This window comes from Bos indicus, chromosome 5 (assembly GCF_029378745.1).
Source record: "Bos indicus isolate NIAB-ARS_2022 breed Sahiwal x Tharparkar chromosome 5, NIAB-ARS_B.indTharparkar_mat_pri_1.0, whole genome shotgun sequence".
NCBI lineage: Eukaryota > Metazoa > Chordata > Mammalia > Artiodactyla > Bovidae > Bos > Bos indicus.
The window spans coordinates 11,953,359-12,241,716 of NC_091764.1; the positions used below are offsets into that span (position 1 = coordinate 11,953,359).

Consider the following 288,358-nt stretch of genomic DNA (forward strand, 5'->3'; position numbering starts at 1 on the left):
TATTAAGAAGAGGTAGCAAGCATGCACAGAAGAACTATACAAAAAAGATTTTCATGACCCAGACAACTATGATGGTGTGATCACTCACCTAGAGCCAGATATCCTGGCATGCAAAGTCAAATGGGCCTTAGGAAGCATCCTAAGGCCCTAAGGAAGCATCCACAAACAAAGCTAGTGGAGGTGATGGAATTCTAGTTGAGCTATTTCAAATCCTAAAGGATGACGCTTTAAAGTGCTGCACTCAGTATGCCAGCAAATTTGGAAAACTCAGCAGTGGCCACAGGACTGGAAAAGGTCAATTTTCATTCCAATCCCAAAGAAAGGCAATGTCAAAGAATGTTCAAACTATCGCACAATTGCACTCATCTTACAGTAAAGCGTCTGTATACAATGCGGGAGACCTGGGTTCGAGCCCTGGGTTGGGAAGATCCCCTGGAGAAGGAAATGGCAATCTACTCCAGTACTATTGCCTGGAAAATCCCATGGACAGAGGTGCCTGGTAGGGCTACAGTCTACGGGGTCGCAAAGAGTTGGACATGACTGACCGACTTCACTTTCACTTTCAGTTCAGTTCAGTCACTCAGTTGTGTCCGATTCTTTGTGACCCCATAAACTGCAGCCTGCCAGGCCTCCCTGTCCATCACCAACTCCCAGAGTTCACTCAAACTCATGTCCATCGAGTCGCTGATGCCATCCAGCTATCGCATCCTCTGTTGTCCCCTTCTCCTGCCCTGAATCCCTCCCAGCATCAGAGTCTTTTTCAGTGATTCAACAATTCGCATGAGGTGGCCAGGTACTGGAGTTTCAGCTTCAGCATCATTCCTTCCAAAGAACACCCAGGACTGATCTCCTTTAGGATGGACTGGTTGGATCTCATTGCAGTCCAAGGGACTCTCAAGAGTCTTCTCCAACACCACAGTTCAAAAGCATCAATTCTTTGGCGCTCAGCTTTCTTCACAGTCCAACTCTCACATCCATACATGACCATTGGAAAAACCATAGCCTTGACTAGATGGACCTTTGTTGGCAAAGTAATGTCTCTGCTTTCAAATATGCTATCTAGGTTAGTCATAACTTTCCTTCCAAGGAGTAAGCATCTTTTAATTTCATGGTTGCAATCACCATCTGCAGTGATTCTGGAGCCCCCCAAAATAAAGTCTGACACTGTTTCCACTGTTTCCCCATCTATTTGCCATGAAGTGATGGGACCGGATGCCATGATCTTAGTTTTCTGAATGTTGAGCTTTAAGCCAAACTTTTTCACTCTCCTCTTTCACTTTCAAGAGGCTTTTTAGTTCCTCTTCACTTTTTGCCATAAGGGTGGTGTCATCTGCATATCTGAGGTTATTGATATTTTTCCCGGCAGTCTTGATTCCAGCTTGTGCTTTCTTCCAGCCCAGTGTTTCTCATAATGTACTCTGCATATAAATTAAATAAGCAGAGTGACAATATACGGCCTTGACGTACTCTGCACACATCTTGCTGCTAAGTTGCTTCAGTCGTGTCCGACTCTGTGCGACCCCAGAGACTGCAGCCCACCAGGCTCCCCCATCCCTGGGATTCTCCAGGCAAGACCACTGGAGTGGGTTGCCATTGCCTTCTCCAATGCATGAAAGTGAAAAGTGAAAGTGAATCGCTCAGTCGTGTCCGACTCCTAGCGACCCCATGAACTGCAGCCCACCAGGCTCCTCCGTCCATGGGATTTTCCAGGCAAGAACACTGGGTGGGGTGCCACTGCCTGCATTAGCAAAGTAATGCTCAGAATTCTCCAAGCCAGGCTTCAACAGGACGTGAACCGTGAACTTCCAGATATTCAAGCTGGATTTAGAAAAGGCAGAGGACCCAGAAATCAAATTGCAAACATTAGTTGGATCATCGAAAAAGCAAGAGTTTCAGAAAAACGTCTATTTCTGCTTTATTGACTATGCCAAAGCCTTTGACTGTGTGGATCACAACAAACTGTGGAAAATTCTGAAAGAGGTGGGAATATCAGACCGCCTGATCTGCCTCTGAGAAATCTGTATGCAGGTCAGGAAGCAACAGTTAGAACTGGGCATAGAACAACAGACTGGCTCCAAATCAGGAAAAGAGTACATCAAGGCTGTAAATTGTCACCCTGTTTATTTAACTTATATACAGAGTACATCATGTGAAATGCCAGGCTGGATGAAGCACCAGCTGGAATCAAGATTGCCAGGAGAAATATCATAACCTCAGATATGCAGATGATACCACCCTTATGGCAGAAAGCAAAGAAGAACTAAAGAGCCTCTTGATTAAAGTGAAAGAAGAGAGTGAAAATTTTGTCTTAAAACTCAACATTCAGAAACTAAGATCATGGCATCCAGTCCATCGCTTCATGGCAAAAAGATGGAGAAACAATGGAAACAGTTGAGAGACTTTATTTTTTAGGCTACAAAATTACTGCAGATGGTGACTGCAACTTTGAAAATAAAAGATGCTTGCTCCTTGGAAAGAAAGTTAAGACAAACCTAGACAGTATATTAAAAAGCAGAGACATTATTTTGCCATCAAAGGTCCATCTAGTCGTAGCTGTGGTTTTTCCAGTAGTGGAGAGTTGGACCATAAAGAAGGCTGAGCACCGAAGAATTGATGCTTTTGAACTGTGGTATTGGAGAAGACTCTTAAGAGTCCCTTGGACTGAAAAGAGCTCCAACCAGTCCATCCTAAAGGAAATCGGTCCTTCATTGGAAGGACGGATGCTTTAGCTGAAACTCCACTACTTTGGCCACCTTATGCAAAGAACTGACTCATTGGAAAAGACCCTGATGCTGGGGAAAATTGAAGGCATGAGGAGAAGGGGACAACAGAGGATGAGATGGCTGGATGGCATCACCAACTCGATGGACATGTGTTTGAGTAAGCTCCAGGAGTTGGCGATTGACAGGGAAGCCTGGAATGCTGCAGTCTGTGTGGTGCAAAGAGACAGACACAACTGAAGGACTGAATGGAACTGAACTGAAACTCTGGTTGGCTAAACTGCACTGCCTTTATCCTTGTCCTTCAGCTAAAGACCACCAGAAACACATCTATAACTGAACAAGTTGGGTTTATGATTCACTGTATTAAAGCGGGAAGCCCCGGGAGAACTGTGGGTCATTTTGGTGAGAAGGTGTTAGAATCCATAAGAGTATTTGGGCTTGTCTGGTTGCTTTTGAAGGGAGTCTAAGAAGGCAGGGCTTCACTTTAGATGCCATCAGAAAGTAGAGACGTTTCTGTGGTTGGGTGTCTCAGTAAAGCTCATCTACATGGACAGCTCACCTAAGTAAAGCTAAAGCTGTGCTTGGTAATGAAAGAGAATGCCTTATGTTAGCCAGGATAAGGGGATAGTTACCATTTTGCAAATAGCACAGTAACCTTGCTTTTGTGTGTGCTTAAAAAGTTATGAAGTAGCCTTGTTTTGTCTCACTTTATTGTGGTCTCAGACTAGCCTTGTCTGACACTGATGTTTGATAAGTTGGTGTTTGATTGTTTCTGTCAATGGGAGAGCCACTAACTGTATGTACCACACCAATACCAAATAACTATGAAGCCTAGAACAGTGTCACATGGTTCCCTAATACCAACAGCTACTTTTTTCTTTCTCAGCTATAATTGCTGTTGGAGTAGTAAATCTCTTACTTACTGTGAAATTAGAATGTACACATGAACAAGGCTTGAGATCTTTGGATACCATGTTGGATTTACTACATGAAGCAAAAGAGTTACCACAACATATTATATGATCTTCTTTCATTCACATTATAGTGGATCTTTTTTCCTCTGGAAATTAGCACAATCCCCTCTGCTCAGTAACTGGGCTGCCCATAAATATAGGTGGCAAGCATACCCCTACTGATTAAATTACTGCAACAGCCATTATTTATGTAATCATTACTTGTAGAATAGCTTTACATCATCTTTTCCATCACTCCTCACAAAAAGAAAACTATAGAAGACATAAGGGGGGCACATGGCTTTCCAAAAGGCACAGTGAGTGGGGCTAAAGCATGACGTCATCTTCTGACCTGAGGATCCATTCTAGTGTGTTCATCCTTACAGCGTGGTGGCTGAGAGAGCAGCTCTGAGATCAGACCACCTCCCTATTCTGCCACTCACTACTTCTGTGGCCTTGATAACGTTGTTTGACCTCTTTGTAACTCAGTTTTCACATGCATGCTGAAAGCTCAGTTGCTTCAGTTGTGTCCAAATTTTTGTGACCCTATGAACTGTAGCCCATGTCTCCTCTGTCCATAGGATTCTCCAGGCAAGAATACTGAAGTGGATTGCCATGCCCTCCTCCAGAGGATCTTCCTGACCCAGGGATTGAAACTATGTCTCTTATGTCTCCTTCATTGGCACGCAGGTTCTTTACCACTAACACCACCTGGCAAGCCCCAGTTTTCACATAATATGAGTTAAATACTAAGAAAATAGAATTCTTCACAGTAGCTCTTAGGTTTGTTTCAAAGATTAAATAAGTCAGTACATGAAGAGCTGAGCATGGTGCAGACACATCATTAGCGTTTATTAAACGTGAGCCTTGGTTCCAGTACCTCAGAATCTGACTGTATTGGATATTTGGCCATTAAAGAGTTAATTAAGTTAAAATGAGGCCTAATCCAATCTTAATGGAGCCCTTATAAGAAGAGGGAATTTAGACACACAGGAAAACACCAGGGCTGTGTGTGCGCAGAGAAAACGCAATGGGAGGACACAGCTAGAGGCAGCCATCTTTAAGGCAAGGAGTAAGGGCTCGGAAGAAACCAAACCTGCTGACACCTCCATCTTGGGCATCCAGCCTCCAGAACTTGAGAAAGTAAATTTCTGTTGCTTAAGCCACCCAGTCTGTGATATTTTTCTATGGTAGGCCTAGCAAACTAATGCAGACACAGTTGTTAATGTTGGCCATTCCAAGTGGTTCAACAATCCTGACAAATTCCATTTCCAGCTCTTAAAACTTGTACTTAAAGATATTGATGAGATCCTGAAAGAGAACACAAAATTATTCTTGACACTTTTTAAGAGTTGATATCTTCTATTTTTTAACTTTTGATTTTTTTCAAGTTTCTCATAAAGATCTCTTTTCCTTCTGTCCTCACAGATTCCACCTTATATATCACTAAATATAAAAGTATACATTTATTGCTTCATGCATTTTAATTAGTATGTGATAAAATCAACATAGCAAAGATATAAGGAGATCAGTTAAAGAGGAATGGTGAGATGATAAAGCCATAAATGTAACTAAGCTATAAATAGGAGCTAGACCATGGGCAGTCACCAGGAAAAGACTCTGTTAGTGATTTCATTTTGGAAATTAACAAGACCCAGAAAAGAGATTCTTATTAGTGTAGAGCAGGACTTCCAACTACCCAAAGCTACATATCTTCCAGCAGTGACCCTTAATGTCTATTCTGGACATAGAAAGTTGGTTCATGCTAATATTGGGAATGATCAACCATTTCTAGTAACAAAAAATGTTCTTCCAGTATTGGCATATCTGAGAACAGTTACTTCCAATGAAGCCTCTCAACCATGCAATCCTAGGTTACCTGAAATAAGGCCAGCTTCTTTACACATCTGCAAACCCCTCTTTATCCCTTACTTTTCTTTACTAATCTTCTGTTCCTTCTATCAAGCTACTGACTACTATTTCCACTATTTCTACTGTACATTCTAGCACCACACTCAATTACTAGTAAGGAAAAAAAAATAAGGTCAGATGAACCAAGTTTGAGATCTGGTGGCTGCATGAAATCACCTAAACTAATTATTCCTTCTATGTCTCAGCATCAGATCAGATCAGTCACTCAGTTGTGTCTGACTCTTTGCGACTCCATGAATCGCAGCACGCCAGGCCCCCCTGTCCATCACCAACTCCTGAAGTTCACTCAGACTCATGTCCATCGAGTCAGTGATGCCATCCAGCCATCTCATCCTCTGTCGTCCCCTTCTCCTCTTGCCCCCAATCCCTCCCAGCATCAGAGTCTTTTCCAATTAGTCAACTCTTCGCATGAGGTGGCCAAAGTACTGGAGTTTCAGCTTTAGCATCAGTCCTTCCAAAGAAATCCCAGGGCTGATCTCCTTTAGAAAGGACTGGTTGGATCTCCTTGGCAGTCCAAGGGACTCTCAAGAGTCCTCTCCAGCACCACAGTTCAAAAGCATCAATTCTTCGGTGCTCAGCCTTCTTGACAGTCCAACTCTCACACCCATACATGACCACAGGAAAAACCATAGCTTTGACTAGACGAACCTTTGTTGGCAAAGTAATGTCTTTGCTTTTGAATATGCTATCTAGGTTGGTCATAACTTTCCTTCCAAGGAGTAAGCGTCTTTTAATTTCGTGGCTGCAGTCACCATCTGCTTATTCCTCTGCAAAATCAGGAAGTGTTGGCCAGAAATTAAATTAAGAATAGAAATATGTTGTATGGAAAAAAAGTAAAATAATACATTTTATAGAAAAAAATGTTAACATAGTGCAAATAAAAATTTAAATACAGTATACCATACAATATATTACATTACTATATAGTACATATAAAATATATATGTCTATATTAACATATAAATATTAATATATTAATATATATTTAAGAAAATATAAATTAGCTGTATTATATTAAAGAGACATCAAGTCATTAATTTCCTGTTTTCATCAGAATCTGTGTAAATCATCAAAGGTAGAAAAAGGAAACAAAGAAAGAAAAAGGGGAGACCGTGGAATACTTCAGATTCTTTTACTTGCAAGAGAAGGGATTGTTGTTGTTCGGTCACTGAGTCATGTCTGACTCTTTGAGACCCCATGGACTGTATCATGCCAGGTTCCTCTGTCCTCCAGTATCTCTTGGAGTTTGCTTATTTCATGTCCATTGAGTGGTGATGCTATCTAACCATCTCATCCTCTGCTGCCCTGTTCTCCTTTTGTATTAAGTCTTTCCCAGCATCAGGGTCATTTCCAATGAGTTGGCTCTTTGCATCAGGTGGCCAAATTATTGGAGCTTCAGCATCAGTCCTTCCAATGAATATTCAAGGTTGATTTCCTCTAAGATTGACTGGTTTGATCTCCTTGCTGTCTAGGGGACTCTCAAGAGTCTTCTCCAGCACTACAATTTGAAAGCACCAATTCTTTGGGGCTTAGCCTTCTCTGTGGTCTAACTCTTATATCAGTACATGACTATTAGAAAAACTATAGCTTTGACTATATGGATATTTGTCAGCAAAGGAATGTTGCTGCTTTTTATTACACTGTCTAAGTTTGTCATAGCTTTCCTTCCAAGAAGCAAGCATATTTTAATTTTATAGCTGCAGTCACTGTCCACAGTGATTTCAGAGCCCAAGAAAATAAAATCTGTCACTGCTTCCACTTTCCCCCCTTCTATTTGCCAGTTATGGCACCGGATGCCATGATATTAGTTTTTTGAATGTTGAGTTTCAAGCCAACTTTTTCACTCACCTCTTTCACCCTCATCAAGAGACTCTTTTGTTCCTCTTCACTTCCTGCCATTCAAGTGATATCATCTACATATCTGAGGTTGCTGATATTTCTTTCAGTAATCTTGATTCCAGCTTCTGATTCATCAGCCTGGCATTTCACATAATGTACTCTCCATATAAGTTAAACAAACAGGGTGACAGTACATAGCCTTGTTGTATTCCTTTCCCAATTTTCAACCAGTCATTGTTCCATGTCGAGTTCTAACTGTTGATTCTTGACTCGAATATAAGTTTGTCTGGTCTGGTATTCCCATCTCTTTAAGAATTTTCCAGTTTCTTGTGATACATACAGTCAAAGGCTTTCATGTTGTCAATGAAGTAGAAATAGATATTTTTCTAGAGCTCCCTTGCTTTCTCCATGATCCAATGAATGTTGGCAAGTTGATCTCTGGTTTCTCTGCCTTTTCAAAATGCAGCCTGTACATCTGTAAGTTCTCAGTTCACATGCTGCTGAAGCCTACCTTGACAAACTTTGCCAGCATTTGAAACGAGTGCAATTGTACGGTTTGAACATTCTTTGGCATTGCCCTTCTTTGAAATTGTAATGAAAACTGATATTTTCCAGTCCTGTGGCCACTGCTGAGTTTTCCAAATTTGCTAACATATTGAATACAGCACTTTAACAGTTTCACATTTTAGGACTTGACATAGTTCGGCTGGAACTCCATCATATTCACTAGCTTTGTTCGAAGTAATGCTTCCTAAGGTCCTCTTGATTTCACATTCCAAGATATTCAGCTCTAGGTGAGTGACCACACCATCATGGTTATTCAGGTCATTAAGTGCTTTCTTCCATGTATTTTTGCCACCTCTTCTTAATCTTTTCTGCTTCAGTTAGGTCTTTACCGTTTCTGTACCTTATTGAGCCCTTGTTGCATGAAATAGTCCTTTGATATCTTGGGGCGGGGGAGGGTTTTTTTTTTTTTTTTTTAAGAGATCTCTAGTCTGCCTCATCCTGTTGTTTTCCTCTATTTCTTTGCATTTTTCATTTAAGAAGGCTTTCTCATCTCTCCTTGGTTTTCTCTGGAACTCTGCATGCAGGTTGATGTATCTTTCCCTTTTGCCCTTGCCTATTGCTTCTCTTCATTCCTCGGCTATTTGTAAAGCCTCCTCAGACAATGACTTTGCTTTCTTGCATTTCCCCTTTCATATTTATCTTACATATTGAGGTGTTCCTATGTTGGGTGCATATATATTTAATAATTGTTATATCTTCTTCTTGGATTGATCCTTTGATCATTATGTAGTGTCCTTCTTTGTCTCTTTTCATAGCCTTTATTTCAAAGTCTATTTTATCTGATATGAATATTGCTACTCCTGCTTTCTTTTGGTCTTCATTAGCATGAAATATCTTTTTCCAGCCCTTCACTTTCAGTCTGTATGTGTCCCTTGGTTTGACGTGGGTCTCTTGTAGACAGCATATATAGGGGTCTTGTTTTTGTACCCATTCAGCCAGTCTTTGTCTTTTGGTTGGGGCATTCAACCCATTTACATTTAAGGTAATTATCAATAAGTATGATCCATTGCCATTTACTTTGTTGTTTTGGGTTCAAGTTTATAAACCTTTTCTGTGTTTCCTGTCTAGAGAAGATCCTTTAGCATTTGTTGAAGAGCTGGTTTGGTGGTGCTGAATTCTCTCAGCTTTGCTTGTCTGAAAAACTTTTGATTTCTCCTTCATATTTGAATGAGATCCTTGCTGGGTATAGTAATCTGGGTTGTAGGTTTTTCTCTTTCATCACTTTAAGTATGTCCTGCCATTCCCCTCTGGCCTGAAGAGTTTCATTGAAAGATCAGCTGTTATCCTTATGGGAATCCCCTTTTGTGTTATTTGTTGTTTTTCCCTCACTGATTTTAATATTTACTCTTTGTGTTGGATCTTTGTTATTTTGATTAATATGTGTCTTGTGGTGTTTTGCCTTGGGTTTATCCTGTTTGGGACTCTCTGGGTTTCTTGGACTTGGGTGGCTATTTCCTTCCCCATTATAAAGCATATTCAAATTCTTTAGAGGAAAATGTGTAATAAAGTGTAAATCATCACCACATGTTGTTTGAGATATTTAATTGAAGCAAATTTTGTAATTATTTTATCTTTTCTAATCACATACAAATGTAATTCAGACTCTGTTTTATGCAATTCCAAACAACTTTAAATCCTTTTCTCATTTTATATATTATAATAGCAGGAATACAAAAGAAAACTTTTCATGTAATAAATGCAGTTCAAGACTATATGTTTTTGTGGTTACCTAGGTAATAGTTGCCATAGTTCTGGAATGCATAATAAGCTTAACATTTTATTCATAATTGATACTACACTATAGCTTCAGATCACTATTTTAAATACAGTCATAATCAAGTGTGTTAATCTTTATATTATCTCTCAGTACCACATATGCCTACTTATTCTATCAGGGTCAATATTTCAAGTGCCAACTTGAAATCTATTCTTCCCTGCCTATTCCCCACAAGATCAGAATTTTATAAAATTTCATAATTGTGCATCTGGATGTGTACTGGTCTTAAAGATGCTAACAGTTATACAACCGAATACGTTTTAAAAAGAAATGCATTTCTATTCTAAGAATATATTGAACATATAGAGCATATAAACCCTCTGAATATTTTTAATATGAAATTCATTTCTACTAATTAGGTCAACTGTCATAATGACTATATATCTAGGAAAACTTTAAAAATTGATCCTAATTTTCATGTATAATTCCTGGATCTTTAACTATTGGATTGTAATTCATTCTGAAGTACTTAAAATTTTTGATTTATATCATACCAGGTATAAGAGACCGTCTATGGAGTCACACAGAGTCGGACACGACTGAAGTGACTTAGCATAGCATAGGTATAAGAGATTACGCCTTTTAAGATGTTTACGCTATGCTATGCTATGCTAAGTCACTTCAGTCGTGTCCGACTCTGTGCGACCCCATAGACGGCAGCCCACCAGGCTCCCCCGTCCCTGGGATTCTCCAGGCAAGAACACTGGAGTGGGTTGTCATTTCCTTCTCCAATGCATGAAAGTGAAAAGTAAAAGTGAAGTCACTCAGTCGTGTCCTACTCTTAGCGACCCCATGGATTGCAGCCTACCAGTCTCCTTCGTCCATGGGATTTTCCAAGCAAGAGTACTGGAGTGGGTGCCATTGCTTTAAGATGTTTGGTAATTTTCAAATCAAGAACTAGTACTGAATACCAGAGTAAGAGCCCAGTATCAGACTTATAATCAAATTCCTTGTCTAAATCTAGTGATGTAATTTTGAGAAAATAACCCAAAATTCAGAGCCTCATTTTTCTCATCCATAAAGGACTTTTGCAGGATCATTTTCAATATTAAATGAGACAATATATGTGGAAACAATCTAATAATAATCACATAGCAATTACTATAGCTACCAATTTATCTTCTACTTGGTTAATTATAGATACAGAAGTGTATATTGGATGTTGTCCCAAGCAAAAATAAATTTATTTAATTTATAATGATATATTTATCTCTTGGCACCTACAGTGGAAACTTTTGCATTAACAAAAATCATCCAACTCTTTTTATGAAACAGTATTTATAAAGAGTTTAGCACTGTATTCTAAAACTGTAACAGTGGAACTTGACTGGCTTTATCAACTCACTCAGCTATTTCAGATATCTCAACTGAAAGAGAAAAAAATCTGTAGTCCAAAAAACACAATGTATTGTGCCTTTTAAAAATTAATCTCTTCTAGGGATAAAATGTAAACACACACACACACACACACACACACACACACACACTTCTTTGCATTATTTCTCTTTTCTCAAGTTCATTTGCTTTTTCTTTTCTTTTCTTTTTTTTAATTGCAAAACATGCCATTTATTCAGTTCAGTTCAGTCGCTCAGTCATGTCTGACTCTTTGTGACCTCATGGACTGTACCTCGCCAGGCCTCCTTGTCCATCACCAATCCCCAGAGTTCACCCTAACTCATGTCCATTGAGTCGGTGATGCCATTCAACCATCTCATCCTCCGTCGTCCCCTTCTCCTCCTGCCTTCAATCTTTCCTAGCATCAGGATCTTTTCAAATGAGTCATTTCTTTGAATTAGGTGGCCAAAGTATTGTAATTTCAGCTTCAACATCAGTCCTTCCAATGAATACCCAAGATTGATCTCCTTTAGGATGGACTGGTTGGATCTCCATGCTGTCAAAGGGACTCTCAAGAGTCTTCTCCAACACCACAGTTCAAAAGCATCAATTTTTCAATGCTCAGCTTTCTTTATAGTCCAACTCTCACATCCATACATACCATTTACTAAACGTTGTGTAATTATGGCCACAATACATCTTAGTGGTCCATCTCTTCTTGTTAGCTTTGGATTCTAATGAATGCTTTCCTCTTTATGCCATGTGAATGAATTTCTTAAATATTCCTAATGTTAGAGTTCTAACCCCTGAGACTGAAAGACTTTCTCAGTCTTTAAAGCAGCTGTTCAGTTGTATAAATGACAACTAGTCTATTTATCTATAAATTATTGATAACTTTCTCACCCATAACGAGGGACTAGTCTGTATATAGATGGGTAACCCAAGTGGGTATAATGAGAACTAATCCTTTGTCTTATTAGCAGGATTTGCCTGGTCTATCTCCCTCCTCATCTCCCTAACTGCCTCAACACATCTCATCTCTGTCACTGATAGTTAAGAAGAGATGATATAAGTCTGGATCTGTTAGTGGCCTGTCTGCATGAGGAGTGGAAAAATATGCCAGAAATCAGAGGAAATATCAGAAGCAATAAGAAAGTAGGCTTATATGAAAATATGAGACTAGATCTTGATAAGTTTATTTGAGCTTGTGAATCCAACAGTGTCTGATGGAGAAAACCTCTAGATTTTTCAGAAGTCTGAGCTAATATTTTATACCTTTTTCAAGATTTACTTTCCAATTGAAATTTTCTTCCTCTGATACCAGAAAAAATAGCACTCATGGAAATGACTCAGCAAAACAAAATGAAAGTGAAAATCACTCAGTCGTGTCTGACTCTTTGCAACCCCATGGACTATACAGTCAATGGAATTCTCCAGGCAAGAATACTGGAGTAGTTAACCATTCCCTTCTCCAGGGGATATTCCCAACTCAGGGATCAAACCCAGGTCTCCTGCACTGCAGGTGATTCTTTACCAGCTGAACCACAAGGGAAGCCCAAGAATACTGGAGTGGGTAGCCTATCACTTCTCCAGTGGATCTTCCCAACCCAGGAACAGAACTGGGGTCTCCAGCATTGCAGGCCAATTCTTGACCAACTGAGCTATCAGGGAAGCCCATAAAACAAAATGACTTATGCTCTATAATGATTCTTCCTCACACACCCATAATATAGACACTTTTAGGAGAAAATCAAAATAGTTTAGTCCACATTCACCTAAATACATTTAAGTTCCGGTCATAGGGATTCTTTTTTTTTTTTTTTTTTTCTTTTACTTTATTTTAAATTTTATTTTATTTTTAAACTTTACAATATTGTATTAGTTTTGCCAAATATCGAAATGAATCCACCATAGGTATACCTGTGTTCCCCATCCTGAACCCTCCTCCCTCCTCCCTCCTCCCTCCCCATACCCTCCCTCTGGGTCGTCCCAGTGCACCAGCCCCAAGCATCCAGTATCGTGCATCGAACCTGGACTGGTGACTCGTTTCATACATGATATTATACATGTTTCAATGCTATTCTCCCAAATCTCTCCACCCTTTCCCTCTCCCACAGAGTCCATAAGACTGATCTATACATCAGTGTCTCTTTTGCTGTCTCATACACAGGGTTATTGTTACCATCTTTCTAAATTCCATATATATGCATTAGTATACTGTATTGGTGTTTTTCTTTCTGGCTTACTTCACTCTGTATAATAGGTTCCAGTTTCATCCATCTCATTAGAACTGATTCAAATGTATTCTTTTTAATGGCTGAGTAATACTCCATTGTGTATATGTAGCACAGCTTTCTTATCCATTCATCTGCTGATGGGCATCTAGGTTGCTTCCATGTCCTGGCTATTATAAACAGTGCTGCGATGAACATTGGGGTACACGTGTCTCTTTCCCTTCTGGTTTCCTCAGTGTGTATGCCCAGCAGTGGGATTGCTGGATCATAAGGCAGTTCTATTTCCAGTTTTTTAAGGAATCTCCACACTGTTCTCCATAGTGGCTGTACTAGTTTGCATTCCCACCAACAGTGTAAGAGAGTTCCCTTTTCTCCACACCCTCTCCAGCATTTATTGCTTGTAGACTTTTGGATCGCAGCCTTTCTGACTGGCGTGAAATGGTATGTCATAGTGGTTTTGATTTGCATTTCTCTGATAATGAGTGATGTTGAGCATCTTTTCATGTGTTTGTTAGCCATCTGTATGTCTTCTTTGGAGAAATGTCTATTTAGTTCTTTGGCCCATTTTTTGATTGGGTCATTTATTTTTCTGGAGTTGAGCTGTAGGAGTTGCTTGTATATTTTTGAGATTAGTTGTTTGTCCATTGCTTCATTTCATTTGCTTTTTCTTAACCATGCTTTCAAAAAGATTTCCTCTCTGCTATGGATGCAGTGAAACTGCTCCTGTCAAGGTAACCATTGATTTTCATTTTACCATTTCCAAAGTCAACTCCCAGTCATTTTACCTGACCTCTCAGCAGTATTTGACACAGTTGATCATCTCTTCCTTAAAAAAAAAAAAAAAAATGTCTTGGCTTTCTAGTACACTTCATGTCCTGGTGGTCTTCCTTAGAGTCTGAATGCTCCTTCTCTGTCTCCTTTGCTACCTTTTCTTCTTTATCTCTACTTTTGAATTGTGGAGTGCCTTGGGATTTAATAAAGGGTATACTTCTCTAATTACATCCATTTCCAAAGGTGATTTTATCCAATCTCATTGCTATAAATTTCATCTATACTCAAATAACTCCTAAATTTAATCTCCACTCTACTTCTCTGAGCTTCATGATAATCTTCTTAAACTGTTTACATGTCACATGTTTTATCATGTTTTGGTAATATGCTGAATAAAGTGTTATTTGGAAATGTATAACCCAACAAGAACTTAGTTCTTGATATAGACAAAAAGAAACTTCTTGACATATGAGGCAATAGAGTAAGATCATTGATGATATGTAAGTATCTGCCATAAATTATAAGATTAGTTGCTGAAATTATTAAATACTATTTCACAAAAACTCTTAAATATTCTCTTGTTCTAGTGCTTAAATTAATTCCTTGACCTACTTGCAACAAAGCTTAACCTGAAGTACAAATGAAATGATTATATTTGATGTAATCCCATTATGAGAGCCATACATGTAATTCATTGTATCAAGTTAGACTAAGCTATGGTAACAAATTTCAAAATTTCAGAGGCTTAACACACCAGAGCTTTTATTGCTCATGTATCTGTGTGGCTGTCCTTCATGCAATCATCCAAGACCAAATTTCTCTCCAACCTAAGGCTTTGTCATTCTCATAAGCCCCTGCAAATAGTCAAAACAAGAGGAAAGAAAGCATGGAAGAGGCCAACCTACTGTTGCAAAAGTCTCAGACAAGAATGATACATATCATTTCAAATATTTATAATTTCATATATTTAGCTACATAAGAACACTTTAGTCACAAGGGAACTAATGCAGTCTAAATGTGTTCATTACTACAGTCTTACTGACATAAAAGGAGAGAATGATTTTGGAACAAAAAATCTCCTACACATTTATACAAAATTAAAACACTATCATATATACTTAAAATTCTCCTTAAGACCACTCCTCAGAGATAACCACTGTAAAGAGTTATTACATATTCCAACTTACTGAATTCATTTGTTTAAATATATTTTAAATCAGTTCATAGTGTGCCTGACACTTTTCAACTTTAGGATAAAATTTAAAATTCTTAATATGGCTCAGTTCAGTTCAGTCGCTCAGTCATGTCTGACTCTTTGCAACCCCATGAACCACAGGATGCCAGGCCTCCCTGTCCATCATCAACTCCCAGAGTCCACCCAAACTCATGTCCATCGAGTCAGTGATGCCATCCAACCATCTCATGCTCTGTTGTCCCCTTCTCCTCTTGCCCTCAATCTTTCCCAGCATCAGGGTCTTTTCAAATGAGTCAGTTCTTCGCATCAGGTGGCCAAAGTATTGGAGTTTCAGCTTCAATATCAGTCTTTCCAATGAACACCCAGGACTGATCTCCTTTAGGATGGACTGGTTGGATCTCCTTGCAGTCCAAGGGACTCTCAAGAGTCCTCTCCAACACCACAGTTCAAAAGCATCAATTCTTTGGCGCTCAGCTTTCTTTATAGTCCAACTCTCACATCAATACATGACCACTGGAAAAACCATAGACTTGACTAGACGGACCTTTGTTGACAAAGTAATGCCTCTGCTTTTGAATATGCTGTCTAGGTTGGTCATAACTTTCCTTCCAAGGAGCAAGCGTCTTTTAATTTCATGGCTGCAATCACCATCTGCAGTGATTTTGAAGCCCAGAAAAATAAAGTCAGCCACTGTTTCCACTGTTTGCCCATCTATTTGCTATGAAATGATGGGACCAGATGCCATGATCTTAGTTTTCTGAATATTGAGCTAGCAAGCTTCTAAACAGACAACTTCTTGGCTTCTTCTTCCCATCCATCTCTGCACACCAGCCACATAATCCTTTCTTCTATTCTTAGAACCTTCCTATTTATATCTGCAGTTTCTCTGTCTGGAACCTTCCAATCTTTTTCAGGACTGGAGTCTTTTCCTTCTTCAGAACTCCACTCTTCTTAGAGAAGACTTCTTTCAGCATTAATCTAGGATAGTATCTTCAATACATATCTAACCCACTGCAGTACTCTTGCCTAGAAAATCCCATGGATGGAGGAGCCTGGTAGGCTACAGTCCATGGGGTCACTAAGAGTCGGGCATGACTGAGCAACTTCACTTTCAATTTTCACTTTCATGCATTGGAGAAGGAAACGGCAACCCACTCCAGTATTCTTGCCTGGAGAATCCCAGGGACAGAGGAGCCTAGTGGGCTGCCGTCTATGGGGCTGCACAGAGTCGGACACGACTGAAGCGACTTAGCAGCAGCAGTAGCAGCATCAAATATATAATTCCTCTTCAGTATTTGTCACAGCTTGAAATTATCTTTATTTCTTCATTATCTGTTATTAGGATTTAAGTTCCAAAAGAAAAGGATGCTTCTGTCTAGTTCTTTTTGTCCCGGGTATAGAATGGTGCCTGGAATACAAAAGGTGCTCAGTAGATGAAGAGTAAATGAATGAATGCACAAATAATGAATAGTGGTTCTATGACTGTGTAACAAATCAGCTGAAATTTTAGTGGTTTAAAATGACAATGATTTGTTATTTCTCATCTCTGTGCATCAGGAACTCAGGAAGTGCTATGTTCAGGGGTTCTTCTGCTCTAGTTGGTATTGACTGGTTCACTCAAATACAGCTGCAGTCAACTGGAAGCTCATATAAGGTGCCTTCTCATCCCTCAGGGTTTCTCTCCATGTGCCACTAATCATTCAGTCATCTATCCTGGACTTCTTTATACCATGTTTGTTGAGATCCAAGAAAGGAATATGGAAGCTGCAGTATCTCTCAAGGATGTGTGAAAATCCCAGCATATCATTCCACTGTAGTCTGTTGGTCTAAGAAAGTCACAGTCCAGCCCCCATTCTAGGAGAGAGAAAATAAATCCCATTTCTTAGAGTCCATGCATATACAATGAAAGGAGAAAGTATTGACAGCTGTATTTGGAAGCCATATACCATTTACTCCAGTATATGGAAATGCTTGCAAAAAAAGCTATAAACATTTTTTAAATCAATGTGGTCAGACTGTCTACAAACAGACTATAAAAATATTGCTTTGGGGTCTTCCATAATTCAGACAGCATCCCTCTCCTGGATGGATCATACACTGAGTCTTATAGATCAATAAAAAGTTCACAGAAAAACCAAGCTAAATCAAATGTCTCCAACCTGTCCTTTAGTCCAAATTAAGCATAATGTACCTATTTGAACATGACCACCATGATTTTGGATTTCTGACTAAAGGTGGCAGTCCACCCCTCTGAAAATTCTTGAGCTCCAAAGATACTAGAAGGTAAATCACAACAACAGTGGAAAATTCTTAAAGAGATGGGACTACCAGACCACCTTACCTGCCTCCTGCAAAACCTATATGCAGGTCAAGAAGCAACAGTTAGAACCAGACATGGAACAACAGACTGGTTCAAAATTGGGAAAAGACTACATCGAGGCTGTATATTGTCACCCTGCTTATTTAACTTCTATGCAGAGTACATCAGGCAAAATGCCAGGCTAGATGAAGCACAAGCTAGAATCAAGATTGCCAGGAGAAATATCAATAACCTCAGATACGCAGATAACACCACCCTTATGGCAGAAAGCAAAGAAGAACTAAAGAGACTCTTGATAAAAGTGAAGGAAGAGAGTGAAAAAGCTGGCTTAAAGCTCAAAATTCAAAAAGCTAAGATCACGGCATACAGTCCCATCACATCATGGCAAATAGATGGGGAAACAATGGAAACAGTGAGAGACTTAATTTTCTTGGGCTCCAAAACTGCTGCAGATGGTGACTTCAGCCATGAAATTAAAACTACGACCAACATAGACAGCATATTAAAAAGCAGAGACATTATTTTGCCAACAAAGGTCTGTCTAGTGAAAGCTATGGCTTTTCCAGTAGTCATGTATGGATGTGAGAATTGGACCACAAAGAAGGCTGAGTGCCTAAGAAATGATGCTTTTGAACTGTGGTGTTGGAGAAGACTCTTCAGCATCCCTTGGACAGCAAGGAGATCCAGCCAGTCCATCCTAAAAGGAATAAGTCCTGAATGTTCATCGGAAGGACTGATGTGAAACTGAAACTCCAATACTTTGGCCACCTGATTCAAAGAGCTAACTTATTAGAAAAGACCCTGATGCTGGGAAACATGGAAGGCAGGAGGAGAAGCAGATGACAGAGGGTGAAATGGCTGGATGGCATCACCAACTCAACAGACGTGAGTTTAAGCAAGCTCCAGGAGATGATGAAAGACAAGGAAGCCTGGCATTCTGCAGTCTATGGGGTTGCAAAGAGTCGGATATGACTGAGCGACTGAACAACAACACAACAAATGAGGAAAAATTTGTTCTGATCCAGTATTATTTTCCCTGAACAGAACTGATGATGCTGGTCAAATCTAGCTACCATTTCTAACCTAATTCCCTTTAGGCTTCTACTCAAGTATATCTTATTAGACAAGCTTAGCTAAGAGATAAATCTTTTTCTCTCCATTAAGTAAGGTAGGTCGGCAGTTTTCCTGAACAACAGACACTCAAGAATGGGATATAGATTTGTTATTCACTCTCCCTATTAGGAAACATGAAGGTATATACTTATAAAAGATATCTCAACCTAGTATATACTAGATTCCACTGGGGAAAAAAATTAATTAACAGTGTCTATGCTCCACTCTCAGAGAGTTTTACTTGATTGGTTGGGGGTATTTTCTTAAAGTTACCCAGGGGGGTTTTATGTGTAGCCTGAGTGAAAACGTCTACCTTAGAAACAGAGTTTGGTAACAATTAGAAAACTTCACATAAACAATTTATGTAATATTGTTTTTTTCTCCAGACTCATTAAAAGAAAAAAATCCACACAACTGACATTAATTAGAGATTCTCCTGAAAATTCCCTATAACAAATGATTGTTACTCCCACCCACAGTCTTTAAAAGTGTCTATTTCCTCACACGCTGCCAACATTAGATATTATTAGCATTTATTATTGCTGCCTTACATTAAACGAAGTAGAGAAAACCACTTAAACATTGTTTCAATCTGCAAAGATGTATAGGAAAATAAATATACACAATAATCATTATGTTCATTTACTTCTTTAGGTTAAGACTAGTGCTACAAATCTTTGCTTGCAGTAAAGCCACATGACCTTAGCAAGTCACTTAAATTCCCTGTCTCAAATTCCTTACCTCTAAAATAATGGTTATAATACAGACTTTAAAGTGTTGTAACAAGCACTCAGTGAAATAATATATGAAAAGTACATAGCAAAATGCCATACATAAAGCCAACACCCATTAAATGATGGGTGTTCTCATTCCATTATTGTTATCTTGTACTCTATATATTATGCATGCATGCATCGTAAATCTCTTCAGACGTGTCCAACTTTTGTGACCCTATGGACTGTAGCCTGCCAGGCTCCTCTGTCCATGAGATTCTCCAGGCAAGAATACTGAAAGTGGGTTGCCATGCCCACCTCCAGGGGATCTTTCTGACCCAGGGTTCAAAACTGCTCCTCTTGCAGCTCCCACATTGCAGGCAGACTCTTTACTGCTGAGCTACTGAAAAAGCCCCACTATGTATATATAATGAGACACATGTTCAATTCAGTTCAGTTCACTCAGTCATGTGACTCTTTGCGACCCCATGGACCGCAGCACGTCAGGCCTCCTAGTCCATCATCAACTCCCAGGGCTCGCCCAAACTCATGTCCATTGAGTCAGTGATGCCATCCAACCATCTCATCATCTGTCATCCCCTTCTCTTCCCACCATCAATCTTTCCCAGCATCAGGGTCTTTTCAAATGAGTCAGTTCTTTGCATCAGGTGACAAAAGTATTGGAGTTTCAGTTTCACATCAGTCCTTCCAATGAATATTCAGGACTGATTTGATCATTCTTTTCATTGTTTTCATAGATAAACTCACACTAGTCGGGCTTTCCATCGATAGTGTTTATGTCAAAATCACTGATGTCTTACAGGAAACTGAATTCTCTCTGCTCTTTTCTGATCTTATCTATGCTGCTGACCTCTTACCACATTACTTTACTCTTCTATCCTCTTACATCTTACTGTATTCTTTCCTCTGACCTCTCACCACGCTTGTGACTCCGTCTCTTTATGACCCTTTCTCCTCAATTGGACCTCTAAGTGTTAGAATGCTTCAAGCCTCTGTTTCAAGTCACCTTCTCATTATGCTCCTGAAGTAATATTTCAAACTCATACAGTTGGTGGCTTTAAATATCAACTAAATACCCATGGCTCCAAAAACTCTGTCTTCTCTCTTGTACCCTAGTCATCAACTCTGTACCTGATAACTCTTCATGTAAATCAAACAAGTATTTCAGACCTAGCCAGGAAAAATCAGAACTCCTGACTAGCTTACTGATTCTACCCCAATCCTGTCTAAATCCTGTCCATTTCATAACCTAGTACTACAACTTTTTAAAGTATGAATCAGATCTTGATTCATCCTTTCATAATATCTTCCATTGGATTCCTCTTGTACTAAAAAAAAAAAAAAAAATTCAAATCTGTTACCCCAGTTTACAAAGGACACAGTGTAGTCTGGCCCTTTTCTCTCTCTTTGAAATTATTTAGTAATCCCCTTCTCTGGTCCTTTATACTTTAGCTACATTGACCTTCTTTGTAACTTCAAATCCAACATATTCTTAAATTTTCTCAGATTGCCACCTGCTCAGAGAGATTGACTCTAAAATAGTTACACAATCTTTGTAGTATGAGCCTCATTTTAGTCATTGGAATTATACATTGTTTTCTTAATTTCTTTTTATTTCCCCCAACTAGTGTAAGCTATATAAAAACAGAGATCTTCTTATCTCTGCTTACATTTAAAAGAGCAGAGGCTGGTATTCAGTAAGAATTTGCTAAATGTGTATGCAAACTTATTACCTCTTTCATGACTGAAAAACTGAAACTTGAAGAGGAGCCAGTGCAAAATATTTCTGGGGGAAAAAAAATAGGTGAGTAATCACTTTCCTTGAAACTTCGCATACATTCTTTAATTGCCTCTAAGTAAATTTGTCAATCAGTTAATGTTTATTCAAAAGCTAATTATGTGTTGTTTGGAAATAACAAAATATTAGGCACGATCCCTAATATCAACACATTTTAAATTTAGATGAGAACAACTGTATACATAAAAAGTTAAATGCTAGGCAGCAAATATTAAGTGCTAAAGAATGACACATCTGAGTTAAATTCACCCATTCCAGTCCATTTTAGTTTGCTGATTCCTAGAATGTATACATTCACTCTTGCCATCTCTTGTTTGACCACTTCCAATTTGCCTTGATTCATGGACCTGACATTCCAGGTTCCTATGCAATATTGCTCTTTACAGCATCGGACCTTGCTTCTATCACCAGTCACATCCACAGCTGGGTATTCTTTTTGCTTTGGCTCCATCCCTTCATTCTTTCTGGAGTTATTTCTCCACTGATCTCCAGTAGCGTATTGGGCACCTACTGACCTGGGGAGTTCCTCTTTCAGTATCCTATCACTTTGCCTTTTCATACCGTTCATGGGGTTCTTAAGGCAAGAATACTGAAATGGTTTGCCATTCCCTTCTCCAGTGGACCATATTCTGTCAGATCTCTCCACCATGACCCCCCTTCCCCATCTTGGGTTGCCCCATGGGTATGGCTTAGTTTCATTGAGTTAGACAAGGCTGTGGTCCTAGTGTGATTAGAATGACTAGTTTTCTGTGAGTATGGTTTCAGTGTGTCTGCCCTCTGATGCTCTCTTGCAACACCTACCGTCTTACTTGGGTTTCTCTTACCTTGGGCTTGGGGTATCTCTTCACGGCTGCTCCAGCAAAGCGCATTCGCTGCTCCTTACCTTGGATGAGGGGTATCTCCTCACCGCTGCCCTTCCTGACTTTCAACGTGGGATAGCTCCTCTAGGCCCTCCTGCGCCCGTGCAGCCACTGCCCCTTGGAGGTGGGGTAGCTCCTCCCGGCCGCCGCCCCTGACCTCAGACTTGGGTAGCTCTTCTCGGCCGTTCCTGCGCTGTCACAGCCTGGCATTCTCGGCGGCTGCCCCTGACCTCAGATGTGGGGTAACTCCTCTTGGCCGCCGCCCTACTACTGCGGGCAGGAATCCTCAAAAGAAATGGAGTAGCCATCATGGTCAACAAAAGAGTCTGAAATGCAGTACTTGGATGCAATCTCAAAAACAACAAAATGATCTCTGTTCTTTTCCAAGGCAAACCATTCAATATCACAGTAATCCAAGTCTATGCCCCAACCAGTAACACTGAAGAAGCTGAAGTTGAATGGTTCTATGAAGACCTACAAGATCTTTAAGAACTAACACCCAAGAAAGATGTCCTTTTCATTATAGGGGACTGGAATGCAAAAGTAGGAAGTCAAGAAACACCTGGAGTAACAGGCAAATTTGACCTTGGAATACGGAATGAAGCAGGGCAAAGACTAATAGAGTTTTGCCAAGAAAATGCACTGGTCATTGCAAACACCCTCTTCCAACAACACAAGAGAAGACTCTACACAGGGACATCACCAGATGGTCAACACCGAAATCAGATTGATTATATTCTTTGCAGCCAAAGATGGAGAAGCTCTATACAGTCAACAAAAACAAGACCAGGAGCTGACTGTGGCTCAGATCATGAACTCCTTATTGGCAAATTCAGACTTAAATTGAAGAAAGTAGGGAAAATCACGAGACCATTAGTTCAGTTCAGTTCAGTTCAGTCGCTCAGTCGTGTCTGACTCTTCGCGACCCCATGAATCACAGCACACCAGGTCTCCCTGTCCATCACCAACTCCTGGAGTCCACCCAGACTCACGTCCATCGAGTCAGTGATGGCATCCAGCCATCTCATCCTCTGTCGTCCCCTTCTCCTCCTGTCGTCCCCATCCCCTCCCAGCATAAGAGTCTTTTCCAGTGAGTCAACTCTTTGCATGAAGTGGCCAAAGTACTGGACTTTCAGCTTTAGCATCATTCTTTCCAAAGAAATCCCAGGGCTGATCTCCTTCAGAATGGACTGGTTGGATCTCCTTGCAGTCCAAGGGACTCTCAAGAGTCTTCTCCAACACCACAGTTCAAAAGCATCAATTCTTCGGTGCTCAGCCTTCTTCACAGTCCAACTCTCACATCCATACATGACCACAGGAAAAACCATAGCCTTGACTAGACGAACCTTTGTTGGCAAAGTAATGTCTCTGCTTTTGAATATGCTATCTAGGTTGGACATAACTTTCCTTCCAAGGAGTAAGTGTCTTTTAATTTCATGGCTGCAATCACCATCTGCAGTGACTTTGGAGCCCAACAAAATAAAGTCTGACACTGTTTCCACTGTTTTCCCATCTATTTCCCATGAAGTGATGGGACCAGATGCCATGATCTTAGTTTTCTGAATGTTGAGCTTTAAGCCAACTTTTTCACTCTCCTCTTTCACTTTCATCAAGAGGCTTTTCAGTTCCTCTTCACTTTCTGCCATAAGGGTGGTGTCATCTGCATATCTGAGGTTATTGATATTTCTCCTGGCAATCTTGATTCCAGCTTTTGCTTCTTCCAGCCCAGCATGCCTCATGATGTACTCTGCATGGAAGTTAAATAAGCAGGGTGACAATATACAGCCTTGACGTACTCCTTTTCCTATTTGGAACCAGACGATTCAGGTATGACCTAAATCAAATCCTTTATGATTATACAGTGGAAGTGAGAAATAGATTTAAGGGCCTAGATCTGATAGATAGAGTGCCTGATGACCTATGGACTGAGGTTCGTGACATTGTACAGGAGACAGGCATCAAGACCATCCCCATGGAAAAGAAATGCAAAGAAGCAAAATGGCTGTCTGGGGAGGCCTTACAAATAGCTGTGAAAAGAAGAGAAGTGAAAAGCAAAGGAGAAAAGGAAAGATATAAACATCTGAATGCAGAGTTCCAAAGAATAGCAAGAAGAGATAAGAAAGACTTCTTCAGCGATTAAAGCAAAGCAATAGAGGAAAACAACAGAATGGGAAAGACTAGAGATCTCTTCAAGAAAATTAGAGATACCAAGGGAATATTTCATGCAAAGATGGGCTCGATAAAGGACAGAAATGGTATGGACCTAACAGAAGCAGAAGATATTAAGAAGAGTTGGCCAGAATACACAGAAGAACTGTACAAAAAAGAACTTCATGACCCAGATAATCACAATGGTGTGATCACTGACCAAGAGCCAGACATCCTGGAATGTGAAGTCAAGTGGGCCTTAGAAAGCATCACTGCAAACAAAGCTAGTGGAGGTGATAGAATTCCAGTGGAGCTATTTCAAATCCTGAAAGAGGATGCTGTGAAAGTGCTGCACTCAATATGCCAGCAAATTTGGAAAACTCAGCCGTGGCCACAGGACTGGGAAAGGTCAGTTTTCATTCCAATCCCAAAGAAAGGCAATGCCAAAGAATGCTCAAACAACTGCACAATTGCACTCGTCTCACACACTAGTAAAGTAATGCTCAAAATTCTCCAAGCCAGGCTTCAGCAATATGTGAACCGTGAACTTCCTAATGTTTAAGCTGGTTTTAGAAAAGGCAAAGGAACCAGAGACCAAATTGCCAACATCTGCTGGATCATGGAAAAAGCAAGACTGTTCCAGAAAAACATCTATTTCTGCTTTATTGACTATGCCAAAGCCTTTGACTATGTGGATCACAATAAACTGTGGGAAATTCTGAAAGAGATGGGAATACCAGACCACCTGACCTACCTCTTTAGAAATCTGTATGCAGGTCAGGAAGCAACTTTAGAACTCGACATGGAAGAACAGACTGGTTCCAAATAGGAAAAGGAGTACGTCAAGGCTGTATATTATCACCCTGCTTATGTAACATATATGCAGCATACATCATGAGAAACGCTGGACTAGAAGAAACACAAGCTGGAATCAAGATTGCCAGGAGAAATATCAATAACCTCAGATATGCAGATGACACAACCCTATGGCATAAAGTGAAGAGGAACTGAAAAGCCTCTTGATGAAAGTGAAAGATAAAAAAAAAAAAAAAAAAAAGAATAAAAAGCAAAAGACACAATGATAAATATCAATGATGAATGGGAAAGAACATTACAAATCATTCACATGAAAATAATAATGTATTATTTTAATTATCATGTTGATGTATGGCAAAACCAATACAATATTGTAAAGTAATTAGCCTCCAATTAAAATAAATAAATTTATATTAAAAAAGATATATACATTAGACATAATGTGTAACAATAATATAGATAATCTTATGCAAGTTAATTTGCAAATTTTGATGAAATTGAACAATTCAAAAACAAAACTAACATTATTGACAAAGTGAAAAATGAAAATATGATGCTTTCATTAAAATAAAAATAATTGTAAACATTAAATTTCACAAAGGAAAAAAAAAAAAAAAAAAAAAAGAAAGTGGACAGTGAAAAAGTTGGCTTAAAGCTCAACATTCAGAAAACGAAGATCATGGCATCCGGTCCCATCACTTCATGGGAAATAGATGGGGAAACAGTGGAAACAGTGTCAGACTTTATTTTTGGGGGGCTCCAAAATCACTGCAGATGGTGACTGCGGCCATGAAATTAAAAGACGCTTACTCCTTGGAAGGAAAGTTATGTCCAACCTAGATAGCATACTCAAAAGCAGAGACATTACTTTGCCAACAAAGGTTCGTCTAGTCAAGGCTATGTATGTATGTGAAAGTTGGACTGTGAAAAAGGCTGAGCGCCAAAGAATTGATGCTTTTGAACTGTGGTGTTGGAGAAGACTCTTGAGAGTCCCTTGGACTGCAAGGAGATCCAACCAGTCCATTCTGAAGGAGATCAGCCCTGGGATTTCTTTGGAAAGAATGATGCTGAAGCTGAAACTCCAGTACTTCGGCCACCTCATGTGAAGAGTTGACTCATTGGAAAAGACTCTGATGCTGGGAGGGATTGAGGGCAGGAGGAGAAGTGGACAACAGAGGATGCGATGGCTGGATGGCATCACTGACTCGATGGACGTGAGTCTGAGTGAACTCCGGGGGTTGGTGATGGACAGGGAGACCTGGCGTGCTGCGATTCATGGTGTCGCAAAGAGTAGGACATGACTGAGCGACTGAACTGAACTGAAAGAATGACACAAATATGAATAAGGAGTATAGTTTAAAGAAACAGTTTAAATCTTAAATAGTTTTAAGGTTCAAGTGCATTTGCTTCACAGGCTAATAATTATTTTTTGTTTTTTTCATTGGTGAAACATAATTGAATTTTTTTTAAAGATGTTGATGTCCAACTGAATATGTAGCCTGGTAACAAAATTTTGTGAAACTCTTAAAAAACTATTTCAGACAATTCGGGAAAAATAAACACAAAAATGTTAATGATGCTCACTAAGAAAAATAGTCATTTTTGGAAGAATTAATTGGGAAAGAGGGAAAAGAAACCTGTGCTGTTTGGGGCATAAATTGACATACTTGTTTGTTCTGCCTCATATATATATTTGAGGAGTTATTTGAAAGATAGCTATGCGTTTCATAGTTGTAATTTTGAAATGGTTAATTGCATGTTTCTAACTGCAGCAATTTATACCAAATATGTTTCCTAAAAAAAAAAAAATTTTCCCTGAAGAGTAGCTGCCTCTAAATTATGACTTTTGAGATTATTCTAAATAATGCAAATCAAAAAAATGATATGATTAAAAAAATCTTAGTGTGGGTAGCTTATCACATTAGCTTGTTATTTGCTAGGAAGGTCTGAGATAACATAAGGTTTTCAAATGCCTAGAGAAAAAGATGGATTCTGTTACTGGGGAAAAGGTCACAGAAAAGGAAAATGTAAAAATAAAGGTTACCTACTTTACACTTTTGATAACAGTCATACACCGATAGCAAATTAAAAAAAAAAAATTATTCTTAGACGAAATGGCAAGGAGAGTTAAGTTTAAGTACAACCTATGAGCGAAAAACAATAGTCCTCAATTCTCCATGAAACAACTCAGCAGAAATGTAGTCTTGAAGTCATCCTGTATGGCCACATCACCATGGTAACCTCCAGCTCAGTCTGGATGATGTCTGCAGAGCATAAGAACATTCCTTTAAAAAGAGAAGAATGCATGTAGGTCACACACACACAAACACAATGTAAGAGAATAAAAGATTCATTTACAGGGAAGTGCAAGCTTCATTTCTTAGGCATGCAATGTTTGGACAATAAAACTTTTATGAATTTTTTTATTATACCAGGCACGGAAAGATTTAACCCAAACTACTGAAGTTGGGAGCACTTCTGATATGGCAAAAAGGAGACACCTATAAAATAAAATGTGAGTAATTGGGAGATATTTTTCCTAGCTACAGAATCCAGAAAATTATTTTCCCCACTGAAAATCAAGGTGAGAGAAATCTCATTTCTACTCTGGAGATACCTTTTTTGGAAGCCATATATCTGTGCTTCCAGGCATTACTGTGTAAGGCATTGTGCATTCAGTCACTAAGTCTTGTCTTACTCTTTGCAGCCCCGTGGACTGCAACATGCCAGGGTTCCCTGTCCTTTACTATCTCCTGGAGTTTGCTCAAATTCATGTCCATCGAGCAAGTGATCCTATCTAATCATCTCTTCTTATGCAGCCCCCTTTAGTGAAATATATTTGCACATAAGGAAAGCTGCACTCCATTCACTGTTAATGATAATACATTTATCTATGTGATAAATAAGCAGACAAAAATAGTTAGAAATAATATCAGATACTTTTAAATTGCTTATTATTTAATAGACACTTTACGTATATTCACTTTCTTAATTCTTGCATCAACCCTGTAGCAAAGGTGCTATTATTTTCCCTCTTTAGAGATGAAGAACTAAAAACACAAAAAAAGTTAAATATTTTCTTAAAGCCACACAGCTAATAAATGACTGATCCAGAACTCACCAGAGTCAGTTTGGCTCCAGGCTCTATATTCTTAATCACTATGATGAGTCTATATTACCACACAGAATTCTTTTTTTTTTTTTTTTCTTTAGGTACAAGTGATAAAATTCCTCAGGTTTGCTCTGCTATTGTCTTAATTACCTATTGTTGCATTAAAAAATAGCTTAAAACAATAAATATTTATTATCTCAAAGCTTCTGTGACAGTAATTTGGGAGTAGTTGGGCTGAATGGTTCTGGCTGAGGTTTCTTATGAGCTCACAATTAAAATTTTTTTTTTAATTGAAGTATAATTGCTTTACAATGTTGTGTTAGTTTCTGCTATACAACAACATGAATCAGATCTATGTGTACATAGATCCTCTCCCTCTTGAGCCTCCCTCTCACTCACCCCGACTCTACCCCTGTAGGTCATCACAGGGCACTGAGGCGAGCCTCTGAGCTGTACAGCACCTTCCACTAGCTGCCTATTTTACAAACGGTGGAGCATATACGTCAATGTTATGCTTTCAATTCATGCCACTTTCGCCTTCCCCCGCTCCATGTTCACAAGTCTATTCTCTATGTTTGAGTTTCTGTTCTTGCCCTGCAAGTAGGTTCATCAGTACCATTTTTCTAAATTCCAACATATACAATATTTGTTTCTCTCTTTATGACTTACTTCACTCTATATGACAGACTCTAGGTTCATCCACATTACTGCAAATGACCCAATTTCATTCTTTTTAATGGCTAAGTAATATCCCATCACCCATGTCTGACTCTTTGTGACTCCATGGACTGTAGCCCACCAGGCTCCTCTGTCCATGGAGATTCTCCAAGGCAAGAATACTAGAGTGGGTTGCTATATCCTCTTCCAGGGGATCTTCCCAACCCAGGGATCCAACCCAGGTGTCCCACATTGCAAGCGGATTCTTTACTGTCTGAGCCAGCAGGGAAGCCCATGAATACTGGAGTGGGTAGCCTATCCCTTTTCCAGGGAGGGTTCTTCCTGACCCCAGAATTGAACCAGAGTCTCATGTGTTGCAGGTGGATTCTTTATCAGCTGAACTACCAAGGAAGCCCTATAGACATACCGCATCTTCATCCATTCATCTGTTGATGAACACCTAGGCTGCTTCCATGCCCTGGCTACTGTAAATAGTGCTGCAATGAACATTCAGGTACTTGTGTGTTTTTGAATTATGGTATTCTCGGGGTAAATGCCCAGTAGTGAAATGCTGGGTCATGTGGTAGTTTTATTCCTAGTTTTTTAAGGAACCTCCATGCTGTTCTGCAAAGTGGTTGTATTAATTTATATTCCCACCAACAATGCAAGAGTTCCCTTTTCTCCATATCCTCTCCAGCATTTACTGTTTGTATATCTTTTGACGATGACCATTCTGACCAGTGTGAGGTGATACCTCATTGTAGTTTTGATTTGTATTTCTCAAATAATGAGTGATGTTGAGCATTGCATATGTTTGTTGACCATCTATATGTCTTCTTTGGGGAAATGTTTGTTTAGATCTTCCACTCATTTTTTTTTTGATTGGTTGTTTGTTGTTTGTTTGTTTGTTTTGATATTGAGTTGCATGAGAAAAAAGAAAGTGAAAGTCATTCAGTCATGTCTGACTCTTTGGGACACTATTGACTGTAGCCCGCCAGGCTCCTCTGTCCATAGAATTCTCCAGCAAGAGTACTGCACAGGGTTTTCATTTCCTTCTCCAGGGGATCTTCCCGACCCAGGGAGTGAACCCGGGGCTCCTGCACTGCAGGCAGACTCTACCATTTGAGCCTCCAGGAAAGCCCTGAGTTTCATGAGCTGCTTGTGTATTTTGGAGATTAATCCTTTATCAGTTGCTTCTTTTGCAAATATTTTCTCCCATTCTGAGAGTTGCATTTTTGTAAAATCTTAATGAGGCTACAGCCACCTGAAGGCTTGGTTGGGACTAAAAAAACCTGCTTCCAAAATGTCTCATTCTCGTGGCTGTTGGTAGAAGGTTTCAGTTCCTTACCACTTGGACTTCTGCATCTGGCAGTTTGGTTAGCCTTACCAAATGGCAGCTGACTTCTCCCAGAGTGAGCTCTTCCCTCAGAAGAGAGAGCAAAGCAGTAGTCAAAAGGACACATACCACCACTTCAAATATATTCCATTGATCACACAGAGTGCCATGTATTTATGAAAGCCATACTCAAAGATATAAGTATCAGGAGCAGGGGATCACAGGAAACTACCTGGGAAACTGCCAATTATAGCTGTAATTTGAATTCCTTTGATTATGTAAAGCAGGGCCGCTACAAAAACAAGGCAAGTGAGGCATCTATGGGGTGCAATTTAAGGATGCACCCTTTTCAGGGACCTGCTCTGCACATTTGTGACCCAGAGAAGGAGTACTTCTGTATGTTTTGCTCCCTGGGCCTCTTGCTTGCTTCACCTTTGTACCAGTTTTCCATATTTTAATTTACTAATACTACTTTGTCAATCACTTATAACTGTTGGTTTGCACCTGCAGGAGTTTCCCAGGTAAAATCCAAAATGGGCCCTCATACAGGGAGGGCATAGAGAGATGCAAGAATGAGACAGTCCCTCCAGATTTGTAGGTGGTGGGTTTAATAAGCTAGGGGACCTGAGGCTTGACTTGGGATCTGCAAAATGAGTAGATCTCTGCTCTGCCTGCCAGAATCTTAAAGTATATACAGAAGTTTTAATGTGGTTCAGTCAGATACAGTAGCTACCTAGTCATGTGGTCTCAAGTACACATTGCTCTCTTAAGGCTGTGTTCTTGAAAAGGGCTCCCATGGTGGGAATGGTGGGCAGGATGTACAGTCCAAGTGAGAGGAGGGTGAGGAGCTTCCGGTTGCCCTTGTTCCACTCACAGGTCATTGTCTCCATGACCTCCTCCAATTATTACAAGATCAGAGTTATCCTTCATTTATCTCTGTGCATGCTCAGTTGCTCAGTCGTGTCAAACTCTTTGTGACCCCATGGACTGTTCTGTCCATGGGATTTCCCAGGCAAGAACACTGGAGTGTGTTCCCATTCCCTTCTCCAGGGGAGTCTTCCTGACTCAGGGATCGAACCTGGTTCTCCCGCATTGGCACGCACATTCTTTACCACTGCCCCACCTAGGAAGTCAAAGTGAAAATGTTAGCTGCTCAGTTGTGCTCGATTCTGTGACCCCACAGACTGTAGCCCTCCAGATTCCTCTGTCCATAGGATTTCCCAGGCAAGGACCATGGAGTGGGTAGCCACTCCCTTCTCCAGGGGATCTTCCTGACCCAAGGGTCAAACCTGGGTCTCCTGCACTTTGTGCAGACTCTACCATCTGAACCACCAGGGATCTGGAGTATTTATCTTAAATTTTGTTTCTCTTTAATTTTTAAAGATATTAAGCCTACCTGCATTCTTGTCATAGATTTCAGTGGTGCATTTTGCCTCTAACATTAGATGCTTCCAATAGTCATAGTTCTGTAACGTGTCTTAGAGGACTAGAATAGAAATGCTTTGTGAAAAGTGGTCTTAACCTGGAGTCCCTTGGGCTTTCTTCATAAACACTCTAATATTGTGATATTTGAGATATATTTATGCCATCTGCGTTACAAATTACAGCATCATTTTTTCAGACTTTGCAGTATTTGCTCTTGTTTGTCCCACAAAACTGTCATCATTTTAAAATGCAAGAATATGACCTTCATGTCTAATTGTAGTTCAGCAATAAGAACGAGAACTAAATTTCATTTTTTGAATGTAATTTTATTTCATTGAACTTTAAGGAAAAGGGATCAACATAAAAAAAATGTATAATGTAAATAATAGTATAAGGTAGCAACAACAACAAAAGCAATATTCTATCCCTACTCTTACATATAAATATCATCTTTTAAATTTTTGTATTGCAAGATATTTCCTTTATGATATTGTGCAGGCTTCTGCCATACATCGACATGAATCAGTCACAGGTAGACTGTGTCCCTTTCTTCCTGTACCCCCCTCCCACATCCCACCCCATCCCACCCCTCTAGGTTGTCACAGAGCAAATCCCCACTGGCTCTCTATTTTACATATGATGATGTATTGTTTCCTTGCCACTTTCTCAATCTGTCCCCCCCTCTCCCTTCCCTACTGTCTCCACAAGTTTGTTCTCTATATCTGCTTCTCCATTGCTGCCCCGCAAATAAGTTCATCACACTATCTTTCTAGACTACACACACACGTGTTACTATGCAATAGTTGTCTTTCTCTTTCTGACTTACTTCACTCTGTGCAATAGGCTCTAGGTTCATCCACCTCATTAGGACTGACTCAAATATATTATTTTTATACAGCTGAGTAACATTCCTTTGTCTATATGCATCACAATTCTGTATCTATTCATCTGCCGCTGGCCATCTAAGCTGCTACCACAGCCTAGCTATTGTAAAAAGTGCTGCAACAAACATGGTGGCACATTTGTCTCTTTTAATTATGGTTTCCTCAGGGTATGTGCCCAGTAGTGGGATTTCTTGGCCATATGGCTGCTCTATTCCTAGTTTTTAAGGAATCTCCGTATTGTCTTCCATACTGGCTGTATCAATTTACATTCCCACCTACAGTGCAAGAGGATTCCCTTTTCTCCACATCCTCTCCAGCATTTATTGTTGGTAGATTTTTTAATCATGGCCATTCTGACTGGTGTGAGGTGATACCTCATTGTAGTTTTGATTTGCATTTCTCTAGTAATGGGATCAGAGAAGGCAATAGCACCCCACTCCAGTACTCTTGCCTGGAAAATCCCATGGATGGAGGAGTCTGGTAGGCTGCAGTCCATGGGGTCGCACAGAGTCGGACACGACTGAAGTGACTTAGCAGCAGCAGCAGTAATGAGATATATTGAGCATCTTTCCATGTGTTTGTTGGCCATCTGTATGTCTCCTTTGGAGAAATGTCCATTTGGTTTTCTGCCCATTTTCTGATTGTGTTGTTTTTCTGGTATTGAGCCACATAAGCTGCTTGTATATTTTGTAGATTAATTTTTTGTCAGTTGATAAATGTCTTCCTCCTACTCATGGTCTAGTTGCACACATTAAATCCCAGTAAAGATTACTTGTTTTGTTTTTCACTTATATCCTAAATATTTATCTACGTATTATTCACTGAACCTCTCTATATGTGCTATTGCTACACAATTCTTGTAGGTATCATTTCTATCTTTTTTTAATTTTATTTTTAAACTTTACAATATTGTATTAGTTTTGCCAAATATCGAAATGAATCCGCCACAAGTATACATGTGTTCCCCATCCTGAACCCTCCTCCCTCCTCCCTCCCCATACCCTCCCTCTGGATCGTCCCAGTGCACCAGCCCCAAGCATCCAGTATCGTGCATCGAACCTGGACTGGCGACTTGTTTCATACATGATATTATACATGTTTCAATGCCATTCTCCCAAATCTCCCCACCCTCTCCCTCTCCCACAGAGTCCATAAGACTGATCTATACATCAGTGTCTCTTTTGCTGTCTCGTACACAGGGTTATTGTTACCATCTTTCTAAATTCCATATATATGCGTTAGTATACTGTATTGGTATTTTTCTTTCTGGCTTACTTCACTCTGTATAATAGGTTCCAGTTTCATCCACCTCATTAGAACTGATTCAAATGTATTCTTTTTAATGGCTGAGTAATACTCCATTGTGTATATGTACCACAGCTTGCTTATCCATTCATCTGCTGATGGGCATCTAGGTTGCTTCCATGTCCTGGCTATTATAAACAGTGCTGCGATGAACATTGGGGTGCACTTGTCTCTTTCCCTTCTGGTTTCCTCAGTGTGTATGCCCAGTAGTGGGATTGCTGGATCATAAGGCAGTTCTATTTCCAGGTTTTAAAGGAATCTCCACACTGTTCTCCATAGTGGCTGTACTAGTTTGCATTCCCACCAACAGTGTAAGAGAGTTCCCTTTTCTCCACACCCTCTCCAGCATTTATTGCTTATAGACTTTTGGATCGCAGCCTTTCTGACTGGCGTGAAATGGTACCTCATAGTGGTTTTGATTTGCATTTCTCTGATAATGAGTGATGTTGAGCATCTTTTCATGTGTTTGTTAGCCATCTGTATGTCTTCTTTGGAGAAATGTCTATTTAGTTCTTTGGCCCATTTTTTGACTGGGTCATTTATTTTTCTGGAGTTGAGCTGTAGGAGTTGCTTGTATATTTTTGAGATTAGTTGTTTGTCAGTTGCTTCATTTGCTATTATTTTCTCCCATTCTGAAGGCTTATTTTTAAAAGCTTTTTATTTCAGAAAATTCAATCATATGCAAATATATAGGTGCTGATAGTTAAACCCTTTGTACTGTAACCCAGCGATGACCATCATCAGTTGCCTAATCAATCTAAATCAGAAACTGTTCAAACCTCACTTGATTAAATTAGATATTTAACCTGAAGCTTAAGTTTTTAAGGCATCTTTCAATGCCATGATAGACTCTCAATATTTTGCTGGTACATATGAAGTAGCCTACATCACCTTGAAAGGATACTTTCCATGAACTGAACTGACAGCAACAGAGACAAAAATGAACCATACTTTGAGTCTTTGAGTTGCCCAAAAGGCTGGACTTAAAAAATTCCAGGCTGTTATATTTATATGTTGATAGATGCAAAATTATAGTAGAAGAAATTGAAAGTCACCTCAAATTGAAAAGTAGCAAAGCCTCAAGAATCATCAGTTAATTGTGACTTGTTCATCTTTTTCAATTGCTCAATCATTGTTTAAAAAAGGTAATTTTTAAAGAAAAAAATTGAGAAATGATAAATCTTGAGAAAAAAAAGAAAACACAAAATATATTTTGTTATCTGAGACCTGAGGAGAGGAGCTATTGACTGCTGAGTTCAATTAAGTTTCAGAGAAGAAAATCAGAATTAGCAAATCCTTAATAAGCCACTCTGGCAGGAAGTTAATTTTTTATTAAATAACATGATTATAGAACGAAGGAGCTTAATTCATAGGGAGATACTGGATGACATCCAAATATATTACTTATTTCTAAGAATTACAGAACAACTTGAAATAACATAAAATGATCTTTTAAACAGCATTAAAGTAACAACTTGAAAACTGATAGCAGCTAGTGACCTCTACTTAATACTTAAATATTAAAGATTAGCATGGATTGGCAATGTAATTCACACTAATATATTATTAAACTTTTGTTTAAAATATGCAAAAAAGTTTCCATTGCTGATTTGAACACACATAAAATAGGTAACAGTGAAGCCCACACTCCAGAGAGTTGATAACAGTTGTAAAAAAAAAAAAAAAAAAAAACTGGACTAGATATCAAAAGACTCAGAATCTGGCTTTAACTCTTTCTTTAAATTATTATATATTTGTACCTCAAAATAGTTTAGATAAAAAGCACTAATCTGGACTAAGGTAAATAGACGATTAACATAAATTAAAAATAAGAAGATTCTCTAACATATGCAGTATAAAAGGATAATAATTAAATGTATTATAAATATTAGTTCTGTTTAAGGTTCTATTTTTAAATCAGAATTTATAGAAAAGCTTCAAATGATCTGTCTGTGCTGAACTTATATTCAGACAGGAGGAAAACAAGTGTAACTTGCTATATGATAATGTTACTATATAATATCACCCAGACAGGCTTTCTTCCAAAGCATAAAAGTATAAATACATACTAAACATAACATAGCCATTCTAGTATATATTACTAATTGTCAGATCTGTATTAACACTGCTTAATATACATTTTGTTATAAATCCAATTAATATTCTCCATTTGGATGCAGCATACACTGAGTCCAATTATTGACCTTTTGAGAAATGCTTATACCTGATCTGGATTATTTGATACACTCAGGGACAAGACCTATTTCATTACAGATTCTGAGTAGGAAACAGAAAAGGCTTTAGATCTCAAATCACAGTCTCTGTTTCAGCAGTTCAGGAATCCTTATACGTTGATATTCTTGGATCCTACTCCCACGCCTAATAAATCAGAAATTCTGGGAGTGCAGTCAGATAATCCATGTTTTAATAAGTCCACCAGGTCATTCTGAGTTACACTAAAGTTTAAGAACCACTGATTAAGGTATTTTATGTGAGAGTAAATGAAATACAGGTTAGATGCTTACAGAATCATTGAGAAGGCTACAAGAGCAAGCTCTGAACAGTGTCTCCAGAAATAAAGAACAAAATAGTACTGACTCATTAGGGAATTATCACCTCTAGGTCTAGTTGTGGAACAACTGATCTCAGGAGCATATACTGTAACTTCAGTGGGTACCAGGATACTGCAAATTCAGAAGCCATTGTTACTACTTCCATCTATACACCTCTCAGTACCAGAAGCTGGAGCATGGAGCCAGAGACACAACAGCAGAACTCCCTCACATCTCCAGGACTGTTGTATCAAGGAGTGACAGTCAAAGGGACAGGAAGATTACCTCTGCTTCCCAAACCCCTTACCAGTGCACACAGAAATATCCCCTGTGCAACCAGAAACATGGTATTTGGGAGTAACTTAGTGCCAGCATTGACATCAGTGGGCAACATAGCTTAATCACTACCTGGATGTGAACTATACTGTTTTGACATATGTAACTAGCATTATCATTTGGTTTCATCACTGTCTTAAAGCATAATTGAAGAGCTACCAAGGAAACAAGGATTTAGAAGCAATTAGATATTTAAAAAGAATCACAACTAATTTGTTACATGTGTAGCTCAATCGGTAAAGAATCTGCCTGCAAGGCAAGAGACCAGGGTTTGATTCCTGGGTCAGGAAGATCCCCTGGAGAAGGAAATGGCAACCCACTCCAGTATTCTTGCCTGGAGAATCCCAATGGACAGGGGGGCCTGGCAGGCTAGAGTCCATGGGGTGGGCCATAAGAGTTGTACACAGCTTAGCAACTAAACCACCATCATTATCATCATTTGTGAGTTTGTACAATTGTGTGTTCATTGGCTAAACTGATGACGTAAAACAATGCCCAGCTTAACCTTGGAAAAACATACCTAAGCAATTTACATAAAGATGACATATAGATTGCTGATTGATAAATAGCAATAACTTACATTTGTATAATATAGTGCCTTACTCTCTATATACTGTAATTGAGTATAATGACACTGCAGAGTATAATATATGTATTTTATACAAAGAAACTGAGTCTCAAAATTATAAATTGCCACATGATCATAGCTGAATAATAGGTAAAAGAATCTATGTCTTCTAACTCCTAGGCCAGTGTTTATTCTTACATACTTTAATGCCCTGTCTCCATGTCCTCTGAGAATCCTTACAACATACAGTATGACAGAAAAAAAAAATGGGTACTGAACCAGGGACAAGAAAGCTGTGAGTGCAGGGCAAACAGAATCAAAGCAGTGGCCTAGGATGGAGTTTTAAATAACAATCAAAGCCAAATGAAACTATTGCAAATCTAATACAACTTTAGGTATATTTGTATGTTAGTCAAGATAGGCCTAGCTATGCTGAGATTGCAAAGAACCTCAACATCTCAATGATTTAAAACTATAAAGGTTTATTTCTTGCTCCACTGAAGGATGCATGGGGAACCCTAATCTGGTGTATCTTCATTCAGGAACTCAATCTAATGAAGTAGCCATTAACTGTGACGCTGCAGATCAGCCAGACAGAGGAAGAAAACACTCTAGAGAGTCTCTTACTGGTATTTAAATGACACATGTCACTAATTCACACCTCATTAACCAGGATACAGCACATGGTCTCACCCAGCTAGCATGGAGCTAGGAAGTGCCATCCTATCACATTCTTGCAAAGTAGAAAAGGAACCATAAATACTTGGGAAATGGCATACAAGTCTACCACAATGTCAAAGGCAGATTTAAAAAGGGAGCTTTTTGTCAAGAACTTGGAACTGAAGGTCAGAGACACCCAATTAAAGTAGATGAAGCAATGTTGATATTAACTTGGTACCTCTAAGCAACCATTTTTTCCATTATGATCATGGAGAGGTAGGAGAAGCTGGTCTATGAATGAAGAAAGTAGGTGAGGCAGATATTAGAGCAAAACAGTGAAAAATAACAAATTATAGATGAGAGACCCGATGGCTTTCTCGATCTTGACTATAGGGAATTGAGAGCCATAGCTGCTCTTGAGTTCCACTGTATCTATCATTAAAGTTCCCGTTTTTCCAAAATTCATGCAAGTTTGTTTCTGTTTGCAATCAATAGATATTAATTAAGACAATAACACTAATTAATTCCATAGTATTGCTCTATCAAGTAAAATGCAATGTAGAGACCAACAGAATATACTAGTTTCTCACATTGGTGGAGCTTACTTTATTTTCCCTGCAGACAACATACTGATACAGAAAATTATTCTGATTTGGAAACTGTATCACAATATTAAAGAATTATAGTGGTATTAAGAAATTTGGATATTTTTCACAAAGTTGAAAAATTGAATCCCATTAATCTTAGTGGACTCCGATGCAAATAAGTTGTAAGTTTATTAAAGATTTTTTGTCAAAACAGAAACAATGATAAAAGATTTTTAAATGACTGATAAAGTACCAAATGATAATCAACTCTCATCTAAAATTTAAAATATTAAAATTCATATAAGCCAGAGAACAAATTATTAGACTGTATAATGATACTCAGAGAAATAGAAGGAAAAGCTTTAAAAACTGTTCAAATCAAGCAAACAAACTGTTTGAATTCAGAATGAAACGTAAATTACTCTTAGCAGAGAAAGTAGAATATAAAAGAGAAAGTTCCTGAAGTTCTTAATATGAGTTTTCCAGGAACATTTCATATCAGCTACACATATTCCTGAGTGCAGTTGTGATTTCCCATATATTCTCAAGTTACTAAGTAACGATTGTGGGACACAACCCTATTTTTGTTAATCTTATAGACGAGAAAATCATTTGATTCATATTGTGAAAAAATTAGACAATTGTGAATAAAGGCTGTCAGATAATCCAAACTGTCAGTTTAGTTTAAACATTTCTGAAAAGATGAAGTAATTTGACCAGAACTGCCAAAAATGTGCCAACTGCTTGAGCACATGCATGAATAAACATGAAACAATATTTGGATATACTGATGAAAGATACGATTGTGTTATATATTTATAAATTTTCATTCAGAAATATTTTCTCTTAGTAGGATAGTCAACAGTTCTTTTAAATATAAAATACTGAAATCTATCTCTTCAAAAAATATATGATAAATAAGAGTATGATATCAATCACACAAAGGTTAAGTCTGATGATCTGAAGTAAAACACATATTGCCTATAATAAGAGTGTGATTTAATCAGTGTCTCTGCATAATCCCCCTAATTTTCAGCAGCAAGTCAAACTTGTCTACAAATAATATTTTACCATGTATTTATTTTCTATTGGCATAGGTTATAATTTTTATATCAATCATATATCCTTTTTATCACTTTTTTCTTTTCATTCATAATCTCTCAAGTAGGTTAAAAAATCCTGACCAGCCATAAACATCAGCAGAGAGAGACCTCATGGTGAGTGGCTCTCTGCAACATGGTGGTATTGGTTTATTTTAAAAATAATTGAGTGTCTGCTCGGTTCCAAATATTGTTTTAAATGCTTTGAATTCAGCTAGGAAGATGACAGTCAAGGCCTCTAGTAAATGTTAACAACTAGTTAGAAAGATATTTTAAAACAAGCGAAAAGCTGTGAATAAAAGTTAAATAGAGTAAAATGACAGCGATCCAGTGTACCGATGTCCCCACTCAGGACTCAATTGGATATTACAATAGCCTCTTTTAACTTCACTTCATAACCTCAACATTACAGTATGTGTTTATCTGTAGCATGTGTACACAGTAATAACTGTTCTTCCATGCAAAACCTTCGCTTAAAAATATATTTATTAACATCAGCTTGGTTTTTCCTCAAAGTGGAGCAACAGCAAGTTTTTAATATACATTGTAAAGTGGAGAAAGTGAGCCTCCGGGACCTTAAATGGCTGGCCCAGATCTCTGTGACACAGCTGGAGCTTGAACTGAAGTGCACTGAAGAAAATTCTTTTGCAGTTCTTTGCTATATCAGGCACATGATGGATATTATAACCACGAATATGACATATCCCTGACTTGATCATTTTATCCAGGATAAGTTTCCCTGTTCTTAATCCCTGGGCAGAAGCAATCATACTCCTTCTAAAATTAACCTTGAAAAAAAGTCTAACTCATGGAAAACACATATGCTCCTCTGAAATAAGCTAGAGGCTTAATGTCAGTTATGCTTCCTTCTGGTAGATGAGTGTCTCACCTCAAAAGCCATCAGAGATTGCATGCAAAACATTCAGGTTTTCTATCTTAACATTTAGCCTTCCCCTTTTAAATTTGTAGATATCACCACAGATAAATGGAAGAACCAGGGAGCAAGCTGGAGAGAGAAATGAGCGAAGACTTCCTTGTTTTCCCAGCCTGTGACTGACATACTTGCACTGCAGGATTGACGTGTGGGTTCCACAGCCCAGTGGTCAGCCACAGAGTTGTACTCAGCATCCTGTGCAGGATAAGGGAAGTGGCTCTTCTTATCACCTTCAGAGTGATTTGATACAAACAACTACTCCGGATCATTGATGTCCTAAGTGACCTTTGGAGAAATGGACTTAGAAAGCTAATTGAGAGCTAATCCAATAGGTTTCCCCAGAGGTACACTAGTAGATTTCCAAAGTGACTAAACAGGTTGCTAAATTCCTGGAGATATCATCTGTTGAATGAGATGGAAGTTTTCATGTTGGTGCTGAAAAGCCTAATATTGGCCAATGTCCACAGGACAAAAAAATTAGCAAACTTTAAAAAAAATGCTTTCATTTGTGCCTTAAATCGTATAGGTGAGGTTTGCAAATCAAGTTTTCCTTGCCTCAATGAATTGACACTATTAATAAACATGAAAGTATCTTTTTAAAGTATATTTGACTTTATTGTACTCTATATCCCAGGGAAATATTTTCCATATATTAATATATCACTTCTCAAAACATTACAAATTACATAAAACAGCATTTAAACATTAGAATTATAATAGTAAAAGGGGAATAATTCACTATTTTTAAATTTAACTCTCTATCTTTATCCTCCTCTTAGAATTACCTAATGGATGTGGTCAATTACCTTGGAGAATATGCTTCTATATAGTTGTTGCTGTTGTTTTTTGCACTAGACCCTGGTTATTGGAGGAGGTCTTTGAGTATGTGATCAGTACTTGACCCCAAGCTGGCCCTAGGCAATCATAATCTCCTCACCCTCTTCTCTGTTGTTAAAATGTATATTCCACACACCATTCCCAGAGTGGGAGCAGTTTTGAAGTGCTGAGAGCAATGTGTTGCTGTGACCATCTCAACCGTGTACCTGACTGAATCTAGGCAAGGCTCCCATAAAACCTTTTAAGAGTCTGGTGTGTGTGGGTGTGGAGATCTACTCATCTTGCAGACACCCAAGACAAGCCTTATGTGTAACTTCCCTTTCTTATTAAAACTGCTGCCTACCAACCTCAGTACTCATCAATGGATGGATGGGTAATGATGTGGTAAATACATACATATACAATGGACTACTACTCAGCCATAAAAAGGTGAAATCTTGCCATTTGCAACAATACGGATGGACTTCAAGGGTACTCTGCTAAGTGAAGTAAGTTAGATGGAGAAAGACAAATACCATATGATTTTACTCACATGTAGAATGTAAAAAAACAATAAAAAAAAATGAATGAACCAAACAAAAACAAACACATAGATACAGAAAACAGAGTAGTGGTTACCAGCGGGGAAGACGGTAGAGGGCAAAAATAGGTGAGGGGTCAACTTTGTGGTGACAGATGGAAACTAAATGCTTGGTGATGAGCATGCAGTGGTGTGTACAGAAGTAGAAATCCAATGTTGTGCACATGGATGATACCTAGCATAATAAACCAGTGTTACCTCAATACAAAAATAGGTTTTTCAACAAAGAAGGGAGGAAAAAAGCTGCCTCTGTGCCCATGTGTAGGGGCAAGGAGCATTCAGATTTCACCTGGGAAGCTTCCGAGTTTACAAAACAACACGTCATTAGGTGTAGTTAAATGAGGACAAGACCCCAGGAATCTCTAAAGCAATTGTCTTTTCAACAATATCCTCCAAGGCTCCCATGCAGTCTTGACACAGACCGGACCCTAGTGTAGAGCCTGTTGTGCTCAGGGGATAGCCGAGTTGCGCTGCGAGGCTGGAACATAGGGACATTGGTTGTGGGGCAGCCCAAAGCCAAGCTCCAGGTGTGAGCACCAGGACCCAGGCAGCACGCATAACCTCCTAACTTCAAACTGATGGCTAACAGAGCTGGGCAGGGCAGGAACACTCAATGAATACCTGTTTAATTAATTAACTAATGATAAAGGAAAGTGGCAGAATAAAAAAGTGTGTGTTAAATTTTAAAAAATAATAGTGTCAAATTTTAAAACAAGCAAAGCAAGAGGAGTCAATCAAAGGTGGTGAGACTTTTATTTAATTACTGTGCCTTTTATTTAATTACTATGAATCATAAAATGTGCAATATGCTAAAACTGACAAAATCATGTCAGTTTAGACTGACTAAAGAAAGAATTCTATGGAACATAAGCCCTACTCCTTTGTTCTCAGAAAGATGAATTTCCCAACTTTCCAACAGAATGACTGTCTCATCTTTTCTAGAAATTTTCTAGAGACAAATGACTCCACATCCTCCTGAGCAGATTGACATAAAAATTTCATGAGAATAAACCTAATGGTGTCAGATATAAAATTGGTGATTAATCACTGTGTCATCTTGAAACTTAATTTTTCTTACTTACCCAGTAAATCCTTTGTAAGGCTGTTTCTATTTAATTTTATTTATTTTTCTGATAACAGAATTATAAATATAAAAATTAGAATTTATTTCTAGAAATTTTGGAAAACTGGAAATTACAATGAGAAAAATGAATCACTTGTATTCCTGTCAGCAAGCATTCCAGCATTCAATTCTCCTTATATTTTTAGTATATTTCCTCCTGGAATTTTAAAATTCACAAATGTGAGAAAAATTAGGATTATTTACTTAGTGTATATTTGTCTATAGCTATATGTCTATACACAAATATGTAATACATATTTAAACAGTGTTGCATCATCATTTTTAATTAACCCTACATCATTTGTATAGCACATAAGATATACTGACAACAAACAGGAAAAAATGTGGAGCAAAAATGAAATGGATATATCAAGCTCAGAGTAATAGAATTACCATAATACAGCATTAAATTTAACACTAAGCTTCCTTGCTTAAAAAATTTTTGATACAACAAAATCAGGTCTGCTTCTGCTATCACATAACAAGTGGCCCACAGGGCTTTTGTAACCTTTGCTTGATTGAATTACTGCTACTGAGAGATTCAGTGAAGCATTTTCTACTTCATAGCAGTCTCCATCATTATGATATTTATAAATATCAAAGAGCAGCAGCCTGCAGACAAAAACTTCCACTGGAATAACATAGCTTTTTCAAAATATCCAGTATAAACAAACCCATTTCTAAGTCCCTACTGGATTCCATCCCTGGGTCGGGAAGACACCTTGGAGAGGGAAATGGCAACCCACTCCAGTATTCTTGCTGGGAAATCCCATGGACAGAAGAGCCTGGCAGGCTACAGTTCATGGGGTTGCAAAAGAGTCAGACATGACTTAGTGACTAAAGAACAAATAGTGAAATCATTAACTCCCTTTTATCTTACATGTTTGTGGTGTTTTCTAATTCCTTATACTTTAAAGAAATAAGCACATCAAAAATATTTAGAAGTGTTATTGATTCAAGACTTACATGTGCTTATATGCACATTTTAGCATGAGAAAAGGTTTTTCAAGTGATAAAAAATAAGTGACAAAATAATAAGTTTATTAACTATTCTACAATCATTGTCTCTGAATTTTTCCTGAGTTTCATTTTCAAGAATGAATTAGTTGGAATTACATTTACTACAGACTCCATACATAACTTCAGTTTTGTGTTATATGCATTGTATGTATAACTTCATGCCAAAAATTATCCTTGTTCAAAAGAAAATTTTGGTTCTTCCCTAAATGATATGACTTATGGAGGACCAACAAATATTTAGGCAAATTTTGATTATCTAGGTGTAAATTTCTAATAATACTGATATTTGATGGAATAAATATTTTGATTTCTCAAATTCATTCCCTAAATCAGTAAAAGAACACATTTAAATGATTTTTAATTCCTCACTAGTAAAACAGTACCTTGTACACCCTCTGCTGGCTTTCAGGAGTAATTTAAACTTTCTTATATGTGTATAGTAATCAAGCATAGACAGAACAGAAACACTTTAAATGTTACATAAAGACTCTAATCATAATAAAAATCCAAGTAAAATAATCACGTTTATGCTCTTTTACACTTAAAAAGGAGGAAGACGGTGGAGTATCTTCTCCTGTAAGAACTCCAAAATTACAACTTGCTGCTGAACAAACGTTGACCGCAGGGTCGGACACGGCTGAGCACTCATGCACGTTTTTTATGTATTCTGGGCATGAGTCCCTACCAGATGTGAGACTTTCTCCCAGTGTGGTGGCTCATGTTTTCATTTTCTTAATGATCTCTTCCAAAAAACAAAATTTTTACTTTAATGAAGTTGAATTTATCAGTGCTTTCTTTTTTGAATCAGGCTTCTGTTATCACACGTTCAAGTAACCTTTGCCTAAGTCAAGGTCACAAAGATTCTCCTGTGTTTTCTTCTAGAAATTTTATAGTTTTAGCTTTTCCCTTTAGACCTATGAGCCATTTAAAGTTTTATATAGGTCAAGGGTCTGTTTTCTCTTTCTCTTTTTTGCATATATGATTATCCTATTGGTCCAGCACCATTTATTGAAGGAATTCCTGCTTCACATAGATATGAAGTCGGGGAAAGAAATACTAGAATTAATAGCCTTTTGGGATTATTAACTTAATTTTTAATGATGATTGTGTTTAGGAACCCATTGACAAAATTCCACATCTACTCATCTTGCAGCCTCCTCAATAAAACATTTCTTAGAGCTTAGTTGAAGGACATATTCCCAACTGTCTCTCGGTGGGGCATGGTAGTAAGGGGCTGAGCAGATTCATTCAGCATTTCTGAGCTTTTGGACTTATTCCTTTAGCTATGCCAGCAACATTCCAACATTTCCACATTGTAAAATATGGATTATTGATGAGTCCAGGCTTCAAAGATCTACCTCACCAGGTTATGTTCACATGCTTAAGTCAATAGATTAACTTTCATATTCTGACAATGCATCCATGATAACAATTCAGCCCAATTATACCTTATACTTTATCCTCCTTGATCTAATCCCTTAAAATTTACCTTGACACACATTCTCTAATTTCTTGCCGGTACCGACTGAGAGGTCCTGAACCCCTTTGGGTGTGTAGGCCATCTCCACATAGAGCAGTCCTCGGACTTTCCATCTCTGCTAGCAGTAATGGATGTGTTGTGAGGGGAATTAGATTGCGAGGCAAGTGCAGTCATCAAAAGGCTTTCATAATGAAGAAGTTTTGTTTGTTTGTTTTTCTATATGTCTTTGAGTGAAAGACCTATAGGTGGGAGTGGGGAGAACCTCAAAGTTCTCAGCTTCATCCTTGCTGCTCAAATGACCCTTTATCCTGGTTTAAAATTCTACCCTTTCTGCCACCAATACTTTTCTATAAGCACAAGAGACCTAGTTGACTTAATAATTTATTTGAATTGTGAAACCCTCAGAATTGGACCCTGGACTTGGTTCTTACCCTCTGGGCATAAGAAATGAGGGACTCTTTCAAGATTTCTTTTAAGCTTACTAAATGTCCATGCCAGATATTTTTGGGTTTTAATCACTCATTTTCCACATATATACACTCTAGAGCTATCAGAAGGAGCCAGGTGACTCCATGAATTTTATAATCACTGTTTTTGCTAAAGCGACTGAGTTTTACATTCACTTGAATTCCCAATGCCATATTCTGTCTATATGCTTCATCACCTTCTAGCATCAGTGATCATTTGAGTAATCGTAATGTCTCTGCACATCATGTATTCTTGCCTGGAAAATTTCATGGATAGAGGAGCCCGGCAGGCTACAGTCCATGAGGTAACAAAGAGTTGGACACGACTGAGCACACACACATACACACACACACACACACACACACAGTGTCTCTGCATGTCATGGATTACCCATGTCCATTTCTCCCCAGCACTCTGCAAGAATGTGAGAAATCCATTCCTAAAATTTGAAGTTCTGCTTCCCAAGGCCACTTTGGGTACTAATTATTGTACCAATCAAGATCCTAACAGGAAACAGATGATATAAACTGGGGAAGAAGTTCATAAGGAAACTATTCACACAGGTATAGGCAAGGTATAGGGAAACACCAGTATATAGAACTATATCACTTCCAAATTCTTACCCCTCCCAACTCCACCCTTAGGACTTCATTTCACTGTCACACAAAATACAGATTTGGAAATCATCCAAGATTGTCCCTTTTCTATTATATACCACTTTCAATGAACTAAATACCAAGTCCTCCTAAATATACAGCTAAAATATCTTCTCTTCCCTACAATTTTGTTCCTACCTAGTGTGGCATCATGGTTCAGTTCTTACTGAATCATGAGAATTTTTGTACAACATAAATTGCATATCCTGGAGCAGCAGGAGAGGATGTTACAGAAATAACAAGGAACTAGGTCCTGGAGAAATCCATTGTCATAATGAGAAGTTCATTTTCTTTAATTCACAGCAAAAGAAACAAAATGGGATATCAGAACCCTTTATACTTTTATATTATTTGTGTTATTGCAGTTGAATACTCAACTTTAGAAAGCCCATTAATACAACATCAGCACAAAAGATGTGAATTTTAATATGTAGCTCATCCAATTACAGCACTATAAAGAGAATGAGGAGAAAAGCAGCTATAAACATCCAACCGCAGATTTTAAGCAGTCTCTTGCTGTGATTTTAGATAATGCAAATTTTATGTTCACGTCTCATCTTCGGAAACAAAATGCATAATATTAAGGGCCAATATACCTGGGAATTATAAACCTTAACACAATTCAGAGAACTTACAGATTTTGTTCTTTATTTTGATCAGTATTGCTGGAGAAGTGTTCAGTTGTGTTATGTGAGATGACGAGAGCCAACATATAGAGGTCTGTTTATTTCAAATATAGTACTATTTATTAATTATAAAGTATCCAGATGAAACATGTCCACAATTCTCCCTACCTATGCTGGTTTGCCTATTTCTTTTATATTAACCACAATGTAACATGTAACTATGTTCACTACAAAATGTGAGGGCAAAGAATAACCATTGGTCATCTACCTGTGTTTTAGCAGATTTGTTAATGTAAAGTGTGGATTGCTACATTACTTGCAGATTAAATGTAAGCTGAATTCATATATTTTACTTAGGCCATAAGGAATTTTTCAGACCAGACAGCCTTTTACAGTCATCTAACTTTGGTTCAAAAAGAACATATCTGTTAGAAAGAAAGAGCAAATGTCATCTGTTCCAAGAAAAGGGCTCATTAAATCTCAAGGTGATAGCTAGGCTTTTCTGTCATTCTAAAATTAATCTTTACATTGTTAATGATTCTTTATATGCACTGGAGGGAAATACATCCGACTTAAGAAATATATAGTTCAGGTTCCCATTCTTCCTAGAACCTCTTGCCATCAAATCCACATTCTTCAGTTCCCTAATTTGGATTTCCAGTCTCTTTTTTTTTTTTTTTTAAGGTTTGAGGCACTTAAAATTCCAGAAGATCATTTTGAGATGTAATGTTAATTGCTTTAAACAAAAAAAAAAAAAAAAAAAAGAAAGCATTTATGGACTATGGAAAGCACATTTCCTTTCTGAAATATCCAGATAAATCTGGAGAACTGAAAGTTTCTAGAAGCATACTACAATATATTAGGATATTATTGAAAAGGAATGTGATGATTGCTTTGCTTCTTTTTTTTTTCACTGAAATATATTTGATTTATAATGGTATATATGTGTGTATATACATATATACACATTATATACATATATACATATGACAGGTGGCACAAAGGTAAAAGACCCACCTGCCAATGCAGGAGACACAGGAGTTGCGGGTTTGATATCCCTGAGTTGGGAAGATGCCCTGGAGTAGGAAATGGCAACCCAGTCCAGTATTCTTGCCTGGACAATTCCATAGACAGATGAGCCTGGTGGTCTATAGTCCATGGGGTCACAAAGAGTCGGACGTGACTGAACGACTGAGCACATGAATATTTGTATATATATATATATATATGTACACTTTTTCAGATTCTTTTCCATTATAGGTTATTATACTGAAGCCAGTTTCCTGTGCTTTACAGTAGGTCCTTTCTGTCTATCTATTTTGTGTATAGTAGTATGTATCTGCTAATCCCAAAGTACTAATTTATCCCTCCCCAACTTTCCCTTTGGAAACTGTAGGTTGTTTTCAATGTCTGTGAGTCTATTTCTGTGTTCTAAATAAATTCATTTATATTATTTTTTAGATGCCACATGTAAGTGATATCATATGTTATTTGTCTTTCTCTGTCTGACTTACTTCACTTAGTATGATAATCTCTAGGTCCATTTGTGTTGCTGCAAATGGTGTTATTTCATTCTTTTTAGGGCTGAGTAATATTCCATTGTGCATATATGCCACCTTTCTGTCTATTCATCTGTTGATGGACAGTTAGGTTGGTATAGTAAATAGTGCTTCTATAAACATTGGGGTGCACATATCTTTTCAAATAGAGTTTTCTTTAGGTATATGCCCTACAGTGGGATTGCTGGATCATATGATAACTCTATTTTTAGTTTTTGAAGGAATATCCATATTATTCTCCATAGTGACTACACCAATTTATATCCTCACCAACAGTGTTGGGGGGTTCCTTTGTTCTCCACATCCTCTCCAGCTTTTATTATTTGTAGACATTTTGATGATGGCCATTCTGACTGGTGTGAAGCAATAGCTCAGGGTAGGTTTGATTTGCATTTCTCTAATAATTAGCTGAAGCTGAAACTCCAATACTTTGGCCACCTCATACGAAGACCTGACTCATGGGAAAAGACCCTGATGCTAGGAGGGATTGGGGGCAGGAGGAGAAGGGGATGACAGAGGATGAGATGGCTGGATGGCATCACCGACTCGATGGACATGAGTTTGGGTAAACTCCAGGAGTTGGTGATGGACAGGGAGGCCTGGCGTGCTGTGATTCATGGAGTCACAAAGAGTTGGACACGACTGAGTGACTGAACTGAGCTGAACTGAACTGAATAATTAGCAATGTTGAGAAATTTTTAATGTGCCTATTGACCATTTATATGTCTTCTTTGGGAAAACGTCTATTTAGTTCTTCTGCCCATTTTTTATTGAGTTGTTTGTTTTCTTGATATTAAGCTGTATGGTCTGTTTGTATTCTCCAGCAAGAATACCAGAGTGGATTGTCATTTCCTTCTTCAGGGTATCTTCCCAACCCAGGGATAGAACCTGGGTCTCCCTCATTGCAGGCAGATTCTTTACTATCTGAGCCTCTAAGGAAACACAGAAATTAATCCCTTGCTGGTTTCATCATTTGCAAATACTTCCCCATTGCACTGGTTGTCTTTTGATTTTGTTTATGGTTTCCTTTGGTCTGTAAAACCTTTTAATTTTAATTAGGTTCCATTTGTTTAATTTTTGCTTTTATTTCCATTATCTGAGATGGATCAAAAAAATGTTGCTATGTCAATATTTATGTCAAAGAATGCTTGTGTTTTCCTTTAGGAATTTTATAGTATCTGGTCTTACATTTAGATCTTTTAATCCATTTCAAATTTGTTTTCATATGTAATGTTAGAGAATCTTCTAATTTCATTCTTTTACCTATAGCTGTCCAGTTTTCCCAGCATCATTTATTGAAGAGACTGTCCTTTTTCCATTGCATATTTTTGCTTCTTTTGTAATTAATTGATCATAAGTGTGTGGATTTATTTCTGGGCTTTGTATCCTGTTCCATTGATCTATATGTCTGTTTTTGTGTCTGTACCATACTATTTTGATTGCCATAGCTTTGTAATATAGTCTGAAGTCAGGGAGTATGATTCTTTCAGCTTCATTCTTCTGTCTCAAGATTGTTTTGGGTATTTAGAGCCTTTTGTGTTTCCATACAAATTTTAAAATTGTTTGTTCTAGTTCTATGAAAAATGCCATTGGTAATCTGATAGGCGTTGTATTGAACCTATAGATTGCCTTAAGTAGTATGCCTATTTTAACAATATTGAGTCTTCCAATTTAAGAATATGGTATATCTCTCCATTTGTTTGATGGTTTTTTGTCTTTAATTTCTTTCATCAGGGTCTTATAATTTTTGGAGTATAGATCTTTTGCCTTATGGGAATAAATTCCTAGGTATTTTATCCTTTTTGATGCAATGGTAAAAGGAATATCCTTATTTTCTCTTTCTGATATTTCACTGTTAATATACAGAAATGCAGCTGATTTTTGTGTGTTTATTTTTTATCCTGCAACTTTACCATATTCATTGATAAGCTCTAATAGTTTTAGGATTTTCTACATATAGTAGTATGTCATCTGAATATAAGTATTGGAGCATCTCTATTTTTTCACGTTCTTTGGAGCCAATTGCAGGAAGCGATTTTTTTTCCTACATGTCATGTGTACAAATTATCATTTCAAATTAATTAAAATAAAGTATTTTTTCTTTTAAAATGGTGGTAATTATTATAGCTTTATGATAATATAACTAGGGGCTTTCATCTTTCAATAAACCTGTGTAAGAAAGGGTTGAGAAAAATAATCATACATTTTTACTCTCTTTCAGACGTGAAAAATATTCAATACTATTTTCTTATACTTTCTTTCCACTAAAATTGGATATTTATGTGGTCCAAAAGAATTTTTTTAGAGCATAAAAAGGGATCTTTTTTGTATTTTGTGTTGAACAGCAGAGATTTTACTGGTCAACTCAGAAGAGTTAGTTGGACTGGACATTAATTTATTTGAATGTGCCTGTGTCATGGTTACCCCAAAGGGGTGTAAAATGCTGTGCCAGCATGTACTCTCCAAAAAAAAAAAAACCAAACTCACCATGGATTACTGTATAGTAATCAGTCTGAAACTGATGAAATACAGAGCAAGCAAAGTTTTCAAAGGGCTTAAATATCTGTCTTGATTGAAATTTCACAGATAGAATTTCTAGAGTTATCTGTACAGCAGTTTGGGGTAGATGTTAGAAAATTGAGTTTCTGTTACTAGCTTAGAAACCAAACTGTTCTATGACCTTGAATAAATAATTAAGCAGTATTTTACTTTATATATTCACACATATAAATTCTAAATTATTTTTGGAATTCTTTTCTATAAAATCTAAATGAAATATACTTGAGTACAGTTAATTGAGCCATTTTTGGTAAGGCCTAAAAGTAGTATTTATTACTCTTTCAATATGTAATCCTGAAGCAGTTTATCCCATTTTCACAGTATTAGCAACCAACTTGAAATTGTCATCTGCAGAATGTCACGAGACTAAGCATTCAAGCTAGTTCTCCAATTCTTTAATAGCTTCTTTTAAAGTGGCAAAACAGAAAAAAAGATTTTGGGGGGAGTGGGCTCACCATGAGTCTTGTGGGATCTTGGTTCCCTGATAGGGATGGAAGCTGTTCCTCACACGGTGGTAGCACAGAGTCCTAATCATTGAACTGCCAGGGAATTCCCAACAATTATAATTTTGTAGTCACAACTATAAACATAGATTTCACCCTTTGTCAAATTATAAATATGCAAGTTGATCATTCAAGTGTATTTGTTCCTATCATACTTTACATAAATTACTACTGTTTCCCAGCTTCAGCCATTATTGGGGCTGTGTGTCAAGTCACTTCAGTCTTGTCCAACTCTGCAGCCGTATGTACTATAGCCTGCCAAACTCCTCTGTCCATCAGAATTCTCCAGGCAAGAATAATGGAGTGAGTTGCCATAGTGCCACCTGGGAAGCACTTTTGGGACAGTAGATTACTGAAAATTCTTAAACTATATCAATCAAGAGCAGGCAACTATTCTCTCCTTTCCACTAGATTAGTGGCTTCTGATTTCAAGAACAATATTCTACCTTGCTAAAGCCTGTGGTGCACAAAGAAGTTGTCAGGACTCCTGCGGATGGCTCACTTATTAGCAAAGAGGAAACTGAAATTGTAGTCGCTCAGTCGTGTCCAACTCTTTGCAACCCCATGGACAGAGGAGCCTGATGGGCTCCTCTGGAAAGTTTTAAGTCGCTCAGTCATGTCCAACTCTTTGCAACCCCTTGGACTGTAGCCCACTAGGCTTCTCCATCCATGGGATTCTCCAGGCAAGAATACTGGAGTGGGTTGCCATTTCCTTCTCCAGGGAAGAATACTGGAGAGGGTTGTCAATTCCATTCTCCAGAGGATCTTCTGAACCCAGGGACTGAAGCTGGATCTCCCGCATTGTAGGCAGGTTCTTTACTATCTGATCCATGAGGGAAGCCCTACTTATAGGCCACTAATGTGAAAACATTCCTATTAAATCTAAGAATGTAGATAAGCCTTTAGAGTTAACAATAGCTGAGCATACACCCTATGAAACAGATAGAAATGTCCAGAAGTATAAATTGTGTTACTCCATGTTGCAGAATACATCTCAAAAAGTAATTTTAAAGAGCTGGGCCTGGATTGCTGTAAATTTTAGGCCTTTCTTCTCTGATTCAAAACTTAGATTTGTTTTTTAAATTAATTTGTTAATAAAGTATATAAAAATAAATTTGCTTGGAAAAGCAATTTGAGGATAAAATGTAATAAGTGAATTTAGCAGTAGTTTATCACTTTTTAATAAAGGAAACAGTTATTGTGAATGTCTACAATTTAAAATAATACATCCAACCTGAAAAGGAGAGAGTAAACTCCTGCTGCTGCTAAGTCGCTTCAGTCGTGTCCGACTCTGTGCAGTCCCAGAGACGGCAGCCCACCAGGCTCCCCTGTCCCTGGGATTCTCCAGGCAAGAACACTGGAGTGGGTTGCCATTTCCTTCTCCAGAGTAAACTCCTAGGCAGGTTGATAAGAAGTACGGGGTCCCTGAGGAGGAGAAAGGAGTCTGGGGCTCTCAAGGAGAAGGAAAGGACAAATTTTTTTTTTTCCTACATTTCTTAGTAAGGATTATATAACAACAATGTATCCTGCTTGAGGACAGTTTCTCCTTTTTGAAAAACCTTTTGACTAATCCTGTTATCTTAAAATGTGTTTTATGGGAGTGGGTCTGGTAAGATCTTTCTATTGTTAATTTTAATCCTGTCATCTTAAAATGTAAATAGTGGGAGAGGGTCTGGTAAGATCTTTACAACCTTGAGACATTCTTTTGATTTATTGTTCACAACCAGTTGAAAAAGTATATAGCTCCCTTGCTAAGACTTGTGGGGGGGGGGGGGTGGGGGGCACTCTCTATCCCCTTTCTGATGTCTATGTCAGAAGCTTTCTCTGTCCCTTTACATATTTTACTAAAACTCTGCTACACAAAAGCTGATCAAGCCTGGTCCCTGGTCCCAAAGCTAAATCTTCTTCTTAGGAGATCAAAAATCTGACATCGTTCACTATTAGCTATCAAAACTTTAAACAACACTGTTAACTGGCTATTTTGCAGTTTTTCAGTCTCTAAGTCATGACCAACTCTTTGTGACCCCATGGGTTGCTGCACACCAGGCTCCCCTGTCCTTTACTGTCTCCAGGAAAGTGCAAGTGAAAGTCACTTGGTCGTGTCCTTCTCTGATTCTTTGCAATCCCATGGATTGTAGCCCACCTGGCTCCTCTGTCCATGGAATTCTCCAGGCAGGAGTACTGGAGTGGGTAGCCATTCTGATCTTCTGGTTTGCTCAAACACATGTCCATTGAGTTGGTGATGTTATCTAACCATCTCATCCTCTGGCACCCCTTTCTCCTTTTGCCTCCAATCTTTCCCAGCACCAGGGTCTTTTCCAATGAGTTGGCTCTTCGCATCAAGTAGGCAAAGTATTGGAGCTTCAGCTTCAGCAGCAGTCCTTCCAATGAATATTCAGGGTTGGTTTTATTAGGTAGGTAGAATAGGGAAAAGGAGTCTAAAATGGCGGTGGCTAAAAGACAAGGAAGGTCAAAGGAAGGTCCGAGGACCAGGGTGAAGACTTTAGGCAGAACAAACAGGACTCCTGGCTAAGCCCAATTTGCATAGGGCAGGCCCAGGTGGAGGGAAAAACATATAAAAGGAGGAGCCAAAGCGCTTTCTCACAGACTCTTTCTCCCGCGTGTGTGCGCTCTTTCTCTCTCTCTCCTGCTATCTTCTAAATAAAATAGAGCTGTAACACGGTTTGTCCAAGATTCAAAAGCTGTGACGCGCTGAGGGCTTTAACATCCGTCGCTCCAATTCTTTGTTGTGACAAGACAAAGAACCGAGGAACATACAGTCGCATGACAGTTTCCTTTAGACTTGACTGGTTTGATCTCCTTGCAGTCCAAAGGACTCTCAAGGATCTTCTTTAGCACCACAATTTAAAAGTATAAATTCTTCAGTTCTCAGCCTTCTTGATGGTCCAACTCTTACATCCATACATAACTACTGGAAACACCATAGCTTTGACTATATGGACATTTGTTGGACATTTGTTTGACTATATGGACAGTAAAGTGATGTCTCTGCTTTTTAATATACTGTCTAGGTTTGTCATAGCTTTCCTTCCAAGGAGCAAGACTCTTTTAATTTCATGGCTGCAGTTGCCATCCTCAGTTATTTTAGAGCCCACTACCAGCTATACTCCAATATAAAATAAAAAGTTAAAATAAGTAAATAAAATGGTACATTAATACCCCATTACCAAATTATACATTGGTTATGAAAACGAAATCCAAACTACTCTTCTCAAAAAGCAAGAATAAAGTGCAGGTCACACAAATATGCTAATGTTTTTTAAACAAATTCAGATTTACTGAGCACACATACACAAATAAAAGCACAAAAAGTCACCTTCGAAACCTACTGCCATAGTAATTAACTTAAGCAGAATTTCTAAAAGACTTTCTCCTAAGCATGGCACAAGAGAGGGGATGGTATTAAAAATCCACTTGATTTTTTTTCCACTTCTGTGAAGAGAACTCCTTCTACTAGTTTCTCTATTTCTCTTGTATTAATATTCAGTTCAGTTCAGTTCAGTCGCTCATTTGTGTCCGACTCTTTGCGACCCCATGAACCACAGCACACCAGGCCTACCTGTCCATCACCGACTCCCAGAGTTTACACAAACTCATGTCCATCGAGTCAGTGATGCCATCCAGCCATCCCATCCTCTGTCGTCCCCTTCTCCTCCTGCCCTCAATCCCTCCCAGCATCAGAGTCTTTTCCAATGAGGCAACTCTTCACATGAGGTGGCCAAAGTATTGGAGTTTCAGCTTCAACATCAATCCTTCCAATGAACACCCAGGACTGATCTCCTTTAGGATGAACTGGTTGAATCTCCTTGCAGTCTAAGGGACTCTCAAGAGTCTTCTCCAACACCACAGTTCAAAAGCATCAATTCTTCGGCTCTCAGCTTTCTTCACAGTCCAACTCTCACATCCATACATGACCACTGGAAAAACCATAGTGACTACATGGACCTTTGTTGGCAAAGTAATGTCTCTGCTTTTCAATATGCTATCTAGGTTGGTCATAACTTTCCTTCCAAGGAGTATGTGTCTTTTAATTTCATGGCTGCAATCACCATCTGCACTGATTTTCAAGGCCAGAAAAATAAAGTCTGACACTGTTTCCACTGTTTCCCCATTTATTTCCCATGAAGTGATGAAACCAGATGCCATGATCTTAGTTTTCTGAATGTTGAGCTTTAAGCCAACGTTTTCACTCTTCTCCTTCACTTTTATCAAGAGGCTTTTTAGTTCCTCTTCACTTTCTGCCATAAGAGTGGTGTCATCTGCATATCTGAGGTTATTGATATTTCTCCCAGCAATCTTGATTCCAGCTTGTGCTTCTTCCAGCCCAGCATTTCTCATGATGTACTCTGCATATAAGTTAAATAAGCAGGGTGACAATATACAGCCTTGACGGACTCCTTTTCCTGTTTGAAACCAGTCTGTTGTTCCATGTCCAGGTCTAACTGTTGCTTCCTGACCTGCATACATATTTCTCAAGAGACAGGTCAGATAGTCTGGTATTCCCATCTCTTTAAGAATTTTCACAGTTTATTGTGATCCACACAGTCAAAGTCTTTGGCATATTACATATACTATAATAATAAAATAGTACATTATAATAAAATTATTTTAGTATGAATATACATAATATAAAAGACCAAATATAGGAGGATCTCATAGTTTGATGGATAAGAAATGGAGTTAGGTCTTCTATAACCATGAGATGGTGAACTATCTCTGTTCTATATTAGGAAACCAAGGTCTCTCAGTGACATCCCAGAGAAGGCAATGGCACCCCACTCCAGTACTCTTGCCTGGAAAATCCCATGGACGGAGGAGCCTGGTAGACTGCAGTCCCTGGGGTCGCTAGAGTCAGACATGACTGAGCGACTTCACTTTCACTTTTCACTTTCATGCATTGGAGAAGGAAATGGCAACCCACTCCAGTGTTCTTGCCTGGAGAATCCCAGGGATGGGGGAGCCTGGTGGGCTGCCGTCTATGGGGTCGCACAGAGTCGGACATGACTGAAGTGACTTAGCAGCAGCAGCAGCACCATGGTGCCCATTTTAGGATTCCACCTTTGAAGCACCTCTGATTTATATCTGATTTCCCTAACTTGGGATTATGGCATTTGGCTGCCTCTGCTTCATATATAGTGCGGGAAAAGGGGTCAAAGTTCATCAGTCCCTTCCTGTGGTTTTGTCTCTATCCCAGAGGAGAGTTCTTGCCTGGAGAATCCCAGGGACGGGGGAGCCTGTTGGGCTACCATCTATGGGGTTGCACAAAGTCGGACACGACTGACGAGACGCAGCAGCAGCAGCAGCAGAGGAGGAAGTTTGGCCATAAGGAATTCAGTTTACTCTAGCATAGAATCATCATTTGAGTGTCACTATACATCAGAGGTTCAACAATAAAACTGGTTCATTAGGATAACAATTCTCTGAAACCTGTACAACTACACTGTATCACCATAGACGTAACTACAAGTAGAAATTTTCCTTGAACTAAGCAACCTTTCTAGCCAGGGATGAACTATTTTTGGTGTGTAAAATAGTGCTTTGCCTTCGCTAATGGATGCTGGACAACCTGTAAGGCTGACAAGAGACAGGATCAATTTCTAAACCTAATCAGTTAACACATAACATTCTATAAGCCCTAATTTCACCAATTCAATATAAGGAATAAAGAATCACTCACAATTAATCCTTAGGAAACTTGCACTAAATTCCCATGGTGTTGTATCCCCCTGTCTTCTCTCTCTCTCTTTTTTTTTTTTTGGCTAAAAGTTTTATTCATACACTTATCCTACAGTAATTAAGCACCTAAAACATGTTGGGAATTTTGTGTCAAATGAGACAAAGCCTTTAATTTCTAGTGAAAAGAAAAAATTCTAAAGATAAACAAATGTCAAAGTCTTGGTTGTTATATTGCACTTTAGTTTTTTTTTAATTGGAGAATAATTGGTTTATAATATTGTGCTGGTCTCTGCTATACATCAGGGTGAGTCAGCCATAAGTATACATGTGTCCCCTCCTTCTTGTACCCCCCTCCCACGTCTCACCTCATCCCACCCCTCTAGATTGTCACAGAGCAAATCCCCACTGGCTATCTGTTTTACATACGGTGATGCGTATGTTTCCATGCCACTCTCTCAATCTGTCCCACCTCTCCCTCCCACCCTGTGCCCACAAGTCTGTTCTCTGTGTCTCTCTTCATTGCTGCCCTGCAAATAGGTTCATCCATAACATCTTTCTAGATTCCATATATGTATGTTAATATATGATTTTTGTTTTTCTCTTTCTGACTTACTTCACTCCATGTGACATGCTCTAGGTTCATCTACTTCATTAGAACTGACTCAAATGTGTTCTTTTTATGGCTGAATAATATTCCATTGTAAATATCTACCACAACTTCTTTATCCATTCATCTATCAATGGACATCTAGGTTGCTTCCATGTCCTAGCTATTGTAAATAGTGCTGCAGTGAACAATGGGATACATGTGTCTCTTTCAGTTATGGTTTTCTCAGGGTGTATGTCCTCCCAATCATTTTAATACAATTATTTAATCTCTTTAACATTGCTGAAAGAGATACATATTTGTGCCAGCCATTATCTATTATTGTTTTTAGCCTCTGAAATTGAGTTGTAACAAAAGTTGTCCCCACTTAGACCCCATGGCCTCTGTTGTTTTTGGTCAGGTAAACCAGGCCTCTGCAGAAAAGTACAAGAAAGGTTTCCCAAACCTCATGTAGATCATGGGGACTAGAGCAATTGAAAACGCCTTGCATAATAAATAGAATTACAAGATACGGTACGGGCATGCATGCTAAGTTGTGACCCCATGGACTATAGCCCGCCAGGCTCCTCTGTCTATGGGATTCTTCAGGCAAGAATACTGGAGTGGGTTGCCAAGCCCTGCTCCAAGGGATCTTCCTGACCTAGGGATTGAACTGGCGTCTCTTATGTCTCCTGCATTTGCAGATGGGTTCTTTACCACTAGCGCCACCTGGGAAGCCCATAAGATATGGTAGCATGCAAATATTCTGTTTATGAACAAAGAAGTTCCCATATACCCAACCATTTCTGCACTAAATGCTGTTGCAAATGCACAGGCTAATAACTTGCTTATTTTGAATATACCAAGAACTGAGCGTGGTTAAACTCAACTGTGCTGAGAGAAGACAATGATCATGTGATATTTGGGTTAAATGACCAAGAATACAAGAATAATAATTACAAGAAAAACAATGATTGTTTTAAAGAAATTCTTTCAGCTGTGTCTTACTTTGTCAATCTCAGGCGTGGACTGTATATCCACTGTCATCTCCTTGGTTCAGAGCCCTTGGACAAAATGACTGCTTCTTGAAATTATCTGCTTCTGGAGACTTTTTTGACTTGGTCTCAATTTAAATCTCATGTGAGTAGAAATCCACTGCTTTGATAGTTTGTAGCTTGGTTAGTAGTTCACTTGTGTGACACATGAGCCTATAGTAAGAATAGAAATGGTTCCCAGTAATGCTGAAAAGCATTGCCATCTTGATATGTGTTATTGGTTGTATTGTATTCCCTAAAAAAGATATTGGGTTCGATCCTTGGGTTGGGAAGATTCTCTGGAGGGGAAAGGCTACCTACTCCAGTATTCTGGCCTGGAGAATTTCATGAACTGTATAGTCCATGGGGTTGCAGAATCAGACACGACTAAGTGACTTTCACTTCACTTCATTTCAAAAAAGATATACTAGAATCCTCACCACTAGGACCTGAGAATGTGACATTATTTAGAGGTAAGGGCTTTACATAGGTAATCATGTGAAAATAAGGTAATTTGGGGTGAATCCTAAAACAGTATAACTGGTGTATTTATCATAAGGGAAATTTGGAAACAAAAGCATGTACCCAGGGAGGACACCACATAAAGACTAGACTTCTGCTGCCATGTGCCAAGGAGCCAGAGACAGAAGAGAGACCTGGAGCAGATCTTCCCCACTGTCTGCCTAGGGTGACATGAACAATTCTAAAAGATTATCTTTTGTCTTTTGCCACAATAAAGGCTTTAGTCAGAACTATTAATTCTGGAATCTGGAAGATCGAATATTATGTAATGGATGGCTACATTTTTGGTAGACACAGCAAAAGAGGATGCCTTTGTAATTTCTAAAAGAAAATCCATCTGTAAGTCGTATCAAGATGAACTAAAAGGGTTCTGTAAGATCAGTCCTGGACATGCTTTCCTTAGTCATTGCTGTAGTCACATGTTTTCCCTTCATCCTGAAAAGGAATCAAGTTGCAAGAGTAAGGTTTGACTTTTGTTAAATAGGGATATATAAAAGAGATAATTTAAAAAGCTTCATAAATGCAAAAGTTGCTGATAGAGAAATCTTGAGTGTTGTCTAAAAGTATTATAACAATGATTGTTCAGGAGGTGCAAATCATGGAGTTGGTGAGACACAAACAATATATTGGCAGAAGCTTCAACCTGTTTGGCAGATGTACTCACATTTTGCAAGCCTAAAAAGTATGCCTTGGTTACTAAACCATGGAATAGGCTAAAAGAGGCAACCTACTGGCTCTCATGAGCTAATACTCCAAATATAGCATCTTTTCTTTCTTTAACGGAAGAGAAGAGGGTTTGGCATGGTTGGGATACCCAAAGTGGAAGACAGTTGAAGAGAAGCAGTGAAAAAGGAGAAAGCTTCTTCATTTCTGCTTCCCATGGAAGAGACTCAGGAACTATTGCTTTAATAAACTCATGAAGGGACTGAGCTATTTTTTAAATTAGGCATTTATTGTTTGTAATAACCAGTCAATCCTCAAAAAGAAAATGGTTTCATTGTTTTTCTTAGTTTAGAACTTTGGTAACATGGAAATTTTATGTGTTCTGGTGAACAGAAAGTATCCATGGCTGACAGATTGTGACCCAAATAATCTGTAATTTCTTAGCAAAATTATAGCTTTTTTCTACGTGGTTTGTAAAGTTTTTCAGTTAATCTTAAGAACAGTTATAGGAAGTCTTCCTGTGAAGTGCTTAGGTTAGTAAAGGCACAATAATCTATATACTGTACAAGAATGAACTCTCAAAGAAAAATGAATTCTTTTGTTTAGATTGACTTGTTTAGATGGAGGGAAACATGAGGATTCTGTAAATCCCTGAGGTATAAACATCTAGATATACTATCCATTTTCCCACAAAATAGCAAATATTAACTGGCTTTATGTGTCTAGGAAGGAAAGCTGCATATAGACTGACTACTGTGAAATACTGACTTTTTCAGGGGCTGGAAGATAAGGCATATTTGTATTGGGAACTGCTAGGTATCTGGGCATCAAAATTCCATCACCCACCTTGAGATCATGAACAAGCGGGGGCAGTCTCTTTTGATCAGCTTCTTACCTCCCTGTGTGGGAGTACAGATGTTGTCATCCTTATTCTAATAAAGACTCAATAATGAGTTTTATTCCTGAACTTTCTTCAAGTTTGAATAGATATTGGGATGACCTCAAAGGGGAGTTATAAGGATTCATTTGACTTTTATTAGGTCAATTTCCAATATTCTAGTCACATCAATAAGTCTTTAAACTGAAGAGTAGAAGGAATCTGATCTAATGTTGCACCAGGCAAGGACAGTACCTGTGAAGGAACTGCTGTAGTTTGGGTGGCTCTGATGTGGTGCCCCCTGGCAAACATGGAATTTCATGATGCTGTTACAGAGCAAGTATCAATTAAGCTTGCTGGAGCAGAGGCACACAATGGAAATTAGTAAAAGTTACAAGACTAGTCAAATCATAGATGTCAGTGTCTTTCAGAGACAACCTCCCATTATTTTATTAGTACTGAAAGGAACAGGTTGAGACAAAGTAGTGAGATTTAAAATAGAAAATGTAGCATCTGCATTGAGTACAAATAGATATGAAGCGGAGGATGCTATGATATCTTGAGTATCATTGTTGGGCCTCTAATTTGACTAAGCAGGCTTTTCTCATGTTCAGCAGGTAGCCCCTTTTCTAGTACCTAATGTCTTTAGAGATGTCACATTTCCTAAAATGTTATATACTTACCATGTGACTGAACCATTTCCCTCCTAGGCATTTACCTATTCAGAGAACTGAAAGTTTATGTCCACACAAACACCTATACAGAAACATTCATAGTAGCTTTATTCTTGGGAGCCCCGAACTAAGACTTCCCTGGTGGCTCAGATGGTAAAGCATCTGCCTACAATGAGGGAAACCCAAGTTTAATCCCTGGGTCAGGAAGATCTCCTGGAGAAGGAAATGGCAACCCACTCCAGTATTCTTGCCTGGAAAATCCCATGGATGGAAGAGCCTGGTAGGCTACAGTTCACAGGGTCGCAAAGAGTCCAGACACGAATGAGCGACTTCAATTAGTAGCTTTATTCTTGGGAGCCCCGAACTAGAAACAACCCAAATGTCAATCAACAGGTAAATGAACAAACAAATGCTGACACGTCCATACCATAGGGTACTCGGCAATAAAAAGGGAAACATTGATAAATGCAACAACGTGGAAGAATCTAAAATTTGTCTGACTAAAAGAAACACAGAAAAGAGTATACAGTATATAATTCCAGTTTTATAAAATTTTTGAAACTGCTAACTATATCTGAAAGAGGAATTCCCCAGGTCAGTAGGTGCCCAATATGCTACCGGAGATCAGTGGAGAAATAACTCCAGAAAGAATGAAGGGATGGAGCCAAACTAAAAAGAATACCCAGCTGTGGATGTCACTGGTGATAGAAGAAGGTCCGATGCTGTAAAGAGGAATATTGCATAGGAACCTGGAATGTCAGGTCCATGAATCAAGGCAAATTGGAAGTGGTCAAACAAGAGATGGCAAGAGTGAATGTATACATTATAGGAATCAGTGAACTGAAATGGACTGGAATGGGTGAATTTAACTCAGATGACCATTATATCTACTACTGTGGGCAGGAATCCCTCAGAAGAAATGGAGTAGCCATCATGGTCAACAAAAGAGTCCGAAAGCAGTACTTGGATGCAATCTCAAAAACAACAGAATGATCTCTGTTTGTTTCCAAGGCAAACCCTTCAATATCACAGTAATCCAAGTCTATGCCCCAACCAGTAATGCTGAAGAAGCTGAAGTTGAACGGTTCTATGAAGACCTACAAGACCTTTTAGAACTAACACCCAAAAAAGATGTCCTTTTCATTATAGGGGACTGGAATGCAAAAGTAGGAAGTCAAGAAACACCTGGAGTAACAGGCAAATTTGGCCTTGGAATACGGAATGAAGCAGGGCAAAGACTAATAGAGTTTTGCCAAGAAAATGCACTGGTCATTGCAAACACCCTCTTCCAACAACACAAGAGAAGATTCTACACATGGATATCACCAGATGGTCAACACCGAAATCAGATTGATTATATTCTTTGCAGCCAAAGATGGAGAAGCTCTATACAGTCAACAAAAACAAGACCGGGAGCTGACTGTGGCTCAGATCATGAACTCCTTATTGCCAAATTCAGACTTAAATTGAAGAAAGTAGGTAGGGAAAACCACTAGACCATTCAGGTATGACTTAAATCAAGCCCTTCTGATTATACAGTGAAAGTGACAAAAAGATTTAAGGGCCTAGATCTGATAGATAGAGTGCCTGATGAACTATGGAATGAGGTTCGTGACATTGTACAGGAGACAAGGATCAAGACCATCCCCATGGAAAAGAAATGCCAAAAAGCAAAATGGTTGTCTGGGGAGGCCTTACAAATAGCTGTGAAAAGAAGAGAAGTGAAAAGCAAAGGAGAAAAGGAAAGATATAAGCATCTGAATGCAGAGTTCCAAAGAATAGCAAGAAGAGATAAGAAAGCCTTCTTCAGTGATCAATGCAAAGAAAATAGAGGAAAACAACAGAATGGGAAAGACTAGAGATCTCTTCAAGAAAATTAGAGATACCAAGGGAACATTTCATGCAAAGATGGGCTTGATAAAGGACAGAAACTCTATGGACCTAACAGAAGCAGAAGATATTAAGAAGAGGTGGCCAGAATACACAGAAGAACTGTACAAAAAAGATCTTCACATCCCAGATAATCATGATGGTGTGATCACTGACCTAGAGCCAGACATCCTGGAATGTGAACTCAAGTGGGCCTTAGAAAGCATCACTACAAACAAAGCTAGTGGAGGTGATGTAATTCCAGTGGACCTATTCCAAATCCTGAAAGATGATGCTGTGAAAGTGCTGCACTATTTGCCAGAAAATTTGGAAAACTCAGCAGTGGCCACAAGACTGGAAAAGGTCAGTTTTCATTCCAATCCCAAAGAAAGGCAATGCCAAAGAATGCTCAAACTACCACACAGTTGCACTCATCTCACATGCTAGTAAAGTAATGCTCAAAATTCTCCAAGCCAGGCTTCAGCAATACGTGAACTGTGAACTTCCTGATGTTCAAGCTGGTTTTAGAAAAGGAAGAGGAACCAGAGATCAAATTTCCAACATCCGCTGGATCATGAAAAAAGCAAGAGAGTTCCAGAAAAACGTCTATTTCTGCTTTATTGACTATGCCAAAGCCTTTGACTATGTGGATCACAATAAACTGTGGGAAATTCTGAAAGAGATGGGAATACCAGACCACCTGACCTGCCTCTTGAGAAATCTGTATGCAGGTCAGGAAGCAACAGTTAGAACTGGACATGGAACAACAGAATGGTTCCAAACAGGAAAAGGAGTACGTCAAGGCTGTATATTGTCACCCTGCTTATTTAACTTATATGCAGAATACATCATGAGAAACGCTGGACTGGAAGAAACACAAGCTGGAATCAAGATTGCCGGGAGAAATATCAATAACCTCAGATACACAGATGACACCACCCTTATGGCAGAAAGTGAAGAGGAACTGAAAAGCCTCTTGATGAAAGTGAAAGAGGAGAGTGAAAAAATTGGCTTAAAATTCAACATTCAGAAAACGAAGATCATGGCATCCGGTCCCATCACTTAATGGGAAATAGATGGGGAAACAGTGGAAACAGTGTCAGACTTTATTTTTTGGGGCTCCATAATTACTGCAGATGGTGACTGCAGCCATGAAATTAAAAGACGCTTACTCCTTGGAAGGAAAGTCATGACCAACCTAGATAGCACATTCAAAGGCAGAGACGTTACTTGCCAACAAAGGTCTGTCTAGTCAAGGCTATGGTTTTTCCTGTGGTCATGTATGGATGTGAGAGTTGGACTGTGAAGAAGGCTGAGTGCCGAAGAATTGATGCTTTTGAACTGTGGTATTGGAGAAGACTCTTGAGAGTCCCTTGGACTGCAAGGAGATCCAATGAGTCCATTCTGAAGGAGATCAGCCCTGGGATTTCTTTGAAAGGAATGATGCTAAAACTGAAACTCCAGTACTTTGGCCACCTCATGTGAAGAGTTGACTCATTGGAAAAGACTCTGATGCTAGGAGGGATTGGGGGCAGGAGGAGAAGGGGACGACAGAGGATGGATGAGATGGCTGGATGGCATCTCTGACTTGATGCACGTGAGTCTGAGTGAACTCCGGGAGTTGGTGATGGACAGGGAGGCCTGGTGTGCTGCGATTCATGGGGTCGCAAAGAGTCAGACATGACTGAGCGACTGAACTGAACTGAACTGAATTATATATAATAACCCTGGTGGATCAGACTGTTTATAATCTGTCTCCCAATGCAGGAGACCCAGGTTCTATCCCTGGGTCAGGGAGGTCCTCTGGAGAAGAAAAGGCAATCCACTCTAGTATTCTTGCTTGGAGAATTCCATGGACAAAAGGAGCCTGATGGGCTACAGTCTTTGGGGCTGCCAAGAGTTGGACTAACACAGAACAGGAGATCAGTGCCTGCCAGGGACCTCTTTGGGGAGCCCCTGGTAGAAATGATGAAAAAGGGGCATGAGGAAAATTTTGGAGATAACAGTGATGGATTTGTGATTACGGTGATTGCTTCTTGAGTGTATACATGTGCCCAAACTTACCAAATAATACATTTTAAATGTATTCCATCGATTATACCTCAATATATGTTTGTAAACCTAGGGTCACTAAGCCCATGAAGTGTGCATTTCTGATGTAAAGCTCTCAGCTCCATGGGTGACTCAATCAAGTGTTCTCAATGGCAATTATCCAAACACTTAAAGAGAGCCCAATATTAAACTTACAGTAAAATGCTGATGTTTCCCATGTTTTAGTATAAATATTTTCCCTTTCAAACTCCTAGGGAGAAAATAAAGTCTATATATTAAATTACCTTTCAAATTAAACATCCAAAGGCAAAAAAATTTAAACCCCCAGATCCATTTCTCTTGCCTTTATAAGGTAAAAATCCAACAAAATTAAAATCCCTCCCAGTTTTGTTCATTCACAGCCAGAAAAGTTAATGCCTAGACGGATTCCTACAGCCATGGCAGCCTGTGTGTTTCCCTTGGCATTTCCTTTCTCATTTGGCACCTCAAAGGTTAAATTAGTTCAGCATCAAGTCTGTGGTATGTCTCAATTTTTAAAAGGTCCAAAGATTTAATAGAACATCCAACGTAGTCGTAACACTTGCTTTATGCTCACCAAATTCATTGTGGTTATCATGGACAAAATTATGTTCTCAGAACCAAGTAGTTGTAATTGGCAGTTTATAGCAGAAACTCCATTGTAGAAAATCATTGGTACATAGGAAGGAGGATAACTGGGGTGGCTTTAGTCTCATCAGAATGCCAGCCAGTTTATGCCAACTGTCAGGGGCCCATGCCCTGCACTTGTCAACTAAACCAGAAGAAACTTTGCATCAAGAAGCTAGATTTATCACCATGCATTTAGCATGGCACACTGTATCTTCATTCTGGCATTTCAAACACTGATGCTGTCTTGCAAAGTAGAGATTTGCCGTGGAGCAGTGCCAATCACCAGGTCTCTTGAGGTCCTGATCACATCTAGTATAATCAAATATCTTTATATTCAGATTTTGCTCTTTCACACTGAATTTTATGACTGGCATGAACAATTTAAACCAGGAACTTCCCGAGAGCTCTGTACTGCGTGCAAGTTCTCTGCCTTAGCAAAAGTTTAAAAGCAGCAAATACTGATACAAACATCAATGTTTAGCACATCTGGATTTTTTCTGTCATCAAATTCTTGCCTCAGATGAAAGTTACATTCTGGTAGCTCTTCAGCCTCTGATGAGGTCCCTGATGCTCACCCGTGAATTTAAATATAGTTCAAGGCAGACTGCTGCAGCTTGTACCCTGAGGCTGCCTGCACACGCCAGTGGCTTTGTTAATGACAGCACAGCCAGAGTAGCTCGATAGATCCCGTCTTCGCGGGCATCAGCGGAGGCCATCCAGGTCAGCATTTGGGTGAGCCCCATGGCCACATCTTGTGCTTCAGTGAAGCCTGCATGTCTCCGTCATTCCCCTCCCCTCCCTGCTCCTCTGTTGAGGCCTGCACTTTTTTGCTTAAGGCCCTATTATCACACTGCCTCTGCAGAAACCATCAGTTTTAAGTGGACATAGCTACCCTAAACTTGAGCTCAAAAAACCCCACATGCCTCAGGGCTTAAAGCCTCTTGCTAAAGCCATAGCAGTAAGAAGCCTACTACACATTTATAAAAACATCAAATTAATGGTTCCATATAAGCCTCTATAAACTACCAAGATCAAAACTCCTTACATACTGAAGTCTGAAAGCACATGGTCTGGCCACCCAAAGCTTCTCCACTTTTGTATCATGTTCCCTCACATTTCATTCCTGCTTTATTCCTTAAGGTACTGACCCATGCAGCACGAACTGGAGTTCCAGATATTACATTCCCCCAAACACAGGCCTCTTCCCTGCTCTGCCTCCAACCCCATTCTCTCCTTTATCGACATAGCCTGTTCTTTACTGTTTTCAGTGTTAAAAACAGTAATTAAGGGTACAAACTCCCCGTAGGCAGGCCAGTCCAAGTGTTCTTCACTCAGTCTTGTCCAACTCTTTGCAACCTCAGGGACTGTAGCCCACCAGGCTTCTCAGTCCATGAAAATTCTGCAGGCAAGAATGCTGCTGTGGGTAGCTATTCCCTTCTCCAGGGGATCTTTCCAACCCAGGGATTGAGCCCACATCCCCTGCACTGCTGGCAGATTCTTTACTGCCTGAACCACAGGGAAGGGCAGGCAGGCCAGGTCCTCTCCCAAAGTGATCATATACATAAGTCATACCTCCCTCCCTGAAAGTACAGTAAGATCAGTAAGGAGGCCATGCGTGTTAGGTATGGGTGCCCCCTTCATGTGGAAGGACACATCAGTCATGGATAGAAGTGTTAACCCCATCAGTAATAATATACATCATAACTATTTTTAAGACTTTAAGCTTTTAAATATATCCCAAGTTTTCTTCCCTTTGTAATTTTCTTCATGCTGTCTTCACCCATAATTCTCTTCGCAATCCTGAAGGCTTTTCACACAGGCCATCTCATTTGTGAAACTTCTGATCTGTATAACCAGATGAACCATCTCTCAAAGACCAAGACCCTGGTCTAGGGCTTAGAGGATGAACCACAGCAACCACCAGGTTGCTTGTTAGAGCATCTATTATGGAGCCCCTCAAGGCTACTCGTCTTGGGATAGGGCTCTTGAATGTGCATCTTAAGAAGCTCTGCGGGTACATCTCCGGTGCAGTCAAGTCTGCATCTTTTGTCTTGAACCCAACGGCCACTGATTGCTTCTCGTTCTATGATGTTATTTGGCACTTACTGCCATCTATGTTCCTCAGAGGAACTTGCATATATAGCAGGTAGTGAACAAAAAGTTAAAATGAACTTCACTAATTTTTACTCATCTTGCAAAAAGACCAGATCTGTAATGTTTTGTCCTGACATCTAGAAGTAAAACACATGTAAAATCAGTATTAAGCAGTTAACTATTTTACACTGCTTCACAGTCTACTGTTTTTACCAATGTAGACAAATTTAGGCTGAGTTGTTCATTTTAAATGCAATATATACATGAAAAAGTCACTCAGTCGTGTCTGTCTATTTGCAACCCCATGGACTGTAACTTGCCAGGCTCCTCTGTCCATGGAACTCTTCTGGCAAGAATACTGGAGTGGATAGCCCATTCCCTTCTCCAGGGGATCTTCCCGACCCAGGGATGAAAACCTGGTCTCCTGCACTGCAGTCTCCTCAAACCCAGGTCTCCTGTAATTTACCATCTGAGCCACCAGGAAAGCCCATATAATATAATGTACTGCAAATTATTAAGCAATGTTCTTCTCTGTAATAAAGAATTCCTCTTTAGTAAGTCATGTTTCTTCAGCATCTTCTATTGCACCTTTAAATGTAGAATCATCAGAGCTACCAAAACCTTAAAGCAACATTGTGGTGCACCTGTTACCACTTATAAAGGATAGCATTTACAATGCAATGTTTTACGATTATTGCGGTTCTTTTGTTTATAATGTTGATAACCCAGCCTATCTGATTTTGCAGTGATTTCAAGGAAACAGGAGCAGCAGCACTGCAGTACTTTCCCTTGGTTCACAAAGGTACCAACAGACACAACACTGGTAGGTCCCGTAACAATGTTCTTACATGATACGGTCCCATAGGATCTGGAAAACTTAAGACCTGCTCTGACACTGCGAGGTTGCCATCACCCTTCAAAAAATACTACACTATGCAGTGAGTTGGCAAAAAGGTTTGTTCTGGTTTTTCTGTAAGTTATACAAAAGCCCAAAGAAACTTTTTGGGGCAATCCATTACTTCCACTTAAGGGAATGATTATAAATTATCAAACTGTGCTTTATGAAGACCACACTATAACAGTATATAGAATATAATGTGGTGTATAGGATATACATCGGAGAAGGCAATGGCACCCCACTCCAGTACTCTTGCCTGGAAAATCCCATGGACGGAGGAGCCTGGTAGGCTGCAGTCCATGGGGTTGCTAAGAGTCGGGCACGACAGAGTGACTTCACTTTCACTTTTCACTTTCATGCACTGGAGAAGGAAATGGCAACCCACTCCAGTGTTCTTGCCTGGAGAGTCCCAGGGATGGGGGAGCCTGGTGGGCTGCCGTCTATGGGGTCGCACAGAGTCGGACGCGACTGAAGCGACTTAGCAGCAGCACAGGATATACATATACATAAAGTGTATAGGATGCTCCCCCTATAAAATGTACTGAAGATAAATTTAAAAAGTTCAAGGGGAGTCTCGGCCTCCTTCAGGATTCCATAATTATAGAATTTTAAAACCATAACAGTTCACTGCTAAACTTAAATACTTATTGAAATGATCTGTTGAAAGCTTTGCTCCCTTACTTTCAAAACACTTTATTTCATCTGAATTTCATATGGTACAAAATTATCACATGCTTGAACTTGTCGCGCAAATAGCAGGTTCTTTCAGTTCTTAAGGGCAACCTTCCTTCAGTGGTAAATAAATAAAAATCAAATCATATATAATGTAGAGCATATATAGAAAATTTTCTTTTAGAAAAACAAAAATATTTGGATATCTTATTTAATATAGCTTAGCCATTCAGTTTATGTTGACAAATTTAGTTATATGTTAGGAGGGACACTCCATATACAAAAGAACTCAATAGCAAGCATATATTTTAATGGTTGATTAGTCAGGCAACAACGTCTGACTTAATTATTTTCTTGTATTTTTTTAAGAAGATACTCCATTTGTAAATTCAAGTTTGGTTGGCCCTTTTTAGTCTTTTTGCTCAGTATTTTGAACACTTCCATTTTCTTCTTTTTGTAGAGCCTTTGAGCTTCTTCTCTCTCTTGTTTTCTCCTCTCAAATTCCTGAAATTATTAACGTATATAATTTTCATTAGTGACAAACAGTAGATATTGGTCACAATTCTGTTGAAATAGCTATCACCATGCAAACACTTCAAGGTCTGTCCTATATTTTTCAAAATGTGAAATGCTACTAGTAAGCGCAGTAGTGTACTCTCTTTGCCTTTAAACTATCATATGTGCTATAGCATAGCATAATGCAAAATCATTTAACAATTTTAATTTTGCATATGAATAAAATCAAAGCACAAAGACAGAAGGCATATTTAATAATTTCATCATTTAATTAGATCCACTGAAGAGTCAGAAGTGACTTTACAGGTTATCTAGTCCCTCTAACACTGAAATCATTTCTAGAATATCTGGTATTCTTTTAAATTTGTCATCTGACAGATTTAATTCAAGTATTTAAATTCAAGAAGTACTTACTGACTGTACACTGTATACACGTAAAATATTGTGCTAGATATTATGATTTTGATTATTTAAGAATTATCAGGTTCATCTGATTTGCTAAGATCAAGACTTAAATTCATTTGCGCTTATAGAAAAATCATTCAAAGTTATATAGATCTGAAAAGTACTACTTAAAATACTATTCTCATATATAAAAGTGAAGTTTCTGAAATAATACAGTAAGTGCACTGTTTTTGAACTTCTCCTGTAACACATATAGCTTCCACATGACACACCCTTACATTTGTATGACATAATTAACAAAGTGCTTTCACATACATTACATAATTATATATATCAATATAGTATATTTTAATATATAACAGAATTTTTTAAAATGTTGTATGTTTTACAGTATAATGGCTCTTATTTCATCTAATATACTATTTACAAAGGTGGCAGTATCAGAAGGTTGGTTTAAAAAGGAAAGTATACTGTAACATTCTATGAAACAGAGGTTTAGTTTTTCCATGGAGAAATATTCCTATTTCACTCTAGTCTGCCATCAGTTTAAAAATAATCAAATAAATTTTACATGTTAAACTTCCAGATTTCTTAATTATACAATCTGTAAAACTAACACATACAAGAAATTATATATCAGCACCAACTTTGGGGTCTTTTTGACTGATGTGCTAAACCTTTTTAATGTGATAGATTAATAGAGCTTTAATCTAAGAAATATGAATGAAACACAGATAATTTTGCTGAAGCTGCACATGATTTTGTTCTACTCATTTAAAAAAGCTATTATAACTGTGGGTTTATGAATGATAACAAAGAACAGTAACTTACTGCTAAGTTAATCTAGTAGGGTTTTTAATGAGCAAGAAAACTCTTTAAAATATTATTTTATTCTAATACCTCCCTCTGACTTCTACTTGCTTTGATGTAAATTTATAAAAATCTATATTTTTTAGTAGTTTTCAAATTTTATTATGTATAATCTTTTGAGGCAATTGTTAAAAAATGACTATTACTATCACCTTCAAGGGTAATATAAACAATGGAGGAAGTGGAATGTTGAAATTCTCCAGCTCCTCTCAGATTATTCATTTACCCAGTAAATACTTACAGATGGGCATACTACGGGCCCCATATAAAGAAAAGCTTACATATACACTTAGGATATAGAAAAATGAATCTAAATATTTTAAAATAGATCTTACTTGTTTCTTAGCAGCACGCTTCGCTTGTATCTGCTCATATTCTTCCTGTGCTTTTTGATTTGACGTTTTCTTTTTATTTTTCTTTGGAATATTAATGGAGCTTTGCAAGATAAATGACAACAAATCATAAGCATTAAAAATAATATAACCAAAATTATGTCAAAATTACATCAAATATAGTACTTATATAGTCAAATCTCACTAATGCAACTTGAGGCAGGGGGAGAGATGTTGAAAGAAAGACGTTAAATCTTGCTAGTAAGACACCCAAATAACACGTTAAATTTTTTGTTATATTTTTCAAGATATAGAAGGTGATAAATATAGAGTCTTGGAGAAATAGTTTAACCAGGGAAAATACAGAAAGTTCTGACAGGTCCTAAAATGTTTAAAGAAGTAAACCAGCATACGTATGGTAGAAATGACAGGCTGCAAAGGCATTAAATTGAAGGATGTTATGAAGGACTTTATGGGTGTACACGAACTTTAATCCCAAAGTTCTCTGACCACCTTGTCTCTATTCCATTTCATTTGTTTTTAATTGCAATCAAGTATATGTTCTCGGGGCTGGGGGGATCCATATTAATAATAGTAGTAGTAGCAGCAGTAGCAGTTAACAGTCATATACCACTTTCCCATGTATCACATGCCTTTTAAAGGACCATATATAAATGAAGTCATTTAATCACCACAACATCATGAGATAGGTCAGGGATACCATAGTCTATGAATAATCCATCCTGGGGTGTGCAACATGGTAGCTGTAAATCACATACTTACTATTATTAATACCATTTTAAAGAAGAGGACATTGGGCACCAACATATTAAAGCCACTCCAGAGTCTATGATGCACTACACTATAATACCTCTCAAAAGTTAGATTTTTAAAAACATAAATAGCAAGCATTAAGCATGGTCCAAATAAATGTACGTGAGAGGCTTAAATCTACAACCCAGATCTCTTAATTCCATTCTATTACTTTGTTTATTAAACTTACCTAACATAACTCAGTCATTTAAGCTACCACGAAAGTCTCCATGAAAATATTTTCACATAATCACTTGCGATTTCTGAAATGCCCTAAGGCAAACTCCCATTACTATAGAAACTGTTCTATAATCTCTTTCATAAAATGCTACTTACATCCACAATAAAGAATTTCAAAAGACTGTAATACATACTTTATTCTTATGCTACACGGTTCTGCTGGCTGAGGCTGCTCAATGCTATAGCGTTCTTCAGACAAAGCCTGGTCACTGCTACCTTGGTCTTCTGGCAAAGGCTGATCAACTTGTTCTTCTGACAGAGGCTGGTCAGCTTTTCTAAGCTGCTTCTTGAGTCTTTCCTCTTCAGCTAAATAAAGATGTTTCAGATGATCAGGATACCAATCTGTGAAGGGGGATTCACTTGGGGTTTGAGACTTCTTTTCCCTCCGGAGTAATTTCTTATAAGTTTGCTGAATCTTGAGTTTTCTTCGAAATGCAAAGCCTTGTCCTGTTGAAGAATACATCAGTCTTGAATTACTTTCTCAGAAAACATTGCATGAAAAATGTAGTTGTTAATTTAAAACAGAAAACTTTTTACACCATCATGTTCAGATGCTAGATTTCACTATGTTTTGTTTTAAAATGTTATTTCAAGAAAAGAAGTTGAAACTACTAGAATAAATAGTACCTTGGTCCTTTGCAAAAAGACTAAGCTAACAGAAGTTGGGAAGAACTCAACTGAGAAGGAAAGAAGGAAAGTCTCAAAGAAGGAAAAACAACTAGAGTGTTGCACAATTCCAATTTATTGTACTCATAAATTAAACAGATTCATTAATTCACCTAAACACTTAATCTAGGTCTTCAATAAATACCTAAGGGGGGAAAAAAGCCCTTACTTCTATTCAACAGTATCTGAACCGAGAACTTCCAGGTGTTCAAGTTGGATTCAGAAAAGGCAGAGGAACCAGAAATCAAATTGCCAACATCAACTGGATCAGAGAAGAAGCAAGATAATTCCAGAAAAGCATCTACTTCTGCTTCATGGACAACGCTAAAGCCTTTGACTGTGTGGATCACAACTGGAAAATTCTTCAAAAGATGGGAATACCAGACCACCTTACCTGCCTCCTGAGAAACCTGTATGCAGGTCAAGAAGCACCAGTTAGAACTAGACATGGAACAATGGACTGTTTCCAAATTGGGAAAGAAGTACGTCAAGGATGTACATCGTCACCCTGCTTATTTAACTTATATGCAGAGTACATCACATGAAATGCTGCGCCAGAGGAAGCACAAGCTGGAATCAAAACTGCAGGGAGAAATACCAATAATCTCAGATACGCATTTGACATCGCCCTTAGGGCAAAAAGCAAAGAGGAACTAAAGAGCCTCTTGATGAAGCAAAAAGAGGAGAGTGAAAAAGCTGGCTTAAGATTCAACATTCAAAAAACTAAGATCATGGCATCCAGTCCCATCACTTCATGGCAAATAGATGGGGAAACAATGGAAAACAGTGACAGACTTAATTTTCTTGGGCTCCAAAATCACTGCAGATAGTGACTGCAGCCATACAATTAAACAGGAATTAAAAGATGCTTATTCCTTGGAAGAAAATTATGACAAACCCAGACAGCATATTAAAAAGCAGAGACATTACTTTGCGGACACAGGTCCGTCTAGTGAAAGCTATCGTTTTTCCAGTAGTCATGTAGTGATGTTGAGAGTTGGACCATAAAGAAGGCTGCGGTTGAAGAACTGATGATTTTGAACATGTGTGGTGTTGAAGAAGACTCTTTAGCATCCTCTGGATTGCAAGGATGTGAAACCAGTCAATCCTAAAAGAACAGAACTCTGAATATTCATGTGAAGGACTGACGCTGAAGCTGAAGCTCTCATAGAAAAGACCCTGATGCTGGGAAAGATTAAAAAGGGGACGACAGATGACAAGATGGCAGGATGGCATCACCAAGTTTGAGCAAGCTCGGGGAGACGGTGAAGGACAGGGAAGCCTGGCATGCTTCCCATGCGACCATGAGGTCGCAAAAAGTCAGACACGACTGAGTGACTGAACAACCGACTCCAGTATTCTGGCCTGGAGAATTCCACGGACAGAGGAGCCTGGCAGGCTACAGTCCATGGGGTCGCAGAGTCAGACATGACTGAGCGACTTTCATTTCACTTCACATCTATTATTTTACCTTAGAGAAACTACTTCTATGACCGATTTTTTACAAGTAATTCAACATTAACCAGGTTAGATGGTGGTGTTTGACTTTCTCAACAGCAATGATCAGAAAACTGTACTTATTTAAGATTTAGTAGTCCATATGGGATTTAAGAGTACTTAATGACGGCAAGATAAAACGAAAAATACTAAAGCAAGTAAATATAGTAAGGCAGAAATAGACGGTTCTGTGATATTTTTAATTAGTAAGGGTGAGAATCGGTAAATTTCTAGCTTGCCTTCTAGTCTTTACTGTAATACATGCAGGTTTCATGGGGAAAACGTAAAGGAAAGAGTTCTGATATTTAAAAAATGAGCGTAAGTCGAGGAAAATGTTTAAAGATTTAGAGTGAGCAACACTTCCTCGCCTTCTCATCCAGGGCTCTGAAAACCCCACAGCTTCAGCGAATTTAAGAACAGATTTCCTGGCTCCAAGTAGGGCTGGGTCTGGTTCCTAAATCCTTCCCAGCTTGGGAGGATGGCGTATCCGAAGATTTCCTAGGACCGAGGACTTGTAAAAGGCTGCCTTCTTACATACGTACCTTCGCGAACGCTCCCCGCGAAGGCTTGCAGATGATTAGGTCGCCACGTTTTCCGTTTCACATTCTTATTTCTGAATTCAACCGGTGAAACTCTTCCACGCGTACCCAACCCCCCTGTCCGCCCCCTTGCTGCCGGCCAAACGGGCGCCATGGCACACCAACCAAGGCGCAGGAAAAACACAACGGACTCAGTCAAAATACGTCATCAGGCAGAAGCAATCCATCGCCCACCCAAAAAAATCCACATCTGAGTTCTATTCATCCGGCCTTTCCTGCTTCCCAACGAGCCCTTGCCTCGAGGCCACGTTTGCGCCACCTACAGTCCGGGAGGGTGGGGCGTCATGGCGGCTTCCGGCCAGCTCCCGGTGACCCAGGACCTGTCCACGTTACATGCCAAGTTGCAGAAGCTGCTGCGGTTCCTGAGGGAAGCCCTGCCCATTTCGAATGCACATACGGTGGACTTCTACACGGAGTCTGTGTGGGAGAAACTGGTTGACTTGCCCCCAGAGACGGTGCTGTCGGCGCTCAGGACGTCCGCGGCGGCGTCAGAGGCGTGCCCCCTAGAGGAAGCCGGGAGAATGTCAGGTGAATGGCGGGTGGGCGGGGCGGGCAAGAAGGCGGGAAGAGACCCCGGGCCGTGGGTAGTGTCCCCGGTCGCGGAAGTCGAGCTGAGGGCTGTGCCGGCGGGGAGCGGGCCAGGCAGATCGCTGCGTGGGAGGGAGCGGAGCCGCTTTTCCGCCTCCTGATGGCGTGGCTCTGTGACCGCCTCTCGGACCTCGCCTCTCGCCTCTCGGACCTCGGGTGCTTTTGTATTAACACAGTTTAAAAAGAACAAGAAACAGTGCTAGGACCTTTCTTTAGTAATTCAACTAAAGAAATTTTTTTGATTGGAGGGAAACGCGGAACAGTGCTTACAGATCCGTGTGAAAACACAGCAGGAGATGTCATCACCTAACGTGATTGAGTCTTTTGGATTCTTGATTAAGATCATTTCAAGTGGTGATTATGCTGCCGCTGCTGCTAAGTCGCTTCAGTCGTGTCCAACTCTGTGCGACCCCATAGACGGCAGCCCACCAGGCTCCCCCATCCCTGGGATTCTCCAGGCAAGAACACTGGAGTGGGTTGCCACTTGCTTCTCCAGTGCACGAAAGTGAAAAGTGAAAGTGAAGTCGCTCAGTCGTGACTCTTAGCGACCCCATGGACTGCAGCCTACCAGGCCCCTCCGTCCGTGGGACTGTCCAGGCAAGAGTACTGGAGTGGGTTGCCATTGCCTTCTCTGGGTGATTATGACCAAGAAGAAAATGTGAAGTTGCCCAGTGGTGTCCGACTCTTTGAGACCCCCATGGACTGCTGCACGCCAGGCCTCCCTGTCCCTCAGTGTCTCCTTAAGTTTGCCCATGTTCACGTTCATTGCGTTGGTGATGCCATCAAACCATCTCGCCCTCTGCCGTGGCTTACTGCCCTCAGTCTTTCCCACCATCAGGGTGTTTTCCAATAAGTCAGCTGTTTGCATAAGATGGCCAAAATCTTGGGGCTTCAGCTTCAGCATCAGTCCTTCCACTGAGTATTCAGGGTTGATTTCCTTTAAGATTGACTGGTTTGATCTCCTTGCTCTCCAAGGGACTCTGAAGAGTCTTATCTACCACCACAGTTGGAAGGCATCAATTCTTTGGCGCTCTGCCTTCTTTAGGGTCCGGCTCTCACAACTGTATGATCACTGGGAAGAACATACCCTTGACTGTTCAGGGACCTTTGTGGGCAAAGTGATGTCTCTGTTTTTTAATGTATTGTCTAGGTTTGTCATATATTTTCTTCCAAGGAGCACAGGTCTTTTAATTTCATGGCTGCTGTCACCATCCGCTGTGATTTTGGAGCCCAAGAAAATAAAGTCTGTCACTGTTTCAGTTTTCACCCATCTGTTTGATGGGACTGGATGCCATGAGCTTCAAGTTTTGAATGTTGAATTTTAAGCCTATTCGACAATAATACAATCTAGACCAGGATATTCACTTTTGAAGTGTATCTTACCCTGTTAAATTTTTTTTATGTAAGATATTCAATTCTACAAATGGGCAGCTGCCTCTAGTATTAAAAATGATTTTTATAATGTACGTTTGTAAAGGAATATTAATTTTTGTTTAAGTAAAGATTATGAAAAGAAGGACAGTTTCCCCGTTATATGAAATTTATTGTTTGTGTCAAAGAAGTGCATTTTTTGCTCTTTGACCAGATTTATATCTTAGTAAAGAATTGTTAGCCACTCTGTACAGTGTAATTTAGCTGTTAAAATTTTAGACTGTTTAGTCAGACAGGGTACAAATTCCAGTTCTACCAGCTCTGTTATCTTAGGGAAGTTTGTTCATTCATTTATTCAGGGAACATATACTTAGTGCCTGCTGTGTGCCAGTACTTTTCCAGGAGCTAGTTTCTGTGTGGAGGAGGTGTGGGTGGAAGCAGGAAGACAAGCCCGAAGGCTATTAAAATAGTCCAGGGTGGACTTCAGGTAATGGCCAGTTGAAGAGATCAGGCAGTTCCTCCAGCAGATAGCAATGACAAACACTGACTAGATTATTAAAGACAACAATTGGAAGTCTTTAGAAGATAACCAAACAGGGACAGAAATATGAGAAGAGTTTCTGTTGAGATATTGCTACTGATTGCGAAAAACTGTGAGTTCATGACTTTCTTGCGGGGCATCAATGGAAAACAACATCCTTCCCGGCTCAAGATGGTCATGACAGAGTTCAGATCAGAGCAGATGGGAATTGAAGAAGCACCTTCTGGAAGGAAGGCCACAGAAGGACTGAAATCTAAGATATGAATGTAAAGCTGGATCACTGGACTGCACACACCCACCTACACACTGTTGACCCGGAGAGTCCCACAGAAACACTGACAAAGCCAGGGGAATGGTGACCCCTGGAAAGACAGAGCTCCCGGGGAGGTATGCAGGCTTGCTGCAACTTTGATAGGGTGTGTTCCCCAAAGTGTACACAGTTTGGGTAGCAAAGATCAAAAGCCTATGTGAATTCCTGTATCAAAGGGCAGAATTCAGGGCTGGTGGGATGACTGGAAACTTGGGCTGGGTCGCCTTGGGAACAAACTTAACCACAGAGAGATTGAACCTCCCTCCCCCCCTCCCCGCCACCCCCAATCTGACTGTCACGTGTACCCAAGTCTTTATCTGCCTGCTGAACTACACAGGCTCAGGGATATGCTGGGGAGAGGGTGCTGTAAATCAGCAGCTGAGCAGAGACGCTGGCTGCTACATGGGGAAGGAGAGTCAGATTTCAGTGTGGGTCCAAGCAAGTTCACTTCTCTTCGTAGAACAACAACAACCAAATCCTTAGAGAAATAAAGCAGCTCCCCTGCAGTAAGTTATCCACAATGCTGCTTTTCAACCAAAAACTGCTCAAGGTGCAGGGAAATAGGAAAGTATGACTCCTGCTCAAAACACTGATTACAAGTGAGCCTTGATGCTCATTGTAAGTAGCTGTGTTCAAAGAATTAAAAGTGTGACCCAAGGAGGGGAAAATAATAGGAGCTGATCCTGATTGGGCTCAGATGTTGGATTTAAGTGGCTGTTATAAAATATGTTCAAAGAAGCAGAACAGAGTAGCCTAATAATTAAAGGGAAACACGATAATTGTATGACCTCCCTTATAATTCTTTTAATTGGAAGAGTACACACTCATTGACCCATAATTATATTAGTATTTCACAATGTTACACGTTATCTGTTGCTGATAACACGCTCTCACACAGCGTGTGGGTCAGCAATTCAGGAGCAGGTGGACTGGCGGATCAAGCTTAGGGTCTCATGGTTTCACAGTCAAGATGTTACAGTTGCTGAAGGCTTGATGGAAATTGGGGAACTTGCCTCCACAGCGTCTCACTTACATAGGTGACGAGTTGGTGCTGCCTGTTGGAACAAGGCCTCTGTGTCCCACCACGCGAGCATCTCCCAGGGGCTGCCTCCATGGAAGCTGCCATGTTTGCAGATGTTTTTGTTTCTGTCTGTGCTCATGATTGTGGACTTGGCCTGGTCATAGACTTTGTCTGGTATTGGTGTACTGTACATGTTTTCATATTTAATAGGGAAGAGTGTGATCTGTGTGCCAGTGCCAGCGCAGCTATGAGTTGCTCTCGATCACAGTTGATTGCTATTGTAATTTTTTTTCCTTTTTCAAAAGTATAATATTACCTATCTTACAAAGGTGTAGTAAAGATGAAAGATAATGTGGTCTGGCTCCTGATACAGAACTGGGAATATAGCATGGATTCAACAAATTGTGGCTAATAAATGATGAGGGTTGTGGTAATGATGATTGTGATGGTGATGATACAATTAGGTCTTTCTTTCCTTGGAAAAAATATAGATTGTCAAGAACCTCTGGAAATGTATATGCTTCTATAGCAGCCTGTATATTTCATATATTAACACGTCATGCGGTTTTCATTGTCCACTGACTTCTCTGTCTGCAGTTAGATTAAAAAACAAAAGTACAGCGTTTGCCTTTTTTGTTTTTGTGTTCTTAGCATATCGAACAGTTTCTGGCATATAGATGAGTATATTATTCTTAAAGAATGAAGTGAAGCGTAGATCTATAAAGAATGTTATTGAAGGCACTTCTGGAAATACGGTACTGAACTAGATAGCTGTTATTTCTGATATTATATTTATCATCATTGTTTTTATATGGCTTATTCTAACTAATAGGCTTTATAACTTAATTTGAGAAAATAGAAAACAGTAACTATTCTTTCCAGCTGTGAAAATGCAGTACTGAAGATTACGGAAAGATACCCTGGGAATCTGGAGATAAAATCAAGGCAGGCATCATTTTGGGCTAAAATTTTTTAAAGTTTATTATATATATAGGTGAGATTAACCATCTGCAAAAAAAAAAAAAAAATCAGTAGTGATACCTTATAAGTACTTTACTAATAAACAAGTGTTCTATATTTCATCTCAGGGATTAAGATTTTGTTTTACCAGCTTCAAGGGAACCAAACTGTTTTTTGGAAGTGATGATTATATATGTAAATCTGTAACATTCTCAAGTGAATTATCTTTTGGTCTTCAGGAGTTAATTGGTCTTCCTAAGTATAGAGAAATTTTTCAAAAGCAAAACAGAAGAGGTATTCTGATTTAGGATAGCCAAAATAGTTTATGAAGCAGAAATAGATCAAGACTACACAGGCAACTCAACCAGCTGCCCAGCTTGCTTAAGATTTTCTTTTAGAATATCTGGCTTTATCTGCCTTAGTTGCAATTCTAAAATTAGGAAAGAGTGTCCTCTCAAATGAATGATATGGGCTGTTGTTGTAAATGTATTTCTCAGTGTAAATTAATAAATTATAAAATCAGTTTCTTGTAAGTTTGCTTAGAATCAGTTGTGGAAAACCTATTCAGCTTTAAAGAAATACAGTTCCTGTGCCTGTAAAGCCAGCCTCTGTGACTTTGCCAAAGCCCAGGGCTGCTCGGAGACTCTGCCTGAGCCTCCAGGGCCTCTCTTGACTCTCTCCTTTCAGCCATATGTGGCATCTCCTGTTTCCTGTTGTCATCACTCACATGATCCTTACGAGGCATGGGTGCTGAATAAATGTTTAGAATTGGTTCCTTTTGGTAAGCATCTGCATAATTAATTTACTATCATTTTAATTGAACAACACAGGACGTTTTTGTCTATGATTGATTATTTCATTGAAGTTTCCCTTAAATTATTTTTATTGCATCTCAATAGATTAAATTGCTTTTTGGCCATTCTAAGTATTTTTTGTTGTTGGTGGTGATGGTGGTGATTATAGTGAATTAAAATTACACACATTTAATTTGAAACACATGAAACAAAAGCATGTTGGAAATAGAAAGTGAGAACAGCAGCGAAATAATTAGTGTCATCTGTTTCACTCTGTTGTGTTTAACTTTTATCTTTTCACTTCATATGCATTTTCCTGAGCTCTGTTTTCCCTTTTCATATTTCTTGGATCTTTTTAGGAGACTCAAGTGTGGACATAATTTCACAGGACAAAACGATAGTGGCAAGTGTCAGCCCAGTTTCTTGAGTTGCTACTATAATTATGTGTTAAGAGTGAACAAAAATGCAAACACATTTGTGGGAATGTGTTTGGATATTGGTCATCATTTTTAACTTAATCGATGTATAGAAAGTGCTTCTGATTGTTCCTTTTAGATGGGGCCATTTAGAGCTTGAATTTATTTTCTAGTTTTTAATGGTTACCCGCCTCCCCCCACTCCCGCAGCTTCTGATTTCCCTCATATCATTCAGTTATTAAGAAGCTGAGTAAAACAAAGTTTATGGAGATTCGTCTTTTCTATGGCAGTTTTTTCTGTCAGCCTATTCAAATTATATTTAGCCAATCTGAATAAATTTAAGTGTCTTCCATTTATCTAGATACTCCTGTTACTTGTTTGAATTATCAAATCATTAACCTTTCACTGGAAATTTTCTGTTATGGTAACCTGTCTTCATGGTTTTATCATGATTTAAATTAAGTTGAATTAAAACAAACAAAAAAAACTTGCCTAGAAGGCTTCATGTCTAATTGGGGTCTACATGAATTTTTTTTTGTTTTTTTACCTCTTCACTTCAATGATTAAAGAGGTCCTCTATAAATGACATTAGCAATCTTCTTATTACATTGGCTCATAATCTGCCAGCTCTTCGTCCTCCATTTCTCTTGCATCTGCTGCTTCCCATAACAAATAGTTCAGCTCCCTCCTTTTTCAATCTTGTGAAAAAATTTTAGCAATAACTTCCGAATTGTTCTCGCTTTCAGACTATTTCAATTGCTTCTCCATTCAAACTGCTTTCCAGTTATCTTCCAGAATCATAGTTCTTGTCTTGTTATTCCTTTACTCAAAAGTCATCTAGTGGGTTTTCATTTCCTGCAAAACAAAGCTCTTCACCTTCGATGTTATTTACTATCTTTTCTCCAGCTGTAACCTCAGCTGATAGTGTAAGCAAATAGGAGACAGCATGTACAGAATATGGTTTTGTGATTGTCACATACAGCCTTGAATCCTGTCTCTGTTACTCTAGTGCTGTGTAATCCTGTGTGGGCTTCCCTGGTGGCTCAGACGGTAAAGAGTCTGCCAGCAGTGTGGGAGACTGGGGTTCAATCCCTGGGTTGGGAAGATCCCCTGGAGAAGGAAATGGCAACCCACTCCAGTATCTTTGCCTTTTCTGAAAAATTCCATGGACAGAGTAGAATCTTGTGTGAATTAGTAAAGCTTTTGAGCCTCAGTTTCTTCATTTAAAAAATGGAAATCATAATTACTGTCTGAAAGGGTTGTGTAGAAGTCAATGAGATAACCTCTTAAAACCTGGCACATAACTGAGTGGGCATTTAATAAACATTAGCCATCATTTCCATATTCTGCTTTCCTCACGTAGAGGTGAATAGACTGAGAGTCAGAAGACTGGGTTCTAGTTCATATCTGACTCTGATTAGCTGTGTGTCTTACACAGGGCAATTTGATCTCTGGTTCCTCTGCCTTTTCTAAAACCAGCTTGAACATCTGGAAATTCATGGTTCACGTCTTGCTGAAGCCTTTCTTGGAGAATTTTGAGCATTACTTTACTAGCGTGTGAGATGAGTGCAATTGTGTGGTAGTTTGAGCATTCTTTGGCATTGCCTTTCTTTGGGATTGGAATGAAAACTGACCTTTTCCAGTCCTGTGGCCACTGCTGAGTATTCCAAATTTGCTGGCATATTGAGTGCAGCACTTTCACAGCATCATCTTTCAGGATTTGAAATAGCTCAACTGGAATTCCATCACCTCCACTAGCTTTGTTCATAGTGATGCTTCCTACCTAAGGTGTTCATTGGAAGGACTGATGCTGAAGCTGAAACTCCAATACTTTGGCCACCTGATGCGAAGAGCTGACTCATTTGAAAAGACCCTGATGCTGTGAAAGATTGAAGGCAGGAGGAGAAGAGGATGAGAGAGGATGAGATGGTTGGATGGCATCACGGACTCAATGGACGTGAGTTTGGGTAAACTCCAGGAGTTGGTGATGGACAGGGAGGCCTGGAGTGCTGTGGTCCACGGGGCCACAAAGAGTTGGGCACGACTGAGTGACTAAACTGAACTTGCACAGGGCATTTAGTTGTACAATGAGGAAGCATCAACTTCCTCATCTAAGAAGATGTCTAGGGTGTGCGTCAATAACGGAGGCAGAAGAAGAGCCAGCCTATCTCATATGGCTTATAAATATCTCTTGAATGACACACACACACACACACACACACACACACACACATATATATATATATATATATATATTTTTTTTTTTTTTAGCTCACTCACACAAGTCTAGAATTGCAGCTTCTCTTAAAAAAAGATGTGGCTCCCCAAAGTTCTAAAGATTATGGCTCTTGGTTTGTGGACTTCAGGCACTTTCTGTGTACTCCTGAAAATGTATTCAGGAGTTTGCTTCACGTTCTCAAAGGAGACCAAGAACCAAAGATAGCTGTGGATCATCTGGGTAAAAGACATCTGGTGTTGCTTCTAGTGCACAAAATATAATGACAAAGTATTTACCTCCAGATTTTATTAGTTCCTCTTGTTAAAGCCATGATCACAATGAAAGCCTGAGTCTTTTTTGGTGACTCTTTTTCAGTCACACTTTTTTAGTCACTCTTTAAAAAAAGGTGACTCTTTTTTATATATGGTTCAAAGAAATGGGGAAATCAAAGCTAATTTCAAGAGATTGATTGTGGGAATATCTTGAAGAATAATAATGAATGGTACCATTAGCAAAATTAGGAAAATCAGCTGAGGGAGCTGGTTGGGGAAATAATGCATTCAGTTCTAGATATATTGTGTTTGAGGTCACCCAAATAGAGATATTTAAGGATTCATATTCATTGACCCCAACCATTCACATACCACCTTAGATATTTAGAATTAGCTCCCATGTTTTATTTGAGTAATATAAATTATCACTGCTCTGGGCTACAAAGACCCAGAAGTGACTAAAGCGAATTTAATTCTATTGATATTTGAGAGGAAGGGGTGGGCAATCCTGGAGCATCTCTTCTCTGACCTCTGCAGGATCAGTATTCTTCAGAACTTGCTGTGGTCATTGATAGACTTAAGACTAGTTCTTAAGGACTCTCTCTAAACCTGATGACCTCTGGGTGCCTGACTATTTTTATAACCTAATTTAGTTTTGCAAACATTACTTAGCATCTTCTTGTTTGTTGTTCAGTGGCTCAGTCATGTCTGACTCTCTGCGACCCCATGGACTGCAGCTTGCCAGGCTTCCCTCTGCTTCTAAGTGTTAGTCTAAGCATCTTCTTAGACTTAACCTGTGCTAGGTGTTATGGGTGAATACGAAGATGTAGAAGGCATAATCTAGCTCCAAAAATTCACATTCCCAAAAGGAAGGTAAAAGACATAGTACTTGTAATACAAAACAAATGGGAAGATGAATGAAATATTCCTTTCTTTTGCAGAATTTTATTCTACTTTCTTCCTATTTGATGTGGTCAGAGAATTATTATATTCTTTCTAGATTAAGTGATATGTGAAAATCTGCAGTCTGAGCACGGCCCAAGAAAATGCTTTTCAATCTTTAAGGTTTTTTTAAAAAATTAAATTTCCAACTATGTGAGACTGCTTTTATCCAAAAGTAGTTGATTTCATTTTCTAAATAGATTTTTCAACATTGTTTATATTTGAAATGTTAGGATCCTGCTGTAAGTATTTGAATTTTTGTATTGTTTCACAGGTTAATTTTATAATTCTCCACAATAAAATTCTAATTCTTCCCTTCTCTCCATGCCCCTCACATGTCAAGCTGTTTCTCTTTTGTTGTTTTATTCTTTTCTGTGTGTTTCTTAGGAATTTTTATGTTATTTTAATGACAATTGAAGTAATCTTCCATGACAACTATTTTTTTAATGTAAAAAATGACAGTATTTGTACAGTTTGTGCAGAATTTCACCATACATGGCTCTATCTTTATCAACAGGTATTTCTCAAAAATTATTATTAAGTGACTACTCTGTTGATTATGAAGGTGTTATCTAAATACAGTGAATCTATCCTTTTGTCTACAAAGCTCCATTTATAAACTTTTCATACTCCTTAATACTTTATAATATTTTCTACCAAAGACAGATTTAATAATGTAAATCACCTTTACACTCCAATATTTGAAAAAAAGATATTTGGAAATATAATTTTGTTATTATCTTAAAATATTTTTTTTTTAATTGGGAGGGTTGTTTTTAACCTCACAAACTTTAACAGTGTAATTTATTTCTATTTCTGCTTTTTTTTTTTCAATCTTCCTTTCATTCTTCTGTTCACCTAGTGTGTGTGAATTTTTAATTTATATTTTTAGTCAAAAAGAAAATATGTGCTTCATTCTTCTGGATTAGGTGGTCGTATGTGTCATTTAGGCTATCTCTGGAATTACACAAAAAGATATCTACCTTACCTTCATTAGAAATTGAAATTTAGATTGTGCAAATTAAAACTATTTAGTGTGATTAACATATATTTTGTCAAATGAAACAGACTGACCTGTATGTTTTGGTAGCTCATATTATTTATGTTTTTTTGTTAGATGGGTATTATCTAAAAAACTCAAGACTAGTAATTTAGACCATCAACAATAAGAGAAGATCTGTTTAATACTAGAAATACTGGAAAGAAAGGGATTATCTTTTCAGGGTTGGATTAATTTTTAAACTGTGAAATTTGTATTAAGAATTAATAGCTCTATCAGTGATAAAAGAATAATTTTAGGTTGTTTTAAATATTTAAAATGATCTCTAGAAGCCAGAGGAAAAGTACTTAGTTGAATTGTCTGTTATAGTATTAACATTGGGCAAAGTAAAAGGTGAGGAAACAGTAAAAGATAGTGATTCTTAATCTCTTAGGTCACAGATCCCATAAAAGGCTAATTCACATGAATGCTATAGTACCTCTTCCTTAGGAAAAAGGCATGTATGCTCACAAATGGACGTAACACTTTACAGACGGCTTTAGGTGATTCGTAAGCTTCTGTAGCTCTTAGACCTCAGGATAGGGACCACTGGTTGAAAGCATTTTTAGTGTTATAAAACTTTGTGACTTCATCTTGATTTAGACCAGTACTCTCAGTACTCACTCTTTTTTTCCTTGTCACTTTTTGTTCCTTATTATGATGTATATTTCCAGAATTTTCTTTCACTAATCTTTATGAAGTTCTGAAACTTCCCATGTGAGGGGAACTGTGTTTCAGATGTAACTGCAGAATATCTGACCAGTATCTTTAGGCAACATCAATGACAATTACTGAAACCGAATTCTTCCTCTTATTTGATGACTAAAATCAGAATGGTGAATGTAAATGTAAAGTTAGGTGGGCATTTTTTTGCTTATTCTCTATTCTGCAACTGCCTTGAATAATGGCCCCTAAAGAATAAAATTGATCTGTTTTTTTTTTTTAATGAATTATACACATCATTTATAAGAATTAAGTAAAGAGCAAGATCTGCTGGAGTTATGGTAGGAACTAGATAGAGAAAGTGTATATTTAATGGAAATCCCTTTTGCAAGTTCTTTTTGCTGGGCAAATGATTATAACTGTATTCAGTTAAGAAATAGTAGAATAGACACCCATTTATTTTGTGCTAATGTTGAAATGGAGGTAATGGAATTTTGAATAAGAATAGCAGATAAAATTAAGTTAATGAAATACACAATAGAGAAAAGTACAATTTTAAGGGAGAGGTGTGACTTTTTACGCTCTAAAAATTTCTTAGTAGCAATTTAATTATATTTACAATTACTGTTTACTTGGGACAAAAAGTCCTTTATTTTTCCTGCCTCAATAATAAACAAACTGGGAAGTCTTTTTTTTATTCTTGAAAGCCTGGAAGTCTAGGCTCAAGTCAATGTGTGTATAGAAAGGAAATATTGGTCTTCTCAGTAAGAGATCAATAGCAGTGTTAATTACTAAGATACTGCCATCCTTGAGGTATTGTGGGGCAGTGGAGCTTACACTGGTGTTCAGAAAACAACACCTGAAATAGGAAATGAGATGTCTGTGGTAGAAACAAGAGAAGAACCGAGAGATTGATTTAAGCACATACTGCAGTAAGGGTTCACTTTTAAAGCATTCTTTACAATGATCAAGCAGTTTTTAAAGTTTTAGAATCTAGAATTTATTTTGTATTTTACTAACAAAATCATATTTGACTTTTTAAATTGAATTTATTTTTCAGAAAATATTTACAAACATTTAATTTATCTCTCAGTGCTTCTAATTTTAAATGGAGTTTGAAGTTGTAGAATTTCTCATCATCTGTCTCGTGATTTTGGTTATTTTCTGAAAAGAGAGACTTCTGATAAAGGAAATTAAAGCATTATAGTAAAGCAGACTTGACCTCTATATTAGGTCTCTAAAGCATGGTGAGGATTATAACCTAACTACCGAATTTCATATCAAAATCAGTAAAAAGTGTCATTGGTAATAATATTCTCTCTTGAGCTTTCAAGCTGATTCTAGGACATGGTGCCCCTGCTGACCATGGGCTGCCATGTACTGAGAAGTTCTTGCTTTCATCCTACTTATTCTACAAAACCCAGTGCCAGCTCTTAGACTTGTGTCTCAAATTGTAGCTTACCTGTCTCTACTCATGTTTTCATCCTAATGATTGAGGACTTGCATCCAATTTCTAGAATCCAAACGTCCTTTTTCCCAGCAGGCCTTGTATTTAGAAACTGTATTGGTCATTGTTACAAGTTCTTCTCTAGTAGCCTATATGGTACTCGGCCTAATGTTTGAGTATTTTCTATCCCATATTTTTCTAACAAAGTCCCAAGTGTCATGTTAGGAGGCTCAGTTACTTAGTTTGGATGTAGTGGTTTAGGAGTTGTCTACTGTGTTCTAGGCTGTTTTTGGATGAGTGTATATGTACACAAATACATATATACATGTAAGTATATGTCTGGTTTGGTGGTTTAGTCACTAAGTCGTGTCCGACTCTTGCAATTCCATGGACTGTAACCTGCCAGGCTCCTCTGTCCATGGGATTCTCTAGGCGAGAATACTGGAGTGGGTTGCCATTTCCTTCTCCAAGTGTATGTGTATTTGTGAATATTCTCATATTTGTACACGTGCTTATGATTCCCTGATGGCTCAGTGGTAAAGAATCACCTGCTAATGCAGGAGACATGGGTTTTGATCCCTGGGTTGGGAAGATAACCTGGAGGAAGAAATAGCAACCTCCATTTTCTTGCTGGGAAAATCCCATGGACAGGAAAGCCTGGCAGGGCTCACGGGGCCACAAAGGGACTGAGTCCCTGAGCACACACACACATGTATGTGCTTATGTATGCGTGTGTTCCTTAAAATATTGTAAAATAGATATTTGCCCCTATTTTACAGATGCAGGTATCAAGTCTTATAACGGATAAATAGATTACTCATGGCCATAGAGGGAGAGACAGTCTGAGAACCAGAATTCACACCTAGTTCTTGCTTATTCGTGTACCCATTCTAGTCATTGAGTGCCTGCTATCATAGGAAATCATTCGAGGTTTCCTCAGGACACAGCAATGAACCAAGATCTGTGTCCTTTGGCATATCGCTATGTCAAAGGATGATAAGTGCTATAAAACACTGATGAAGATCAGTGAGGAATGAGAGCTGAGAGAAGTTGCAGCTTTAAATAGGGTTGTCAGAGAAGTTTTCACTGAAATGGTGACATTTGAACAAAGACTTGAAGGAAAATATCTGAGGGAAAATGGTATCAGAGGAAAAAACAAGAGGAAGGCCTGAGTAAGTGCATCCCATGTGACATCTTGAAAGATTTATATTTTACTTATTTTTATTTATTTTTTATATACCAAATCAGTTTCCTAAACTGCTATTGTTTTGTAAGTTGTTTTTATTTCCTTCAAATTAAACTATGAAAACGGTCTATTAAATACTGTGTATTTACTCTAAGAAATATTAGAGTAAAAACTGATTTTCCTAGTTGTATAAATAATTAAATGTAAAAATGCTTTTGAAATTGTTCCATGTACTTTATACATTCATTGTGATGTAATGTTGGCACAGTAAGGATATGCATATCAATTTCTTGTTAATTATATCATTCTTTCTAAGAGCACGGTTTAGTCTTGAGATAACATTTTTTTTCATTTCATATGCAACCATAAATTATGCTGGAGCTTTTGTAAAAAGTTTCCTAGCACATAATTGAGTAACATATATTGATTTATTTTAAAAGGCCACAGTATATATTCTCTTTCTGTCTTACATAGATTATAAGGTTATAGGTATATTTAAGCATTCATAAAATTTAATATACCCCATGTTTAATTTTCATACTTCAGCAAGACAGCTTTAACTTTTGATTGAAGTCTGGTAAACAAGTATAAAAGATTGAAGCCTAAAGTCAACTCTTGTGGAAATGCTTTGAAATGTGTAATTAAACTTGCATCAACTTTAAATTTCCATTTTAGGAAACATGTAAAATTCATCTCAACCAACACTGAGCATTGTGCTTTGGAAGTTTTATTGCTAAGGAAAAAAAAAAAATTACTATTTCAGTAACAGTGGTGGTGTTAATAGAGTCTGAAACGTGGCAGTGATGGGCAAGTTAAAGGGGGGCGGTTCCAAATGCAAGACATTGTTCCATTAGGATTAATGGGTGACTGGATATGTGGATTGAGGGAGCAAGGAGCATTGAAGATGATGTAAAGATTTTTAACGTCAGCACTGGGTGACTGATGCCAGTGTTAAACAGGAGAGGAAATAGGAGGAGGGGAAGTTTTGGTGAGCATAAGAAGGTTCATTTCAGTTTGGGGCCTTTTGAATTGGAGACATCGGTAGGTCATTATGTAGCAGTGAGTCCATAACATTTCTATTGTAATAAGAGGGCACTGTTGATGTCTTCCTGAAAGTCTGGACCATAGGAAATTTTCAGGCTGAGTGATTATAACAGTCGTGACCTTTGCCCTAACCCTTATAACACAGGTAAATGTCAGAATTTAGCACATAGCTGCATTTTATCTTACCTTACTTTCTAAATGTTCTAAATCACTTTTGTCTCCCCTTGTGATGGTGAACATCAGGGCTGAGATGAGGATTCATGCTCTTCCAACCGGCTCGGCAGTACTCTTGAAGTCTTCATAGTGGCCTCAGTGATGACTGCTACCACAGAATCTTAGAATTTCTTTCTCCCAGTGTGCCTGGTGGTGCCACAGTAGTAAATGCACTGAGGAATTGCTTGCATCCATCCATTCATTCATTCCCTACTTACTGAGTACCTGCTGTGTGCAAGGTGTTACAGCTTTCCACCTAGGCATGAAACAGTGGGGTGCTTAGTTTCCACAAACAGAAAACCACAACAGCATCATAAAAACGTTTACTTTTCAGGGACTTATCAGTTGTTTTATATGTAGAAATTACTCTTTAATGTCTTAATCTTGGAATCACTTGTGGTAAAGAGGAAGCTGTTGGGGGGAGTGAGGACAGTGAAATGATTAAGAAGATAAAATAAGTTTGAACCTATCTTAAGATATTACCATTATTGATCTCTGCCAGAGGGAATTCTTGTTAACTTATTCTGACAGATCTGCCTGGAACTTTTTTAAATGCTGTCTTTCCTGAGTTTGTTTCTTGTCCACCCAACTCACCACTGTGGCATGTTGATTGAATGTGGGAACACAGCCTTGGCCCACATGCCTTGCTACTTAGTGTTTGTGGGAACCTGGCTAAATTGCAGCCCCTCTAAGTGTTGATTTCTTCCTCTGTAAGTGTGGATAGGAGCACAATATAACTAGCTGATAAGTCTTTTCCATTAAATATCAATTGTTTGGCACAGCGCCTAAGAGGTAGTATGTGTACAATAAATGTTAGCAGTAATAGTGATGAGATAATTGTGAATCCTAACTGTCCTCTTAAAAGTGCTAGGTAATAGTCTTGTAAAATATCAGACATTTAGTTTTGAAATTTTATTTATATTAAAATTATATATTCATTGATTGTTTCTATTTTATTTCTAGCTTTGAAACATTATTATTTATTTCTCTACTTTGAGATTTTCATAATCCAACATGTGTATGTATAACCTTTCTTTCCTTGCACATTGGTCTCTGCTGTAAAAAAAAGTACTCAGAGATATCCTGATCTCATATTTAATAGAATTAACTTCTCCCTTGCCTCTTTGCTGTTTTTGCTCTCTCATGCCCAAGTCTTGTAAGACACTTCTGTCTTGTAAGAAGCTTGTGTCTAATCTGTCTTGTAAGAAACTTCTGTGGGTGGACAGAAAAATAAGAGTAGATAAAAACAAAGCATGTAATAAAGCAGAGCAGATAATTCCAGTAGAGGGAGATATTGGCAAAGTAATCAAGCCACATAATATGCAGGTGCAACAGGCATCAAATTTAAAAATGAAGCTTTTCTTGGGTACAAAGTTTAACTAATCAAGAATTAATTAAATAACAAGTTGAGTAACACTGTGGTTTCTGTTTTGCTAGTTGCCAAACCCAAGCTCAGTATACAGGTACCTGGGAATGCACTATGCAGATGCAGACACCATTTCCATCCCAACGGACTTACTGTTTCAGAAATGGCAGTGAAGGTGACCATTGACACCTCTCTTTCTCCAAATCTCTAAACATCTTAAATAATGGAAGTTACAGGTTGGATCATTTGAAAACAAAGTCACAAAAGCTTTATTTTCGTAACTCAAAAAAATTTTTTCACAGATTTCTAGATTATCTGAATAAACTGGTGTAGCCTCAAACAACAGGACTGAATCAGAACACTATCTTTTTTATGTAAGTAAATTAATAAAAATTTAGTCTCTTCGCAATTTGGATCTCCAAATTTCTGAAATTACTAAGAGGCCTATAATTAAAAACAAATTAACGGGATTAATTTGACTTGGATGGGAATTTTTTCATATATTTTCAGTAGGATTGATTCAGTAGTTAAATTGCTGTGAACATTTACTTTTCCAACAGAAACATCACATTTCTTTCTGTTGGCAACCTTGTCCAATAACTGACTACTTTAATAGTCCCTCTGCACTCTGAGATTTAATGCTCTTATTTCTATCACACTCTAAGAATTTGTAGCCCTGGTACGTAGGGATGTTGAGACTGCCCTTAAAACTGAGACTCACTTAATAGTTGACTGAGTTTTCCCCACTGTATCATGCCTAAATATTGTGATGTAGATTTTATTACTTTTGGCTGCATTAGTAAATTCAGTTTGTAAAATGTCCAAAGAACTTTATATAATATACAAAATGTATTTAAAATAAACTTGTAGTAATCCTATAGTTTAAATTTCTACTTAATTGCTTCAGAAATGGAGATTATACATCTCTGCTAATTTTCTTGTTAATTTAGTAAATATTGCTAGTAATACTATCAACTTATAGATATTAACTTTCAAACAGTACTGTCTTAAACATGTAGTTTTTAGTTAGCATTCTGTAAACCCTCATCAGTTTTCTTGCTTTTAATTTTTGTCAGGAAGCATCATTGCTTTTCATGTTTAAATAGGTTTTTATAATTTCATAGGTAACTTTGGAGGATCATCAATGCTAGAAAAAATTTCATAGCATATATTGCGGTTTGTCTGGTAGAACCTAAGTCGTTCCCTAAATTGCACCATGCTTTTGTAAAGTGATCATTTTAAATATTTTATTTAACCACTAGATGTGTTTTTTGATTATTAAAAATATTTTTTTGGTAAATGGACTTGAAAATGAACTACTGTATCCTAAGAGTTTCTTTGAGCTACTGCCTATAAATCAGAATGCTTTTTTTGAAAAAACCTTGATAAATAAATTAACATGCATTAAAAGTGGCTATAGACAAATGAAACTGAACAAATAAAGAGCAAATCTATATTATGTGTGTTCGTTGGAATAGGCAAGATTATGCTGCAGTAATAAACCTAAAGACTCAGTGACTGAAAACAGTGATGTTTATTTTTCATGTATACTGACTGCATGTTCCTTGTAGTTTGACAGCAGCGATGTCTTTCTTGTCATCTCTTGGGGACTCAGGTTGAGGGAGGTTCTATTTTGACATGTCTTTACAATTACAGTTCTAGGCAAAGAAAGTATAGTGAATTTTTTGATGTTTTTAAAACTTCTGCCTGAAAATGGCATAGTTCATTCAGCTTGGTGAGATGCAGCCACATCTGAGTTCAATAGGGTGTATGATCCTCACACAGAGAGGGACACGGGGTGTTTAAAGAGTGGTGGTTTGCTCTGCTAAAGCACTGGGCAGCTATCAGTAGTTTCTATATGAAGTTTAGACAACGTCTGCTGTAAACTGACATTGGAAGAAAATGAACAGTTTTTACATAATCACATAATCATAACCTGATTAATTTTAGAACTATATTGAGAGTTTATTGAACAAACACACATGCACACACATACAAAAACACCACTCATAGGTCTACATGGTCCAGTGAATCAGGGTGCAGGGACGTTTTTATAATAACATTTATACCATTAAAGGGCTTCTTTGATAGTTCAATTGGTAAAGTATCTGCCTGCAATGCAGGAGACCCCGGTTTGATTCCTGGGTAGGAAAGTTCCGCTGGAAAGGGATAGGCTACCCACTCTGGTATTCTTGGGCTTCCCTTGTGGCTCAGCTGGTAAAGAATCTGCCCGCAATGAGGAAGACCTGGGTTCAATCCCTGGCTTGGGAAGATCCCCTGAAGAAGGGAAAGGCTACCAACTCCAGTATTCTGGCCTGGAGAACTCCATGGACTGTAAAGTCCACGGGGTCACAGGAGTCAGACGTGACTGAGCAACTTTCACTTTCACCATTGAAAATATTGCTGTTGTTCCACCTGCAGTGTGGACAGGGTGTAACAGCACTGGATGGACTACCTTCTTTAAATATATGGTTGTATGTCCGCCAGGATCATTCATAAATCTAATGACCGTATTTCAGTTTAGCATGGTTTTAAATGTTTTTCTTTCCTTCTTTCTTTTCTTGGTTTTTGAAAGATCAACAACAAAAATACCAAATTATATGTGGAATCTAAGTATATACGTGTATAGTGTATTATGAGAAAACTAGCTGCTACAAATAAATAGCTAATAGTTTAAATAATAAATATAATGGAACCATTAGTGATATTTTCAAAACTCACACCAAAATGAAAATGTAATTTGTTGTAAGATCAATGTTTTTCATTTTTTTATAGTTTTTAAAAATTTATTTATTTTTAATGAAAGGATAATTGTTTACAGTATTGTGTTGGTTTCTGTCATACATCAACATGAATTAGCCATAGATATAAATGGAGAGGCTCTATACAGTCAGCAAGAACAAGACCAGGGGCTAACTGAGGCTCAGATCATGAACTCCTTATTGCAAAATTCAGACTTAGATTGAAGAAAGTAGGGAAAACCACTGGACCATTCAGGTATGACCTAAATCAGATCCCTTATGATTATACAGTGAAAGTGACAAATAGATTCAAGGAATTAGATCTGGTAGACAGAGTGCCTGAAGACCTGTGGACAGAGGTTCGTGACATTGTGCAGGAGGTGGTGACCAAAACAATCCTCAAGAAAAAGAAATACAAAAAAGCAAAATGGTTGTCTGAGAAGGCCTTACAAATAGCTGAGAAGAGACAAGAAGCAAAAGGCAAAGGAGAAAGGGAAAGATGTATCTATCTGAATGCAGAATTCCAAAGAATAGCAAGGAGAGATAAGAAAGCTGTCCTAAGTGATCAATGCAAAGAAGTAGAGGAAAACAATAGAATGGGAAAGATTAGGGATCTCTTAAAGAAAATTAGAGATACCAAGGGAACATTTCATGCAAAGATGGGCTCGATAAAGGACAGAAATGGTATGTACCTACAGAAGCAGAGGGTATTAAGAAGAGATGACAACAATACACAGAAGAGCTATATGAAAAAGATCTTAATACCAGGATAAACATAATGGTGTGATCACTCATCTAGACCCAGACATCCAGGAGTGCAAAGTCAAGTGGGCCTTAGAGAGCATCACTATGAACAAAGCTAGTGGAGGTAATGGAATTGCAGTTGAGCTATTTCAGATGCTAAAAGATGATGCTTTAAAGTGCTGCAGTCAATATGCCAGCAAATTTGGAAAACTAAGCAGTGGCCACAGGACTGGAAAAGGTCAGTTTTCATTCCAATCCCCAAAAAGAGCAACACCAAGGAATGTTCATACTACTGCACAATTGCACTCATCTCACACGCTAGCAAAGTAATGCTCAAAATCCTTCAAACTAGGCTTCAAAAGTATGTGAACCGTGAACTTCCAGATGTTCAAGCTGGATTTAGAAAAGGCAGAGGAACCAGAGATCAAATTATCAACATCCATTGGATCAGAGAAAAAGCAAGATAATTCCAGAAAAACATCTACCTCTGCTTCATTGACTATGCTAAAGCCTGTGACTGTGGATCTCAACAAACTGGAAAATTCTTAAATAGATGGAAATACCAGACCACCTGCCTCCTAAGAAACCTGTATGCAGGACAAGAAGCGACAGTTAGAACCTGATTTTGAACAACAGACTGATTCAAAACTGGGAAAGGAGTACATCAAGGCTGCATATTGTCACCCTGCTTATTTAACTTATATGCAGAGTACATCATGCAAAATGCCAGGCTGGATGAAGCACAAGCTGGGATCAAGATTGGTGGAAGAAATATCAGTAACCTTGCATATTTGATGACGCCACCTTTATGGCAGAAAGCAAAGAGAAACTAAAGAGCCTCATGATGAAGGTGAAAGAAGAGAGTGAAAAAGCTGGCTTAAAACTCAACATTCAAAAAATGAAGATCATGGCATCCAGTCCCATGACTTTATGGCAAATAGATTGGGAAACAATGGAAACAGTGAGAGACTTTTCTAGGCTCCAAAATCACTGTGGACAGGACTACAGTCATGAAATTAAAAGACGCTTGCTCCTTGGAAGAAAAGCTGTGCAAACCTAGACAGCATGTTAAGGATCAGAGACATTACTTTGCAGCAAAGGTCCGTCTAGTCAAAGCTATGGTTTTTCCAGTAGTCATGTACAGATGTTAGAGTTGGACCATAAGGAAGGCTGAGCTGAAGAAGTGATGTTTTTGAACTGTGGTGTTGGAGAAGACTCTTGAGAATCCCTTGGACTGCAAGGAGATCCAACCAGTCCATCCTAAAGGAAATCAACCCTCAATATTCACTGAAAGGACTGATGCTGATGCTGAAGCTGAAAGGGAAGCCTGGTGTGCTACAGTCCATGGGGTAACATTAGATCAGATCAGATCAGTCGCTCAGTCGTGTCCGACTCTTTGCGACCCCATGAATCGCAGCACGCCAGGCCTCCCTGTCCATCACCAACTCCCGGAGTTCACTCAGACTCACGTCCATCGAGTCAGTGATGCCATCCAGCCATCTCATCCTCTGTCGTCCCCTTCTCCTCTTGCCCCCAATCCCTCCCAGCATCAGAGTCTTTTCCAGTGAGTCAACTCTTCGCATGAGGTGGCCAAAGTACTGGAGTTTCAGTTTTAGCATCATTCCTTCCAAAGAAATCCCAGGGCTGATCTCCTTCAGAATGGACTGGTTGGATCTCCTTGCAGTCCAAGGGACTCTCAAGAGTCTTCTCCAACACCACAGTTCAAAAGCATCAATTCTTCAGCACTCAGCCTTCTTCACAGTCCAACTCTCACATCCATACATGACCACAGGAAAAACCATAGCCTTGACTAGATGGACCTTTGTTGGCAAAGTAATGTAGTCAGACACAACTGAGTGACTAAACAACAGCAACACGCGTATGTTCCTTCCTCCTGCCTATTACCCCTTCCCAGCCCTCGAGGTTTTTAGAGAGCCCCAGTTTGAGTTCCTGAGTCATACAGCAGATTCTCCCTGGGCACCTGTTTTACATATGGTAGAGTATGTGTTTTCATGCTTCTCTCTCCATTTGTCCCAGCCTCTCCTTCCCCTGCCCCTGTGTCCCCAAGTCTGTTTTCTGTCTGAATTTCCATTGCTGCCCGGCAAGTAGGTTCATCAGTACCATCTTTCTAGATTGCATATATGTGCACTAATAGACAATATTCATTTTTCATTGACTGTTTTTTAAATCTCCAACCAATTAGCTAGTAATTACTTATTTTGTTGCCAACATTTCTCTTTGTATCTTGATTTTTTTAGATGTTACTGATTTTCCAAAAATATTTTGTGAAACTTCCCAGAAGCTGGTGAATGTGGAAGCATTTGCTCTGGCTGCAAAGTATTATTCTGTACAAAACTTGGGGATATGTACTTCTTTTGATCAACTTCTTGTGGCCCTTCATGGAAATCAAAAACAGAAAACTGGTAGGTGTGTTTGTGTGTGTGTGTCTGTTTCTTAGGCATTTAGAAGAAATATACTATTCATATATGTCTGTATTTCCAACGTGTTCTTAATTTGTTAGACCTTGTATCATGAGCCCTGGTAGACTTACCTGTTCTAAATGAATTGATTTTCTTATGCACCATATTAAACAAACAACTTAGTTATAAATCTCCGCATTATTTTTTCCGTCATTGTAGACTAGTTATCAGTCTTTCCCTTTGTAGTTAATTGTCTTCTATTTCAGGGAACATTTTTAATAATGTTATATGAGTCTTTTTCATTTTTTTAATTCAAATTTGATTCATAATAGCTAAACTAGTAGATATCTATCATATAGAAACCACAATAGGATCTCTGTATTATTTTCATATTTAATTACAGAAAACATGATCATCAACTGATGCTTCTTACCACATTTTATTTCTTTAGTAGCAGTATGTTAATTTTGTTTTATTTTTGTTCAGATGAGAATGTGAAACTTGATGAGTTTATGAATTTGAAAAAATCTCACGAAGTTCAGGCAATGTCAGAACTCATCAGCAGTATTGCTGAATACTGTGGAATAAAGCAGGTAATAAGAGTATTTCCCTATATATTCTCGTGTTAAAATTATTACCATTTTGAGGGGTATCATTCAAATTTCCTTTTCTACTGTCCTCGTCTAGTCTTTAAAACATCATTAAGTAATAGCTAATGTGAGATACGTCACATCATTTCTGATCCTTTAAATATGCTCTCACTACACAATACACTGCAATTATAACCAATTTATACTAAAAAGAAGATATGGCTATTAATATTTTACTACAAATTTCACTCTTTTCAGAGTGGATCGAAGCTCTGGTAGTTTTCTTATGTTGTAATTCTACCTTGAAGCAACATTATGAAGATGACTTCCTGCAGAATTGTTCACCACTAGGTGTTCCCACAGAGAAGGCAATGGCACCCACTCCAGTACTCTTGCCTGGAGAATCCCATGGCGGAGGAGCCTGGTGCACTGCAGTCCATGGGGTCGCACAGAGTTGGACATGACTGAGCGACTTCACTTTCACTTCTCACTTTCATGCATTGGAGAAGGAAATGGCAACCCACTCCAGTGTTCTTGCCTGGAGAATCCCAGGGGCGGGGAGCCTGGTGGGCCGCCGTCTATGGGGTCGCACAGAGCCGGACATGACTGAAGCAACTTAGCAGCAGCAGCAGCAGCAGCAGGTGTTCCCAAGGACCTGGGGTACCAAGCTGTGGTCAGAGGGCATCTGCCTCATTATTGTAACACAGAGAAACCTGGATTCTTTCATAGTGTCAGAATCATAATGCATTCCTATTCTGAAAAATAGCCTTTGTGAAAGGTAGTAATGTCTGAAAAGAGATGCTAAAATAAAATCAGTGATTGACTATATTGGCCTATAAAAATAGTCATTTTTCTTATCCCTACAAGAACATCTAGGGGGTCATGGAGGACTTTCCCTTCTTCAGTTTTTAAGAGGTGTTAGAATCTTTTCCATGTATTCATCCAGACTTCTAGAGAGTGAGGATGGTTAGAAAATAATCACTGCTTGAGCCAGGCTTACAGAACCACTTATGGCAACATAGATCTTGAGGGTAGGAACTAAGGCAAGAGCTGAGGCAGTAGTTTTAAACCTTTTCTCCATGTGTCATGCCCAAGCAGTACCTGTCAGGATCAGTAACAGGCTCACCATGATGGTGATACCCAACCAGAGTAAAGGGGGCAAGTACACAGTAAAACTTAACCAGCCGCTGCTGTGCTAACATATGAAGGAATATTCAGATCAGATCAGTCGCTCAGTCGTGTCTGACTCTTTGCGACCCCATGAATCATAGCACGCCAGGCCTCCCTGTCCATCACCAATTCCTAGAGATTACTGAGTCTCACATCCATCAAGTCAGTGATGCCATCCAGCCATCTCATCCTCTGTCGTCCCCTTCTCCTCTTGCCCTCAATCCCTCCCAGCATCAGAGTCTTTTCCAATGAGTCAACTCTTCGAAAGAGGTGGCCAAAGTACTGGAGTTTCAGTTTTAGCATCATTCCTTCCAAAGAAATCCCAGGGCTGATCTCCTTCAGAATGGACTGGTTGGATCTCCTTGCAGTCCAAGGGACTCTCAAGAGTCTTCTCCCACACCACAGTTCAAAAGCATCAATTCTTCGGCACTCAGCCTTCTTCACAGTCCAACTCTCACATTCATACATGACCACAGGAAAAACCATAGCCTTGACTAGACGAACCTTTGTTGGCACAGTAATGTCTCTGCTTTTGAATATGCTATCTAGGTTGGTCATGACTTTCCTTCCAAGGAGTAAGCGTCTTTTAATTTCATGGCTGCAGTCACCATCTGCAGTGATTTTGGAGCCCAGAAAAATAAAGTCTGACACTGTTTCCACTGTTTCCCCATCCATTTCCAATGAAGTGATGGGACCGGATGCCATGATCTTCGTTTTCTGAATGTTGAGCTTTAAGCCAACTCTTTCCCTCTCTACTTTCACTTTCATCAAGAGGCTTTTGAGTTCCTCTTCAGTTTCTGCCATAAGGGTGATGTCATCTGCATATCTGAAGTGATTGATATTTCTCCCGGCAATCTTGATTCCAGCTTGTGTTCCAGTCCAGCGTTTCTCATGATGTACTCTGCATATAAGTTAAATAAGCAGGGTAACAATATACAGCCTTGACGGACTCCTTTTCCTATTTGGAACCAGTCTGTTGTTCCATGTCCAGTTCTAACTGTTCCTTCCTGACCTGCATACAAATTTTTTTTAATTTAATTTTATTTTTAAACTTTACATAATTGTCTTAGTTTTGACAAATATCAAAATGAATCCACCACAGGTATACATGTGTTCCCCATCCTGAACCCTCCTCCCTCCTCCCTCCCCATACCATCCCTCTGGGTCGTCCCAGTGCACTAGCCCCAAGCATCCAGTATCGTGCATTGAACCTGGACTGGCATCTCGTTTCATACATGATATTTTACATGTTTCAATGCCATTCTCCCAAATCTTCCCACCCTCTCCCTCTCCCACAGAGTCCATAAGACTGTTCTATACATCACTGTCTCTTTTGCTGTCTCGTACACAGGGTTATTGTTACCATCTTTCTAAATTCCATATATATGCATTAGTATACTGTATTGGTGTTTTTCCTTCTGGCTTACTTCACTCTGTATAATAGGCTCCAGTTTCATCCACCTCATTAGAACTGATTCAAATGTATTCTTTTTAATGGCTGAGTAATACTCCATTGTGTATATGTACCACAGCTTGCTTATCCATTCATCTGCTGATGGGCATCTAGGTTGCTTCCATGTCCTGGCTATTATAAACAGTGCTGCGATGAACATTGGGGTACACGTGTCTCTTTCCCTTCTGGTTTCCTCAGTGTGTATGCCCAGCAGTGGGGTTGCTGGATCATAAGGCAGTTCTATTTCCAGTTTTTTAAGGAATCTCCACACTGTTCTCCATAGTGGCTGTACTAGTTTGCATTCCCACCAACAGTGTAAGAGAGTTCCCTTTTCTCCACACCCTCTCCAGCATTTATTATTTGTAGACTTTTGGATCGCAGCCATTCTGACTGGTGTGAAATGGTACCTCATAGTGGTTTTGATTTGCATTTCTCTGATAATGAGTGATGTTGAGCATCTTCTCATGTGTTTGTTAGCCATCTGTATGTCTTCTTTGGACAAATGTCTATTTAGTTCTTTGGCCCATTTTTTGATTGGGTCATTTATTTTTCTGGAGTTGAGCTGTAGGAGTTGCTTGTATATTTTTGAGATTAGTTGTTTGTCAGTTGGTTCATTTGCTATTATTTTATCCCATTCTGAAGGCTGTCTTTTCACCTTGCTAATAGTTTCCTTTGATGTGCAGAAGCTTTTAAGGTTAATTAGGTCCCATTTGTTTATTTTTGCTTTTATTTCCAATATTCTGGGAGGTGGGTCATAGAGGATCCTGCTGTGATGTATGTCCGAGAGTGTTTTGCCTATGTTCTCCTCTAGGAGTTTTATAGTTTATGGTCTTACGTTTAGATCTTTAATCCATTTTGAGTTTATTTTTGTGTATGGTGGTAGAAAGTGTTCTAGTTTCATTCTTTTACAAGTGGTTGACCAGATTTCCCAAATTTTTTCAAGAGGCAGATCAGGTGGTCTGGTGTCCCATCTCTTTCAGAATTTTTCACAGTTATTGTGATCCACACAGTCAAAGGCTTTGGAATAGTCAATAAAGCAGAAATAGGTGTTTTTCTGGAACTCTCTTGCTTTTTCCATGATCCAGCAGATGTTGGCAATTTGCTCTTTGGTTCCTCTTCCTTTTCTAAAACCAGCTTGAACATCAGGAAGTTCACGGTTCACGTATTGCTGAAGCCTGGCTTGGAGAATTTTGAGCATTACTTTACTAGCCTGTGAGATGAGTGCAATTGTGCGGTAGTTTGAGCATTCTTTGGCATTGCCTTTCTTTGGGATTGGAATGAAAACTGACCTTTTCCAGTCCTGTGGCCACTGCTGAGTTTTCCAAATTTGCTGGTATATTGAGTGCAGCACTTTCACAGCATCATCTTTCAGGATTTGGAATAGCTCAACTGGAATTCTATCAGCTCCACTAGCTTTGTTCGTAGTGATGCTTTCTAAGGCCCACTTGACTTCACATTCCAGGATGTCTGGCTCTAGGTCAGTGATCACACCATCGTGATTATCTGGGTCGTGAAGATCTTTTTTGTACAGTTCTTCTGTGTATTCTTGCCACCTCTTCTTAATATCTTCTGCTTCCGTTAAGTCCATACAATTTCTGTCCTTTATCGAGCCCATCTTTGCATGAAATGTTTCCTTGGTATCTCTGATTTTCTTGAAGAGATCTCTAGTCTTTCCCATTCTGTTGTTTTCCTCTATTTCTTTGCATTGATCACTGAAGAAGGCTTTCTTATCTCTTCTTGCTATTCTTTGGAACTCTGCATTCAGATGCTTACATCTTTCCTTTGCCCCTTTGCTTTTTGCTTCTCTTCTTTTCACAGCTATTTGTAAGGCCTCCCCAGACAGCCATTTTGCTTTTTTGCATTTCTTTTCTATGGGAATGGTCTTGATCCCTGTCTCCTGTACAGGGTCACGAACCTCATTCCATAGTTCATCAGGCACTCTATCTATCAGATCTAAGCCCTTAAATCTATTTCTCACTTCCACTGTATAATCATAAGGGATTTGATTTAGGTCATACCTGTATGGTCTAGTGGTTTTCCCTACTTTCTTCAATTTAAGTCTGAATTCGGCAATAAGGAGTTCATGATCTGAGCTGCAGTCAGCTCCTGGTCTTGTTTTTTTTTTTTTTTTTTGGGCTGTATAGAGCTTCTCCATCTTTGGCTGCAAAGAATATAATCAACCTGATTTCGGTGTTGACCATCTGGTGATGTCCATGTGTAGAGTCTTCTCTTGTGTTGTTGAAAGATGGTGTTTGTTATGACCAGTGCATTTTCTTGGAAAAACTCTATTAGTCTTTGCCCTGCTTCATTCCGTATTCCAGGGCCAAATTTGCCTGTTACTCCAGGTGTTTCTTGACTTCCTACTTTTGCATTCCAGTCCCCTATAATGAAAAGGACATCTTTTTTGGGTGTTAGTTCTAAAAGGTCTTATAGGTCTTCATAGAACCGTTCAACTTCAGCTTCTTCAGCATTACTGGTTGGGGCATAGACTTGGATTACTGTGATATTGAATGGTTTGCCTTGGAAACGAACAGAGATCATTCTGTCGTTTTTGAGATTGCATCCAAGTACTGCATTTCGGACTCTTTTGTTGACCATGATGGCTACTCCATTTCTTCTGAGGGATTCCTGCCTGCAGTAGTAGATATAATGATCATCTGAGTTAAATTCACCCATTCCAGTCCATTTCAGTTTGCTGATTCCTAGAATGTTGACATTCACTCTTGCCGTCTCTTATTTGACCACTTCCAATTTGCCTTGATTCATGGACCTGACATTCCAGGTTCCCATGCAATATTGCTCTTTACAGCATCGGACCTTGCTTCTATCACCAGTCACATCCACAGCTGGATATTCTTTTTGCTTTGGCTCCATCCCTTCATTCTTTCTGGAGTTATTTCTCCACTGATCTCCAGTAGCATAATGGGCACCTACTGACCTGGGGAGCTCCTCTTTCTGTATCCTATCATTTTGCCTTTTCATACGGTTCACGGGGTTCTCAAGGCAAGAATACTGAAGTGGTTTGCCATTCCCTTCTCCAGTGGACCACATTCTGTCAGATCTCTCCACCATGACCCGCCCATCTTGGGTTGCCCCACGAGTATGGCTTAGTTTCATTGAGTTAGACAAGGCTGTGGTCCTAGTGTGATTAAATTGACTAGTTTTCTGTGAGTATGGTTTCAGTGTGTCTGCCCTCTGATGCCCTCTTGCAATACCTACCATCTTACTTGGGTTTCTCTTACCTTGGGCGTGGGGTATCTCTTCATGGCTGCTCTAGCAAAGCCCAGCCGTTGCTCCTTACCCTGGATGAGGGGTATCTCCTCACCGCCGCCCTTCCTGACCTTCAACGTCGTATAGCTCCTCTAGGCCCTCCTGCACCCGTGCAGCCGAAGCATACAAATGAATGGGAAAAATAAGCAATTTACTGATGACTACATATTTTATGGTGCCATTTTTAAAAAGCTCTTAAAGAAAATAATGGTATGTTCTTAATGCAAAAAAAATACATGGAAAAAAAAAAACCATTAAAGAAGCAAGGGAATCATACACAATAATCTGATAATAGTTGTTAACCTCTGGTAGGGGATGGAGAAGGAAATGGCAAGCCACTCCAGTGTTCTTGCCTGGAGAATCCCAGGTACAGGGGAGCCTGGTGGGCTGCCGTCTATGGGGTCGCATAGAGTCAGACACGACTGAAGCGACTTAGCAGCTGGTAGGGGAAACAGAGAGATAAGATATGGAAAGGAACACGGTTATATGGAATGTAATTACTAACATACCCATCCCTAGGTTGGCTGGTGGCTTCATGGGTATAGCAGATGCTACTGGATGCCTTATTCAAATACTATTGGGCCTTACCACATCATGGTGGCCCGGCTACCTTCTACCTGGCAATTGCTGTATTTCTTTCCCTGTGGATTTTTCTCTGTGTGCTGAAGTATGGCACTGCCTGCATACACATTCTGGGGATTAATTCCTCCCTGTGTGCATCCTTGAATTAATGACTAATGCAAGTTAATTAAAAAATACATCAACTCCCGGACTTTCCAGGTGGCTGACTCTGAGGTATGTGTTCTACACTGGCTGTCTGAGTTTTCCAGTGGGATTAAACCCAGGTTGTTCTAAAGTCGTATTTTGCCCACAAACACACCTTTTGTTGGGCTGCCTTCCTTTCTCTTTTTTTCTTCTCTATTTCCCTAACAGTGTTTTCTTTACCTCCCAAATAAATCACTTATACTTAAATCTTTGATGGGTATTTGTTGTTGTCCTTTATAGCTTTTCATTTTGACTATACTTATTTATTTATATGAAATATTATATAATAATTTTAAATTGATAAAACAAATTAATTTCTAAAGTGCAGAGAAAAAATTTGAAATAGCGTGTTTCACGTTGTTCTTCAGTCGCCCAGTTGTGTCTCATTGTGACCCCATGGGTTGCAGCATGCCAGGCCTCCTTGTCCTTCACCATCTCCCAGAGTTTGCTGAAACTCATTCATTGAGTCAGTGATGCCATCCAAACATCTCGTCCTCTGTTGCTCCCTTCTCCTCCTGCCTTCAGTCTTCCCCAGCATCAGGGTCTTTTCCAGTGAGTCGGCTCTTTGCATCAGGTGGTCAGAGTACTGGATCTTCAGCTTCAGCATCAGTCCTTCCAGTGAATATTCAGGGTTGATTTCCTCTAGGATTAACTGGTTTGATCTTCTTGCAGTCCAAGGGACTCTCAAGAGCCTTCTCTAGCGCCACAGTTCAAAAGCATTAATTCTTCAGCTCTCAGCCTTCTTTACTGTCCATCTCTCACATCCATACATGACTACTGGAAACACCATAGTTTTGACTATACAGACCTTTGTGGGCAAAGTGATGTCTATGCTTTTTAATACACTCTCTAGGTTTGTCATAACTTTTCTTCCAAGGAGCAAGCATTTTTTATTTCATGGCTGCAGTCACTGACGCAGTGATTTTGGAGCCCAAGAAAATAAAGTCTGTCATTTTTCCATTGTTCCCCCTCTATTTGCCATGAAGTGATGGGACCAGCTGCCATGATCTTAGTTTTTTGAATGTTGAGTTTTAAGCCAGCTTTTTCATTCTCCTCCTTCACCCTCATCAAGAGGCTCTAATTTAGTTATTCTTTGCTATCTGCCATTAGAGTGGTATCATTGGTATATCTGAGATTGTTGATATTTCTCCTGGCAATCTTGATTCCAGCTTGTTAGTCATCCCCCGCCCGGGCATTTTGCATGATTAACTCTGCATAATAAGTTAAATGCAGGGTGAAAATATACAGTCGTGATGTATTCCTTTCCCAATTTTGAACCAGTCCGTTGTTTGATGTATGCTTCTTGTCCTGCATACAGGTTTCTCAGGATCCTGGTAAGGTGGTCTGGTATTCCTGTCTCTTTGAAAATTTTCCACAGTTTGTTGTGATCCACACAGTCAAAGGCTTTAGTGTAGTCACTGAAGCAGAAGTAGTCATTTTCTGGAGCTCCCTTGCTTTTCCTCTGATCTGATGGATGTTGGCTATTTGGTCTCTGGTTCCTCTGCCTTTTCTAAATCCAGCTTATACATCTGGAAGTTCTCAGTTCACATATTATTGAAGCCTAGCTTGAAGGATTTTAATCATTACCTTGCTAGCATGTGAAATGAGTGCAATTGTATGGTAGTTTGAACGTTCTTTGACATTGCCCTTCTTTAAGATTGGAATGAAAACAAACTCCAGTCCTGTGGCCACTGCTGAGTTTTTTAAATTTGCTGACATATTGAGTGCAGCACTTTAACAGCATCATCTTTTCAGATTTGAAATAGCTCAACTGGAATTCCATCATCTCCACTAGTTTTGTTCATAATAATGCTTCCTAAGGCCCACTTGAATTCACACTCAAGGATGTCTGGCTCTAGGTGAGTGACCACACCATCATGGTTATCTGGGTATTTAGACCTTTTTTTGTATAGTTTCTGTTGTGTTCTCACCACATCTACTTAATCTCTTCTGTTTCTGTTGAGTCTTTGTCATTTCTGTCCTTTATTGTGCCCATCTTTGCTTGAAATGTTGCATTGTATCTCCAGTTTTCTTGAAGAGATCTCTGGTCTTTCCCATTCTGTTGTTTTCCTCTAATTCTTTGCATTTTTCATTTAAGAAGGCTTTCTTTCGTTGCTATTCTCTGGAACTGTACATTCAGTTGGGTGTATCTTTCCTTTTCTCCTTTGCCTTTCACTTCTCGTCTCTTCTCAGCTATTTGTAAGGCCTCCCCAGACAAACACTTTGCCTTCTTGCATTTCTTTTTCTTGAGGATGGTTTTGGTCACCACCTCCTGTACAATGTTAGGAACATCTGTCCATAGTTCTTCAGACATTCTGTCTACCAGATCTAATTCCTTGAATCTATTTGTCACTTCCACTGAATAATCATAAGGGATTTGATTTAGGTCACACCTAAATGTTCTAGTGAAGAAAGACAATTTTATCTTCAATATTCATCTTTTACATCTTTTTCTTGACTTATTATTACACTGCTTAGAACTTCTCTTAAATATTGAATAAAAATGATGAGTTATTTGTTTTTAATGGGATCAAAAATTAAAATAGAGTAAAGCATAACGGGTTGTATAAATTTTACAACCATCCATTTACTTGCTTTTTAAAAAAATTGAGATTGCTGTTGTTGTCTAACTGAAATCCCTTTGATTCATTCTGATTTTCTTTAGATAATTGACCTGGGTTCTGGAAAAGGCTACCTAAGCTCCTTTTTGTCCTTAAAGTATGGCTTAAAAGTTTATGGAATCGATTCCTCAAATACTCGTGGAGCTGAGGAGAGAAACAGGAAACTGAAGAAACATTGGAAAGTCTATGGTAGGCGGTCAAAACCAGATGTCAGTGGACTGGCATTACAGACAACGAAAGAAAGGAAAGTGCAAGATGAAACTAAAGCAGACATTGAGGGAATATGTAACAGCAGTACTGCAAGTCAAGAGAAGCCACCAGCCTCAGACTTTTTATCAGAGTTTTCAGGTTCTGTGATTTCTGACATCAGAAGACAAATGGAAAACCTAAAGGTTTATTCACACCGAGAGGAAAATTTGTGTTTTGAAAATGCCTTTTCTCTTAGAGACCTTTTGCCTGTTAATGCCATAGAACCTAATTCCTCATCCCAAATACCTAAGAGAAAAATGTCTGAAGCAAGTAAAGAGAGAAGAAAAATTACTTTGAAGTCAAATGAATCAAATATATATTCACCTTTAACATCTATTATCACTGCTGATTCAGAACTACATGATATTATTAAAGATCTGGAGGTGATTTCAGTTTTGAATTCTGTAATTTGACTTATGTAAAGGCCCTTAAACATAGAATTAAATTTTAATACTAGCTGCATATCTTATTTGATTACATTAATTGAAAGAACCAAGAAAATAAAAATTCAGGCTTTCATGATTTCCATAGATACCAAAATCTGATAAGAGTACAAATCTGACAATCTGACAATTATAGTTTTCCAGAATGGTGTGCCCTTGCCCTCCCTTCATTTTTAATACTGAATGAAACATAAGTACAAATACAGAAGCTAGTTAGATAAGTTCTCCTTATGCAATTGATGGATTTTTCAAATTCCACTCCAAGAAAATTCTTACATTTCGTTTACATTTGGAGTAAAGATGTATCTAGGGCAGTATTGGGCTTCCCTGGTAGCTTAGCTGGTAAAGAATCTGGGTTAGGAAGTTCTCTGGAGAAGGGATAGGTTACCCACTCTAGTATTCTTGGGCTTCTTCGGTGGCTCAGATGGTAAAGCATCCACCTGCAATGCGGGAGACCTGGGTTCAATCCCTGGGTTGGGAAGAACCCTGGAGGAGTGCATGGCAACCCACTCCAGTATTCTTGCCTGGAGAATCCCATGGACAGAGGAGCCTGGAGGGCTAAGGTCCATGGGGTCACAAACAGTCAGACATGACTAAGCATGAGCACAAGGACAACATTATGTTTAATGTTAGAGTTGGTAACCAAAATTTCAATTTTACTGAGCAAGAGTAGCTTCTGAATTCTTAAAAAATTTTGAACTTTTTCTAAACTGCAAGTATGTTGAGTCATATAATGTTGGAAAGATAATGTATCTTAAAGGCAGCATTGTATATTACACAATATTAGAGGAGTTTCTAGAAATCATTTGGCCTAACTCATTGTTTAGAAATCAAGGTAGCCTTTGAAGTTATGATATTCTGCTACTGCTACTGCTAAGTCACCTCAGTCGTGTCTGACTTTGTGCGAGCCCATAGACAGCAGCCCACCAGGCTCCCCCATCCCTGGGATTCTCCAGGCAAGAACACTGGAGTGGGTTGCCATTTCCTTCTCCAATGCATGAAAGTGAAAAGTGAAAGTGAAGTCGCTCAGTCGTGTCTGACTTTTTGCGACCCCATGGACTGCAGCCTACCAGGCTCCTCCGTCCATGGGATTTACCAGGCAAGAGTACTGGAGTGGGGTGCCATCGCCTTCTCCGTATGATATTCTACTCTTGTTAAATTTTTGAAAAGTCTTCCCTAAAGAATGAATAAACAAAAGACCCTAGAATTCTTTATAAATTTAAATCCTTGTTTGGTTGCTGACCAGTGTTTTAGTACTTTGTCATTTTAGAGTGGGAAATTTTTCTTTTTCCCAGGTATTTTTGTATTTCACTAATTGTAGAAAACTGGTTAATCCTCATTAATTGTTTTTCCTATATATGAAATCAGTAATTAAGTTACAGCTTAACCTTCTGTTGGGGTTAAACAACCCCAGTTACTTTAATTTGACTTCAAAATATATACACTTTTAGTGCTTATTACCATTTATTTTTGCTTTTAAGAGTCATCTGAAAAGTATACGATCAAAACTGTATGCAAGCTTTTATAATAATTTGCTGATAAAATATATGGTGGAAAATTGTTTCTTGGGTCCTTAGTGAAGCAGTAATTTAATAACCAAAACTGACCAATACCTCTTATCCTTTCCATTCCCCATCGCACAACACACATGCAGTTCTTAAATATTTTGCTATTAGGATACTATGCTAATTGCAGATTTTTGTTTGCCACCTGCTGATATTATTAACCAATTCTGTATAATGAATACAGTAAAGAATGAGGTTAAATGTTTTTGTGTTGTCTTTAGGGAGAGCTAAGCTTAAAAAGAGAGATTTGTACCTCTATGATATACCCTTAATTAGCAATAAACCCTTTCTCTCTGAACTCCTTATTATTTATAACATAACATCTAAGTAAAACCTACCCAAGCTGTCTAATCACTGAGAAAAGCAAAATAATTGCACAACATTCCATAACATGTGCTTTGAAGAGAATAATGATTGAAGCAACTGAATATTTTATCAGGCCAAAGCAGTGTACAGGTAAATTCTTTTCTTTTGAAAGGTTAGACTTCAGCCCTGCCTGCAATGCAAAAAACCCGGGTTTGATCCCTGGGTCAGGAAGATCTCCTGGAGAAGGGAATGGCTACCCACTTCAGTGTTCTTGCCTGGAGAATCTCTTGTACAGAGGAGCCTGGAGGGCAATGGTCCATGAGTCCCAACGACTCGGACATGATTGCAGCAACTAGGCACACACATATCTAGATTATATGAACTAAAGTATTATTTTTTGTAAAATAACTCAACTGAAGTAGTTGTATTTGTTCTTAAAATAGTTATATATTTGATTCACAACTTAATGTCCGTTATTTTAAATATTTATAATATCCATATTTATAATAACCTGATATTGATGATAAAAATATATAACATTTACTGAATTTTATTATGTGCCAGAGGTTATACTAAATTACGTACAAGTATTAACTTATTAAAGTCTTGCAACAACCCATTGAGATAAGATACTATTATTGGCCTCATTTTACAGATGAGGAAATTATGCAACTGAAGAGTTAAATAGCATACTGATCGAAATTCTTTTGAGTGTGAGCCAGTGTAACCACTCTGTGTATGCATTTAAATTAGGCCTTAAGTAATTAGGAGAAACATTTCAAAGGAATTTTACATAATTCATGTTATAAAATTAAGAGCAACATTTTTTATTTGGAATTAATATTGTTATATTTGGTGTAATGAGTGAACTAAGTAAACTTTTTTTGATGTTGGAGTATAAATGCCAATTTAGCAAGGCTTAATTTCTTTTGAATTTCTTTCGTATGGCAGGTTTTATAAGTTTTGAATGGTGAAGTGCAATTTAAAAATTGACTATTAAGATATTAATGTATCTCAAATCACAAGTTTGTCCTAGTAACACCACCTACATTTGATTGGTCAAATCAACCTTTATTTTGACTAGTTGTTAAGCAAATATTAATTGTAAAAGAGACCAGAGAAAAGTAAAAAGGACAAGTAACCAAAAGCATTAGAAAATCAACTCAGAAGCATGTCAGTTTTGATAAAAGATCACAATCATTTTACCTATAAAGGAAATAATTATGTTATGAAAATGGGACATACGATACTTTCTAGTTAGAACTTTATCATTTTTTTAAAGCTCTGCATTCTGATAAACATATACAGTCTTCACCTGAAATGTGTTTTACCCTTCCTTTTAATTTCCAGCATTTCTTCTTCTTATCTTTTAAGGATTGTTTGATGGTAGGTCTACATACTTGTGGCGATCTTGCTCCAAATACTCTGCGAATATTCACTTCCAAGTCTGAAGTCAAAGGAGTTTGCAGTGTGGGTTGCTGCTATCACCTCTTATCTGAAGAGTTTGAAAACCTACATAAAGGTACAAAGTTCTTCATGTCTCATGATTTTATTTATTCGAGCAAAATGACTGCTTTATCTCTCTCCCTCTTTTTTGTTGTTGACAGTATTGTCATTTTGAATTAGCATTTGAAATAAGATCTGATATTCTTACAATTTTAGAAATGTTACATCAAATGAAATTTGATGCATTGTCACTTATAGTGTATTTTGTGATAGTTTCTTTTTTTATCACAGTATGGTCTTCAGTTCAGTCGCTCAGTTGTGTCTGACTCTTTGCGACCCCATGAACCGCAGCATGCCAGGCCTCCCTGACCATCACCAACTCCCGGAGTTTACCCAAACTCATGTCCATTGAGTCGGTGATGCCATCCAACCATCTCATCCTCTGTTGTCCCCTTCTCCTCCTGCCTTCAATCTTTCCTAACATCAGGGTCTTTTCAAATGAGTCACCTCTTCCCCATCAGGTGGCCAAAATATTGGAGTTTCAGCTTCAACATCAGTCCTTCCAATGAACACCCAGGACTGATCTCCTTTAGGATGGACTGGTTGGATCTCCTTGCTGTCCAAGGGACTTTCAAGAGTCTTCTCCAACACCACACTTCAAAAGCATCAATTCTTAAGCTCCGTATGGTCTTAAAGAGTGCCCCAAACTGCAAATATATGAGAATTTTGTGTGATACATGTTTTAGAGAACTTCTATTTAAAAATATTTGTCAGATACACCTTGACTAATGTAGTGAAGCTAAGTTATTTTGTCATAAATATAGAGTTGACAAGATTTGCTTCCATTTCCAAACCCTTCTCCATCTTGTAAGGCATACTGATATTTCTCCCTCACAAAAAGTTTCTTACTCTACTTTGAAGTGTTAGAACACCATGCTTTCAAAAAGGTGAAGACCTGCAGTTGCTTTAAAATAATAGTATTCAAACTGTTTGCTCCTTGGGCTGAAAAGGTGCCTGAGGAGTGAAGGACAGAGTGTGTTGACAAGACTGAAAGCACCTACAGTCTTTCATCTAGAGCAGCTCCAGAAATTCCTCCTTTTGACCCATTTTATATATTACATCTCTCTATTAGACATGGTATCACATTGGGTGGTTATTTAGTTTATTAATATGGCGGATTCATTTCGATATTTGGCAAAACTAATACAATATTGTAAAGTTTAAAAATAAAATAAAATTAAAAAAAAATATTAGCAGTTCTCTTTTCTATTAGTTTAATGAATTATTTATCAATATCCAGTGTCCCTTGCCAAGAATTTTTAGGTCAGGAAGTTGTATCAACGTGGATGGCATTGTTTGCTCTTTTTTTCAGCTATAAAGCCCAGATGAGTATGAAATTTTGATTATTTTTTATTTAGTCATGTCCAAGAGGTAAAAATTAGTATTGTATACTGAAATTTGGCTGGATGAAACAGAGGTCTTCCTTAAAACTGACAAAAGTTTTTTGTGGAGAAGAGGGGAGTTTGAATTTTTTTATGTCAGTGTTTTAAAAACTGTCTTTTAGAAAAGATAGGCAGATGTAAATTTGTGAATATGTAGAGATACACAGAGTGAGAGAAAGAAAGCAAATTGGCAAAAAGGTAACAATAGTTTAATTTAAATGGAAAATATGCTTGTCGTATTATTTCCAACTTTGCTCTGAGTACACAAATTTTCAAGATAAAACTTGGGGGGAAACGTGAACCTAATTTTTTTTTTTACTCTATAGTATATAACCCAATATTTACATTAGTGTATAACTCTTTTTGTACCTCTTTCCTAAAAGAAATGGGGAAGAAAACAAAACAAAACACTTAATGCAATCACAGTGTTTACAGTTTTTAAAATATTAAATGGGAAGTGTTCTCCTGGCTCAGCAAGCATAAAATTCTGTGTAGGGAAGTTCTTGTTCTTAGTTCAAGTGCTTCCTGTTCTACAGGTGCAGTGAAATAGGGTGTTTTTTAACAATTGGCCCAATTGGGAGTAGATGGAGCCACTTGGTGTGTTTTTCAGTTCAGAAATACTGTCTTATAGTGTAAGATCTTTAATTTCAGCTTCCTGCTTCCTTCTTTTACTTTAACATCATCCCCCTCCACCTCACCCCACCACCACCCCCCACCAAAATGCCTTCCCCTTCCAAAGGGCTTCCCTCTCTGTAGGTGGTCCATCTGAAGACTGCCATCCTGGGCCTGCGGGACCCTTGCAGCCCTTGCTATGCATCGTCAGGTCTCAGCCTTTATCTCTGTTCTTCACACAATGGGGTCCTGTCTCTTGGCAGTGTACTCTGTTCCCTGTCACACACATGTTTCCACATCTGACTCTCCCTCTGGAATGATCCCCAGAGCTGGTTTCACTGATTTGAGATGTTTATTTCTTAATGTACATTTAAATCTACATATCTAGTATAAGTGGTTTATGAGTAATTTTATTTATTCTCTACTTTTGTTGAATATGTAAAGAAATTCAGATTTAAGTGGCTATCATTATTTCATGACAGCCAGGAAATGTTATTGGTACAATTTACATCCAGTGTCTGGTTCTTCCATTTTATTCTTAAAGGGGTTGGCAGAAACTACTTGCCAGGGTAGGAAGCAATTTAAGAGATGGACTAGTTGCTCACTAGTTGCTCCTTTGTCAGTCCATTTTGTGTCAGTCTTCTCTAGGCAAATAGTAATTTAATATTCTTAGTTACATTTATTTATAATGTGTTTCAATAAAGTATAAACAAACATAAGGGAAGATAAATATTTTTAGAGCTAAATGAAATGATTGAGGAAAGTCCTTTGTGTTGAGTCCACTTAGGTACCTTTTCTGACACACTGTTATAAATTGTTTAGAAGTATTTATTGACCATGTATTCAAATTAAGATGAAAAAATATCTTTGAATAAGGCATGTTCACTAGAGAGCTTTTCACAGAATCTGAAGGAAGAACGGTGCACCACACCTTCAGCTTTGCCGCTTCATTTCTGCCATGGAAAGATTTGATAGATTGAGTATTCAGATTGTAGACACTAGTTTTTGTTTACTTTTTTATCTTCAGAAATCAGCACCTTGCCTCAGACATGGTTCATGTTGATCAGTGTTTGCACAATGTGTGCTGAATAGATACTTGAGTGGCAGTTGCCCTTCTTCACTGCATTGATAGGATGAGTTTGGCCCCAGAACTCAGACAAGAAAGGTTTGGAAAGGTTTGCTAATGACTGTGACTGGCAGCTACAAACTCTCATTTTCCTTCTTGTAGGCAGAGTTAATTCATGCAAAGGCCTTCCTACCAAAAATGTCTTAACCATTGGAAATCATTGAGATTATGATCTCAGTGGCTTAAGATCTATGAACTAGACTTAAGTTGCAAAAGCTGATAGTATTTCTTGATGTTATTTGATTTCCTCATAAATACCTGAGAAGCATGGAGGCTTGGGAGTCTTGCTTGTTGGGAAAGCAGAACAAGCAGGAGGGAACAGGACTGAGTGATATGATGAAGCTGGTGGAGATGTATGCAAGGTGATTGCCTTCAAATACTTCAAAAGCAGAGAGTTTGAAAGCCAAAAGGTAGGAAGAAAATGTAGGAAAATAAGTGATAGGAAAAACAAAAGCAACCTAGGTTTATGTTGAGCTTTGCCTAGCTTTGGACTGTTATACTTTCTCTTCTCAAAAACTGGATGGCAAAAAGTCACTCCTTTCTTTCTCACACCCCGTCTTCATTTTTCTTGCCATTGCCTATAATGAAAGGAGAGAAGATATGAACCATCTCCTGTGATTTTTATAACAATATTCCTCAACTCTGGCTGTCCAGATGGATCATATATGACAGTTGCAGTTTCTAGATGCTTGGGACCTGCTTCTGACCTTCTGAAGTATCTCTAAGAATGGGATTTTAATATAAGCATTTTTAAGAAGCACTGTAGGAATTCTAATGAACAGCATCACTGAAAACAAATATTTATTATCGTTCCTAAGAAGATATACAGAATTTCAGAAGATGTTCTGCAGAAATATATTTGAGGTTGTTTGTAGTTGTTTTAACCTCTCCCATGCAGGCACTTAGGTGGGCTCTACTCATGTGCTAGTTTGCAGGTCCAAGCAAACGACTGAATCCGAGAAGATCTAAGAAGGGTATATCAGAGTCTAGACTACAGAGAATTAACCTCCAAAAGTCCTTGAAGCATCGAGCTCAGAGTGAAAACCCAGGGAAGTCAAACATACAGGCAAAAATGCACAATAAAGGGTTAGAAACTAGACAAAATCAAAAATATGAGCACCACTAGAATTTTGGTAGCTTAACTTTACTGATGAGCATGTGTGTGTGTGTATGAAAGCAGACAACAGCAGACTTTTTGTTCTTGACTATTTAGCAGTGACTGTTTGGAAAGATGGAATACGGATGTGGTCTTATTTTGTACGTGTAGCATTCATAGTATTCCTAAAATAGAAATCCACCACTGTACAGTTTGGTCATAATATTAAGATAAACTAACTTATAGGGCAAGATGTTTGCATGGACAAGGTTGGTGTATTTCCTGTCATATACTTAGGACTAGGTTCCATGAAGTGATGGGCTTCCCCGGTGGCTCAGATGGTAAAGCGTCTGCCTACAATGCGGGAGACCGGGGTTCAATCCCTGGGTGGGGAAGATCTCCTGGAGAAGGCAATGGCAACCCACTCCAGTACTCTTGCCTGGAGAATCCTATGGACGGAGGAGCCTAGCAGGCAGGCTACAGTCCATGGGGTCACAAAGAGTCGGACATGACTGAGCGACTTCACTCCCTTTTCCATGGAGTGATGTCTTTGAATCATCAAGTGTGTCCTGTGTTGCTCCCCTGATATCTTACACACCTGCCCCTAACCCTCAGTTTGTTTGCACAGCTGTTTTCAAGTTTGAATTGGGGCAGTATTGCCCTTTGGGATGTAAATCTGAGTTATTAATAGTCCAACATAGTATAGTAGAAAAGTCTGCTAAGTACACTGCAACTTTTTATGACAATATTGTACTGTGTAAACAATATGTGTTTTGCATGAATATGTTTCACCAGTACACTGTGGTAGACCATAGAGGTGGTCTGTCATGAATGTTAATTTTCAAAAAGACCTCAAAACTCTGAGCAATTATGAATACCAAAGTTCTACCATATGCTTTAAAAACTGCTTTTAAATATTTATACATTATAAGCCAGTAGTTCCTAGGAGAATATGAAATAACAGAAACACTTCTATTGCAGTGCTTTATAGAATATATATATATATATATATATATATATATATATATAGGTATATGTTTTCCGAAGTTTGACTTGTTTCAGTGTTTTGTCTTAATATTGATTATCATTATCATAATTAATTTGAAATACTGATAACTGTTTCTTTCTGTAGAAGCTGGAGAGAGAGCTTCTTTTGGTTGTTTTTCCTGTCAAGGTAGAGATATGCTGAAGAAACATTACTGGTTACCTCTCCAGATCCACATCTCTCTTCCGTGTTAACTGAACTATGACTTTGTTCAAGTGTGTTATTAGGAAGACTGAGTGCTGCTATCACCTCAGAAATATGTGACTCTCAATCTAAATTAGCTACGATGATTCCGTTTATTTAAGAATGGATATGAGACAGTTGTTACCAATGAAGCATGAGGAGCGTATCTCCAAAGGGGTTTCCTGGGAAATATTTTTTTCTCTTAAAATTGAATACAAGACAGAAACATTGCTTTTCTTTTTCTTTTTTGCCTCTGGTCTTGGTCATCTGTATCTGTTTGTTCAGTCTAGTTAATTCTGCCTGCTAAGCATTCTGTCAGAATTTGATCTCAGTTCTGTAACTGAGTCTTTCAGGCCTGGTCTGAGGAATGAAAGGTAATTTACTTTTCCTGTAAGTTGATATGATCATATCAGAGACTTCAGAGTGCAGGATGAGTAGAGAAAGAGCTGGGACCCCAGAGAGTCACATCAGGTGGTTTCATAGAGCTTCTTCAGCGGCCTTGATAGGCTTTGTCAGGGAACAGATTTTTGCCTGGTGTCTCCTCATCTTCTTAACCCAATACCCGGAAGTCTGCTCATATCTTCAGTGCGCTTCTAATACTACAGATCTGCAGAGTTAAATACAAATGGTGTAACCCTTGACAGCCTATGGCTCATTTTTGCGTTTACCCTTGGTCTGAATGTGTTTCAGGGCATTAAGGCGATCCTCCCAAAGCCCTCCATTTCCTTTTTTTTTTTTTAAACAAAGGAGGGCTACAGGTCATCTTTTAACGTCATGTTTCAACCTGGTCCTGCCATTTCTGTATCAAATAGAAATTTGTCAAGGGTATATGATACCCATCCTACTATAAAACTTTCTCAATTTAGGACACCAGTAGGAGTTTTCAGGGAGGAGACTAGATTCTTATATAGTCAGCTTCAGTGTCTTTTAGAATTAACAACTGGGTTTTCATTGTTTTTTTTTTTTTAATTTTATTTTATTTTTAAACTTTACAATATTGTATTAGTTTTGCCAAATATCGAAATGAATCCGCCACAGGTATACATGTGTTCCCCATCCTGAACCCTCCTCCCTCCTCCCTCCCCATACCATCCCTCTGGGTCGTCCCAGTGCACCAGCCCCAAGCATCCAGTATCATGCATCGAACCTGGACTGGCAACTCGTTTCATACATGATATTATACATGTTTCAATGCCATTCTCCCAAATCTTCCCACTCTCTCCCTCTCCAACAGAGTCCATAAGACTGTTCTATACATCAATGTCTCTTTTGCTGTCTCATACACAGGGTTATTGTTACCATCTTTCTAAATTCCATATATATGCATTAGTATACTGTATTGGCATTTTTCTTTCTGGCTTACTTCACTCTGTATAATAGGCTCCAGTTTCATCCACCTCATTAGAACTGATTCAAATGTATTCTTTTTAATGGCTGAGTAATACTCCATTGTGTATATGTACCATAGCTTTCTTATCCATTCATCTGCTGATGGACATCTAGGTTGCTTCCATGTCCTGGCTATTATAAACAGTGCTGTGATGAACATTGGGGTACACGTGTCTCTTTCAATTCTGGTTTCCTCAGTATGTATGCCCAGCAGTGGGATTGCTGGATCATAAAAGGCAGTTCTATTTCCAGTTTTTTAAGGAATCTCCACACTGTTCTCCATAGTGGCTGTACTAGTTTGCATTCCCACCAACAGTGTAAGAGGGTTCCCTTTTCTCCACACCCTCTCAAGCATTTATTGCTCGTAGTCATTGTTTTAAATTTAGAAGTACTTCACCTGGAAATGTATCTGGAGGATGAAGGAAAAGTGTTCAGTGTATTATTTGAAAATGTAACACACATTTTAAAAATAAGTGTATCTTGTATTTTGAGACCTTTTGGATAGTCAATATATGGTATTAATATTAAAAACTTCTAAGGCGATATTAGCTAGTTAAGATTAGCTTTACACCATGTTCTGTGTCTACAGAAAGGTATGACTAATTTTAGTCAAGCAAGTAACAGTGAATTAATCTCATCATTCCAGCAATGCATAAAATTGCTGTCTTTTTAGTAAAGATTTAACAGTATTTTCTGTTTCATAAATTGTGCATTTTATTAAATCTGTTTATTTGCTTTGAGCATTTAATGCTAGAATTTTGGAGGACATAAAGAAATAGAGTTTGGTTTCTTTTATCAAAAGAGCATTTGTTTGACTTCCATTTCCAGCCACGTGTGATTTTTCTGAGGAACTTTCCTGCTGTAGTTCAGCTAGGTCCTGCCTAAATTAAAACATGTATTCCTTTAAGCATTGCTGAGTGTACAAAAATAAGGGAAATCTCCATGGATAAAGAAAAATCAAAACCAAAGGATTAACTAGAGAGAAGGGGAAGAGAGAGGAAGAGGAGTTGAAACTGGAGCAGGGAACTGTGGGTTATAAGATAGCAGACTCTGTCCTGAGGCAAGTGCTGGCCACAGTGGGATATGGAGACTAACATGGGCCCACCTCCTTGGTGGAGGAGCCGACCTGAAGAGCTCTTACTGAGCCATGGCCTTGAATGAGGCAAAGCAGTCTTCAGTCAGTCCCATGCAGAGGTAAATTCAAATCTTTGTCGGGGAGTACATCCCAAATTCTGGCCCCTGGAATTTCTACTGATTAAAATCTACCAAATGTAAGCTCAGAACTTTAACAAACAAACAAAAAAACTGTATTACAAAATCTGTCTGGCTAGGTAGGTATCCTGCCTGCCCCCCCCCCCCACCCCCATTCAACTAAAAATACTGAATATAGTTAAAATTTGTTTCTTAAGACATTGAAATACTGGAAAGATGCATAGTATTTATACAGGAGAAGGTAGGAGTCCACAAAGATAACAGAAATGCTGAAGCTACTACGGGTATTTGTGTACTGTGGCAAAGTTGAGCTTTGGTTTCAAAGCTCTACAAGGAGTGGGGTACAAATGATAAAACTTGTACTTAGGCACACACAGAGGCACGCACACAGGAGGTACTCTCAGAAGCTGAGACCGTAAGGATAAGGACTAAATTTAGAGCGGCTGTAGCAGAAATAGAGTAGATTGAAACATTTAAGAAAATGAAATAGCAACCCACTCCAGTGTTCTTGCCTGGAGAATCCCAGGGACGGGGGAGCCTGGTGGGCTGCCGTCTTTGGGGTCGCACAGAGTCGGACATGACTGAGGTGACTTAGCAGCAGCAGCAGAGGGGTGGCAATAATGGAGAAGGGATTTTCAAGGACTATTATCAGGTTTCTGTTTAGAGCCACTGGGTAGGTGATGGTACAGTTTATGTTATGGAAAAAATTAAGGAAGCCATGTTTCTGGACAAAGTTCTGCACATGTTTAGTAACTTAAGATTGCTTTATATATGAGTGATCATATTTGGACAAGTTTTATAAATACATGGAAATGGAACTATTGTAGTATAATCATATAGGATTTATTTTTGTCTTACTTTCCAGAAAATCTGTAAGGCAGTCGCTGACATTGGTTCACATGGTTCAAGAGTGTAAGGGCCAAGGTCTTTGTAGTTTTGTTGGCCTTTCACTGTGGCCACACAATGGTTGCTGCTACTCCAGCCATTATAGTTCAGATGGAAAGAAACATGAAGATGGAAGAACTTTTCCCATCTGAGATAGCATCCTTTAAAGAAATTCCTTGGTAATTCTATCCAACAAGTTCCACTCCTCCATTGATCATCTCTAGAAGTCTAGGTAGTCTAGGAAATGTAACCTTCTAGATGGGCATCTTACAGCTCCAAATGAAATCAAGATTCTGTGAGTAACAAAGAAGGAGAAACTGGATATTTGTAGGAATTTAGCATTCTCTGCCACTGTGTGTGTGTGTGTGTGTGTGTGTGTGTGTGTGTGTGTGTTTGGACAGTCATGTGTGAATATTACTGCATGAATAAGGATGAATAAGGGCACAGAGGGTGAATGTGATGAGTGTGGATAAAGTAACAGTATGTAAATGTACCAGAGTGTAATCATATCCACTGTCCTCTTCTTTCTTTTAATGATAGAACTTCTCTTAGTTTTAGTAGAGCAGACGTCACCCAGCTAGAGTCCCTGACTCCCATGTGACAAATTCAAGCCAGTAGAATGTAGTCAGGTAATGTGTGCAATTTATTTAAAAGGAAGCTGCTTGCTCCCCTATTTTTTTTCACTCTTCTTACTGGCTAAGGAATAATAGTGACCTTGATATTAAAGTTTGTAGCTAACTCTTTAAGCATAGCAGAGCCGCCTGACCTCTGGGCTCTGGATAACACACTGTATACCTACTACCTTTTTCTGTCCTATGACAGGAGAGAAAGATTTCTATCTTATTTAAAGACCTGTGTTCTGAGATTCTATCCAGCACAGGTGGATCTAAGGTCTTGTTCTGAATGCTTCTTCTTAGGTGAAACTTTTACCTTAAGACTAACTGTTATGGACTATAAATATATAGCAAGCCAACAATAATAGCAACAACAAAGGATAACAAATTTTATGTGACAGATTATATGTGAATATATACAATTTATAAATGATTTCTTAGAGGTAAGGGAAAAAAAGAGAATATGATAAGTATTAAAAGAGCTATTCCAGCTAGAAGGTGGAAAGGATTTCATGTTAGGAAATCAGGAAAAGCTTTGCAAAGATATTAATAATAACTTTTGAATTGAGCTTTGTAGGTTAGGATTTCAATTCAGTGCAGTTCAGTTGCTCAATCGTGTCTAACCCTTTGCGACCCCATGCATCACACCACGCCAGGCCTCCCTGTCCATCACCAACTCCTGGAGTTCACTCAAATTCATGTCCATCGAGTCGGTGATGCCATCCAGCCATCTCATCCTCTGTCGTCCCCTTCTCCTCCTGCCCCCAATCCCTCCCAGCATCAGAGTCTTTTCCAATGAGTCAACTCTTTGCATTAGGTGACCAAAGTATTGGAGTTTCAGCTTTAGCATCAGTCCTTCCAATGAACACCCAGGAACGATCTCCTTTAGAATGGACTGGTTGGATCTCCTTGCAGTCCAAGGGACTCTCAAGAGTCCTCTCCAACACCACAGTTCAAAAGCATCAATTCTTTGGTGCTCAGCTTTCTTCACAGTCCAACTCTCACATCCATACATGACCACTGGAAAAACCATAGCCTTGACTAGACGGACCTTTGTTGGGAAAGTAATGTCTCTGCTTTTTAATATGCTATCTAGGTTGGTCATAACTTTCTTTCCAAGGAGTAAGCGTCTTTTAATTTCATGGCTGCGGTCACCATCTGCACTGATTTTGGAGCCCAAAAAATAAAGTCTGACACTGTTTCCACTGTTTCCCCATCTATTTCCCATGAAGTGATGGGACCAGATGCCATGATCTTCGTTTTCTGAATGTTGAGCTTTAAGCCAATTTTTTCACTCTCCTCTTTCATTTTCATCAAGAGGCTTTTGAGTTCCTCTTCACTTTCTGCCATAAGGGTGGTGTCATCTGCATATCTGAGGTTATTGATATTTCTCCCGGCAATCTTGATTCCAGATTGTGCTTCTTCCAGCCCAGTGTTTCTCATGATGTACTCTGCCTATAAGTTAAATAAGCAGGGTGACAATATGCAGCCTTGACGTACTCCTTTTCCTATTGGAAACCAATCTGTTGTTCCATGTCCATTTAGGATTTAGGTAGACAAAATTGTTGAGAGAAGCATTCCAAGTGTTAGGAACAAGGTGAGTTAAGGCATGGCAGGTCACTCATTGGAGATGAATGAATATTCTAGGTGGTAGCTTGATTCATATGAAGTACAGAAGAGTGATAAGGTGGAAAAGAAAGGCAGAGGTCAGTCCAAGGGGGCCTCATATGGAAAGTCCATTTCGGAAATGAAAATTTTGAGTACAACAGTAACATGACCAAAAGCAGAAGCTGTCAGGACCTATGAATTTTCAACTAGGAGATTCTTTGTTACCCTAACAGTGAAACAGTGGGAAAACCAGAAATCGTGGGATCAAGGCTAGGACAATTAGTGCAGTAGAAGCATTCACCCCAGAGGAGTAAACTAGCTGCTTACATTCCTATTCAAAAGGCAAACTCCAGTCAGATGTGAGCTGACATCTGTTATCAAAGGGCTTAGTGGAAAACTGGAGCACATGCAACAGGAGTTTCTGATCAGGTTTTAATATATTTGTTCTTTGAAAGGTGTTGGCTGTCACAACTCACAAATGTGTGCTCATATTTTTTTATTCTATTTCTATTAAATTTTTTAGAAATACTGACCATGATCCACTAAATTTCATGACCCATTAAATGGGTTGTAGCCAGTGGTGTGACAGTAAATGTTTAAATGATTTGCTCCGTCCCTGGATAAAAGCTCTAATATGTAGTGTTTCCTGGTATCCATGGTATAAATACACCCAGATTGACCAGTTTCAGGCTATCACTGTTGTCACTGAATGCTTAACTGGGAAAAGATGACACAGTCAGCTCTCTCTGGAGTCAACCTGACTGCACCACTGACTTTGACCTACAGTTTGAAATAAATTTAAATATATGTTTGTTTGTTTTAAGTAAGTGAATTTATTCACTTCAGCAGCAAGTCAACCTATCTGCTCACTTAAGAACCAAATCAACCTATCTGTAAAGCCTCCCAAGGAGTGTCTGGTATGCAGCAAGTGCTGAATATGTATTTGTCAAAAGAATAAGTTCCTTTATTTAGACAAATGTAAAGGAATATTTATGCCTTCTTTAGTTTCTTTCTTTTTCAGTGGCCAACTTTTCATATAAGGACTTCAGTTTCTCAAATGAATCTCACAGAGATTTTTCAGATTTCTAAACTTCCTACTATATCACATGTTCATTACTTAAAATTTTAAAAGAATTTTAGCATAAAATTTGAGAAAATAAAAACAAGTTATTATTAAAAACAAATTATAAGCAATTGATTGTATTCCAAAATGATTCTTTGAAGAGATTTTAAAAAATAATTTTATTGAAGTATAGTATATTTATAACGTATTAATTTCTGCTGTGCAGCAAAGTGATTCACTTATATGTTGTTTGTTTAGTCGCTAAATGGTTTCCGACTCTTTGCTACCCCTTGGACTGTAGCCCACCAGGGTCCTCTGTCTATGGAATTTCCCAGGCAAGAATACTGGAGTGGTTTGTCATTTCCTACTCCAATACATATATCCATTCTTTTTCGTATGTTTTCCATTATGGTTTATCACAGGATATTGAATATAGTTCTTTGTTACATAGTAGGATCTTGTTGTTTATCTATCCTATATATAATAGTTTGCATCTTCTAATTCCAAACTCCCAATCCTTCCCTTCCTTCACCATCCAAAAATAAAGTTTTAAAAACAAGTAATTTATACATGATTGGCAATATTTCAAATTAATTTGTTTCAATTAACTTTCTTTTAGCCTTTCTTATGAATCATTACTGTTTGATCCAGAATCTGGATATTGGGGCATGGAATTCTTTTAGCAAGTCTGACTAATTTTAAAATCAACCTGAAATTAAAATGAAGACTCTCTAAAATTATGAGAGCATAAGAACTGATTTAGTAAGAGCATGAGAACTGATCTTGGGCATTGAGAATATCAGAGAAAATTTATTCGGCACAGGATATGCTAAAATACAGGAGATACTCAGGAAACTGTGTATCCACCAACTGCCCATTTTCCTAGATACCTAGGTAGGACAGTATACAGAAACTGACAACCTAATGGGAAGACGTATAACAAAAGACACACGTGTAACAAAAGACCGTGTAATAGGTGCTGTATTAGATTCGGATGCTCTGAGATAGTAATATGTAAATTCCCGAGGAAGTCCAAAAATATCCCATAGGGAGGAGATTCTTTGATTGACCAGAGTTTTACTGTTCTCTGCAGTGCTGTGGCTTTGTATAAATAAGTTTACCTTTGTGGATCATTTGTAAATTAGTAAAAAGAAAAGTTAGATGATCGTGAAGGTCTCACTTATGACTCTGATAATATGATCTTATGACTTGAATATAGATTTCCAAAATATGTCTTTTATTTAAACTGAACCTAACCTGTATTTATCACAATATTTAGATTTAGCCCTGGTTTCTTTTCTTCTTAACTATATAGGGTTTACATAAACAAATACTCTACTTTCCTGCTATGATTCTGCATTTGAAGGATAACGGACAGTTTTTGCAAATCATACTCTTAAATCTATGTCATTGTAATAATGGCCTTAAATTTTCCGAAAGCTTTATGTTAAGAAGTAAAAATTATCTAACAATAAATTCCTAGTTAAATGCTTATTTTTCATTTTCTTAACTATCAATATTAATAGTTTATTAAATTTGTTTAGAATCAGTAACCATCAGGAGATACCTTGGCTTGAAGAAGGTATTGATCTTGTAATCTTAAGAGTGGATAAGTAGACTCCACTGTCAACTCTGTAGATTCAAGTGTTTATAACCTTTAGTTACAACATCACATTATTTCTCACTGTTCAGCTGGGCTTAAGTCTAAGGGAAATTCTTGCCAATTAACATGGAGTGAATACAGAGATTTCTAGATGTACTTGGCAGTCTGTGCATAATTACCTCACACAGACAGCTGTATCTGATCTTCAGTCAGTTGTACATTTTCTACAGTATTGGCTCTGATTACTTTTGCCATAGGAAATCTTCTTGCTGCCCACAAGTAGTTAGACATGGAGTTTTAATATATATTCCCCTTTCTTTAATTTGCACTTCATTGTTTTTCATGACTAATAGAAAGTGGTTTTAGAAGCTCATGCAGATTGTATTTATTTAGCAAAGAAACAACTTTTCACTGTGCTCATAATAAGTAAAAGAAGAATTTCATTAAATCTAAAATCGAAAATTAGTATATATTCACTTAAAAGAAGTACTAAAGAGAAATATATGCTTCAAACCATAAGGTAATATGAAATCAAAGCTAATAGAAATTCTTATCAGAAAGTTTACAATCCAACTAATATAAAACAGCCTTAAAAAAGAAAACTAGTTTACATTCTACCAGTTCTATATACAAATTTGGATTTGTATTCTATAGAGCAAATAATGTTGAAAATATTTTGCTATAAATACTGTATTTGCATATTTCTTCTTTTCATGTGATAAATTTAAGCACATTGTTTAAATTTCTTTCATCATCAGTCTGGCACAACGAGCAAAATTTTCTTTAGGAATGAAGTTTACAATGTGATTCATGATATTCATGTAAAGATTGTCTCATTGTCTTAATGTTTCAGATATTCCATATGTGTCTCAATATAAACTATTTTATCAAGACTGGAGTCTTAAATATAGAGTATATGAAGAATAACAGAGGAAATCTATCATGCACAGTAAGATGCACCATTGAGATGCTGCTATCAGTGTTTGCCAGACCAGTGCAGTGTTTTCTATCTGTACTCAGATGTTGCTGTTCTTATAGTCATGCAAAAAAATAGCAAAGCAGGACTTCCCTGGCAGTCCAGTGATTAAGACTCTGCACTTCCAGTAGAGAGGAGGCAGGTTCAATCCCTGCCCAGGGAACTAAGATCCCACATGCCACGTGGTGTGGCTAATTAAAAAACTACCAAGGCAGTAGTATCTAGGCCAATTCATTAAGAAACAGTGTTTGAATGTAGATGTAACTCTGTTAAAGCAATATATTTTAAACTAGGACTGTAATTTACATATTACTGTGAGATTATGTTTCCAGCAACATTTTTAAACAAAAGGATAAGTGAAATATTAATATACTGATTATATAATAGAGCTACAAGTAGAGATGAGAAACAGAAAAAAAGATGATATAAATAGGGCTAACCTGGTATAGTCTAGAGAGAAACAAATGAGAAATGAGAAATTACCCTTTTACCATTGACTAATCAGCCATTCTCTTTAGAGGATTCTGTGAAGCAAAAGACCATACATGAGATATATATCTCAGTGACTTAAATTGAAGATTCTTTTGGGGAAGGCAGAAGTAGAAGACATAGGGCCTCAATTCATATTATAGATTTGATAATTAGTTAATGTGAATATCTGTTCTGCTGTGACGTTCTTCAAATGTCTTGAATTCTGGTAGGTTGGTGCAAAACTAGTTGCGGTTTTGCATTGTTGAACTTTGCCTTTTGATATTGGAATACATTTTTAAATAAATGTGGCTATGTTATTCATCATTTTAATATCCATTTCTTTGTTTATTTTTTTGCTAATGACATTATTTGCTGTTTATTTTATATTTATTTTAGACTATAGACATTATATTAGACAAAAAGCAAATTCAAGTGATTTTTTAATCCAAGTTCAAAATGGATCATAAAGCAGCAGAGACAACTCATAACATCAACACATTTGGGCCCAGAAACTACTAATGAACATACAGTTCAGTGGTGGTTCAAGAAGTTTTTCAAGATCCTTGAAGATGAGGAGCATAGTGGCTGGCCATCGGAAGTTGACAGTGACCAATCAAAAGCCATAGTCAAAGCTGATCCTCTTATAACTACGTGAGAAGTTGCTGAAGAACTCAATGTTGACCATTCTATGGTCATTCAGCATCTGGAGCAAATTGGAAGGGTGAAAAAGCTTGGTAAGTGGGTGCCTCACGAACTGACCGAAAATCAAAGCAGTCATGGTTTTGAAGTGCTGCTGCTGCTGCTGCTAAGTCACTTCAGTCATGTCCGACTCTGTGCGACCCCATAGACGGCAACCCGTTGTCTTTTAATTCTACACAACAATGAACCATTTCTCAATTGGATTGCAATGTGTGACGAAGAGTGAATTTTATACAACTGGTGACAACCAGCTCCAGTGGTTGGACTGAGAAGAAGCTCCAAAGCACCTCCCCAAGCCAAACTTGCACCAGAAAAGGTCATGGATGGAGAAGGAAATGGCAGCCTACTCCAGTATTCTTGCCTGGGAAATCCCATGGATAAAGGAGCCTGATGGGCTATAGTCCATGGGGTCACGAAAGAGTCAGACACAACTTAGCAACTAAACAATAGCAACAATATTTAAGTTAAGGAGTGATTCAGTTCAGTTCAGTTCAGTCGCTCAGTCGTATCCAACTCTTTGCGACCCCATGAATCGCAGCACTCCAGGCCTCCCTGTCCATCACCAACTCCCGGAGTTCACTCAGACTCACGTCCATCAAGTCAGTGATTAGGTTGAACTCAATGAAATTGCTGGTGTTCAACCATTTTTCACCTACAAAAACCAGCAATGGTAGCAGTTTCATATGATTCAACCTATGTATAGAATATCTTAATGGACATATAGAGTAAAATGTCGTTAATATGTTAATACATTAATACCTATTAATTTGGTATTAAAAGCACACTGGGGAAAAAAAAAAGCTCATGGTCACTGTTGGATGGTCTGCTGCCCATCTGATCCATTACAGCTGAATCTTAGAAAAACAATTACATCTGAGAAGTGCACTTAGCAAATCAATGCGATGCACTGAACACTGCAATGCCTGCAGCCAGCATTGGTCAGCAGAGTGGGCTCAATCCTCCACAACAATGCCTGGCCACACGTTGTACAGCCAGTCCTTCAAAAGTTGATCAAATTGGGCTGTGAAGTTTTGCCTCATCCGCCATATTCACCTGTCCTCTCGCCAACTGACTACCGCTTCTTCAAGCGTCTCAGTGACTTTTTTACAGGGAAGAATGCTTCCACAACCAGCAGGAGGCAGAAAATGCTTTGCAAGAGTCCATCGACTCCTGAAGCATAGATTTTTATGCTACAGGAATAAACAAATTTGTTTTTCATTGGCAAAAATGTATTGATTGTAGTGGTTCCTGTTTTGATTAATAAAGATGTGTTTAAGCCTAGTTATAATGATTTAAAATTCACAGTCCAAACCTGCAGTTATGTTTGTACCAACCTAATAGGATCTTTTTCTGTACTTCCTTTACAATTTGAAACTTACTGAGAGCTACACATAAGTTTTATATTTTAAGTTACCAAAGTTTTATACCTATATTTATTCCAAGCATTTTTAGAGAGTAGATCAATTTTTAGAATTTATCTACTTTTAAATTAGTTATGCCTTATCTAGTTGTACTGTTTTGAATTTATCCTTTAACTGAAGAGTGTTGATGAGAATTAGTCCATCTAAGAGATGGAAAACTTTATTTGAGCCAAACTGAGGATTATAAGCAGGGAACAGCATCTTAGAAAGTTCTGAGAACTGTTCCACCTATGAGAAGTCAAGGCACAGTTACGTAGGTTTTTTGGAACACAGGGCTATACATTAAATGGCGTATTATTGACAGTTTACACAGTCCAGATCTAAGCATCATTTTGGCCTCTTTCAAGATCAAGAAGAAATGTAATCTTTTAAGGAGTTGTGTTTTCAATGCTAGGAGAATGTTGTTCTTTCTGGTTGAGCAGGTATTCCTGCTGACGGGGAAGGTTTGGTTGATGCGTAGTGCACATATGCAATGCACAGTGTGGGGAGAGAGGAGGCAAAGGACAGAGAAGAACTTTTTATATTTAAACTTTTCTTGTCTTGCAATTGTCTTCACATTTTCTTATAAAATGTGAATTTTATTTCACAACAGTATGGGTCTGATTTATATAGTTTAATTATATTTATTCTTTTAGTTTTAATATATTCAATCAACTGATAAGATATGAATACTTCAGAAATCTTAGCAATTTGGTACAGTTTTAATATGCCTTTTACTCTTAGATAATATTCTGAATGTCATAAGAAAAAAGCCAAGTGTAACTCAAAGTGTTTTGGTCTGAAATAGTGGGAAAATGGAGTTATTTAGTGACCTGAATATGACTGCTGAAAGAGTAGAATTGAGAAGAAAGTTGTTCAGTTTTGGACAATTGAGTTTGACGTTCGTTTTAAAAATACAAGTGTGGAGGTTATATTATCAGTTGGATAGATAATTCTGGGTTTCTGAGGACAAATCTGGGTTTAAGATAATATGTCTGAATTCTTAACATAGAGATAGTAAGTTTGAGTGATATCACTTAGGGAGTAGAGATCTTAAAAAAACATAATAATAAAATACAGGGATTAAACCTAGAAACATTCTTTAAAGTTCAGAGTACTTTGCAAAGGAAGTTTGGGAGAACTAGGAGGACCTGTGAAGTGACCTAGTAAGGAAAAGCAGTGCAGTGTTGTTCTTTTACTTAGCAGTGTATTTTGGGCTTCCCTTGTGGCTCAGCTGTTAAAGAATCCACCTGCAATGTTTGTGACCTGGGTTCGATCTCTGGGTTGGGAAGATCCCCTGGAGAAGGGAAAGGCTACTCACTCCCGTATTCTGGCCTGGAGAATTCTATGGACTGTATAGTCCATGGGGTTGCAAAGAGTCAGACACGACTGAGCAACTTTCACTTTCATTGTTAACTTATATAGAATTACTAAATTTGTTTAATAAGGACAAAGTATTCCTTAGAATGGAGAAGGCAATGGCACCCCACTCCAGTACTTTTGCCTAGAAAATCCCGTGGATGGAGGAGCCTGGTAGGCTGCAGTCCATGGGGTCGCTAGAGTCGGACACGACTGAGCGACTTCACTTTCACTTTTCACTTTCATGCATTGGAGAAGGAAATGGCAACCCACTCCAGTCCTTAGAATGGATGTACCACATTCTATTTCACTTCTCCTGTGTGGGTGACATATGTTTTAGAATTTTCTCCTCTGAACTCTAATTTTTGATTTATCTGGTTCCATAATCTTCCCTGGTGGCTCAGTCAGTAAAGAGTCTGCCTATAATGCGGGAGACCTGGGTTCAATCCCTGGGCCGGGAAGGTGCCCTGGAGAAGGAAATGGCAACCCTCCAGTATTCTTGCCTGGAGAATTCCATGGACAAAGGAGCCTGGTGGGCTACAGTCCATGGGGTCACAGAGAGTTAGACACAACTAAGTAACTTAACTTTCACTTTCTTTCACTTTCACAATCTATCTGGGTTTATTTTTGTGTATGATTTGCAAAATGGTTCTATTTTTTCTAAATTCTATTTATTGAATAATCCATGCTTTTACACATTGATATGAAATGACACCTTTCTCAGTACATTTTTAGGTTATCTTTTCCTTTAGTCCATTGGTTCCTATAATAAAACTATACTGTTTTAATTTCTGTAGTTTATTTGAACCTTTGAAATTTGGTAGAGCAAGTCCTTCAAAGTTCTTAGTTTTCAAAATTGTCTTAACTCATGCATTTTTCCTTTCAAATGAGTTTTATTTATTTACTTTTAAAAGAGTGAGCATTTTATTTCATTGGTCTGTGTAAGACATACAAATGCAGTTTTATATGTTTTAAAAACCAGATACAGGGTTATTGAGTGAGTTTCCTCAAAGAGATTTCTGTCAGGAAAGGCTTGCAGACTGCTGCTGCTGCTGCTGCGTCGCTTGAGTCTGCATCTCATTTATTGTCTGGGCTCAGCAGTGGAAGCCAGGATATTCAGTGCACATTTGGGTGAACAGTACGAGATACGAAAGTCAAGCAATAAGGCTTTGTTTCATGTTTTGCTAGAGTTCTTTCTAATATTTCTTGTGTTGCTGGGAAAAGGATACACCATCTTTCAGAAAAGGAAATAATTAATATTAAAATGCTTATTTACTGTTAACAGTGGAACTATTTTAAAATTTGATAATGGAGTATTTTACTTCTCCAGAGATCTTGGCAAGAGGAAAATTGAAATGCTGATCACATCAACGATTTAATAAGGCTTAGGTAGAAAAGTTTTCTTGAGTCTTTTATTTGGGATTAAAGTTTATGTGATTTATAGTGCAAATTCATAGAAAAGTTGTAAAATGTTTGGTGTTTAAAAAGAATGTTTTTAAATTATCTCATTTCCAATGTTTAGATCATAATATACATTGTTGACCAGGTTCAAAGTAAAAGCTGATTTTGATGATTTGTGTGTCAAATGAGTTTTAGAATCAGACTGTTAAGATCCATTTTAAAAAAGCTCTTGGGATTTTTATTGACATACAGTGAATTTATAGATTATTGTGGGGATAAATTGTGTCTTCGATATGTTTTTCCTGTTGTAACAAATTATCTTTTCATTTATTTGGTGGTGGTTTCAGATATTTTTGTTAATCTTGCCCCATTTTAGTTAGTTTATTCATAAAGATTTTGTTGGGTTTTTTTCCTTTGATATAAGAAGCATTTATTGGGTGGCCTGACACATGCTAGTCACTGCTTTAGGGACCAATGATACAAGAGTAAACAAAACAAAGCCCCTGCCCTCATTACCCTTATATTCTGATAAGAAGGCACCAGGGTCTTCCCTGGTAGAGCAGTGGATAAGAATCTGCCTGCCAGTGCAGGAGACATGGGTTCATTCCCTGGTCCAGGAAGATGCCACATGCCATGGGGCAGGAAAAGCTGTGCGCCACAACCACTGAAGCCCACGTGTCCTAGGGCACGCAAACCACGACTGCTGAGGCTGCGTATCACAGCTACTGAAACCCATGCGCCCTAGAGTGCTCTGCAACAAGAGGAGCCACCACAATGAGAAGTCTGTGCGCCCCAAGGAAGAGGAGTCCCCGCTCCCTGCAACTGGAGGAATCCTACCCAAAGACAACGAAGACCCAGCACAGCCAAAAATAAATTAGTTTTTTGAAAGAAGGCATCAGGCAATAGAAAAATGAATAAGTGGATACATAATGTCAGGTTATAAACAGGAGAACAAGTAAACAGGGAGAAGAGGGCAAGGTATGTGAAGAGCAAAGCAAAATCTTTAAAAAATCACTTTATATATTTTTTCCTGTCTTTTTTCCCCTATCTCAATAATAATCATTGTGGTTTTAAATAAAATAGTCTAAAACCCTCTACATATGAAAGTATAATGTAAGTTGAGATTATTAACTTAGGGAACAAAAATTTATGTCTCTAACAGCATAATGCCTGTTTATTTTTTTCTGGATAAAATTATATGTCAAATTTCATTTAAGTCTAAAGAAATCTTAAGAGCATGTATTTTCAATGAGGGCATGCAGATAATCTTGATTCATCTATGTAATTCTGTTGATTCAGTTCAACAAAGTTCTGTAATAAGCACTAGAGGGTATAAGATAAGTGAGAGTCTGTCTTCCCCCTTTGGGAGCTCATGATACAGTGGGGAATTCAGAAACAATTACATAGAACTTTCATGCATGCCTGAGAGTGATATAGTCACGATCTATAGATCTTAATCAACTACAAATATGAATTATTGAAAAAATGAATAAAAGAAGTAATGAGTGATGGATGTATAAACCAAATGCTATTAAGACTAGAAGAGAGAGTAATTTTTCATAACTCAGGGATAAAGGAAAGCTTTCTAAAAAAGGTGACATTTGGTTTTCATTTAGAAAAATGAAAAAACAAATCCGAGCCAGATTATGAGAGCCATGAATGATATACTGAAGCCTCAGAATGTTATTCAGTGGAAGGCAAAGTATACTTAGTCCCATAAAAATATTTTTGAGTGTTTATCACAAAATAATTGCATTCATCCATTTACATTTCTGAAAAATAGAAGGCAACAAGTCACTAGGACTTTTCAGAGATGAAACCAACTGACATGGCAACCAGTGATAGGGAAAGAGGGTTGGTGGTGGTGAGGGGTGACAGTGAAGGCTAAAGATGATGGCAAGGTTTTAGGTTGTATCATGATGATGGTTGTTCAGTCACTCAGTCATGTCCGACTCTTTGAACCCCATGGACTATAGTGCACCAGGCTTCCTGGTCTTTTACTATCTCCCAGAGTTTGCTCAAACTCATGTCCATTGAGTTGATGATAGCGTGATTACATAATGACATATTATTATTGGGTAAGAACAGATTTGTAGGCCTAGGAAGTGAATTTATTTTTGCATATTTTTAGTTTTAGAAATACTCAGCAGATAACTTTTAAATTTCTTATCTCAACATCCAGAAAGAAGTTCAGATTGGAGATAACTTGGGAATTAAATTTAAAGGAGTAGATGTAATTGCTCAGAAACGAGTGAGGCAAGGGTTGCCAGCAACCACCAGAGGCTAGGAGGAGGCAAGAAGAGATTCTTTCCAAGAGCATTCACAGTGAGCATGCCCCAACTGACACCTTGATTTCAGACCTCTGGTCTCCGGAACGGTGAGAGAATACAGTCCTTTTGTTTCAGCCACCCAGTGTGTTGTGATTGGTTACGGCAGCCCTGGGGAAGTAATAGCAGGAATGATCAGCATGTATTGAGATATGGACAAGATTGCCTAGGGAAAAGTATAGATAGATTCAGACTAATTTTAGACAATTTCGATAGACCAGATTTTACTTTAAAAGGCAGTTAAGACCAGGCAAATGTGATACTTTTTATCATACCATACAAAAATTTTAGTACCTGTTGTATTCTACCTAGCCATTTCATTCATTTGTTTACCAGTTGATGGCGTATGAGTTTTTGAGCCTTTAGTCAAAGAAAGCATAGAAGTAGGAGGATTAACCCTTAAGCACATCATTTAATAGACAGAAAACAATAAGCTGTCAAGGGACTATGAAGAGTATTAGGCCACAGATAAGAGAGAGTGAGATCATAGAAGCCAAGTGAAGAGAATATTTTAAGGAGGAAACATCACAAGCTCCTTAAAATCTGCAGTAAGAAAAATACCCATTGGGTTTGGTCTCATAGATGCTGGTGGTGATGGAAACAAGGGCCGTTTGAGTGGCATGTGTGGATGTATAGATTTCAGAAAGATACTGTTACTCTTAATGTAGAGGAAGGACAAAAAGAAAGGGAAAGAGAATTTGCTAGTAGGTATTGCATTTACCCAGTTAAGAGCTAATGAAGATTGAAAAGGAGATACAATTAAGAAGATGAGTATATAAGAACTTGGGGATTAAAACAGAGAACAATAAAAAAAAATTGTTCTATAATTCAAACTTGTGTCACTAACTGGATGATAATAATATTAACACAAAAAGGAAGAACTAGTAGAATATCTAGATTGATAAGATTAATGCATTTCTAAAGCTAGAAAAGACTAGGAAATGGAATAGAAGGAAAAAAAACAAGAAACTTCATCTCCTCCAGAATTAAAGATAGCATGAAAGTGATCCTCAAGGAAAGCAACTTGATTTCACTGGTTGGTTTGTTTGTTCTGTTGCCCAGTCATGTCCAACTGTTTGCCATCCCGTGAACTGCAGCACACCAGGCCTCTGTCCTGCAAGTTTACCCAAGTTCATGTTCATTGCATCGGTGATGCCATCCAGCCATCTCATACTCTCACACTGTCTTCTCCTTCTGCCCTCAGTCTTTCCCAGCATCAGGGACTTTCCCAATGAGTCTGCTGTTCACTGATAAGGAAGTTTAATGCCCAGTTTGACTAGATTTGATTATAAGTATATGAACACAGTTAAATAGGAAACCAAGACGTAACAACAGAAATGGTGAACACTGTGACTTTGATTCAAGACATAGAAGGGAGCCTCATTCTTCATTGCAGTCAGAATGAAGCTAATGAAACAGATTCCAAAGAAAATAGTGAATCTGTATATGAAAGGCTTTGTTTGCCTGTGAGGGTATCCCTCCTCCCTGTCAGCTTTTTGCTCCTGCTCTGTTAGGAAATGAACAAAGCTGTGAGGTTCCTCTAACCTCAATCACAGAACAAACTGATACAGATTCAGAAAACCTCAAGGTGATTACACAACCACTGGATGTCCAGAGGAGTGAGTCTCTCCTGTGGTGTCACATAACCCTGAACCAAGGCTGGCAGTTCCTGTAAACTGCCCGAGAAGTTCAGAGGTGTTTTGGTTGGAGGTTTGGGGAGCCATGTGCGTGAATGAGACTGCCTGTCTGCTGTCCTTCACACTGTTAGATAGGGTTGGAGGAGGAACTTACTTAAGCATATGGTAAGGGTACCCTTCTGTAGGCCTTCATTGTGGGGGCAAAGAAAAGTTTGATGAGCCCTAAAGAGGAGAGTGAAAAAGTTGGCTTAAAGCTCAACATTCAGAAGATGAAGATCATGGCATCTGGTCCTATCACTTCATGGGAAATAGATGGGGAAACAGTGGAAACAGTGTCAGACTTTATTTTTCTGGGCTCCAAAATCACTGCAGATGGTGACTGCAGCCATGAAATTAAAAGACGCTTACTCCTTGGAAGGAAAGTTATGACCAACCTAGACAGCATATTCAAAAGCAGAGACATTACTTTGCCAATAAAGATCCGTCTAGTCAAGGCTATGGTTTTTCCTGTGGTCATGTATGGATGTGAGAGTTGGACTGTAAAGAAAGCTGAGCACCGAAGAATTGATGCTTTTGAACTGTGGTGTTGGAGAAGACTCTTGAGAGTCCCTTGGACTGCAAGGAGATCCAACCAGTCCATTCTAAAGGAAATCAGTCCTGGGTGTTCTTTGGAAGGACTGATGCTGAAGCTGAAACTCCAATACTTTGGCCACCTCATGCGAAGAGTTGACTCATTGGAAAAGACTCTGATGCTGGGAGGGATTGGGGGCAGGTGGAGAAGGGGACAACAGAGGATGAGATGGCTGGATGGCATCACCAACTTGATGGACATGAGTTTGAGTGAACTCCGGGAGATGGTGATGGACTGGGAGGCCTGACATGCTATGATTCATGGGATCGCAAAGAGTTGGACATGGCTGAGTGACTGAACTGAACTGAACTGAACTGAAAGAAGACAGTAACCCTCATCCCCCCCCATCACATTCACCAGCACGAGTGAGGGAACATGCTTGCCATCTTCCAGCCTCCATTTCTCCAGTGACAGCCCAGTGTGCTCAGTGTGTGACTACTCCCCTGCTGGCTTCCACACTGTATCATCTGAAATCTAGAGGAATCCCAGTCCTATGTAATATGTAACCCCATCTGCATCTCCCCTTTATCACCATGCATCAGTTGGCAAGCCCAGAACTCTGTATTTCCCTGAAAAATTCCCCTCCCTGCCCCCACCACAACACTCATAGCCTCACCACTATCTCTAGGGATGCTAAGGCCTAACCCCATCATGCCTTTGATCCACATTCGTGTCAGTCCTCACCAGAAACCTGGCCTCACAATTCATTCCTGATTTCCAGGATTCTCAACAAATGTATGTATGTCCTTTGTTTGGCCTTGTCTTCTACCTCTTCTCAACTCCAAAATGTTCTTGAATTCAGTCATTCATTACCAAAATTGCCTTTATGTGCAACCTATTCTTTGAAGATCGCTTTACTGTCTTAATCAAAACGGAGCTCTTCCCTGAGGAAGCACACTTGCCGTACTCATCAGCAGTGCATTTTTCCATCTCAGTTCCCTTGTATGAGGTAATTGGCTGCTTTGTTGCTACTGCAAGACTGTATTCATCATCTAATGCTGTTTGAGAGATCACCGCAAAACTGAATGACTTAGAGACAATAAATTTTATTATATCTTATTACAATTTCTGTGGGTTAAGAATTTGAGACTAACTTGGGCATGGATTTCTTATTTTAGATTTTTTTTTTCCTGGAAATAATATACCCCTTCCATTGTAATATATTTTCCAGAAATACTCTCCTCATTTCCGTCTGATGTTAAGTAGTATTTTGGCTTATTATTGGTGGAGGAAATGTCTACCTATTTTCAGGCAAGTAGACATGCTTTTTTCCTGGCAGCATAAGGCAAATTGCAGAGCAGAGATGGTACACTAATTATACTTTTCATTACAAATCCATTGCTTGTTTCTTAAGTGGAATTCTCCTGTTTTGTACCAAGCTGACTTTCATCTCCTCTTTTCCATTCCTACAAGTTTGTTCTGTAGGTATTTTGTTGGAGTATTAGAAATTGAAAAATTGCTAGTTAATAATTTTTAAATTGTATAATATTCTGGTATTATATTTTTGGAAATTAACTATGTCTTGTTGGAGCTCTGTTTGCTTTTCATTAAGTCTTCCCAACAAATATTTTCATGACTTGTCTCCTCATATAAATCTCTGCTCAAATACACATTGTCAAAGAAGACTCCTGTATTAATTAGAACAGAAGGATTCAACTACTGTGTCATGGATGCTACAAAGGAGTTCCTGTGATATTGCTTCCTTCATCCCATGGGTTTTGGCTCAACACAGTTATCATCATCTGTTTATTCCACTGTAATCTACAAAATTCACCATATTCTCTGAGTGCTGAGCTACAAAAAAAAAGTTTGGGAAACACTGAATTAAAGATTTAGATGCTAGATAGGTTCAAACCCAAAGTAGCAGTCGCTTCAACAAAACAGATGGATATTTCTATTTCAGTCCCAAGGTAGACAATTAGAGCTAGTTAAAGGAGCTCTGTGGGCATCCACACAGATGCCCTCAAATGGTAAAGAATCTGTCTGTGATGCAGGAGACTCAGGTTCGATCCCTGGGTTGGAAAGATCCCCTGGAGAAGAGAATGGCTACCCACCCCACTATTCTTGCCTGGAGAACTCCATGGACAGAGGAGTGTGGCAGGCTACAGTCCATGGGGTTGCAGAGTCAGACATGACTGAGTGTCTAACACACAGACACACAAAAGGAGCTCTGTACCAAAAAGCCTTCCAAAACCCAGAATCCTTCTGTCTTGTGGCTCCATTATCTGCTTGCCAACATGACCATAAAGTGGGGAGGGGAGAGCTTACCCCTCCCCTTTTTGAGCATTTGCACATTACTTTGCCAACAAAGGTCCGTCTAGTCAAGGCTATGGTTTTTCCTGTGGTCATGTATGGATGTGAGAGTTGGACTGTGAAGAAGGCTGAGTGCCGAAGAATTGATGCTTTTGAACTGTGGTGTTGGAGAAGACTCTTGAGAGTCCCATGAACTGCAAGGAGATCCAACCAGTCCATTCTGAAGGAGATCAGCCCTGGGATTTCTTTGGAAGGAATGATGCTAAAGCTGAAACTCCAGTACTTTGGCCACCTCATGCGCAGAGTTGACTGATTGGAAAAGACTCTGATGCTGGGAGGGATTGGGGGCAGGAGGAGAAGGGGACAACAGAGGATGAGATGGCTGGATGGCATCACTGACTCGATGGACGTGAGTCTGAGTGAACTCCGGGAGTTGGTGATGGACAGGGAGGCCTGGCGTGGTGCGATTCATGGGGTCGCAAAGAGTTGGACACGACTGAGTGACTGAACTGAACTGAACTTCTGCCCATATCCTGTTAGCCAAAACTTAATCTCTAGCTATCCTAGTGGCTACATGGGAGTCTGGGAATTATAGTCTCTAATCTGAACAGCTGAATAGTCAGCTAAAGATTGAATGCTCTGTTACTTCGTAAGGAAGAAGGAGAGAGCAGATGGGGGAAGGGAAAAAACGGTTTTATTAGGACTTTCCTAAACACTCTCAATAAAACAGCAAAACCTCATTTCTTTAGCCCCTTACTCTTTAGAGTAAAGTTTAGCTCTTTCTTTCTTCAGCTGTCAGAAAAAGAGTTAAACTACGTACAGTAACCCTTTCGTTTAGCAATAATCATGTTTTGGTTAAATCGTAAAGCCTTCAGTAAAACTCAAACCTCTCTTTCAAGCCATCCTGGTAATTGATGGAGGAAGTAGACTGGGGTCCCTTGGACTTGGATAGGCTTCAAGGGCTCCATGAGTCCTGGGCAATTGTAAGTGAAGTTGTTTATCTAGCCTGGTGGTTAAGAGCATGGCCTCTGGAGTCAGACTGCTGGTTTAAATTCCAGGTCTGTCATGTGCTAGATTTGCAACTTCGGCAGTCCTCTTAAAGTCCCTGTGCTTAGTTTCTCTATCGGAAACATGATAGTATACCTATTTCATAGAATTGCTGTGGGGACTTGTTAACACACTGAAAGCTCCTAGCATTTAAAGGTAATTAATATATTTAAAGTACTTATAACAGTGCTTAACAATATTGTGTTGTATAAATACTAGCATTATTATTATTTATATTCCTGGGGCAAGGAATATGTCTTCCATCTTCCATATGATTATCAAATAAGGTCAATTATAAAATCTTAATTAAAAGAAAGAAGGAAATCACTATCACAGGCTCATGTCCATATGAAACTTAAATTTTCTCTATTTTAATCAAAAACCGACTGATATTTCATAACACAGACGTTTATTTGGTGGAATCTACATCAACAGTATGGCTTCACTGGTGGCTCAATGGTAAAGAATCCATCTGCCAATGCAGGAGACATGGGTTCAGTCCCTGGTTTGGGAAGGTCCCCTGGAGGAGGAAATGACAACCCACTCCAGTATTCTTGCCTGGGAAATCCCATGGACAGAGGAGCCTGGTGGGCTACAAGGGTTGCAAAAGAGTCAGACACGTAGTGACTAAACGACAGCAACAGCCTCAATAATACTTTGTTTTAAACCATTTTCTTATTTTCTAGTTCTATTTTACTTTTTAATCTAATAGAAAATTTATGTGTATCTTAATTTCCTTTTCTTTACCACTGTTTTGATAAACTTGAGTTCTTATTTTCCAGGCTTTAATTTAAAATAGATTTTTTTTTCCTTGTCAGAAATGCTGTGTAATTAATAGTTGATCATAAGGGGTTTTAACATCAGCAAGTTACATATATAACTCTATAAGTGAGTCAACAGCAGATATGTGTGATTAAGTAGTGAATGCTGACTTTTTTGTTGTTGTTACTTAAACCATAAATGCAGTTGAGCCAAACTGAATCACAGTTGAAAATGTAACATCCTATTAATATAATGGAAAAAAGAAGAGTGCATACAGCTGTTCTGGAAAGTGAACACTGTGGCTGGGGAAAAAATATTGATGCTTCAACATTGTTGGGAATAAATTAATATTGTTCTAGAATAAATTGCCAAATGTCACATGTAATAAATCATTTTATTAGAAAGTTGGGTCAGCAGAAAATGCCCAGTATCTCATTACTTATCTTCTATAGTTACACTGCACATGAAAAGTATTTCCATTTTAAATTGCTTTTGTTAAATCTTTGAAAAATAATTTTGGTAAATTGGCTGGTATCAGACCTGGAGCTTGAATGCAAAACAGCTGTTGTTGAGAAAATGCCATTTTCATAAAATTAATATGTTTTCAATTAACATACTGGAATGAGCTTTTAAACATTACCACTTCCATGTTTAACTACTGTTTGACTTTCAAATGACTGATTTGCGCTCTCAATAGATTGTTTACTTTAACTAAAAAAGGAAGAATTTTATTTAAATAATTCATATTTTTCTTCCATCTGCAGAATATACCCAAGAAAGGCGGGGATTTCCAATGTGCCACTATTTGAAGGAAGAGAGATGGTGCTGTGGCCGAAACGCCAGAATGTCAGCCTGTTTGGTAGGATTTGTTCTTTCTCAACTAAAAGCTTTATCCAGATGTTGCTGAATTTATTTCTTTGGCTCTGTTAAATGCCAAAGTTTGCAGAGCATCTTTATTAATGCATTTATGCACTGCAAATTATGAGGGGAAAAAAACGGCTTGCCCTTGCAACATTATTCACTCTGCATGCAGTATGGTCATAATTTATAGTTATACTTTAATTCTGCATTATGGCACTTTATTTCTTACATGTAATTACTTTAATTATCATATAAAATGTACCAACAACCAGTTCTTAAACACAGAATTACTTTAGTGCTTTATCCACAGCTCTGTGGGTGTGGGTGTGTGTATGTGTGTGTGTGTGTGTGTGTGTGTGTGTGCGTGCGTGTGTATAGCAGATCATTTGGTCTCCTAAGTTTTCATAAAATGGGAAAAATATTATTAAACTGTCTGGGATAGGAAGTACCTATCTAGTTAACTGAAATCTTTATTTAAAATGTCTGAGTTGGCTCTTATCCTTGATCTAGAACACTTTGGCCCACAGTCTTCTCTGTTTGTGGTGTTATGTTGGTCTAAAAAGGACCAAATTCCAGTTAAATGGTGTAAATGGATTTTGCCATCATAAATGTAAAATATTGTTTCTACAATAATGTTTCTAATGTACAACCCCAAGGTAAATTTAACTATTATGTGGTCATTATTTTGATAATTTTATATTGCCAATAACACAGCAATGTAAAGAAACAGTGCTACAATGTTCTAGGTCATGTATCTGAGAGTTAACTTAGAAATCTATTTTTGCTAAAAAAATGATTTCCTTTGATAAATCCTTTTAAAATATTTTTCTGGGAATTTGTCTTGTTCTTTCATTATATTTGTAAATAATACTCATTTAGGGTCTTGTTAGAATGTCAGCTCATTTTTGGAATGACTTGATTCCCAGAATGTTGGCAACTTATACCCTCTAGGCAAGAAGAAATTGAAATAGTCTTTTGTAGGGAAACTGACTTCTTACTGTTTTTCAGTCACACAATCGTGTCCAGCTCTTTGGGACACCAGGGACTGCAACACGCCCAGCCTTCCTATCCTTCACCGTCTCCTGGAGTTTGCCCAGGTTCGTGTTCATTGCTTCGGTGAGGCTGTCCAGCCATCTCATCCTCTGACGCCCTCTTCTCCTTCTGCCCTCAATCTGCCCCAGCATCAGGGACCATTCCAATGAGTTGTCTATTCACATCAGATGACCAAAATACTTGAGCTTCAGCATCAGTCCTTCCAGGGTATATTCAGGGTTGATCTCCCTTAAGATTGACTGGTTTGATCTCCTTGCTATCCAAGGGACTCTTAAGAGTCTTCTCCAGCATCAGAGTTCGAAAGCTTCAATTCTTTGGCATTCTGCCTTCTTTACAGTCCAGCTCTTACAACTGTACCTGACCACTGGGAAGATCATAGCCTTGACTATATGGACCTTTGCCAGCAGAGTGATGTCTCTGCTTTTCAACGCACTGTCTAGATTTGTCATTGCTTTCCTGCCAAGAAGCAATTGTCTTCTGATTTCATGACTGCAGTGTCTGTCTGCAGTGATTTTGGAGCCCAAGAAGAGGAAATCTGTCATTACTTCCACCTTTTCCCCTTCTATTTGCCGTGTAGTAATGGGGCCAGATGCCATGATCTTAGTTTTTTTAATATTTAGTCTTAAGCCGGCTCTTTCACTCTCCTCCTTCACCCTCAAGAGGCTTGTTAGTTCCTCTTCACTTTATGCCATTAAAGTGGTGTTATCTGCATATCTGAAGTTGTTGATGTTTCTCCCACCTTTCTTGACTTCTGGCTTGTAACTCATCCAGTTCAGCATTGCTCCTGATGTGCTCAGCATATTGGTTAAATAAACGGGGTGACAGCAGATAGCCCTATCGTACTCCTTTCTCTATATTGAACCAGTCAGTTTTTCCATACAGGATTCTAACTGTTACCTCTTGACGTGCATGCAGGTTTCTTAGGAGACAGGTAACGTGGTCTGGTATTCCCATCTCTCTAAGAGCTTTCCAGTTTGTCATGATCTACACAGTCAAAGGCGATAGTGTAGTCCATGAAACAAAGATGGATGTTTTTCTGAAATTCCCTTGCTTTTTCTATAATCCAGCAAAGGTTGGCAATTTTATTTCTAGTTCCTCTTCCTTTTCTAAACCCAGCTTGGACATCTGGAAGTTCTTGGTTCCCATAATTCTGAAGCCTAGCATGCAAGATTTTAAGCATGACCTTATTAGCATGGGAGATAAGTGCAATTGTCCAATGGTTAGCACCTTCTTTAGTACTACCCTTCTTGGGGATTAGGATTAAATTCAGTTCATTTTAGTCGCTCAGTTGTGTCTGATTCTGTGACCCCATGGATTGCAGCATGCTAGGCTTCCCTGTCCATCACCAGTTCCTGGAGCTTGCTCAAACTCATGTCCATCGAGTTGATGATGCCACCCATCATCTCATCCTCTGTCATCCCCTTCTTCCCCTGCCTTCAATCTTTCTCAGCATCAGGGTTTTTTCCAGTGAGTCAGTTCTTCACATCAGGTGACCAAAGTATTGGAGCTTCAGCTTCAGCTTCAGCATCAGTCCTTCCAATGAACACTCAGGAGTGATCTCCTTTAGGAGGGACTGGTTGGATCTCCTTGCAGTCCAGGGGATTCTCAAGTCTTCTCCAACACCACAGGTCAAAAGCATCAATTCTTTGGTGCTCAGTTTTCTTTATAGTCCAGCTCTCACATCCATATGTGACTACTGGAAAAACCATAGCTTTGACTATTCGACCTTTGTCAGCAAAATAATGTCTCTGCTTTTTAATATGCTGTCTAGGTTTGTCATAGTTTTTCTTCTAAAGAGCAAGTGTCTTTTAACTTCATGGCTGCAGTCACCATCTGCAGTGATTGGAATTATGATTGACTATTTTCCAGTCCCGTGGCCACTGCTGGGTCTTCCAGAGTTGCTGACATAGTGAATGCAAGACCCTGATGGAATCATCCTTTGGGGATTTGAATAGTTGTGCTGGAATTTCATCGCATTCACTAGCTTTATTAACAGCATTGCTTTTTAAGGCCCACTTGACTTCACTCTCCAGAATGTCTGACTCTGGATGATTAACCACACCATTGTAGTAATCCGGTTCATTAAGACCTTTTTTATACAGTTCTTCCATGTATTCTTACCATCTCTTCTTGATTTCTTCACCTTCTACTAGGTCTCTACCCTTTTTATCCCTTATTGTGACCATCTTTGGGTGAAATACTCCCATGATGTTTCCAGTTTTCCTGAAGAGATCACCTGTCTTTCCCCTTTTGTTGTTTTCTTGTATTATTAAGCATTGTTCATTGAAAAAGACCTTGTTTCTTCTGGCTATTTTTTGGAACTCTACATTTAATTGGATGTACCTTTCCCTCTCTCCCTTGCTTTTCACTTCTCTTCGTTCTTCAGCTATTTGTAAAGTCTCCTCAGATAACCACTTTGCCTTCTTGCTTTTCTTTTTCTTTGGGATGGTTTTGTTTGCTGCCTCCTGTACAATATTATGGACCTCTGTCCATAGTTCTTCAAGCACAATGTTAACTAGATCTGGCCCCTTGAATCTATTAATTACCTCTACTGAAAATTCACATGGGATTTGATTTAAGCCATGCCTTTCTGGCCAAGGGGTTTTTCCTGGTTTTCTTTAGTTTAAGCCTGAATTTTGCTCTGAGAAGTTGATGATCTGAGCCACAGTCAGCTCCAGGTCTTGTTTTTGCTGACTGTACACAGCTTCTCCATCTTCAGCTATGAAGAATGTGATCAGTTTGATTTCAGTATTGACCATTTGGTGATGTCCATGTGTAAAGTCATCTGTTGTGTTGTTGGAAAATGGTATTTGCTATGACTAATGCATTCTCTTGGCAGAATTCAGTTAACCTTTGCCCTACTTCATTTTGTTCTCCAGGGCCAAACTTGCCTGTTACTCAATTATATCTTGACTTCCTACTTTTACATTCCAGTCCCTGATGATGAATAGAACATCTTTTTTAGGTGTTAGTTCTAGGAGGTCTTCTAGGTCTTCATAGAACGGATCAATTTCTTTGACATCTGTGATTGGGACATAGACTTTGATTACTGTGATATTGAATGGCTTGCCTTGGAAACGAACCAAGATCATTCTGTAATTTTTGAGGCTTTAACCAAGTACTGTATTTCAGACTGTTTTGTTGATTATGAGGGCTACTCCATTCCTTCTATGGGATTCTTGCCCACAGTAGTAGATAAGATGGTCATCTGAATTAAATTTACCCATTCCTGTCCATTTTAGTTTACTGATTCCTCTAAGCAAGAAGAAATTGAAATAGTCTTTTTGTAGGGAATCTGACTAGGCTAAGAGAAAAGTCTGAAGATACTGGCATTAGAAATTTCACGATAAAATAGGACCTTTGTGGTGAGGTCTGTAATTACTAGTCCTCTCATAAGCACAGTGCTTCCATTCAAGTTTATGATACCTACATTTTAGTTATCAGCAGACAGCCAAGAATCTTTAACTGTCTAAGAAAGTCTAACAGGAAAGAACAGAGATCAGATAAACAAATAGGAAAGAAGCAACTTGGAGAAAACAATCCAAAATAAAAACAGATACTATCCAAAATAATATATAATAGCAATTAATATCCGTTAGAAAGATAAAAGAATATAGTATGTTAACAAAACAAAACTGTTTGCTATAAACATTCAACAAACCATGAAGAAGGGTTTTTGAAAAGTAAATTCCAAAATAAAGAATTTATCAACCACTTTGCCTGACTAATGTCAGCTTCTTAGAGAATGCTCCTTTCCTTCTAGCTCTATCCTTGTCTTTGCTCATGTGGATTTCTTTTCTTGACAAATCTTAGAAAGTCTAAGGAACATTTTTTTGGTGTTTCTTGTTTCATTGCCTTTTTCTTCATAACTCACCTTTTCTACAAATATTCAGAGCTTAAAGGATTGAGAGAGTGAGACAGACAGAGAGATATCTTTCTGGTAACTTTCAGATGAATTGTTAAGGGTACTAACCAGGGGGGAATAAATGAATTATATTAGTGTAATCTTATCAGCATACTTTTAGCCTGATAAAATATAAAAATATTAGTATGAAATGAACACTTAGTATATTCTCTTCATCATCTATACTTATTGGCCAATAAAAATTATTAATATTTGTAAGAAACTGTTTATCACCTACCTGTTTATCTTTTATCATGTAATCAAAATTTAACATTTGGTTTTCTAAGATAAATTCATCAACAATACATACCAAAATTAGCCCTGTGTTATATGATATTTGTATTGACACCAAATAATATATTATTAAAAACTTGCCTGTCACAATATTAATTGGCTATAATATTAGTAAGTCATGCCTGACTGACTCTTTTCGATCCCAAGGACTGTAGCCCACCAGGCTCCCACTGTCCATGAATTTCTCCAGGAAAGAATACTGGAATGGGTTGCCATTCCCTTCTCCAGGGAATCTTCCTGACCCAGGGATCAAACCCAGGTCTCCTGCAATGCAGACAGATTCTTTACCATCTTAGCTACCAGGGAATTGTCTATACTCCTGTATAAAATAAAAAGTTTATTATTTAATAATCATCTTCTGTATTCATAACACTCTTACTCTTGATGTTCAGTGAAGGTATCCTTGAAGTCAATGGGAAAGTTCCATTTTTTTCTTCAAACAATTTCTGTGAAGCAAACTTTCATAACATGAGCTCATTTTCCCACTAAATCTTCATGACATGAGATCATGAAAAGTAAATTGGGATTTGGAAAACAAGTTTTTAGTTCCTACTCACCTGCTAACTAACTGTGCAACTTGTGACAAGTTCCTTTCATTGTCAGTGACCTTGTGCATCTGCAAAAATTGCACTTTGGATAATCTGTAAGTTTTCTTTCAGCTTTAAAAGGACATGATTCAGCTAAATCTAAAAAGTAATATTTAAGAAGACATAGGCATCTGAAATAAATATGAGTAGTTTGAATTAGGAAGTGTATGCAAATATGTTACATTTTACTACTTTATGTTTGAAATATTTTCTAATTAAAGCTTTAATAATAAAATTTTAGTTAAAATATTATCATGTGATTCAGTTATAAAACAACATAAATGTGGAAATGTATGTTTCTAAAAAAAACTGAAAGTTTCAGAAGGCTCTATTCCATATTTGAATTATAACAAATCTTTCATATATATTGTATTAAGAGTATTTATTAGAAATATTAGGAAATGTTTTATAAAAATATTTTGCATTTTAAGTAAATATAAATGTAAAACTAACTACATGTAAAATTGTAAAATATGTATTACTTTCTCTTAAAGTGAGTTGATCATACGTGAATTTGATTTGAATTTGCAGACCATGCAGACCAAAAACATGTACTTTTGTAAGCTAAGATTTCAACCATAATTTGTTCGATATACTTTTATTTAATAAAAGATAAAATTATATGTTTTTTAAAAATTGGAAGAAAATAAATTAAAACATAGCATATAAATTATGTTTATTACATATATTATAATAGCTTTGGATTTATTTGTTTTAGCTACAATAAAAGAGAGCCAAGAATGTGTCTTTATATCTTTCCAGTTTTCTAATTCCTTTTAAGTTCAAAGAGTGTATACAGTTGCAGTGTGTGTGTGTTTGTGTACATGACACACACGCATATAGCAGCCCTAAATTATACAAGTGTACGAGTTAGCATTCCTTCGTGATATTAACACTTGTAAGTGTATAAACTATTATGTTATCAGTTAATTAATCTCTTTCAATGTCACTTTTACAAGCCCTCATATAATGTGTTTATAAGTTTTATAAGATAAGACTAAACATATCAACTATCTTTGTCTTATTTTTTTCTCCTTAAAGGCTCTGGAGCGGGTTGCAGTTGGCCAAGGGGTAAGTGAGAGTGTTTACTCTAATCCAGCTGATGAAAGTGATAGGTTTTCTCAAAGTGCTCTTCATACCTGACCTGCTGGTGAACCTAAAACCTGATGGATTTTAATAAATACTCCCTCTTCTTGTCTCCTCTTCATATTCAAACTTACACATTTTCTGTAAGTTTACTTTATTATAAAAGAGAATTGAACTCTCAGGAAAAGAATATTAAGCTTTTAGGAAGACTTCTACATTATACTCTTATACTAGGACCTCATTTCTTCATATTATGTTAAACAGTCTATAAATATTTCTGACGAATGTTGTTGCTGACTTTCAAGCTTTTATGGGCTTAGTTCAAGCAAAGATAAACAAGGTATAACATTCAATTTATTTTTTAGCTATAGTTCAAAGCACACATTTTATTTGGTGGTTTTTTAACTTCTGTTTTTATTGAATTCATTAGTCATTAGTTGCAACAACCAAATGAGTTTTTATATATAAACAGATATTAAATGTATTCAATGTAATTGCTTTATCCTCTACCTTATGATTTATGACACGTTTTAATATTTTTAACATTTTTTTAGAGTTCCTTTTAAATTTATCACAAAATTTTCTTACTGGACCTAAATTTTAGAGATTTATTTTTAGCTTCTTTTCAGAGTATTAATATGTCAATTTTAATTTTTAAATATAATAAGAGATAATAGTAGTGACAAGTATCATTTACTGAGTGCTTACTTTGGATCAGACACAATGCTAAGAACTTTGTGTGGACTTTTTTTAAAAAGTCGGAGCTTCCCAGGTGGCACTAGTGGTAAAGAATCCGCCTGCCAATGAAGGAGGCACAAGAGACGCAGGTTCGATCCCTGGTTGGGAAGATCCCCTGGAGGAGGAAATGACAACCCAATTCAGTATTCTTGACTGGAAAATGCTATGGACAGAGGAACCTGGCGGGCTACAGTCCATGGGGCTGCAAAGAGTTGGACACGACTGAGCACAGTTTAAAAAAAGTTAAAAAATTTAAAAAGATAAATAAAATTAAAAAAAATAAAATTATAAAAAAAATATTGATTGTAGCTACCTAAAAACTGACAAAAACTGATTTTTTAAAGACATTCGAGCATACTTTAAGTTTGTAGGCTTTATTCTCTGACGGCTGATTTGCGTCTTGTCTTACATCAGTTACTGGCTTAGTGAGCTGGGGACACATCATGATTTCTCCACAGCTTAATTTCTTAATCTGTAAAATGCAAATAATAATAATCATAAAACTAAGAGTAATAATAATACCTTTCTCATAGAGTTTTTGTGAGGATTAAATGAGTGAAAGATGTAAAATGCTTAAAACAATGTCACATAGTAAGTCTTCAGTACATATCAACTCTTGTTACTGTTTTAGGTGATTAATTATGATCATGAAAATGAAAGCTTAGTTTCATACAATGCTTAGCAAAGTTCAGTTCAAAGTTGGCTTTTTCAATTAAAATGCCCCATACATGGCCTCTAAGGTGGGGACTATTATCTCACAATACACACAAGAAAGCTGTTAAGTAGTGAACAATGAGATTTGAATCTCTGACTCTGGAGCCCAAGCTCTTGACTATAGTACAGATCAAAATAGCGGTTCCTTAGGGGTCTGGAAGAGGAAAGAGCATTAATCATAATAATGCCCCAGTGCATTTATGCTCTGCCCTTCAGTTTCCCAAGTGCTCGCTCATGTTTACAGTCCATCTTGTGAGTTAAGTATTCCCCAAACTTACGTGAGAACATGATACACAGCACAAGTTTAATAGTACATTCTAGCTCAATTAATTGTAGAGTTTTTCCAGCTTAGTGCCCTGTCCACTAGACCTATAACATGTATGTCTTAATATACATATACATCCTTTAAGGGTGTCCTCTGTCTGCTCCCTCTCATTTTAAAATTCATTAAAGTGTTAAGTTGATTTATCATTTGCAAAGGAAAGAAAGTAAACTCTGAGGCACATCCAGCTTGTTCCTGGAGTGGTCAGGCACAGGCTGCACGGAAGATGTTGACTTCCTTCCCACTTACCCCCATCTGTATTTACCAGGATGGATAGTCCTGGTTATTCAAGGAGTGCACATTCGAAGGCACTTCATAACTCTCTTTCCTTTCTCTTAGGAAACAGCTGTAAAGTTCTTTACTCAGGGTTACTGGGGAATGATGATTTATTCCATCCTGTTTGTATTCCTCTGTGCATTCCATTTTTTGTATGTTCTCTTGCTTAAAGTATGTTTCTTGGTCTTTTTGGTAGCCTTTCTATAGTCAGTTTTTAATAACAATTAAATGTACATGTATTTCTAAATTATCTGAATATCATTTTATATAATTTATCTAAAAGGCATGGGAAAGGAGAGCTTTATTTTTAAGAGTTTCTTCTCAGCTTTTGTACATGAAAGTGTGTAATAAAAAAATTGATGACACCCCATCTTTGCCAAAATGTGGAAGAAGCAAAATAGTATCATGGCTTAGTAGTGGGACATCAGAGCCAGGCTTCCTCAGCTCAAACAACAGCTTCAGTGTTTTTAGGAGTTTTATATAAAATGTACATAACATTGAAGTTCCTATCTATTATAACTAATCAAATAAAAAGTTAATTTTGTAAGCCATTTATAATTCTAATGTTTTACTTCATTAAATATTTCTCAGAATGTCTTGAATTTCACTAGAACAATATGAGTAGGTATTAATATATGAAAAGGGATTTCAACATTTCTGTGAGAGAACTGGAAGGATTTGGGGGAAATGGGGGACAGATAATAGAGATAGTAGGTACTGCAAAAAAGAATCACTCCAGGAGTTGGTGATGGACAGGGAGGCCTGGTGTGTTGCGATTCGGGGGGTCGCAAAGAGTCAGACACGACTGAGTGACTGAACTGAACTGAACTGAAGATCAAAAATTATCAAATAGAAAATATATCCAGAGATGGGAAATTCTTAATGAAATTTTTGGAAAACTCTTCAGGAAATGAAAGTTTATAAATCAGAGATTTTGTCTTAAGGAGTTGTATTTGGAAAGAGATTTTGTATAAGGAGTGTGCCTTTTGAAGTTTATAAATTTTAGTGTGGGCACTCAAGTATATGTATGTCTGCTTTTCAGTGAGTCATTTAGGAGTTGTGTTGGAAACTGGTATTTCTAATACCATTTCTTACTAGAATCGCCCTTCTCACTGCTCCCACCATCCAGTGAGGATATAACTTGTGTTCAAAGTACTGTCTCAAGACCCTACAAGTCAGATGTTCTCCAGTGACTTAAGAAGGCAATGCCATTGGGTAAAGACCCAGGAAATAATGGTTGACCCTCAACTGCCAACTTGAGATGTTTTTTTAGTCTCAGCATCTGGGACACGCAGTGTAGGAACTTGATGTTAAGTGGCGAAGTGGGGCAGTAGAATAGGTTTCCCGCCTGAGCACACAGGCAAAATGTTTATTTTCTGCTAAACTCCACTTGAATCCAGTGTGTTGTAGTTGAAAACAAATGATAGTAACAATGTGAGGCTCAGAAGGAGAATTAAAGTTACAAAAGGATAACTTATTAGATATGCACGTTTCATTGAACTCTGTCTTTAAAACAGTTTTTACCTTATTTGACTACTCAGAGGTATTCAATTATTGTTGACCTCCTTCCTTGTTCATTTTTCTTTTTTTCAACAGTAACTTGACATGGAAACAGGGTTATTGTTCCTGATATTGAATTTTCCTGTACTATCAGTATTAAAAGGTCTTTGGCCACTATTGGAGAAGGCAATGGCACCCCACTCCAGTACTCTTGCCTGGAAAATCCCATGGACGGAGGAGCCTGGTAGGCTGCAGTCCATGGGGTCGCTAAGAGTCGGACACAACTGAGTGACTTCACTTTCACTTTTCACTTTCCTGCATTGGAGAAGGAAATGGCAACCCACTCCAGTGTTCTTGCCTGGAAATCCCAGGGACGGGGGAGCCTGGTGGGCTGTCATCTCTAGGGTCGCACAGAGTCGGACATGACTGAAGCGACTTAGCAGCAGCAGCAGCAGCAGTATAAGAGTACCTCTTACATTGCCACAGTGAAGCATTTTTCCTCTCTGTATAGTACTTTATTACCTTCTACTTCTTTGAAGCTAACGTGCATCACTAAGGCCTTCTTCCCTACCTTTGGACCTTCACGGTCACTTCCCACTTCTTTCTCCCTAGGAAGTGAACCTATTTTGGAATGTCCTTATGTAGTGTAGTGCCTTTTCTCTCTGGCTCAGCGTCCTAGGTTAAATCTCTAATCCACGTCTGTGAGGAAAGACCCACATTCTCTGCTCTTTTGCACACATCCTACTTCTCTCTTTACAGTGCTGACGCAGTTGTGAACGTTTATTTCTACGTTTTTAAATGATAAGCACTCCATTTGGGATGTTAGCTCATTTTTCTTTGATTATTCCTTTTCTGCTTCATTCACTACTACTTCTTTTATAGTTTCTTTTATTTTCTCAGTGAGAATTAGCCCCCAGGTACATTTTATTTAGAATAGAAGAGTTATAATATTATCCTCTATGTTAACAGCAAACTCAGGTTTCTAACATTCACTTATGGTCCCAACTCTCAAGCATTGATTTAATTTTTGTTTTTTACTTGTTTCTTGTGCTCATATGTATCTGCTTTTTTTTTCAGCTGCCTACTGAGTCCCTCTTCTATCGTGCCATACTCCAGGATATTATTAAAGAGTGCTATGGCATCACCAAATGGTATGATGATTTCGTTTCAATAATAATATCTATCCTGTGTGACTGTTCATTTTCAGGTGAATTTATTCAGGGTCACTGTTATTAGTAGAAGAAGCTTTGAATTTGAGCATGAAATAAGAGTTCTAATGATTCCCTTTTGTACTGGGAAGTTGTTACGATGATTAAGTTATATATGGTTACATATGTAAAATGCACTTTAGAGTGTGAGAAGTATTGAAATGTTATATATTAGTAATTCAGTGAATATAATATGAGCAGGTGTGTGTGTATGTGTGTCTAAGTGCTCAGTCGTGTCCGACTCTTTGTGATCCATGGACTGTATAGGCCACCAGGCTCCTCCATGGAATTTTCCAGGCAAGAACACTGGATTGGGTTGCCATTTCCTATTCCAGGGGATCTTCCCACCCCGGGATTGAGTCTGCGTCTCTTGTGTCTCCTGCATTGGCAGGCGGATTCTTTACCACCGCTCCACCTGGGAAGCCCAAATATGAGCAAAGGTTACGTCGTAGAAGGTTCACAACCGCTGGAGCATGAAGCTTAGTAATCAGAACAGATGTCCATTTTAAACAGCCGTTGTGGCCATTCTTGTCTCTACTGGTAAAACAGTAGCCCTGCGTATGTTGTGTTTGGTTTCTGTTTTCCCCAGATAATAACTGCCTATACACAAAGGCAAGGGTTAGGAGAGTTTTTCATAATAGTGGTTTAACAACTGCTATACTCAAACATATATTTCTGCAGTCCCTTCGGGTTTCGTGAGTTTCTTCCTACTAGTTATAATTTTAGGATTCTTATTGCCATTTGGTTATAATGGAATTATTCTTAAAATAGGATAGTTTTCAAGTTCTCAAAGACAAAAACAAATCCACACTCATTAATAGGAATGGAAGCTATTAATATTTTCAGATTAGGTATAATTTCTCTAAGAAAAATAGTCTTTTTCTTTTAACTAAAAAAATTATGACATGTAAATATCTACATATGCCATTGATTTTAATTGTCATTTCTATGTAGTTAACTCCAAAATCTGTATCCCACTATCCATTCTCTTTTCCAAATATTAATCTTCAAAATGTCTAGAAATGAATTTCTCATGGTTTCCTGTAAACTAATTCCTTTTTCTTTCTGGAAAACTGATTTCTTTCTCACCCCAAGATGTTAACCTTGTTAGCAAAAGTCACAAAATTGTGCAAATTCATGTTCACTCACATACTGACTGGCTGCCTTCCTTTAAGCCCTCAGATCTATTCATTAGTGTGTTTGTTGTTCTGTTGTTCTCTTAATTCCTGCTTAAAATCATCTAAACTCTTTCCTAAACCTTTCTTCTCACTTAAAAATTCAAATCTCTCTAACCTTCCACATTCTTGCCTGCCTTGATTACTCAATAGATATTATTTATTATAATACTTTTTTCATTCCAGACCTTTATTAACCTTTCAGCCACATTTGATCATGCAATAATTGCTTTTGCCAGACTGCCTTCCTCATTATCTTCCATTAAGCGACATTCCTCTAAGTTTCCTCTTCTTACTCTCAAAACTCATCTATCTTCTTTAAGTGTTCTTCTTACTTAGCCCCTTGGTGTTTCTAGAAATTCTTTAGTGTTTTATACTCAGCTGCTGTCTCTTTATATTTCTTCTTTCTCTTAGCAATTACTGTAACGAGATAACTTACATCATGTATCCAGCTCATACCTCTTTTCTGAAGTTCTAATCTACATTTCTCAATTTAACTCACATAGCTTCTCTTAAGTACCTTAAAAATACACCAGATTCAGCCAGAGCCAAAATACAAAGTCAGCTTCACCCCAGTTCTATTGCTGTTTCTTCTGTCCTTTGACTTCTTTTGTCCTTTCTGGGGAATGGCATGGCCATTATCAATCTTTAGGAATCTTAAAATGATGTTTGCTTATTTTCTTTTCCCAGTATCAAGCCACACATTCTGATAAGTTGCCAAGACTTGTACTTGTTATAGTTTTTTAACACAGGGATTGTTTATTGTGTGGCAGGCAGTCTATCAAGTTCTGAATGCATACTATGGATCTAGTATCCACATAGGAGTCTTTCATAATCTAGTCAGGATGGCATATGCAAAAACCAAAGAAAATAAGAGAAACCCACATCCAAGAACAGCAGACTATAATTAGAGCTAACTCTCCATCTGAAAAAAGCTGAAAATGCTGAGATGTGTACATATGCGTGTGTGTGGTGAGTGTATACAAGTATGTGTGTTTGTGTGTATGTGTGTATTTAAATTTGTTTTTAATTGTCTGGTGAACATCAGATACTAGCAAGGAAATTGAAAATTATCAGATATTTAGGAGAAGATGGAAACCAAGAGAAATGAGCTCAGCTTGAGATTTTCATTTTTCCCCAGATGCCATTTCTTAGATACACAAAAGGCAAGTTCCCTGGCAGTCCAGCAGTTAGGACTTAGTGCTTTCATTGCCGGGGCCCGGGTTCAGTCCTTGATTCAATCAGGGATTTAAGATCTCACAAGCTGCCCAGTGTGACCAAATTTAAGAAAATAAATAGAATAAAGCAACAATAGCAGCAACAACAGAAGAATGATAAATAGCTGCAGTGTTTATAAGAGCAGTAGTCTAAACAGAATGAATAAAATGAACAAAAATGTCATTAATAGGAGAATGGGTAAACTGTAGGTAGAACACTGTGCCTTAGTGAAAATGTGTGAATTACAACTACATGCATCAAAGTGAATGAATGTTGTAAACGTTATAGAAAAATTCCTGCAGGATGGATCCATTCTTATAATTTGGAAACAAACACAGCTGTATAATTATGCAGGAGTATAAAATATGTGGTGAGCATCAAGAAAAGCATAGCAATGATCAACACAAGCCTTATTCAGTGGTATAGCATCCTGTTGGAGGGAGGGCAGTTGAGTACAGAGTGATGAGTGGGGAAGGCGAGGGGCACATAGGAATTTCTAAAGACTGGTAATGCTCTGTTTCTCAGATTTGGTATTGCTTATAGAACTTCATTTTATTGACATACACACTGTATTTTTTAAATCCTTGTTTTTATGCAATAGTAATAAAATTATAATCTCATTTCAGGCCACACCTCAGGGTTAGTTGAGCTACATATTATATCCCTAGTATCTATTGCAATCACGTCATTATAGTAATAAGGAAAATTAAGATAAAGTAGTTAAAAGCTTGTCTTAAGTCGTACAGCTTAAAAGAACCAGGACTAGGACCAAATTTGTAGTCCACAAATGTTTTTGCTATCCCATGCTTCTCTTTGGAATATGTTTAATATGAGTTGAGTTACAGGTCTCCTTGTAAATTCTTTGGGATATTTTTAAATATGAGTTGAGTTATAGGTCTCCTTGTATTAGCAATGTAACAAGGTTACCTTGATTGGAATCTCTATCCAGCAAGAGTACTAAAGATAGAAATAAGATCACTTAATAATTTCTTTTGCATTTTATTTAATTTTCCTTGCTAACTAAAATATATTGTCTTCAAGTGATATCCCACTTCAGAATACTTGAAACATTGTTCTGAAAGTTCTTTAAGTATAATTGTTTATATTAGAAGTAAACTTTTTTCATGAACTTAAATTAACAGAGTATCTTTACTCTGTTGATTATAATTGTGACTTAGCATTGAACATTTATGTTAAAACTCAATAATTTGTATAATTTTTAAGATGTTATAATTAGTCCTTATCTGGAAACTTTCTAAGGGAATAAAATGCCAAAGAAAGCATTTCATGGAATTAAAAATCCTTCAGAACTCTTCAAAAGAGGACAGAGAAATAGATGTATATACTTTATAATTCTCTTTCATACTGAGTACTGTAAACCACTGTATAAGAAATACATCATTTCTGATGCCTGTAATTATTAATTAATTTAATTTCATTATGATTTTGCAGTAATCAGATAAATATTTGAAAAGCCAGGTCATCAACACTGGCTCACAAAATTAAAGGTAATTATTTAGTCCCTAACGTGTGGTCAAATTAGCAAGTCAGTATCTTTTAAATTGAAAAGTAGGTTGAAGATTTTTGGTACTTCTTTAAGGGATTTCCATTTTCAGCAAAATTTTATAAGTCTGAAAAAATACTTAAAGTTTTCCTTGTCTTTCAGTATATATTAGCATATAAAAGGCACGAGACAAATAATTTCATAAATATTTTGTGATGATAGAGAAACTGAATTTTGACACTTTCTGCTTATTTTTATTGAGTATATCTACCTTTTCCTAAAATTTCCTACACTGATGTTGCTTCTTTGGAAAATGCCACAAGTAAGCCATGTTCTTCATTTTGTGGACAGCATGTGGATGGTGTTGGATTCACTTGAGTAGAATTTTAATTAGATCTACTGCATTCACTTTTATTAAAAGAAAGAATGCTCATTCCTTTTTAGCATGCTAACCATGCCTTATTCTGACAGAGGGCCCCCTTTCAGTCTGTTCTTTAAATCCCATCATTTATCTTTCAGAAACAGTCATGTCACTTTTCTTACTTCAATATGTTTGATAATTCCTCTTCTTCATACTCAAAAACTAAAATATCCTTATTATGGCATTCAGGGCCATTTCTCAGGTGTCACTGATGTCCTTTCCAGCCTAAGTCACCCCTTTCTTCCTTCTCTGTACCCCAAGCAGCTGCTCATGCACATCGTTTGTACACTAGATTATTCCTTTCCCATGCAATTAATTTTGCACCTCCTGTGTGTTCTTGGAGCTCCTCTGGCTACTTGAAATCTTCACCTCCCCATTCCTGTCATCCTTTCCTCCCCTGACCTCTGGCAGGTAAAATCCTAGGGTTTCCTTAAAACTCAGTTTAGAAAACATCTCTAGTATCTTTCTCTTCTCCTTCTCACTCTCTTCTCCCATAGAACTTAATCTGTTTGATTCATTGCTCTTATCCAATCTAAATGTACAATTAGTATTTGTGTCTGCTCCTCTGACACCTAGTGAGCCCTGGTGGCCAATTTTTAGCTTTATTTAATGAAGTCATATATCATCATGGTTAAGAACACTGATTCTGAAAATCCTCTTTGGACCCATTTTCCCCTCCAACTACTATCTCATATCTCCTCTTTCCTTTACTGGGAAAATCCTTGAAAGGGCTGCCAATTTCTTTCCCATTTTTGCTTGAATACCAATCAGACTTTACTTCCATCACTCCATCAAACTCCCTTTTTTAGGATCACTTGTGACCCCACAGTAGTCGTGTACAGATGTTAGAATCAGACCTTAAAGAAGGCTGAGCGCCAAAGAACTGACACTTTCAAACTGTGCTGCTGGAGAAGACTCTGGAGAGTCCTTTGGACTGCAAGGAGATCAAACCAGTCAATCCTAAAGGCAATCAACCCTTAATACTCTTTGGAAGGACTGATGCTGTAGCTGAAACTCCAATACTTTGGCCACCTGATGCAAAGAGCTGACTCATTGAAAAAGAATCTCATGCTGGGAAAAATTGAAGGCAGGAGGAGAATGGGTTGACAGAAAATGAGATGGCTGGATAGCATCATTGACTCAGTGGACATGAATTTGGGCGATCTCCAGGAGACAGAAGGACAGGGAAGCCTGGCATGCTGCAGTTCATAGGATAGCAAAGAGTCGGACATGACTTAGCGACTGAACAACAACAGTGACCCCATATGGCTAAATCCTGTGGTCAGTTCTCAGTCCTCATCTTACCTAGCCTGCCATCAGTATTTCAGACAGTTTATTACTTTTTACGGAAACACTTTTTCTCTTATATGCTAGAGAAAGTCCCTCTTAAGATAGTCACTTTTTAAATTTCGTTCTTTTGTTTCATTCGTTTTTTTCCCCCCAGTTTATTTTGCTGACTCCTCTTCCTCTTTGAAACCTCTCATTGTTAAAGAGCTTTTTTTCTGTCCCCACTAACCAGGTGATCTCATAACATTGCATGGCTTTCAATACCATCTTACGCTGATGAATCTCAAATCTGTAGTCTAATCGTTATTGTTCCTTCAAGTTGTGTCTGACTCTGTGACCCTGTGGCCTGTAGCTCACCGTAGTCCAGTTCTTCTAGTTGTTCTGGTCAGGAATTCTGGAGACAATTTTGACCCCTCTCTCTCACACTGCCTCGATCTAGTCCAGCAATTTTGTAGTCTCTCTAATTAAACATATCTAAAATGCCACCACTTCTTACCACCCTCAGGGCCACCACCCTGGTCTAAGCCACCACCATCTCTCATTTAGATGATTACAGTAACCTCCTAATTGCTCTTCCTGCTTCTGTTTTTGCCCCGTTGAGTCTATTCTCTATGCAATAGCCAGAGTGATCCTGTTAATACTTTTAAGTGAGATCTTCCTCACAATCTTCCCATGGATTCTTATTCATGTGGAAGTAAAGCTGATTATTTTCACTATGACCTACAAAGCCTTATATGATGGAGCTATCATTCTCTCTCTGATCTCATTTCTACTAATTTCCCATTTATTTATGTCTGTACTGCCTTCCTTGCCATTACTTAAAAATAAGAGGAATACTCTCTACTTTAAGGCCTTTCCATATAATGCATTCTCTGCTTGGAATATCATCACCAGATGCCACATGGCTAGCTGACTGTCCTTCAGTTCTTCACTCAAAATTATCCTGTGACACCCACCATCACTCCTCTCTAACATTTCTCTCCTCTATCATCAGCTTCTCATTAGCTCTTATGCTACACATAATATACTGAATGTTTTACTTACTTGTCTCTGATCATTTCCCAATTCAGATGATTTTTGTTTGGCTGGTTCCATTCACAAGTCATGGAACCTTGTAATCTGGCTCCAGAGTATTTTAGAAATGCCTTTGAAGAAAGATAAATCAGATCCTGATTACAGATCCTGATTATAGAGTATTCTTCAGATTGTTGTCTGAAGAGCAGTGATTCTATAAAAATCCTTTGAGAGACAAGAATTTCTTGATCAAGTAAATGCTTCATGCACTGTCGTCCTGTTTAAGATTCGAACGCACATTTTTGTTTTAAAGACTCTCAGAGGTCTGGTGAGAGACAGCAGGGTGTGATGGCTAAAAGCACCGCCCCTTCCTCACTGGGTGAGACACTGTGATCTTAGGCATATGACCTAATGTGTTTCTACTTCAGTTTTCCAATCTGTAAACTGGGGTGAAAAATGGTACCTACCTCAAAGAGATGTTGTGAAAAGTAAGTTAGTATATGCTGCTGCTGCTGCTAAGTCGCTTCAGTGGTGTCCGACTCTGTGCAACCCCAGAGACGGAAGTCCACCAGGCTCCCCCGTCCCTAGGATTCTCCAGGCAAGAACAGTGGAGTGGGTTGCCATTTCCTTCTCCAAAAGTTAGTGTATATAAAGTGCTGAAAATAGTGCCTGGAACATAGTGAATGCTATCACTATTAAAATTCATCTATTGAACTTTGTTGAAATGTGTTTATTTGTTCATATGATATTTTTTTCTCTCAAAACTATACACACACGTAGTTAAAATTTATAACTCTAAGTGTTTTATGGGGCATACTCTAAGAAGCACAGAAAAATCTTGAAAATAATTATTATACCCATCCGAGGATCTCATTTGTGATTAATTTGATTATTTGTCTTTCAGTTCCAAAGGAAATGACAATAGCAAAATAAGATTGTTTTGATTATTTTGTTTAATATCACATATATTATTGATAGTCAACTATAGAATACTATGGAGTATTTTCTGTTATATACAGTAAGTCTAGTCCCATTTAAATCCAAAATAGGAACATAGTGCAACAAACATCCTTTCCTTTTGGTGACTAGTCCTTGCTCTCCTGTTACTTTTATGTCATGTCCACCTGATGACAAAATTTCCTATACCTGTCAAAGCTCTAAATGTTAAAAAATAAATTATTTAGGGTCAAGTTATTGTTACATGAATACTTATACATGTGGACAACATAAATTAAAATTTTTTATTTTTAATTATTAAATATGAACAGTTAAACTTTATTGGAATGCATCTCCTATTGAGACAGATGGGTGTGGCCTTTATAATGCCTGAGTAAGGAAACTATTTGTCAACGATTCTCCGGAGGATCTGACACCTCATAGCAATGCAACATAGTAGTGTGGGTGAGAGGTATGCCTTTTCTTTGCCAAGTTAGAGCAGAAGGGCCATCTGTGAAAGGAGATGTAGAAAACAGGGATTTTCCCAGACAGATGAGTTTAAGGAAAGTGGGTATAAGGAAGTAGAGGATTTGGAAACTTATTTTTTTTAAATCAGCCCCAATGGTGTACCCCTTTAAAAGTCTTTGCAGATTCCTCACAGCCAGTGAAGACCACAGTTTTAAATCCCTGCATTTAACCTTATTGCATTCCATGGTAAGTAGTCAAGCCACTTATATAAGCAATAAGAAAACCAAAACTTTTATTAATAACAAGTCAAGGTACTTATTTAAAAAATAAAATACCAACACAGTTATACGACCAAAATCATAATTTTATCAAGTAATATAAGTACTACCTTACCTAATATTTCTGTAACACTTTACAGTTTACTGTTATCGTGCGTTATCTCATTTACATCTTTCTGTTGAGCTATTAAGTAGATGTTACCTCCGTTTCATCTCTCTTTTTTCAGTGAGAAAGTTGAAGTTCTGAGAGCTGATTTGTTTACTGCTGCTGGAATTTAGATCTGTTGACTTCTTGTCCAAGTGTTTTTTTTTTCCTAGTACAATGCAATTTTAGAGAGTATTCTTGATTAAAATTAGAGCGTTCTTGAAATCTGTATGAGAAAGAGTACTATTGCCAGGGAGGCCAAAATTTGGATCGTGGCCTCAACTTTCTCTTACTCTGCTGTCATTGTCCTGTTAATCAGACAGTCTGCTTTGTGTTAAACACTACCCTCTATGATCGGAGGCTCTGTCTGAGGCCTTGAAGATAACCTGACAAATAATCTGTGGACCCTGCCATCAGGGAGTAACAGAGACAGATATATTAAACAGGTAACTATGTGCTTCTCTGCATTATCAAAAGGATTCTAGCATTACTCTTTCTCAGGAGGATGGTAAGCAGTATTGCAAACTAGTCTAGCAGTCTTATCACAGCAACTGCCAACCATTATTTGACATGGTTCCCATGCTTTCTAGACCAAGTAACCAAGGGTGCGTGGTCTAATAAGAAAATTTATATAGAAAAGCCATTCTATACAGTGGAAACATAGGTGTCATGTACAGTAAAATCTACCTATGAAAATTCCTTGCATTTCCTACAAAGTACTGAAGGAAAGTACATAGATTCAGTATTATAGCCCAGTATCGTAATTAAATGTGTAAAATGTTTAAGTGCATATTGTTTGCCTGTATACAGTATACAATACATACATAAAATGTTTCACAGTATTTTTCGTGACATGCCAAGCATACATACTTGAATTCATGTACATCAAATGCTTCTGGGACTCAACTCATCATTTGATCATGTGACAACCACCCTTGGGAGGTAGTTTTAGGATATAGGATCAGAGAGAGGTTTTGTGTGGGATGGGGGATTTTGGTGTGCTTGCTTGCTGTTTTCAGACAGAAAAACTTCAACGTTTTCCTGTGACAAGTCAAGACTCAGTAAAGAGAAGTCAAAGATACTTAATACGTCAGAGGAGACAGAATGAGATAGCCTCCAGATCCTTGATATTAGGCATTTTCTTACAGAAAACAATTATATTAACTAGACTAATTATATATAATTATATATGTGGCCTCCCTGGTGGCTCTGTTGCTAAAGAATCCACCTGTAATGCAGCAGACCCGGGTTTAATCCCTGGGTGGGGAAAGTCCCCTGGAGAAGGGCATGGCAGTCCACACCTGTATTCTTGCCTAGAGAATCCCATGGACAGAGGAGCCTGGTGGGCTACAGTCCATGGGGTCACAAAGAGTTGGACACGATTTAGTGACTAAACTGCTACATATTAATTATATTAAGTAATTAACAGAGAGAAGGATTTATTTACACACATGTCAGCAAAAATTAAGATTACAGTGATTCTGTGATGTCATAGTATGTAATTATAAAAGCAGACTCCAACCTTGAGTGTTAAGTAATGAGAAAAATGCAATTGGCACTTATTAAAAATTAAAATTAAACGTGGGATTGCCCCATATTCCATTTACTAACAATCCTATTCTGCCCTTGTACTTTCTGAATAGTACTGAGATTTTTCTTGTACCTGCCCTTCTTTATTCTTGTTTCTTAATTATTAGAATTGCAATATTTATCTTTAAAACTTTAGACTCTTCTAAAGGCTGATGAGGCAAGTAGTCTTTTTCTTGTAGCTGCAAAGGAGCAGGTTGCACTCTTCATTATAAACTCTCTTTGAAGCTATTATTTTTAAGAACATTGTTTTGTAAGTTACCCAGACTTTAGATATTAGCACCATGTCTGGCAGAAGTAACTTTGCCTCCAAAAGTTCTAAAAGCCTGATTCATTCTACTTAATCTTATGTTGCTTTGGTAATAATATTTAAATTGACGTTCTGTTTTCTATAATATATTCTTATTTCTTAAACCAAGATGGACTTATTGGTACTTTCCTCTCTTTCCATAGCCATAAAAGTAATAAAACCATTTTTCAGAACGTTTTTAACAATAGCACTCTATTTTCAAGTACAATCTTATGTAGAACCAAATAAATTTAATAAATTTTAGAAAAGAACTTTTTTCTGACACAGTTATCCTTTCATATTTCATGGAAAATTGTAAACCTTAGAGTACCTCTTTGAAGTCCTTAAGAAAGCAATTTTTAAAAATTGTTTAACCTATTTCTAAATTTTAAGTGTTGGCCTAATTTTAATGTTACTGTATATTCATCTCTTTTATCAATATTGCTCTTCACAATACTGTTGGAAATTGAGACCTTTTGAAACTCAATTCTTCCTCTAAGAAAGTTCCCCTTGTCAATTGCAGTAGCTGAAGCACTCCCTACTCTGTGCTGTATGCTGCTCACCATCTTGCGCTTATCACATCGAATTCTAACATTTCTCCACCTGTCTTCCCTCATAAATTGTGGATGATTCTACCCCTCGAATGCAGCACAGTAACAGGAAAATGACCACTATTCATTGAGTGTTTGTCAGATACTGAGCCAAGCACACTATATAGACTCTGTTACTGAATCTTCAACCTTCTACTGCTAAACAAGGAGGGACAAGAGAGGCTTTTAAGTGGTAAATAAGTGGTAGAGCAAGGATTCAGACTCATTTCAGTCTTGAGTTCACGTGGAATCTGCCTACTTCTGTTTGCCTATAATGCAGAGGTAGACATTATTCATCTGGAATTTAATAATATCAACTGTGAATCTTACTGCAGTGCTGTGCAGTGCATGCTAAGCTGCTTCAGTCATGTCTGCCCTTGTGACACTATGGACCATAGCCTGCCAGGCTCCTCTGTCCATGGGATTCTCCAGGCAAGAATTCTGGAGTGGGTTGCTCCAGGGGCTCTTCCTGACCCAGGGATTGAACTGGGGTCTCCTGTGGCTCCTGCATTGCCGGCAGATTGTTTATTGCTGAGCCACCGGGGAAGCCCTTTGAAGTGCTATGCCAGAGTTAATATTTAATAGTAGTTAATATCCTAGATGCTGAAGCCAGACTTCCTGAATTAAAACGTGAGCGGTTTACTTAACCTCTCCATTCATTAGTTTCACCATCTTTAAAATGAGGATAATAATGGGACCTACCACACGGAATAGTTGTAAGGATTAAATAAGTAGATGCAGCAAAGGGCTTAAGAGTCTCTGGCATGGACTTCCCTGATGGTCCAGTGGTGAAGAATCCACCTGCCAGTGCAGGAAACATTGGTTCGACCTCTGGTCTCGTAAGATTCCACATGCGAGGCAACTAAGCCCAGTAAGAGAGAAGCTCCCACTTGGCGCAGCTGGGGAAAGCTTGTGCACGGTAGTGAAGACCCAGCACAGCAAAATAAATAAGCAAACAGTCTCTGGCACATCACAGAAATGAAATAAACATTAGCTGTTATTATTTGTTTTGTTTACATTGCATTTTTCTTTTATATTTTTCTCAGGAGTTCTCTCTCTATATATATATAAATATATATTTTAAATTACATTACTTATTTGTATGTATAAGCCTGCCTTCCTATATTTTGTTTACCTGACTAGCAAATAGATCTATTTACTGTATTAACACATCTCATGTTGTAGTCTAACTAGATGTTTATGTTTTTGCAAGCTGCAAGAGATATTTAATTATTTAATCCATGTAGTAGGATCCTGCTAGATGTGTGATACGACTAAAAGCACAGAGGAGATAGTCATGAGCAAAACAGGTGGAAACTCTGCTCTCCAGCTGCTCAGAGCTGTGAACTCAAATATATTTTTAAATGGCATGCCCCTATCAATAAGCATTTCTGAGTAGACACCCCCAAAATGAATAGTTAATTGTTTATAAGTGATTCATGTGTCTTTCTGCTAGTCTGTTGTATAGATTTTTAAAATAAACTGGAAAAATGAAATTAAAACAAAAAAGATTTAATAGAAATTACAGTTCTAATATTCTCTTTTCCCTGGGATATGTTCACCCCTCTTTGGAGTCCACTGACTCTTTAAAAGAGTAATCATGTGAAGGAAAAGTTCTGTGTCAGGAGCCTGACTTCATCTGGAGGGCCAGAGAAGATTTTCCTAAGAAGGCAACATTTAAGATAGAATCTGAAAAGGATGAATTTGGGGTTCCCTAGGCAAGGGGTCGCAAAGAGTCGGACACGACTAAGCGACTGAACTGAACTGAGGCAAAAAAATAAAGGGCGAAGTGTAACACAATAGTGTTTATAGCCAGAAGCATGGTGTGTTCAAGAAACTGGAAAGGCTCATTGTGGGTGGAGAGGCAGTGTCCTAAGAGTGGTGGAAAGGTTGTCAGCAAGGAACAAGTGGAACAAGGATTATTATACATTGTGGCTCAGCTGGTAAAGAAACGGCCTGCAATGCGGGAAACCTGGGTTCGATCCCTGGATTGGGAAAAATCCCCTGGAGAAGGGAAAGGCTATCCACTCCAGTATTCTTGCCTGGAGAATTCCATGGACTGTATAGTCCATGGGGTTGCAAAGAGTCAGACACAACTGAGTGACTTTTGCTTTCACTACAAGCATTTAGATCTTAATTCTAATGGTCATGGGAAACTCTGGACGAATTTAAAGAGAAGTAACATGATCAAATAATCACCTTCCTAGTTCTATTTGGTTGATATTTTTCTCCCTTACTGTGGTGGTGGTGACTTAGTCATGTCTGACTCTTGCAACCCCATGGACTGTAGCCCACCAGGATACAGAAATCCATGGGATTTCCCAGGCAAGAATACTGGAGTGAGTTGCCATTGCCTTCTCAAGGAGATTTTCCTAATCCAGGGATTGAACCCGGGTCTCCTGCATTGTAGGCAGATTCTGTACCTACTGAGCCACCAGAGAAGCCCCTTCCCTAACTAGTTACTGCTAAAAACAGGTCTGAAATAGTACAAATCAACAAGGGATTAAGGGGAAAGTCTTATGCAGCAAATTATTGCTTAAGACACTAAAAGTAATCTCATAATCATGTTGTGAGATTCTGTAACAGTAAAAGGGTGTAGTGTATTCCGAAAGAAGAAAGTAAGATGAGGGCAAATTAATATTGTAAATGTTTCTCTTATTTTGAAAGCAATCTGAAATATAAAACCCAGGAGACAAATCAATACCTACACTTGATGAGGACAAATTAAAATTTTAAGTGTTTCTCTTATTTTGAAAGCAATCTGGAACATAAAACCCAGGAAACAAATCAGTACCTACACTTACACTATAATACATTCTGTCTTCAGCTTACAATGGTTAGCATTGACCTGTGAGCATCTTACCCTTGCTCTTTATCATTTGAAATCAAAGACGAGCCCAAACGATGCTTCCACTTATAATAAAAGCAACATTCATGACAGCAACAAAAACAGCTCACATCATGGCATAGTTCTGAGGATCTTACATGTATTCCCTAATTTAATACTCACAGTGACTCTACCAAATAGGTACTATTAATATCACATTTTTATAAACATAGAGGTGACAGAGTCAGACTAAGCCATACTCTACGCACTATGCTCTGCTTTCTCTTTTAAGCTTCTCCATTAGGTAGTAATGGATCCTATAAATAAGAACCAAAATCACTATCTCATGGGAAAGAATTGTTTGCCCTTTTGAAATAAAAATAACTAAAGTTTAAAAACCTTTTTAAGATGAGAAGCAGGGAGTTAATATTGACTTATTTTTCTGGCTACACAGTTAATCAATTCAACATACTCTGATACATACTCATATCTATTATATGATGTCTGTTATATGTTAATATGTATAAGATCTGAGTATTACACAAAAAGTAACAAAAATTATAATTTCTGCTTCCTGGAACATGTACCTATTCAAATAACTAGTATATCAAAGCAGTTTTTGAGCAGGGAAGTGGTAAATGAAAATACTCTTCTAAGAAAATAACATAATAGGAATGAAGGGACCAACATCAGCTTTATTTAGGAAGTCGGACATGACTGAGCGACTTCACTTTCCCTTTTCACTTTCATGCATTAGAGAAGAAAATGGCAACCCACTCCAGGGTTCTTGCCTGGAGAATCCCAGGGATGGCGGAGCCTGGTGGGCTGCTGTCTATGGGGTCACACAGAGTCGGACACTACTGAAGCGACTTAGCAGCAGCAGCAGCAGCAGCAACTGTAATAATTAGAGCCCAAGGTAATAATAAGTGTAATTGAAGTGGCCACCTAGAAATGGAGTTGAAGTTATATATTTGAGATATATTTCACTGAAAGAATTGATGGAGCTTCATGTCTAACTAGAAAATAGTGATTAATATTTATACTGCCAAGAGTCAGTGACTCAGAAGTAAAGAATCTGTCTGCAATGCAGGAGAGACAGGTTCAATCCCTGGGTTGGGAAGATTCCCTGGAAGAGGAAATGGCAACCCACTTCAGTATTCTTGCCTGGAAAATCCCATGGACAGAGGAGCCTGGCAGACTATAATCCATAGGGTTACAAGGAGTTGGATGGGACTTAGCACACACATATGAGTAAATGAGCTTTTATTCATTGTTTTTGATACTTACAGGTGGTAAGTTTTGTCTTCTCTTGATTTTTACATCATACGTAAGTTGCAACCAAAATTGTAAGATAAAATAGTTCAGCATTGCATTATTTGAATTTCCAACCATCTTGTATTCTGCTTTTAAACTATAATGAAAATCTGCAGGGCACAAATGAAATTAAGTCAGACCTAACTCAGCAGTATATGGTGCTTGCTCAATGGGCTGGCATTTCGGAAATTCTCTTTGCATGGCTGTTGGGTATCACCGCTATTCGCAGGTGTTGCCATGAACTACGCACTGTGATGTTGAGCCAGTAAAGTAAAAATGTGCTTTGTAGCACAATGCAACCTTTGGAAAGGCCTGTAGTACCCTTTACAAAAGAGGCTTCCTAACATATCTCTACTAGGTTTACAACTTTTTTCTCATAATACTATCTTCTACTGTTGTATGCTGGAGGAATTCTCAGAAGCAGATCCTGAATGTGTTTTATAATATGTAAATTAAGTATTCACAAAAATATTGCTACATTTTTATCACATGTGGAGCTTGTGCAATATGTACAGAAGGTGTTTAAAAATATTTCATGACTGGATTTAAGATCATCTATAATTTAAATTGGAAAAACTAAGAGGGATTTGATTTTGTTTTGCAGTGACCGGCATGTTGGTAAAATTTATTCCAAATCCTCCTCCTTTCCGGATTATGTCAGAAAGTCTCTAAAGAAGCTTGGGTTGGATGAGTCCAAGGTCAGTGTATTATTGCCCACTGTTTCATAAGAAACACAAGAACTTCTATGGGGTTATGGATTGAGATAACACAAAATTATTTGCCTCTACTTTCCTCTTATTTGTGGAAAACGTCTAAGTTATATTGAAACCAAACAGTTACCTTAATTCCAGCTCACCTTTCCTGTCCATGTGGATAGTTTGCTGTTGTACACCTCTCAAGTAATTCCCCTTTTAGGTTTATTCAGGTAAAATCTGCCAGTTCTCAAATCAAAATAGACTTCAAAAGCAAGAAAACGGAACAAATGAGAATTGTAAGTAAAGCAGAAGATGATGATTTTAATTTTAGACTGCATGCCTTTAAAGGCTGTGCTGTGCTTAGTCACTCAGTCATGTCCAACTCTTTGTGACCCCATGGACAGTAGCCCGCCAGGCTTCTCTGTCCATGAGGATTTTCCAGGCAAGAATACTGGCGTGGGTTGCCATGTCCTCCTCCAGGGATCTTCCCAACCCAGGGATCATACCCATTTAAAGGCTGTATAACTCATTAAAATTAAAAATCTTAAACTCAAAAAGTCTTTGAATGAGAGAATCCTGGAAAGTTGTAACATCATAGGAGGCCCAAGGGAATAATTAAGAACGTATTGCTGAAGACAAAAAAGTAAGCTGATGGACTGGTGGTAATAAATAACACTGAGAAAAAAGTAACATGATTCAGATGAGTTATTAAATATTAAGTTGAACCTGGATCACTTTGGTATTTTGAATTGATTGTAAACTGAAATCAAGAATGAAATAGGTGGTTAAGGAATGAAATGGATTTCTTAAAAGAAAAAAAATTATACAGATATGGTTAAGTCATATCAAAGCTAAAGGATATTATTATTTTTTGTACCAATTATACATTTACTCTGCAGTTGTTTATTACTTAAAATGATTAGACTGGTACGGTCACTTTTGCCCTCTATAAAATAGCTGTTAAAAAGCATTTCAAATTTATAGGATTCAAGAAAAATTAAATGAATTAATATACATAAAACACTGAATATAGTGTTTGTGCATAGCAAGTACTTAACTAAATAATACTAGTTTTTATTCTACTTTTTGTATATGCACTGCTTATAATAATGCAATTGATGTGACTTCTATAAATATTTTTATTGTCACCAAAATGAACATCCTTCTAGTTTCGCATAAATAAGAATAAACACTGTTATTTATTTCTGTTTTTTTAAATATATTTTTAACCAGACTAGTCTTTCTTTGTTAGTCTTAATTAGTGCATATATTTATTTCACTTCAATTCCACTTCTTACAGTAATATTAAAAATATAACCTTAAGCATAATTTTTACAAATATTATTTTACTTAAAAATGCTTTATCATTTGCCAGGAATCCAGATAGAATGTCACATATTTTTTCTGATGGCTTTCTTTTCCCAGGTTTGTCTTTAATAATAACCATAGTAAATGTCTCTTAGTATGCTTCTTATATTACTGATTAAAATATTATTAATAGATAATATTTACTAAGCTTCCCTTGTGGTTCAAACAGTAAAGAATCTGCCTGGGGTTTGATCCCCAGGTCAGGAAGATACCCTGGAGAAGGCAATGGCAACCCACTCCAGTATTCTTGCCTGGAGAATTCCATGGATAGAGGAGCCTAGCAGACTTGAGTCCATGGAGTCACAGAGTCAGACACGACTGAGCGACTAACACACACTTACTGAGGACTTACTATGTGTTAGTTATTATGCCATAAACATCAACATTATCTCATTTACTCTTCACTAAAACTCTTATGTCAGATACTTATAATACCCAATGTAATGATCTAGAAAGAGAGCCTCAGAGAAAGGCAAGTCATTTTCCCCTGGTTGAAGGGGCAGAGCTGGAACTTGCACACAGATTCAGCTTCCATCAGAACCTCCACTGTCAGCCACCTCTGTGCTAAGAAGTACAATTAAAAACAAAAGGAAAAGACTAATGTAGATAAGTATCACCATAAAAAGATCAGTCTTAAATGAATGTCTTACTTAGTTATTAAAAGGTAATAATAGGACTTGCTGATTTTTCTCTTAAAACTGTTTAAGCTCATTTACAGACAAATGTGTTGAATAAAATATGCGAGGAAAAGAAAAGGAATAAGAAGCCCAAGCTGGAAGGGAAAGAACTTATAGAATATAATAAGGTGTTTAAAAAGTAGTGGGGTGAGAGGAAACAAATAGATGAGTATGTGTTTTGAGGATTTTTTGTTTTAATTGTGATGGGAGACAAATTAAGAGAATTGTCTATCAGGCCAGAGTAGTTGGAAATAGGATAACTTATTAAAACTGAACTTGTGATCTAATACAAAATCCTCTCATTTTTCTCTCATGTCATGAAGTATCAGTGCTAAAATGAAAGTCTTGACCACATGCATGATAAAAAGATATGAATAGTTTTATTTTTAAAATGACATTAATTTTCATGTGAGATTCTAATTGTAAAAAGTATCAAAATCACTTAAATTTAAAATGTTAGATATATCAAATTATTTAAAAGGTTGGTGGTGGACAGGGAAGCCTGCCGTGCTGCGATTCATGGGGTCGCAAAGAGTCGGACACGACTGAGCAACTGATCTGATCTGATTAACAAATTTTACATATAATTGAAAATGTGGTGATTGCTGTTGATGTGTCTCTGATCTCTCAAAGTGCATCTCTTCATAGTCAAAACTGCATAATTAGGTTAAGTACCTAGAAAATCTCCTAGCATGCTCTGATACTTTCTTAGTCACAAGAAACCATGTAAACCTGTGGAAAGACAAAGAATAGTCTCAGACAAAACATCATTCCAAAGGAGACTAGAACAGCATGTGCTGATATATAAGTGGCCCATACACAGCAGAAAATATTAACCCGTAAGTCCTGTAGTCAGTTGTGATACACAGCATTGAACGTTTTCTCTTAGAGCAGGACTTCTCAAACTCATCGCGTTTGGGTAATTCTTCATTGTGGAGAGCTAACTTGTGTGTTGTAGGATGTTTAACATCCTTGGCCTCTACCCACTAGGTGTCAGCAATAGCACCCTAATGGTAGCGATCAAAAATAAATTTTTTAAAAAATCTCCAGACATAGGCACAAATGTCTTGGGGGGAAAAATCACACTTGGTTGAGATCTGCTGTCTTCAAGCATTTGTCATTTTAACAATTCTGTTAGCATTCTCATTGTAAACCCCCTATTATCTTAAAATGCCACTTTATACAAAGAAACAGAGTGTGGAAGATGGGAAAAGTAGTGGTTCTGTTGTTATATTTTGAAGACTTTTTATCAAAATGATCTCCTCCTCGATCTTTAATTTTATATAGCCTTAACCGCTTAATGGTGATATTGTTTCAATCCTGCATAAGATATAGTTCTGTTTAAGAAGAATATTTCGATTTCACAGTAAAGCCAAGCCTACAATAAATGGTGTGGAGCATGAGCTGCTTTACAGCAGCGAGAATACTGTTTATAATAGATGGACTTCTTAGAATGAAATTTTATAGTAAAATTCTTTGTAATTTAGTAAAGCACAATTACTTCTTTGTAAATTATTTTTATAGAACTTTACAAAAGTCTAAAATAACAAACTCCTAGTGATTAACTTTACCTTGACCTTCAAAAAAATTTGGTATTTTCAAATTTTGTCTTCTGTCCCAAACTTCAGTATCTCTCCACATTTTAGAAAACCTCCAAAACTGTCTTTAAGGTTTCCTATTATCTTCATGGTCCACAGCACTTGTTTTTTCTTTTTCTGTATTACTTTTCTCTTTCTCCTTCCACATACATGTAGTGCACGCACACAAGTGCATGAGAGTACACACTGCTGCTGCTGCTGCTAAGTCGTTTCAGTCGTGTCCGAGTCTGTGTGACCCCATGGACGGCAGCCCACCAGGCCCCGCAGTCCCTGGGGTTCTCTAGGCAAGAACACTGGAGTGGGTTGCCATTTCCTCCTCCAATGCATGAAAGTGAAAAGTGAAAGTGAAGTCGCTCAGTCGTGTCCGACTCTTCCCAACCCCATGGACTGCAGCCTACCAGGCTCCTCCGTCCATGGGATTTTCCAGGCAAGAGTACTGGAGTGGGTTGCCATTGCCTTCTCCGGAGAGTACACACACACATCCATAAATTTTTAAAGCATCTAATTTTAAAAGCAACGAAACTACTGTTGTTTCCTAGAGAAAGAGTGAGCTGGATCATTTGTCCATAAGAAAAGAAAATAAAAGGAACTTATGTTCTAGAGCTTGTGTGTGTGGGGTTATGTACAAATAGAAAAGCGAAAGTCAAAGTCACTCAGTCGTGTCCAACTCTTTGCAGCCCCGTGGACTGTAGCCTGCCACGCTCCTCTGTCTATGGAATTCTCCAGGCAAGAATACTGAAGTGGTTGCCATTTCCTTCTTCAGGGGATCTTCCCAACCTGGGGATCAAACCCAGGTTTCCTGCATTGCAGGCAGACTCTTTACTGTCTGAGCCACCAAGGAAGCCCATATACATATAATGAATATTCAAATAATGTTACTCCCAGATATTGAGAATGAAATAGACAATAAAAGTGGTGATTTAATGGGGTCTTGAACGGACTAAGTTGAAAATCATTAAACATTTGTAACCTTAGTGGAAGTTGGCAGAGGATAATTCAGAAAATTATCCTTAAATATTTCTCCAGAACAGGCCAGCAATAGCAAAACTTTTGAGACCACAATCATTTAGTTATTCATCAGCAAATATTTACTTTGAAGAATCTCCAATGTGCCAAGAACCGTGGAAACTCTGAAGCTACAAAGATAATTAAGACATGACCCATGAGAAAAGAAAACAAGTAATTATAGCATGAACTTACAGCAATAGATACATATATAAAGTATGTATGCCTGGAGTGACTCACTCTGCCTGTGAAGGTATTACGGAGGACGTTGATTGCCTTAGCTTGGTCTTGAAGGACGTGAAGGACGTGTAAGAATGCATTAAGCAAACAAGATGAGCAGGTAGTGAGCAAGGAACTCATTTCAGATGTGTATGGTGGGGAGCATAGCTTGTGCAAAATCACAGAGATGTAAGAAACATGATTCTGGAGTCAGCACAGTTGAAGCATAAAGCAAGTGGAGGAGGCAGTGGTGAGAGATAAGGCCAAAGGACCAGGGTGGAGAGACCAAATAAACTTACCTTCAGACATTAGATCAGAGATGAATCAGTAGTCATTGTAATAACTAAGTGGTTTAAATACAAGTGGGAAGACAACCACAAATGCAAGAAGCTCATAAACTTTCCTGTAGTGATATTCAGTGGTCCCCTGGTATCCCTGGGGAATTGGTTCCAGAACCCCCCACAGAGAACAAAATACCAAGGGTGCTCAAGTCCCTTATATACAATGGTGGAGTACGGGCAGCCCTCTGTATCTGTGGGTTGTACATCTGTGGGTACTGAGGACTGACTGCTTATAAATGATCTACAGTAAGTGAGGTCCTCTGACCCTAAAGAAACACTAAATTGCTGATACAATTTAAATATATAGGTAGCCTGTCATCTTTGGTGATGACATGTGCATTATTCCCATAAATATTTCCTGCTGCTTTTTGCAACCATTATAGTAACACAGGGCTTCTCTGGTGGCTCAGACAGTAAAGAATCTGCCTACAATGCAGGAGGCCTGGGTTCTGTCCCTGGGTCTGGAAGATCCCCTGGAGAAGGGAACGACTACCCACTCTAGTATTCTTTTCTGGAGAATTCCATGAACAGAAGAGCCTGGCAGGCTACAGTCCATGGGGTCAAAAAAGTCAGACACAACTGAGCGACTAAGCACACACACATAATAACACAGGGATACCTCAGATTGTGGATTCTGTTCCAAAGCACTGCAATAAAGTGAGTATTTCAATAAACCAAGTCACATGAAGTTTTTGTTTTCCAAGTGCATATAGAAGTTGTGTTTACACCATACTATAGTCTGTTATGTGTGCAATAGCATTGTGTTTAAAAAGCAATGTACATGCCTTACTCAAAAATATTTTATTGCTGAAAACTACTAACCATCATCTGAGCCTTCAGCCCGTCATAATCTTTCTCCTGGTGGAGTCTTGCCTCAGAGTTGGTGGCTGCTGACTGATGGCAGTGGTGGTTGCTGAAGTTGGGGTGGCTGTGGCAGCTTCTTAAAATAAGACAACAGTAAAGTTGGCTGACTCTTCCTTTCACGAATGATTTTTCTAAGCATGCAGTGCTTTTTGATAGCCTTTTACCCACAGAACAGCTTTCAAAATTGGAGTCAAATGTCTCAAACTTTGCTTTATCAACTAAATTTGTGTAATATTATAAATCCTTTGTTGTCATTTCAACAGTCATCACAGCATCTTCACAGGGGTAAATCCCATCTCAAGAAAGCACTTCCTTGCTCATGCATAAGAAACAACTCATCTGTAAAAGCTTTATCATGAGGGTACAGCAATTCAGTCACATCTTTAGGCTCCACTTCTAATTATTGTTCTCTTGCTATTTCTACCATATCTGCAGTTACTTCCTCCACTCAAGTTTGAATGCCTCAAAACCATCTATGAGAGTTGGAATCATCTTCCTCCAGGCTCCTGTTAATGTTGTTACTTTGACATGCTTCCATGAATCATGAATGTTCTTACATCTAGAATAGTGAATACTTTCCAGAATGTTTTCAATTTACTTTGCCCAGATCCATCAGATGAATCACTATTTATGGCAGCTATACCCTTACAAAATGTATTTCTTAAATAATAAGACTTGAAAGTCGAAATTACTGCTTGATCTATGGGCTGCAGAATGGATGTTGTGTTAGCAGCCGTGAAAATAGCATTTTAGTCTTGTTGTGCATCTCCATGAGAGCTCTTGAGTGACCAGGTGCTTTGTCAGTGAGTAGTACTATTTTGCAAAGAATCTTTTTTTTTTTTTTTTCTGAGCAGTAGATCTCAACAATAGTCTTAAAATATTCAGTGAACCATGCTGTAAACAGATGTGCTAACATCCAGACTCTGTTGTTCCATTTACAGAGCACAAGCAGAGTAGATTTAGCATAACTCTTGAGGACCCTAGGATTTTGGAGATGGTAAATGAGGTTGGCTTCAAAGTCCCCAGCTATATTAGCCCCTATCTGACAAGAGATTTCAGCCTGTCCTTTGAAGCTTTAAAGCCAGACATTGAATTCTCCTCTTTAGCTACGAAATTGCTAGATGGCATCTTCTTCTAGTAGAAGGATGTTTCATTTACACTGAAAATCTGTTGTTTGGTATAATTATCTTAGCTAGATCTTCTGGATAACTTACTATAGCTTCTGCATCAGTACTTGTTGCTTCATCTTGCTCTTTCATGTTGTAGAGATGGCTTCTCTCCTTAAACCTCATGAATCTGCCTCTGCTAGCTTCAGACTTTTCTTCTGCAGCTTCCTCATCTCTCTCAACCTTCATAGAAGTGAAGAAAGTTACAGCCTTGCTCCGGATTAGACTTTGCCTTAAGGGAATGTTGTGGTTGGTTTCATCTTCTATCCAGACCACTACAGCTTTCTCAGTCAGCAGTAAGACTTTCATTTTCATATCATTCATATGTTCCGTGGAGTAGCACTTTTAAATGAAGTTTTCCTTTGCGTTCTCAACATGGTACCACATCCACCCACCTTGAGTTCTAGCCAAGGGTGTATCAGCAGCCTCAGTCCTACCATCTACTGATGAAATGAAGGTCAGTTGCTAACCTGTCTTCTGATCAGGTAGTGCGTGGGGAGGATCTCTGAACAATTGTGTATCTCTTATCCATTCATCAGGTCCGTTCCCCATGGAGTTGAAATATGGTCCACCTTTGCTTGTCTGGGCCCCCATATATAGATCTATGAAAAGACAATTTAAATAAATAATGTAGGAAAAGAGACAAATCAGCCAAGGCAAGGGGAGAAGTGGGCAACAGAGGATGAGATGGTTGGATGGCATCACAAATCAATGGACATGAGTTTGAGCAAACTCTGGGAGATGGTGAAGGACAGGGAAGCCTGGCATGCTGCAGGTCATGGGGTCACAGAGTTGGACATGACGTAGCAACTGAATAACAACAATGTCAGCCAAGTACTCAAGATCCATATCAACAGTGATAAATCATACTGATAGTAAATACCCTGGATATGATATGAGGAATATGATACTTTACATCTGTAGTCTTCCTCTCAAAATCTATAGAGCCAGTCTAATTATGAGGAAAACTGTTCCCAGTGATGGAAAATCATACAAAATGCTTGACTAGGGCTTCTGAGTAATGTCAAGGTCATCAAAAACTAGGCAAGTCTGTCAAAACCAACAGGACTATTGGAGTTTAAAATGCCAAAAAAAAAAAAAAAATTGTAAGAAAAGTAAGGGAAAAAACCTAAAAACCCTCAATGTGACCTTTCCTTTGCTGTCTCTCACCTCGTTTCTATTTAGGACTGGGTATCTCCCTAAACCTAAGCCACAGACCACTGAGCTAGGGCCCCATTACACAGCTTAGCTAATATTAATCCCTTTCTCTGGAGTCTCGGAGATGGGCAGCAAGGAGCAATGGAATTCATGGCCAAAGCCCCCAGCTGGCATTCAATGTGTACTTCAACTTGTAAGTTTCCATGGATGTTCTTGCCTACACCAAGCACCTCCTCAATTATGATGCCTTCTTTATGTCTAGGATGTTTGCCCTGTCTTGGCTCTTACTGGGTTTAACTACGGTAATGTCATCAGTACAATGAGACCATGCGTATATGTATGTTACAGATTCATCCTAGAACTAAATAGTGTCTTCATAAAATTTCCATGGATTCTCTGATCTAATCCTATGAGACTGATAGTTGAGCATTTTATTGGAAAAGTTGATTAAAGCATGAAATCATATCTTAAACACTGAATTTTTCACTTAGAAACATTAATATAATTGTATCCACCAAGCATTTGGTATAAGAATAAGGCCATTTATTTTGTTTTTTGCACACAGCTTTGCATATAGTTTCTCTAGTTAGATTTCTACTTTAACTTCTGTCCATCAAACATGTATAATGCGTAGTTTATAGTATCCAGTTTTGGATCATTCCATTTTTTTTTTTAATAGGAAGTAAAGATGATAGTTTCATCTTTTCTCTCCAAAATCACACAAAAGCAACAAATGGAAAGAGAAACAGAAATACAAACTCCTTTTTGACAAAATAAAAAAGCCTATTAAATCTCAAACCATGTGTATTATGAAGTTCAGTGAAGGTAAAGAGGGATACAGAATGATCTCAAGAGACATTGCCTAGGCTTGCAGATCACCAGCACAACCAACAGTACAGTTCAGAGAATACTGTGGAACCCAAGGAATCACACTGAAAAACCATGTTTGTAGGAAGCAGTATGCTGATGAGGCAGGACTGAAAAAAAGGTGGTGAGCCCTGAGTTGTTCTGTAACTGCTAATCTCACATGACAGGACAGAAGTAAAGACTAAAGGCTGCAATTCAAACACATTCATAATTTTTTGAGGTGAGTGTTGCTGGCTTGAAGTTCAGGCCTAGACGTAGTCCAATATACTCTACTGTAAAAGTTTGATTCAGGAGATACTCATTCAATTCAAAGATGAGCAAAAAAAAGGGCTAGAGAGAAAACCATAATCTTGGGTTCTGTACCAAAGGGAAGATATTAATATTTTCTGGAAGGCCACACTAGAAATTGGATGAGACAAAGCCTTACTTTTCACTGTTAGTTACCCTTTTGTATTTTTTTTTTATTCAAAAGAAATTTCATGTAATAGAAAAAGAATGGGATCTTTGAAAAAATATTTATACATTTGCAAGGAGATCTGAATACAAATCCTTTCAGATTTTAGACTCTTTTTATTCAGCCTGTCATTTGTCTTGACCACATATGCATGGATACATGCCAAGTCGCTTCAGTCATGCCTGACTCTTTGCAACCCTATGGACCATAACCCACCAGGCTCCTCTGCCCATGGTATTCTCCAAGCAAGAATACTGGAGTGGGTTGTGATGCCCTCCTCCAGGTGATCTTCCCAACCCAGGGATCGAACCTGCTTGTCTTATGACCCCTGCATTGGCGGGCAGGTTCTTTACCACTAGTGACACCTGGGAAACCCCTTGATCATATATAAATTGACAGCAATTTCTTCTGGTGACTTTCCTTTATCAAGCCTTTCACAAAGGCATTCAACATATAAAGAAACTTTTCCTTTTGCATCTATATTTTATTGATTTTTTAATATTTATACAATGTCCTTATAATGTAACTGTAATAAAAAAGTTTAGGAACAAATACACTTAATGCAGTAGGCATAAAGCTCAACTGGTGAGAACAGAACATGTATTAATAAATTGTCTACAAAGTGGCCTACTAACCACAAGGATTCAGTGTACTATGGGTATCATGTTTTAGAGAAAAAACAGAAAGCACCACTTGTTGATGGATTGGTTAAGTGTTGTTAGAAGAAATTATGTTTAATATGAATGTGTCTTTACTGTATTCCTTTTGCCTTTTCGTTATTCTCTATATTTTTTTAGATATATTGCTTAAATTTTAGTTATATTCAAAAACTGTTTATTGAACTCCTACCTACTGTGTATCCCAAACGTAGAAACAAGTGAAGGTAAATATTTCATTACTACTTGTTGAAATCAAAGATAATAGGATCTTATTATTGACTTTACTTATGATATACTGATGGAGAAGGTGATAGCAACCCACTCCAGTACTCTTGCCTGGAAAATCCATGGACGGAGGAGCCTGGTAGGCTGCAGTCCATGGGGTCGCTAGGAGTTGGGAACGACCGAGCGACTTCGCTTTCACTTTTCACTTTCATGCATTGGAGAAGGAAATGGCAACCCACTCCAGTGTTCTCGCCTGGAGAATCCCAGGGACGGGGGAGCCTGGTGGGCTGCCGTCTCTGGGGTTGCACAGAGTCCGACATGACTGAAGCGACTTAGCAGCAGCATGATATACTGAATAACCTATATTGATGCAGAAGATTTAAATGAAAGAATTTTGTTAAATTGACTTGCTTCATGAACATCCTTAGAGCTCTTCAGACACATAAGATTGCTTTGAATTATTATGTTTGTTATACTTTAGGGTACATCTGATTAGGGAAAAATATATATTTTTAACTGTTACTAAATCTATTATTGTTGTTTTATTTTGAAGCTGCCAGAAAAAATTATAATGGACTACTACGAGAAATATAAGCCTAGAATGAATGAACTGGAGGCTTTTAATATGGTAAGTCTCAGAATTAAACATATTAAATCGAATATGTTGCTAGACTTGAGTGGGATCCTATTAAATTTTTTTTATGGGGCCAACCAATCTATATTGTTTTTCTCTTAATGTAGAAAAACTGTTTTGGATCATTTCCTATTTTAGGACTATATTAGGCGTCAGTACTATAATAAAGAGAACACATGGCAGATTTCTCTTAAAGTGTATTAGAAATGCATGGAAAGAAGTTTTAGAGTTCTTTGAACACATATTGGTCTCAATGCAATTATTTCACAAGCATTCCTTTTAATGAATTTCATTCTTAGTACGCCTTTAAAAGCTTTCTATCACATATGTATGATTGCTTTTGGATTCCAGCCCAAAGTCACTCAAAGGATATTCTTTTCCTTTAACTATTAAAATAAAAACTTTTGATCTCTGAAGTACTTATTTTCTGAAGATGTACAATGGATATTGGAGATTTGGCCTTATGCAAGTTTCTGTAGATGTATTTTCTTAAATGTAAGTGTTAAGTTAGTATTTTTGTTTGTTTTAAAGTACCACTGTGCTATCTTATTTTTTCTTTTAGTTGAAAGTTGTTCTAGCTCCTTGCATAGAGACCTTGATTCTTTTGGATCGACTTTGCTACCTGAAAGAGCAGGTAAATTATGTTAATTTTAAATGCATAACAAGAATCTTTATTAAATCCAGTAATATCCATCTGCTTATAACTACAATAACTTTGTTTCACGTAACTAGTAACGTAATTTTTCTTGTTATATTTTCCAAGTTTAAATATTCTTTCCATCCCTTTTGAAACAAAAGCATATGTACAACAGATGTTTGCCAAAAACGTGCTATAATAAAGTGTACATTCTTTTAATTGTATGGTAATTACTATACAGTAGACCGTGCACACGAGCCATCATATGTGACATACCGGATAGCCAGGATATCAACATAAAGGATATCATTTATATGTTTCACTTTGTAAGAATCAGCTTTTAATTCATTTTTGAATTTGGGAACGTATGTACTCCGCAGTACAGAAATTTCTTTCTAATCATTGCTTCTGTTTTCTCAGTCTTACTTGTTTAATCTATGTTGAATGACTAGAAAAATGATTATTTGGTTTATCTTTGGGGAAAATGTGTTTTTCAGATTCTAGTCTAAGCTGTAATCAAAATTAGGTTTTTGAACTGTTTAATCCCATTTGTAGATTCAGCCTTATGTTTTCACTATAAGCTCTCTAATATTTCTTTTATCATATGAAGAGCTTTACTTCTTTTCAACAAGCTACTTGGAACAAGTGGGTTTTAATAAATGATATTTTTATGGAGAAAAGCAGTTTTTAAGTATTTGGATAATTAGATACTTTGCTAAGCTACTAACTCAAAATCACTGGAAACTTTTGCTTTTCACCTTGGTAGTTCACAGAATCAGGCTTATTTTACTAGGTACTCATCGCTTCCCTTTTCAAAACAATTCCCAGTGACCTAAATAAAATAGGTAGGCATAACAGTATGTACCAAGTTTAACTGGTAATGCAGTGATAGAAATCCTGCAGTTGTTCATTTGATAATATTTTAAATACTATTACTGTTATAAAAGTAATACATGCTTAGTGTTAGGAAATTTTAAGTGAAGAATATCAAAAAGAAAGTTGAAAGTAATTATAATCTCACCTTTCAGCATTAGCTCTTAAATTACTGTGTTTTCTAGAGCTTTTAATATATGTATGCTGTGTGTGTATGAGCACATTATTTCTACTTTAATTAGAAATGGAATCAAATTATAAATACAGCTTCTCATCTACTTTGTTTCATTTGTTTCATTTAGATTTTTTCTATCTCATTAAATACACTGCAGAAGCTGAATGATGTTTCACCATGTAATTTATTTGAGCAATACCCAGTTGTCTGTAGCCACTTTCACTTTTTCACAGTTGTAGCAAGGAGTAGCCCGGTGTTTCACTCCCTATGTACATCTTTAATTATTTCCTCACCATAAAGTCCTGAAGGTGAAGTTCTAAATTAGAATTTAATTCTAAATCAATTTAATTAATTAAATTTGTTAATTTTCTTCAACAAAGAGCTCTCATATTCTAGTATATATTCTAACACCTCTCATATCTTCAACAAACAGTTGTCTGTTTAAATCACTTATCAATTTACAGGATGATATCATGTGGTCTGCGCTTGTGAGGTTGTTTGATCCTGTGAAATCTCCCAGATGTTATGCCATTATTGCCCTGAAGAAGCAGCAATGATTTCCATTGAAGCAAGGTATTAGCTATATCTGTTTGCGGAATCTTTTGCTAATTTTGTTTTTCTAAACATTAATACAATGTTATGTAAATATTTGAAAGACATTGTTATATATCTTAAATAGACAATAAAACCATAGCTAAAGCAGAATGCCTTAATCCATTTTCCATTGTCAAAGCATACATTAATTAAAAAAAATTAAAACTCATGAAAATATTAGAAAAGAATTGACCTACATTTCTGAATTCCTGCTGCTGCTGCTGCTGCTGCTGCAAAATCGCTTCAGTCATGTCCGACTCTATGCGACCCCATACACGGCAGCCCACCAGGCTTCTCCGCCCCTGGGATTTTCCAGGCAAGAGTACTGGAGTGGGTTGCCATTGCCTTCTCCAAGTACGTCCCTAGAACATTATAATCTGGGCCTTGTTTCCTGTTCAATTATAGAGACTTCTGCTATTTACTGCATATCACATTTTGACGTTTTACTGACTTAACATATGAAAGGTATAGTTATACTTACAGTAAAACTAGTTGGTCCTGAAGACCATTAGCATTTTCTTTCACATTTTGGAAGGATTTTTCATGTTATCAGAAAGGAAAAAGTCATGCTTAAATAAATACCCAGGAAACAGGCCAGATATTAAAAGTCCTTAATATAAAGAACATTTTATACTCTGTTTTAGTCTAAATTACAAGAGGAAGTATTCTGTGTCCTTAAAGGAATATGCATCTTGTAATTGAGATATTCACCTTAAGGATTCTTTTTTTAAATTAATTAATTTATTTTAATTGGAGGCTAATTACATTATTGTGATGACTCTTGCCATACATTGACATGAATCAGCCACAGGTATATATGTGTCCCTCCATCCTGAACCCCATCCACCCACCTTCCTCCCCACCCCATCCCTCTGTGTTGTCCTAGAGCATCGGCTTTGGGTGCCCCGCTTCATGCATCGAACTTGGACTGGTCATCTGTTTTACAAATGGTAATATAAATGTTTCAGTGCTATTCTGTCAAATCATCCCACCCTCGCCTTCTCCCAGAGTCCAAAAGTCTGTTCTTTACTCACTTTAAGGATTCTTGGGGCGTTTACCAAAATAAAGGATGAGTTGGCACTTAAGGAATCACCTGGTTCTGTGTAAAAAGTCAAACTAGGAAAAACGAGTGAATCGGGGAAGACCAGTACTCTGCCCAGAGTGGTGCAGAGTCCTTTCATTAGCAGAAAACTTGAAGTTTCTGATTTGCACAGAAGAAGTGGACAGGTAGGGGGAGAAAAGTTTACTTGATTCTCAGCTAGAGACTGCATAAAATTTTTCCTGGGGAAAGAGTAACTGCTTTCTTAAATTTTAGAGTCTATCCACAGGTGAGACCAATTTCTTGCTTTGGGTTGTGATACTGAGTTTGTGCCTAGTATATATGTGAAAAGATCTTGAAGCTGGGAAATAAATGTGAAAAGACCCTGGTGTAGTATATATGTGTATATATATACTATATATGTGTGTGTGTGTACACACACATATATAGTATATATATGTGTGTGTACACACACATATATATATATAGTATATGTATAGTATAGTATAGTATGTATATACTATATATGTATATATACATATATATACATAGTATATACATAGTATATACATATATACATAGTATATATATAGTATATAGTATATAGTGTATATATATAGTATATAGTATATACTATATATGTATATATACATATATACATATGTATATATGTATATATATAGTATATAGTATATATAGTATATAGTATATGTATATGTATATATACATATATAGTAAATACTATATACTATATATATATACTATATACTATATATACTATATACTATATATATATACTATATATATATACTATATACTATGTATATAGTGTATAGTATAGTATGTATAGTATAATATATATATACTATATATGTATATATACTATACATATATAGTATATATATGTATGTGTACACACACACATATATATATATACACACATATATAGTATATAATACATATACATATATATGTATATATGTGAAAAGACCCAGATGTAACCAGTATATATTAGAAAAGACCCTGATGCTGGGAAAGATTGAAGGCAGGAGAAAAAGGAGACCACAGAGGACAAGATGGTTGGATGGCATCACCGACTTGATGGACATGAGTTTGAGCAGGCTCCAGGAGATGGTGAAGGACAGGGAAGCCTGGCGTGCTGCAGTCCATGGGGTTGCAAAGGGTCAGACATGACTGAACGACTGAACAACAACAGCAATATATGTGAATGATCAGGTGCTTTGTATACTGAGTAAGATACTGGGAAAATTAGCCATTTTTCAAGCTCTTTATGCTGAGTTTTAAATGTGTACAGAAGTAGAGAATAGATTATAATAAATCCCCCTGTACTCATCACAGACTTTAATAATTAGAAGCACTTACCAATCTTGTTTCATCAGCACACACATGAGCATGCATACATACACAATTGTCACACACACCCACCATCCATGGAAAATTTTAAGGCAGATCTCAGGCAGCTTGTTATTTTACCTAAATACTTCAGTGTATATTTCTAAGTTAAGGATTTTTTTTCCCATAGTAATCTATTACTTGTCCTCATTCACATTTCCATGATTGGCTCCAAATGTCTTTACAGATTAATACCTCATTTGGTTCAGTTCAGAATCTAAGCAGGGTCCACACGTTTGCATCTGATTGATGTGTGTCTTTAGGTTACTTTTTTATTCTCTTTCCTCATGTTGTTTCTTATATGAGTAGCTTTCTCAGGAGCAGAAAACCTTTCCAGGCTACTTTCTTTCCTTTCATAATTTTACTTCTGTTTAAAATTTTAAACTTTTTTCTAAAGTCCAAATATTTATATAACATTCATTCCAGTTTCCCTGGTGGCTCAGAGGATAAAGCGTCTTCCTGCAATGCAGGAGACCCGGGTTCGATCCCTGGGTTGGGAAGATCCCCTGGAGAAGGAAATGGCAACCCCCTCCAGTACTCTTGCCTGGAGAATCCCATGGACAGAGGAGCTTGGCGGGCTACAATTTATGGGATCACAAAGAGTTGGACACAACTGAGCATGCATTCATACATGATGGAATGCTTACCACGTGTCAGGTATATGTAGACACTGGCAGTATGGAGACAAACAAAAAATGTCTCTGTCCTCAAAATGTTCAGTGAGGAAGACAATAAAATTACTAATTACGGTAATTAATACTATAATCACTGGACATAGCTAAGAGGATCAGGGCATAGGATTCTTTAGGGCATCTTTAGATCAATACACTTGAGGGCAAGAGGGAATCAGTAATGTTAGTACCATAGTTTGGATTCATGTAAATTAAGTTGTGTACTTGCCTAAGTCACTTAACTATTTGGTGCACTTCAATTTTCTCATCTGCAGAAATATAAAAATAGAATTTACTCCAAGTATGTTATGAGGGTTAAAGGAATAAGTATGTGTCATTGAACTCCCCCAAACCATCTCCAGGCACCCTGTTTATCAAGCAAAATTAAGTTTATTAGAATTCAATGCAGTAAAAAGAAACTCCTCCTGGACAGTCTCTGAAGGGGAAGTCACGGGGGAGGATATTTGAAGGATTTCAAAGTCTGGACTCGAGTAGTTTAAGGTAGCTTTTTTAAGGTGGAGAACAGACAGGGATTTGGGAAAGTTCCTGACCTGATACAAATTTTATGGTTAATATCTATAGCAGGGTGAGGATCTCAAAGCATATCTTGATGATAAGTAAACTGTTGCTTGATAAGTTAACTCTTTGCCAAGGTGAACAGATTGTTTATCTGAGATAAATTGACATATGGGAATTTCCTGAAACAAACAATGAAGTTATTTATTAGTTTATGGTCTTATCTTCCTTGGGCAAAGTTTTCTTGTCACAAATAAATCGTGTTGACACAGGTGGTCCAGGTTCTTAGACGCCATAGCTCTGTCAGATTAGTGCAGATGGTTGCAGTTCTCCTTGTAAAGTACTTAATTCTTGGCACATAATGCATAATATAAAAGCAATAGTTGTGGTTTTTAAATGTCCTAGAGGGAGACAAATGGAAGCTTAACTGTCTTTATAACAGTAATTTTTGTAGGGGAAAAAAGTGTTTTTAGGGAAAAAACAGTGATTGTATCTATAGGTATAAATGCCTAGAGTTATACAAAAGGCTTTCTATACCACATAAATCTGATTGTTCTTTAATTTGTGTTTCTTGCTGCTGTACATAATAATGATAATTATTGTTACCCTCTTTAACATGCATAGTTATTCCAAAGTCTTTGCATGAGTCATGTGGTTTCATTTTTTCCAAGGTGGCTAAGAGCTAAATTGAACATATTTTTAAATACTTTTTATTTGTTTTTAATTGAAGTATAGTTGGTTTATATATTATATGCTACAGGTATACAACATAGTGATTAATAATTTTTAGATGTTATACTCTATTTATAGTTGTTATAAAGTATTGTCTGTATTTTTCTGCTGTGCCAATCTGATCTCATCACTTCATGGCAAATAGAAGAGGAAAAAGTGGAATCAGTGACACATTTTATTTTCTTGGGCTCTAAAATCTCTGCAGGCAACTGCAGCCACAAATTAAAAGATGCTTGCTCGTTGGTAGGAAAGCTATGACAAACCTAGACAGTATATTAAAAAGCAGTGACATCACTTTGCCAACAAAGATCCATATAATCCAAGCTATTGTTTTTCCAGTAGTCATGTCCGAATGTGAGAGTTGGACCAAAAAGAAAGCTGAACACCAAAGAATTGATGCTTTTGCATTGTGTTGCTGGAGAAGACTCTTGAGAGTCCCTTGGACTGCAAGGAGATCAAACCAGTCAATCCTAAAGGAAGTTAACCCTGAATATTCATTGGAAGGACTGATGCTGAAACTGAAGCTCCAGTACTTTGGCCACCTGATGGGAAGAGCCATCTCATTGGAAAAGACCTTGATGCTGGGAAAGATTGAAAGCAAAAGGAGGAGGTGTCAGGAGAGGAGGAGATGGTTAGATAGCATCACCAACATATATGTGTGTGTGTGTGTATATATATATGTACATACTTATGTTTATATATATAATATTTCTATATGCTTCATTTTTTCCTTCCAATTTTATTGAGATATAGTTGATATCCAGTACTGTTTAAGGTATACAGCATAATGATTTTCCTTAAATTCATGAAATGTTTACCACATTATTTAGTGAACATCTGCCATTTCATATAGACACAAAATTAAGGAAATAGAAAAAAATGTTTTCTTTGTGATAAAATCTCTCAGGATTTACTCTCTTAAAAACTTTCATATATGTATACCTGTGGTGGATTCATTTTGATATTTGGCAAAACTAATACAATTATGTATGGTTTAAAAATAAAATAAAATTAATTAAAAAAAAAAAAAACTTTCATATATAACATGCAGCAATGTTAATTGTATTTAAGTTGTGTACTATATTCCCTAGTACAATACTTACTTATCTTATAACTAAGAATTTGTACCTTTTGACTGCCTTCACCCAGTTCCCCCTGCCTTCCCTTGTAACCACAAATCTGCTCTCTTTTTCTATGAGTTGTTTGCTTTTAAAGTGTAATTTATCTCCAGTTAACACTATGTCAGTACCTGTCACACAGCATAGTGATTTGATATTTCTGTACCCGTCAAGATGATCATCACAATAACTCCAGTTACAATCTGTCATCATTCAAAGATATTACATAGTTATTTTTTAAATTTAATTTGAAGTATAGTTGATTTACAATGTTGTATTAATTTTTACTGTAGAGCAAAGTGATTGTAATATATATGTCATATATGAATATGCATACACACACTTACATGGGCTTCCCTGGTGGCTCAGCTGGTAAAGAATCCACTTGCAATGCAAGAGACCTGGGTTCGATCCCTGTGTTGGGAGGATCCCCTGGAGAAGGGAAAGGCTACCCACTCCAGTATTCTGGCCTGGAGAATTCCATGGACTGTACAATCCATGGGTTCGCAAAGAGTCAGACACAACTGAGCGACTTTCACTTCACTTCATATATATATATATAAAATATGGATGGTGGTGGTGTAGGTGCTCAGTCATGTCCCAGTCTTTGCAGCCCCATGGACTGGAGCCCAGCAGGCTCTTCTGTCCATGGTATTTTCCAGGCAGAATACTGGAGCAGCTTGCCATTTCCTGCTCCAGGGGATCTTCCCAACCCAGGGATCAAACCCCATCTGCTGAATTGGCAGGTGGGTTCTTTACCACTAGCACCATCTGGGAAGCCCATACACACATGCATTCTTTTTTATATTCTTTTCCATTTGTGGTTTATCACAGGATATTGAATATAGTTCCCTGTGCTATACACTAGGACCTTATGGTTTATCCATTCTACGTACAATCATTTGCATCTACTAACCCCAAATTCCCAGTTCATCCCACCTCCCCACCCCACACTGTACGTTTCATAACCGTGACTCATTTGTTTTGCAATTGGAATTTTCTACTTCTTCACCTATCCTCCCCTCCCTAACCTGCTCTCCTCTGGCAATCATCTGTTTGTTGTCTGTAGCTATGAGTCTATTTCTATTTAGTTATGTTTGTTCATTTGTTTTGATATTTAGACTCCAAATATAAGTGAAATCGTTCAGCATTTGTCTTACTCTGTCTGACTTATTTCATCTAGCATAATACCTGCCAAGTCTATCCATGTTGTTGCAAATGGCAAAAATGTCATTCCTTTTTTAGCTAAGTAATATTCCTGTGTGTGTGCATGCGTGCGCGTGTGTGTGTGTCACATCTTCTGTTTCCATCCATCTACTGACAAGCACTTCGGAGAAGGCAATGGCACCCCACTCCAGTACTCTTGCCTGGAAAATCCCATGGACAGAGGAGCCTGGTAGGCTGTAGTCCATGGGGTCACAAAGAGTCAGACACGACTGAACGACTTCACTTTCACTTTTCACTTTCATGCATTGGAGAAGGAAATGGCAACCCACTCCAGTGTTCTTGCCTGGAGAATCCCAAGGATGGGGGAGCCTGGTGGGCTGCCATCTATGGGGTCACACAGAGTCGGACATGACTGACATGACTTAGCAGCAGCAGCATTGACAAGCATTTAGGTTGCTTTCATATCTTGGCTATTGGCAGTAATGCTGCAGTGAACACAGGGGTGTATATATCTTTTTAAATTAGTGTTTTTGTTTTCTTCAAATAACTACCCAAGAGTGGAATTGCTGTATCGTATGGAAGTTGCATTTTTAATTGCTTAAGGAACATTCATCTGTTTTCCATAGTGGCTGCAGCAGTTTATATCCCCACAAAGTGCACAAGAGTTCCCCTTCACTACATCCTCACCAACATTTGTTATTTGTGTTCTTTTTAATGATAGTCATTTCAGACAGGTGTGAGGTAGTATCTCATTGTGGTTTTTCTTTGCATTTCTCTGGTGATATTGATCATCATCTTTTCATGTTCCTTTTGACTATCTGTATATCTTCTTTGGAAAAACGTCTATTCAGATGCTCTCCCCACTTTTGATTGGGTTGTTTGGGAAGGGTTTTGATGTTGTTATATGAGTTCTTTGTATATTTTTCAATATTAACCCCTTATTGGATATATCATATGCAGATATCCTTTCCCATTCAGTAGGTGAACTTTCCATTTTGTTGGAAGTTTCCTTTGCTCTGAAAAAGCCTTTCCATTTGATGTAGTGCCATTCATTTATTTTTGTTTCCTTTACCTAAGGAGACACATCTAAGAAATACTACTAAGATCAGTGTTAAAGAGCTTTCTTCCTTTGTTTTCTTCTAGAATTTTTATGGCTACAGGTCTTACATTTAAGTTTTTCATCTATTTTGAATTTATTTTTGTACATGGTTTGAGAAAGTAGTCCACTTGAATTCTTTTGCATGTAACTGTCCAATTTTCCCAACACCATTTATTGAAGAGTCTGTCTTTTCCTCATTGTACATTCTTGCCTCCTTTGTTGAAGATCAATTATCCATTTAAGTGTGGGTTCACTTCTGGATGCTCTTCTATTCCATTGAGCTATGTGTTGGTTTTTGTGCCAGTACCATATTGTTTTGATTACCGTACCTTTGTAATATTTGGAATTAGGAAGGATGATGCCTCCAACTTTGTTGTTCTTTCTCAGGACTCTTTTGGCTATTCAGGGATTTTTGTTTTTTCATACAAATTTTACAATTATATTTTCTAGTTCTGTGACAAATGCCACTGATATTTTGATAGTTCCATATGCTTTACTTTTTAATTAATTCATTTTATTTTTTGGCCGCATCTGGTCTTCGTTGCTTTGCGTGGGCTTTCTCTCGTTATGGCATGTGGGAGCTGCTCTCCAGTTGCAGTGCGTGGGGCTTCTCACTGCGGCGGCTTCTCGTGTTGTGAAGCACAGGCTTTAGGTGCGCAGGCTCGGTACTTGCAGTTCGTGGGCCCTAGAGCTCACTGGCTCCAGCAGCTGTGGCTCATGGACTTAGTTGCTCCACAGCAGGTAAAATCTTCCAGAAAGAGGGATCAACCCCGTGTCCCCTCCATTAGCAGGCAGATTCTTAAACGCTATGCTACAAGGGAAGTCCTCCTGTATGCTTTAAATTTAAGAAGTATACCTTTAAATAACTTTGGAGTTAAAGAAGAAAGTGGAAATGAGAAAATATCTTGAATAATAATGAAAAAATTACAATTTTTGATTACACATAATTGTAACTTTTATTACAAATTACACATCAAAATTTATGAGATAAGTTAAACCATGATATAAGGAAACATCAGTTGTGAATACATATTAGAAAATAAAAGACCAAAAATCAAAAGATTAGTGGAAGGAAAATACACAGAGAGATAATTAACACCTCCAAAGTTGGTTTTTAGATTTAAAAAAAAACTGTCACAACTCTGGCAAGAGTAGACATTTAAAAAAATAATAAAACATAGGAATATAAAAGGGGACATCACTATAGATCTTAGAGAAATTAAAAAGGTAGTAAGAATAATATGAACTGCTTTATGCCAGTACCTTTGAACATTTATATAAAATGGAAAATTTTTCTCAAAGAAATGCAATATGCCAAAACTGCCTCAAGAAGAAAAATAAAACATGAATAATCATATAACTGTTATATTGAATCTGCAGTTAATCCTCTATTAATTCCCTATATCTCAACAAAAGTACTTTGTGGATGTTAAATATAATTGTTACCCACTGTCTTGTTGGTTTACAAGTAAAGGTTGAGGAGAAAGATTTCAAAGCTATTAATAGTTCCTAAATTCAGGAGTTTATAATCTAGTCATTGAAACATATGTGAGGCATATGGAAGAGTGAAGAGTTAGATAATGACATCCCGGAGGAGACAAAGAAAGTGTCCACATAAACACACAATGCTTTACCATGAACTGTGTCCTAGACTGCCGACTTCTGTCCCATTCTTCCTCTTAGCTGTAGTTTCCTTGAGGTTGTTTTTAAATGTGGTCAGTAGAATGGTTTGTTTTCATGGAGGAAAGGACTGTTTAAGAAATACTCTGCTGTGTGAAATATGTGCTCTGGTTAACCTGTGACCAAAGGAACTGAAAGTCTCCAAACCTCCCTGATGATTTGTGCTTGGCCAGTGATACTACTGGCTACATGCATGGGAATTTATTAGTTGATGTATTTATCTCAGTGGATTGCCTCGTTAAGTTTGCAGGTGTTCTGTCAATGAAAGACCTTTTTTTTTAAATTGTACTGTTTTTATTAGAATTTTCCAATGCACAATCCAGAATAAGAAAGTTAACACATTTCAGCACAGAAGAAAGTAGCATGTATTTAAACCTAATGGGAGGAAAAGCTTTTAACTTCTACTCAGACAGTTATGATTGAACATGTTGGATTTTAGAAAATCAGAGAAAGTGTGCAAGTTCCAACCTAAAATTCAACACATTGCTTTCCATTTAGTCAGCATGGGATTTGGTGTGCATCAGCTGATCAGTTTGAACTAAATGCACACGTATTCTGAGTGAACTGCTTCTCAGGAAAGAATCCAGTCTTCTAATACTGCTACAACTCTTTCAAGAAAAAGAGTTGATGGTGGTTTTGCATTGAGCAAAATATACTCCAATAATGTGTTTCAAGGGAAAGATAAAACAGTTCCAGATCCATTTGATTATAACAACAGACATCTCTGGTGCTCTGGTGACTTCAGACCATTTCCAATTTTAGTAGACAATATAACTGTGCAGGTAAACCTCTGTGAATAAATGCATAAGGGACAGATTTTTAAATCATAAAGAAAAAAATGTTAGTGCTGTATTTCCACTTTAATTCAAAAAGACAGAAACTAAAATTGAAGGCCAAAGAGGGTTCATTTTTAACGTATAGGATGTTGGCCATCTTTCTAGTATATAAACAATGTCTATCAAGGCTCCACATTTACATTCACGTTACCAGCTTATACGTTTGGGAAGTCATTCCTTCACAGCAGGTTGTACTGTCCTGAGGAATGATATTTAGTAGTTTTGAGGGTCGACATTTACAGTGTAAGAACTGAAAACTTTTGCAAGGTAAATGCTTTTCTTGGATAACTTTTCTCTTATTAACAGCAAATAGTTATTGCTCTTGAAAATAAACAAATTTGAATTTTTTAAATATGCTTCATGTTTTAGATCTCTAGCACAGTTTTAATATCCACTTTTGTTAATGATATTACTGGTAATGTGTTTTCATTCTAATAAATTGGTTGCAGATGCTCAGAGAAGAAAGGATTTCATTAAAATTGCGGCTCTTAATAGCATACCTCCTACCTTTAAGATTAATGAAACAATAGTAAATTCAACCAAAATCTCCTTACTGGTCTATTATTATGGAAATTAAAACTTTATATCTCTTGGAGTTTTGTTTAGTTAAGGAAATGAAACCATGTTACAGAGCTTCTGAAGGTCATAGTAGCCTAGTGGAATTACATCAAGTATACATTTACATCCTGATTTTTAGATTCTAAACTGTCTACAAGATGCAAATGCATGAGAAGGAAAGGATAGCAGTTTGTGGAGGCTAAAATAGAAATGCCATCTTGGAAAAATAAAACAAACAATCAAATCTAATTTTTCCAAAAACAGTGTATCTGTGTCTCTGATCAAGTAAGATATGTATAAGTTCAACAAAACTTTGTTGTTGTTTAGTTAATAAGTCTTAAAAAAAATTAACTCTCTTGTGGCCCCATGGACTGTCGCCCACCAGGCTCCTTTGTCCGAGGGATTTTCCAAGCAATAATACTGGAGCAGGTTGCCGTTTGCTTCTCTAGACGATCTTCCCGACCCAGGGATTGAACCTCCGTCTCCTGCACTGACAGATTCTTTACCACTGAGCCATCTGGGAAGTAAAACTTTATTGAACATCTATAACTGGATGTTTTGACACTTAACCTCAATTCTCAGAGCAATAAACTAATTCGGTGTGCATTGGGGATACAGATTGTTAGTATCAAGCAGTAGTCTATGCCTAAGGTGCAAGCAGTAATACTTATTGTAAAGTTAAAAAATAAAATTAAAAAAAAAAAAAAAAAAGAATAGTTCAGCCATTCTTCTTTCACTCTAGGGACTTAACTGTTATCTTAAAAGCACAATGATTTCAGTGGTTTATATCTACTTACAAACTTCCTTTTTGTTCTTTCCTTTTGTCTAGCTTTGTGGTCTCCAGACTTTGGTGAGCCAAAGAATTAAGATATATACTACCATATATTCAAAAGTAAACAAATCACCATGTAAATTTCCCATAGAAATATATTCTTAACACATTTAAGAGATCTTTCAGCTGTTAGTTGGTTTAAAAAAAAAAGATTCAATGATAACAATCCCATTGACATTCCAAATAATGTATTTTGTTTTTACTACTTTGTATAATAGATTCATACTTAACTTTTATTATCTCATAAGTATATGAAAGTTAAAATCAGAACTTTGCAATTTAAAGTTAAAACTTATAGCCAAGGCCACTTTTGAAAGAATTGAACACCAATGATAGTGGTTAGTTTTAACTTGCCTAGGAAGATCAATGAATATCAAGAAACTTCCTGCCCATGGTATTAATTTAATTTAAAAATAAATCTCAAGATATTTACTAAAAATAGACCTAAAGTAATTGCTAATTATTTAATACCAACTACTTTGACATTTTACATATTGTGTATACAAGGGCCACCCCAAAAGAATTAGAGTGGGGGTTTTATAAAGAGGCCTGTACATGAAATTTGAAAATCCCAAAGAAAATTTCAAAAACAGCTAACCAAATAGATGACTGACTGCATAGCATAATGTTAGAGCAGCAGCATTCCAAACAGCTTGTGGGCATATAGCAATGCTTAAAACTTCAACATGTGTGTTAAAGAGTGTATTTCTTGGTTACCAATACTGATCTTTCTGGACATCAGAGTGATATATTAAAATTGTAAGAAAATATTCCAATATATAACACTTCTTACATTGAAGTCCATGTGAATGGCATGCTTACATGTCCAAAGATTAGCTTCCAGCCATAGAAATAATATGGGAAGCAAAGACTAAGCCGGCAATTCCCTGCATCACATTTTTTTTTTTTTTCTTGAAATAAGCTGAGCTTAAGAGTCCTATTACTCAGAAATGGACTCTGCAGACCACCAGCATCAGTGTCACCTGGGAACTTGTTAAAAATGCAGAATCTGAGTCCCTACCCTAAACCTATTCAATCAGAATTGGTATTTTTAAGGAGATCCTGAAGTGCTTAACATTTGAGAAGATACATTCTTTAAGGCTCCTCTGAGATACTTTTATGCCCAAGAACACACAAGACATAGCCAGGCCCCATAGTGTCTGCTGCATTTCAAGGTTAGGGAGCGTGCAGATCCCCAGGGGACTCACTCACAGATCTGCCCTAAGTGGACCACATCTTGACTCATGCACAAGAGGTCTGTATCTAAGAAGGTTAGAGCTCCCTACCAAAGACTGAATACAAAGGAGACCAGAATTTCACAAATCCCTTCTGAGTGCAGCTGACTTTTAACAGACATTATCCCAACAAGACTTGTTAATAAATTTGGGGATTGAATTGTGGAGTATTTTGCAGCCATTTTTCAACTGACTATGGCTGTCTTTTTAATGTCAAAGATTTAATTTGAAAGTAAAATTTAAGAATGTGAAAATGTTCTGTGTTATCTGTATATCTACCATAAAACTCTAACTTATATACATAGAGCTTAGGAACAACTCTTCAGAAGGCCTTCATATCTTTCGATAGACTCTCCACATTGTATACTGTGCTTTTCCTGTTTATCTCTGATTATGGTATCTTTCACCCATGTGATCTTTTCATAGAAATAAAATTAGCAAGCCAGTAGGCATTGGAATTTGCACAGAATTTATTTAAAAAGTCAAGATACAGTGAGTCTTTTGAGGCAAACAAATCAGGTTCCTGGGCTAAACCTCAAATTGCTCTAACATACAAGCTATCATTTGTACAAATCCATGAGAAATGAATGAAGAATTTGGCTCTCAAATAATATGGTCATGCCATTTAGAACTTTTTACTTTCTTTTTGTTAAAAAAAAAAATGAAGAAAATATAATTAAATTACTTATATTCTCACCACCAAGTAGTTATTTTTATTCACTTTAAATGTTTTTATTGTTTACATTTGCCTTAACAGTCAACATGCCATTTATATTCTGCCTCTTTTACTTAACATTATGTAACAAATGTTTCCCCATGATTCTACACTGCCTTCATCATGATTATTTTTAATGACCTGAGCCCATCCTAATGACATTTACTCTATTTATCCATTATTTTATTATTAGACTTCAAGCCAACCTCTTGCTATTGTGCCTAAGACTACTGCAAATGCCTTTGAACACATGACATTATTCTTTTCTTCAGTCATTTACTTTCTATGAATATATTCTCAGAAGGAAAATTGCTAATTTAAGGTTAATAATGCTATTAAATGCATTGTATACATTAACTATTTAGGAACTCTGCTTTTTCTTGAGCCAGGGACGAAGTTCCCTTTTTTAAACAAATATATGGGACATTTGGATTTAATTCTTTTCATAAAAATTGCCAGCTTGGGAAATCATTGATAGTTAAACATAGAATCCACAACCATTTCGTAACAATAAAATTGCAAACCCTGAATAGGATCCTGCCTCCATATTTATACATAAAATACAAGGAAACATAGGCAAGCAATATACTAGTGACCAGACAGAAACCAATTCAGATAACTGAAGCCTGCATAAGTGGGCCAATAAATTAAACTCAAATATACCCTCCAAAAATGCACAAATGACCAGTCACCAAATACAAAGAGCTTTTCTATGTCCCTTATTTGATTATTTAAAAAAATAACCTACAATTTATTCTTTCCTGCAAATCCTGTTTTTCTCCGCCCAAAGTATCCACCTCGTCTAGTAAATGCTAAAAGCATATAGTTTAACTGGAATTATGAACAGACAGAGAAGGCCAATTTAAACAGATGTCATAATAAAAAAAAAAAAGAATTTACCCCACTTACATGTATTAGTTAATAGATGTCGAAATGGCCAATTTGACAGGAAGAGAAGAAGGAGCCACTTCAGTTACAGATTTCATGAAATCTGCCCCCCCACACAATAGTTCCTCTTATATGCAGTCCAAAGGTGTTGCATAAGCCCCTTCCTGGCAAGCAGGGATACATCATCAATTTCTTTGACAGTTCTGAAAGTCTACTATTCAAATTGCTCTTTCACCATCGCAGTCTCCATGGAAGGCTCCAATATGTTAACATAATTCCAGATTCACTATTCTCAAGTGTGCTGGCATCTGAGAGCTCTCTCTGAAGGAGTCTTCTTGAATGGCCAGATCTGTTTTAAAAATTTTAGAGGTGACTCCAACTTTATGTTTCTCTTATACACATACATACCATTAAACAGAGTGTCCTTGGCAACTACTCAAATTTTAAAAGGTTTTTTAAACTCCAAATGACATGATGGATTATAATAATAATGCCAACTAAATATTTATTGAGTGCCTACTCTGTGCTTGGTGCTGTTCTAAGCATTTTATATTTATTAACTTAGTTAATCCTTATAACAATCCTAAGAGGAAGGGACTATATTATTTCTGTTGCTTTACTGGAGGGAAAATTGAAATAAAGAGAGGTCAAGCAACTTGCTCCAAGTAAGAGGAAGCATGAGAATGGTAAAACCAAGGTTCAAATCCAGGCATCTGGCTTCAGGGTCCAAGTACTTAACCATTACAGGTAATGTCTCACCTCTTGCTTGTTTAAGGGGCTTCTGTGTTGGTCTTCTTAATTTTTTCAGCTTCCTCTTGAGAAAATCAAGATATTGGTGAGTGCATAACCCTAAAAACCTCAAGTAATTTGATTCTTTCTTGGTTGTCCTACCTCTAAAGGGTAGGTCTCATAATCTACCAATCAGACAGAACAGCTTTTGCAAATGGCCAGAAAAATATTTGTTTTGTTTTGTTTTCTTAGACACCTAAAAAAAGTTTCATTATTAAAAGGAAAGGGCTCAGATGGTAAAGAATCTGCCTGTGGTGTAGGAGAACCAGATTCAATCCCTGGGTCAGGAAGATCCCCTGGAGAAGGGAATAGCAACCCACTCTAGTATTCTTGCCTGGACAGAGAAATCTGATGAGTTTCAGTCCATAGGGTTGCAAAGAGTCAGACACAACTGAGCAACTAACACTTTAACACTTTCAAAATCATAAGTAAAGTGTAAAGTGATCTTGAACTTTATGCCCAAAATAATAATAGATATTTTCTTTATTTTTTTTATATTGGAAAATTAAACCTGAAAGTTCAAGTCATTTTTTCCAAAAATAACTAAACCTGCGAAGTGCTAAAAATCAAATGACAATTATGGACAATATTTAGAGAAAGCCACTCCATGACATGTCTGGAACAAGACAGCCTAGAACATTCTCAACATCTCTCTTCTGACTAATATGTTATTGCTACTTTGTAACAGTGACTACTTTCAGCCCACTTTAATTCTCCTGACTAAGAACAGTCGTTGAATGTCCCTAGCTTTTTTACAACCTCCATTTCAAAACTGTATACCTTGTGTTTTTAAATCCTCACTACCACCTTGCACTACAAGCCCAAATCCTGTAAGAAGCTCCTAAAAACTCTTCTCTTACTGAGACAACCCACAATTCTCCTGGAGTGCTTCTCTGCTGGCTTTAGTAAGCGAGATAAATCTAACTTGGATGGCAGTTTTCTTCCTAGTCCTCTCAGTTGATGGGCTATAAAAGTTTCTAAATTGTCTTGGTGGAAGTTGGTGCTAAAGTGCACTGAAGAGCAGTATCAGGGAGAAAACAAATTCTATTTCAGATATGTTGCGTGTAGGATGCTTTTGAGAAATTCAAGTAATATGAAAGAAACAATGGTTCAAAAGGGTTTGTAGAACAAAGGGGGAGCCTGGATGCGAATTTTGAAGTTATCAAGAGACAGATGGAAATTAAAGCCAGAACATGGATGAGATCACTCAGTACAAAAAGCATAAGAAGATAATGAAGAAACTGAAACTCCAGTGTTAAGCTTCTGTAGAGAAGGCTGACCAGCAAAGGTGGCTGAGAAAGCACATCCAAAGATAAAGTAGAAAACCAGGGACAGATCATCACATGAGTCAAGGAAGAGGATATTTCAAGGCCTATGGAGTAACCAATGGTTGAAAGCATTTGAAAGATCAAGTAACAAGAGAATGGAAAATGTTCTCTTGGAGTCCATCATTGATACTTTTTGTGAGAGGTTTTTCAGAACTTTGATGGAAGCAGAAGTCAGAATGCAGAGAAGTATTCGGTAAGCTAAATGAAGAAAGAAGGATCTTTCAGTATGATAGTGCTGTAAATAGTGATTAAAAGAGTTGGTTCTAGAGAGAGACTGATGGAGTTGAAATTGTTTCCATCACTAGCTGTGTGGCCTTAGTGAGGTTACTTATTTCTACTTCACTTTCTCCATCTGTCAACTGGGGGGAAAATGGTAACTGACCACATGCAGTTCTGAGCAGGAAGAGATCAAGTAACAGAGATCCTTTTATATAGTAACAACTCAATAAGGACTAGCAACAAGTATTGTAAAACATGAGAGAGCATGACTTCTTTAGGGACTTGAAATTTGATGAATGCGAATAGTATGGAGATAAGAACAGCCAGGTTGAAGGGGTCCCAAACATGGAAGCCTTGAGTGCTATACATTTCCTCTCAAGACATAAAGGTTTCTTGAGGGAATTTAGGGAGAGAGTGATGTGACTATAGGTCTATTTTAGAAAAATCACTGACTGTATAGCCTACAGGATAGATTAGGGTAGAATTCATTGAAGGCCAGGACAGCAGTTAGGAGCCCATTTCAAAAACCTAAATGAAAAGAGGTAATGCCTTGATTAAGGCAGAGGAAGTAGAAATGAAAAAGACTCAAGGAGGTAAAATCATTATGACTTGATTACTGGTTATATATTGTAAGTGAGAAGTCTAGGATACTCACCCTTCACCTCCCAACACGTTCCTGATGTGGGTGGCTAGCTGAATAGTACAGTAATTTACTGAGGAGGAGGAGGAATCTGTGAAGAAACAGAGGTCTAAGGGGTGCTTGGGAATTAGGGGTTTCTTATCATTCAATTTTGGATTTGCTGGACTTGGGGAATACCCAGATATTAAAGATATCCCATATGCAAACTAGAACCCTTAGGAAAGTTTCAGCTCAAGATTCATAAGTGTTTATTTAAGTCGTGAGTGTCCAAGTAGTTACTGAGGAGGAATATCTTGAGAGAGGAGTATTGAAAAAAGTGTTACGCAGAGATTTATTTAGGAAAATATTGGTTGACAACAGACAAATGTTCAATCTTCTTGAAAATGTGGTGGAAGACCAATGATGGCAGCAGCCACAGCCAGTAAACATCCTCAAATAGGCTGCTTTAGTTCAACAGTGGAGAATCAACGATGAGACTAAGAGTGGGCAGGGAGAAGGCTAACCCCTCTCTCCTCCATTCAGCCTCCCAGTGTCTCCTTGTGGTCCACGTGATATCAGAAAATAAGCATCCTGCGCTGGAGAGGTTGACAAGTGGTTCCTTGAAAGGTAGCCAAGCCTCAGGAGCCATGTGTTAAATGAGAAACGTGATGGCATAGGGTCATTGGTTTTCTGTGAAGAAGGATTTCCAGATGCTCTTGGTGGAAAGGACAGCAGCAAAGGGAGAGTGAGTGAGAAGTGGGAAGAAGCCATTAGGTTAGATGTCAGAGCACGAACAGGCAAGATGATGGGCACTGCAGCTACTTTATCCACTTGGGAAGGACGACAAGGTGAAGGCAGGTAGTTCCAAGTTGTTGGTAATCCAAACAGAGGCCACGAGAGGGCTCTGTCTCCAGGTGTGAGCCCTGCTCACAGTTTACAACCCATCTGAAATGTCATCTTTTCAGGAAAAACCAGGACTCTGGTGGAGCATATACCGGAGAGTGGAAGGCTATTTTTAAAATAGTGGAAAATGACTATACTAAAATAACAGCAGTAACAACAACACTGAGTCATGAGTTGGGGAGCCTGTGTTCTGTTCCTGGTTTTGCCACCAACTATGTGACCCTGGACAAGTGACTTCACCTCTTCAGGCCTCAGTTCTCTTATTCATATGATGAGAGAGTTTATATAATGAGAGTCAGTGAGAGACATTCTGTTAGGTGAATAATGAGCAAATTCATATAATGAAAGCCAGTGAGTTCTGTGATACTTTATGAATAGCCCGTGACACCATGGCCATTGCTGGGTGGAAGAGCAGCACGCATCCTGGCTGGGCTGCCCTAGCATGCTGTCAGGACTGGCGGTGAATCAGCATCATGGAGCATCCCAGAGAAATCATAAAGCAAGCCTACGGGCAGCCTCACTTTCCTTGGTGAGTGCCCTCAACAGCAGAGCCTGTTTGCTCTTACAGGACCAGGATGGTTCCCTTACACTGGGTTTTCTAGGGGATCCATTTGATTACCTGTTAACTCTTAGGGAGGTGAGGAGAAGTAAAGAAGTGAAGGGGGAAGGACCTTGCAGAGTGGACTTAGAGTCCTTTGTCAGCCTCTTCCCTTTCCTGCAGTTTACCCACATCACTTCTTCCCTCCCTCCCACAGTATCATTTAAAGAGATCCCTTCTCCATTTTCTAAGGATAGTTCTGTTATCTGTGCTCATAGGTCCAAACCCAGTGCTCTAGTACTGAACAGGGGCAAATACCTAAAGTAAGAAAGTATATGTTTGAGAAGTGAGGAAAAGGGCAACCATCGCTAGACTCTGTCTTGGATCAACATCAGCCTCCTTCTTTTCCTTTATATTAGAAAGTTTGAAGTAAGGATCCTGATGAAGGGGAAACCACAGTTCTACCTCTCCAATTCCGTCCCTCATTCACTGCCCACTCACAGCAACCAGATCCATCCCCACCATGCCAGCAGCTGGCATCCACATCACCAGATCTGCAGGATACTTTCTTGACTGTACTACAGGGTCTGCCATTGTTGAAGAAGCCCTTCCATAAACTTTCTTAAACTACAGATATCATTCAGCCCAACTAACCACATTCTTCTCTCCTCACTAACATCTCCTCTCAAAGGGATGAACACAGCCAGCCATGTTTTATACCCGAGACTCTTGGGACCGTAGGTGACTGGAATGTGAGTACACACCTGGCCAGTGTATCCTGGATCCTTGATGTGACCTGGCCCTACAAGAAGAGTTAAACCTATCAGAGTCTCCCCTTTCTCAGGAATTTGAAATAGACAACAGTATGGAGTGAGAGTCGAAAGGTCCTGGTATATGAAGAGATTCTAGAGGCAGTTGTTTGATCATGTGAGCCCAAAGTTATGAGGGTCAGAAATTATGAATGAACAGAGAAAGAGGTCCTTAGAGAGAAATAGATAAAGTCAATACAAAGAGAGAGCCAGAAAGGCCAAAAGATTCAGGGAGATGGAGAGAATGTGTGACCTCCAAGCATTGCTTCCCAGAAGCCAAAAGAGACACTTTCGCCTCCCATTGTCTGTTCTCTCGCGAACTCTTCTCTATTTGTCCTTTAACTGTTGTTGGTTTGTTTAGTTGCTAAGTTGGATCCGACTCTTTGCAACCCTATGGACTGTATCCTGCCAGGCTCCCCTGTCAGTGGGATTTCCCAGGCAAGAATACTGCAGTGGGTTGCCATTTCCTCCTCCAGGGGATTTTCCCAACCCAGGGATTGACTCCACATCTCCTGCATTGGCAGGCGGATTCTCTACTGCTGAACCACCAAGGAAGCCCCCTTTAACTATTAGCCTTTTCCATGAAGGCTCTGTCCTTCGGCCTTTTTCAGTCCATGCAGGTGGCGCTAGTGGTAAAGAATCTGCCTGCTAGTGCAGGAGACATAAGAAACTCGAGTTCAATCCCTGGATTCGGAAGATCCCCTGAAGGGGGAAATGGCAACCCACTGCAGAATTCTTGCTTGGAGAATCTGGGCAGAGGAGCCTGGCAGGCTATAGTCCAATGGACAGAGGAGCCTGGCAGTCTGCAGTCCATTGGGTCGCAAAGAGTCAGACACAACTGAAGTGACTTAGCACACACACGCTTTCCATGGGATGTGGTCTTGGCTTCCAAAAGCCTATATCTGATGGTGCTCAGGTCTGAATCTCTGTGCTAGCTCTCTCTCTCTCTCTAATCTCTCTGCTGAGCTCTAGACCTGTTTATTCATCTGCCTGATGGACACTGCCATTCCCCATGGGCATTCCACCAGCACTTCAAAATCCACGTCTAAAGTCAAACTTCCAGTCAAACCTACTCTTCCTCTAAAACTCCTTTTTAGTGAAAGAAACTTTCAGCAGAAAACTAAAATAACCTTAGACTTCTGCTCCTTGGATCCATTGGAACATTCAGTTCAGTCGCTCAGTCATGTCTGACTCTTTGCAACGCCATGAACCGCAGCACACCAGGCCTCCCTGTCCATCACCAACTCCCAGAGTCCACCCAAACCCGTGTCCATGGAGTTGGTGATGCCATCCAACCATCTCGTCCTCTGTCGTCCCCTTCTCCTCCTGCCCTCAATCCTTCCCAGCATCAGGGTCTTTTCAAATGAGTCAGCTCTTTGCATCAGGTGGCCAAGAGTTTCAGCTTCATGGAGTTTCAGCTTCAACATCAGTCCTTCCAATGAACACCCAGGACTGATCTCCTTTAGGATTGACTGGTTGGATCTCCTTGCAGTCCAAGGGACTCTCAAAAGTCTTCTCCAACACCACAGCTCAAAAGCATCAATTCTTCAGTGCTCAGCTTTCCTTATAGCCCAACTCTCACATCTGTACATGACCACTGGAAAAACCATAGCCTTGACTAGACGGACCTTTGTTAACAAAGTAATATTTCTGCTTTTTAATATGATGTCTAGGTTGGTCATAACTTCCCTTCCAAGGAGTAAGTGTCTTTTAATTTCATGGCTGCAATCACCATCTGCAGTGATTTTGGAGCCCAGAAAAATGAACGTTAAGTCATAGTCATTCAGCCTCCAACGTTTCTCGTCACTGCTCCTCTTCTCCAGTCCCACTGCTACTGTTCTAAGCTCAGAGCCTCATAACTGCCCTTTTGGTTTCCTTGGCATCAATCTTCTACCCTTGCTTATAACTCTTCTGTGGCTTTCCCATTTTCTTACAGGAAAACCCAAACTCTTAAGCTATGGCATCCAGTTCTTTCATGACGCTTCCCTGCCTGCTTCATCCACACAGTCCTTCTCTGCACTCCCTCTAACCCCAGTTGCAAATGATTCAGACTTTCTGCAACTCCCACAGCATATCAAGTGTTGCCTCCATCTGGACTTTGCTCCCCCGGATCCTTCTTCCAGAAAGGCTAACATCCCTTTCTCTTCCTGTCAACACTTTCCTGTGTTGTTCTTCAGTATTTATGAGCCTGCCCCCACATTTAAATCCCTAGCCTTTTATTACGCCCCAACTCTCCTCTGCACAGATGACTGTGACAGCATCAATATCATAGCACTTAATTTTAAAATGTTTGTATTCCTCTGTTCGACCTAGAAGGGCAGGAAATCTATCATTTTTACTGTTTGTCCTGTGCCTAGCAGTGAAAGCATCCAGAACATGCTGTAGAGGAAAGGAAGGAAATGAATACCCTGATCCTCTGGGGGTGGTGGTGGGGTGGTGGGGACCAGCTTACTCTCTCTAAAAAAAGAATAATACCCAATAAGTGAGGTCATGAAATTTTATGGTCATAATTTAAAACGTCCTCCAAAAAGGGAAAAAAAAAAAAATCTCTCCTGCAGAGGGCAAAAAAGGGCACCATCCTTTTCCTCAGAAAGTATAGTATCTCTTTGGCAGCTGGAAGTGGAAACCCCTCAAAGATGAGCAGCCTGTTTCTCATAATGATAACTGAGCAAGATGAAACAATTTCCTGAAACTACATAGAAACCTGCAAAAACACAGATTTTTTTCATCTGCACCCCTGTCTTATTGAGATGCATGGATGGGATTTGATCCATTGAGATCCTGGTAAGCAAGGTGAAAATAGAGCCCGTCACAAAGGACTGGAAAGGCTCTGTCCCCGCTGCTAAAACTGCCGGAGCGTCCAGTAGTCCCTAACTAGCTGAGCAGCCCCTGCTGCTGGCCGGCTTGAAGAAATGCTCAAGAACAGTTCAATAATTTCTGCTTAGGATGTAATAAATGGCTCATTTAACCCAGGTGGGAGAAGACTGCCGCCCCTCTAGCCTGGATCCCTGGGCTGAAGTGCCGAAGGAGAGACTGGGACTGTGAGTCTGTCCCCGGATGTCCCTCCTGTGTGCACTGTGGTGTCTAAGCACCCGCTCGTGTGTCACGCCCTCATGCAGGAGGGAAGGAACTGGCTGAAGCCCAGGAGGCATGCTGAGAGAGCTCTTGGGTGGAGGACAGAGATGAAAAAGGCACAGGGAATGGGGAGGGGCCCTTCCAAAAGGGCTCCATCAGCCACGGGCTTTGCACCGAATAGCTTCTGGGGGAGGGAAGGACGTGAGAGAAGGAATATTCACCTGCCAGAATAAAATGGGGAATGCAAGCTGAATGCATTCTCCTCAAGAGTGGGAAGCCACCTGATTTCTGCATTGTGAGGAAGATCGTTTTCCTGGGCACGAGCTGGGGGAGTTGGAAGGCAGGCAATGCCTGTTTCCTCCCTTAGCCATCCTGCTGCCACAGGCCTGCAGGCAGATTAAGTCTCAGACTTGCACAAGTTTCCTCGATGTGAATCTCTTCCCTGTCTGGTTAACACTTTCTCACTCTCGAGGTGTCCTCCTGTGTGTCAGTTACTGTGAGCTAACATTCTGCCCACACTTCCAAAGAACTGATGCTTTTGAACTGTGGTGTTGGAGAAGACTCTTGAGAATCCCTTGGACTGCAAGGAGTTCAACCACTCCTTTCTAAAGGAGATCAGTCCTGGATGTTCATTGGAAGGACTGATGCTAAAGCTGAAACTCCAGTACTTTGGCCACCTCATGGAAAGAATTGACTCATTGGAAAAGACTCTGATGCTGGGAGGGATTGGGGGCAGGAGGAGAAGGGGACGACAGAGGATGACATGGCTGGATGGCATCACCGACTCGATGGACATGAGTTTGAGTGAACTCCGGGAGTTGGTGATGGACAGGGAGGCCTGGCGTGCTGAGATTCATGCGGTCGCAGAGAGTCGGACACGACTGAGCGACTGAACTGAACTGGACTGAACATTCTGCCACACTTCCACCACCACCCCAGCAAGGGGCCAGAGCACCATCTAGGTCACTGCCATGTGGTCGTGAGAGCACAGGAGCAGTATTGGCATGCCTCCTTCCTTATCTGCCCTCAATTCTGGGGCGAACTGACTCAAAGGCAAGAGCCACAAGAAAACCATCAACTCTCCAGATTCTGACATACAGCATTGTCCAGTCTCACATGTTTAAAGTCTCAGTTTAATTATCAATATATAATATGTTATACATCATCGTTATGTATGGTATAAGATGAAATAACCCAAAGCTGGCAATACTGCAACATTCTAAATGGAAGCATTAAAGACATTCTGAACGGACCACACAGGCTGGAGGACAGCCTAAGCAATAAGTTTGTGAATGGGAATACAGAGGGCAGAGGTAAACCATTTCTGTTCCAAGGACCCCTTGGGCCATTTCTCAAGCAATTTTTAAAAATATATAGTGAAATACAATACTTTGGCCATTTGGTGCAAAGAGCCAACTCACTGGAAAAGACCCTGATGCTGGGAAAGCTTGAAGGCAGAAGGAGAAGGGGACATCAGAGGATGGGCTAGTTAAATAGCATCACCAACTCAATGGACATGAATTTGAGAAAACTCTGGGAGATAGTGGAGGACAGAGGCACCTGACATGCTGCAGTTCATGGGGTTGCAAAGAGTTGGACATGACTTAGCAACTGAACAACAACAAAATACATAATTTGACAAGGGAAACTAATCATATAGAGATAGTTAACAACAAAGTTTTTTAAAATTATATTTCAGTAATATGTATTTTTCTATTACTTATTAAATAATAAGATTAAGTAGCAGTTCTGAAAGCCACTGTGATTTTGAAGTAATATCCAGTGTAAGAAATACCTGAAGACATCAGCCACAACTGCAATGCTGCTGCTGCTGCTAAGTCACTTCAGTTGTGTCTAACTCTGTGCAATCCCAGAGACGGCAGCCCACCAGGCTCCGCCATCCCTGGGATTCTCCAGGCAAGAACACGGGAGTGGGTTACAACTGCAATAGGGCATGAAAATATCTGCACCTTCCCTTGGCAGCAGTTTCAGATACTGCCAGTCCTACTGAAGTTTGCTGTCCACATTTATAATTGAAGGGAACACTGAATTTCAGTCAGAGGTTAGTGAAAATAGAAGTAAGTTTTGTTCAAGATCCAAGATTACGGATGACCTAAATTCTACCTGTGGATCCCCTGCATTGGCTAAACCTTCAATCTGTGGAACACAGGAAAACAGAGCACCTAAAATAACAACTATGAATAGCAACTCTTCCATATTTGGAGGAAAGATATCTTCCCAAATCAGCACAAACTTCTACTACACTGTGTGATAAACAGCGATTTCAGGAGTACTTAGCTTTATGAAGGATATAACTATTCCTTTATTTATTTAAAATGTTAAATTTTACAAGGCTTACTATAAAATTATGGTAATCAAGAGTGTGATAATTTGTCTAAAAGCAGTTATATAGGGGAATGGAACCAACTAATGAACTCGTAAATACATCTACACATATATAGTCAGTGGATTTCTGACAAAGGTGTCAGAGCTTTTCAAGGGGTTAAAAAAAGTACTCTTTTCAACAAGAAGTGCTAATCAACGATTAGGTATCAAAATGAAAAAAGAAAATCTCAACCCTTACCACATGTCACATACAAAACTTTATTTGAAATGAATTTTAGAGCTAAATGTAAGAGGAAACTGGAAGGCTTCTAGAATAAAATGTGGGAGGAAATATTTGTTACCTTTGGTTAAGGAAAGGTTTCTTAGAAAAACAAAAACCGTAAGCCATAAGTGAAAAATTTGACAATTGGTCTTCATGAAATGTAAAATGTCTGCTCTTCAGAAGAAAATGAAAAGCAGGACCCAGATTGGTAAGACATATTTGCAAAGCACATTGCTAATGAGGAGTTTGTAGACAGATTACATAAATAGTGAAATAAAAACTCAGCAAAAAGAGAGGCAAAAGATTTGCACAATATTTCACCAGAAAATACATACAAATAGCAATGAACACATGTAAAACTATTCAATATCATTAATCATCAGGAAAAATGGACTAAAAGGAGATAACCACTACATGCCCATTTGAATGGCTAAAATTAAATGGATTAATACTACTAACTTGGGGAAAACCAACGGAGCTCTAAAGATTGCTGGTGGAAATGCAAATGACACAATTATTTTGGAGAACAATTGGCAGATTTTTACAAAATTGAACATACTTACCATCAGATCAGATCAGTCGCTCAGTCGTGTCCGACACTGCGACCCCATGAATTGCAGCACGCCAGGCCTCCCTGTCCATCACCAACTCCCGGAGTTCACTCAGACTCACGTCCATGGAGTCGGTGATGCCATCCAGCCATCTCATCCTCTGTTGTCCCCTTCTCCTCCTGCCCCTAATCCCTCCCAGCATCAGAGTCTTTTCCAATGAGTCAGCTCTTCACATGAGGTGGACAAAGTACTGGAGTTTCAGCTTTAGCATCATTCCTGCCAAAGAAATCCCAGGGCTGATCTCCTTCAGAATGGACTGGTTGGATCTCCTTGCAGTCCAAGGGACTCTCAAGAGTCTTCAACACCACAGTTCAAAAGCATCAATTCTTTGGCGCTCAGCCTTCTTCACAGTCCAACTCTTACATCCATACATGACCACAGGAAAAGCCATAGCCTTGACTAGACGAACCTTTGTTGGCAAAGTAATGTCTCTGCTTTTCAATATGCTATCTAGGTTGGTCATAACTTTCCTTCCAAGGAGTAAGCGTCTTTTCATTTCATGGCTGCGGTCACCATCTGTAGTGATTTTGGAGCCCAGAAAAATAAAGTCTGACACTGTTTCCACTGTTTCCCCATCTATTTCCCATGAAGTGGTGGGACCAGATGCCATGATCTTCGTTTTCTGAATGTTGAGCTTTAAGCCAACTTTTTGACTCTCCTCCTTCACTTTTATCAAGAGGCTTTTGAGTTCCTCTTCACTTTCTGCCATAAGGGTGGTGTCATCTGCATATCTGAGGTTATTGATATTTCTCCCGGCAATCTTGATTCCAGTTTGTGTTTCTTCCAGTCCAGCGTTTCCCATGATGTACTCTGCATATAAGTTAAATAAGCAGGGAGACAATATACAGCCTTGACGAACTCCGTTTCCTATTTGGAACCAGTCTGTTGTTCCATGTCCAGTTCTAACTGTTGCTTCCTAACCTGCATACAAATTTCTCAAGAGACAGATCAGGTGGTCTGGTATTCCCATCTCTTTCAGAATTTTTCACAGTTCATTGTGATCCACACAGTCAAAGGCTTTGGCATAGTCAATAAAGCAGAAATAGATTTTTTTCTGGAACTCTCTTGCTTTTTCTGTGATCCAGCGGATGTTGGCAATTTGATCTCTGGTTCCTCTGCCTTTTCTAAAACCAGCTTGGAACATCAGGAAGTTCATGGTTCACATATCGCTGAAGCCTGGCTTGGAGAATTTTGAGCATTACTTTACTAGCGTGTGAGATGAGTGCAATTGTGCGGTAGTTTGAGCATTCTTTGGAATTGCCTTTCTTTGGGATTGGAATGAAAACTGACCTTTTCCAGTCCTGTGGCCACTGCTGAGTTTTCCAAATTTGCTGGCATATTGAGTGCAGCACTTTCACAGCATCATCTTTCAGGATTTGGAATAGTTCAACTGGAATTCCATCACCTCCACTAGCTTTGTTCATAATGATGCTTTCTAAGGCCCACTTGACTTCACATTCCAGGATGTCTGGCTGTTGGTCAGTGATCACACCATTGTGATTATCTGCGTCGTGAAGATCTTTTTTGTACAGTTCTTCTGTGTATTCTTGCCACCTCTTCTTAATATCTTCTGCTTCTGTTAGGTCCATACCATTTCTGTACTTTATTGAGCCCATCTTTGCATGAAATGTTCCTTTGGTATCTCTGATTTTTTTGAAGAGATCCCTAGTCTTTCCCATTCTGTTGTTTTCTTCTATTTCTTTGCATTGATCACTGAAGAGGCTTTCTTATCTCTTCTTGCTTTTCTTTGGAACTCTGCATTCAGATGTTTGTATCTTTCCTTTTCTCCTTTGCTTTTTGCTTCTCTTCTTTTCACAGCTATTTGTAAGGCCTCCCCAGACAGCCATTTTGCTTTTTTGCATTTCTTTTCTATGGGAATGGTCTTGATCCCTGTCTCCTGTACAATGTCACGAACCTCATTCCATAGTTCATCAGGTACTCTTATCTATCAGATCTAGGCCCTTAAATCTATTTCTCACTTCCACTGTATAATCATAAGGGATTTGATTTAGGTCATACCTGAATGGTCTAGTGGTTTTCCCTACCATACTTAGTAACAATTCCATAGATGTTTACCTAAGAGAAATGAAAACAGAGGTCCATACAGCAAATGTTAATTGTAGTTTTATTCCTAGTAGCCAAAAGCCCATCAGCAGAATAGATAAAAACACTGTGGTTTTACAGTATACAATAGAATACTTCTCAGCAACAGCTAGCAATGAGCTACTGATAACAGCAATAATATATGTGAATTTCAAAAGCATTGCTGTAAGTGGACGAGCAGAATAAGCTGGACATATGCCGTACATGCTGTATCTATGACATTGGCACAACATTCTAGAAAAGTCAAAGCTGTAGAAACAAAGCAGATTGGACTGGTTGTCATTGGGCTGCGGGTGATGTGAGGAATTGCCTACGGGGGTCATAAGGGAACTTCCTAGAGTGATGCAAATGTTCCACATGTTAGTTTGGCTGTGAACACACAATTGCATGTGTGTCAGATTTTCAAACTGCCCTTAAAAAAGGCAAATGTTATTGTATATGTGATTTGTATCTCAAAACCTGACTTATAAAAAATTCTAAAGTTTTATCAAAGAGAACTTGTAAATATTTTGTTACTAGAGCTAAAGTATCATGTTAGAGAATTCAAAATCCGGATTTTCCACCTAAAATGAAAATAGGCATTTGTCTGTACTCTAAATACAGAGAAGAACAGATGTATTGGCTCAGTATCTTATTGGGTTTGTATGCTATTTGGAAATTGGATTGTTTTGACAGATTACTTGCTAGCCAGGAAAGGCATTAAGGGATTATTTGTTACTGTGTTTTCAGATTTTTCCCTAATGATAAAATCATTTGAAATAAAAGAGGGCAGCCAAAGTAATTTTACTCAGGGAGATATTATTTCATACATAGACATGTCAGAAACAGCATAAGCAAGAAAAGATTACTCCAATTTTTAACATTTTTTAGCTTATTTCAACAGCAACAAACAATTTCAATCCTAAGTAGCACATAATTCAGATTTCCTTTTAGGAGTTTCTCAATTTAAAGACTTGAAATCATTTGTTAATGTGGATGTTGTAAACTTCACATTGCAATTTGAATCTTTACTTCTCGATGCCTACTTTAATGCTATCTATTTGAGGATACCATCTGATTATATCATTGTTTTTACTTGTGTACAGGCTCTAATGTCTTTCTAATGTGCTGCAGAACGGTTTGCTTTAATAGAATTCTATGTATTGCAAGAATTTCTTTGCAAATAGAGCAAAGAAAAGCTTTAAAATCTTCATAAAAGCAATATTCTTTATTTGTTAATAGAACATTAATGTTACCTACCTCATCTAAAAGAGTTCTTTTTTTTTTTCCATTCCACAGTTCATAGAAGGAAAGAACCACACTTATTTTAAATGAGTTCCTGTGTTACTATCAAATGAATTAATTTTTACCTTTGTGCCTTTGTATTGTCATAACATTGGTTGTTTTAATGAACTGGTGGTAAATAATTTAGTTTATTTTTACATTCTTTTTGGTTTTTTGCCAGAAAAGCCAACTAACTTGCTAAATCAGTGCATATTTTTATGTTTCTCCATGGATATACTTGATCTTCAAGTAATTATTTGCTGATTTGCTGTATTTACATGAAGTTTATTCTTTTGTATCTCTAGATCTGCTGCCATCTAACACACTAGCTGCTAGCTATATGGGAGTATTTAAATTAGTTAAAATGAAATAAAAAAAATTCAGTCACTCACACCAGACAGATTTCAAGTGCTCAATGGCCATATGTGGTCTGTGGCTACCCTCTAAGACACAGAGCTTTGCCGTTATCACACGACTCCTATGGAGCAGTGCAGATCTAGATCAGCATCAGAAAACTGTCTTTTTGTAGTAAATCCTGTAGCATTTATGACCAACAGGTAAAACTGAGGTTACTATATAGACACTACTTAGGCATGTGAAAAGCATCTCTATTTAAAAATGGAAAAAACATTCCTGCAGGCAGGGACTGCAGGCAGCAGACTGGAGTTGAGCCGTAGTTTGCCCACTGCCGGTCCGGTCATCCAGTCCTTTATTCAGTAAGAACCTCTTTTTTGAACAGATCTATGTTTTAAGCACTGGACTAAATATTAAGTATAGTATAGTGAACAAGAAACATAGTCTCAGCTCTCATGTAGTCCAGAACTTAACAAGAAAAGCACCCTAACAAAAATTACACAATTAATTATTTTAATTTAACAACTGAAATGAAGCTAAACAAATAACGGGGGACCCTAAAATGGATAAAACATCGAGTTGATTCTAAAAATTATCTGTAACTAATATTTTTTAAAAAGACAACAACTATTTAGGCTTTCCAGCTGACCCATTTGAAAAAGGCATTGTAAAAGTTAATAAAGCGACATAATATTTCTAAATGGGCGGATGTTCAAATATATTCTTACATACCATCTGTTTTATGTATGTGAAATAGTACGTCCAATGACAGAAATTATATCTGTATAAATATAATTACATTTGTTATAAATGTAGCATTTATTGATGTTTGGTCTTTTGTCTTCCTTGTCTAGCATCTTTTATAACAATTAAAGTGTATAAATTAAATATTTCCTTGTAACTGAGAAAAACTTGCCACAGATAAACTCCTAAAATAGCCCTAGATTTCTATTAATTCTTTTTATCAAAATTCAAATTGAGGCCATTATTAAATGAAATAATGTGATACATATAAACCTAGGATACTTTGACAGGTATTTTTTTAGAACATATGTCTTCTTTTCATTTATGAGAGCTCAGTATACGTAATCTACACAACAACAACAAAAAATTAAAATATATACTATACTGTCTTCCTATGTATTAGCAGTGTCTCTCAAGATTATATTTGATTTTCTGAGCTCTTTACTGCACTTTGAAGTTCTTTTAAATGTGGGCTTTTTTATGGTGGTGTCAAGAACTTGCTGTGAATCTAAATATTTAATCACTGAGCATGTGTGAGAGGGAATTGAGTGAGCAGGTGCCATTCTAAATTGAATACACACCTTGAATGACAAATAGGCCAAACTGAAATTGTTTTGAGATTAAATCATGTGCTATATATCTCCTTTGTCTCAATAAATAAACCCCAAACTGTTAAATGCAGCTGATTATACACCAAGATGAGAATGAAATAAAGGGGATAAAATATTTCCTAAGGTCATGACATGGAGTTTTAATTTTTCAGTTTCACTAAAATTAACAGGCCCAGGAACAAATCCTGCTGACTCAGGTTTCAGTTCAGTGCAGTTCAGTTGCTCAGTCATGTCTGACTTTGCGACCCCATGGACTGCAGCATGCCAAGCTTCCCTGTCCATCACCAACTCCTGGAGCTTACTCAAACCCATGTCCATCGAGTTGGTGATGCCATCCAACCATCTCAGCCTCTGTTGTCCCCTTCTCCTCCCACCTTCAATCTTTCCCAGAATCAGGGTCATTTCCAATGAGTCGGTTCTTTGCATCAGGTGGCCAAAATGTTGGAGTTTCAGCTTCAGCATCAGTCCTTCCAATGAATATTCAAGACTGATTTCCTTTAGGATGGATCCAGGGGACTCTCAAGAGTCTTCTCCAACACCACAGTTCAAAAGCATCAATTCTTTGGTGCTCAGCTTTCTTTATTGTCCAACTCTCACATCCATACATGACTACTGGAAAAAAAACATAGCTTTGACTAGATGAATCATTGTTGGCAAAGTAATGTCTCTGCTTTTTAATATGCTGTCTAGGTTGGTCATAGATTTTCTCCAGGGAGCAAGTGTCTTTTAATTTCATTGCTTCAGTCACCATCTGCAGTGATTTTGGAGCCCAAAAAGTAAAGTCTGTCACTGTTTCCGTTGTTCCCCCATCTATTTGCCATGAAGTGATGGGACTAGATGCCAGGATCTTAGCTTTCTGAATGTTGAGTTTAAGCCAACTTTTTCACTCTCCTCTTTCACTTTCATCAAGAGGCTCTTTAGTTCTTCTTCACTTTCTGCCATAAGGGTGGTGTCATCTACATATCTGAGGTTATTGATATTTCTCCCAGCAATCTTGATTCCAGCTTGTGCTTCCTCCAGCCCGGCATTTCGCATGATGTACTCTGCATAGAAGTTAAATAAGCAGGGTCACAATATACAGCCTTGACATACTCCTTTCGCTGTTTGGAACCAGTCTGTTCCATGTCCAGTTCTAACTGTTGCTTCCTGACCTGCATACAGATTTCTCAGGAGGCAGGTTAGGTGGTCTGGTATTCCCATCTCTTACAGAATTTTCCACAGTTTGTTGTGATCCACACAAAGGCTTTGGCGTAGTCAATAAAGCAGAAGTAGATGTTTTTCTGGAACTCTCGTGTTTTTTTGATGATCCAGTGGATGTTGGCAATTTGATCTCTGGTTCCTCTGCCTTTTCTAAATCCAGCTTGAACATCTGGAATTTCACGGTTCATGTACTGTTGAAGCCTGGCGTGGAGAACTTTAAGCATTACTTTAATAGCATGTGAGATGAGCGCAATTGTGTGGTAGTTTGAGCATTCTTTGGCATTACCTTTCTTGGGGATTGGAATGAAAATTGACCTTTTCCAGTCCTGTGGCCACTGTGAAAGTGAAAGTGAAATCGCTCAGTCATGTCCGACTCTTTGCGACCCATGGACTGTAGCCTATCAGGCTCCTCTGTCCGTGGGATTTTCCAGGAAAGAGTGCTGGAGTGGATTGCCATTTCCTTCTCCAGGGGATCTTCCCGACCCAGGAATCGAACCCAGGTCTCCCGCATTGCAGGCAGATGCTTTACCATCTGAGCCACCAGGGAAGCCTATTTTCCAAATTTGCTGGCATATTGAGTGCAACACTTTAAAGCATCATCTTTTAGGATTTGAAATAGCTCAACTGCAATTCCATCACTTCCACTCTCTTTGTTCATAGTGATGCTTCCTAAGGCCCACTTGACTTTGCATTCCAGGATGTCTGGCTCTAGGTGAGTGAATATACCACCATGGTTATGTGGGTCATGACGATCTTTTTTGTATTGTTCTTCAGTGTATTCTTGCCACCTCTTCTTAATATCTTCTGCTTCTGTTAGGTCCATACCATTTCTGTCTTTTATTGTGCCCATCTTTGCATGTTCCCTTAATATCTCTAATTTTCTTGAAGATATCTCTAGTCTTTCCCATTGTATTATATTCCTCTATTTCTTTGTACTGATCACTGAGTAAGGCTTTCTTAGCTCTCCTTGCTATTCTTTGGAACTCTGCATTCAAATGGGTATATCTTTCCTTTTCTCCTTTGCCTTTCACATCTTTTCTTTTCTCAGCTATTTTTTAGGCCTCCTCAGACAACCATTTTGCCTTTTTGCATTTCCTTTGGGGATGGTCTTGATCACTGCCTCCTTTATAATGTCACGACTCAGGTTTAAGCTGTTCTTTTATGGTGACAAATGATGTGCTCCAAGGAACTAAAATCTGACATTCCCATCACTTAGAACAATGCAAGTTTGAATGATGCCAAGAATAGTAGGGTTTAAAAACAAATTTAAAAACTGTGACTGAATCTATCAAGAGAAGATTCCTTGTATGAAGATTCCATATATGACTCACTAGCCTCAGCACTGTTCCTCCCAACCTTTGTACAATTTCACCCGGAGATGCTCTGTTATTGTGTAATGGACTTTATTTAACAATTAAGGACTCTGGCTCCATCAGTGTCAATGTCCTCAACTCATCTTCACTGAGAGAGAAAAAAAGTCATACCTATTTAACACAGAGGCTTGAAGGCCTAGCACAGTAACCCCGCCTTAATGTCATCAGGGATGGAGCACATTGACAGCTGGCGTAGATTTTCCTCGTGGACCATGGAACCTCTCAGCACGCAATGGTACATCTGTAGACAGATCACCGTGTGCTTCCCTCTGAGGTTCCTTTGGTCTCCAGGAAGGAGCTTCGCTCTGGTTCACCCACACCACAGCGTCACCACTGGACCCAGTGCCCTTCTGTGGGTTTCCGTTTGCTAGAACCTTTGACACAGGAATTGCTGCTGGTGCAGAGTTGGACGGGGGTCACAGTCGGCTGCTGGAATCAGAGGAGTAGATCTCAGATCTGCAGCCATCTCGGATCTGACTCACCCTTCATTTCTGTATACAGTCTGTCAAGTGGGATCCCTGTGTCTTAATCCTCATTCCTGAGGTCTCAACCACATCAAAACGTGTCTTGGCACAATCCAGTTTCTCTACTTGCATTTCAGATGTTCCACTGTTATCATCTGAAGCACTTCATGTTTCCCTTTGACTCCTCTAGCCCCAGAGGAAGCTCAAAGATGTGCTGGGTTCTCTTTTCCGCAGTAGAGGCTCTCTGCCTCAACCAAAACTAGTCCTCAAACCTTAAAGAAAATGATGGCCGATAACAGCCTGCTTACTTCCGAAAGTGATTTTCCTTTTTCTGGAATTTTTGTTTATGCCATTTCCTTACTTTTTAATATATTTTAAATATGTGCCTTTTCTGTAGTTTATTTGCCTTTTTTTTTCCTTTGGTGGTTGCAATAAAAGTGTTGGCTTGCCATGACCTACTACATCCTGCCCCAAAGCAGACCTATTCAAGTTATTTTAACATACTGATATATGTCTGCTCCACCTCATTAATGCCTCTGTTCAGTGCAGCAAAGGGGAAACCTGTGACAATGTCGCTTTTTTGGTGAAGGGATAGAAATGAATATAACAGTGTGTTTTATAGGGTCTGGAAATAAACTGTAACCCTTTTCATTGGTATATATTTAAAGATACAACCAAGAGACATAAAACTTAAAAAAAAAATCAAAAATACTAAAAGAGCCAAAGTTGAAAATTATCTGGTTACCATGACCTATCTTTTTAACATAGGAATTCCTAATGTTTATGTAAATGTAATTAATATTTTTATTAATAGAATGTTTAAGAACTCACTTGTCACTTTCATTTCTTTCCTTTCACACATTGAGTGGCAGACTGTCAATTGAGGGAGAGGTGGAAGGACGTTACCTGTGTTTACACATCCCCTCCTTGCCCTGGCTTACACATACACCAGCCACACAACCATACACACAGATGGCACTACCGCCATGTAAATTGTATTGGCTTATCCTTTTCTGTTGTTTGCTTTGAGGGCATGGATTAACGCTGTTACCAATTGTTTTCTGTGTGCGTGCTTTTGCAAATAAGCTTTTTATTTTGGACTAGTTTTAGGTCTCGGAGAAGACAATGGCAACCCACTCCAGTACTCTTGCCTGGAAAATCCCATGGATGGAGGAGTCTGGTGGGCTGCGGTCCATGGGGTCGCTAAGAGTCGGAGACAACTGAGCGAGTTCACTTTCACTTTTCACTTTCCTGCATTAGAGAAGGAAATGGCAGCCCACTCCATTGTTCTTGCCTGGAGAATCCCAGGGGCGGGGGAGCCTAGTGGGCTGCCGTCTATGGGGTCGCACAGAGTCGGACACGACTTTAGTGACTTGGCAGCAGCAGCAGTCTTAGGTCTACAGAAATGAAGTCCCCGTATACCTCTCACCCAGTTTCTTCAAATATTAACGTAGTACATTCACACCAGGCATTTGTCAAAACTAGGAAGCCAACGTTGACACATTATATTAACTCCAGACTTGATTCAGATTTCAGTAGTTTTCCACTAATGCCTTTTTGTTTCATGATCTAATCTAGGATACCACTTTGTATTAAGTATTTTGTTATTTATTTTTTAATTGATGTTAAGTTTCACATTTATTAATTCAGTGTCCTGTTTGTGCTTCTGTGTAATCCTCTAGCTTTTATTTGACAATTGTTTTTGAGTGTCAAAGTACCATATTTTTCATACTCTAAACTCCTAGGCAGGCCTCTGAAGACAACTTGTCCTTTATTTATGACACTATATATCAATATTAAAATAACTGAAAATATTAAAAATAATGCTTACTTTGTGCAGAGTCCATGAACTCCAACCGGAACACATAAAACACATAAATGTCAAATTTGAGCAATAAATTTTGATTGATTTTTACATTCCATTTAAGGCACTATTTTTTTCTGTATAGAATCTCATGGAAAATCTTTTAAAATATTGTTTTATAAAAAAATGTTTCCTGTGGGATCTGGAAGTTCTTTAGGTAGATTTTTAGTAAAATGTCTGAACAATTTAAATACTATTTCATATTGTCAGAATGATGAATGTTTTTAAATTATTTTATTACAGTGATTTATCACCCAAGTTTACAGTACTCTGAGCATTATTTTTTTTTTGCTTCAACTGAATAACTAGCATTTTTCTGTTTTGTTCTTTTCCTTGTTGTGTACTCTACTCTGGAGCACTTTCAAATTTCAAAAAAGGTCTCTTATCTGGGGCCCATTAGTGAATGGGCGTGAGCCATATGTTCAGTGAAATAAGTATTGTGTGATTGAAGATTAACTGAGGGAATGGATCATGGTTCTATTGAAAGCAGCAAGATATTCCGGGAAAAGCCATGAAAATATGCTTTTCCATTAAGGAGAAGCACTTATCAGTGCTGCCAGTCCCGGTAAAGAGTCTCTACTTTAATATGAAGCAGACATTTCTTCTACATGAAGGAGGGCATTAGGCTGGATCACACCATAACTATCTGCCAGGTAGGACTCTGACTTCTGGAGGTAACTTTGCAGCTCTCATCAGCTACAGATGGCTGCAAAACTTGGCACTGTCCAAGTGGGCGCCCATGCTCTGATTAAATGTCCAAGCCTGCAGATCCTTTTGTAAAGTTTTGACATTGAGATGATTTAGCCCAAAGAGAAAATTATTAAAGCATGGGTCCCACACTGGTGGCTTGATGTCTTATTTTGTTTGGCCCAGAGAGAATGTTTTGTTTGTTGATTTTTAATATTGGAATTAACTGCTTAACTCTTGAATGTTGGGAGATCACACTGCTGAAATCTGAATTGCCCTCATTTCTACAAGTCTGTGAAAAGCTAGAGAGCTCTTTTTCAGTGGGGCATATCCCCTCCAGCCACACACAGCACCCACCCCACACAACTGTTTTCCTGCCCTGCAACTACCAGTCACCACCCATCCTTACTCAGCTGTTTTCCTGTGATGAAAAGGCTCGATTCCACAGTGCTCTGCAAAGTAGGAAAAGGAGCTGTGCTTCAGAAGGCAGTGTTCCTCACTCAATGATGTCTACAACTGGCCCTGAAGATATTTGACCTTGTGACTTTGGACAAAAAGGTGAGGTCATGTTCACCAGAGCATAGCAACCCACTATCCCAACTCTCAAATTGGAATTGAGATACAAGTCCAAACAGTGATTTTTACCTTTAAATGACTTTTACCTTATCACTTGCAGTAATGGCTTCCCAGGTGGCTCAGATGGTAAAGAATCTGCCTGCCACTCAGGAGATGCTGGTTTAATCCCTGGGTTGAGAAGATACCATGGAGAAGGAAATGGCAACCCGCTCCAGTATTCTTGCCTGGGAAACCCCATGGACAAAGAAACCTGGCAGGCTACAGTCCATGAGGTTGCAAAGACTTGAACATGACTGAGCAGCTAAACAACAGCGATAGTTAGTTTTATGCTTAGACGCTACAGCTAGACTGTCTCGGTTCAAGCGCCCACTCTGCTACTTACAATAATGTATGCTTAGGCCAGTTACCTAACCTCTCTATACCTCAGTTTCTTCAACTGTAAAAAGAAGATAAAAAGAGCTCTCAAATCACAGAGTTGTTGCAAGGATTCTATGAGCCAGTGTGTGGGAATCACTGGAAACAGAGCCCAGTACAAATAATGTGGCCCAGAAGGATTAACTGGTACAGTTGTTACTCGCTTTCTCATTGTACTGCTGTATAATTTATTACATGACTCACATTGTCTCCTAATTTATAACTCATCCTGGAGCCTGGTCTTCACGCTGTGTACTCTGTACCTCCTGGGGTCCATGTCGGCTTTAAGGTTTGGCCATGTATTTGTGTATTGAAGAAGGTAAATAAGACAATGAATAGCATGCATTCAGAAATGATAGGGGCCTTAGAGATCATCTGGTTGGCAGACTTTTTCTGTGGAGGGCCAGATAGTAAATATTTTGGCTCTGTGGCCATACGGTTTCTGTGACAACTACTCAACTCTGCTGCTGTAGCGCAAAAGCTGCCATAGATCCAGAATGAATGGGTGGGGCTGCGTCCCAACATCTTTATTTATGGACATTGAAATTTGAATAGCATTTAATTTTCACATATCATGAAATATTATTCTTCTGTTGGTTTTCAACCATTTATAATGGAAAACCCATTCTTAGCTTATGGACCATAAAAACAGGTGGAAGGTCAGGTTTGGCTGACCCCTGATCTAGTCCCAAGCTTACAAACTCCAATACTTTCAGTCGGGAATTCCACCTGGGAATGTTTGGTTGAAATGTGATGCTTCTGGGGCCCCACTCCAAACCCACTAAGTAAAACTGTTGAGTCGTGGGCGATGGAATCTTTACGGTGAACATGTGTGTGATCCCCACCAGTGTGCCTCTAGGAATCATACTTTGGGAAACTACCCGAGGCCTTCCAATGAGTATGGAGAACTCACACCCCTCTTCATAGAGCTAGAAATGATTTACAGAGACTGGATACAAAGGCACCACATTGGAGCAGTAAATGGGATCACTTGTGAATCTCAATTGTTTAAAGGTATTCCTTACATTCTTTTTTTTTTTTTTTCAAAGTACCCCATCCACAAAGGTCATTATTTCCTTTTAGTGTGTTGGAGGGATATGGTATCATCTTGAAATTACCCTAAAATCACTGCACGTTAGAGAAATCTCACTTTGTGTTTTTTTAATATAAATTTATTTATTTTAATTGGAGGCTGATTACTTTACAATATTGTATTGGTTTTGCCATACATCAATCACTTTGTGTTTTTTATCAACATAAGAACATGTGCATACTTACTGACACATTCTTTGTGATGACAAAAAAAAAAATCTGAAAAAAAAATTAAATGTGGTGATGGTTACTTGAAACTTTATGCCACTATGTAAAGAATGTGTTACAGCTACATGTACTGCCCTGGAGAAGGGATGTTAAGCACATACTAACAAGAGAAAAAAATAGCAAGAGACAGTAATGTATATAACATGATTCCACTTTCATTAAAAAAGGAAATACACTGAAGACACTGGTTAATCTCAGGCAAATAATACTAGAGAGGGAAGTGTAGGATGAAAGACATTTAACTTCTCCTTTAAACATATCTTTATTGTTTGACTTTTTGTAGGACTGATTTTTAAATAGAAAAAAAAATAAGTGAAAAAATGGAAACAAAAAAATTGAATAAACCTTCATAGCCTGTTTGTTTGGGATAGGAATCCAGTTTCCCTGATAAGAAAGAGACATCTGCTTCCGAGACTCACCAACTTGGAGAAAGTGGAAAAATTTAATAATGTGAATCTGGCTGCAAAATTGCACAATTATCATCTTCCTTTGCCAACTGAAGTCAACAGTTCAGGAGAGCTTTTGATGTGGAATTCCATGATATAAATCTCATCTAAAGTCAGGTAGAACCCTGACTTTGAACAAACTCCTACTTTGGCTAAATAAGTCAGAAGAGGCAAGTCATTCTGTTTCTGTGGTCTTTATTTTTAATAGGCAGCTGTTTGTTCCATTACAGTAAGTTTCTTTTTTTTTTTTTTTTAAACTTTAAAATATTGTATTGGTTTTTCCAAATATAGAAATGAATCCGCCACAGGTATACAGTAAGTTTCTTTGAAAAGTAATCCATCTAAATAATTGCTGATTACACAGCTCCTGTTAGACTTCCACTTTGCCCTGACATTTTTTCAACAACAGATTTCTTAAGAACTGTGGAAAACACTGCTACCAAATGCTCGTCTAAATTGTTCTGTCTCATTTGGACACGAATGTCATTTTCATATAATTACATTGAGCATTAGATATCATGCTTTCTGAGGTTAAGAGAGAAAACTAGATAAATCTAATCTATGAAGGAGTTCCAAATTAAATATACTCAGCATAAAGTGAAAATTTCAATATAAAAAGGTGAACTTTTTTCTCTAATTGCAATTTATCTGTTTGTTCTCATACCATTTATTGAGTATTTACTGTGTCAGAACCTGTACTAGAAAATGTATATGTGTTACCACACAAAGGGATCAGCTCAGAAAAGTGAGATGACATGTAGTCACATAAATAAAGGCACAAACAGAGATTTAATTCACGTCTTCAGTTCAGTCACTCAGACGTGTCCAACTCTTTGTGACCCCATGGATGCAGCATGCCAGGCTTGCCTGATCATCAACTCCTGGAGCTTGCTCAAACTCATGTCCATCAGGTCGGTGATGCCGTCCAATCATCTCATCTTCTGTCGCCCCTTCTCCTCCCATCTTCAATCTTTCTCAACATCAGGGTCTTTTCCAATGAGTTAATTCTTCGCATCAGGTGGCCAAAGTATTGGAGTTTCAGCTTCAGCATCAGTCCTTCTAATGAATATTCAGGACTGATTTCCTTTAGGATGGACTGGTTCAATCTCCTTGCAGTCCAAGGAACTCTCAAGAGTCTTCTCCAACACCACAGTTGAAAGTATCAATTCTTCGGTGCTCAGCTTTCTTTATACTCCAACTCTCACATCCATACATGACTACTGAAAAAACCATAGCTTTGACTAGATGGACCATTGTTGGCAAAGTAATGTCTCTGCTTTGTAATATGCTATCTAGGTTTGTCATAGTTTTTCTTCCAAGGAGCAAGCATCTTTTAATTTCATGGCTGCAGTCACCATCTGCAGTGATTTTGGAGCCCCAGAAAATAATGTCTGTCACTGTTTCCATTGTTTCCCCATCTATTTGCCATGAAGTGATGGGACTAGATGCCAGGATCTTAGTTTTCTGCATGTTGAATTTAAGCCAACTGTTTCACTCTACTCTCTCATTTTCATCAAGAGGCTCTTTAGTTCTTTGCTTTTTCCATAAGGGTGGTGTCTTCTGCATATTTGAGGTTATTGATATTTCTCCCAGCAATCTTGATTCCAGCTTGTGCTTCCTCCAGCCTGGCATTTCCCATGATGTATTTTGCGTAGAAGTTAAATAAGCATGGTGACAATATACACCCTTGACATACTCCTTTCGCTGTTTGGAACCAGTCTGTTCTTCCATGTCCAGTTCTAACTGTTGCTTCCTGACCTGCATACAGATTTCTCAGGAGACAGGACAAGTGGTCTGGTATTCCCATCTCTTTAAGAATTTTCCACAGTTTGTTGTGATCCACACAGTCAAAGGCTTTGGCGTAGTCAATAAAGCAGAAGTAGATGTTTTTCTGGAACTCTCTTGCTTTTTTGATGATCTGATGGATGTTGGCAATGTGATCTCTAGTTCCTCTGCCTTTTCTAAATCCAGCTTGAACATCTGGAAGTTCACGGTTCACTTACTGTTGAAGCCTGGCCTGGGGAATTTTGAGCATTACTTTAATAGCGTGTGAGATGACTGCAATTGTGTGGTAGTCTGAGCATTCTTTGGCATTGCCTTTCTTGGGGATTGGAATGAAAACTCATCTTTTCCAGTCCCGTGGCCACTGTAGAGTTTCCCAAATTTGCTGGCATATTGAGTGCAGCACTTTAAAGCATCATCTTTTAGGATTTGAAATAGCTCAACTGGAATTCCATCACCTCCACTAACCTTGTTCGTAGTGATGCTTTCTAAGGCCCACTTGACTTCTCATTCCAGGATGTCTGGCTCTAGGTGAGTGATCACACCATTGTGGTTATATGGATCATGCAGATCGTTTTTGTATAGTTCTTCTGTGTATTCTTGCCACCTCTTCTTTATATCTTCTGCTTCTGTTAGGTCCCTACCATTTCTGGCCTTTATTGTGCCCATCTTTGCATGAAATGTTCCCTTTATATCTCTAATTTTCTTGAAGATTAATCTTTCCCATTCTATTATTTTCCTCTATTTCTTTGCACTGATCACTGAGGAACGCTTTCTTATGTCTCCTTGCTATTCTTTGGAACTCTGCATTCAAATGGGTATATCTTTCCTTTTCTCCTTTGCCTTTCACTTCTCTTCTATTCACAGCTATTTGTAAGACCTCCTCAGACAACCGTTTTGTTTTTTGCATTTCTTTTTCTTGGGGATGGTCTTGATCACTGCCTCCAGTACAGTGTTACAAATCTCTGTCCATAGTTCTCCAGGCACTTGTCTATCAGATCTAATCCCTTGAATCTGTTTGTCACTTCCACAGTATTATTATAAGGGATTTGATTTAGGTCATACCTGAATGGTCTAGTGGTTTTCCCTACTTTCTTCAATTTAAGTCTGAATTTGGCAATAAGGAGTCCATGAACTTATATGCAGAGTACATCACGAGAAACATTGTGCTGGAAGAATCACAAGCTGGAATCAAGATTGCCAGGAGAAATATCAATAACCTCAGATATGCAGATGACACCACCCTTATGGCAGAAAGCAAGGAAGAACTAAAGAGCTTCTTGATGCAAGTGAAAGAGGTGAGTGAAAACGTTGGCTCTAAACTCAACATTCATAAAACTAAGATCATGGCATCTGGTCCCATCACTTTATGGCAAATAGATGGGGAAACAGTGGCTGACTTTATTTTCTTGGGCTCCAAAATCACTGCAGATGGTGATTGCATCCATGAAATTAAAAGATGCTTACTCCTGGGAAGGAAAGTTATTACCAACCTAGACAACATATTAAAAAGCAGAGACATTACATTGTCAACAAAGGTCCATCTAGTCAAAGCTATGGTTTTTCCAGTAGTCATGTACGGATGTGAGAGTTGGACTATAAAGAAAGCTGAGCACCAAAGAATTGATGCTTTTGAACTGTGTTCTTGGAGAAGACTTTTGAGAGTCCCCTGGACTGCAAGAAGGTCCAACCAGTCCATCCTAAAGGAGATCAGTCCTGGGTGTTCATTGGAAGGACTGACGTTGAAGCTGAAACTCCAATCCTTTAGCCACCTGATGCAAAGAGCTGACTCATTTGAAAAGACCCTGATGCTGGGAAAGATTGCAGGCAGAAGGAGACGCGGACAACAGAGGATGAGATGGTTGGATGGCATCACCAACTCTATGGACATGAGTTTGGGTGAATTCCGGCAGTTGGTGATGGACAGGGAGACCTGGCGTGCTGCGGTTCTTGGGGTCGCAAGGAGTCAGACACGACTGAGTGATGGAACTGAACTGAACTGATCTGAGCCATAGTTAGCTCCCGGTCTTGTTTTTGCTGACTGTATAGAGCTTCTCCATCTTTGGCTGCAAAGAATACAATCAGTCTGATTTCAGTATTGATCATCTGGTGATGTCCATATGTAGAGTCTTCTTTTGTATTGTTGGAAGAGGGTGTTTGCTATGACCAGTGCATTCACTTGGCAAAATTCTGTTAGCCTTTGATCTTCATTTTGTACTCCAAGGCCAAATTTGCCTGTTACTCCAGGTAACTCTTGACTTCCTACTTTTCCATCCCAGTCCCCTATAATGAAAAGGACATCTTTTATGATGTGTTAGTTCTAGAAGGTCTTGTAGGTCTTCATAGAACTGTCAACTTCAGCTTCTTCAGCATTACTGGTCGGGGCATAGACTTGGATTACTGTGATATTGAATGCTTTGCCTTGGAAATGAACAGAGGTCACTCTGTCGTTTTTGAGATTGCATCCAAGTACTGCATTTCAGACTCTTTTGTTGACTATGATCGCTACTCCATTTCTTCTAAGGGATTCTTGCCCACAATAGTAGATATAATGGTCATCTGAGTTAAATTCACCCATTCCTGTCCATTTTAGTTCACTGACTCCTAAAATGTCGACATTCACTCTTGCCATCTCCTGTTTGACAACTTCCAATTTGCCTTGATTCATGGACCTAACATCCCGGGTTCCTATGTAATATTGCTCTTTACAGCATTGGACTTTACTTCCATCACCAGTCACATCCACAACTGGGTGTTGTTTTTGCTTTGGCTCTGTCTCTTCATTCTTTCTGGAGTTATTTCTCCACTGATCTCCAGTAGCACACTGGGCACCTTCCAACCTGGGGAGTTCATCTTTCAATGTCCTATCTTTTTACCTTTTCATGCTCTTTATGGGGTTCTCAAGGCAGGAATACTGAAGTGGTTTGCCATTTCCTTCTCCAGTGGACCATGTTTTGTCAGAACCCTCCACCATGACCTGTCCATCTTGGTTGGCCCTACATGGCATGGCTCATAGTTTCATTGAGTTAGACAAGGCTGTGGTCCATGTGATCAGATTGTTTAGTTTTCTGTGACTGTGGTTTTCATTCTGTCTACCCTCTGATGGATAAGGATAAGAGGTTTATGGGAGAAATTGACTGAGGGGGAAACTGGTTCTTGTTTTGATGGGCAGGGCCATGCTCAGTAAATCTTTAATCCAATTTTCTGTTGTTGGGCAGGGCTGTGTTTCCTCCCTGTTGTTTGACTGGAGGCCAAGCTGTGGTGGAGGTAATGAAGATAATGGTGCCCTCCTTCCAAAGGTCAAATGCAGGCACTGCTGCACTCAGTGCCCCCGGCTCTGCAGCAGGCCACCATCAACCCACGCCTCCGCCAGAGTCTCCTGGACACTCTGGGCAAGTCTGGGTCAGTCTCTTGTGGGGTCATTGCTCCTTTTTCCTGGGTCCTGCTGTGCACAAGTTTCTGTTTGTGCCCTCCAAGGGTCTGTTTCCCTAGTCCTGTGTAAGTTCTGGCATCTCTATGGTGGGGTTAATGGTGACCTCCTCCAAGAGGGTCTATGCCATACCCAGGTCTGCTGCACCCAGAGCTCCTGCGCCTGCAGCAGTCCACTGCTGACCTGTGCCTCCTCAGGAGACACCCAAACACAGTTCTGTCTCAGTCTCTGTGGGATCTCTGGGTCCTGGTATGCACAAGGTTTGTTTGAGCCCTCTGAGCATCTCTGGCAGGTAAGAGGTTTGATTCTAAACGTGATTTCGCCCCTCATACCATCTTCCTCAGACTTTTCCTTTGCCCCTGGACGTGGGGTGTCTCTTTTTGGTGGGATCCAACATCCTTCAGTTGATGGTTGTTCAGCAGCGAGGTGTAGTTTTGGAGTTCTCACAGGAGATGAGTGCACATCCTTCTACTCTGCCATTTTCCAGGTTAGGCAGCAGCCGCTGTTGCTCCAGGGATCAGGAACAACTGCACAATGAGGTCGCCATGTTTCCTCTCAGTCTTTCAGGTGGGGTGGGCAAGTGAGGGGGCGGTGAGAAAGGTATGCGATGCCCCCACTGCCGGACTCTTCTCTGGCCACAGTGGCTCATTGCCTCAGCGGGCTGCCTGCTGGCCACAGCTGCGTCCAGGACATGTCAGTCTGCCACCACCGCCCAGGGGCACTGACCCTGGTCAGTCTTGGCCATGGCTCGGGAGAGCATGGATGGGCTGCCCGGTCCTGAACTCGGAGTCTACCTATGTATTTAACAAACATCATTGCAGCACAGTGCCAGACACTGTTCTAGGGACTTTATGAAGAGTAACACATCAAATCCTCAGTAATTCCAGATCGTCTGAACCATGTACAGGTGAGTTCACTCACTCAGAGGGAAATTAAATGAATAATGGAGCTGGAATTCAAACCCAGGCCATCAGACTCCAGAGTCCATGCTTTGAAGCACCACACTAGATGGCCCCTTCTGTCCTAAAGGTCTTGTTACCCCCAGCACTGGGCTGCTTAGGAGGGCAGACAGACTCATAAGAACAGAAATGGAATGAGTTAAGGACTGACGTCAACAGCAGTGGCTATGCAGCACTTGGAACTCTGTCATACTGACTGGAAATCCAACCCAATGCCTTCAGAAAAAAAGGAGGAGAGGGAATTTATTGTATCATGCTTTGGACTGAATTTTATATCCACAAAGCTCATATGTGGAAGCCCAGTGTGACTATATTTGGAGATGGGGCCCTTAAGGAGGTAATTAAGGTTAAATGAGGTCATAAGGGTAGGTTTCTGGTATGATGGGATTAGTGTCCTTATAATAAGAGACACCAGAGACCTTTCTTTTTCTCTCCCTCTCCTTCCCCACTTCTACACACACACACACACACACACACACACACCCACACACCCCACACCCCAGCATAGAGGCTGCCTGTAAACCAAGAGAAAAAGCCTTTGAGAGACACCTTTGCTGGCACAGCACCTATTTCCCAGCCTCCAGAACCATAAGAAATAAGTTTCTATTGTGTAAATCACCTAGTATATGGTATGTATTTTGTTATGGCAGCCTCAGCAGACTAAGACATATTATGGCTATGAAAACTCCTAGGACTAATCTAGTTCAGACACAGATGGACTCGGGGGCTCAAATACTAACACAATACTGGCTCTTGCGCTCTCACTCTCTCTCGCCCTCCCTCTATCCCTTCCTGGCCACTCTTGTTCTGCTTTCCCCTGCATGGACTTTATTCTCAATTCAGCACCCTCTGTGTGTTCCCAGCCCTCAGGCTGACCTAACAGCTCTCGGTCACTAGCCAGTCCTAGTGATTTGGGCGCATGATCCCAATGAAATCCCAGTGAGAAGAATGCGTCTCTCTTCACCCACAGCTGTAACAAAAGGGTTGCAATCAAGTCCTGCTAGGCTTGCTGGGGTCAGATACTACCCCCGCCACAATCACTATGAATTGGCTAAACCTGAGTTACCTATCTTCCCCCGGAGCTCACAGCCTCGGGTCCGCCCCCTTTGAACTCTGCGGGCTGTACCTGGAGGAGCCTGAGGGCCCAGGAGGAAATCAAGATGGCCGCACGAGGCGAGCGGAGGGACGCAGACGAGCAATGCCAGAAGTCCACCACCGGGTTCGTTATTAACCTCCTTGGTCACTCAGAGGCTGTGCATTGAAATGACGAGAGTTCGTAAAAACTAGATGCCAGAGGCTCATCCTCAGCCATTCTGATTAGACGGCTTCTGGCTAGGGCTCTAGACACCAGGGCTCTACTCTGAGACACCGTCCTTTTTTCATTTTGTAGCTTAATGTTGAGATATGTTTTTATTTTATTTATTTATTTATTTTTTTATTTTCATAAGCAGTTTTATTTTTTCCCTTTTTTGATCCCAAGATTCTTGATTGGGGTAGCGAAGGGATGGTGAAAAAAATTGAGAAGGCATTTTCTCTCTTTTAATATTAAATGACTCTTTAGGGGAAATTATGCAAACGTGATTGGGACCTAACAAGAATGTGATATTGTGATTAAATACGTGTTTGATCTTCATCCCTATTTCTGGCACAGAGCTCCAAAAACCCTTGAACGTCTTAAGTGGTAAGAGGGATAAAGGTGTCTTAATATCCTTTTTTGTTTTGGAAGGTATACTTTTTTAATGCATATTTATTTACTTTTTGTTTGTTTGGCTGCATCGTCTTAGTTGTGGCGTGTGCTGCTGCTGCTGCTGCTAAGTCGCTTCAGTCGTGTCCCCGACTCTGTGCGACCCCATAGATGGCAGCCCACCAGGCGTCCCCATCCCTGGGATTCTCCAGGCAAGAACACTGGAGTGGGTTGCCATTTCCTTCTCCAATGCATGAAAGTCAAAAGGGAAAGTGAAGTCACCCAGTCGTGTCTGACTCTTCTCGACCCCCATGGACTGTAGCCCACCAGGGTCCTCCACCCATGGGGCTTTCCAGGCAAGAGCACTGGAGTGGGGTGCCATTGCCTTCTCCGTGTGGCATGTGAAGTCTTCATTGGGTCCTGCGGAATCTTGTTGCTGCGCAGTCTTCTGTAGTTGCGTCATGCAGCTCCAGACTTCAGAGGCTCAGTAGCTGCTGCTCGCAGGCCTAGTTGCTCTGTGGCATATGCGATCCCAGTTCCCTCCCTGACCAGGGATGGAACCTAAGTCCCCTGCATTGTAAGGCAAATTCTCAACCACTGGACCACCAGGGAATTCTCGAGGTATCTTAATATCCCTAGTAACCCCCTTTCAACCACACAGTGAGTTTATGTTAATATGATCCCTGGTCCCTTCTGTAAGCACTTAAGGATGCTGTTGGTTGCCTGGGGAACCAACCAAGTGATTAGAGGATTGGAGATTTCAATCCCACCCCACCTCTGGGGAGGAGAGAGGAGAGGGACTAGTGGGTCATTCAATCACCAGTGGCCAATGATTTGATCAATCTAAAGCCTTCTTTGAAACAGTGAAGATAGGGTTTGGAGAACTTCTGAGTTGGTGAACACTTGGAGGTTTGGAGAGAGTGAGGCCCTGAGAGAGGGCATAGAAGCTCAACACCATTTCCCCATACCTTCCCCAGTGCTGCCATCTACCTGGCTGATCCTTAGCTATTCCTTTTAATGATAAACCAATAATCTAGTGAAGGGCTTCCCTGGTGCCTCAGGCAGTAAAAAATCTGCCTGCATTACAGGATACACAGGTTTGATCCCTGGGTTGGGAAGATCCCCTGGAGAAGGGAATGGCTACCCACTCTAGTATTCTTGCTTGGAGAATCCCATGGACAGAGGAGCCTGGAGGGCTACAGTCAATGGGGTCACAAAGAGTCGGACACGACTGAGTGACTAAGCACAAATGCACAATCTAGTGAGTAAATTGTTTTTCTGAGTTCTGTGAGATGCTAGTTGGAATCTCCAATCTCTAGCTGGTTGTCCAGAAGCACAGTTAACACCTGGGCTTGTGACTAGCATCTGATATAGGAGAAGATGGTTTTGTGGGACTGAGCCCCTAATCTGTAGGAGCTCATGCTGTTCTCCAGGGAAGGTCAGAATTGAATTGTAGGCTCCAAAGCTGGTGTCAGAGAATTCCTTGTTAGAACTGTCCTGACCACACACACACACACACACACATACACATGCACATTAGAATTGGTGACCAGAATTTTTGGAGAGACTTCCAATTCAACCACTTTTTAATGTTTGTGTAAAATACTCCTACTAAAATGTCGGTGTGTACCAAAAATGGCATTCTTTTTCCTATAAATTAGCAAGTAAAAGAAATAAAATTGTCCTGTGAGAAGCAAATTGTAAGATACACAATCAATGGATTAGAGTATAAATCTGCAGAGCAAACTAAAGGAGCAGAATGGAGCCTGAGGTAGGCAGGACAACAAACATGCAATGCATACTCTTATCTGACTTTTGTAAAACTTATTTGACTTTTGTAACTTGTCATTTATATGTGGTGCTGAAAATACTCACTTCCAACAGGAAGAAAACTACATTGTATTTTTCATCTGCATGCAACTTTCTCCTCCAAATATTGATCACTGTTCAATTTGCTAATTTTAACTGCCACTGGTAGATATCATTTCTTTGTTTCTGGATTTTATTTTGTTGAGTGTGTGAGAAATAAACATGGAACAAAATCTAAATGAAACAAACAGCAGAGTAAAAAAGCAGAGAAGAAAGAATACAGAGCTTGGGAAGACTGGGAAACCCCATTCTACTGAATTTCCTAGCTGAAGAAGCAGCTGGGATAGTCAAAAAACAGAATGCATCCCATTGGGGATAGCAGTTGTTCAGTTTGTGGAAGTGCCCATATATGTATGAATATGTGTATTAACAGAAGAGTGAGATCTTACTCTGAAACTGCTTGGGGAAAGAAATGGAAGTGAGCATTCAAGTTGCATAAGGAAGAGAGTTGTGATACCCTCTTAGCAGCAAAAAATAATTCTGGCCTACTTTTCAGCAGAAATGGAGTTTGGTTAAGTGAATAAAGTTTAGCTCATAGAAGCACCATAAAACCAGATAGCCAGGCTTAGAATGTGGACAGAAACAAGGTCAGACCAGACCAGAATCGTGCTACAAGCCAGTGAGATGAGATCATCGCTGCTGCCTTCATGGGAATCGGGACCGTGCATTCGGCTCGCCCAGCCCCACACAGAGTGTCATTGCCACATGCCTGTTTTACACATAGTCAGTGTAAACAGTGACTTCATGAACAGCAACTCCCACTTATAAAGAAAGTTAATTGTAACCAAACTGTATTTAATTTCTCTTAAACGTGTACAATTTACCACATGCAATACAAATGAAAATGCTGGCATTTTAACACCCAGTAATTTCACTTTGGAGTATGTGTCCTGGCAAAATGCACTGAGTATACACAAGGATCTCCACACCCAAGAATCCTCTTTGGGAAATAGTCAACCTCAAATTTTTTTTTTTTAATTGATGCCATAAGTGCAGATTTTAAAAAATGCTTAGAAACTACCAGATGGCCAAAGCTGGGAGAGAGAAAAAATAATTTCTAAAAAATCAGTCTGAATCAGAAGAGAGGTTCCAAATATTTTCAGAAGCCTAGAACACTAGGGTAAACCCCACAAAATGGAGTATAACAAAGGTAATTTTTTTTTTTTTTTGCTTCACCTTTTAATAACCAGCTGCGTTGAGTACAGAATAAAGCAGGCTTGACTTGTGGGGCTATTTCCTGAGAAAATAACTTGAGAAGTTTGAGTTGACCACAAACCTAAATGCATGTTATATGACAGCTATAAAGTAGCTCTGCCCTTAGGTTACACCAGCCTCCTGTTCAGTTCAGGAGAAGGGAAATTGACAAACCCGGGAAGCCCTCAAAGAAGTGAGATGAAGATGAGAAGTGAGCTACATTATATGAAAAAGAATTGAGGGAAACATTAATATTTAGGCTGAAAACCAAGAATAAGGGAAGCTGGAACTCTCTTCTAATATTATATGGAAGGCAGAAAAAACCCTTAAAACCACAGAATTTCAGCTAAACATGATCTGTATTCCTCTAGGGGATAATATGTAAGCAGGTATATAGAAATTACATGAATATGGATTTTGTTTTATATAAGAACAAACTTTCTAGCATCTGTAGGTAGTTTAGTAAGTGAGTAAGTAGTTTAGTAAGTTGGTGAGGTTCTCACCACTGGAAGTAATGATGGCTCTCTTTGAATTCTGTTGGGTGAGAGAGTTTAAATGTTTAAACTTTACTTCTTAATACTCTTTTGCATTCAAATTGTTTACTTTTCAGATAAGGAAACAGGCTTTCAGAGCAAAGAAAAAAGAATACTAATAGCTTGGTGAAAGTACTATGTTTAATACCTAACTGATCTTAATCAGAAGCCTATGAGCTTAATTACAGAATAACCTAGTTTTTGTCTCTCCTTTTTGTCCTACTCAGTGGGGCTGTTCCTTTCCCTGTTTGGATAGCATCTTGGGCCAGCCTGTGACTTTACAGGTTAAATTTAATGAATAGTAGCACATTCACTTCAAATCATAAGCACAACCGAATTTGTGACTTAAAACCTCCATTACTGTGTTATCCTCAGAGTTTAAACTTGATTGAAAGTGAACACTCTCCAGCCTCCACGTCTCCCTTGGCCTGCTTGCCTTTGGTTGCCTACCTGCAGCACAAGAAGGCTCGTGGAAGGGGGAACAGGGGACAGAAGAGACTTTTCCCTAACAGACACTTTTATGAGACCTCTGCCTGTGGAGGAAATGGCAGCCCACTCAAGTATTCCTGCCTGGAGAATCCCCTGAATAGAGGAGCCTGGCGGGCTACAGTCCATGGGGTCGCAAAGAGTCGGACACGACTGAAGCGACTTAGCATGCAGCACGCAGGCCTGTCTTCAGGAGGTTGTGTGTGTGGGGGGTGAGGTGGGGCTGATGCTGACACATTCTCTCATGGAAACCCTTCCATCTCTGGGGACTCCCTGACAGACACCTCCACTGAACTGCTTTATCACGGTCTGGGCTCTAGCTTTGGCGGAGCCTCTCCACCCGAGCCCGAGTCCCTGCCCCAGCCAGGATAGTCATGTGTGCCTACCATCTCCTTTCCCTGGCAGACCATGCCCTCTGGTGGGATCCCTTCAAAGATAATCGCAGTCTGACGTCACAGCCATAGTTTCCACAGCTAATCCCCAGGGGTCAAAGAACTTGATACAGGGCAAGTGCTGTTACTGCCCAGAGGCAGCTCTCAGCTCTGTTGTCATCAGCTGCTCTCACTTCCTCAGGCTTGAGGTGGACCGCAGTCCCTGGGGCTGAGGAACATCTATTTCTCTCTCTCAGTGGTTCCAGGGAAGCCCCTCTCACCAGGCCTGGGTTCCAGAGGCTGAGCCAGCATGCCCCTCTGCACAGGGAGTTGGGGGAGGCAGGGAGGTGAGAATGCTGCTCTCACCTCAGAAAGTCTCCTGACAGACCTCCAAATCCCAATCTTTTTGTTTTTTATGTCACTGCTCTGAGAGACAGAGGAGCCAAATGGGCTACCATCTATGGGGTCACACAGAGTCAGACACGACTGAAGCGACTTGGCAGCAGCAGCAGCAGCTCTGAGAGAAGGACCCAGGTAGACAGCTCATAACTTCAAAGGACTTGATTATTTTTGTTATAATTTTACATTTTGAAGATTTGTTTTACCTGGTAGCTAGTATACCTTGATGCCCTGGTTAAAATGTCCAATGAAATATCCCTATTATACTCATTTATTCCCCTCACAAGCTTATTTGATAAGCCTCAATATCCCCGTTTTATCAGTAGGAAAAACTGAGGCACAGAGAGATAAAATAATTTTGTCCAGTCCATGGTAATACAATTTGTAAATTGTGCATGCATGCTGTCATTCAGCCATGTCTGACTCTTTGTCACCCTATGGACCATAGCCCACCAGGCTCCTCTATCCATGGATTCTCCAGAAAGAATACTGGAGTGGGTTGCCATTTCTTTCTCCAGGGGATCTTCTGACCTAGGGTTACATGTCTCGTGTATTGGCAGGCGGGTTCTTTACCACTGGCACCACCAATTGTGAGACTGGTTATACATCCAGAATCTGCTATCCACATCTGCATCATACTGTGATGGGTAAGCAGGTTGTGTTGTGCAGAAGAATCAACCTATATGTCTTGTTTTCCTTGTGGGAGCAGGAGGAGGATTGTTTGCAAGAGACCCAGGTTCAATCCCTGGGTCAGGAACATCCTCTGGAAAAGGGAATGGCAGTCCACTCCAGTATTCTTGCCTGGAGAATCCCCATGGACAGAGGAGCCCAGCAGGCTACAGCCCATGGGATCACAAACAGCGGGACATGACTGAGCAACTAACACTACTACTACTACTATTTGCTTCATAGGATCCTTGTGGGGTCAAATGAGTCACTGGATGGGAAAGAACTTTTAAAACTCAGTAAGTACTGTCCACATTCAGGGAATCATTATGACTGTGTTATTCCCATCCCACAAAGGCAGCTGCTGTAGGTAAAACTGCAAGTTCATCCTCTGCCAAGGGTCCCATGACAGGGACCACAATGATGCTGTCCAACAGGCATAGCAGAAGAGAGACTGTGTCCTGAAAATCATTTAAACAGAAGGAAAGGAAGCATAGTTAAAACAAAACCTTCAGAAATGGTGCTGTAGGGCTGAGACAGAGCCAAGCTGAGAAAACTTTGGGATACTTTCTTTGCTCTTGAGAACGATTCTAAGGCTTGAAAATCAGCCAGGTGGAGAAAAAGGGAGTAAGTTCACAGCAGACTTCACAGCAGAAAGAGAAAAGCACAAACTCACAAATTTGGGGAAAGTGAGCATAACAATACAGAAAAGTATTTGAAAATCCACTCAAAAACTGACCAGAGATTCTAAGCTATGGCTGGATGTTTGCAAACACAACAGCTGCTGCATTCCACAGTCTAGAAGGGAAATAATGGAAACTTTCTTTTCTCTTTTCCAACAAGACACAACAAAAGCAGAGCTGATGTAATTAATGAAAAAAAGATGGCTATTTAAAACAGTGAAGGCACTGAACAACAGAATGGAATGGAAATGAGGCCCACATTTAGGGACAGTTCGTTATTTATCTGCTGTTCTTTTAATGCACACTGCGTTCTACTAATATTCCCCTCTCCAGGGAGACTACCAAACCAGGTTGGTTAGCGATACAAGCATGAGAAGTTAGATGCTATGATATAAGCAGCGGGTGGATGGAGTTATTTCTTGAATATTAATTAAAGTAGTCCATCCAACTTGAAGACTCTTACAATTGAATACTTCAACTTAATGGATCTGTTTTCAAATTCCCTTTAATGGCCCTTCTGTGACCATAATATCTACTTTTCCAGACATCCTAAGTAGAAACCATTATGGACAATGTATGTAAAATCCCCCAAGGATAGCATATGGAGGAGAAACTGTGGACTGCCAAATTCAGCAGCTCTGGAGAGAGTGTTTCTGAATTAAACTTGAGTCTACAGGGATTACAGTTCATTTATGACTGGCAAAATATATCTTCCCAATTCCGAAAGATAAATCCCACTGATATATATGTGGATTTCACAAGTGTTTCTCAAGAAACACAAGACAAAAAAATCTTTCCACAAAATGTAGAAGTTCTATGATATTTTGAAATTATGATAAGTCACATGTTACATTGGCTCTCACTGTTAAATAGAGAATTTTGTAAGTGCTGTACCAACTCTGACCTGAGGAAACTTGGTTTAGAAATTTCATGTGGAGATGTTACGGTAAAATGACTGTTTTGAAAAACTTAAAAGGACTGACAAGGCAGTGACTATAGTCTTTGGTGTTTTAAAGATAAATTTAAAAACTTCAAAAGTTTGGAGAGGAGGGAACCAGAGTATTGCAAACTTTTTCTTTTGCCAAATAAGACCAGTTTTAATTTTATTTTTTATGAAAAAGATAATAGATATTATTGATAGCACAGACGCAGAGTTTAAAGTGCAGTTCTTTAAATTAATGTACTTAGCTTCATGAAAAATCATCCTGGTTTATCTTCATGTTCTGATTTCATTGTGGACCAGGGAAAATACTGTGGCAAACCAGAGCTGGTCTGTGAAGCCACAGCTGAAAACCACTAGCTTGATTCACTTCATTAGAATGAGCTGGTTCTCTACCCTAAGCAACCATTAAAATCTAATTCAAAAGCTTTCAGCATCCAGCAAACTTCTGTAATTTAGCACAAAGTGATTAAATCTTCTAGTGAATGTTTACATTTATGGTGAATGATATTTTATTCTGTATCCATGCAATAAATTTCTTGGGATGCTATTTATTTTTTAAATTTCCACTTTCAATGAGCTGATATACCTAGAATTTTAACCATCTTTAAATATTTAAGACTATTATTTTAACTTGAAATGCTAGTAAACTTCTAACTTACATGCACAGAATACTTATTCTTATCCTGAATAGAACTTTTTTTTTTAATACTCTTTTTTTTTACCCTAACCCTAACCCTAACCCTAACCAAATTAGGCCATGAACTCCAAGAATCTACTAAGATGGCTTGTTTATTGGCACTGGCTTGTATTCGTGTTGGATGTTTAATATTAAATTCTCCTATAAGCAGAGAATTAAGAAATTGTATTATTTAGTGATTTTTGATGTTGCAATATTTCTAAATGGGATTTGGAATTATTTTAAAAGAACTTAATTTTATATTAATTCTGGTGGAGTAGCTTTCCACTGAAAATGAAAACTCTAAAAATCAAGTCTTACTCAGTACCTACTTTTGAAAAACTTGATTTGGGATCCTTATATTCAAGAACATGTAGTTTTTTCCTACCTGTTTGAAAATTAATATTAGCACCTTGACACTTTAAGGAGAAAGAACTGGTTAAATTTGCCCTCTAGCAAGGCCCTTGAGCAGTCTTCTTGAGGCCAAGGAAGGAGAGTATAGTATTCCTTCCCTACCCTGTTACTCTAAAGACAACATACTCTTAAATTGAATCCATTCACACAAACTAAGTCTAAAATCCCAAACCAGGTAATCCATACCTCCCACCCCCACCCCCAAAATCCCATAGTAAATTAATCTGAATCCTTGAAAGAAAGTAAGGGGAATGCTAATGAAGAGACTCTCACTTTTTTACTGGCATCAGTTCATGAGTGTTTGAATTTTTATTTCACAACAAGCTTGTCTTCCTTTTGTAATGAGTAAAAATCTATCAAGAATTGTTTTTGAAATCTGTGTTTTCCTGATTCTATAAGAATTATTCTTTTATTCTCAGGAATAAGTAAAACGGGTGGGAGGTGGAGGTAAAAACCCAGAACACATTTCTTGAACTACAGAATGATTGAATATAGAATTTGGAACTGCATCAAAGCCAACAGAGATCTGTTATTTTTTATAAACATTTACTTTTCAATTCATGCTGCTGCTGCTGCTAAGTCGCTTCAGCCATGTCCGACTCTGTGGGACCCCGTAGACAGTAACTCCCAAAGAGCAGCTGCCATTTGCTGAAGTTGTTGAAGTTTGGCTACATTATCTGAGAACCAGTAGAGGTCGCCATCAACCACATTCTAGCACTTTCGGGAGAGGGAAAAAAAAAATGTTTCCTTAGTAAAAAATGCACAACAGGGTCAGAAGTTTTCAATATGAAGCTTTCCTCTTGGAAGCTTCGCATAATTGACTCAATACTCAATTCAGAGAAAAAAGTATAAATAAAAATAATAGATACAAGATGTTGGTGTTATAAAACTTCAAAAATTAGAATTTCTTAGAAATTACATTAAAAATTATTCTAGTTGACATAGTTAATACAGATTCTTCTTTATGTTAAAATATTGGGACAAAACCTCAACAAGTTATCAAATCTCAATATGGTAAAATCCGTAGATTTGTAAAATGAACATGGTCTCTATCACTATGTTTGGAACTTTTAAAAGTCTCAAATACTTTTTTTTGCCCCAAAATATCCTGTGACTTTCATTCTGTATGTTAGGTTTTTTAATGTATGTTTTCTCAACTAACAATACAAGTTACCATGTCATAGAGTTACTATAACTAGTGCCTATCACAGTTTACATAGAATATTGAAGCCTGATAAGTGATTATTGCTGCTGAGTTTTCCAAAGATAGTTTAAAGTTTAATTTATTTTCTTTTGAGGCCTGTTGGAGATACGGAAACAGTGGAAACAGTGTCAGATTTTATTTTGGGGGGCTCCAAAATCACTGCTGATAGTGACTGCAGCCATGAAATTAAAAGATGCTTACTCCTTGGAAGGAAAGTTATGACCAACCTAGATAGCATATTGAAAAGCAGAGACATTACTTTGCCAACAAAGGTCTGTCTAGTCAAGGCTATGGTTTTTCCAGTGGTCATGTATGGATGTGAGAGTTGGACTGTGAAGAAAGCTGAGCACCGAAGAATTGATGCTTTTGAACTGTGGTGTTGGAGAAGACTCTTGAGAGTCCCTTGGACTGCAAGGAGATCCAACCAGTCCATTCTGAAGGAGATCAGCCCTGGGATTTCTTTGGAAGGAATGATGCTAAAGCTGAAACTCCAGTACTTTGGCCACCTCATGCGAAGAGTTGACTCATTGGAAAAGACTCTGATGCTGGGAGGGATTGGGGGCAAGAGGAGAAGGGGACTACAGAGGATGAGGTGGCTGGGTGGCATCACTGACTCGATGGACGTGAGTCTGAGTGAACTCTGGGAGTTGGTGATGGACAGGGAGGCCAGGCGTGCTGCAATTCATGGGGTCGCAAAGAGTTGGACACGACTGAGCGACTGAACTGAACTGAAATGAACTGACTTGTGAAGAAAAGACATTATAGTTTGGAGGTAGAATGTATAGATATCTTAAAATAATAAAAACTCAGCCCTTAGGAATTCCCTGGCAGTCCAATGGTTAGGATTCAGCACTTTCATTGCCAGGGCCCAGGTTTGATTCCTAGTGGGGAAATGAAGACCCTGCAAAACATGCAACACAACCCCCCCCCCACCCGCCCCCAACGCCAGCCGGCAAAAAAAAAATATCAACCCTTTAGAAGAGAGAATAAGTTTAAGCTTGGTAATTCCAGAATGGATAAATGGGTAGATATAGAGATATATGCAACTCAAACTAGGGAAATTTTTTTCCTATAAACAGAATTTTCTCACACAGAAGTGATTTCTTCAGAAGTTAATAAGTTTACCATCACTGAAACTATTCAAATGGGTTAGATATTCACTTGATGAGAATGTGTTAGAGATTTAACTTCTTAAATTTGCATGAGAAACTATACTAAAGTTCTAAGAACAATTTTAATTCTTTAAAAAAATTTTAATTGGTGATAGTGTTATATTAAAATTGTGAGATAGTAGGAAAATCCTGGGGGATGTGACAGATTAGTCTAGAACAGTTAGTGGCTTAATATGACCACTTCTTTTAAGCTCAGGCACTGGTCCAATGTTGTTTATTGATGGTTAGAAGTTGATCTTCCTTTATATGGAGATTCAGAGACTCAGCTTCTGTAGGTCTCGTGGCTCATCATCTCCCTGGGTGTTGAAGTACTTTGCTTCCAGCCACGGGAAGGAGAGAGAGAGAACAGGGAATGTACATCTACTTCTTAACTATCTTATCCTGGAAATGACACAGGGACTTCTGCTCCATATTCCACTGTCATGAGTAAGTCATACAATTCTGCGTAAATTTAGGGAGAAAGAGAGGCACAAACTTTAATGCACAGTTAGCTGTCTTTTCCACCATCCAATCCTCTGACCACTAAACATTTGTGAATACCCTTCTTCTTACCCATGAAACAAAGTCATTTTCCCTTCAAGTCAACTCAACCTTCCATTCAGTAACTTCTTCATCCAACTCAGAGTTCAGAAAAATCTCTGAGTCCCCTCCATCAGGTATGGATGTTACTCTTCATCATCCAGTGTCTATGTTTGTTTCCTAAAATAGATTGCAACATTGGCTCAAATCTTAACCACTCCTTGCATCTGTATCCTTGGACACTTTACAGTGTCTGGCTCACTGTGGATGAAAATTTATACCCACCCTTTGACTCTGAGCTCAGCCACCTGATTTGCTTTGACCAGTGGGTCGGTAGAAGACAAGCTGTAAGCAGAAGTTTGCCCTTTGCTACTAACATGAGAATATGCTCAAGGCTGACCTACAGAGAGATGAGAGAGACACATAAATGAAGCAGAGCCAGTTGGCCCATGAAGGTGTCCTAGGTCAGTTGACAGCTAGCTGAGCTTCAGGTATATGAGTAAGCTAAGTCAGGACAGAGCCACCTGGCTAAATCTCAGGTGATCATGACATAAGCAATAAAGATTTAATACTGTGTGACACTTAGGGTTGGGTAATAGTTTATGTGTGCAGCCATATTGTGGTAATAGATAACTGATACCTTTCCCATCTAGACTTTCAGCACTTAGTGCTGAAAACTTGTTTTTCTGTTTGTAGTGTGGATAATAGCTGTTTCTATGCTTTTCCTAATTGGAGTGAAAATTTTTGTTGAGCTCAGTTTCATAGATCACAAGATTTAGCTAGAGAATATGCTTGAAATGATGTCAAATATAAGTGTAAATCACTTTTTATATAGTTCTTCCACTTCAACTTTTCAAATAACTTTCAGACCTCCTTTCATTCGATTTTCATAGCAATCCTGAGGTCAGGTGCGTGCTCAGCCGCCCAGTCGTGTCTGACTTTTTGTGACCCTATGGGTAGCGTGCCAGGCTTCTCTGTCCATGGGATTCTCCAGGCAAGAATACTGGAGTGGGTTGCCATTGCCTCCTCCAGATGTCAGGTAAAAAGAAGTATTTATTCTATATTCCTATCAGATCTTCATGACTGAGTGACTTGCTTCAGTGCCAATTGGATAATGACAGAACAAGACGAAAACACATTGGAATCCGTATCTCCTGGCTCTTAAAATCTGCTCCCACTGCTGAATAGGCCTCAGTAGAGAATTAAGGACAAAATTATTTTTCCATTGCTATTCTAACATGAATGTGTTTGTGATATTCTCACTTTATCAGTGGATATGTTCAAGGGACAGCTTTGTTCCTTCAAAAAGTTCTGATCTCAGCTTAAGCCTATTCTCTCTAATGGGATGCTAGCACCAATATTTTCTATATCGTTTAGGGGAGCTGAAGAACTAACTAATCAGTAAACAAGAATTGGATGCAAAGAGATTTTGGCCTACAGCAGAGTTGTTCAGCCTCAGCACTATGGATGTTGTGAATTAGACAGTTCCCTGTTGGGGGAAGGAGAGCAGTTGCCCTGTTCATTGTAGGATATTTAGCAGAGTCCCTGCATGTACCTAATATCTGCCAGTAGCATTCCTGAAGTTATGATGATCAAAAATGTCTCCAGATATTGCCGAATAATCTCCTCCCTCATTGAGAAACATGGGTCTACAGATTAAATGCAATTAGGATTTTACAAGAGCATCAGATTCCTTGAACATGAGAGCTGACATCTAAGGCATGAGTTTATGCAAACTTTTCATTTTATAAGGTTTCATTTTATTTAACTACACCCAAGGGTTATTATACAAGGCCACAAGCCTGGTTACTGCCACATCTTTTGACACAAATCAATTCATATATGGTATATGTGCTCACCACTGCTCAGCAAGTGCAGTCATGGAGTTTTAAATAGCCCTTTGCACTTCTAATTCCTGTTCTGGGTCCAGGTAATGATTATTTATTATGATTTATTAGCCTTCCTTTGGGTTTCTATGGAGCTTGATCCTATCCAAATAAGGCCACAGGTAGGGCTTCTCTTCTCTGCCTCTAAAATTCACCCACACACTTGACCATATTTTCCATTTTTCCCCAGGCCACACCCAAGTGACAGTCTTTTTTTGTCTCTTCTCTTCAATCTGTATTTTTAGTTCTAATTCTCCAACTATTCCCAAAATGGTGATCTCTTTGATTGTCCCTAGATATTATCTTCTTCTTATCCTTTTCCTCTTTTAGGCCTCAGGAAATGTCCTGTGCCATTACACAATTCTAGACCCCTGGGTACCAACTGTCTCAAGGCAGGGTCTCCTCCAGCCAGTAGTGCCTTTCAACACAAAATCTGCATATCTCCTTTTTCATTTCCATCACCCATCCAAATCCCCAACGAGGTATTCAAAAGGCATATTTTCATCTTAAAAGACAAATTCTCTGTTTGTCCTTGGACTTCCCATTGCTCTCTCTTTGAGACACCTGTATGTACGGTTTCAGCACACTACCCTTTCCCCCTCCCTCCCTACATAGTAGCACGTCTTTTTTTATCATTGCTTTGGGGCACAGGGTGTATTTTGCATCCCAGTCCCTTGTTTGAAACATATAAATGAGCAAAACAAAATAAGCTCTCTATGAGACATGAATTAACATATTCAGTCCTTTGAGAATGCTGCTCTATGAAATGGGTGGGAAACAATTATTTGATAAGGGTGCTATACTACAATGAAAAGTCCATAATTAAAAAGCTTGCTATCATACTATTTAAAGAGAAAAGTGTCAGCTATTTGTGTTCAAGAAATTGGCTCCTTTCATTCCAGCTTATCCAGAATATAATCTGGTTTCAAATAGTTATGTATTAACCAGTTATAAAAAGTTGCTACTGTGTGGAACAAAGAGAAAAAAACACAATCCCAGAGAGCACTGAGGTAAAAAGCAGTTGGACATTATAAGCTCTTATCACCTCCTTTACGACTGGTTATTCACTTTCTTTTAAAATTATCTTGGCTTATTTAAGAAACAGATGAAGGTAGGGAGAACTTTGGGAAAGGAAGAAACTCAAAAACCTCTGTTGAGATTATAGTTGGGGTAACTAAAAACAGAAAAGATTTATAAGTGAGGATGCAGTTTGATTCTGGCATAGATATAAGTCCTGAGCAACTTCCAGAAGGAATCTTAAAAAAAGAAGCTGAGCCCAAGATCTATAAAAACAAGGTGGAAGTATATGGGTATATATAGTTCTGACTGTCCCATTAGCATGCAATATATGTTAACATATATATTGAAAGGGGCTTCCCTAGTGGCTCAGAGGGTAAAGCGTCTGCCTGCAATGCGGGAGACCTGGGTTCGATCCCTGGGTCAGGAAGATCCCCTGGAGAAGGAAATGGCAAATTTAAAATTTTAAGTCTCAGCTCTGATTTCAAGATATATACTTTTTTTTTTTTATTCCAGGAAAAGTAATTTCCAAGCTTGAGAGGATTCTTTTGGCTTGTTTGGATTAGAAAGGAACAGTTTTTATCATATAAACAAATAATTTTTAATGAAAACATGTTTTAAAATGTATTCATAGCTATTTTTAAAATACCTACTAATGAGAATTTTATTTTTTTTTTTGAGAATTTTATATTAAACAGACACCGTATGTGGGTCTAGAAAGCCTCAAAGTGTAGAGAAAAGCTGACTGTAATCAAGTAAATTTAGGCTGTGGTTATGTGTTTGTACATGAAATTTGGTTCGTAAAATTTAGTTTGCTTGTATTCCTCTTAATGCTTCATGAAAACATGATAGTCAAATAGTATAATTTACTTCTCATTTTTTTATTTATTTGTGAGTCTTGGCAAGAGGAAACATGGAACATCCAGAGCAGGGCTCTGATTCTTCACTCGAAGTGGCTGCTAGACAGCAGGAGACCAAATCAGGGACTTTTTGGCCACAACACTGCTGTGTAAACAACACACAGGACACTTTGGAGATGCCTACAACAATAAACATTGATTTTTTTCTGATGCATACAGGGCTTGGCTGGTGTACTGTGGATCTCAGCTAGGCCTAGTTCAGTTCAGTTCAGTCGCTCAGTTGTGTCCGACTCTTTGTGTCCCCATGGACTGCAGCACACCAGGCTTCCCTGTCCATCACCAACTTCTGGAGCTTGCTCAAACTCATGTCCATTGAGTCAGTGATGCCATCCAACCATCTCATCTTCTGTTGTCCCTTTCTCCTCATGTCTTCAATCTTTCCCAGAATCGGGGTCTTTTCTAATGGGTCAGCTCTTCACATCAGGTGGCCAAAGTATTACAGCTTCCACTTCAGCATCAGTCCTTCTGATCTCTTTTAGGATGGACTGGTTGGATCTCCTTGCAGTCCAAGGGACTCTCAAGAGTCTTCTCTAACACCATGGTTCAAAAGCATCAATTCTTCGGTGTTCAGCTTTCTTTAGGGTGCAACTCTAACATCCATACATGACTACTGGAAAAACCATGGCTTTGACTATTCAGACCTTTGTCAGCAAAGTAATGTCTCTGCTTTTTAATATATTGTCTAGGTTGTCTAGGAGAAGGCAATGGCAACCCACTCCAGTACTCTTGCCTGGCAAATCTCATGGACAGAGGAGCCTGGTAGGCTGCAGTCCATGGGGTCACTAGGAGTCAGACACGACTTCACTTTCATGCATTGGAGAAGGAAATGGCAACCCACTCCAGTGTTCTTGCCTAGAGAATCCCAGGGATGGGGGAGCCTGGTGGGCTGTCGTCTATGGGGTCGCACAGAGTCGGACACGACTGAAGTGACTTAGCAGCTTAGCAGGTTGGTCATAGCTTTTCCTCCCAGGAACAAGTGTCTTTTAATTTCATGGCTGCCTTTACCATCTGTGGTGATTTTGGAGCCAAAGAAAATAAAGTATGTCACTGTTTCCATTGTTTTCCCATCTATTTCCCATGAAGTGATGGGACCAGATGCCATAATCTTAGTTTTCTGAATGTTGAGTTTTAAGACAACTTTTTCACTCTCCTCTTTCACTTTTATCAAGAGGCTCTTTGAAGTTCTTCGTCGCTTTCTGCCATAAGGGTGGTGTCATCTGCATATCTGAGGTTATTGATATTTCTCCCGGCAAACTTGATTCCAGCTTGTGTTTCATCCAGCCCAGGATTTCGCATGATGCACTCTGCATATAACTTAAATAAGAAGGGTGACAATATATAACCTTGACATACTCCTTTCCCGATTTGGAACCAGTCGGTTGTTTCATGTCCAGTTCTGACTGTTGCTTCTTGACCTGCATACAGATTTCTCAGGAGGCAGGTCAGGTGGTCTGGTATTCCCATCTCTTTAAGAATTTTCCACAGTTTGTTGTGATCCACACAGTCAAAGGCTTTGGTGTAGTTAATAAAGCAGATGTTTTTCTGGAACTCTCTTGCTTTTTCAATGATCTGATGGATGTTGGCAATTTGATCTCTGGTTCCTCTGCCTTTTCGAAAATCAGCTTGAACATCTGGAAGTTCATGGTTCACATACTGTTGAAGCCTGGTGTGGAGAATTTTGAGCATTACTTTGCTAGCGTGTGCGATGAGTGCAATTGTGCGATAGTTTGAACATTATTTGGCATTGCCTTTCTTTGGGATTGGAATGAAAACTGACCTTTTGCAGTCCTGTGGCTACTGCTGAGTTTTCCAAAGTTGCTGGCATATTGAGTGCAACACTTTAAAGCATCATCTTTTAGGATTTGAAATAGCTCAACTGCAATTCCATCACCTCCACTAGCTTTGTTCATAGTGATGCTTCCTAAAGCCCACTTGACTTCACATTCCAGGATGTCTGGCTCTAGGTTAGTGATCACACCATCATCTTTATCTGGGTCATGAAGATCTTTTTTGCATAGTTCTTCTGTGTATTATTGCTGCCTCTTCTTAATATCTTCTGCTTCTGTTAGGTCTATACCATTTCTGTCCTTTATTGTGCCCATCTTTGCATGGAATGTCCCCTTGGTGTCTCTCATTTTCTTAAAGAGGTCTCTAGTCTTTCCCATTCTATTGTTTTCCTCTATTTCTTTGCATGAATTACTGAGTAAGGCTTTCTTATCCCTCCTTGCTATTCTTTGGAACTCTGCATTCAAATGGGTATATCTTTGCTTTTCTCCTTTGCCTTTAGCTTCTCTTCTTTTGTCAGCTATTTGTAAGACCTCCTCAGAGAACCATTTTGCCTTTTTGCATTTGTTTTTCTTGGGTATGGTCTTGATCCCTGCCTCCTGTACAATGTCAGGAATCTCTGTCCATAGTTCTTCAGGCACCCTGTCTATCAGATCTAATCCCTTGAATCTGTTTCTCACTTCTACTGTATAATCGTGAGGGATTTGATTTAGGTCATGCCTGAATGGTATAGTGGTTTTCCCTACTGAAAGTTTGCTGCTGAGCTGTGAAAGATGCTGGGATTCTTGGCCTCCAGAGGAGAATTTAATCTGGGGCCAGTGACAAGACTTGATCACTTAGAGCTTTTGTGTAATAAAGTTTTATTAAGTATAAAAGAGAGAAAATTTCTGACATAGACATCAGAAAGGGACAGAAAGAATGTCCCCCTGCTAGCCTTTAGCAGTATGTTATATACCTATCAGCAAGCTGTTAACTCAAGAAAGAAGATGTCAGAGAGGCACCAGGCCCATCACCCACAACATGCATTTTGAGATAATATTGCCACCAGGTGAGTCATCCTGTGCCATAAAATGATTGACATGGATCTTGAAGAACGGCAGGTTTCCGAGTAAATATATAGTTTCTTTAACATAGATGAGGAGAATAATGCATGAGTAAAACATACAGGTTTGTTGAGACTTGAAGAAAGACAGTGTAAGGTAAATACATAGTTCATTAACATAGCTTAAGAAAAACATTTCCATACGAAAAAACACATCGCTAGGTCCTGGTTTGAGAAAAGTTAAGTTCAGGTGAAGCCAGGTGTCACTGTGACAACACAGAATTTTAAGAGAAACCTCCTTTTAATTTTGTGTAGAGAAGGGGAAAAAATCTGACACTTGTAGTTTGTTTCATCCTGCTGCTTAAGAGAGAGAAAAAATGTCTGACACTTGAAGCCTATCTCCTTCATTTGGCGACCCCTGGCCTTCCTGCCTGTTATCCTCTCACCTACTTTCTTCAATTTAAGTCTGAATTTGGCAATCAGGAATTCATGATTTGAGCCACAGTCAGTTCCTGGTCTTGTTTTTGCAGACTGTATAGAGCTTTTCTCCATAGTTGGCTGCTAAGAATATAGTCAATCTGATTTCAGTATTGAGCATCTGGTGATGTCCATGTGTAGAATTTTCTCTTGTGTTGGAAGAGTGTTTGCTATGACCAGTGTGTTCTCTTGGCAAAACTCTGTTAGTTTTTGACCTGCTTTCTTTTGTAAAATTTGCCTGTTATTCCAGGTATCTCTTGACCTCCTGCTTTTGCATTTTACAAATGAAAAAATGTAGCTAGGCCTAGCCAATCTGAATCAGTCTTGCTTCTGCTTTGCAGCCAACTGGAAGGCCAGCTAAGAGCTGGCTGTTCTAGGCTGTCCTCAGCAGGAGCCACTCTGCTCACCTCCAAGGTTTTCTCACTTCCCTTTAGTAGGCTACTGGAACTCATTCTCTCCATAGTGGCAGGAGCCCAAGAGAGCAAGCAGAGGTGCACAGAGCCTCTAGAGGCCCAAGCTCAGAACTGAAATCACAGAACATTGTTATGACCAAAGCAAAGCCAAGGCCGGGAGACAGACTCTAGGTCTTCATGGAAGGAACTAGAAAGTCCTATCTCCAACAGGGTGGACAGAGAGAGGGGTAGAAATTGAGACTTTTTTGTAGTGAATCCTCTACCTAGGACAACAACCCTGGTAGAAATGGACATTGGGGACGGAGGGTGTAACTCAAGGCTGTGTTTTCTAAGCAAGCACCCTGCTTTTATGTAGATTCTGTATTAAGGGAGGTGTGATGCTATCTACTTTGTGGCTGTCACTATTGACAGTATTTTATATTTTAAAACCCTATGGAAAAATCCGGAGAAGGCAATGGCACCCCACTCCAGTACTCTTGCCTGGAAAATCCCATGGGCAGAGGAGCCTGGTGGGCTGCAGTCCATGGGGTCGCTAAGGGTCAGACACGACTGAGCAACTTCACTTTCACTTTTCACTTTCATGCATTGGAGAAGGAAATGGCAACCCACTCCAGTGTTCTTGCCTGGAGAATCCCAGGGATGGGGGAGCCTGGTGGGCTGCCGTCTATGGGGTTGCACAGAGTCAGACACGACTGAAGTGACTTAGCATAGCATGGAAAAATCAGACAAACCAGTTCAAGTTTTGGTACATTTTAGTAATTCAGGACTTCATTTATCTAAGCAAATTTGTTCCAATATCCACAAACCTCATATTATGAGTCTTTAATTTCTTTTGTACAAAAAAGTTAGGACTTTTTTTCCTTTAAAATTTCCATAGGCAGTATGATTGATATCTCTCTTATACTTACTTGTGTGTATGTACTTCCACTATTACTAATTCCCCTTGGAGTTAAAATCTCTCTCTCTCTTTTTTTTCTTCTTCCCTTAAGCATATATTCCTCCTCCTTACAATAGCAGCATTTTTTATTTCTATGGGGAATACCCCCTCTTCCATTTTGTGAAGGCCTTTCATGGCTGTCAAGATATAGGGACATAACTCAACTTGGGCAATGGCCCCTCTGCCCAGGGAATTTTAATACTTGGTGCCTTGGTGTCTCCTTTAATTCTGTGAATTACATCATAGCTTTCCAAGAAATTTCCTTTTGCAAGTTATCCAGAAGTGTTTTTTATTCCTTATAGTTAGAGAACACTGGGAAATGTATCCCTTAAATTTTACTATCTATGCACTTTTCCTTACCTGCAAAAATTTACAGTATATTGCTGTCACTCCAAGTTCTTATCTAAGGAGTATAACTTAGGTATTTTTACCTTAAAAAAAAGGCAGAAAGATATTAAATATTTAGATGGATGAGAAGCCATGGTGGAAAATATAGTGTCTATTTATATTTTTTGACAGTAAAATGAAGCTAGAGATAGTAGAAAGGATGTGACCTTTGAAACCTGACGGATCAGGGTTCTAATTATAGGTTAACTACATACTAGACTACAGTCTTGGATAAGGTAAAACATTTAGTTTCTTAACTATCAAAATGTGACTATACGACTATCATAATAATCCTAGGGAGAGTTAGAAATAATATATAAAGTGTTTGCCCTACTGCAGGTGCTCAATAATTTATAAATAATAGTATTTAGCATATACATAGTGAAGAACTAACTTTACCCAAAGAGCAGTCTGGCCTTTGTCCCTGCTTCTATGAGTTAAACTCTAAATCCATGGAATTTCCCATGTAATAGGAGCATTTTTGTTATTTATGGTGGGTTCCTCAGACCACACCTGATATTTTATGGTAATGACATGACTCCATGGGCCCCTGGATACTTTATGTGGCCAAGACAACTCAAGATGGGGGTGGACACACTCAAACACCATGTGGTAAGAGAGGATTGAGGCTTTGGCCAGGGTTATCAGCCTGAACTCTGGGGAGGGGAAAGGAGTAGACTTTGAGTACAACCACATGAACTTCAATTATAGTTAGGTAATAAAATGTCAGTAAAAACTGGAAACCGAGGCACAGATGAGCTTTATGGGTTGACAGTACTTCATGCAAAGATTAATTACCATAATTCAATGCTGATAAGGCCAAGGTGTCCCTAAGAAAACAAGCTTAGAATTTGAAGCCTGCCTAAACCCAGGTTCAACTATGTGCATCTCTTCTTTTGGCTGGTTTTGAGTTGCATCCTTTAGCTATCAGTTCAGTTCAGCCGTGTCTGACTCTTTGCGACCCCATGAATCGCAGCACGCCAGGCCTCCCTGTCCATCACCAACTCCCGGAGTTTACTCAAACTCATGTGCATGGAGTCAGTGATGCCATCCAGCCATCTCATCCTCTGTGGTCCCCTTCTCCTCCTGCCCCCAATACCTCCCAGCATCAGAGTCTTTTCCAATGAGTCAACTCTTTGCATGAGGTGGCCAAAGTATTGGATTTTGAGCTTGAGCATCAGTCCTTCCAAAGAACACCCAGGACTGATCTCCTTTAGAATGGACTTGTTGGTTCTCCTTGCAGTCCAAGGGACTCTTAAGGGTCTTCTCCAACACCACAGTTCAAAAGCATCAATTCTTCAAGGCTCAGCTTTCTTCACAGTCCAGCTCTCACATCCATACATGACCACTAGAAAAACCATAGCCTTGACTAGATGGACCTTCGTTGGCAAAGTAATGTCTCTGCTTTTGAATATGCTATCTAGGTTAGTCATAACTTTCCTTCCAAGGAGTAAGCGTCTTTTAATTTCATGGCTGCCGTCACCATCTGCAGTGATTTTGGAGCCCAAAAAAATAAATCCTGACACTGTTTCCACTGTTTCCCCATCTATTTCCCATGAAGTGATGGGACCAGATGCCACGATCTTAGTTTTCTGAATGTTGAATTTAAGCCAACTTTTTCACTCTTCTCTTTCACTTTCATCAAGAGGCTTTTTAGTTCCTCTTCACTTTCTGCCATAAGAGTGGTGTCATCTGCATATCTGAGGTTATTGATATTTCTCCCAGCAATCTTGATTCCAGCTTGTGCTTCTTCCAGCCCAGCATTTCTCATGATGTACTCTGCATATAAGTTAAATAAGCAGGTGACAATATACAGCCTTGATGTACTCCTCTTCCTATTTGGAACCAGTCTGTTGTTCCATGTCCAGTTCTAACTGTTGCTTCCTGACCTGCATATAGGTTTCTCAAGAGGCAGGTTAGGTGGTCTGGTATTTGCATCTCTTGAAGAATTGTCCACAGTTTATTGTGATCCACACAGTCAAAGGCTTTGGCATAGTCAATAAAGCAGAAATAGATGTTTTTCTGGAACTCTCTTGCTTTTTCCATGATCCATCGGATGTTGGCAATTTGATCTCTGGTTCCTCTGCCTTTCTTAAAACCAGCTTGAACATCTGGAAGTTCACGGTTCATGTATTGCTGAAGCCTGGCTTGGAGAATTTTGAGCATTACTTAACTACTGTTGAGATGAGTGCAGTTGTGTGGTAGTTTGAGCATTCTTTGGCATTGCCTTTCTTTGGATTGGAATGAAAACTGACCTTTTCCAGTCCTGTGGCCACTGCTGAGTTTTCCAAATTTGCTGGCATATTGAGTGCAGTACTTTCACAGCATCATCTTTTAGGATTTGAAATAGCTCCACTGGAATTCCATCACCTCCACTAGCTTTGTTCATAATGATGCTTTCTAAGGCCCACTTGACTTCACATTCCAGGATGTCTGATTCTAGGTGAGTGATCACACCATCATGATTATCTTGGTCGTGAAGATCTTTTTTGTACAGTTCTTCTGTGTATTCTTGCCACCTCTTCTTAATATCTTCTGCTTCTGTTAGGTCCGTACCATTTCTGTCCTTTATCGAGCCCATCTTTTCATGAAATGTTCCCTTGGTATCTCTAATTTTCTTGAAGAGATCTCTAGTCTTTCCCACTCTGTTGTTTTCCTTTATTTCTTTGCATTGATCACTGAGGAAGGCTTTCTTATCTCTTCTTGCTATTCTTTGGAACTCTGCATTCAGATGCTTATATCTTTCCTTTTCTCCTTTGCTTTTTGCTTCTCTTCTTTTCACAGCTCTTTGTAAGGCCTCCCCAGACAACCATTTTGCCTTTTTGCATTTCTTTTCCATGGGGATGGTCTTGATCCTTGTCTCCTGTATAATGTCATGAACCTCTGTGCATAGTTCATCAAGCACTCTATCAGATCTAGTCCCTTAAATCTATTTCTCACTTCCACTGTATAATCATAAGGGATTTGATTTAGGTCATACCTGAATGGTCTAGTGGTTTTCCCTACTTTCTTCAATTTAAGTCTGAATTTGGCTATAAGGAGTTTATGATCTGAGCCACAATCAGCTCCCGGTCTTGTTTTTGCTGACTATATAGAGCTTCTGCATCTTTGGCTGCAAACAATATAATCAATCTGATTTCAGTATTGACCATCTGGTGATGTCCATGTGTAGAGTCTTCTCTCGTGTTGTTGGAAGAGGGTGTTTGCTATGACCAGTGCATTCTCTTGGCAAAACTCTATTAGCCTTTGCCCTGCTTCATTCCGTATTCCAAGGCCAAATTTGCCTGTTACTCCAGGTAACTCTTGACTTCCTACTTTTGCATTCCAGTCCCCTATAATGAAAAGGACATCTTTTTTGGGTGTTAGTTCTAGAAGGTCTTGTAGGTCTTCATAGAACCGTTCAACTTCAGCTTCTTCAGCATTACTGGTTGGGGAATAGGCTTGGATTTCTGTGATATTGAATGGTTTGCCTTGGAAACGAACAGAGATCATTCTGTTGTTTTTGAGATTGCATCCAAGTACTGCATTTCAGACTCTCTTGTTGACCATGATGGCTACTCCATTTCTTCTAAGGGATTCCTGCCCACAGTAGTAGATATAATGGTCATCTGAGTAAAATTCACCCATTCCAGTCCATTTTAGTTTGCTGATTCCTAGAATGTTGACGCTCACTCTTGCCATCTCCTGTTTGACCACTTCCAATTTGCCTTGATTCATGGACCTGGCATTCCAGGTTCCTATGCAATATTTCTCTTTACAGCATCGGACCTTGCTTCTATCACTAGTCACATCCACAACTGGGTATTATTTTTGCTTTGGCTCCATTCCTTCATTCTTTCTGGAGTTATTTCTCCACTGATCTCCAGTAGCATATTGGGCACCTTCCAACCTGGGGAATTCATCTTTCAGTGTCCTATCTTTTTGCCTTTTCATACTGTTCATGAGGTTCTCAAGGAACTGAAGTGGTTTGCCATTCTCTTCTCCAGTGGACCACATTCTGTCAGACCTCTCCACCATGACCTGCCTGTCTTAGGTGGCCCCACACAGCATGGCTTAGTTTCACAGAGTTAGACAAGGCTGTGGTCCTAGTGTGATTAGATTGGCTAGTTTTCTGTGATTATGGTTTCAGTGTGTCTGCCCTCTGATGCCCTCTGACAACACCTACCATCTTACTTGGGTTTCTCTTACCTTAGACGTGCTGTATCTCTTCACGGCTGCTGCAGCAAAGCGCAGCCGCTGCTCCTTACCTTGGACAAGGGGTATCTCCTCATGCCGCCCCTCCTGACCTTGAACAGTTCCTCTTGGCCCTCTTGCACCCGTGTAGCCACTGCTCCTTGGACCTATAACCGCAGGTGTAGAATTTTCCTGAATTCTGTGTCATTCTAGTGAACTGTTGAAACTGATGATAGTTTTGGAAAATACTCAATCTTGTTATTGATGTCAAGTCTTGGACTGACTTGGCAGTCTGGAAGACTGTGTCCTTAACCTCAAATTTGGATAATTCTGAATAACATATTGTATTCAACCAAGAAAAATGAATGTTACCGCCTTGAAACTGAGAAAGAATACCTGATTTCTCTTCTAGGCAGGTGGGAATGGTTATTGGAAATTAATTACATTTAAAATTTGCAAATACAAGAACTACTCTTGTAATTAAAAGCATGTATTATATATTATCATTGTTTTATTTTGGCAAATGTAAAAAAATAGCATTTTTAAGGACTTTCAGATGTTCATATTAATCTCCCAAGCCCTTTTGTTAATATCTTACAGTCTTATATCTGTAGATAGAAGGGATTTTCAGAAATATAACCCTTATATTTGGAAAGAAATATCTTTGCCTGTCTTAGGCTGCTGAGCAGGATAGAATGTTTCTGAAACTTACTTGTATTAATAATTACCACCATTTAAGGAGTCCTTGTCATATGCCAGACACCGTGCTCAGTATTTTGTTTGTATGTAACCAACCTGGAAGTTATTTATTATTTTCTTTTTTAAGATGTCAATTGTTGAGCCCGAGAGACCTTTATAAAAACTTGTCAATCAAGTGAAGCCAAGTTTAATTTTAATAGACTGACTACAGTCGGGAGAACACCACTTTGGCATAGTCTTGAAAGTGAAAGTGGCAGTTGCTCAGTCGTATCCAGCTCTTTGAGATCCCATGGATTGTAGCCTGCCAGGCTCCTCTGTCCATGGAATTCTTCAGGCAAGAATACTGGAGCAGGTTGCCATTCACTTCTCTGGGGATCTTCCCGACCCAGGGATTGAATCTGTGTCTTGTGCTTTGCAGGCAGATTCTTTACCATCTGAGCCACCAGAGAAGCCCTTGGCATAGTCTTAATGCCATCTTAAAAGAGTTGTAGTTCAGCTGCCCAGTCGTGTCCAACTCTTCGTGACTCCATGGACTGCAGCACGCCAGGCTTCCCTGTCCTTCACTATCTCCCGGAGTTTGCTCCAGATCATGTCCATTGAGTCGACGATGTCATCCAACCATCTTATCCTCTGTCACTCTTTTCTCCTTAAAAGGGTGGGAAACAGTATTTACAGGGTTTGCAGTCTGTGATTAAATGGTTAAGCATGGTCTTTCCTTGCAAGACATTTATTGGAATTGGGCAAAATTCATGATATAAGAGTTCAAAATTAGAGGATGCAACAAGATGAAGGTTTTAACTATCAGTGAAATTTTCTAATAACTGAGTTGTTAGCTCAGATGAGTAACTTATTGTCTGACAGAAGAACTGTTTCCCAGAATGAGAAAACTCTTTGCCCAAGAAAATTAATTTGCAAAAGTTTCTTAAAGCAAAAAGTGAAATAATGCATTAGTTTGCATTCTTATCTTTCTAGACATGAATTACCTGAAATTAATATTTAAGTAATGTTGACAAAGTTGATCTTAAGTTTCAAAAATGAGGAAATTTAGTAATTTTCAAGAATTACACCTAGAACTCAAGGAATCCAAAGTCCCAGTTTATTTAACAGCATAAGATGCTCCTTCCAAATATATTTATATATCCCTGAAAATAAGACTACATGTAGCCACATCACCACCAAGACTAAGAGCTATTAAAAATGATTAAAGAAGACAATTTAGGTGATACGAACAAACTTTAATACTTCATGAAGTGAACAGGCTCCATATGGAGAACAGTGAAGCAGGGGGAAATGTGGCAAGCTTTTAAAGAGGAAAAAATAAGGAACAAGGAAGAGAAAGTTTTAAAAATGAATAAGGAACAAGGAAATAAGTAAAAAGCCCAGAATTGGCTTGATAATTGAGGATTGGCTTGTTATTGAACCAAACCCTGCTTGTCTGGGCACAGCAAAGCCAATCTACTGATGCCAGCTTGTTGTGAAGGGAAGTGTTTATTGCATTTGTCGACAAAAAAAAAAATGCACAGCCTTAAAGTTGAGAGCTATGTTTGAATTGGTGAACAAAACCGAGGACTTAAGCCTGGGACTCGGCACCCCAGGTAACTCTCAGAGACTGTTCTGAAGGGGCAAGAGAGGGAGCCAGGATGCATAGGAGTTTTTACAGTGAAGACCAGGTAGTTAGAAAGACCTAAAGACCTAAAGAAGACCAGATATCTCAAGTTAAGAAATGCAGCACTTTTCTGTGTATGGGAAGATAAGAGCCTAGGCTCCCTGAAATCATTCCTTTGATGTGCACTTCAGCTGTCAGTGGTGTATTTCTGTGCTTCTCATCCTGAGTCCCTCAGGGCTCACTCAGGGTGGCTGTGATGTGATGGCTTCATGGCTGCAACATTCTTTGTTTACTGATATGGCAGGTGGCAATTTTAGTTCACACAGAGCACCAAGCAAGGAGAATGGGCAGCTCATGTTCAAAAGACCCCAAATCCCTGGTAGCTTTCAGGCCAGGGTTTTTAAAAACAGCTTTAGAGGAGAGGGTCATAGGATATGTGATCAGCTTCTGAACAGCTTTCGGACTGCCTGATGGTGAGAGATAACAGTGTGGTGTTTCAAGAATCTCTATCATCAGCCTTCTGATTCCAACCAGTCTGGAATCTGTATATAGTCAGCATATAGTCATCATCCTCTTCCTAGTGGGGGTGGGCGGTTGGGGACAGGGGCAGTCTTAACTTCTGATGAACAACTTAAAGATATGCATCAGATTTCTATCTCTATCCCTTCAGGAGGAACCAGGAGTCCTATGACTATTAATCTAATATGCTTGAATCTGCTCTTTGGAATTCAGTGAAGGCCTTGGAGACTGAAGCTTTGGGAAAAAAAATCAAGAAATGGGGGACACAGAGGTGCTTTTGTACCTGGGAAGGCCCCACAGAGTCCTGCTCGGTTTCAATCCCCCCTTTTCTTTGCTACTCCTCAGTCCTGAGGGGAACAGGGACAGGACACGAAAGGAAATGAAGTTTTCTATAGAGAGATTAATCATATATTCAGCAGGGGAACTCAGTTTTAGAGGGACTCAGTTTCAGGTTGGCTGGCTATAGTGTGTTTCTCATCAAGCGGAGTATTTATAAGGACATAAACATTATCCAAATTTTAGTTTGCTGACATGGCATTCTTGGAAGGAGTGGCTCCATTTTGGACCTGGATGCAACAGAACTAGGGTTACCTGGATTGTAACAGAACTAAGGTTCCCTCCATCAATATGACATTACTATCTTTTACCAGGAAGATAAGGCTATAAACCAGTAAATTACATCAGTGCTTTGTGGAGGAGGAAAATTAATTTTCCTTCTACCCTTCTGAGTTCTTGGCTGAGAACCCCTGTAATAAAAGACAGATTAAGAGGAAAAAAAATCTTTTTAATTGAGTATGCACATAAGGGAGCCTCACAGAGATAGGAGACTGTAAAGGCAGCTAGGCGATTGAAGCTTATACGTCATCCTGAGTGAAGGGAAGGGGTAGGGGCTCAGGCTTTAAAGAGGGGAAGCCATTCCTGGGAAGGCGAGAGGACCAAATATTTAGTGAACAAAGGTTATCCTGCCAGGCAGGTAACTCTCAGATAAAAAGATTATCTCCAGTAATACGTCTCTTCCTGGTACAGACCCCCTTCTAATGTGAATTCTCTTCATAAATATAGATTTTTATTATGAAAGGGTAGCTTCTGTGTTTTCAGAGCTCCTCCAGGGCTTGCAGTTTCTTAAAAATAATCAGCTCAAAATAATCCTTATGCCAAAGATTATTTTGAGGTGGCACATTCTGCTACTTCTCAGCTTGCTTCAGGAACTTCAAGAAAATTCACTCAGCAAAATAAGCTATTCAACCAGTCACCTTCTTAGGACAATAGTTGCTCAAGCTGCTTGCTGATAAGTAATTGTTTACTCCTCAAGAATCACTTTAAGATCCTCACCTGTCTGTAACTACCAATCTTAAACTATTAGATTTATATCATGAATTTTTTCTAATCCCAAACAGATCCCTGCCTTGAAAGACTAAGGTTAAACCACAGGAGCCCAGACCTTAAGCCCCTGTAAATACCTATCTCTGACCTCTTCTTTCAGAGACTTTATTAAAACTTTAGGGCTTCGCCCATGGCTCGGTGGTAAGGAATCTGCCTGCAATGCCAGGAGATGTGGGTACGATCCCTGAGTGGGGAAGAACCGCTGGAGAAGGAAATGTCAGTACACTCCAGTATTCTTGCCTGGAAAACCCCAGAGACAGAGAAGCCTAGCGGGCTATAGTCCATGGGGTTGCAAAGAGCCAGACATAACTGAGCATGCATGAATTCAATGTGATAGTCTCTCTAACAGTAGGGAAAAAATATTTTAAGAAAAGTAGGCAATTGTCCAGATTTGCTTGATCAGCCGGTTATTCTGGTGGTATCTAGGTCTTTTGAGAGAGTTGGCAGTTGACATCCTTTAGGATCTGACATTCTACCTTATAGGCAGGGTCTGCTTAAATGAATGAGAAATTATTATAAATAGGTACACCACTTGACATAGTGCATCAAGGGTTACAAAGCACTTCAACCTACATCATTTGGCTTAACCATCAGAGAGGTACTTAAGGTAGATATTGTAATTGCACTTCCCTTAATCCTTAACTTTCTTTTATAGGTCAGTAAACAAGCATTCAGAGATAGAGGCCAAATGCCTTGGTAAAGATCAAATAGTAAGTAATCAAGATGGAACTTGCTAGATAGATAGCATTAAGCATAATTTTTTCAAGTTGTGATCAAGGCTCTCATATTACTTAATCTCTTTTGTTTCAATATCCTTGCCCAGTTTTCCACTTCCAGATATCTTCCATGTTCCAGTTCAAAATTTCCTCACACTGATCTACTATTTCTGCTTCTTTGACTCTTCCAATCACCTGTTCTCTAGGAAGCGTCCCAAGTGGATTATAGTGTAATCTTCCACTACTTGTAGTTAACAAGCTAACAATGTCTTTGCTTTTTCATATTAATGTAGTTTATGCGTGCACACTAAGGCGCGTTAGTCATGCTAACCCTTTGCAACCTATGGACAGTAGGCCAACAGGCTCCTCTGTCCATGGGATTCTCCAGGCAAGGATACTGGACTGAGTTGCCATGCCCTCCTCCAGGGGATCTTTCCCAGCCAGGGATCGAACCGGCGTCTCTTGTATCTCTTGCATTGGCAGGCAGGTTCTTTACCACTAGTGCCACCTGAGTATTGCTTTTTAAAGGTAGTCTTTTTCTCCTAATCTGTTTGAGGTCCTTATCTTCTAAATGGCAGTCAGCCTAACTAAAGGACTGCTATAACTTCCTTGATAAAAAGTAAGTTCAGGCTTGCTAAGTCTCTTGAAAGAAAACAACCTGTGTGTGAACAGGAGTTACTGAGCTATCGACTGACCCTGAGATTCAGCGTCCTCTTGAATGTCAGGACACATCATCATGCCCCTACTGTTATGAACTCAGGGGCCACTGCTTCAGCTTTGTGGGACTTTTTTCAGCCAGAGACACAGGAAATTGTTCTGTAGGCTGTGTTCTGTGCAAGGGCTTCTGACAAACTGAGCTAGTGTTGATAAAAATGCAGTTCACATTCTCCTGGCCAGCTTTGCCTACCCAGAGGGGAGTCCTTTTTTCTCATTTACACAAATAATGACTTGTGCTCAGTCTCTCAGTCATGTCCAACTCTTTGTGACCCTATGGAAGGTAGCCTTCTGGGCTACAGTCAGGCTCCTTTGTCTATGGGATTTTTCAGGTACTGGAGTGGGTTGCCATTTCTTCTCCAGGGACCGAACCCACGTCTTCTGTGTCTCCTGCATTGTAGACAGATTCTTTACTGCTGAGCCATCGGGGAAGTCCTAAATTGCACAAAGACAACAAGTAAATTAGTGAAGCTCATCTGGCCTGAAATATTTGCCTAAGACTTAACTAAAGGGAAATACTAGAGAGAGTAACCTGCTATTGAACAATCTAGTATGTGAATGTATCTCCAGCTTGCACCCTCCTTCTGAATATCTTTCTCTTGATCTCTGGGCGAGGATTCCCAACAAAGACTACATGCTCCTAAAACAGAATAGCATTTCAAACCCTTCTAGAGTAAAGTGCTGCACTCAATATGCCAGCAAATTCAGAAAACTCAGCAGTAGCCACAGGACTAGAAAAGGTCAGTTTCATTCCAATCCAAAAGAAAGGCAATGCCAAAGAATGCTCAAACTACCGCACAATTGCACTCATCTCACATGCTAGTAAAGTACTGCTCAAAATTCTCCAAGAGAGGCTTCAGCAATATGTGAACCATGAACTTCCAGATGTTCAAGCTGGTTTTAGAAAAGGCAGAGGAACCAGAGATCAAATTGCCAACATCTGATGGATCATGGAAAAAGCAAAAGAGTTCCAGAAAAACATCTATTTCTGCTTTATTGACTATGCCAAAGCCTTTGACTGTGTGGATCACAATAAACTATGGACAATTCTGAAAGAGATGTGAATACCAGACCACCTGACCTGCCTCTTGAGAAACCTATATGCAGGTCAGGAAGCAACAGTTAGAACTGGACATGGAACAACAGACTGGTTCCAGATCAGGAAAGGAGTACGTCAAGGCTGTATATTGTCACCCTGCTTATTTAACTTCTATGCAGAGTACATCATGAGAAATGCTGGGCTGGAAGAAGCACAAGCTGGAATCAAGATTGCTGGGAGAAATATCAATAACCTCAGATATGCAGATGACACCACTCTTATGGCAGAAAGTGAAGAGGAACTAAAAAGCCTCTTGATGAAAGTGAAAGAGGAGAGTGAAAAAGTTGGCTTAAAGCTCAACATTCAGAAAACGAAGATCATGGCTTCTGGTCCCATCACTTCATGGGAAATAGATGGGGAAACAGTGGAAACAGTGTCAGGATTTATTTTTTTGGGCTCCAAAATCACTGCAGATGGTGACTGCAGCCATGAAATTAAAAGACGCTTACTCCTTGGAAGGAAAGTTATGACCATCCTATATAGCATATTCAAAAGCAGAGACATTACCTTGTCAACAAAGGTCTGTCTAGTCAGGGCTATGGTTTTTCCACTGGTCATGTACGGATGTGAGATTTGGACTGTGAAGAAAGCTGAGTGTGAAGAATTGATGCTTTTGAACTGTGGTGTTGGAGAAGACTCTTGAGAGTCCTTTGGACTGCAGGGAGATCCAATCAGTCCATCCTAAAGGAAATCTGTCCTGAATATTCATCAGAAGGACTGATGCTGAGGCTGAAACTCCAATACGCTGGCCACCTCATGTGAACAGTTGACTCATTTGAAAAGACTCTGATGCTAGGAGGGACTGGGGGCAGGAGGAGAAGGGGACGGCAGAGGATGAGATGGCTGGATGGCATCACTGACTTGATGGACATGAGTATGAGTGAACTCCGGGAGTTGGTGATGGACAGGGAGGCCTGGCATGCTGCAGTTCATGGGGTCACAAAGAGTCAGACACAACTGAGCAACTGAACTGAACGGAAGAGTCCCTGAGTGAAGAAAATGGGAATAATAAGGATATATTATAAAGATTCTGTGAAAATATGCAAAGAGTTTTTAATACCATGCATGACACATAGTAAGTACTTGGTACTGGTGGCTATTATTATGATTCAATAGCCTTTGACTTCACTTTTCCTCTTTATTGTGTCCAACTCCATATTCAGACTCATCAATGAAAAGATTAGACTTTGAACACTAAACAGAATTTATATGCCTTCAACCTGAATCTTGACCTTGAATCTTAAGGCAAAGAAATAAGCATATATTTCTTCTAAAGAAATATAACATGCATAATATTTATAAAATTTTATAGAATATTTATGATAGTGTATTTTCACATATAATGTTTGAATGTATATACTAAAAGCACTTACTAGATATATCTATTGTTCCAATGTTCATATCATACCTAAACAAAGTTTTGAGTGTGATAGATTTTTATTTTAAAAATAAAAGCTCTTATCTATATAATGCTGCTTTTTATAACTGACAGCTGTAATCCACCAAGAGTCAGGGTGGGCAGAATTCAGGCTCTCTTCAAAAATATGCCTGTCCCCTTTGACTTCAAGAAGGCAGGCAATCCTCCCAAACATGTCACCAGCCTAGGACTGATTTCCTTTTCCTTCTTAGAAGGGCTGATAGCATCTTGCGGTTACATTTGCTTGTTAGTTAGAGCCTTTTCTAAAGAACTAAAGTGTGCCACTGAGTGTCATTTAGACTCAGTCAAGCTGGATTGATACAAAGTAGAATGTTTTGGAGATAAGAATGGAGTGATATTTTTAGATCTTTTTAAACTTAAAAAGCCTTATGCCACCATTAGCACTTTCATTAAAGTAGCATTCAAATAAGAGATGGGTTTTTATGCATATATAATATATCAAATTAAGCAGAAGAAAATAATTTTAAGATTTCTTATGTTGACTGCCTTTGCAATTCACAGGTTTTGGAAAAGTAATTCTTATTTTTTCAATTAATCTTTTATTAAGGACTCCTGCAGAAGGGGCAATTCAGTGGATACTTTTGAGAAAAACAGAAATTAGTCTAAAATAGTTAAGATATCCTGTGGGGTCTTTGTTTAAGTATTCTACATGGAAGCAAGTCTGACCCCTCTTTTCTTCTTCATTCCTGTTATCTGCATGCTATGAGCAGAATCACTAACCTGAAAGCCCAGGGAAACCAGACAGGTAAATAAACAAAGGAACCAATGACCAGTGTAAGGTAATGGAAGTATGGAGACTGGAAAACTGGAGCCAGTGTGACTTAGCCCTTATCATAAGTGTTACTTAGTTCCAACCAATTGGAATTGTAGGCCCAGTATTGATAAATCTGCCTATTGATGGAAATCCTTTTCCATTTTTAAATGGCAGCTAATTCAAATTAAAAGGAAAGTGATTCAGTTGGCAAAAAAGCTTTTATTTTTTTGTACCATCTTATGGAAAAACTCAAATGAACTTTCTGGCCAACCCAGTTTATTCTATAGGTCTTTTCTGTGTGGGCCAACAAGAAAGTGACTATAAGCTAGAATCAGGGCATAGCCTACCAAGTGCAACTCTCACTAGGAGTGAAATGAAATTAGAAGACAGAGCTGTTAGACACATTCTAACTCCCTGTTAGGAGATATCAGCTTTGATTGGATGCTTTGAGGAAGAGTCCAAGGAAGAGGGAATTTTCCCCTCTATTGGGTGCTGTCAGAAAGTTGCAACAAGTCTATGACTGAGTATCTCAGTTAATCTTACCTGGAGAGAGGGCAGATTAGAATGAGGCTAGAGCTGTAAATTAGTAAAAAAACAAAAAAAACAAAAAAAAAAACAAACAAAAAAAAACCTGCAGCCAGTCTTATTAAATTGCAAGAGGGGCTGTTTGGTATTTTGTGGTGTTTGTACAGAGACCTTGTTTTTTATCAGTGCTGAGAAGAAATTGTGAAGTAGCCTTGTTTAGACTAACTTTATCGCAGTTTCAGAGTGACCTTGTTTGATGCTGGCATTCCACAGATTGTGTATATCCAACAAGAGCACAGTGTGGTCCAGCTGTGAGTGCCACACCAGCTTCAGACAACAGAAAGCTGTCTGTGAGTCATGTCAAGGCTGCATTTTTCTTTCTCCAATCTGAAAGCTTTACTTTTACTTATACAGTTATTTATGTACAAAGGTGTTCAATGTAGCAATATTTATAGCAAAACAGTCTAAGTATTTACCAGCAACAGAAAGGCTTAATCACTGATTATTATAGCATCTAATGGGTCACGATGCGACTTTCAAAAGTGCTGTATAGGTGTACTGATAGGAAGAATTCTAAAATACTGTTAGGTGCTAAAAGCAAAATATAAAATATCATTTGTTTCTGTTTGTGTTGATGGTCATTAGTGCTTTTTTGGCAACTACTGTTTCATTCCCTTTCTAAAATAGGTATATATTTCCTGACCCTGTTGTGTTTAGACAAGGCTATGTTATTAGTTCTTGTAAAGGAGTTATCAATACTATATGAGTTACTTCCAGATTTAATTGTTGATCTAAGATCCTTGGTTACTCTCTTCCTTTGACATGGCTACTGGCAATGATCCAGATGAAGGACTGGATCCCAGAATAAGAAACCATGAAGCAGAGTCTCTAGTTGACGTGCAGTAGAGATACAACATGAGGAAGAAAAAAAACTTATTGTTTCAGTCACTGAGATTTTGTGATTGTTAGTAACTGCAGCATAATCTATCCTGGCTAATAGCACCAGAAATGGAGTGCTATAGCGAAAAGGAATATGTGGAGTTGGGTTAAGGGCTGGTGGTGGTTGATGAGTGAGAAAACTTCTATCTGTGGCTGTAAAGATGGGGATTCATATTGGGCAGTAACAAAACACACGGTAAAATGGTCACCAAAATAAATTATAAAGCAGCTAATGTACCTATTAGAATTAGAGCTTTAAGAGAGGAAGTTGAAAGACAAAATATTAGTAGCAAGTCTTAGCTTCTAGTGGCTGTTTGACAAAATATTACAAGAAAGACACAAGCTATTAGAATTAGCTATTACATAAGCAAGGCTATGGTTTTTCCTGTGGTCATGTATGGATGTGAGAACTGGACTGTGAAGAAAGCTGAGCGCCAAAGAATTGATGCTTTTGAACTGTGGTGTTGGAGAAGACTCCTGAGAGTCCCTTGGACTGCAAGGAGATCCAACCAGTCCATCCTAAAGGAGATCAGTCCTGGATGTTCATTGGAAGCACTGATGCTGAAGCTGAAACTCCAATACTTTGGCCACCTCATGCGAAGAGTTGACTCATTGGAAAAGACTCTGATGCTGGGAGGGACTGGGGGCAGGAGGAGAAGGGGACGACAGAGGATGAGATGGCTGGATGGCATCACTGACTGGATGGACGTGAGTCTCAGTGAACTCTGGGAGTTGGTGATGGACAGGGAGGCCTGGTGTGCTTCAATTCATGGGGTCGAAAAGAGTAGGACACAACAACTGAACTGAACTGAACTGAACTGAAGCAGGAATGCAGTGGCCCTTTCACCAGGTAGTTTCAAGCCATCTTTTGTTTCAGAAAGGGCCTTTTGATGTATATATTCTGGTATTTGTTCTCTTCTGTTGCTTTAGCTTCTGCCCCGAGGATCCCCTTTTATGTGTGTGCTTAGTCTTCCTTGCCTGTCAGCTTATAATTGTCACTGTTTTTCAAATACTTTTTAACATCCTACTTCTTTTTCATTTTTTTATCATTTGCTTTCTATTTCTCTTAAGGCATTCAGTGTGTTTATTGATTTTCTCTTGTGTCCTTCCTGTTTGATTCTTCCATTCTGAAATGACATTTTCATTTATTAAAGATTTTCTACATTTGTAAGCTCAAATTTCAAATTTTTCTATTTCTTCTCCTGTTCTCCAATTATATAAGTTCTAAAATTTTAGAATTAAGATTTATGTTATTTCCTGGTTATTAACATTTTCTTAAATCATCTAATCTCACTTTGAAGAATTTGGTTATAGTTTTCATCTATTTTTGCATTCAGATCATCCTGGCATGCCTTCATTATCTGTAAGGATATTATTTTGCTTCTCATTTTCTTTCTTATTATAAAATTTTCTCCTTATAAAATCCTCTTTTGTTATGCTTTTCATATGTTTTGCATTTTTCTGTATTACAGAGAGGGAAATCCAGATAGCTTTCCTAGAATCACAGCGCTAGATTTCCTCCTGTAATTTTCAAAATGTGTTCAATAATAAAAGTTGACATTTTTATAAGATCTTCTAACTCTGATTCTTTCTCTCCAATATTTTCCTGAACCATTTTTTGTCTTTTTTTTTTCCTAATTGGGAGTTCTATTTTCAGTATTTTATACTTGATGCAAGATTTGATACTGAAAGGGAATTTTAGCTGATTACTCTCAATGGCTTATAAAGACCAGATTTTTCTAGCACCACTTTACATACCATGGTCTCTTAGCTCACACTGTGAATTCAGGCCTGCTTCTCCCTCCTGATTCCAGCTGCTAGCCTTGGAATATCTTGATGAGTTTACCAGTGAGTACCTGCTGGCAATTTGGATACTTTTCAGCTCTGGAGACATCAGAAACTTTTGTCTTTCTTCTGCTTTCTCTCACAACGTTGTTGAAACTGTGTGATTCTTCTTGGTGATGGTGGTTGGTCTTCACCTGCTCATATTTGAAAGTTTATCGTTAACCTAGTGATAGACGTTGTCCATGTAGGTTTTAGGTTTTGCTCCCCTATTCCCTGTACCTATTTACATGATGAGATTTGAGGAAATTTAAAAATTCTGCCACCAGGAACTCCCTGGCTGTCCAAGGGTTAGGACTTGATGCTTCCACACTGGGGGCCTGGGTTCAATCCCTGGTGGGGGAACTAAGGTCCCACTGCCACCACCTTCCCAGGAGTCTTCCACCTTAAATGTTTAAACACCTACTTTTTTTGGATTTATGCTTTTATATATTTTTATTCTCTCTTAAATACATACTTTCTCCTATTTTTACATATTCATATATATGTGTGTGTGTGTATCAGTGCAGCCATGTGACATGCTGAATGGGGAAAACTGCAGATTTGTGACATGCATTCCAGCTTTGGAACTATGGTCAGTGACCCGGATCTCATTGTATGTTTCTAGCATCCGTATTTTGATCTCTAATCTACACACACATGTGCACATATGCACACAATAAAGGCTCTTTGAAAGGTAGATGATGCCAAATTTTAGGGCACAAAAAAGAATCTGTATGAACCTGGGCCAATCTATTTGTACTAATTTTATAAATAAGGAAACTGAACTCCAAAGGATGTTGCTGGACACAAGCATGCTTTAAAAATGTCAGCACAAGTGCTGAAATAAAGAAAGGGAAATTAAAGAGGCTCTTACTGGCCAAGTTTATTTGCAAAGGACAGGGAGGCCTGGCGTGCTGCAATTCATGGGGTCGCAAAGAGTCAGACATGACTGAGCGACTGAACTGAACTGAACTGAAAATAAGACTAATGATAATTTTTGTGACTAAAGTTAACTAAAGAAGTTGACTCTTAGAAAGCCTGGAAGTTCCTAATAATACTCAAACAAGAAAAGTTTGTATGAGATCCCCAAAAGGTATTACAATATAGAAGAGTGTATCTAATAGAATATGCTTCATATTTTATTGATCCAAATATATAAGGAATTGCTACTATATAAAAAAAATTACCTGAATATCTATCTATAAAGTTTGGGTATGTACTTTCTTTGATCCAGTGAGTCCATAAGGAAGCCAGGTTATCCCAGCAAAAGTAGATTCAGTAGCAAGAGAAGGAAAGCCTGATCAGCACATGTAATTGATCAAATTCAAAGGGTGTCTGCAGCTAATCAGCTTCACTGGTCACACACAATAATCAAGCAAAAGGAGGATTCAACAGAGTGTTCTAAATGATGAATTAACCAAATGTACAAAAGAGTAAAGCTGACTATGCAGACACTATCCCTCATCTCCTAGGAGCTGACAATTCTTGATGGTCCAACTAATTAAAATAAAATACTAATAAGAAATATATACGACTTTAATAGTACTGACAAACCACACTAATATATCAATGTGACAAGGCAGTGGATAGGATAAAACTTAGAAGAATTCCTTACCTCTTTGAAAGCTACTGTGTCTCAAAAAATTAAAACTTTTATATAAATAAAACAAAAAAGTTAAAAGCCTCACAATGCAATGATTAGAATTTTACTAGAAAAAGAAATTTACTACTGGTTAGCAGCCTAGAAATCATCTTAGACTGCTCAGTCAGGGCCGTGTCTCAACTAAGAATTAAAACTTTTCATGAAGTGAAAGTATTAGTCACTCAGTCATGTCCGACTTGTTATGACCCATGGACTGTATGTAGCCCATCAGGCTCCTCTGTCCATGGAATTCTCCAGGCAAGAATACTGGAGTGGGTTGCCATTCCTGTCTCCAGAGTATATTCCTGACTCGGGGATTGAACCTGGGTCTCCTGCATTGTAGGCAGATTCTTTACCGTCTGAGCCACTCAAAACCTGCTGCTGCTGCTGCTAAGTCGCTTCAGTCATGTCCGACTCTGTGTGACCCCACAGACGGCAGCCCACCAGGCTCCCCTGTCTCTGGGATTCTCCAGGCAAGAACACTGGAGTGGGTTGCCATTTCCTTCTCCAATGCATGAAAGTGAAAAGTGAAAGTGAAGTCACTCAGTTGTGTCTGACTTTTAGTGACCCCATGGACTGCAGCCCACCAGGCTCCTCCGTCCATGGGATTTTCCAGGCAAGAGTACTGGAGTGGGGTGCCATTGCCTTCTCCGACTCAAAACCTAGTTAGGCTAAAATGATAGCATTTTCTTAAAGATCTGGTGAGATTAGCAAAACCCTGTGTAGGGATCTTAATGGAAACCAAGGAAAATAAGAGAAGAAATAATAGAAAGACAAAATATAATATATATTACATATATAACTTTATTCTTGGTTTTAAAGTTAATGTGTTTATTAATTTTGTAATCATTATAGTAGTATGCTGTCTATTTTCAAAAGGTGTTTAAAACATTAAAGTAACCTAAAACATAAAGTGTTTGTTCAGTAAGATGTATTTAAAAGTTTGGGGAATTTCACTAAATTCTTGAACTTTGTTTTATTGATTTCTGTAAGTAGTTTTTAGAAGAATTTAAAAACTTACTATTTACTCTAATAATAAAATTAATAATAAATTAGATACTAATAAAGCCAAATGTTTGTGTTACTGTCTAACATAAAGGCCTATCATATAATAAAAACTATTGATAATATTCTAGTCAGGAGAAAGTAGAAATTTAAAAAGCAAACAAATAAATGAGCAAGAAAATTTCAGATAAGTTAAAAGAAGCAAAGTAGAGTGATGCAGCAGAATGTCGGAAACGTGTTAATCTGGACTGGGGTCATGGAAGGTCTCAGTGCAGCTGTGATGTTTGGGGTGAGACTTAAATGATAAGCAAATACCAGTCCTATGAAAATCTGAGGGCCGAGAGTTCTGGCAAAAAACAATAAGAACCAGTGTCCTAAAGCAAATGTCCTTTGCTGTATCCAAGACTTAGAAAGAAGGCTGGAAAGTTCAGGATCTTTAGGTGAATGTCAGAATGGTAGGAGAAAAAACCCTCTCCTCTTACTGTGGAAGGTGAGCCACAGTAAGAGGAAGGGATTTTATCCCCAGCATAGTGAAAAGTCACTGGAGAGCTGGGTACAAATGAGTAAAGAATGAATTAACTAATTGTATTTGGGGAATCCATTATTGGGAAGTGAGAGGGGATGATGGGAGACCTGTTTGTTCTTTACCTGGATCCTTGTTCTAGTATTTCCTTGTCCCATGAAGCCTTCCCTGCTCACCTGAATGGAGATAATTTCACTCTTCTTTGCACTTTTTAACACTGCATCACTACTGTCTTAGGACACTCATTATATACAGATTTGTACTTTAGGGAGCTGTTATGTTTCATCTTCCCTTGAAAATCTTAGGATGTATAAGTTCCTACAAGGTAGTGACTATACCTTGTGTATCTTTGCATTTGTAATAGAGCTTAACTTAGTGGGTAATACAAAATTAATATTACATGAGGATGAAAAAGTAAAATTTTGTTTTGCTTATGGTAATTTGTTGTTGCTCTTCAGTCACTAAGTCGTGTCTGACTCTTTGCGACCCTGTGGACTGCGGCATGCCAGGCTCCTCTGTCCTCCACAATCCCCTAGAGTTTGCTTAAATTCATGCCCGTTGAGTCAGTGATGCTATCTAACCATCTCATCCTTTGCCACACCCTTCTCCTTTTGCCTTCAGTCTTTCTCAGTATCGGATCTTTTTCCAATGAGCTGGCTCCTCGCTTCAGGTGGCCTATTGTGTATGGCAGTACATAGAATCAATTCAGCTCCAGTCTATATAACTATTGAAAGAATTAAAAAATAAATGATTATTGGTATCCACATTAAAAAAGCATGAAGAAGGTGGGCACAAAAGTTGTCTCAAATGTTTATTCAAGGCCAATTCAATGGCTGTTCTGGAGAAAATATATCTGGATAAAACAGAGAAACCTTTTTGAAAACTTTAAGTTTTCTAACAGTTTAAAAAATATCTGGGTGGGGAAAATTGGGTTGAAAACATTACTAGCAGTTTGACAAGGTTCCTTTGGAAAACAAAAATAAAGAAGCAAATAACTTCTGTATTCTACTGATTATACTATTGGTAGAAAAAGAAACTAAGAAAGCATTTCATAGACAGTATTAAAGAGATGCAATATCATACATCAGGAGAGAATGGGCTGTGCTAGTGAAGGCCAGGACTAAGGAGAGGTATTGGGGTCAGCACAGAACGGTGAGCACTGGTGAGAAGGAAGATTTCAAAGATGTGAGACACGAGGGTTGCTCATCCATGAACAATGCTCTGAATGGAAGCAGAGGAAATGCTTCTGGTCTATGAAACCACTAAAGTACAAACTACTTACTGAGGAGAACTCTGTGAAGTTGGAAAAACAGTTTTAGGAACAACAACAACACAAGGAATATTAATTATCATCTGTCCAAGCTTCGTATTTTATCAATGAGAAACCTGAATTGTAGAAATATGAAATGGCACACTGGTTGTTTCACACGGTCACACAGCTAAGTAGCAGAAACAGTTCCAGCTCATTGCTCTTGCCAGCATACTCTGCAAACTGGGTGATTGCAACCCATTTCCCCCTAATTTTTGACATAGTGCTTGAAGTGTGGGGGAGGGGCGTTCATTCTTGCCATTGTCCGCCATCTTAGGGAACTGAGGAGCACGTTGGCCCCCAGCGAGGGCTTGAGCAGAGGACACAATGCTGACAAAGTCCACTCACTCTCTGGGACTCTGAATTCTGAACACAGAATCTAGGACAAAACCTTCATCTCGGATGAAGCTGAGTCATCTCAGCAGTGGCAAGCTGACAAGCCTATCAGTTAAATTCAGCTCTTGGATCCCTGGAGCCACCTCATTTTTTGCTCCTTGTGAGTCTGTTTCTTTTGCCTTTCCTTCTATTTTCAAATTATCCCATATTATGCACATTTATTTATTTTTTAATATATTTTTAAGGTTTTTTGTTTAGTATGCTGCTGCTGCTAAGTCACTTCAGTTGTGTCCGACTCTGTGCGACCCCATAGACGGAAGTCCACCAGGCTCCCCCGTCCTTGGGATTCTCCAGGCAAGAACACTGGAGTGGGTTGCCATTTCCTTCTCCTCGCTTGGTGTAGCAGAGTCAATTTCTTTTGTTCACTATCCAAAAGTTCTAATTACTGCACTGCTCCTACGAATATAAACATGTCACGACATAAGACGAGAAATTAAAGAAACAGTGAAAAAGAAAAGGCAATGCCTCAAGTTTTTATAAGTAAGACTGAAACAGAATTTCAGATTAGGGTGTACATGTAGGTTTAATACAGTTTTATTAAATAGCTAATCTGTGTCCAGCAGTGGTGAGATAACAACCTGTGGACATTTGAATGAATGAATGGAAATAAAAAGATCCCATAACACACGTCAAGACTCAACAGGTGAGTTGGACAGCCTGATGCAAAGAAAGTGGGACCCAAGAATGAGAATGAATAAATTGGAGCTGAGAGCAGTCAGGAACAGAATCTACAAGATGACTGAGCTACCTGGATGCCCAGGGCCACCTCTTTCTTACTCCTGAGCCTGGTTCTTTCCCTCTTCCTTTGAGTCTGGAAATTCTGAAATTGATTTCTGTACCTGTGTTCATAGGTAATTGAGTCCATAGGTAGCGCTAAGAACAGAAGGCCCAGAGATTCCTTTAGTGTCTTTCCATCTTCTACCTGGGCCTTCAAACTCTATTAAAATGCCACTGAAAAAAATTCTCCAAGACGTATAACTGGAATTCTTGCCTGATGTTGCATTTAGTACCCATGAGCCAGACAGTTTAATCTTGCAGCCTCAATTTCCTCTTCTATGCAATGAAGAAACAACACTCGCTCTGTTTACTTCCTGAGTTGTGAGAAACACATGAGTAAGTGGATGCAATAGCTTAGTAAATTGAGAAAAAAGAACAAGAGAAAAATGTTACTTTCCCTTCGGCATCGTTTCCAGCCTGTGTTATGAACAGTCATTTCTCAGCCATGTCAGAGAGAGAAGCTTTAAAAAACAGTTAGTTAAAGATAAGGAGATTGAGACTCTGTTGCTACCTTCAAAGGCCAACCTTCAGGTTATGCAACTCCCTAGAAATAAGGACAGAACAGAGGAGTTTTGACAAAAATTAAAGTACATGAGACTTCACTTTCACTTTTCACTTTCATGCATTGGAGAAGGCAATGGCAACCCACTCCAGTGTTCTTGCCTGGAGAATCCCAGGGACAGGGGAGCCTGGTGGGCTGTTGTCTACGGGGTCGCACAGAGTCGGACACGACTGAAGTGACTCAGCATCAGCAGCAGCAGCAGAAGTGACTTAGCAAATGACTTAGCAAAGTATATGACAGGTATACCACGACTGAGAAATTGCCAGAGTATTCGTTCAGAAAATAGGTATATTTCCATGAGAAATCATCAGAGTATGAGAATGTATCGTGTATTTCTGAATCCCATGCATCTGGCATAGATTTATCAGATATGCACTGAGTAAATGATTGAACGAAAACTCTTCTTGCCTTGGCCCCAATGCATGTACTTGCCCAGTGCGACATGCCTATCTCCTAAGCTAGTTACAGTGACATGCCATTCAGAATGGTAAACTAGTCATAAAAGTTTGCCTACTGTCCCTCTGGAGTCTTGTAATTTTACATCACTGATGTTAAATTTTAGAAATATAGAAAAAGAGGACAAGGATGGGCTTAGCTCATAATAGTAAAGTAAGGCGCCGACTCTTTATTAGGAAGTCCAATTCCATGAAAGCAAGAAAGAGCGGGGGGAAGAGAGGAATAAAGTAGAAAAGGAGGAGTAGAAAATTAAAGTGGTACTTCTTTGAGCTGGCCAAATGTTTTTAATTTGGGCAACCAATTCTTGGGTTTGGAAAGGCCATATAAACTTCTACGTTCCAGAATGTTCCATAATCAAGGAAGAAGAACTTAGAATCTTTAGAACTATTCTGTCACCTTCTTTCTGTCTCAGGTCTCTTATTGTTCAAGTCTAACCCACATCATAGCAGCTCATGGTTGTGTTACCCATCTCTTTGGGAAGATTCTGGAAGCTGTACAGGTCCGGTGAAGCCACTTGGTCAGGTTCTTCTTTCCATCACTGGCACCATGGTTGGGCCTCTTCATAATGCAGTTGTGGCAGCAACTACAAAAAATTGGCTCCATGACTGTGGGAATGGATTGAGCCATTGGTAGAACTGCTGTGGGCAAGATGCCAAGTGGAGCGCTGAGGCACTCAGGGAGAGCAGAACAGTTGCATGAATCTGAGGGAGTACTTACACTGAGTCTGGAAAAACTCCCAAATACCTTTTTAAGGACTTGACTTTAGCCCAGCAAAATAAGGGAGTACATGAGAGAGTCAGAGAAGCAAAACTGAGGATAAAAGAAAGGCAGAATGACAGCTATGGAGCAAGGCTGGACAGCAAATGAAGCATTTTAGAGCGGAAAAGTGGGGGTCTTTCTATGAAAGATATTTGTAAAAACAAAAATGGTATGTTTAATAATGACAAAATCAAACTGTTCAAGAAAAAATAAAGGCAATTATAAATTCCAGAAAGCAAACCAAATCAAACAGTAAATTCCAATAATTGTAGAGCCAGTTATATATTCTAATAACCTTGAACATCTAAAAGTGAAAAGTATAAGTATTAAAGGTAAGCTAAGATAGAGATTTGAAGACATGATAGAAAAGCTAGACGCACTCATACTTCCACCTTAGAAAATAGGCATTTGAGATGTTGGTGACCAAAAAAAAAAGTGAGATGAATGAACATTGAGAAGAATTATTTCAAGTGACTTTAACACATAGCAATTTGTACATTCCTAGTACTCTTGCCTGGAAAATCCCATGGACGGAGGAGCCTGGAAGGCTGCAGTCCATGGGGTCGCTGAGGGTCGGACACGACTGAGCAACTTCAGTTTCACTTTTCACTTTCATGCATTGGAAAAGGAAATGGCAACCCACTCCAGTGTTCTTGCCTGGAGAATCCCAGGGATGGGGGAGCCTGGTGGGCTGCCGTCTATGGGGTCGCACAGAGTCGGACACGACTGAAGCGACTTAGCAGCAGCAGCAGCAGTATTTAGTTTAAGAACAAAAGAATATCAAAAAATACTTAACTGCATTGTGCAATGATATTTTAAACTAATTATATGTTGGAAAATAGAAAAAATAAACAATTGTGGTAATGTTTTTAGGAACATTTGTAAAATAAAGAGAAATGCAAAATCAGTGAAATTAACTAAAAGTCATGTAATGACTTTATGTTTCCATTGGAATATCAGTACAGCTTATTTATTTTTATCTTGCTAATATAACAAAATTTAATAGCCTATTTCATACCTTTGTATACTGAAAAGGCCTTCAGATAGTGCAACCTAGTATAAATAAGCAACTCTAGTGCACAGATTTTGGTCTCTATTATTTCTCATGAAAAAGATCTAGAGATCCTTTTTAAACTAGTTCCAGGTCTCTGACAGGAAATAAAAAGATGATTCTAGTATGTGTTGTTGAACTAAAGACAGGGAAGCTATTGCAAGATTATAGGAGTCAGGTCAAAAGGTCTCAGGAGCCAACTTGAAGTTCTCACTGGCATAAAAATGAAAAATTTAGCACTGAAAAGAATGACCATACTGTATAAAACAGATTACATATATAAAGAAAAATCTGAATTCTTCATGATACTAAAAACAAAAAAGGCAGCCTCATTGATTTGCTAGAGCAGCATCTTATTATTCTGAAAACTGGTAAAGAAAGGAAATAAATCAAGCACTTCTGCCTTTCCTATACAAACCACATTTCAAGGTAAAAAATAGTTAATGTGGAAAAATTATTTATAGTAGAACAGATAATTCAGAAGACATGGTAAAATTAAGTATGTCAACATTTTATAATCCTTAGTTGAATAACGGATTTGGCAAAAGATCATCAGTGGCTGCTAAAACCATTAGGTAAATGTTGACAAGGAACTTGATGGATGAGACAAACTCACTAATTAATCTTCTCATCACTCAGAAAGGAGCAACCAGGTCTGATGTCTCTTATGCTAACATGATACTGTAGAAAGTACACAGCACCATCCATGAAATATTATTGCAAAAATTATTTTAATATGAATTTAACTCAGCCTCTAGTTCTAACTACCAATTTTGTCAGTTCAGTTCAGTCGATCAGTCGTGTCTGACTCTTTGCGACCCCATGAATTGCAGCATGCCAGGCCTCCCTTTCCATCACCAACTCCCGGAATTCACCCAAACTCATGTCCATCGAGTCGGTGATGCCATCCAGCCATCTGATCCTGTGTTGTCCCCTTTTCCTCCTGCCCCCAATCCCTCCCAGCATCAGAGTCTTTTCCATTGAGTCAACTCTTCGCATGAGGTGGCCAAAGTACTGGAGTTTCAGCTTTAGCATCATTCCTTCCAAAGAGATCCCAGGGCTGATCTCCTTCAGAATGGACTGGTTCAATCTCCTTGCAGTCCAAGGGACTCTCAAGAGTCTTTTCCAACACCACAGTTCAAAAGCATCAATTCTTTCGCTCTCAGCCTTCTTCACAGTCCAACTCTCACATCCATACATGACCACTGGAAAAACCATAGCCTTGACTAGATGGACCTTTGTTGGCAAAGTAATGTCTCTGCTTTTGAATATGCTATCTAGGTTGGCCATAACTTTTCTTCCAAGGAGTAAGCATCTTTTAATTCCATGGCTGCAGTCACCATCTGCAGTGATTTTGGAGCCCCCAAAAATAAAGTCTGACACTGTTTCCACTGCTTCCCCATCTATTTCCCATGAAATGATGGGACCAGATGCCATGATTTTTGTTTTCTGAATGTTGAGCTTTAAGCCAGCTTTTTCACTCTCCTCTTTCACTCTCATCAAGAGGCTTTTCTTTGTAGAAAGCATTTAAAATATCACATATTAACAACATTATGACATAACACACACAATCCAGCTATTACACATTTCTGTTTTCTCTTTCTTCATATGAGAAAAAACTGCAGGTTTGAACTACCATGGAAACTATAATTAGTATTCCCAAGGATTACAGATACATTGCTCTTGAAGTGTGAAGTTCTCAAGAAGGGTTTCTCACTTTCATCCATTTCTTATTCAACCAAGGTTTATTGGCCATCTTCTGTAGGTCCAGGGATGTGTTAAGTGATATTGATTGAGAAATGCACATTAGAGTCTCTGACCTGGATTTGATCACAATTCCCTCAAAATTTAGGACTCCATTCCTAGAGGTAAATTACCTGGGCAGAGATATTTGGAAGGGAGTAATGGAGTGAGCTCTGACCTAGTTATCTAAACATCACAACTGGTAAAGCAGATATCAGACATGACCCAGGGCCATATTAATGAGAATGTTAAGAGTTCTAATTTTGGAAATTAAAATATACCTTTCTGAGAGTTGGACTGTGAAGAAGGCTAAGCACCGAAGAATTGATGCTTTTGAACTGTGGTGTTGGAGAAGACTCTTGAGAGTCCCTTGGACTGCAAGGAGATCCAACCAGTCCATTCTGAAAGAGATCAAGCCCTGGGATTTCTTTGGAAGGAATGATGCTAAAGCTGAAACTCCAGTACTTTGGCCACCTCATGTGAAGACTTGACTCATTGGAAAAGACTCTGATGATGGGAGGGATTGGGGGCAGGAGGAGAAGGGGACTACAGGATGAAATGCCTGGATGGCATCACTGACTCGATGGACGTGAGTCTGAGTGAACTCCGGGAGTTGGTGATGGACAGAGAGGCCTGGCGTGCTGTGATTCATGGGGTCACAAAGAGTCGGACACGACTGAGCGACTGATCTGATCTTATCATAACATGGCCTATTCTCAATTTTTTTCTTGGTTTCTTTGAAAGTCAAGTTTATATAGAATTGTCGGAATGAAAGATAAATCAGAAAGTCTTTAGCATTTAAACACAAATTCTTTTGAATTGTGTGGCAAATATTTTACTCACAGATTTTTTGTTTTAAAGAAACTAGTGCACATAAATGGTTTGGGGATGAAAGTCAACCAGAAGAGCATTAAATATTTTGTGTCATTAATCAAAAATGGATTTCTAGGAGAGGCAGCTGATTCTTAAAAAAATTTTTTTTAATTCTTCAAAAGAAGAATAACAGAATCTCTGGAATTTTATTTTCATATGACAGAATTCAACAAAGAGCTTCCTGTGGTGGTTGCTTTCTTCATATCAAACAGAGAAATTATATGCAGGTTTGTCATGTAATTGGAATAATATGTCACCTTTGTAGAGGGACTTGAATTGCATCATTCTGTCCAGTAAGCATTTTTCTATCATCCTGGCTGGGAAGAAAGCTCAGGAGAGTCCCTAGCCTTTGAAATAATTTTGATAAAGAACCTTTCATATTTTATAGAATACATTTTTCAGCAAATTAACTACAGTTATGAGAGCTTGGAAAAATAAGTCCTCTGAACTTCCTGGGGTTAGTGAAAGTTTAACTTACTTTCAAAAGGAATCTTTCTGTTTTATTGGCCCTCCCTGGGCAGCTTGAAAGACTACTTCTTCGTTTAAACTTGTGTCAAAGTCTCACTTTGAGAGGAAGAAATCAATCTAGTCATTTGAATCTGGCAACACTCTTTAATTTGCATCGAGGACAGTGGCAAGAAGCTAGAATGGAAAGAAAGCAATCAGGACACCAGGAGACAGACTTCCTGGAGATACCCTGAGCACCCATATGGGAAACTCTCTCAAGGGAGAAGTCTAATCAGGGGATGTGACTGTGACAATATAGAAGTAATCTTGAGATCATTTCCCAGCATCCCTGTTCTGGGAGTTTTTGCTTATTTCAGTTCATCCCCTTGACGCTAGCACAGTAGTACTATCTTTGAATGCCTCGATTATAAATTGTGAGTCTTAAAACTTCTTGGTATCCATATTTTTTGCAACACACATAAAAACTCAGAGATAACTGGCCAGTAGGGAAAAAGGAGGAATAGTGAAACAGAGGTATGAAAGGATGAGAGAAAAAGACATTGGAATTAAAGACAGAGACAGTCCTGAATGTTGGTATGCTGGACAATGTTTAACAATCAGTTCCCTACTTAAAAAACAAGGGCTATTTGTAGCATTGGCCAGTTTCTGCGGTACACATTTTTCTGTGTGTGTGTGTGTGTGTGTGTGTGTGTGTGTTTTAGCCACTCAGTCACGTCTGACTCTTTGCAACCTTTTAAATGGTAACCTGCCAGGCTCCTCTGTCTGTGGGATTCTCCAGGCAAGAATACTGGAGTGGGTAGCCAGTCGCTTCTCCAGGGGATCTTTCTGACCCAGGGATTGAACCTGGGTCTCCCACATTGCAGATCATCTGAACCACCAGAGAAGCCTATGGCTGATTTCAGACTAACTAATGGGATGTTACCAAATGTGAATTGGAAAGACATTCCTCGTACCACATTGTTATACAGTTTTTCCAACATACAGACAATAAATCTGAATAATTTCTGGAGCCTATATAATACTAAAATACCAAATAGAGAATATTAAAGTAAATAATAGTAAAAAAAAATTAAGAATTGGTGAGACCTGATAAATTAGTACCTAAATAATATAATTTAATTAACTGTAAGTTTAATTTTTAATGATGATTGTGTTTTACAACCAGCTTATAAAATTCTTGAATTTAATAATTGACTGAAATGGCAACCCACTCCAGTGTTCTTGCCTGGAGAATCCCAGGGATGGGGGAGCCTGGTGGACTGCTGTCTATGGGGTCGCACAGAGTCGGACACAACTGAAGTGACTTAGCAGCAGCAGAGCTGGTTCCGGTACGCCAATGGTCTTGATGATGTTACATGCCTGGTGTCAGCTGTATTGTAAGCTGGGCAACCTCATTTTTATCCCTGGATTACTTGAGATAGCTCAGTACCTTTATAAATCTCTATCTCTGTTACTCATAGCTAACTCAACTGGATTTTGGCCATTTGTACTGCAGGCAGCTATTTTACTAGGAATCGCATCTCACTAAAATTTTAAAGATGATAGGAAAAGAAAAATATATAAAAGAAACCTTTAGTAGCACTTCCTTTTTGCTGATGCCTTGTGTAAAGTACTGTGGTTAACATTTTGATGTAAACTAACTTCAGCTTCTTTTCCTCTTGGTTTCTGGTACAGATTAGCCTCCTGCCATCCAGATAGCCACTAGATCTTTGCTTATGAATTCCCTCAGGGCCACTGAGACTATAACTGCGAAGAAGACAAGGCTCATCTTCAAGTTTCAAATCAGGCTTCACAAGGAAAAAAAAAAGTAAAAGCAAACCTTTCTATTATAGAAGCTCAGCTTTTTTGAGTGATACAACGTCTTGATGATTTCCAAAGCCTGAGATCCTTAGAGGTCTCAGAGTACAGTGTTTATGCATAAATCAGAGAGTGAGGGGGAAATCTATGACAATAGTCTATTTCAAAAAGATTGGCAGACTTCCCTTGCAGTTTAATGCCTAAGACTCTGAGCTTCCATTGTAGGGGGAGCTAAGATCCTGGTCTGGGAACTAAGATCCTGTATGCTGTGTGGCCAAATAATAAATAAATGTTAAAAAAAAAAAAAAAAAAAAAGATCAGGAAGTTAGGACAGTGAATAATAAGGGAGAATTACTAGGACATAGCTCAACCTTGGATTGTGGATCCCTCATGGGTCCACATTTCTGGGATGGGAGTGTGTGGGTAGCAGCATAAGGAAAACAGTGATACATCCTTTACTATTGTGATTATGTAACTGTTACTCATACAATATGATTGTATCATGATTAGTCAACAGAAAAAGAATAGAATTCTATATCACCAAAACTACCATCTAATTAAAAAAAAAGAAACTATAATCACTTTATAAAATCCAGATGAATATCAGAATTATCTTGGAATTTTTTGAAAAATACAAATGCCCAGGTATTTCTGTTTTTTCTCCAGAGCTCCAGATATGTTTCTAATGAGCAGCCATGTTTAAAAACAACTGGATTATATGATGATCTTTTGCTTTTATCTAGTTTGTTTCAATTTTTCTGTTTCATAGTCAGTGTTCCCGTTTCATTTAGTTTATGTTTTCCAATTTCTCCATCTCTTCTTCTTTTTATGTTCTTTCTGAAGCCTTTACCAAGTGTAGTAGAAAAGCTTTTGTATACATATATACAAATTATATGTATAATATATATATATTGGAAAACTTATGAATTTTTGCCTAACTAAAAAATGTATGACATTTTGATTCTACTTGTTTGACTTAGTATGAATAGAATGCTTGATTTCTAATTTTAAAAATAGATATGTAATAAGCAACAAAGGTTTACTGTATAGCACAGGGACCTATAGTCAATATCTTACAATAACTTGTAGTGGAAAATAATCTGAAAAAGAATATATGTGTATTTGTATAACTGAATCACCTTGCTGTGAACCTGAAACATTGTAAGTCATTGATACTTCAATTTTATATGTGTGTGTGTGTGTAATTAGAAAACAGTGATAGAAATCCAGAATATATTTGAGAGGCTCCCAGAATATAAAAGACTACAGGCTTCTGCAAGGTACTACCGCATGTTTCTAACATGGACGCTGAGCAGTAAGCTTCCCTGGTGGCTCAGCTGGTAAAGAATCCGCCTGCAATGCGGGAGACCTGGGTTTGATCCCTGGATTGGGAAGATTCCCTGGAGAAGGGAAAAGCTACCCACTCCAGTATTCTGGCCTAGAGCATTCCATGGATTAGTCCACAGGGTTGCAAATAGTTGGACACGACTGAGCGACTTTCACTGAGCAGTAAAGTAGAATGCCTGAGAGGATGTACCAATGTCTGGGTCTAAAGACAGCCTCAGAGACTCGCTGAGTTCCAAGGAGAGGAGAAGAGATGCTGGGACGAGTGGAATGGGAGAAGCCTGGAGAAAAGGAGGCTGTTGCAGCGCTGGGTCTTGTGACACTGAGTGTTACAGAGGCCAGCTGCTGTTTGCAGACACATTGGATTGCCCTCAGCAGAGGCCAGGAAGAACAGAAGATGATAGTAGGGTCAGGGGTGGCAACTTGGCAGGATTGGCACGGCCCCCTGAGAACTCACAGTCCTTCTCCAGAGAACAGGAGAAAGAGAAAGAGATGAGAAACACAGACTGAATTAACTGAGTAACCTCCAGGTGAGTGTATTTCGCAGTGGGAGTGATTGAAGTCCCCTGAATTGGTAAAATTTTTATTATTTATCTTTAGCAGACACAGGCCTTGTGAACAAAATTACCTTGCGTTGTATATAGGGAAACTTTAATAGTCACTTTTTTCACAGTTGAAAGTCTTCAAAAATACTTTTTATAAGTACTTCCCACTAAAAACTTATGGTTCAGTTTAGGGTTATGAATAGGGATCAGAAGATTTGAGGTGTGGGTTTTTTTTTTTCTTTTTGTTTTTTTCAATTGAGCTATAGTTGATTTACAATGTTGTGTTAGAATCAGGTGTTCAGCAAAGTGATTCAGTTATATATCTATATCATCTATATCTGTATCTATCTATCTATCTATCTATATATCTATATCTATATATATATATAAAAATCAAAGGGTAAGCCAGGCTCTTGGGTAGACCCCTTCTTTGTCTTTCGAGTGACTCCAAGCACCCCTTGGCTACATAACTCCGACCTATGGCTGCATCTTCACATGGCCTTCTTCCCTGTGCCTCGGTGCATCTGTCAGTTCTCTCTTTGGCTTTTCCCTTACAAGACTCTGGAGTTACAGAACTATGAACTATAAACAGGTGAAAATTTAAACCTAATTTTGTGGTAATTTGTTATAGCAGCAATAGAAAACAGATACAGCCAACTTCAGGAACATTCTATTAGATCATGGAGCTGAGGTCAGGGTCTCTCTAAAAGACAGATTGTGCAGTGTGGTCTACAGCTGCAGTAAGGCCAGGCCCCCTTTCCTTTATCCTCCTCTGGAACTCTATCTTCAGTTCCCTCTTACTCTTTCCCATGTTCCTGATCAAAGATGATAGTAGCTTCTTCCATCCTAAAATGTCCTGAGATGGGCTGCCCAGACCTTGGAAGTGCTAGGCACTAAGGCATATCTCCTTGCCCTTTCTGCTTCCTGAGGGCTGGAATATGCAAAGATGTACTGTTAGTCGCTCAGTCGTGTCTGACTCTTTGTAAGACCGTGGAGTGTAGCCCACCAGGCTCCTCTGTCCATGGAATTCTTCAGGCAAGAATACTGGAGAGGTTTGCCATGACCTTCTCCAGGGGATCTTCCTGACCCAGCAAAATCGAACCCAGCTCTCTCACTTTGCAGGCAGATTCTTTACCATTTGAGCTGTGCAAGAAGCCCTTGCAAAGATATAAGCACTCTCTTTTTCTACTCAATTTTTGAATGTCTTAACAAATGAGATAACAAATTGGTAGATAGAGAAACTAAATATCCTTTTTTTTTAGAGTTCATGTATAAAAGATTTGATAATCTCTATAGTAATATAAATCAGTATTTAAAACAAAGTTCCTTTTAGTTTCTAAATATACAATATATTGTAAAATCCTAAATAATGATATCCTATAGTATAAATCAGTGATCAAATAATTCCAATAATTTCTAAATTACTTGTTAATTTGTATAATGTTTTTAATATATAATTTTGTTTGATAGACTTGTAACAACTTGTCTAAGCCATGATCTTGGAGTTTCATCAACCTTTTCAGCTTCCCAATTAAAGTTATACATTTTAGATGACATATAATTTAATAAGGAATATCCATTAATTTGTTCACAGTGCTACTCTCTCAGATTTTGCTCTTATTTCAATAATACAAACTAAACTTCTTTAAAATTTAGCCTTTTAACTGTGAAAATCTCTAATCTGTATAGTAATATAAATTAATATCTAAATCAATATTAAGATCAATTCCCTTTGTTATCTGAATCCTCTTTGAAATTTTTATATATTCAGTATCTCTATTATTGACTGAGTCATAAAATAATTTATTGAAATATTTGTTTAATAGGCTTAATTTCACTGATTTCATTCCCCTACTTCACTGAACAAAGTTTGCAAGTTTATTTGGACAATTTTCAGGAATCAATAAAATGAAAGATTTGTTTTCTTCAGTGATCAGAAGAAACAGAATATTCTAACAGTTCTATACCCCCAAAATTTAGAAAATAAGCCAGTCATCAGGCTTGATGCAGTCCTCCAGAACTAGGATTTAATGTTACCAAAGACCATAGCAGAAACTAAGCACTCTCTTGTATATTTAAACCTCACCAAAAAATAAAATAAACCTCACCAGGTGTGAATCAAACCAAGGTAAGCTGCCCAAGATCTCCATCTTTGGGACCTTAAATATAGTTGCAAGAGATGTCCCACCTAGAGATTAATTTTGGCAATATGATTATACCACAAGTGGCAGAAAGTTCACCTATGCATATGATTTTCTTTCTCAGAGAGTGACATTTTTGACATCCTTGCCTTTTGCAAGTTTAGCAATTTCTTGTGGTGGTAGCCCCAATTATCAGGTCTTAAGCTGAGGTATCTTTTGCATATTTAATTGAATGATGACTGCAGATACGACATTAAAAGACGCTTGCTCCTTGAAAGAAAAGCTATGATCAACTTAGCAAATAAAAAAGCAGAGACATCACTTTGCTGACAAAAATCCATCTAGTCAAAGCTATGGTTTTTCCAGTAGTCACAAATGGATGTATGAGTTGGACCATAAAGAAGGCTAAGCACCAAAGAATTGATGCTTTTGAATTGTGGTGCTGGAGAAGACTCTTGGTAGTCCCTTAGATTGCAGGGAGATCAAACCAGTCAATCCTAAAGGAAGTCAACTCTGAGTATTCATTGGAAGGACTGATGCTGAAGCTCCAATACCTTGGCCACCTGATATGAAGAGCTGACTCATTGGAAAAGACCCCAATGCTGGGAAAGATGGAAGATGGAGGAGAAGGGAGTGGCAGATTGAAATAGTTAGATAGCATCACTGACTCAATGGACATCAGTTCAGTTCAGTTGCTCAGTCGTGTCCGACTCTTTTCGACCCCATGAACTGCAGCACACCAGGCCTCCCTGTCCATCACCAACTCCCAGAGTCCACTCAAACTCATGTCCATTGAGTTGGTGATGCTATCCAACCATCTTATCCTCTGTAATCTCCTTCTCCTCCTGCCCTCAATCTTTCCCAGCATCAGAGTCTCTTCAAATGAATCAGCTCTTTGCATCAGGTGGCCAAAATATTGAGCAAATTCCAGGAGATAGTGACGGACAGAGGAGCCTGGCATGCTGCAGTCTATAGGGTAGCTAAGAGTCCAAAACGACTTATCAACTGAACAACAACAAAATACTTCTTAATTTCTGTTTGTTTATCCATCCTAGTGTTTCTGGTCCTCCACTGCGGAACTGAATATACTGTTAATTGAATCTACCCACAAAGACTCTACTTGATATCCAGTAGTTTCAGTCCTGCTACAGAAGATTTTGACAATGCCTTTTGGTGTGAAATTGCTTAAGTTGAAGATACCTGCCTCCTGGGTAATTTCTCTTTCATCTCCACATTTATTTCAGCAGAAAAGTCCTCCTCAACCTATTCAAATACTGAAGCTTCTCTCGAGTCTTTAATATGTACCTCTGGGGTCCAGGGTAGACTGATACCCTGCCACGTGCTCCTAAGACATGGAAATTTCTCACATTTGTAATTTGCTGAACATGAATAGCATTTCTCTTGTTATTATATCTTTTTCTGCCTCAGTCATCTCTCAATACTTTTCAGAAACTTGAATCTGCTTCTTAAATGGACGCTTTGCTTCCCTAATCAGTATAAAATCAGTACCATTTACAAAATCTTAAGATCTTGGTGTTTTTTTTTTTTTTTTTTTCATTGTTACTTTGCTTTCTGGACAGATATTTATTTGTGTAACCATTTTTCATAAATTTGGCTCAGTGAGGATCTTTCATAATAAGAAATAGGAAATGAGTGAGCTCTGGTGCTCCGAAAGCAACTATTTTTCAAACAAATTTTGGCCACCTTCAAGTCTATGGATTGGATATTCTCACTCAGGAGGAATTCTCCCAACAGACCAACCTCTGTCCAAAGCCTGACCTTGGTCTATTATTCTCCAATTTGGCATCCCTTGAATATCCTTGTTGCACCTTCTCTTGGAATCTCAATTACATAAATTTCCTAATCTGGCTCCCTCAGGACACACGCAATAGCTGCTCCTCCCCCTCAACACAGTAAGAGTTGCATTTCACTTTGATCCTCTGTAATCCTTTGAATATTTTATGCTGGTCCTCTGGACTTCCTTTTGCAGACCAGTCCAATTTATTTAACTATTTCAAACAGCTGTCACAATCTTTAAGGCGATCATTTCCAGATAACTCCTCGTAGAGATGCTAATTGTGATTTTAACAGATTTCTTTCTGGGGAACTCCCCCTCCACCACCACCACCATTTTGGGGAAGTTTATTCCATGAAGCTTTCTGAGACCTTGTCTCTCTTTTTCTTGGCTAGATTCTGTCAGAACCCAGTGCGGTTTTCAATTAAACAGTAAGTCAAACATGAAACCTATTTCTAAATCACGTTTTCAGGAAGGTTAAAACCATATTTATCTCCTTTGTGATTTTCTCTCTTTCTGTTTTAGCATTCATGATCTAATTTTTCCATGCATATCTCTCTGGTCTGCCTTTAAAATTTCAACTTCCACCTAAGGAAGAAGGAATTCTTCCTCTTGCTTACTTCTTGGTTCTTATCCTGCTGCTCCTTTTCTGACAATAAGACTGAAGGATGTTTTTCAAACTATTCTGGTTTCTCCTTCATCTCCTAAACAAAACTAATTTCTGGAACCAGAACATCCCAGGAACAAGATTTAGTCATTTTAGAACCTTAAAGTTTAATATGGGTACCAAGTACCCCTTCATGTGTGAGTTAACTCTTTATATCTCCAAAATCTAACGGCAAAGTCAGGAAACATATCTTCAAATCCAAAGCAAAGCTGTGTGTGTGTTAGTCGCTCAGTCATGTCCGACTCTTTATGACCCCATGGATTATAGCTTGCCTGGCTCCTCTGTTTATGGGATTCTCTGGGCGAGAATACCGAAGTGGATTGTCAGTTCCTTCTCCAGAGGATCTTTCTGATCCAGGGATCAAACCTGGCTCTCCTGCATTGCAGGCAGATTCTTTACCATCTGAGCCACCAGGGAAGCCGGAAGCAAATTTGGTACTGCATAACTGAAGAAACATTTAAGGGTCTGTAAACAAATGAAGGCAGGGAGTTAGCCCATCTACCTGGGGCAAAGATCAGGTTTTATAGGTTCGAAGCTTTATACAAAGGGGAAAATAACACATAATTTTGAATACAAAATTAGATATGAAAAATATATAGTGACTGAGAATGATAGAAAAAAACACAGTAAATTATAAACTTTAAAAATCTGACAAATGTTACCATATCTATAAAAATAATATATTTTATTAATTGTTTAAATATCTAGGTAGTAATTTTCTCCTACATTTTTAGTTGCATGCTTTTTGATCTTCTTATACTGATGACACTCCCTATATAGTGTGCTGTAGAGAGTATAAGAAGGTATCTAGCTTAGTCTTAGGTTGATTGAATTGTTATTAATAGTGTGTGCTCAGTGCTCAGTTGTGTCCGACTCTCTGCAACCCCATGGACTGTAAGCCCTCCAGGCTCTTATGTCCATGCCATTTTCTAGGTAAGAATACTGGAGTGGGTTGCCATTTACTACTCCAAGGAATCTTCCTGACCCAGGGATCAAATTCGCGTCTCACGTCTCCTGCATTGGCAGGCAGATTCTTTACCAACTCTGCCACCTGCTAATGGCCATAGGAACCCATCAAATATTTTATTTCACAGACATATATATATTTAGAATTCATCATACTGCTACGGAGCTGTGGTTCAAAGAGGAATTCTATTAGTTTCTACCTGAATGCCATCAACAAAAGAAATACAATGAATTCTAGGTATATTCATGAAATGTATTTTCTGTTCTTTGGCAACCTCCATTTGGACCAGGAATTAATGAAAAAGGAATAACCACATCTAGTTTTGTGTGTTTATAGGTAGGAGAATAGTTCACACGTCAGGCCTTGTTTATCTTCCTCTGCTCATACGTTTCTATTCTATCAGGACATGGACTTTGGGCCTGCACCTTTGTGTATGATTGCTCAGTGAGGCAAGACAGTGAGCACTGATGAACTCCCAGAAACTATTCCCACTCAGGGATGACAAGCAATAACTTTTCTGAAAGGGACTGTGAACCACATAAATATATGTCACTGAATCCAGTTCCATTGTATCTCCAAATCAGTTACCCTAAGCAAGACTCCACGGCAGCCTGCAGCCATTTGTCAAAAGAAGCAGTCTCTAAGCAACTGCAGTGAAAATGTCTTAATTCTCAGATTCCATGAAAACATAGTCGCATGAGCATATTGGAAGGGACCCATGCAACGCAGGTGCCTTGAAACCAAAACTTATTTAGCTTCAGGATGAATCTGCCTCTGTCCTCAGCAAAGTCCTCTTCCTTCCTGAGTCCTAAAAGCAGTTGAAAGCACAGAACAATGGCCCAGAATCTGAGGCAGCAC

The 288,358-nt window shown here is 38.7% G+C and overlaps 2 protein-coding genes and 1 long non-coding RNA gene across 7 annotated transcripts; 1 reads left to right on the forward strand and 2 right to left on the reverse strand.

Annotated features, from left to right (window-relative positions):
• Window positions 1–70,273: 70,273 nt before the first annotated feature.
• On the reverse strand, window positions 70,274–76,300 carry CCDC59 (coiled-coil domain containing 59). Its single transcript, XM_019960311.2, has 4 exons — window positions 76,150–76,300; window positions 73,579–73,891; window positions 72,395–72,494; window positions 70,274–70,772 (listed from the first exon to the last, which is right to left on the reverse strand). Exons 1-4 carry the CDS (start codon window positions 76,298–76,300, stop codon window positions 70,611–70,613), a joined length of 726 nt encoding a protein of 241 aa, XP_019815870.2. The 3' UTR covers window positions 70,274–70,610.
• A 190-nt stretch (window positions 76,301–76,490) lies between these two features.
• On the forward strand, window positions 76,491–195,128 carry METTL25 (methyltransferase like 25). Of its 5 annotated transcripts, none has more exons than XM_070788881.1 (13): window positions 76,491–76,734; window positions 98,341–98,505; window positions 98,989–99,095; window positions 108,416–109,003; window positions 112,309–112,456; window positions 141,986–142,080; window positions 148,962–148,991; window positions 153,634–153,707; window positions 169,422–169,515; window positions 180,667–180,741; window positions 181,310–181,381; window positions 182,897–183,005; window positions 194,241–195,128. In XM_070788881.1, exons 1-12 carry the CDS (start codon window positions 76,491–76,493, stop codon window positions 182,987–182,989), a joined length of 1,785 nt encoding a protein of 594 aa, XP_070644982.1. In that variant the 3' UTR covers window positions 182,990–183,005; window positions 194,241–195,128. The 5 variants fall into 5 exon arrangements, 4 of the variants coding, with proteins under 4 accessions (XP_070644982.1, XP_019815869.1, XP_070644981.1 ...); XM_019960310.2 differs by lacking the exon at window positions 194,241–195,128 and adding an exon at window positions 187,737–189,125; XM_070788880.1 differs by lacking the exon at window positions 194,241–195,128 and adding an exon at window positions 187,740–189,125.
• LOC139183058 (uncharacterized) lies at window positions 128,133–197,618 on the reverse strand. The gene is made up of 3 exons (XR_011566515.1): window positions 197,547–197,618; window positions 150,103–150,216; window positions 128,133–128,408 (listed from the first exon to the last, which is right to left on the reverse strand). It is a non-coding gene; the product is annotated as an uncharacterized lncRNA (long non-coding RNA).
• Between the last annotated feature and the right edge of the window lie 90,740 nt (window positions 197,619–288,358).

What these genes read in the sequence shown, in the direction of transcription:
- CCDC59 (XM_019960311.2), bottom strand. Translation starts at nt 76,300, where the DNA reads ATGGCGCCCGTTTGGCCGGCAGCAAGGGGGCGGACAGGGGGGTTGGGT. An exon ending in CGCGGGGAGCGTTCGCGAAG is followed by an intron (nt 73,892 to 76,149) that starts GTACGTATGTAA and finishes ATTCTTCAACAG; the next exon opens with GACAAGGCTTTGCATTTCGA. An exon ending in AGCGTGCTGCTAAGAAACAA is followed by an intron (nt 70,773 to 72,394) that starts GTAAGATCTATT and finishes TAATAATTTCAG; the next exon opens with GAATTTGAGAGGAGAAAACA.
- METTL25 (XM_070788881.1), top strand. Translation starts at nt 76,491, where the DNA reads ATGGCGGCTTCCGGCCAGCTCCCGGTGACCCAGGACCTGTCCACGTTA. An exon ending in CCAGAATGTCAGCCTGTTTG is followed by an intron (nt 142,081 to 148,961) that starts GTAGGATTTGTT and finishes TTCTCCTTAAAG; the next exon opens with GCTCTGGAGCGGGTTGCAGT. An exon ending in TTGGGTTGGATGAGTCCAAG is followed by an intron (nt 169,516 to 180,666) that starts GTCAGTGTATTA and finishes TTTATTTTGAAG; the next exon opens with CTGCCAGAAAAAATTATAAT.